This window comes from Pseudopodoces humilis, chromosome 28, assembly GCF_049639895.1.
Source record: "Pseudopodoces humilis isolate 2021_Gansu_Grassland_sample_001 chromosome 28, ASM4963989v1, whole genome shotgun sequence".
Classification (NCBI taxonomy): domain Eukaryota; kingdom Metazoa; phylum Chordata; class Aves; order Passeriformes; family Paridae; genus Pseudopodoces; species Pseudopodoces humilis.
The window spans coordinates 4,789,356-5,046,441 of record NC_142227.1 but is presented as its reverse complement, the minus strand read 5'-3'; the positions used below and the strand labels follow the sequence as shown (position 1 = coordinate 5,046,441).

The window sequence follows — 257,086 nt, the reverse complement described above, 5'->3', positions numbered from 1 at the left end:
GTGAGCTTGGTGGTGGTGTTGGGTAGATGGTTGGACTTAATGGTCTTAGGTGTCTTTTCCAGCCTCACCAGTTCTGTGATTCTTGGAGAAGATATGTAGGAAGTGGGGAGGGCCTCGGGCTGGTGACAATAACAAAAAAAAATTTTGATAATCAAAAGCAGAGCAGAGCTGCAATTGCAAGAATGGAGCAGGCTGGAACTCTTCCATCTGGAGAGATGATTTAAAGCAAATACTGGATCTGAAGCGGCACAAAGTCACTGAATAGGAACTGATTGTTTGCTGTCTCTTCCTGTACTCCACGAGCTTGGGTTACCAATGAGGCTGTGAGGAGATGGCTTCAACGCAGATGGAGGAGGCGAGGATCCTGGGAATAAGCACTGTATCCGTGGGATGCTGGAGGCTGTTGCACCTACAGAAAGTTAAACAAGAAAAATAAAGCAGGCTGAGCAAGTACTTCAGAGATGTTCTGAGCTTTACCAAAGGACAAATTATGACAGGCTTGGGTTATTCTTGGGAGCTGACAGTTGAAGCAGAGTGACTTGTGAGGGAGGATTCTGTGCTGCCTCCTTCCTCAGCATTTGCTAATAGGCACCATTTGAGACAGGATATCCTGCTGGACAGACCTGAATGTGTGTCTTGGTTTGAAAGACAGATGTCTGCCAAGGAAGACAGGAACCTCGCTTGAAATGGAAAATGTGACCCCCTTCTCTCCAAATTATTATAACTTTGAAATAATGATGTTTTCGGGCAAAGATATGGGAAAAGGAGCAACACTTTTTAAACAATATGTGTATGTGTATAACAAGGCAAACAGAACTTCAGACTGGGTCCCAGCCAGAACCACAGACCCGGTCCCAGCCAGAACCTCAGACCCGGTCCCAGCCAGAACCTCAGACCCGGTCCCGGCCAGAACCTCAGACCCGGTCCCGGCCAGAACCTCAGACCCGGTCCCGGCCAGAACCTCAGACCCGGTCCCAGCCAGAACCTCAGACCCGGTCCCGGCCAGAACCTCAGACCCGGTCCCAGCCAGAACCACAGACCCGGTCCCAGCCAGAACCTCAGACCCGGTCCCAGCCAGAACCACAGACCCGGTCCCGGCCAGAACCACAGACCCGGTCCCGGCCAGAACCACAGTCCCGGTCCCAGCCAGAACCTCAGACCCGGTCCCAGCCAGAACCTCAGACCCGGTCCCAGCCTTCTCGCGGCCACTTTCCCTGTTGGTGCAGTTCCGCTCACAGCCAGCAGGGGCGCTGTTGGCTCCCGGCCGGGCAGGGCAGGTGCGATGATTCCCCTGCGGCTGCAGGGGGCGCTGTGGCGCGAGCTCGGCCGCCTCTCCACACAGCAATGGCGGGTGTGAGGGAGAAGTGACTTCCTTTGCAAACCCTCAGCGGGGTCTCAGCAGCACTTGGGAAGCTGAATGGACTGCAGCAGGCTGGAACAGCAGAGGCAGGCACACCCAGAGGGGCAAACAAAGTGTAGCAAAACTCCAGAGCCATGCCAGGAGCTGTGGGGTATCCAGACAGGCGTGGGGTGTTGAGTCAAAGTGTAGCTGAAGGGCCCGAAGCAGTGTAAGAAAGCAGCCGGGCTGGGCAGAGGCAAGCAGGCTCCCACAAGCAGCCAGAGGAGCTCCTTCCTGAGGGCGAGGGGTTCAGGGTCCCCTTCCCAGTGAGGTCGGGTGTTGGAAAGGTCCCAGTTCAACAGCTGCTCTTGTGAGCAGAAACTCACCCACAGTAGGGAGAAAGCAGGAGACAACTCTGCGGTGGCAGTGAATTCTCCCCACAGCCACAGCCTGACAAGCTCACCCCTAGTCCTGAGAGCGAGCAAGGAGCTGAGCCCAGCTCTTCAGCCCCCACATCTTGCAGGGTCTCTGCCTTTCCAAAGAGAAAGCCCCTCAGCTAAGGGATGATAGCAAACTGCACCTGTCCCCATTCTCCTTCTCCCAGTACATCTTTTGTCTCTAAAGTATTGTCACTAACCATCAGGCAACAAATGAGAGAAAATTCCCTGAGTTAAAGAAAAATAAAAGGAAAAAACCTAACCTTCAACAGTGTGCTTATTGCCAGGTAGTACCTCTGTGACAGACTTCACACAGTCACTTTATCACCGTTGTATGATTTTCTCCTCTGTGTGGGCATTGCTGCAGTTTCCTGACTGTTACAGATACATATATTATTGGCTTTTTGCAAATACTGAAATGAATATTATATGTATAATGTTGGAAAACTTTTCTGTATTAATATAGTTTCTTTAATTTCTGTTATTGATAAAACTTAGAAATAATGGTGTTGTATATGTATATAATTTTTTTTTTAGGCTGTAGCAAGGTATTAAAATAAAGACTGCTTTTGTTCATATAACCCAGAGACTGAAAAGATAGTCAGAAACCCCCCTGCATTCTTAGATTATTTTATCCAGATGAAGACAGCAGTGACTGGAGCTCCAAGGGAGGAATTTATTGAACTTCTGTTATCAGGGAGTGTGAGACTCAACAGAGCCAAGATTGATCTGTTGGGGAGGGGGGGAGTTGAAGCTAAACAAAGGAACATCTAAAACTTAAGAGGAATGTTTGAATCATACATAAGCATTTATGAATATGCAAGAGATTTGCGTTTTTAAGGGACAATCCTTTGTTAGTAAGGTGTGCTCTTGGCTGAATGCTGAGGCACCTGGCTGTATTTGTTCATTTTGCTTTATTTCTGTCTCCTAATTGTCTTTGTATTAAATTTTTAAATTTTATATAAAAAAAATGTGAACCTCATTTTTCACACTGACTCCTGTGTTGTCACATGTAGGTAAAACCTTACAAAAAGAAAGGCCCTGTAAAATCATGGTTCAGACCTTGTTACTTTGGCTAAGTATAGCTAGCAGCTAGCCTTATAAGTTCCCATGCTAAAGTATCTTAAGAATGAAAAGTTCGTTAACATAAAAAACTGTTCTTAGAGAGAAAAACAAGTTTACCTGTAATAACAAGGGATCTGTTCCATGAGACTCAGTAGAAAAAGTATGTAAGCATTGTTAGAGAGAAAAGTTTTGATTGACACGTACACTCACGATTACGAACCAGTGAACTGAGTTCCTAACCAACTGGAATTAAACACGATGCCTTCTGATAACCCTAGAAATATAAGCTGTGTGCAATAAAGGTGGGGCGATGGTGGAAGAAGAAACAGGTGTCATTATCTGTGTCTACTACGACACTGTGTCATTGAGTCTTGATTCCCTCTGTAGGCAGTGGAATGCAGTGGAATGCAGTGGCCCCAGCGAGGTGTCTGTCAGGTGTCTGTGGCTCCCAGACCTCTGTGAACACACAGATGTTGTTGGTGACTGATGTTTTCAGGCTGGTGGCCAACAGACAGGGTGCCAGGGCTTTGCTTTGCCCTGGCACTGCAGCCTGTGTGAAGCTTCTGGCTCCATATCAGGTGTCAGGGTATCTGAGTCATAGAGCCACAGGATCTCCTGAGCTGGAAGGGACCAGCAAGGATCATTCCCACTCCTGGCCCTGCCCAGACCCCCCAACAAGCCCACCCTGAGCATCCCTGAGAGCGCTGTCCAAACGCTCCTGGAGCTCTGGCAGCCTTGGGGCCGGGCCCATTCCCTGGGGAGCCTGGGCAGTGCCAGCAGCCTCGGGGGGAAGAACCTTGCCCTGAGATCCATCCCAAGCCCTGGCACAGCTCCAGCCCTTCCTGGGCTCCTGTCCCTGTCCCAGAGCAGAGCTCAGCCCCTGCCCCTCCGCCTCCCCTCGGGAGGAGCTGCAGTCCCCGAGGAGCCTCCCCTCAGTCTCCTCTGCTCCAGCTGAACGAGCCAAGTGCCCTCAGCTGCTCCTCAGAGCCTTCCCCAGCTCCGTGTCCCTCCTCTGGACACTCTCCAACAGCTTTGGATCCTCCTGATCTTGTGGTGCCCCAAGTGCCCCCAGCACTGGAGGTGAGGCTGCCCCAGTGCAGAGCAGAGTGGGACAATCCCCACCCTTGACTGAAGTGACTAAAGGAGTTGGTGTGCATGGGATTGATCTCAGACCTCCATTTCTGAGGGATTTTCAAAAGCTGAGCATTTTTCAGTAATACAGTGGGTTTCAGTCCTTAATAAATATCTCTAGGCATTGCCAGAGTTAATGAGTGATAATGAGATAATGAATCATCTTTGACTCTCTAGTAAATGTCAGAAGAGCTTCTAGACTTCAGCACCTCACCTGCTTCCTTTAAATGGTGAGATTATGTATTTCTTTTTTGCCAGTGTTCCAGACCTCGTTATTTCTAGAGAATCAAAATTTAAAAATCATTCTTTTTTCCCCCTCATTACAAAATTACCTGTTTTGAATTGGTACCTGTCATGTTGGCAAGAACATTGAATTGTGTAAGTTTTAATGAGGTGGTATATCTTGTTTTTTAGAAGTTTGCAACATAATTTAATTTTGGGTTAACTCAAACTGGAAACTGTTTGGAAATGGAATGTATCTCTTATGGGAATGAATTAAAACTACCTTCTTGCTCTTAGTGATTCCTCCTGTTTCCCTTCTCCTCTGTAGTAAGCACAATTACCCTGTTCCTGTTCCTGCTCCCCACCCATTCCCTTCTAACACCACAAAGATGTCCTTAGGTACTTTTCTAGAAAGAATTATGCAATATTTGAGGCAGAATAAGAAATTGCATTTATTAATTGTCTGCTGTCTGCCATGTCAATCAAATAAAAACAGCTATTTTTTTACTACAGTTCTCTTAATTCCTCTTTTTTCTGTTTTTCTGTTGGAATTTTGTATACAGGATAATTAGTTATGAACAACAAACATCTGCGAGCAACTGTGAAGAGCAAGCAGAACCACTGCTGCTGGAATCCAGTGTCCATGGCTTCTGTATTCTATGTTTTATCTGAAAGTTTTTGTGGTACAGGTAGTTGGTTCTCAAATCAGACACTTCAAACAACTTCCTTCAGTTGCAAAGGGGATGAGCTTCCTGCCCAGAGGCTCTTTCTGGAGAAGCTTCTCTCTATATGAAGAGGAAAAAAAAATTATTCAGTGTGAAGTTGCAACCCTCTTACTCAAACATCTGCTTCTTGTCAGAAATTCAGTTCTCATAAATAGGCTGTGTTTAATCCATGTTCTGCAGAACATCTGCTGGACAGGACTTGGAGCAACCCGGTCTAGTGGAAGGTCACCCTGCCCTTCGGGAACTGGATGGACTTTAAGGTCCCTTGCAATCCAAATCATCCCATGATTCTGTGATTCTGTGATAATCATGTCTCCATCAGGATTTTTGAGTACCTTGAGTGCATAAGCAATATCTTTCCATATCTATTTGTTGAAAGAATATGATGAGATGAACTGTGAACTGAAAGTCTTCTTCATTAATTTCTTGAAATTATGCTAGAACAGGCGATATTCCTGTAGCCCTGAATTTAAGAAATTAAACTGTTACAGAATTAGCATTTCACCATTTTAAAGTGTGATGTATTTTATCTGACTTCATCACTGCTTTTGATGTGGGGCAAGCAGGGAGGGGAAGGTTTCAATAGGTACATTCTTTGAGGGGCTCTAAAAATACCTTCCTCAATGTGTATATATTGAAAAAACAGGAGATAGTGAGCAGTATATTTGTAACTAAAATTGCTGTATTTGTCCTGTTGAGGAAGCAAGAAGTGCTAAAAACTGGCTCACATTTCTCTTTTTCTCTGAGATTTATTTTTAGTAATGAGAAAAGCTTTCTTCTCCAGGTAAAATGAAAATATTTCTATGATAAGTGTAGTTTCGTGGAATGATCATGTGCTGTTTTAGAACCTACAGTTACACAGCTTTTCTTTTTTCACCTAAATTCTTATGATTTTTGTTAAATAACCTCCTTTTGTTTTAAGAAGCAATATATATTGATGTGCTAAACATCTCTTTCCTAACTTAATTTGTATGAAAGCATGGGAATACATATTCTGGGAAGCCTTCAGTCCAGCAGCTAGTTACTGATGTGTCCACTGATGCCTGGAACCAGGGCCAGCCTCGCCCTTGGAGGGGTGTGTGGAGCTCAGCCAACTGAGAGACAAAACTTGAGGGAGGATTTTCCCCTGACTCGTGTGACTGTCCTCATTTTCCACCTGAGTGACAGCGTGGTGGTTGTGGTGGGACAAAAGAGTTCTATTCCTCAAAGGGCTGTTTGCAAAGAGCTACAAAACCTCACAAGTGTTTAACCCAGGAGTTACTGCATCTAAAACTGCACATTTTTCAGAGAAAGTACATGATGTACCAGTAACTGCCTGGCCTCTTTGAACTTTGCTCTACCCTTGTAGTGCTCAGTCTGTCCCTTACTGAAAACTTAAATGATAAACAGGTTGGGGCAAAAGGGTCTTTAGTTCTTCATACTTGGTAAGGTCAGTGCATCCAAGCAAGTGCATGTGCCAACAATGTTGTCACCTGGATCTAAACCAGCTACCTCAGGTGTGCTCTGCAGGCAGCAAAGAGCTGATGACACAGGTACGTTTCGACATGGGGAATCACAGATTCCTGGGATATGCTGAGTGGGAAGGGACCCACTACGTCCATGCCACATGCAGGTCTTGCAGCCAAGACTGGTCTGGTTGTACAAGAAGCTTAAAATGAATGGGTTCTTTGTGAACTCTTGCAGTAGTGATGTCAGATGAAGTTTGAAAAATTCACAGAAAGTTCACAGCAACTTGACACCATAAGGACAGAGTGCAGAGCAATGGAGCCCTGTCCTGGGGCGACTTTGTGATGCTTGTATCTCCAGTCACCTTGTTTATCTTACATATTAAGTTCTGCACCATTAAAACTGGCTCTGAGAGTGAAGCGGGGGAAGAAGAAGACGCAGTTTGGGTTGATAAAGAGCCCTCACTCCCCCCCATCCTGCTCCTGGACTGTGGTGTCTGCAGCACAGACAGACAGCAGGATGGAGACCTCCTTTGCTGTTGCATTGCTGAGACAGAGAGTTCCCCGGACTGTTTTTTTTCCTTTTTCTTGTATCTGTTCAAAGCTACTCTGGGCTGAAAACCCAGACAAACCCCAGGAGCTCATGCCTGTAGCCCACCAGGGCCTGGGCCTCGGCACTTTCCAGAGCCAGAGGGACCGATAAGAACCTGAGTGAGCCAAGCTACACCTCATGAAAAGGACGTTTTCTGGATTTGCCATCTCATCGAACAGTGAGATGTTTTATTGTTTAATGTTATTCCATTTCTGTTAAATAAACAGGTTTTTCTACTTTTCTCCAAGGAAATATTTTTCCCAAACCAGTTGGGGGAGGGGCCTCTTGAATTTGCTTTCTGGAAGGACCCCATTCAGAGGTTTTTCTCCCTGATTTCCCCTAAACCAGGAAAAGCCCTCAGGAACAGAACACCAGAAATCCCTATTTTGTTGATAATTGTTCAAACAGATTCATGCAGAAACTGTAATTAAGTGTAAGGTTAAAGATTAACTTGGTGGTAGCTGATAGGATGAAAATACAGCCTGAAATTACCTTAGGTTATTATAATGATAAAAAACAGTCCCTCGGGGAATTTTTTCTGTATGAATAAAGGTGTAATGAGCTGGATTAAGGCATCAGATGCATTAGGACATTAAGAATTATGTGATGGAAGTGTGAGTGACCAATTGCCCATTTCAGTGTAATTTTTCTGTGTTACCTTTTTGTATATGAGGCTGTGCTTGTTTCCAGGTGTGCCAGAGTTGTGAGGGGCCTGGCACCTTGTTCTGCAGAATGCTGATAAAACCCAGAATCCTGACTCGGTGTGTGAGCTGGCTCTTGCACAGGAGGTCACAGAACCTTGCTTTAGGGACACCAGCAGTGTGAGGCAGTGAAGGAGAAACCCATCAAACTGCCCGTGCTTGTGAGCTTTTTATACATTGCAGGTTTGAATGTGACTCCAAAGGCTGTTCTTTTGTTTTTAATCTGAATGTTTAAGAAATTTTTCCATTTATATTCAGAGAACACAATGTTTAATAGAAAAACAGTACTTTCATTGAAAGGCAAATGAATATATTCCCCTGTCATACAAGGGGCATTTAGAATGACAAAAGTGCAACAAGAAAGGCCTCGTTCAGCAGGGCAGGAAGCCGAGGAAACAGCAGCCCTGCAGGATGCAAAGCACGTCAGTGTGGGCTCTGTGGTGGCTGCTCTGTGGCTCACAGGAGCAGGTGCCACACGTATCCAGGGAGCCTTGGGAGGTGGGACACATTTGTAGGGGTATGAACACCACAGAGCCTGTTTATGTTTTAGGAGGGTGTACATCAAGCAAAAGCTCTTTCAGAAACATTTCTGAAATAAAAACTGTGATATAAGAATATGCTTAAAGTCAGTTCACAGCAGTAAATGAGCTCTTGGGACAACCTGGCTTGAACTGTGTAGTTCAGCTTTGCCAAAAGTTCCCAGGTTAAAGTTGCCATCTATGTTATGAAGTCAAATCATTTCACAAAGATTTTCTGTCACATTTTTCTTGAAAGTTAGGCTGATGTTACAGTTAACAGGGAAATAAAGTTAGCACTTCAGAAATATCCAACAGCTTAAGTAGAGCACAATCAAACCTCAAGTGTTATTTCTTCAAATATTCCCAAAAATTATTTCACAATTGGTTTTGACTGTTCAAGTTGATGTCTCTAAAACCTTTTGCTCCAAGTGTTCGCTCATCTTTGGACACTGTACTTCATGTCTTCTCTGAGTTATGGCTTTGAAAGTGTCTGAGCACAAGAATTGTCAAATTTTTCATATGGCCTGGGAAGATCATGCACGTGATCACAGTGTGGTCATTCAGAGCTGCCTTTACTGGAGTCTTCCCCAATGTCTACTTCTATCCCAGAGTACTTACAGCAGGGAGCCAGGAGTTACTCCTCACTCTTAGAGAGGCTGTGACAGGTCTGTTTGTCTGTGGGACCAGCCGAGCACCTGAAGTTACTCAGCAGTTACTGTCCTTTGCTGAGGCTGGAAATGGGGCGTGAATAGAAGTTTAGCAGCAGCTAATCCTCAGAACTGCACAAAGAAGGGATGCTAAGGGTGGAGAAAGTGGTGTGAACTATAACCTATTCCAAAATATTCCACAGTATTGAAAGCATCTGATATGAAGCATCATGGAGACAATCATGTCCGCTTGTGATAAAAGGATTAAAATCTCTCTGGCCTAACTATGGCTTTGTAGTTGATATAACCATCATCAAAGAAATAATTACAATTAAATTTGTATTGGCAGCACACAAAGATTCTAGGAGAGTCTGGAGTTGCCTTTTATTTTGAAAGACTTCTTACCATTGGAAAAATTTAGAATCATGGAATGGTTTCGGTTGGAAGGGATCTTAAAGCTCATCTTGTTCCATACCCCTGGGCAGGGACACTCTCCACCATCCCAAGCTGCTCCAAGCCTCATCCAGCCTGGCCTTGGGCACTGCCAGGGATCCAGGGGCAGCCACAGCTGCTCTGGGCACCCTGTGCCAGGGCCTGCCCACCCTCCCAGCCAACAATTCCTGCCCAATATCCCATCCAGCCCTGCCCTCTGGCAGTGGGAGCCATTCCCTGTGTCCTGTCCCTCCAGGCCTTGTCCCCAGTCCCTCTCCAGCTCTCCTGGAGCCCCTTTAGGCCCTGCAAGGGGCTCTGAGCTCTCCCTGGAGCCTTCTCTTCTCCAGGTGAGCACCCCCAGCTCTCCCAGCCTGGCTCCAGAGCAGAGGGGCTCCAGCCCTTGGAGCAGCTCCGTGGCCTCCTCTGGACTGGCTCCAGCAGCTCCACGTCCTCCTGATGTTGTTCCCCAGGGCTGGGGCAGCTCTGCAGGTGGGGTCTCACCTGAGCACAGGGGCAGAGGGGCAGAATCCCCCCTCCCCTGCTGCCCACGCTGGGGGCTCAGCCCAGAACTGGGGCCGGTGCCTGTGGCCAGAGCAGGTTGAGTTTTTTGCCCAACAACAGCACTAAGTCCTCCCCAGGGCTGCTCCTGATCCATTCCCAGCCTGTCCTGGGTTTGTGCTTGGAATTGCCCTGACCTGGGTGCAGGAGTTGTGCTTGCTATGTGTGAACTTCAGGAGATTGGCATGGACCCACCTCTGCAGCCCACCTGTGCAGAGGTTCTAACTTTACCAGGTGTGCCTTTTGAGCATTACCTGTTGGACACTGGGGAGGCTGAGTGCCAGCCAGGTGCTCAAGCAGAAGCTTTTGCTTAACAAAGCAAAGCTTTTAGTGAAGACATTGCTTCAGTGTTGGGTTAAAGGTGCAAATGTCAGTAATAAATTCAACCCACCACTGCCAGCTGCTCTGATAATTGCTCTAAAGAGAAGGAATAGAACAAATCAGGGAAGATTTCATAGGAACAAACAGCTGGCAATGGTATGAAGGATTTTTAACTTAAATGCTATTAAGGATGTCTTCCTGAATAGCTAAGAATTGGGCTACTAAGCCAGTTTTCTTCATTCACAAACTGCTAAAAATAGAGGAAAGAAGTGGCAAACTTGTGAAAGAGAAGGTGACAAAACTGAAGCAGACTACAACTGCCTCTGAAAGTGTACCTGGAGGCCTGCTGGGTGTACATCCTGTTTGACAGGACTGAGTAGGAGAGGTTGACACTTTCCTTGCAAGACAAATTGCTGTATGAGGCTTTTGATTTCAGATATATTCATCATGATTTTTAACTTTTTTATAACATTATTTTTCAACAATGCTTGATGAGGCTGTTGAACTTATGCCATACTGGTTTATTTTGTGCATAATCACCTTATTCTGATTTTTCAAATATACATTTATGGGCTTTCATGTAGGGTTTTGTATTAGTCAGGCTTTTTTTTCTATATGCAAATACTGTTTTCAATGCTGGGACAGATGATGACACATTTAGATTATTTTGTGAATTCCTGAAAATGTTACTTTGCTTTTACTTATGAAATTATACGTTAAGATTGAAATATAAATTAAATCTTCTTTTCCAGTGAGATCAGATTTTGTTCTTCCCACTCTTACTATAAGCAGGGGCAGATCAAATGAAAAAAAAAAACAACAAAACCCACATGTAAGTATTATTTATGTTTGGAAAATGGCCATGATACCACAGGCAGGTGACTGACTGACACCAGGAAGGGGTGATAATCTTCAAGAGAACATAGCTGGGTGCACAATGGAATCAAAAAAAATCTGCTATAAGAAATTATTTGGTAAATGATTGCTACTTCCCATAAGCTTTAAAATTAAGACATTTCCATCGTGGTGACAAACCTTGTCAATGCATGTGAATGAATTGCACTCCAGTTAAATTTCTCTGTGGGGTTTACAATTGGTTCTTTCTAGAGCCTTTTGCAGATTCAATGGATGTTGCATTTTCTTCCTGTCTTGAATTGCGGTGTAAAGTGGCTGGGAGCTTTTAAAGTCACTGTTACTCAACAGGGTGACAACATTTTATTAAAGAATAAGTATGTACACCTTGAGAAAATACATCCTGGTGAGAAATTCCTGCTCTTACCGTCATGGTTAGTCATCCTGAAGGATGTTCTTTGTGTCTCAGATTGGAAATGGTGAAGGTTAAAATATCCAGCTTCACTGTAAGCTCTGAGTGCAGCTGCAATGGGTTTGTGTTTAGTATTCAGAGAGTAATGCCAGAATCCTATACCCAGATAAAAGATGTGACAGGAGGTGGTGAAAATACTTCTCCTCTAGCACACGGCCATCAAATTGCAGCAGGTGAGTGATGGGAAAATGCCAGTAAAGAACAGAAATATCCATTGAGACCCCTGAAGACTCGGTCTCAGTGACAGAGGTGATATATTCAGCTCCTGGTGTGCATTTGAGGTAGAATTTCTTGTATGATCACTGCAGTTAAGAAGATTACCAGGCAGCTGTTAAATCCTGTGTGCACTCAGTTATCTGAGATCATTAACATTTTTAAAAAGGAGCTCCAAAATCAGTTCTTCATCCTCCTGATGTTCATCCCAAGGAAACTCTGCCACCAAGGTCAGGTTGAAGAGTTGATCTGTTGAAGGTACATGCATTTTGGTGATAAAAGAGAAAATATAATTTCTTACTTGGCTATTTATGTAATCAGAATTCCCACAAAAGTGGATACATTCCTGGTAGTTTGATGATCTGTGACAAAGCAGTCTAGTAATTAATTTCCAAGTGCTGCAAACCCCAAGGCAGAGTCTCAAGAATGGGCAAATATTCAGAGAAGTAAGAAGGTTTGGTTAAAGGGAAAGCATATTTGCCTGGTTTTTTACTTCTAACATGTCACTTTAATCCTCTCCAGAGACAATGTCACTCTTTGAAAACAAGGATTTGAAAGAAGGATTCAGGGAGAGCTCAGAGCCCCTTGCAGGGCCTAAAGGGGCTCCAGGAGAGCTGGAGAGGGACTGGGGACAAGGCCTGGAGGGACAGGACACAGGGAATGGCTCCCACTGCCAGAGGGCAGGGCTGGATGGGATATTGGGAAGGAATTGTTGGCTGGGAGGGTGGGCAGGCCCTGGCACAGGGTGCCCAGAGCAGCTGTGGCTGCCCCTGGATCCCTGGCAGTGCCCAAGGCCAGGCTGGACGGGGCTTGGAGCAGCTTGGGACAGGGGAAGGTGTCCCTGCCCAGGGGTATGGAACAAGATGAGCTTTAAGATCCCTTCCAACCCCAACCATTCTGGGATTCTGTGATTCTATGGATTTTTCAGAACTGTATTTCCAGCCCCAGGCACTCCCACTTGGCTTCTACAAAGCTCATGTTGCTTTTCGGAACGCTCACAGTTGTTATTTATAGAAAAGCTTTTAAGGGAAGTCTCAGATGCTGTAACTGTGGGCTCATTCCAGAGAATCTAAAGCTCAGTTCATCAGCTTCTCACATTTTCTTCAGGTAACGCAAGATTTCAGAATTATTTGAATAGTTTTAAAACATGTTTTTAATTCTTTGCCTGCTGATGTTTGCTGTTAAAAACTTGACTGCAATATAATTATTTTTGTGATGGGTTTCCTTTCTCATCTCTTGCATTGGCAGATGAACCTGGACTGCAAGATCCCTGTTAGGAAGGTAAGTTTGATGCTTTAGAGACTTTAAGCTGCCAGGAACTCTTTACTGTAGAAGAAGAAATTCTTCCCTGTGAGGGTGGGCAGGCCCTGGCACAGGGTGTCCAGAGCAGCTGTGGCTGCCCCTGGATCCCTGAAAGTGTCCAAGGCCAGGTTGGAGGGGGCTTGGAGCAGTCTGGGAAGATGGAAGGTGTCCCTGCCCATGGCAGGAGTGGATTGGGATGGTCCCTCCCAACCCAAACCATTCTGGGATTCAGTGAAGCTGTAATGAAATGATGCACAGGTAGAGAAGTACAGTTAATACTTGTTTGCTGAATGTCCTTGACAGTAGGATACTGAAGATTCTCACTGCAATTAACACTTTTAAACGATGTAGAGATGTGGACTACATTTCATTTATTATTGTACTTCTATCATTAGTAACAACAGAAATGGTGTTGATGTTGCTCAGATTTAAGTGAAGGGATCCATCAAAGTGATAGGAGCATAGAACCATGAGTTGGAATGAACCCTCAGGGATCATCAGTGCAGCCCCTGGCCCTGCCCAGACCCCCCAACAAGCCCACCCTGAGCATCCCTGAGAGCGCTGTCCAAACGCTCCTGGAGCTCTGGCAGCCTTGGGGCCGGGCCCATTCCCTGGGGAGCCTGGGCAGTGCCAGCAGCCTCGGGGGGAAGAACCTTGCCCTGAGATCCATCCCAAGCCCTGGCATGAGGGTCCTGGTTAATTTAGTTCTCCACACTGACAGTGAGAGTTTGGGGTCTCCCACCAAATGAGTGTCCTACTGTCTATAAATGTCCTCAGTGTTTCTCTGTGCCATTGACTCCTCTGTCCCATTTTTTTTTGCTAATGTGGAAAACCACAGAATTTATTGTGGCACATAAAACTGCACAGTGACTCAAGCCCTCTCCCATCCTGTTTGCTCAGTTGTTCTTGGTTTGATACGCAGCAGAAAAGGTCATTTACATGTAATTACTTTTTTTTCATTAACAGTAGCAATTTTCTTTACTGTGAAATGAAAGCATTGACTTTCCTGATCAATACCAAATAAGCAAACATTAAAATCCTACAGTTAATCATGTTAAATATAATGAAAGGGAGCTCAGTTTGATATTAAATTATAATTGCAATAGCCAGTCTTGCCTGAAACCTCTGTGGCTCAGGGCAGAAGGTTGATGAAGAAGGCTTCAGCTTGGACACCAAAATCTTGGTTTCATATTTTCAAAGGCATTGGCTACTGTAGCATTAGGTGAGGTTTTTGCAATATCAGCTTAATTTCTGTGTATGCTGTAATGGTGGTGATGAACTTCTAAATAACTTAAAATTCCATTTTCCATAGTGTGTGGGAAGAACTGCAGATTTCTATGTATTTCCTCCTTATAGCTATCTTCATTTCAGTTGGGTTGTTACCATTTTATCTCCTTCTTCTCCTGGCATAGTTTAAAAATGATGGCTTTGAGGGGAAAAAACATAATCAGGGCACTTGAAATCTCAAAAGAATACTTTTGATGAACACAATAAAAAGAAGAGAGACAGGTGGAAGAGCAGAGGGTGAAGGAGGTGGAAAAAATTACAAACAAGAGATACTGCATAGTAATCATATTGCATGCATGAAATAATGCTCATATGATTGCAATTTTTGCCTGTAATAAGTGCTGGGTTTGTCTGATATCTTGCATTTTAAATAGTCCATTGCAGGGAGTTTTGCTGTCCTATAATTCTCCAAAACTGTACAACCCCTGATGGGACAGTGGAGCCAGTTGGGGGTCAGTCTCTTTCCCAGGTAACAAATGACAGGACGAGAGGAAAAAGCCTCAAATTGCAGCAGGGGGGGTCTGGGTTGGATATAGGGGAAAACTTCTTCATGGAAATGGTGGTCAGGCACTGGCACAAGCTGCCCAGGGCAATGGTGGAGTCACCATCCCTGGAAGTCTTCAAACAACATGTGAATGTGGCATCTGGGGACATGGATCAGTGGTGAACATGGAGGTGTTGCTGGGCTGATGGTTGGACTTGATCATCCTGGAGGTCTTTTCCCACCTTACTAATTCTGTGATTCTGTGATTCTGTAATTCCATAATCACTACAGAAATCGCACCGTTGTGTAAGAGTTGAGTTGCCTGTAGCAACAGTTCCTTTCCTTCTGTTATGTTTCCTTCCCTCCCACTCCTTGCTCTAGAAGAAACTCTTTCCACAGCAAAACATATAGCGAGATATATTAAAGAAAAAAAAAAGAAAAAAAGAAGATATAAATCCCACACACACTCTGGTATCATGTGTATCCTTTAAACATTTTATCACTTTAGATTTCTGCCCTCTAGCCTGAAGAGCCTGAAGCTGCCAGGTTTTCTTGTGTGGGTTTGGAGTTTTCCATCATCCTTTGGATGATCCTGGGATCCTGGGCTTCAGGGGCTGCTGTTTGGGAGCAGCAGTGTACAGTGTGGTACAGACATATGGAGACACTTCCTTCTCAGTGGTTTTGAGCAAAATTGACTGAGCTGTAACATGGCTTTGGTGCTGTCATGGTGGTACCTGGAAAAGGAGTGCAATGGAGAGAACCAGAGGTGGATGCTTTGGTTGATGTGATACCACCACAAGAGAATTGCCACAGGCTTCAGCTTCTCTTGTTGAAGACTGTTATGATGAAGGCTGTGTGTTAAAGGCTGGGAGAGCTGGGGGTGTTCAGCTTGGGGAAGGGAAGGTTCTGGTGAGAGCTCAGAGCCCCTTGCAGGGCCTAAAGGGGCTCCAGGAGAGCTGGAGAGGGACTGGGGACAAGGCCTGGAGGGACAGGACACAGGGAATGGCTCCCACTGCCAGAGGGCAGGGCTGGATGGGATATTGGGAAGGAATTGTTGGCTGGGAGGGTGGGCAGGCCCTGGCACAGGGTGCCCAGAGCAGCTGTGGCTGCCCCTGGATCCCTGGCAGTGCCCAAGGCCAGGCTGGACGGGGCTTGGAGCAGCCTGGGATGGTGGAAGGTGTCCCTGGCCATGGCAGGGATTTAGAAAGGGATGCTATTCAATGGCAACACCAACCATTCTGGCATTCAGTGAGTCTATGTTTCTGGGTGGACTTATAAATCTTTGCTATGATAAATCATGCTTTCACTCAGTGACGTTCCCTTTAAATGCTGGAAACTGGATGTCAAAGACATGTTTGCTCTTATGACTTATTGCCATTTTCTGGTTCCCTTTTTGAAGGTTTGAAATGCAGGGCAGACTCCTCAGGCTGGAAGGTACATTTCTGGTGAATCCAATGGTATTGTCCAAGGGAACTGAAAGGGGTTGAGTTGGCAAAAGAGAGCCTGTGGGTTTGGGATTGCTAATGCCCAGATCTTGCTGAGATGACAGGAGCTGGGTTTTTTGTACAAAATGTGTGCTGTTCCTGACAAATATTGTTGCCCATCTTTCCACCTCCAAACTCTGCTCCTTTGGATAACTTTGATTTTGCCAGGAATGGCACTGCTCAGTAATTTGCTCTGTAGGATGTTGAGCCTCACTCTCCCTCTCATCCAAATGCAGGATGCCAGGAGGAAGACTGGTGAGTAGACAAAGCCTCAGCCAGGAATGTGAGACACTTTCCCATACTAATGCCCATTTACACAGTAACTTTGGAGGGGATGCACAGTCCCAATGTTTTGGCTCTGTAGCTTTTGGAGGGACCCAGGCATGTGGGGTTCAGCAGTACCCACCGAGCCGGGCATTGTCTTTGTAGCACCAGAAGGGAGAAGGCAGTGTGAGGTCCTGTGTGTTAAAGGCTCAGGCTCTGGCTGGGTGGCATGTGCCAGGATATAAAGGGAACACCAGCTCAGGCAGAAGCACATGGCTGTGCAGGAGAACAGGGAAAGCCCATTTATTACATCTGGGGGAGTGGTTCCTTGTGTGTGACACCAAGTTCTTCAGCCATGGTCATGTCTGTAACAACAGCCGGATGTGGCAAAACCCAAAAGTACAAAACATTTCTGTTTGTCACAGGGAGCCTTGTGCAGACCCTGGAAGTGCAGCTCAGAGGTGTACAGATGAACTCGTTTTTATTCTCCAGCCTGAACAGACCAGGTTTCTAAGGATCCATCCCTACAAATACAGGGAATAATGCAAGGAGTGCTCCTGGGGAAACCCACCCCAAGAATCCTATGAACAGTCTGGCTTGAATGGCTTAGGGAAGTTGTTTGTGGATCAAAAGATATAACCAGCTAGTTAAACTTAGTTAAACTGAAAGTACCAGCTAGTTTAACTTAGTTTTTTTCTACACTGCCTTTGCCCTTAAATTGCCAATATTTTCTAAAGGCTTAAACATAATTTTATTTTTACTTTTTTTTAAAGTACACCCAAAAAGATCCCAAGACCCCTGAATGAAGTCTGGTGTTTGCCTACAACTGCATTTTCTTCTTTTTCACCATTTTGCTCAGAATATTGGAAATGCTGAACATTAGCGTCTGGTTTTCTGGCTGGGATGAACTGCAGAGGCAGTTATTCCCTCCCAACTCGTTGTGGATGCTGCAGGATACAGATAAGCTGCATCTCTTTAACAGTGGTACTCGTTTAAAGGTCTCTCTGCCTTTGCCTGTCCCAACCTGCAATGCCTCTGGATTGTCACCCCCAGAGGAACAGCAAAGAGTGGCCACGATCAACTTGCTCTGAGGCTCACAGAGTCGATGTTGAGACAAAATTATACTTGGGGATCTCTGGTCCCAGCTCTTCCTCTCCTGAGACTCAGCCTCCCCAGAGAACTGTTGCCACCACAGGCACCCATACCATTGTCACTGCTCTGGCCAGGCCAGCAGTGGTGACAGCAACTGTCCCTGTTTGCAGGGGGATACTGATTTCCCCACAGTGCCACAGGGGACAGAATCTGGTAAACTCCAGTTCCTTTCTATCAAGGGTTCATAACTGTGCCCTCAAAGGGCAGAAGTTGATCTAAGTGTTGTCAAATAATGAGTCATTTCTGATGGAGGTTTGAGGGCGCAGGCGGTGCCAGCACAGGGACCTCCCGGATGCTGCATCACAGCCTCACCAGCAGAGAAATCAGGAAATTGGGCCCTGCCTCTGTCTGGGAGCTACCCTTAAATGTAGTGCTTGGCTCTGTGTAAGAAGGAAAGAGACTCTCCAGGAGTTCAGGAATCCAAGTCCAGGCTCAGCTGTGAGCTTCCCCTGACATCGCTGCCCCTGGCTCCACATGGCCACCGCTGAGGTAAGAGCGAGGTCCAAGAGGCGCTGAGGGCAGATGAGGTGTCCTCCTGTCCACTCTGGCAGCAGGCAGGGATGGGTACAGTGCTGAGCATGGTGGGCAGTGGGGGGAATGCCCAGGTGTCACCTGTTTTCCAGCAGAGGAGCTGTATCTTCCCTTTGTCTGACTGACACCCAGTGCAGCTGTGTGTGCTCTGGAGGGGAGTGCACAACGTGTCGGCTCCATCTCATCCAGAGGTGCAGCCTCCACAGGCAGTGTCCCCTCCTGTCACAGTGCTGTCAGGTCTGGCACCTCTCAGCTGGGGTAACTCTGTGCACTGGGAATAAGCTTGAGCTCTCCAGTCCAGGGTTTTGACAGCTTTACCAACCCCCACTATGTTTCTGTTCTTCTCAGCCTCAGTGCAATTACCCAGGTTTACCGATTCATAAAAGTACAGAACAGCCCCAAAACAAAGAAGAGGGCAAATATCTTCTCTCAGGCTTTCTGCCTGCATACTCTGCTTGTGGGAACATTCATTCCAGTGATGGGAATTTCATGGATCAAACACCTCCAGGAACAAAGAGTTGCTTTAGGACAAGGCATGTGAGGGAGGTGATTCACTGCTGTCCCTGCTGGTGCCTGGGTGAGGCACTGGCTGGTGGCCAGGCTCTGCCAGTGGCATGTGGTGGTGTGTGTCCACCACCCCAAGCCCCAGGGCTAACTGGGCAGAGGAGAAGCTCTTCCCTTTGGTACTTGAATGGAGGATCTGTCCCTTCCCAGCACCAATTGCTGTCTGCACACGGGGGCAGAACTGACCAAACAGCTGCTGCTTTTCACCCAAAATTTCTGTCCTGGAGCAGCAGAAAACAAAGGACAGATGTCAGAGCTGCCATCAGCCCTCCTGGCTCAGCCAGCACATCCATCTTTGGATCAGGATGTACCACAGCAGGGGTGTGGAGCAGACCTTGTTCTGAAGCTCTGTGTTCATGGGGTCCTCACCATCCTGGAATTAATCTGAGCTGCACCCAATCACATCAGCCTTTGGCTGTGCCTGCTGGGGAACAGGCACAAGGTGACCTTTCCAGCCCCACCAAGACAATGTGTGCCATGAATGGGCTGCAAGGTGAGGGGATGGCAGTGCTAGCTAACAGTGGCTTCTGGTAGAGACAAAACTGCTGCCTTCTGATAATAACCTTGTAGCAGCTGCAATTGTCCCTGTTTTGTTGTTGTGAAGATGGGCTGGCATAACCAGATAAACCTTGGTTCCACACTGCCACAGAGATGAGTTTACCACCAGTGATGCAGAGTGGTGATTGTGACTCACCTTCCAAAGGAGCAAAGTCATCTCTGCTCCAAGGAGCTCATCCCACAGCATGGGATGGAAGGGGCTGCAGGACGGGGGGGGGGGGATTCTACCCCTCTGCTCTGATTAGACTCCAGCTGCAGAGCTGCCTCCAGCTCTGAGAACCCCAACATCAGGAGGACGTGGAGCTGCTGGAGCCAGTCCAGAGGAGGCCACAGAGCTGCTCCAAGGGCTGGAGCCCCTCTGCTCTGGAGCCAGGCTGGGAGAGCTGGGGGTGCTCACCTGGAGAAGAGAAGGCTCCAGGGAGAGCTCAGAGCCCCTTGCAGGGCCTAAAGGGGCTCCAGGAGAGCTGGAGAGGGACTGGGGACAAGGCCTGGAGGGACAGGACACAGGGAATGGCTCCCACTGCCAGAGGGCAGGCCTGGATGGGATATTGGGAAGGAATTGTTGGCTGGGAGGGTGGGCAGGCCCTGGCACAGGGTGCCCAGAGCAGCTGTGGCTGCCCCTGGATCCCTGGCAGTGCCCAAGGCCAGGCTGGACGGGGCTTGGAGCAGCCTGGGATGGTGGGGGGTGTCCCTGCCCATGGCATGGAGTTGAATGAGATGGGGTTTAAGATCCCTCCCAAACCATACCATTCCCTGATTCTATGATCCTCCTAAGGAGGTGACAGTGGAGATGAAGGACTCCAGTAGGAAAAGACCTGCAATTTTAAATTGCAAAGCTGTCATATGCATCCCAGCATGACCAGTTGGTGTCAAGGGCATCACAGGGACATTGCACAATCATCCCACAGCCAGTGCATGTGACAGTCCCACCTCAGCCCAGCCTTGCCTGTCTCTGTCCCTGCTGCTAGGCAGCCCCTGCATCAGCCCTTCTGCATCCCACATCAGCAGGGCCATGGTGACTAAGAGCTCCTGAAAGAGGAGGTGAAAAAGCAAGTTCCTCGTAAAACCACATTACTCCCACACAGCTGTGGTGCTGGACTCCTGCTGTGCCAGGAAAGCTGGTGGGAGCTGGGGCCGCTCTGATGGCAGAGGCAGAGAGCAGGAGTGCTGGGTCCTTCTCCCATCTATGTGTGGGACAGGAGTGTCCCCAGGACACAGCTGGCACTGGCAGAGTTCTCAGCCTTTTCCTCCATCCTGTGGTGTGAGGCTGTGTGAGGGACAGGAGCTGCACTGGCCAGGGGAGCCTGTGGGACAGCAGCGGTGGTCTGGGACAGCAGCTGTGACCTGGGCCAAGCCAGCTCAGCCCCGACCCTCCACAGTCCCTTTGGTTTCTTCTGCAGGTGGCAGCAGGAGAGGACAGGGAGTCCCTGATGCTCTGACGGTTGCCATGTCTGGGGTGAGCGGGGCTGCACAAGGACACCAGCAGTGCCAGCTGGGGGGACATATCCCCCCAGGACCAGAGTGGGCTGGAGGAGGGCTCATGCCCAGTGCCCCTGGTCCCCAGACAGGGCTTCAGATGGTCCTTGGGGCTGGCTCTGGTGCCTGTGGGAAGCAGAGGGGTCCAGCTCTCTGTCCCTACTGACGTTGCTTTCTCCTTGCAGAAGCACTGGCCCCCCGGGACGCAGTGTGTCACCAAGCATGACCACAGCAAGCCCAAGCCCCGGGAGCTGGCCTTCCGCAAGGGTGACATGGTCACCATCATTGAGGCTGTGGAGGTGAGACCTATGGGTGCTCAGGCACACGCTGTGCTGAGAGGGCATGGCCAGAATGGGACTCCAGTGCCATCAGCTCAGCTGCCAGAGCCAGTCCCTTCCTTCCCAGAGGGATCCCCCCTTCCTTCCCTTGCTCTGACACCCTCTTGTCCCCAGGGCAAAGGCTGGTACCGCGCCAGGCACAACGAGACGGGGCAGGAGGGGCTGCTGGCAGCCAGCGCACTGCGGGAGCGTGGGGCCATCCGCGCCGACCCCAAACTCAGCCTGATGCCGTGAGTACAGCTGGGGTGTCTGAGGGGACCCCAGGGGACTCAGCTGAGCCCCTGGGAGCTGCAACAGCAGATGAGCCCAGTGTATTCCCCCCATGCATGTTTTGGGTGGGCAGCTGGGGACAGAGCATCCTGTAGCCATGCCCTGGCGATGGAGGGATTTGCAGGGGCCAGTATCTGGCTTTAAGGACCCCTAGTTGTGCCCACCCAGCTTGGATGGACCCCATGGAGAGGGGTCTGTGTAGCTTTGGCAGGGGCTCTGCTTTCCCCATCTCACTGCTGCCCCTGTGGGAAGCCCACTGGCTCAGCCCCCTCTCCTCAGATGGTTCCATGGGAAGATCTCAGGGATGGAGGCAGTGCAGGAGTTGCAGCCCCCCGAGGATGGGCTGTTCCTGGTGCGTGAGTCTGTCCGGCACCCTGGTGATTACGTGCTGTGCGTGAGCTTTGGCAAGGAGGTGATCCACTACCGCGTGGTGCACGAGGAGAACACACTCAGCATCGACAGCCAGCAGTACTTCTCCAACCTCATTGACATGATTGAGGTGAGACCCCCTGGGCAGAGAGTCCCACCAGAGCCAGAGAAGGGCAAGGACCTCTTGAGCTCACACAGAGACAGGTCCTTGTCCTGTTCTGTGTGGTTTCCATTGGTTTTCATTACCTGGTATAATTCCCTATCCCCTTCAAAGGCTCGTGGTTCCCACTCAGTTTGGGGTACAATGGGCAGATCTGGGATATCCCAAGGATGTCTCTGCAAACCAGCTGTGCCAGCTGCAGTCCCAGTCCCTGGCCAAGGGCCACATTACCCCTACCCCTGCTTATTCAGTGCTTCACATAGCAGGATGACCCTGGTGGCCTCTGGACTTTGAGGCATTTTGCTGTGTCTCACTCCACCCAAAGGTCCCTCTCACCTGCTGACCCCACAAGGCTCCCAGGCTCCTGTGTGAGCTCTTGCTGCTCCAGTGAGTTTTTCCTAGTTGTCCATCCCTCACCCTGTCTGCTCTCCAGGGAGTTTCACTCTTGTGTTTTCCTTTTAGACACAACTTTTGGGTGGCTCCTTTCCCTTCTCAGCCGCCCCAGCCCCACTTTAAAACTCCAAAGGTTGTCCTGTCCCATCCTGTCCCATCCTGTCCCATCCTGTCTGGCTGTTTCTGCTCCCATCACCTCTGCAAACGGCCCTCAGCTGCTGCAGCAGAACCTGTGGTTCAACTGGTAGAATCCCATATTCCCCTGTGTCCATCGTGATGTTCCTCTGGTTGTGCCCAGAGGGGAACAAGGCTGACACATGGGTTGCCCTCTAGGGTGGCAACAGTGCGGTCTCATGGAGTATCCCAAAGTTGTTCCCTGGACTCACACCCTGAGCCTGAGGGTAAAAGCTGGCATCAGCTCCATCTGTTTATCCCTTGGCAGCATTACATGAAGGAGCAGGGAGCCATCTGCACCAAACTGGTGAAGCCCAAACCAAAATCTGGGATGAAGTCAGCTGAGGAGGAGTTGGCCAAAGGTAGGGCGTAGTGGGAGGGGGCTGGGTCTGCATTTTAGGGACAAGGCCCCACTGGTGGCCCCTGCTAACCTGCCCTTGTGCCCATGCCCAGCTGGCTGGTTGCTGAACCTGAAGCACCTCACACTTGGAGACCGCATTGGGCAAGGCGAGTTTGGAGGTAGGTGAGAGGATGGGGCTGGATGTTCCCCAGGTGCAGCTGATCCCCCTCACCATCTCATAGCATGGGGGGCTCAGCCTGACTCTCCCCTGCTCTTCCAGATGTCCTGCAGGGCGAGTACATGGGGCAGAGGGTGGCTGTGAAGAACATCAAGTGTGATGTGACTGCCCAGGCCTTCCTTGCTGAAACAGCTGCCATGACGTGAGTGCTTCATGGAGGTGTGGCCCAACCCTGCCTCGTGGCCCAGGACGAGCAGGCACCTCCTTGACTCGGATCCCCTCCATTCCAGGAAGGTCCGGCACAAAAACCTTGTGTGCTTACTGGGAGTGATCCTGCACAATGGCCTCTACATTGTCATGGAGTTCATGAGCAAGGTGAGAGCACCTGGCTGCTCCTCAGCCTGTGGGACACATCACCACTTAGATTGGGGACAATATCCCTGTCTAGGGGCTGAGTCATCACAGATGTCAGGCACTGCAGAACCTGCAGAAGACAAAGTCTCCTGGAAGCCTCATCCTGTTGGTCCTGACTCATTTTATCCTGTCAGGGCAACCTGGTGAACTTCCTGCGCACACGGGGCCGGGCGCTCGTCTCGACCCAGCAGCTCCTCTTGTTCGCCCTGTAAGTCCCTCTCTCTCCTTTGGGCTGGGATCCTGGGCTCTGCATCCCCCTGTGCGGCCCCAGGGCACCCACGGTGACACTGTCTCACTCACTTGTGGCAGGGATGTGGCTCAAGGCATGGACTACCTTGAGTCCAAGAAGTTGGTGCACCGGGACCTGGCTGCCCGCAACATCCTCATCTCCGAGGAGAACGTGGCCAAAGTGAGCGACTTCGGCTTGGCCCGGGTCAACCCCAAGGGTGCAGATGCCACATTGCTCCCTGTGAAGTGGACGGCACCAGAGGCCCTGAAACACAACGTGAGTGACAGTGAGAGAGAAGGGGCTGGCCTGAGGGTCCTTCCAAAGCATCTCACCCCCTTGGGTTGCCCCTCCTTTTTCCCTGCCCCATCCCTGCCCCACAGTGACCTCTGGTACAGTCAGCCCTGCATCTCCCAAAATTCTGTCTCTGTCCTGAGCAGGCACGCAATGGGAATTGGGGTAGGATGATGGGACTGGGGGGTGTTCACATCATGGGAGCTGGGGGGGGCAGGGGGCAGTTGATGTCCTCTGTCTTCCCCTCGGGAAGCAATGGGGTCCAACAGTGCAGCTCTCAGCTGGCGTCAGCCTCCCCGTCTCCTGCTGCCACAGAGATTCTCCTCCAAGTCGGATGTGTGGAGCTACGGGATCCTCCTGTGGGAAACCTTTTCCTTTGGACGGGCACCCTACCCCAAGCTGGTGAGCACTGTGCCAGGGAACACCACAGGTTACACCAGTTAAACCCCACTGGCACTGATGGGACAGGGACATCCCACTGCTCCCTGACCAGAGCAGGGAAGGGGGTTGCCAGCTGGCTTCTCCATCCTGGCAGGCCCTGAAGGAGGTGACAGAGCTGCTGGAGCAGGGGTACCGCATGGATCCTCCCGAGGGCTGCCCACCCACCGTCTATACCCTAATGAAGAGCTGCTGGGAGTTGGAGCCAGGCAAGCGCCCGTCCTTCAAGAAACTCACAGAGAAGCTGCAGAAGGAGCTGAAGCACCTGAGGGACATTTAACCCCCATCCTGTTACCAGGACCCAGGACCTGAAGCCCCAAGACCCTCTAGGGTTGGGAGTGGTAGGGCAGTTGGGGCCAGGAACAGAAAGAAAGGCTTGTGGTGCTGCTCTCTCCCTGTGGAGATGGGGCAGCAGCCTCCCTCCATCCCAGCATGGTCCTTCTACCCACCTCACAGCCCAGAGAATGTTTCCATGGGATTGATCTCCCCTGACCCACCAGAGTGGGGAGCCCAGACCCCAAGGGAGCCATGCCCACACCCCCTGTGCTCAGCCCCAGGAGCAGATGCTGCATGTGGGGTCCCTTCAAGCTGCAACTCCCCATGATGAGAGACAGGACTGGATATTTCCATCGGTGGAGGATGAGACCCCATCCTGACTCAGCGCTGCCCCAGCACCCAGCCCCACACAGGGATGCCAGCACAGCCAGCTAAACCCCATGGATTTGGACTTTTTGATTAAACCAAAGAAACTAGCTCAACAGCATCCTGAAGCCTCTGGGGTGAAATTAGGCCGATCTCTCACTTGGGGCCTGACAAAGCCCAGTGAAAGGCTTTGGGGGGACCAGGAGCTCGGAGCCCCCGTGCCATCCAGCGCCTTTCCCATCGGGGCTCTGTGCAGCAGGGGATTATGCTTTAATCAGAGGCTGTATGGGAATTGCTTTAGTATAGATTACAGGCACAGGGCACATCCCCAGCAGTGGGTAGCCCCCGGCCCTGCAGGCTCCCAAGCAATCTTGAGTCTTGGTGGACAAGGGATTAGCGGGGGCATGAGGCTGCTGCACGGGTGGGTGCGCACCCACCACTGCCTCATCTGCTGCCAGTCCTTTGGCCCTCGATTGTGTTTTCTTGGCTAATCCTCTTGTGTCTCCTCTGTGCTGACGTCCTGCACCACCAATCCCCCTGTAGTTCTGGGTGCCCACGGCATGGGGCTCTCCCCAGGGCTTGCCCTGGCCCCATGGGTGCTGCCCCAAGTTGGGACCCATGTAATGGGGGGTATTTCAGCCTGACCCAGTGTGTGCTGCAGTTCAATGGCTCCTTCCACCCCCCCCATCACTCTGATGTGGCAGCACCTGCTGTCCCCCCACATTGCCACTGTCCCCTGCAAGCACCCTTGGGTGCAGCAAAGGGAAGGTCTTTCCACCCTGGCTGTGGCTTCCCCTCCTAATGCCTTAATCCGCCCCTGATCCGCGGTGCCCCTGGGGCTGGTCCCACTGACCTTGCAGGCACTGGGACCTGGTGGGCACCCTGGGGCAAGATCTGTCGCCACCACCCACCCGCCATGGCCTCCTTCTTCACGGCTGCCCTGAAGAGCTTCCAGAGGGGGAAGGACGAGTCACCCAAGGGGGCCCCCAAGGATGACAAGGCAGCTGCACTGCCCAACGGTGTGGCTCGCGAGGAGTTTGAGGAGTACCAGCGGCAGCTGCTGGAGGAGAAGTAAGGCTTTGCTGGGGCTGGGCGGGTCACTAGGGTCCCCCAACACACCAGAATCAGGATCCCACCTGCTGTGGGCTTTCCCCAGGGTGGCACAGGACAGGGACAGGGAGGCAGCTGGGCCAAGAGACAGTGCACAGAAGGTGCTTCTCAGTGTGTCTTCCCCACTGCATGGGAGGTCCATGGAGGTGCTGGCACAGGGCTGTAACAGCAGCTTCGTGCACCACAGGTGACAAGGAAAACCCTCAGGTGTCAGAATCCCAGGATGGTTCCAGCCCAGCACCCTTGGAGCCAAGGCATGGGGGGTCAGCACAGGGTTGGATTAAGGTCCCACCTCCCCAAGACCAGGTGCTGTGGGAACCCAGTAGCTCAGCACCAGGGAGATGAGAGGCTGCAGGAGGAGCAAGTCCCTGCAATGGGCACCTTCATCAAGCACCTCTGAATCTGGCTGCTGAGCTGGGTGCACAGGATGTGGCTCCTGGTCCCACATCCTCACTTTAACCCTCTTGGGGATCTCAGACCTCCTCCCTACTGCCCTAGACCTGCTCTGCAGGAGGACCAGGGTGATACCAGGGTAGTCCTGGGGGACTCAGTGAGGTGGGGGTGATGGTGTGGCACCTACTGCAGGATCGAGCGGGATAAGGTGTTTGCACAGAGGAAGGCAGAACGGGCCACGGTGCGGATGCACCTGCGGGACAAGTACCACCTGGCCCAGGTAAGAACCAGCCTGTCTGCAGACCTCGGGGATTCCCCTTGACCCTACATTACCCAGAACAGTCCCAAGCCCATGGCTGCCGTGGTCCCCTGGATGGGAGGGATTCCTGAAGAGGGCAGCAGACGGCCACTGTCTCTGACTATCTGCTGCCCGCTGTTCGTCCAGCGTCCGAGTCTGGCACCGGACAGTCCTGGAATGCCCCCGTGTCCCCAGCACCCTAGGACTGGCTGTTCTCTGTCCCCCGTCCCCCAAGGTAGGCACCGTGTCTGTCCCCGCCCGACACCCTCTCCCACCCGCGTTTAGGACGAGCGGGACGACGCCCAGGTGCGCGTGGCCGGAGGTGCGGTGGAGCTGCCACAGGACCTGGCAGCCGTGGTGCACAGCGAGGAGGAGGAGGAGGAGGAGGATGGCAGCGCCGGGGCCTTTGCCTTCCTGGCGAAGCTGCGGGAGGTGGAGCTGCCGGCGCTGCGGGGGCGAGCGCTGGGCGGAGCGGAGCAGGTGAAGGAAAGGTGCGCCCTGATGTAGCTCCGTGCCCGCCCCGGGGGCACCGGCAGCTCCTGCCCCGGGAGCCACGGAGTGCAGAGGCTCTGGGTGTCTTTGCTTGGAGTGCGGGTCCCAATACACATATTAGGTGTGGATTTCTTCCCCAAAACCATTCCCATTAGCTTTCCCAGCGTGTGCAGCCGTTATGGTCAGGTCCCTCGGTGTGCTCCTGGTGTGAGCGCCCGTATGGGGCAGGTCCTTGACTGTTACTCCCCCTCACCAGCCCTGGCACCGGGTTCCATTCGGCTCAATAAATACAGCATTTGCCGGCACTATTCTGGTCGTCCCGCCGTATCCCGCACCCGTACAGTCCTGGTTGGTGAGGGGACACGGTGACTGGAGCCGGGCTGCCCCATGTTCCCTGACCTACCAACCAGCCCAGGATGCTTGGCCACTGGGTCCGTCCCCGCCTTCTGCAGCAGCCCCCACTGGGACCCAGTGATCACCCTGGCTGTCCCTCGGGGACAGCACCGGGAGAAGGTGTGGAGCATTTACTCCTGTGCTCAAGCATCCTCTGCCAGTGCGAGCAGCAGGGGCATCCCTCTGGCCAGGCCAGGGCGCCCGGCCGCCTCTTGCCCCGCCAGGGACTCTGTCCTGGGCGCTCCAGCAGCAGCGCTGGCTTAAATGCCGCCGCGCCGGAAGGCCGGGAGCTGCTGAGATCACTAATACCTGCCTATTTTAGCGAGGTCTAATCTTCCTGAGTCGCCTGTCCCCGAGGACTAAGCTCGCTGAACCCGTGTGAAATGTTCGGCCGGCGCTGGCCCCAGGGGCACCTCCCGCCGGAGCCGGAGCCGCCGGGAATCACTGTGTGATTTCATGCTGTGTGTGCATGAAAGGAAGGACGCGCTGAGCCGCCTCCGTCCTCCCCACGCCGCTGCCATCTGCTCCGGAAAGGCTTCGGGGACGGCTCTGCCGGGCTGCCCACGGCCCCGGCGGCCGGGCTGGGACGGGGCAGCCGGATCCAGGGGGCTGGGAGCTGTGTCACAGTGCTCAGCGCTGTCACCAGAGCCATCGCACTCAGCCGCCGCTGAGGAGCTGGAGCACACGGAGCAAGGAGGTTCCTGGATGCACGAGGTGCCCAATTTCCCCTGGAACACCTCTGGGTACCAGGTCCAGGGGCTGGTGGCTGCTGGAGCATCCCAGAGAGTGTGAGACAGGCTTGTCTGGGCCTGACATTGGGGAGCCTCCTGATGTTTGCTGGCCCCACTGTCTCTGCTGTCCTCATCATCCCTGATGTCTCTGTCTTTATTCCCAATCCCGTTCGCCAGCTTTTCTTCAGAACTGAGGAAATCTCCCTTCAGGCAGAAACCCCACCCGTGGGATGGAACCGTCTGTGCCACGCCAGTCCCTCGCCAGGTCCCTGACAAGGTGGTAGCAGCTGCGGCACCCAGAACAACGCTGATCCCACCCCACATCGCTGCTCTCCTCAGGGTTGGCTTCGCCACCAAGTGCCAGATGCTGGGATGGTGGCACTGAGGTTTGTCACCACTACCTCAGTCCTCCATCCCGGCTCCACATCAGGGCCCCATCCTGGCCTGATGGGCAGCCCTCTCCCAGTGTTCCCAGCATAGGGACTCCCAGCGCCAGCTGGGATTCGGGTCAGGACCCTCCACCAGGTCTCCTTGGCTAATCGTCCTGCCCCCCCGCCCTCCCCATGCTGCCACCTGCCTCCCGCTCAGCACCCTTTTGGGTCACCCCTGCTGCCTCCCCGCCTGCCCAAGGCCTCTTAATGAACTAAAAAAGTGATAAATCCCCGGCCGAGCTGGTCACGTGAGGCCGGTGGCCCCCGGCCGCCCCCCGGCCCGACCCCCGCCTCCGGCCCCACCGCCCCGGTAAGCTGACGCAGCGTCTCTAAGCGTTAGCAGCTTTGCGCGCTAATAGGATTAGGGAGGTTTAAAACTGTCATTTGAGTGAACTAAACCCCCTGATACTCTGCATTGCACCTTCTTAACCAATTTGCCTTCAATTAGGGTAATTGGGAAACTAGCAAAGAAGTATAGCATTAATATTTTAAAGTGATGAAGTGATTACGGGCCTTGGACAAGGAAGCAAATCAATTTGCTATCTGCTCCTAAAAGGCAATTATAATCATTTGGCAAATCAGCCTGCTGCCTCCCCCCGGGCGAGGCAACACCTTGCGGTGGCCGTGGGGCCGGCACGGCACACACAGCGCCGGGGCCGGGCAGCTGGGCAGTCCCCTGCCCCCAAACCCGGCACCCCGGGGACCTCCCTGCCCCCCCGGGCCGGTGGGGCACTCTGGGGGAGCATCAGTGAGGGGCACGCGGCTCCTGCACTCGTCACAGTGGCCAGCACGGGCATCCGGGCAAGTGGGGTCCAGTTTGCGCCCCAGGCCCCACACATCGCCCCTGCCCTGGGGATGTCCCTGGTACCTCCACAGGCAGCCCCTCCCTGCTCTCCCCTGCACTCTCTTGCAGCACTGCATGGCATGGGGGTGTCACCCCACCCCCAGGGGCCACATGGCCCACCTGTGTCATGCCATTCCTGGTGTGTGGTCTTGCCATCCTCAGGGCAGTGCCAGTGTGTCCCTGGGGTGGTGGCACACTGTCCCCAGGGCGGTGGTGTGCCATCCTCAAGACAACTTCACACTGTCCCCAAGGATGTGTGAGACAGGGCAGGTGAAGCCTCATAACCTGGGTAGTGACAACGGGATGGCCTTGGGGTCCACACCAGGGCACAGAGCGGGCTGTGGGGTCTCACCAACAGCAGCTCTTGTGCGGAGGGCACAGACCCTCTCAGGAGCCAGCAGCCATCTGGCACAGGGTGCTGGGGTCCAAAACCCCCACAGTGACATTTGCTATCCGAAAGGGGAAGCGTGGCAAGGAGGGGAAGGGAGTGGGAGGAAGCCTAGACAGGTCCGGGGGCGGCGGCGGTTACAGGTGGCAGGAAGATGGTTTTGGGAGAAAGTAAAAGTGAGCAAAGAAAGAAAAGGGCAAAATTCACTGCAGATGATGGGAGCTGTGGGCAGCTGTGGGCAAGCACATCCCCCAGCACAGCCCAGGAACCTCACCATGATGTTTCCATCATTCTTTGGGATCCAGGGGCAGCAGTGGGAGTGGGGAGAAGAATGATAGTCCTGCTCCTCAGCCTGGTTGCCTTTGTCCCACAGCCCCTCAGGCCAGGGCCCGTGGGCACTCCCCAGGGATTGTCCCCTTGGCTGGATCCCACAGCTGGTCCTCACAGAGTGTTCCCATGCCTGGCTCCAGTGTTCAGTCTCATGCCCATGATTCATCCCCACACCTGGTCCTGTGGGCACTGCCCCATGGCTGCTCCCCACACTTGGCCCTCCTGCCTGGTCCCTCTGCTCTGGTCCCCGTGAGTGTTCCCTGCCCAGTCTTCATACCAGGTTCCCAAGCCTGTTCAGGGGGGCTGGTCTCTGTGGCTGGTCCCTACACCTGGGCCCACAACCAGACCCCAGAGCAGATCCCCAGACCATGTCTGCACCCTGGGTCCTCACAGTGGGACCCCATGCCTAGTCCCCATCCCTGTCCCCACACCTGTCCCCATCTCTGCTTCCCACATGGGCAGGGCTCTGTAGGCAGCATCACTGGGAGCCACAGGGCCACCCACACTGTCACAGGGCCACCCCCAGACATGCCATCCCTATCCGGGGGGACAACACCCGTCACTGCAGCATCCCCATCCCACCGAGGCTTGGGGCATCTGCCCTGGACCCCATCCCTGGGGCAGAGCCTCTGCAGCCCAAGGAAATCCTGCCCCCTCCCCCTCCATCCTTTCTTCTCCGCTCCCCCTGTTTCTAATTCTTTCTCCTCGCCCGTAATGAGGGGATTACACGGCAAACTCCAGCAGGACGCCTTTGTGGGGAGACAATCCGAGTGGGGAAGGCAGTTCGGGGCTTTGTCCGCCCCTGCCCCCCCGGACCCGTGCTGGGGGGACATTTAGAGCAATTACTTGTCCAGAAAGTAACTGTCAATCATTCTTAAAGGGGAAGGCCTCCAATTAATAACCTCGTCTTAATCCTTTGGACTCATTTCCAATCTGCGGTGCCTTGGTGACATCTGCAACACTAAATAAAGATTCTCCCGAGCCTTAGCACGGCGGTTCTGTGACAAATAAGAAGACTAGAGGCAACTTTGGCTGCCAAAGCTGCGAGATTGGTGAGGTTGAGCCGCTTGTTTGGTTCCCGGGAGGGACCAGCAAAGTTAAATACTCCTGGAAAAGCCGAGTTGGGCCCAGCAGGTAACGCCGTTTTTTTCCAATTCGGGACAAAGCGCTGAGGGAAGATGCTGAGAAAGGGAGTGGGTGTCCCCAGGGTGTCCCCAGGGTGTCCTCAGGGTGTCCCCAGGGTGTGCCCAGGGTTGGTGTTGGGGACGGGGCTGGCACCATTCCCTGGGGACTCAGGAGCGGGTGTGGGCACCTGCCAGTTTCACTCGCCCCGAATCACACAGAGCCAGGGGCAGGAGTCACCCATGCTCCTACCACCTGTCCCAGGCGGCTTGAGCCCAGGGAGCAAAATTCTGGCACCCAGATGGGCTTCCAAAGGCAAAGAATGGGGTCCCAGTGGAAGCTGGGGCTGTCCCTGGACTGTCTCTTCCACATCCCCTGCTGCCAGAGGAGGCCTCTTGTCCTCACGGATGTTCTGATGTTTTGCAGTTCTCAGGAAGTAAGGTTTTTTACCCACTTTTACCAGGGCTCAATGTTGTTTCTGCTGCTTTATTGGGCATCTTTACCAGCAGCCATATCCTCCCCCCAGCTAGCAGCCCCCACAGGGAAACTGTGAGCTGGGGAATCGAGGAGATGGGGGTAAGAACTCTCCTGAGATATTGGATCCTTATGGTTCCCAGCACAGGTTTGCAGCTTAAAAACTTAAACCCAAAAAGTGCTGCTAGCATGACAGTGGCTGCAGGAAGATGTCCTTTGGGAGCCGGATTTTAGCAATGCCCCCACCCCGAGCTCAGTGTGGCCTGTTTCCAGGCAGGATTCCCAAAACACCGGTGGCAAAGGCTTGGGAGTCCTGAGGCCAGTCCCTGGAGGATGAGGAATATGGGATGTTTGGTTGGTGCTGATGTCCCCCCAGCCTGATCTGTAATGCTTCCCCACTTCCCCACTCAGGGACATCTTTGCCCCCCCAGCCAGGCCGAGGCAGATGGGGGTGGGGGTCCCACCCTTGTCCCCATCCCACAGGGTCTGGTGCTGCCGCCCTGCTGCTGGGTCACTGCTGCTCTGGGATTTTGCTGTTCTTGGCTCATCTGTGCTCCCAGGTTGGGGTTTGCTGCTCTCTGGAGAGTTTTTTCCTCATTTGCTTTCTGATGGGGTCAGAGGGTGAACCATGGGGCTCCATCTCTGCACCTTACCCCTGTCCCCCCACCATTGCCCCACTTCTTCTCCCGCTTGCCCCATCTTATCTCCAGCCCCTCCAGCCTCTCTCACTCCAATGCCCATCTCACCCATTCCTATTGCCCCAGCTCGTTCCAGCTCCCCCCCAGCTCTGGCTCCCCCCCATTGCTCTATGAGGTCATGGGACATGGTTGGGCAGGGCTGATGGGGGTCCTGATGGAGTGCTGGATCCCTTGGGGGCTCTGTACCCCAGGAGGTTGCTCTAGGCGCTCAGCCCCCCTCTCTCCTCTCCTTGCAGGTGCAGAGCTGCGCAAATGAGAAGCAGGTAAGTGAGATCAGGATGGCAGTGGGGGGCCCCATCCCCTCCCCATGTCCCCAACCCCAGAACACACTGTGATACTCACACAGTGACTACAGGACCCCTGCTCCCCTCAGCACCCCCCCTTCCCCGCTGCCTTGGGACACCCAACACCCCTGCCCTGACTTGTGGCTCCCCTGAGGCACCCTGAGACTGCTGGGCTGGACCCAGAGTCCCCAGGGCTACAGACACCCTGCGAGGAGCTGTGGGGCACCAGGGGAGGCTTGCAGCTCCCAAAGGGACACACACTGTGCTGCACTCTCTGCACACACAGCACTGCATGTGCACAGCTCCTCTGTGAGTACAGCACCCACTGGGTGTGCAACACACACTGCACATGCACACACTGCACACACACATTGCACACACATGCACAGCTGCACACGCTGCACATGCTGCACACAGCACACACTGCACATGCACAAACTGCACACGCTGCACACAGAGCCCCTGGGCATGCACTGATTGCAGTGGACACACCGCCCACACCACACACCCACAGCACATGCTCTAAGCACACCACAGCAGCACATGCTGGTCATGTTGGCTGCACAGCACACAGACACAGCACATGCTGAACAGGCACTGCACAATGCACTGGCCTTGCCAATGGCACTGCATGTGCTGCACCGCATGGTCTGTGCCACAGGCGCTGCACGTGCCTCTGCTGCATGTGCCATGTGCACGGCACACGCTGCACACGCACTGGGTGCCCACAGCTCCTGTGCTCACAGGCTGTGCGTGCCCCACACACACTGTGCTCCCTGCACACCCACAGAGCTGTGCACACACCCTGCATGAGCGCTGTGCACACACACTGAGCCCCCTGTGCAGCAGTGCAGACACTGCACAGCATGTGCTGCATGCATGGCACAGAGACACTGCACCCTAGCACTGCTCCCACCTGGCACAAACCACCCCGCACACCCCCATCCCCGCACCTACACATCCACACCGTGCACATGCTGCACGCCTTCCACTGCATGCTCAGCCCATTTCACGTTCTCCCCACACACCTGGGCCTTGCTGAGAGCATCCCTGAGCACCCCTAGGCCCCTGCCCACGTACAGGCACAGATGCAGCCACCACGGGCACACCGCACACACCCCCACAGCACACACGGGCACCCCCACACAGACACCGCTGTGTGCGCAGCCTGGGCAACACCCAACACCCACCCGCTGCCCTCTAGGACCCCCATTTACCCCCTCACGGCGTGAAGCCGCTCTCCTTTTCCCTCCCCACTCCCTCTGAGGCATTAGGTGAGTCGGGTCTGGGAAATGCAGTGCCTTCCCCTTGCCCCAGGATTACGGTTTTCTGCCCCATTTCCATGTCTGCTGACATCCTCACGGTGGAAAGAGACCCTTAATCCTCTGCAAATACTACAGGAAGATTTCAGATGCCGGATAAAAAGCTTAAAGATGAAACACTGTGAAGGTTGAAAATGCTTATAAGCATCACTAAAATGGTTATTAGCCAGGGGACAATGCTGGGTCACTCCTGTCAAGCATGGGGACTGATACTGGATCCTCCTGGGCCAGCCTTCACCATGGAAGAGACTGGACAAGAGGAGCTGGGGAGGAAGGAGGGGATTAACCCAGGCTTGGTCCCCTCCAAGCCAGGGCAGAGAGAGATCAGGTTGGCTCTCTGTGACGGCACCTTCATAAAATCTTCCATTTTAGAGGAAATCTGACTTTTAGCACATGCCTGGTGGCATCAGACAGCAGAGCCAAGTGCGAGGCATCCCTTGGATTCTGGATCAGTCCCCAGGACCGTGGATCAGCCCCCAGGACACCACAGCCCTGGGATCCTCTGCTGTGGCAGAGAGGATTATGCCTTTGCATAACCTGTTCTTAGTGCCACCCTATCTTCCCATCCCTCTGTTTACTTGTCCATCCATCACTGGACTGGGGACACATGCGGGGTCCAAAGCCCCCACACCCCTCCTAACTCTGCGGTGCCCCTGCAGGTGCCACCATGTTCCTGAATAAGTGCGAGGGGGACCTGGGAGAGTTGCGTAAGCCAGGGGACGGCGAGGGCACCCCACCGGCCACCACCGAGGAGGAGCAGCCCAAGAAGAAGCACCGGCGGAACCGCACCACCTTCACCACGTACCAGCTGCACGAGCTGGAGCGTGCCTTCGAGAAGTCCCACTACCCCGACGTGTACAGCCGCGAGGAGCTGGCCATGAAGGTCAACCTGCCGGAGGTCCGCGTGCAGGTAGGCAGGGCAGCATCCCAGCACCGTGGATCTGAATCTGAGCAGTATCAGAGGGACCCCTGGAGAGCTCTGCTCAGATCTCAGCTCTAGTGCCAATGCCTCCCTCGGTGCCTCAGTTTCCCCATTGCTTGAGATGGAGTTGGCATTTCTGCAGAGCCAGCAGCTCCTGACAAAGCCAGGGAAAGGGTTTAATGGCTGAGCCTTGTTCCTCCATGGGGTCCCAGTTTGACTCACAAGGTCCCAGTTGGGCCCGTAGGTCAGAGGCTCCACTAGGGCACAGAGATGGTTTTCAGAAATATTTCTGTCTTCTGGTGGTGGCTGCTCCCATCCCTCCTGCTGCTCACATGTGAAAGTGGCCAAAAAACCCACCTTGGCTGATTATGGCACCTTCCAGGTCTTTTGGACCTTCCAGGTCCAAGATCCTCATGGATTTGAGGTTTTTAAGCTTGTTGGAGCAGGACAAATTGGCGGGGCAGTGGGATTGGGGAAGTTTTGCTCCTTAGGCTGCAGGAAAAGGCTCATGGGGGGTCAGCAGAGCCTGGGAAGAGGCTGGGGTCCCACCAGTCTTCTCCCCACCATGCCTGGACTGATGGGATGAGATCAGGGAGGGAGAAAGGGTCAGGAAGCTGAAGTATCAAACCCACTGTGAACCAAAGAAGTAACCCCCAAACAAATTAAGTGAATTTCCAAGGCCTCAAGCCCCAGTCAAGACAGTGCAGCCTTTTTTGTGGGTGTCCAAACCATAAAGACACCTCTGAGCAACAACCAGTTTCATAGAATCACAGAATTGTTCAGGTTGGAAAAGCGCTCTGAGACCATAGAGTCCAACCGCTCCCTCAACACTGCCAAGGCCACCACCAATCCATGTCCTTAAGTGCCACATCCACACATCTTGTTAAGTCCCTCCAGGAATAAGGACTCAACCACTGCCCTAGGGAAGAAGTTTCCACTAATCTCCAGCCTAACCCTCCTCTGGCACAGCTTGAGGCTGCTTTCTTCTGTCCTGTCCCTTGCTCCCTGGGAGCAGAGCCTGACCCCTACCTGGCTCCACTGTCCTGTCAGGGAGTTGTCAGAAGTCAGGGAGTTGTAGAGAGTCAGAAGGTCCCCCCTAAGCCTCCTTTTTTCAGGCTGAGCTCCCCAGCTCCCTCACCTGCTCCTCATCCAACTTGTGTTCCAGCCCTTTCCCCAGCTCCATTCCCTTCTCTGGACATGCAGTTTGCACCAGTGCAGCCCAGTGCCCACCAACAGCCATGAGCAGTCCATGGAACCCTCCCCTTTCCCACCCAGCCATCCATCTTTCCTCCCCTTTGCCTCCTGCAGCAGACCCCTGTGCCCTGTGTTGCTCTGGGGACATGGGGACCAGCACTTTAATGAGCAGTTCCCACAGGGCCAGACATCACCACAGGATTTGGGTCGCTGGTCACTGTCGTTCCTGCTGGGTTTTGGCGCAAGTGTAGCTGTTTAACTTACAAAAGGAAGGTCAGATAACATTGTCCCATGGACTGCTGGGAGTCTGCAGGGCCAGGGTGCACACTCCCTTGGAGCAGAAGGGGCTGTGCGCATACACCTCTCACTTTCCACACCTTGAACATATCCTTGGTCTCTGGGACTTGTGGGAGAGAAGAGGTCTGGCAGAGGTGCTGGGATTGCTGGAGCCCTGCAGGACAGCCCTTGTGGGATGGGGTACCTCATATGGGACACCCCCACCTCGAGCACTCCCTGTGCGGCACCCCACATGGGTACTGCAGAATGGGGCACCCTGCATGGGAGGCACACTGCAAGGGTCCAGCTGGGCATAGTGAGCTCACCTTGGCTCTCACCTCACAGGTCTGGTTCCAGAACCGACGAGCCAAGTGGAGGAGGCAGGAGAAGATGGAGGCCAGTTCCATGAAGCTCCACGACACTCCTGTGCTCTCCTTCAACCGGCCCCCCATGACCCCCAACGTGGGGCCCATGAGCAACTCCCTCCCACTCGACCCATGGCTGACATCCCCCATCTCCAGCGCCACCACAGTCCACAGCATTCCCGGCTTCATGGGAGCCCCCCAGGCCCTGCAGCCCCCCTACGCTGGGCACTCCTTCCTCAACACCCCCCCACCGATGGCGCAGGGCATGCAGCCCATGGCCCCCGCGCCCTACCAGTGCGGCACCCCCTTTGTGGACAAGTACCCGCTGGAGGAGGTGGACCAGAGGAGCTCCAGCATCGCCTCGCTCCGCATGAAAGCCAAGGAGCACATTCAGACCATTGACAAGACCTGGCAGCCCATTTGATGAACACTCCCCTCTGAGCTCCCCAGCTGCCGCTCCCAGCCCTGGTGCTGGCTCGGCCCCACAGCGGGAGAGGGAGGACGGTGGGTGCTCAGCAGGACCAAAGCTGGCACCAGGCAGGGATGCTGGACTGTGTCTTCCCTACACTGACCCAGCACCAGTGGTGCTGGGGGAGCGAGTCAGGGTGCTGGCTGGACCCCACGGCTGGGGGAAAGCACTCCAGGAGAGCCCCTTTGCCTTTCTAAGGCACCAAGATCATCTGAGGACATGGCTGAGGCTCAGGTATCCCATTGTGCCACCAGACCACCCACCACACCCCAGCTGGACATCTCCTTTCTCCATACCCCCTCCCCTTTCCACTATTCTTTTTTGCTTTTTTTTTTTTTTTTAATGCTGCAGATTTAAACAAAACTGAACAGAGAGCTCTAGTTTTGTAGGGAGTACCTGGGGGGATGTTTTAGCTGTGTCGGGGCACGCTGCTGTGTCACGCCAGGAGATGTGCCGGCACCAAGAGCACGGGTGTATTGTGAGTAAAGAGATAAGCTGGACAGCTGCCGCATGCTGGAGTCGGGTGCTGCTGGGGCCTCAGTTATGCCGTGCCCTCCTTAGCACTGTGTGGTTGCCAAGCCTCTGCAGAAAGGAGCTTTCCTGGGGGCATGGGAGCACCCCTGTGCACCTTCCTGCCCTGCTCCCTTGGGATGCTGCATGCAGGTGTGGGCCAGGTCCAGGCACAGATGACCTGATGCAGCCCCAGCTGGGACTGGTTTGTGCTGCACCATGGCCTCAACAGCTTGTCACAAGCTTGGCTGTCCCTCGTGGGCTGTGCCCGCACTAACACTCCCAGAGGTGCCAATGGCAGAAGGGTGCCAGAACTATGCTGGTGGAAGGATGGGTAGCAGTGGGATCCCCGAGGCCCCTGGCCTGGGCTGGTGAGAGGAGGGGGGGCCGGCTGTGAGCCCTGGCGTCACAACAGGGCTGCTGGGGCACACCAACACTTGGCTTATCCCTTGCCATTGTTTCCTGCCAGGCGGGAGCTGGGTGGTAGTGACAAGGTGCTCAGGGGTCCCCAGAGTGGCTTTGCAGCTCTGGGGGACCCATCTGCTCACCCGCTGGAGCTCGGGGCACAGCCATGGCGAAAGTCAGAATGGCCCCAGGGCCTGGCTGAGTCCACAGTGCCTTTGAGGTGCTTAAGCACAGCTGGGATAGCAAGACGGGACTTATCCCTGGGTGAGTGCGTGCCCCGGGTCCCTGGGATGCCCTGAGGCGTCCTAGGTTCCAGGGGTGCCCCAGTTCCTGGAGAAACCAGACGAGGGACAACCCTCCCCCCACCAAAACGCTTCCCCAGAAAATCTTCCCACTTAGGACCTGACAACAGCCCCCAGCCCCATCCCCACCGTGTCCGCCGGGCCCAGACCCCGCTCGGAGCCCCCCCGCACCCGCCTGGGATCTCACCCCAATCCGACCCCCCCGGGCCGGACTCTGACGTCTCCAGAGCCCCGGGCTCGGCCGGGTCTGGCCGGGATGCCAGTGGGCCCGGCGAGGCACTGACCCCGGCGAGACCCTTCTCCTTGTGCCCCGTACCCCGGCTGCTGCTGCTCGTCTGTTTCGTTAGCGACAATTAAACCTTTAACAAGCCATTAAACGCATAATCGATGCTCCCCGGCTCCCCGGCCCAGCTAATGGGGTGAAGCGCCCCGGCCGAGGCGAGCTCCGGCCGGCAGATAATGAAGCAACGGCTGCGGAAGTAATGGGGTTTGATCCGGGGGACGGGACGCGCTCAATGGGGGCTGCGCTTTTCACATGACATAATTGCCGAGGCTGGCGCCAGCCCGGGGCACCCCTCGGCCTCCCGAGCGCCAACAAAGGCCGGCTGGTGCTGGGAGCGGCAGCGCCGCACCCCCGGCTCGTTTGATCGGAGCCTAATTGGGGCTCGGGTGCTCCCCCAGCCCGGCCCCGCAACCGCCGCCCGAGAGCGCCGAGGGGCCCCGCCGGGAGGATGCGGCTCCTTGGGGCTGCGGCTTGTGTGAATTACGGAAATGATGTTTTCCATGAGGTGGCACAGGGAATGTCAGGGTACCCTCACTTGGCACCCCCTTTCCCTCCCGTGGGTGCGCGTGCTGCGCTCCGCCTCCTGCAGGAACAGGCAAGATTTCTGACCCCAAAAATGCCATTTAAACGCAAGGAGGGCGCAGAAGCGCCGAGCTGCCTGGCCGGACCACTTTATTGGTGCTTTCCCCCGTGGATACCCGCTGGAGCCGGCCCCAGCATGTGGGGGTTTGTTTGGCAAAAATACAAGCAAAAAGGCTTTTTTTCCCCCCCTTAGATCCCAATCCTGTCTTGAAATCGCTCAGTGCCCAGATAGGGCCGGTTCCTGGACTTGTACTGTGAGGAGTGGGTGCTACTGATAGCGCTGTGAGCACCAGGGCATGCTCCCACCCCCTCGTGGCCGAACAGGAGCCCTCCCGCTCCCACCCCCTGTAATCTCCTCCCGCGGGATTTGCCCCCTAAGCTGCTTATTTCTCTCTATTTCTCCCAGGCCTGAACGAACCTAGACCTGCCCCGGCACGACACCTCGAGCCCGCTGAGCTGTGCTCTCTGGGCACTCTGCCCCTGGCGCTGCCTGGTGGTGGCTTGGCACGTGGGGCAGGAACTGCCCAGGGATGGGGGGTGGCACTGCCCAGGGATGGGGGGTGGCACTGCCCAGGGATGGGGGGTGGCACTGCCCAGGGATGGGGGACTGGCACTGCCCAGGGATGGGGGACTGGCACTGCCCAGGGATGGGGGACTGGCACTGCCCAGGGATGGGGGACTGGCACTGCCCAGGGATGGGGGACTGGCACTGCCCAGGGATGGGGGACTGGCACTGCCCAGGGATGGGGGCGGGGGAGCACTGCCATGCCAGGGACGTGTGGCTGGGGCCCACAGTCCCAGCTGTGCTGTGCTGTGAGACCTGCACCCCTTGGCACAGGCCAGGATGGAGCCCAGCCTCTGTGAGTGTCACCTTCGCCCCCTTCATCCCCTGGCCCCCAGCAGGATGACATGGCAGCAGGGGACTGTGGTGACAGAGAGGGGGGGCCCTCACTGTCCCTCTACGGGGTGTGGGAGCTGGGGCCCTCGGGGCTCAGGTTCTCCTCAGGGGTGTTTACCCACGAGCCCTCCACCACCCCCCAGCTCCCAGGGGGAGAGGAGAAAAGGGGACTGTGGGGTGGCGAGGGGGAGGCTGCCCACTGCAGGTTGAGCTTGGCGATGAGCGGCCGCCCCACGTTCACCTGCTGCCGCTCCTCCACAAAGTCGTCCATGCCCTGGTAGCGGTACTGCAGGCACACAGTGAAGGCCAGCTCCTGCTGCAGGGACACCAGCACCATGGGCTACTGTCCTGGCATGGCCACGGTCACACTGTGCCCCTGACACCAGCCCCTGCCCACAATGGCTCTTACCCGCAGCTTCTGCAAGCCACAAATCCGGCTATAGAGGCAGCAGGAGGGGCAGCCGAGGCTCCAGACGGGTGCCAGTGGGCTGCCCAATTCCTCTGGGCTCTCCTTGTTGGTGCACTTGAGGTCCACATCTAGCTCCTGCCATGAATGGCATCCACGTGAAAACCACCACAGCTTCCCCCCCGTTCCCCAGCATTGCCCTGAAGGGGGCTTTGGCAGCTGCTCCCACCTCGGGAATATCAGTGAGCCGAGCCTCACACTTGGTGATGTCTTTGGGGACCGCCACCACACGCGTGTAGATGATCATAATGTTGGAGAATTCGGCTGCGAAGGCCAGCTGGACGGTGACACCACAGTCAAAGCAGAGGTGCCGGCTCTCTGGAAGGACTGGGGAGGGGACAGGGAGCACAGGGTTGGGACCTGCAGGGCCTCAGGGCTGGAGCTGTACCCACAGGAGAGGTGGCCACTGGGTCACCCCAGAGCAGAGGTGGCAACATGGTGCTTCTGTCCCCAGGCTGTTGGCTCTGTACTGGCAGTTTCTCCTCCGGGTGGGAGGAACCCAGCAAATGTTCACAGCCTCTCCTCTGCTCCTGGGGCTGTACCCTCTCTAGATGCCAACTTGGGACAGGGTGGCCATGACTCACCATGAGCCTTGGCCCACTGCAGGTTCCTGGCAGAGGACTCATCCTGGCCCGGGGGGCAGATGGGGTCTGTCAGAGCCCGTCTCTCTGAGAGGTTGCTGCGAAGCTCCAGTGCCTGCCGTCCCCGTGTGATCTCCAGAGTGCCCATGTCTGCAGGGGAACAGGAGGTTGGCAGGGGCCACCAGGGAGGTCTTTATTCCCCACTACTCCTCACTCACCCTCAGCCACTTTGTCCAGCAGCACCGTGATCTTCTCATCCTCCAGCAGCCAGCGCTTGAGGAATGTGACAAAGATGCCGTTGGAGAACTCACCCTGGCTCAGCTCATAGGCTTCAGCATCCGCACACCTGAGGGGACGGAGCAGTGTTTGGATCTGGTACTCCCTGGGAACTGGCCCCCAACAGGGTGACAGCCCTAAGGAAGCCAGAGCTGGGTGCCCAGTGCTCTTCCTGTTCCCATGCTGGGGACAGGTGAAAGCATGGCTGGATCCTGGGCGCTTAAAGCATCAGCAGCCCCAACCCCTGTGCTCTGGAGGAATCTTGGAGCTTCATGCTAGCAGGTGTTGCCCAAAGCCAAACAGTACCATGGGCACCTCCCTGCCCAGTGAGGGACTGGGGGCTGCCGCTCACCCAACCCCTCCAGCATCAAGGGTGGAGGGATGCAGGTGATGGGGTTCAGAGCACTTGCCCCACCCTGAGCTAGGCAGGGATACTCAGCCCCACTGCCTGTGCCAGGGGATGGTGGGAGGGGACCCACGTGGCATAGCCAAAGACGATGTTGGCCGTGACCTCCAGCGCCCCAACCTGCGGGATGACATCATCATTGAGGTTCCTGCAAGAGAAGAGAAGCTGGACAGAGTGAGAACCTGTCCTCCCCCAAAACCCACCCCAAAGTGAAACACCAGACCTTGAGGGCTGTTCTGTGCCCCTCTGCCCACCCATTATGGTGTTTGCTAGCTCAGAGGCGCTTTGAAGTCTTGGGCATTTAGACAAAGACAATGGGTTTAGATGGGACTCTGAGGGTGCTCAGCTACCCTCCCCCAGGAGCCACCACCCACAGATCCCTGTGCTGGCTCTCCCTGAGAGGCAGATTGTCCCCAGGTGGGTGGCAGGGCTGGGTCACCTCTTGCGGCACATGTCAAGCAGGAAGATGTTGAGGCCGGTGCGGCGCTGCTGCATCTCCCGCAGTACCCGCTGCACACACAGGCAGTGCTCTGATGTGTAGGTGCTGGGCGCATCAATGGGCACCATGAAGCTGTTGCCAAAATTTTCATAGCCATGCCCAGCATAGTAGAGCAAACCTGCTGGGGGAACAGAGGGCAGATGATGTGGTGACATCCCCTGACCTGCCAGCACCTGCTTCTTGACTGGGTGCACCCCAAGACTCCACCAATATAAAACCATCCGGCTCCCCTTGGGCTGGAGCCACCCTGGTGGGTGTTCGCACCGTAGACCCCCTTGTCAAGGAGGAGGAGGAACTCATCGACAGCCATCTGCATCTCGGCCTTGCACAGGTCCAGCAGTGACACCACCTTGAAGTCGAGCTGGTGGAGGAGGGCACCGAGGGCATGAACATCCACGATGGGCGCCTGCAGCTGCTTGTGGTGCAGGTAGTGCATGTTGCCAATCAGCAGCGCCACTTTGTCCGTGGCTGCAAGGACGGGAGAGGGAGGTGTTGTTACAGAGTGGGACACACCTGTTCTCCATGTTGCCCACAGCCCACAGAGGTGACACTTATCTCTGGCCAACATCACTGTCCAAGGGTACCAAGGTACCCAGTGGCATCCCTGCCTCGCTGATCCCTGAACCCTCAGGTTATGGGTAAGGGTTAGGGTTGACTTGTGTTGAGGGTTAAGGTGCTGATCTGCTCTCCTAATTTGGGTTGGGGCTGGACTGCTGTTTCACTCTTCCAGTATGCTACACCCAAAGCATTCCTGGCCAAGTAAAGCCTTATGAGGTGACTGTGGTGACACTGGTTACAGTCAGAGCCCCCCAGGGCCACCAGCCCCTCCTGGACAGGCTCTTACCATACAGTTGTCCAGGGCTGCCATACTCTAGGGAGCCTGGGAAGAGAAAAATGCTGTGCCATGGTCCTCCAGAGCCACGGGAACACAGTGGACAGAGCAGCACAGACCTGCTCCCACCTACCTCCATCCCCCTCCTGCCAGGAGCCTCCAGAGGTGAAGAGCCGTGGGCCTGTGGCAGAGGGGATGTCAGGGACCCTATGGCATGGCATCACCTCCCAGCATGGGCTGCAGTGTCCCCAAAACTGTGGAGCAGCCATGAGGGCTTTACTGGGAACAGAGCAGGTGGGGGGTTATGGAGGTTTGTCTGGGGCCCTCACCAATCTCCACGTCCACCTCCTGGCTCCACACCTCGTGGAAGAGGTTGAACACACGGCAGGAGTAGCTGCCCCGCTCAGCTGTTGTCACCAGCTTCACCTGCCAGCAGGACAGAGCAGGAGGCTGGGGCAGTGTGCCAGACCATGCTGCACTATGCCACAGTGTGCCACGCTATGCTGTGCTGTGCCATGGAGAGGTTCCTCCGTACCTGGAGCTGGGGTGCCTGTGCCCCTTCCACGGGGCGCCGGTTCCTGAACCACTGGTACTGGGGTGGGGGGTTGCCAATGGCTCTGCACTCCAGTGCCAGCGTGTCCCCCTCGGCCAGGCGGCACGGCCGCGGCTGCCGCAGGATCTGCAGCCCTGCCGTGGTCAAGCAGTAGCCACTGCCTGGGGAAGGGACAGGGTGGCAAATTAGGCATCCAGGCATGGCAGAACTCTGCAGAACTGCTCCAGGCCCAGCTTCTTCACCCACAGGCCCTGGCACCCATGGATAACATGAGGCAGCAGGCATGAGGAGGACATAGGGCATGTGGCTCCTCTGTGGGCACCATCACCCCAGCAAGCCCAGAGACCTTCACAGCTGAGCCAGGGCATTACATGGCAAATGATACCAGTCAGGACCCATCCCTGTCCTGGTGGGGCGAGAGGTGGCCTGCAGAAGATGTCCCAAATAAACAAGTGGTGCCCCATAGCTCCCAGCCCAGGGACAGAGATCTCGAGACCCACCTGAGTTGGGGCTGCTGCTCTTCTCCACCTGGACATGAGCCCACCTGGAGAAGGTGAAGGTGGCCCCACAGTTCACCCGGCAGATGTACCACTCAGGCTGGCCCACTGGGATGGCTGTGTCAATCACCAGCTCTGGGGATGTGGCTCCAGGCACCTACAAGACAGGAGGAGGCCAAGGAGTAATCCTTGGCTCCCTCTCACCCATGCAGGTCCCTCACCATGGACAGGGTGCGGGGGCCCTGCTCAGTGTGGCACAGTGGGACCTCACCTCCTGCCTCCCACAGAACCACTGGTACACGAGCCCTGGCGGGCCAGTCGCGCAGCAGGTCAGGGACACCTGTGTCCCCTCTGCCACCACCTGCGACTCTGGCTGCACCGTGATGCGAATCACATCCTGTACTGCAGGAGAGGAGAGACCAGCTTGGGCTGGCCGAGTCCCCTGCCCCACACCACCCCATACCATCCTATCCTGCCCCATCCTCATCCACAACAGTCTCCTCTCCCAGCCCAACCCAACCTATCACATCCCACACCTCTGTCCTGTCCCAACCATCTCATCCTACCTTGTCCCATTGGCATATTCAGTGCTATCCCATCTGTGCATCTCATCTTGTTTCAGTCTTTCCCATCCCATTCTGCTCTATCTTCTCCTATCCCATCCTGTCCAAATCTGTCTTGTCCCACCCAATCAGACCACATCCCATCCTATCTCATCCTGTTGCCCACTCCATCCCACTCCACCCTGCCTGCCCAGGACCTCGCTACCAGAGCAAAACCCCCAGCAGCAATTGCTGTTACTCACCCCCACGCCCATGTCCTCTTGCTAAGCTCCTGCCCCCTGGTGTTCCCCTCCAGCCCCCCGGTTCCCACTGCCCATCCATACCGGCGGAGCTGAGGACTCGGCAGGCCTGTTCGTGCCCCATGCGCTCCAGGCAGCCCAGCAGGTACCTGAGGGTGCAGTCGCGCTCGGCCAGGAGCTGCAGCAGGCACTGTGTGGGGCTGCCGCGGGGCTCCAGCACCTTCAGCGAGCACATCTCCAGCTCCTCCGCGCTGCAAGCGTCCGCAGCCGTCAGAGCCACAGCCCTCCCTCCCTCCCTCCCTGAGTGCGGATGGGAGCCGTGCCAGGGGCCTCGGCAGTGCCCCAGCGCGGAACTGAGCCGTGCGCCCCTCGCTCAGCCCACGGCAGAGCCGCGCGTTTTGGAACCCGGTCGGGGACGGGCCCAGGCAAGGCTCCCCCAGCCCTACCTGCACTTGAAGCGTTTCTCGGCCCCGGCCAGCTCAGCCAGCTTGCGCCAGCCCCGGCCGGCGTTATCCAGTAGCTCACACAGCCGGGCCACCACTTCCTCAGCCAGCGAGCCGATGGGCATGCTCCAGTCCCCCATCCCTCCTGGGGGTGCCGAGGGGATGAGCTGTCAGTGGGTGAAAGGGTGACAGGAACCCCTGCCCCACCGGACCCCTCTGGGCACAGGGTGACTTAGAGGGGAGAACAATGAGATCCCTGGTGTCAGGCACTTCCTGGCAGGCGCCTGAGGAGGTGCTGGGACCTGGCTGGGCAGCACTGCTGGATCCGGCCACCGGCAGCCAGCCAGGAATGACACAGACTCCCACTCTGGGAACTGGGTGGCACGGGGGTCCCTGTTCACCCTCCCCGCCCCCCAGCCTTGGGCAGGGAGCCAGGGTACTTTAGCCCAGCCCCAAGAAAGGGACCTTCATGAAAGGGGGATCCACGGAACTAGGAGGGGATGGCCCTTGTCACCTTCCCTATCCTGTCAGGTGATACAGATAATGGGGCCCCAATACCCCTCCCTTTCTGGCAGAGGCCCCAGTGGGGCAGCAGCAGCCCCCATGCTGTCACCGGGCCTCTTCATGGTGGCTCAGCATAGGGTACACGGGGGTCTTGGGACTGGGACCCAGCTCAGCTTGCCCTGAATCCTGGGAAAGGTTTCAGTGTGACATGAACTACCTGGACAGGGGGAGCTCCCTCTTCCCCCCCTCAGGTCCCTTCCCAAGAATCCACCCCAAAAGGGCTCTTTTCTCCAGGACTGACCTGCCCAGAGCAGCTGGGTGATACTCACACAAGCAGGGGGCTCCAAGACAGAAGACAAGGACCCAGGTGCTCTGTCTTCTCACCTGCTGCTGGATTTGGGATCTGGACACGCTGGGGGTGGCGAGGAGAGGGTGACCTGCAGGCCCAGCAGGGAGGGGCGCTCACCACAGGGTATGGCCAAGCCACATCAGGTCCAAGGGTGTGCACTGAGCCCCACACAGAGGAAATGAGGGTTCAGCCCAAAATCTCCCCTAGGCCCCCGTGCTGCAGCACAGCACTTCTGCTTCTTTCCCTCTTCCTTCCTGTTGTGAAGCACGTGGGTGCAGAGCTGCCACCCCTCAACTCCCCCCGCCCACAGCCCCAGGGGAGCTGGGCACAGCCAGACCCGGCCCTGTCACAGGGGCCACCGCCAGGTCAGGCAGAGGCTCCCACTGTCCCTTCCTCACTGCAGGAACCCACAGGCACCTCTTTTCCTCAGAGCCCAACTTGAGCCCAGAAGGAGCTGCAAGACAGTGAGTCCAGGGTTGAGGTGAACTGAGGTGACAGAGGCACCTCTCAGCCAGGTGTGCCCAACACACAGGCAGAACTGAGGCCAGGGGATGCTTCTGGGATTCGCCAGGCTGAAGCTGCCCAAGGAGAAGCAGAGGTACGGCAGTGAGGCCCCCACTGCTGTGGGGAAGAACCTGCCTTTACCATCCAGCTCAGCCAAACCCTGGCATCCCAGCACCACTACTGCTGCTGGATGAAAGGAGAGCATGCTGTTGGGGTGGCACTGCAAAGGGCCACCATGAACCCTCCCTCACCTTGCCTGCTGCCCCACAGCACTGCCAAAGCCTGGCCCCCATCTCTCCAGCCTTGGAGAGCACAGGCTGCTCAGGCCCTGAGATCCACTGGCCAGGGACACCGTGACACGGGTGGGTCATTCCCCACCCCACATACCATGGAGCCCTCAGCTGAAGCCACTGTGGCACAGCCAGTGATGGGGCAGGGAGCAGGAGCCATGTGCAGTGTGGGCTCTCTCTACAACCCAAAACCCAAGCTTCTGTCTTAACAAACACGCTGAGACCTTGTGGCCTGTATTGCCTCAGCCCTTGGCATGGAGGGACCCTGCACCAAGCTTGAAAAGAGTCTGGGTTTGTCACAGCCTTTATAACAGATTTTATAACAGCCTCACCAGAGGTTTATTTCTTATTTACAGCAAGGAGAAGAGACCAAAAGCCAGGGCAGGTCCCAGTGTCACCTGTGCTGGCACATGGGGAAGCCCCAAGCTCAGCAGCACCTACAGCTTCTTGCCCTTCTTCAACTTGTTGCGCTGCCATGTGTTGTATTTCCGCAAGCGCCTCCAATACTCGAGCGAGTCAGGGTCCAACTCCTCCAGCTTCTTAGGGGGCCCAAGGTGGATCTTAAAGAGCCTGGGGGTGAATAGAGAGGATGTGAGGCTGCAGGAAGTAGGACAAAGGGACAAGCACAGGATAGAGCAATGGACATGAGTGACCAGAATATGGAGATCCCTCACCCTACGTCCACAGTGCACCCACTCCTCACCCTGGGGAGGGTGTCTGGGCTGCAGAGGGGCAGTTTGCCTCCTCACAGAACACTTCCCTGTTCCTCTTACGCAGCTCTGTGCCCCTGGGCTGGCACTTCTTTTGGGACACAGAGGAGAGTGGGGCAGCACGCACCAGTCGGGGTACTCAGAGTCGGGCTTCAGGGCCACCTCCGGACCCTCCTTGAAGTAGTTGACTCCCATGGCGTGGGTGGCGAGCAGGGTGGGGTCCGTGCACACCTCCGGCCCCTTCAACGCCTCCTTCGGCACACCCTTGCCTTTGGACTTGGCAGCTGTGAGGAGAAGGGCAGGGTGAGGGCAGAGGATGTGCCTGGGCACAAGGACGCAGACAGGGAAAGGGATGGGGAGGCAAAGGCATCGCGGGGAGGGAACAGGGGCCGGGCCGGGGCCAGGCGGGAGTGGGGGGAATGAGGAATGGAGCTGGGACGGCGGCACCACCGGGGAGGGCACGGGGCCGAGGCCGGGGACCGAGACACGGGGTGGGCAGGGCAGGGCCGGTACCAGGGGCAAGAAGCGTGGGACCGGGGCACGAAGGGACAGAGTGACACACGGGGAAACACAAGGGGCGGGGGCGGGGGCCGGGGCCGATGCCCGTGCGGACCTCACCGGGTTTCTTGGCGTAGCCCCGGGCCGGGACCTGGAGCACGGCTCCCGCGGCCCGCAGCAGCCCCCGGGCGGCCATGAGCGCGGGGCAGGGCGGGAGCGGGGCGGGGGCGCGGCCGCGCGTGCGCGGGGCGAACGGAAACGGCGGCGGGACCGGCCCGGCCGGAGGCGCGGATAGCGACCGAGTCCGCCCGGCCCGGGCCCCTCCCGGGCCCCAGGCGCCATGGAGAGCCGCACCACCATGGACTTCCAGGCGGCCGCGCTCCCCGACCCCGGTGGCGGCAGCGATGAGACCGCGGAGCCGCGGGCCACGGACACGGAGGACGGGCCGGATGCCCTTGGGCGCTGTGCAGGGGGCGGGCGGTCGGAGGAGCCCTCCCGTTCCGCCCCGCAACCCGGCAGCGGCCCCAGGCTGGAGGGGTCGGGACCCGCCGCAGCCCCGGAGCTCGCGGGAGGCGCGGGCGGACGGACCGAGCTGTGCCGGGGCTCGGGAAGAGCGATGGAAGCGGAGGCGGCGCCCGAGGTGCCGCAGGGCTCTGCCCGCTGGGAGCCCGGCGCCGGGAGCGCCCCTCGGGGCACGGGCCACCCCCGGACCCCCAGCAGCACCGACCCCGCGGGCATGGAGCTGGATGAGACCCCCGAGCCCCACGCCTGCCCGGGCAGCGCCGAATGGACCGAGGATGTGGAGGACGAACCCTCGGAGATCCAAGGGCTGCTGGCTCAGCTCGAGACCCTCGACCCCAACCTCCGCGACCGCTCCTCCGCCCCAGAGCAGGGCTCGCCGTCCTCCTCGGGCGCTGGTGCCCGGCGGGGCCGCGGGCAGTGCCCGGGCAAGTGCCGGCCGTGCCCGCTGCATGTGGCCACGGGTCGGGGCCTGGCGGTGCGTCCCTGCTGCCCCCAGCACTCTGCCTGCGACCGGCCCTGCCACGGGCTGCTCTTTGCCGAGGCTGACCGGGAGGACTTGCTGAGCCTCCTGGGCTATGAGGGGGGGTTACCTGAGGCTGGTGCCGAGACCTCCTTGGCCTGCTCCGATGTCCTGGCTGGGACCAACTTGAAGATGCTGCAGGCTCAGGAGGAGCCAGCCACTGTGGAGAAGCCTGAAGGGCTGGGGAGGCCAGAGAGCTTTGAGGGAAAACCTGGCAGTTGGTGTTATGGAGGGGGGCTTTGCGAGGACGATTCTGCCTGCGAGGGTCCTCGGGAAGGTTCCCCAGAGCCGGCATGGGCAGCTGTGCCTTCTGCTCTGACCCCTGGGACAGAGCAACCGCCTCAGGGCCCTGTAACTGTGAGTGCACTGTGCCTTGGGCTGCGATGGGGCAGCAGCAGCCAGGACATGCCCCTTGGCTCTGATCCCTCCTGGGGTCTGGGATGGGGGCAAAGGAGAACCAGGGATGACTTTCTTCAGGTCTTACAGGGCCTTGTGATACAAGATTGCCCAGACAAGACCCTCAGTACCAACTTCAGCCCTAAATGCATGCTTGGATGGCTGGCTGATTCATGTGTGCCCTGGTGCAGAGGCTGGTGGGTCCAAACAGCCCCTCTGTTCCTGGGATCCTGTGCCATCCTCCCATCCAGCCCCAGGACCCTGCACTAGCACCCTCACAGGCCTAAGATCCTGTTCCTCCATGTCCAGCCCTGGGACCCTGTGCCATTTCCCCCGTCCCCAGGGACATTCTGCCCTTGCTGTCCCACTGCTCCGGGGCCAGGCAGGCTGAATCCCTGAGGTACCAGCCACAGCCTCACTTGCTCTCTCATTGCTTTGCAGAACAGGGAATCCCCATCATCCTGCCCAGCCTTCAAAGAGGGTGAGTTGCTTCTGTGCTTGAGCAGCAAGAGCATCCAGGAGCCCTGACCCACTTGCTCTGACCCTGAACCCCCTGAACGGTGGTGGTATAGGGTCCCAGTCAGGGAGGGAACAGCCAGCTCTGCACCCACCCAGAATGGGTGCACCAAGCTCCACGTGGCTTGTTTGAGCCTTTGCTGGGGAAATGGAGGTGCATCAGAGATCAGGGAGGTGGTATACTTGGTGGAAAGGGAATACATGTGTTCCCAAGGGAAGGGAGAAGCAGCCCTTGTCCCCTGGTGATGCCAGGTGCTCATGTACCAACCACTGAGCTGCTTCATCATGTGTAGAAATGCAGCTAACAGACAGCAGGAGTTGGTACCCCCAGTTTCAGAGGTGGGGGAGCAGCCTCTGCTCAGTCCCTCCCAATGCCTCAGTTCCAGGCCCTTGTGACCCAGAGGACTTGCTGGATGGTGTGATTTTTGGGGCCAAGTACTTGGGCTCCACGCAGTTGGCCTCGGAGAGGAACCCCCCAACCAGCGTCCGCATGGTGCAGGCCCAGGAGGCGGTGGACAGGATCAAGGTGCAGGAAGGATGGGGGACATGGCTGCCCCAAGCCTTGCCCCCTGTGGGTATGAGGCAGCACTCAGGATCTGCCTGAGGGCACCTGGCTGTGGGGTTGGGTCCCAGCAGGGTCCTGTGACCTCTCCATCATTCTGCAGGCACCCGAGGGGGAGTCCCAGCCCATGACGGAGGTGGATCTGTTTGTTTCCACACAGAGGATCAAGGTGCTCACTGCTGACACTCAGGTGAGCAGGAGCATGAGCATGACTCTGTAGCTGCTTCAACATTGCTGTTTGGTCTCAGGATCTAAGCTTTGCTCCCACACCAGCAGGGTCTTGTCCATTGCCTATGGATGAGGACACGTGTCTGGGAGAGGACATGTCACTTCACAGCCATCCTATGTCTTGTCCTCACCTCTCTGTGTGGCAGCACAACACTTCCCATATGACCTGCACCCTTTGGAGCTGCTGGGATCCCAGACCGAGCTCTGGGGAACTCAGGCTTGGAATCTGGGGAGCTCTTTGCCTCAGGATTAGTTTCTGTGTTATAACAAGAGGGAAGAGCTGTCCTGTCCCCTGGCAGTACCCAGGGACATAAATGAGTCCTTGATGAAGGATCTGTTTGTACCTTTTGTCACAGACGTGGTTTCTGCCGAGCATGTTCTGGGCAGCTGCACCACATCCCTTCCTGCCTGCAGTGCCAGCAGGCTCATGGCTGCGCACGTGGTCTGACAGCCCTGAGGAGGCTGAACTCTCTGTCTGTGTTCCCTTTGCCAGGAGGCCATGATGGATCACTCCCTTCAGACCATCTCCTACATTGCTGACATCGGCTCCCTCGTGGTGCTCATGGCACGCCGGAAGCTGCCGCGGCGCTCGGAGGTGGCGGAGGAGAAGCGGCTCTACAAGATGATCTGCCACGTCTTCCACTCGGCTGATGTGAGGCAGCACACAGATCCCTGGGATGGGCAGGTGGCTCTGGGAACCTGAGTCCCATCCCACTGTAGTAACTGGGTATTCTGGGCTGGGGCTGCAGCAGAGACCCCTTCCTCCCCACAAGGGAGAGGGCAGGAGCCCAGCCTGAGCATCTCTGTGACACGCAGAGGCCCAGCAAGCAAAGTGGAAGGGAGGGTTGGCTCCATACAGGGGCCCATTCAGGCAGGGAAGGAGCCAGGACACCCTGGAGCTCCCAAGGATGGTTCCTGTGCTGGGCACTGCAGGGCACTGGTAGCTGTTGGCTCCAGCCTTGAGCCATAGGCAGGAACAGCCCCTGTCATTCCCCAGGCCCAGGTCATCGCCCGGGCCATTGGGCAGGCATTTGGTGTGGCCTACCAGCGCTTCCTGGAGGCCAACAGCATCGACCCGAGCGAGCTGAGCCCACGCCAGTACAGCCGTGCCTTGGAGGACCAGGAGCAGTACAACGCAGAGCTGACCCACTTCTCCCGGCAGGAGAACTGCAAGGATGTAAGAGCTGCTCTGTGGGGTGGGGCCAATGTGGGGAACCCACTGGCACCTCTGTGTCACCCACTCCATGGCTCCCTGTGCAGCTGAGGTGCTCCCTACAAAGCCAGACCACATCCCAGCTAGCTGTGAGCACAGCTGTGGGCTGGGACATGTGCTCCACGACTCTGGTGGAGGTAACGACCATAACCCAGCTGTTCTCCCCCCAGGTGTGCATTCAGAAGCAGAAGGGAGAGATCTTGGGTATTGCCATTGTGGAGTCAGGCTGGGGCTCCATCCTGCCCACCGTGGTCATCGCCAACCTGATGCACGGGGGCCCTGCGGAGCGGTCGGGCGAGCTGAGCATTGGGGACCGCCTCATGTCAGTCAACGGGACCAGCCTGGTGGGGCTGCCCCTGGGCACCTGCCAGAGCATCATCCGGGTGAGCCAGAGCAGGGTGAGCTCCCGCCTCACCCCAGGATGGAGACTGGCCTGAATGATTTGGGAGTGTCTGTGACACTGGGATTCCCTCGGGGTCCCCAGTTTTGGAGGCAGGTGTGCAGAGGTCATACGTGTCCTGCAGGCTGTGACAGTTCCTGCTCAGAGTGCTTGGAGGAAGGCAGGGACAAAACTGGGGACTGTACTTGCTGTGCCCTGCCTGAAAAGGAGGGTGGAGGAGGAGGCAGGCACCTGTCCTGAAGGGAACCTGTTGCATCATCTACTCAGTAGCATGGGAAGGAGCTGAAAGCAAGGACAGCATAGCCTCAGGGGAAGGGATGTCTTGGGCTGGGTTTGTAAGTTCTTGTCCGTGGATTTGTATTTGCAGTATCCCTTTTGTGCAGTTTCCCCACTGCAAACAGGTTGCTAATCCTCAGCCCTCACATGAGCAATGTGGCTGCATCACCCATCAACCAGTCTGAATAGCTCTCCAAAATCTGATCAAGTTCCATCCCACCTTCCAGGAACTGAAGCACCAGACCGAGGTGACACTGAACATTGTGCACTGTCCCCCTGTTACCACAGCTGTCATCCGACGCCCTGACTCCAAGTACCAGCTGGGCTTCTGTGTTGAGAACGGTGTGGTGAGTGCCCGTGGGATGGGAGCTGGGCTGGGGTCTACTTGAGGGACAGGCAGAGCTAGCTGTGTCCAGGTGCCAGCACCCAATTCCCACACTCCATGTGCCTGCCTAGGCCAAGGGGTCACAGGGCTCTGCTTTACTCAGCAAAAAGCTCCTCACAGCCTTTCTGCAGCATTGGTGGCTGTAGCCCTCTCTCTGGTACTCTGTAGCTGTTTGCTTTCAGGGTGGTGGCTTCTTTCTGGGCATGATCCTAGTGACAGTGCTTGCTGTCCTCTGTGCCTGAGCCACTCCCTGCCCTGGGTTCTCCTGTGGCTGTGTTGGGAATGCAGAGAGGGGCTTTCTTGGGCTCCGTGGGAGCCAAGGGAGTGGTTTCCATGGCCACCTTGCACACCAGCTGGTGCCCCCACCTAGGACTGGAGATGTGGGCCTCTCCTGATGCCCCAGGGAGAAGCTCAGTCTCTGCAGCCCAGGCCTGAGGGGAGCAGGAGGTTTCAGTGAATGAGGCAGCCACAGCCATGTCAGCTGGGGGACAAAATCCTGGTGGCTGCCCTGGCCCCAGCTCAGCACATCACTCTGGTGGCAGCAATGCACTGGGACATCCTTCCCCTCACTGTGCCCAGGGGCTGGAGGAGGGGTGTACCCCAGGCAAGAGCTCTGGCTGGGAGCCTACAGGGCCGTGAGGGTTCAGAGCAGTGGTGACACAGGGTTGGGCTGTGGGCACAGCCCTGCTCTCACAGCACTCCCCACTCCCAGATCTGCAGCCTGATGCGTGGGGGCATCGCGGAGCGGGGTGGCATCCGCGTGGGGCACCGCATCATTGAGATCAACGGGCAGAGCGTGGTGGCCATGTCGCACGAGAAGATCATCCAGATCCTCACCGAGGCGGTCAGTGAGGTGAGCTGGGCCCCCACAGAGTAGCTGGGCTCAGAGCTGTGCACCAGCACCCTCCAGCCTGGGCTGGGGTCTCTGATTTGCACCTCTCTGCCTAGGTACACATCAAGACCATGCCTGCCTCCACATACCGTCTGCTGACGGGGCAAGAGCAGCCCGTCTTCCTCTGAGCCACGATGCCTGGGGCAGGCAGGAGCAAACCCAGGGCTGCAGAGGGGCAGGACTGGCTCTGCCTTCTGCCCCAGCCCTGCATCAGAGCCCTCAGCAGGGTCTAAGTCTGCACCTCCTTTGTTTTTACTCAGGACACAGTGGGACAATACTCAGCCTGAGCAGCGTCAAGGCCTGTGGTGCCATGCTTTGGGCACCTCTATTCCTCCAGTCTCCTCTGCCCACCTCACAGTGCCTGCACAGTGCCTGTTCTGCTGATGCACAGGGTCCCTTGCCTTGGCATTGTGCTAGTGGGAGCAGAGGGGGCCCTATGTGAAAGTGCCTCCCAGCCCGTCCCTGACTGTTGTACTTTTACACTCACCAACGGTGCCTTTCCCGAGATGGGGATGGTGCACGCAGCTCAACTCCAGAGCTCAGCCAGTACAGCCCCAGAGCAGCACTGATCCTGCAAAACCATGTGTGGGTGCACACTGGCACCCCCGAGGGATACCCAGCAGCTCTCAGACTCAGCCTTAAGGGCAGAAGCACTCTTGGCACCTTGTCTTCTCCCGTGGCTTGGCCAGAGGCCTGTTGGGGTGCAAACTGTCCATTAGACACATTGCACCAAGCTGGGAACCTGCCTGAGCTTTTCCCTGGTGCTGCCTTGCATTGCTCTGCATGCACAGCCCAGCCCAGAGCCACAACCCTTTGAGCAGCAAAAGGGAAGAAATATGGCATTGCCCAGCCCCACATCCTGGGAGCTTGGGGCTGTGAGCCTTTTTGTGAGCAGCTCTCTGGGCTCCCAGAGCTGCAGCAGTGCTGACCTGGCTGTGCCTGTGTGCTTGGTTGCTCTAAAAATAAAAATTTTTGGAAATACAGGAAGCTGCATTTGAGGAGTGGCCAGGGAACTGCAGCAGTGGAGGCTCAGCTCTGGGGGGCATGTCCCAGGTCTGCAGTGGTGCCAGGCCCCAGTTCCCCCTGTGATGCCTCATTGTAGGCAGGGCCACCAGCCAGGGAAGTGTGTGGGTCCCAGCAAGGCCCTGTATTCTGCCATCCTGCACCCCCAGAAACAGCTCATCCTGATCCAAACATCCCTTTTATTCCAGTAGCAGTGTCTGTGGCCAAAAGGGAAAGGAGGCACATGGTAGTGCAGGCACTTGGTGATGTAGGGTATAGCTGGATTGGGCCCAGCCCAGCCTGGCCACAGGGGTACAACCTGAGCTGTTGTGCAGGGTCCAGAGGGACAGGCCAGCAGTGCCACTATACATCTGTGGCTGGGCCCCACTCGTAGCCTTCATCCTGGTCCGAGTCATCCCTGGCCCGTGTGAACCTCCTCCTCACTGCTTCATGCTCATATTCCCTGGGGGACAGAAGGGTGGTGATGGCTCTATGTGACAGGAACAGTGCCCTTCTGGGACTGTCCCCAGCCTTGGGTGGTTGCCATCCCCATCCCTGGGCAGGGTACCTGATGCTGTCATAGCGCCTGTCCTGCTGTGGCCGTTCAGGCACCTGGGGAAGAAGAGATGGGAGCGGTCAGGGGCAGGGCAGGGGCTGTGCCCCAGCCTGGGGCGTTTGCCCCTGGACACCCAGAGCAGGACATGGAGCCTGCAGCAGCCAGAGGTGACACCCTGCCTGTGCCAGGAGGATGGGAATTATACTCCAGAGCCAGGCACTATGCCGCCCTCTTCTGCCCCACTAGGCTCTTGTACCAGTCTGGGACAACACACCTGTTCATGCTGGCTGTGGCTTGGAGCCAGCTGTGTTGGCTTGGAGGAGTCCAGGCCATGGCTCGGGGCCAGCTGTGCTGGCTCAGAGGAACGGGCCAGCCCGGGCTGGTCATAGGCATCCTCTGCCTCGCCGTCAGTATAGGCGCCTGCCTCCCCGTCTGTGTCATCGTAGTCGCTGTTGGCGTGGCTGTCACATGTCAGGTAGCCTGAGGCCACTGTGCTTGGGGGGTTCAGCAGGTACAGACTGTCCTCAGGTGCTACATCTGCCTGAGGGGTGGGGATGACAGAGACATGAGACCCCAGCCATGGGGGACCATGTGCAGCCCCATCACCTGCCTGGTTGGAGCCCCAGGAGGCCAAGCCTTGCCACAGAGAGCCCATGCCCATACCTGCTCTGCTGTTGTCCAGACAGGCTGGCTTTGCTGTGTCCTTATGATGTCCTGGATCTGCTCGTACCAGGCATTGCCGCTGCCACTGAGGCTGATGGTGGCCGTGAAGAGGTGGCTGCAGTATTTCTTCATCTTGTTGGCCTGGGCATACAGGCGCCGGGAGCTCTTCCTGGAGTCAGGTGCCAGCCACTGCCGCATGGCTTTGATGCCCTGCCGGCTCTCAGGCTCACAGAACACCACCACTGGGTAGTACTGCACATAATTGAGGCGCTCCACAGCTGAGGGTGTGATGTCCAGCAAGGCGTGCTTGTTCTGGGGCAGGGCACAGCCATCAGCCCTGCTGGGAGCAGGGATAGGGACCATGGGCTTTCCACAGGCCCCAGCTGACTCCAAGGACACGGGAAAGGTCTCACCTTTTCTGCGATCTGCCGCACCGAATCCAGCTTGATGACCTTGGACGATGCCCCATCTCGGGGCACACTCGCTGCAGGACACAGAGATGGGGCATGAGAGGGGCTGCAGCTCCAACAGCCCCAGCCTGGGCATGGCCATGCCCGGCCCCAGGGCTGTGTCCCTCAGGGAGAGCAGGGGGGAGGGCGAATGAGCCCAGGAAAGTGTTGGGGTGTCATAGGGAGGGAGCCAAAGGTAAGGAACTCTCACAGGGTCTGGCTGCTGGATATCATTTTCTCCCCTGTGTCGGAGCACTTACGGGCAATTTCAAACAGCTCAGGCAGCTCCCTGCTCAGCTTCTGCACAGCAATGTCTGCGATGGGGCCCAGGATCACCACTGGCCGCTTGAAGCTGGCTGTGGGAGGACAGAGGTGTTCATGGTGACTGAGGGGCAAGGGAAGAGCTCCCAGCACCCAAGCACCCAGCCCTGCTCCTGATGGTGCCCACAGGCCTGCAACTTGCCCCGCTTCTCCCAGGAGAGGGGAGCCCATCAGCATCCACAGCAGGGCAGCCCCAGGACCAATGTCCCCAAGGTGGGTCAGGCTGTCCTGGTGCCCACCTTCCTTGAGGACCACCCTCTCATATGGTGGGTAGTGCCCCTGCTTTGTGAGGGCAGACAGGTCCTCCCGGCTCTTCCGCAGCATCTTCTTGGCTCCCCGCAAGCCCCGCAGCTTCCAAAACTCGGCCCTTGCCCCAGAGGCGTTGGCACCAGATGAGGCTTTCAGCACCGACTCCAGGCTGGCAATCTGCTCGGCCCTGGGAGAGGAGAGGGCTCAGGACCTGCAGCCTCTGGGTTTGAGGAGCAGGTCAGGAGAAGCTGGCACCCCTGCTCGGTGGCAGAGCCAGGTGAGGCTGTGGTAGACTTCTGTCTCTGGGACTTTGGAGAATTTGACTGTCAGTTGCCCCACCACTCTGAGAAGGGATTTTACCAGCTCACGCTTCCCACCACTGTCCCACAAGCCCTTGCCCTGCCTTTCACTGAGCCTACCATCCATCTCCCCAGCTCACTTGGGAGCCTTCTCTGGCTCTGCTTGTCTAGGGGCTGTTCCTGGCTCCATCCCTACCTGCTCCGGTTGGGGATGATGCCCTTTTCCTGCTCCTGCAGGTCCCTGCCGATGCGCACAGCCAGCCAGTTCCCCATCCTGCCCCGGTACATGGTGTCCAGCACATGGAACACATCCCCACGGACAAAGCTGAGCCCTGATGGCGTATCCTTCTCAAAGTCAAAGTGTGTCCGGATGTAGAACGAGTCACCCACGTTGGACAAGATCATCTTCCTGTAAACTGAAGCCCAGGGCAAGAGGGACCATCAGGGGAAGAGGTGGCTGAGGAAGAAGAGGCTGGAGAGATTTGGGAAGGCACTGGGCTGGCTGGGAGGCTCCATAGTAGCCCTTGCTGCTAAGGAGGGTACTGGGGATACCTTTTCCTCCCATGGTACTCTCAGGCATGCTGGGGACAATAGAATCTGACTGCCTAGCACATTGGCCCCTCCAGGTTGAGCAGTGGTGGCAGAAAGCCCCTGTGCTCCAGGAAGCCGAGGCACAAACAGGGCTGGGATGGTCTAGTCCCCTCCCATCCGCTCTCTGGAGGAGGAGGAGGGGGGAAGAAAGACCACCCTGCAGGGACAGGAAGGGCCGTGGCAAGTCCAGCAGGTGTGATGCTTGCCCAGGAGAGACAGAGGATGGAGAGGCACAAGCCCAGGATGAGCCTGGTTACCACTCACTGTCCTGCTTGCTCTGAGTCCACAGCGTGACCTCCTCGCCTGGGGGCAGGGCCATGAGATGTTCCACAGCTTCCTCACGGGTCACGTTGTGGAAACTCGTGTCATTCACCTGCCACAGAAAAGCACTTGGACATGGTCCTGCCAGCAGGACAGAAGGCATGGGCACCAGCAGGGGCCCTAGGAACAGCAGTGCCCAGGGCAGAGTGGGAGAGGGAATTGGTCCCTGTCACCTTGGAGGTGATACCCTGGGGAGATATTGGACCCAAAAGGGCTGGGGCCAGTCCAGGTGCAGCAGCATATGGAGCATTTTCAGCTTCAGGTACCTGCAGGATCTGGTCACCTTCCCGAACACCCTGGCTGTCAGCTAGGCTTCCCTCCTGCACGCTCGACACAAAGATGCCCACATCGTTCCCACCTGTCAGCCGCAGCCCCACACTCTTGGCCTTCACAAACCGCACGATCCTGAAGTTGGTGCTGTACCTGCCACAGGGAAGTACAGTCAGCCCAGTGGTGCTGGGACACACATGCAAGGACAGGACAGGGAGGTGCTGACCCTATCACACAGCAGCTCCTCATGTCCCCCAGAGATATGCCCCTGCCTCATGCAGACATACCCATCCTTGTGGGCAGCTTGGGCAGTGGGGCTGTGGCCATCCCACTCCACAGCTTCCAGAAGGTCTGCAGGAAGAAGAGCTGGTTTAGGAGCAGTAGTGGCTGTGCCAAGGCACAGGGAGCCCTGGCATGGCTCTGCTAAGGCTTTGAGCAGTGGAGATGCGCTGGAGAGCCTGGAGCCCCTTCAGTGGCCAGTCCACTCACCTGGGCTCTGAGCATCAGCTACAGTCACCTCAGCCACAGGCTCCCTGTTCGATCGTCTCCTCTCCCTGGAACAAGGTCAAACAGGATTTAGGCAGGACACACGGGCAGTGGAGACAGCAGAGCAAGCTGGGAATGGCCAGCTCTGGGGATATCGGCTTAGGAATGGAGAACCAGCATTTCCAGACAGGTGAAGAACACAACAGGATCTGCCAGGGGACAGAGGGGCTCATGGGGACAGTGTGGGCCTTACGATGAATTTGTCCTGGCAGCAGCTGGAGGTCGTGGGGAGACCAATGGAGATGGCGGGTTGGACAGCTCAGAGTCGATGTCTGAGATATCTGCAGCCACAGAAGGGGAGATGCATCAGTGGCCATGCAGCCCCTGTGCTGTGTATCTGACCCTGGCCCTGCCACCAGGTCTCCTCACCATCCATCTGGGAGCTGTCGCTCTGGCTGTCAACATCAGGGATGCTGACCAGGAACTGCCGGTGGTCACGGAGGATGAGCAGTGTCAGGATTCCCTCAGTTTGCTCAATGAGCTGCTGGGTTTCAGCCAAGGACATGTCCTGGCTGGCTACCCCATTGATCTGGAGGGACAGAGTAGGAGGCCTTAGGGCACTTGCTCCTAAGAAAAACACCTCCAGGAAGTGGGAAGGGATGCTCTGCCTGCCATCTTCCTGGTCCCTTCCCAGCCCCTCCAGCCCAGCCCCAGCTCCTGCAGCTTCACCTATTCTGTGTCCCTGTTCCTGGCTGCTTCCCAGTATGACCTCATTCTGTTAGCATGGTTCGTTAACACCCACTTCCACCTTCCTGGGGCTCTGCCAGGAGGCAGGATTGCACAGACCCCTCAGACACCTGAAGCTGTTTCCTTTTGCCCTGGGCCCAGCACTGTCCTTCCATGCCCTGGCCTGGTGCAGAGAGTCAGGCCCCAAGCTGGCCCTGGGGCTGGGATGTCCCTGAGTAGTAGCTGCTTTTCCCAACAGATCGTGGGATGTAATCCCTTCTGTTTACCTCAGAGTCATTTTGGCACCAGTTCCCAGCAGCCATGGGTCTGCCTGGATCAGGTGTGCTAACAAAGGGTCTCCCATCTGACAAACATATGTGTCTGGTGGGGACACAGACAGAGTGAGGCACCACACATCGTGGGGACAGTGGGGTGGACATGACCCCACTGTGCCAGCAGGACATGCCACGAGTAGGGAGCTGGGCCCTGAGAGCCCCTTCAGGGTCCCTGGAACAGCCAGGGGGGCTGGGGCAGAGAGTGGGCACAGACAGAACTGCCTCCAGCATGGCCATGGCTGGGCCCTGCAGTGACACCAACCAGGGACGAGCCCTCCAAAGAGGGGCAGATGAGACCCCCAGTGCCCCCTGCACCCTGGGGCCCCCATACCTTCAGGATGAGGTCTCCCTCCTGCAAGGAGTTGCCCTTGGCGGCCAGTCCGCTCTCCACTATGTGCTTGATGAAGAGCTGACTCCCCAGCTTCAGGCCATACTCTGCACCAGAGAGAGCCATGATGGTAGCAGAGTCAGGCAGCAGAGCAAGACCCCCTCAAGGTTCCTCCTCGTCACAATCCCCACAAGCCCCAGCTCCACTTGGGGTACTGGCAAGCCCCAAAGCTGAGCTCTGTAGCCCCCAGCTGAGGGCAGGAGGTTTAGTGCAACCAGCATGGCATGCACTGTCCCCTTGCTGCAGCCAGGCCCTGGCACCCACCCAACTATTGTCACCTCCCTGGGGGAAAGCATGGCTAAAAATCAGGCAACAAGACCCAGGGACAGCAGGAGCAGTAGGACCTCACCCTCATTCTGCTTCTGCTTCACCAGGACTGACGTGATGGGCTTCATTGGCACATCCTGGCATGGCAGGCGCTTGAAGCCTGACACCAGGGCCAGCCCGTTGGTGTCCCCATCCTGACCAAAGGCATTGGCAGAACAATGTCGGCTGTGGCCTCTCCGATCTGAGCTACCCTGCATCCAGTGGCTGCTGTCCTGGCTTCGCCTCTGTCTCCGTGACCTGTGGTGGTGACCAGAGCTCCTCTCGCTGGATGAGTCCCCATCATAGCCCTGGCTTTGATCCAGGTCATCCCGGGAGCGGTGCAGCCTGTAGTTGTCATCTGAGTCATAGTGCCGGGCCACAGCAGGAGACCCAGGGCTGCTCTTGCTCACAGGGAGGTGAATCTTCTTTGCTCTTTTCAGCGTCTGCAGGTGCAAAGTGTGCAGGAGAGGATGATAGGTACAGCTGTCTCTGCCAGATGTCCCTGCAGCAATTCCCAAGCCCCAAACCCTGGGCATGTGTGGACAGGGGATCTGGGATGGGAACAGGCACAGTGTAAGCATGACACCAGTCCCATACCACCACAGAGCACACTCACAATGTTGGCAATCTTGCCACAGGTTTTAAGTGTCTGGATGGCGACAGAGGATGGGACATTCTCCATGGAAAGGCCATTCACCATCACGATCTGATCCTTCCTCCTGAGAGGGAAAATGCAGCTGTGACTCTATTGCAGGCACAGCTCCCAGTCCAGGGAGCTGGTGGGGTGGTGAGTGTACCCCAAGGGATCCCATTCCAGCCAGACAGGGCAAGAGTGGTGCTGGCCCTGTCCCAGCAGGAGCGATTCTCCATCCTTCTCACCCTTGCTGGCAGTGAGCACCCACTATGGCCCCATGTCCCCATGCACTCACTGAAGCTGACCCATTGCCGGTCCCCCAGACACCACATCTGAAACAAACACCGCTGTGTCCCCGGTTATCCTGTTGGGACGGTCACGGCCTCCGGAGACAGCAAATCCAAAACCCTGGTGAGGGTCCTAGTGGGTGTGGGCAGAATGGAGGTCAAACAGAGTTGGCCCCATAGACGCTGTCCCCTACCACGGTGGGTTCACCCCAGGTGACACTCACCTTGCTCAGCGTCACTGTGTGCTGCTCCCAGATCACCATCTCCTCCATGGTGGGTACCCACCAGCACAAGCTAGGGAGAGTGATGGTGGCAGCCGGACAGCCAGGGGGCTCTGACCGGCTCCGGCTCCTCTTTGCAGCTGCTGGCCCCTTCCTCAATCCAACATCAGGCTGCAACAAAGAGCAGCAGCAAAACTGAGCCATAAGCACCAGGGACTGTGAGGCTGCACAGGACAGAGCCCCATGGTGCCAGGACACCAGGAATGGCAGCTATGTCACACCCCAGCTAACCCTGCAGGGCTCCAAACCCAGAGCTGCTTCTGTGCACCATGAAATCACCCCCTGGGGGTCCATCTCCATCCCCTCAGACATGTGTTCATAGAAGGGGAGGGCAAGGACAGGACTCATCTCCATGGCTGGGACCCACTGTCCATGCCATCCTCATGGTCTGCTCTGTCCTCCTGGAGCTGGCAGGCCTGGGGGTGCTGCTTTGGATGGTGTTTCAGTGCCTGTTCACCCACTCTGGCCTCCAGCAGCTCTGCCAGCTGGTTTGGTAGCACCACTGCCCCAGTTTCACCATTTGGTTTCCCTGGGTTTTCCCTAAATCCAACGTTTTTCACCATTTAAGGCTGATAGCCTGACTGACAGAATAATGTCCCTTTGAGGATGAAACTCTTGAGATGGGCCCAGGGATCTCCACCGGCTCCTGGCTCCCTGGAGGAAATATCAGCATGAACCCAGAGAGACGTGTTCCCCATGATGGTAGGAGACAGCAGGACCAGAGCCTCCCACCAGTTCCCATGGGGTGGGACACGGACAGGTCACTTCAATCAGGGCTCACAGAATCACAGAATCATTAAGGCAGGAAGAGATTATCAAATCCAACTGTCACTCCAACACCACCATAATCACCCCTAAACCATGTCCTCAAGTGCCACATCCAGATGCCTCTTGAATGCTTCAAGAGATGATACCTCCAGCACCTCCTTGGGCAACTTATTCCATTGCCTGATCACTCTTTCAGTGAAAAAACTTATCTAGTATCTAATCTGAACCTCTGTTGGTGCAATTTGAGGCCAGTTTCCTCTGGTCCAGACACTTGGCAGAAGAGGCTGATCCCCACCTCACTACAATCTCCTTTTGGGAGCTGTAGAGAGCAGTGAGGTCCCCTGAACACTCTTCTGCAAACTGAACATCCCCAGTTCCCATGGCACCACACAGCTGTGGTGTCCAAGGGCTCTGGAGTGGCTGTGCCAGGGCTGTGCTCATTTCTAAAAGTCCCCAACGCAGCTCAGCAACCCTCAAGCCCAGCCAGGGATTTCCACATTGGTGTCACAGGGAGCTCAAAACCTCCACAAGCCCTTTGGGAATTGGCCATGGGGTAGTTTTGGTGGGACACAGAGACATCTCATGGGCAATGCTGGGGTGATGCCACATCAGGGATCTGGCAGTGGGCAGCCAGCCCTGGGCAAGTGAAGCGGCTCAGCCCCAGCACAAGGACATCCCACAGGCAGCCCCAGCTGGAGCTGTGATGAGGCATCTGGCTGAGCCCCCAAAATGAGATCAGCCTGAGTCCCTGACACAAGACCCACTGTAGCCCTGGGGAGGGTCGAGGGAGGCCTGGGGTAATCATTCACCCGACGGGCAGGTTGCAGCCATGGGTGTGGAGGGCAGAGTTCCCTCTGCGTCACCAGCTGCCGAAACCAGCCCAAGTGCCTCCCTGCCACCCAGGGACACGTGGGACCAGGGGGTAGCTGGGGCTGGGCAGGACCCCAGTGTGGCAGCACCCACTGTCCTGGCACTGGGAAAGCTGATAATAAACAGGAACTCCCAGTGTTGTATTGGGGTGGTTTCAGCTGTGTCACCAGTGTTGTTTGTGCTCTCTAGAGACCAGCAGGTCATATGGTGTGAGCTATAGGTCCAAAAGACAGCAACCTGGAGCAGCCAGATCATCCCCCCCTCTAGGGTGGTGGCATCTGCTGTGCCAGAGCCATCCCTGATACCACCCAATACAGCCTCTCACTGTCCCCAGCTGGTTCCCACTACTGTCCCACCATCGCAGTGCCACAGACTTGCATTCCACTGCTGCCCATTGCTCTCCTCAGGCAGTGGCTGGGGCAGCATGTGGATGGCAGCAGCTCCAGTGCCACCAAGCCCTGTCCCCAGTCTCCCCCCAAGAGCTGGCGGAGGGCCTGCACCAGCCAAAGGCCAAGGCTGGCAGCAGGAAGAGCCGGCTCAGCCGGTTTGCGACAGAAACCAGCCTGCACCTGGAACGGCCCCGCAGGGAGAGGCAGTATCTGGGCAGAGCTGACCATGGCCCAGCCCGACACATGCAGCACCGGGCACCAGCAGCACTGGAAGCACCACACCGCCCCACGCTGCCCCACACATGTACCGTGGCAGCTTCTCCCAGGGGTTTTGACGCCAAACAAAGCCAAGCTGTGTCGGGGCAGCTCACCCCACTGCCAGGTCCCCAGTTCGGGGCTGTGCCTGGCCCCGGGTGACGCCACCAACAATGCCCATCATGGGGACAGTAACGAGTCAGGGGATCATTTATTTGGAAAGTGACACACAGTGTCCACCTCTGCCGTGCACACAGACAACCCCACCACCCATAATGTTTCCCAATCCCCCCTCCCCTGATAGGGGTCCTCATCCTGAGAACCTCAAAGCCCTCCTGTGATCAGCGAGGTCCCTGCTGTCAGCCAGTGCTGCAAAACCACTCGTCCCTTCTCTGGTCCTGGCCATGCAGCACGGAGGTCCCGGATCCCTCCAGAGCCTGCTCTATCCCAACCCCACACAAAGAGCAATCCCGACCCCCTGCTCTGGAGAAAGCTCTCTGGAAAGGCTGCTCCGGACCGAGTGTAAATGAGCAGCAGAGAGGCACGTCCTCCAGCCCTGGGGCGTGGAGCTCTGATCCTCCGAGGTATCTCCCTGCTACGGGGGCGAGCTCCAGGAGGGTCACTAGAGGAGCCACCCAGAGAGGGACAAAGCACGGCCGGTTCCCCAGGTGAAAAGCACGGCTGAGAGCCAGAAAGAACGGCCGACAGATCCCGGGGGACAGAATTAGGCACTCACCGAGCCTGGGATCCGACCAGGAAGGAGCTGAGCTCCCGGGCTGGTGGCAGTGGTGTCACTCCAGGGTGCCTTGCGTAACCCTTTGTGGCCCAGACTCTGCCTACAGCGGGGAAAGAGCAGGAAGGGTGTCCCGTGGCAGCTTCCCGGGTACAGCAGGTCTCCCGGAGAGCCGTCCCTGGTGTTCCCCACCGTGATGGTGGCTCAGCCACCTGCACTTATCGTCCTCCCAGCGCTGCATCGGTACAGGCTCTCAGGATGCTGGTGGTGGCGGTGGCTGCGGAAAGGGGTTCCCCCGCCCCCAATCCTTGCCCTGTCCAGGGAAGCGGTGGAACTCTGCCCCCGACTCCCAAACCCTCTCAGCGTTACCCATTGTCCCAAGAGGGGACAGACACAGGAGTCAGCCTAGGGATGGATCACTGTCCTGGGAGGCGTGGGGGAAGCTGGTGATGGCTTGCTGCCCCGTCTCCTCCTCTTCCCTTGCTCCTGTCCGCACCTGAGGACCAGACCCCCGTCATCCCTCGTCCCACGGGGCCGCTTTCTGGCTGCGACAGCGATCAGGTCCACGCCGCGGCTCTCCTCCCGCCGAGGCCGGTACCGCTCCCAGCCCAGCGCCGAGGCGGCGTGGGGAGACCAGTTTCTGCGGAAGCCCCCGGCCCGCAGCCGCCACCCCGGAGCCGGGGCCATGCCGCCGCCTGCCCCTCCGCTCGCTCCTCGGCACCGGCTGCACCCGGCCGAGCCCCGCGGGGAGCCTGGAGCCGCTCCCGCCGCTCCCCAGGACCAGCCGCAGTCGGGAGCCCCTCCGGCGGGGGCCGGCGCCGCCAAGCAGTCTCATTAGTGCCGGTGGCTCCAGCGCTGCCACCCAGCCGCGGCTACCCATCAGGGACACGCGTGGCCCCGGGGCTCCGAGAACCGGCGGGGCCGGCCCGAGCTGACCCGCGCCCCGGGGCTGACCCGGGCCAGACGGCGCCACTAGATGGTGCCGCGGGGCCGGTAGGAGCTGAGCTCCGTCCCGGGCTGGGAACGGGCGGCGCTGAACGGTGCCGGGGCCGTGCAGGGAGGAGGGAGCGTGTCCGGGTCCCTGTGCACGCCAGGCCCGGTCCAGCCCGGCGGACTGTGAGACTACCGGGAGCTCTCGGAGACGGGGGTGTGGGGAGGGCGGGTAGGCGGCGCCCGGCACCGGGAAGGCTCCTGGAAGGCCCCGGTCCAGCAGGGACAGCGCGGTGGGAACCGAGCCGCGACAGGACGGCGCGCATGGGCTCAGCCGTGCAGGGCCGGCCACGCCCCCGCCCTGCCCCCGCCCCGCCCCCGCCCCTCCGCCTGAACCACGCCCCCTCTGTCATGGGCACCCACAGGCCGCGCCCCCGCTGCCATGGCGAACGGCAGACTCCCCACCCCCGGGAGCCCCGCCTCCACTGCCATAGCAACTGGCAGGAAGGCCCCGCCCCCAACAGAGCCCCGCCCCGGTGCCATGGTGACCACAGGCCCCGCGCCCCTCCCTGTGGTGTTTCCCCCTCCGCCGAAGGTATCGCCCCCGCCGCACCGTGAGGGAGCGGCGGGAGTTGCTGCGGCCTTCCTTATCCGTCCCCCGCTTCGAATCCCACAGCCCCCGCGATCGCGACAGCCCTCCGCGGTATCGCAATTAACTCCAGCGGAAAAGCCCCGCTGTACTTCCGGCACTGTTCGGGGCGTGTCTGGCCGCGGCGCCACCCGCGTTCTATGGTCCGCGGCGCTCCCAGGGTCCCCCGCGCCGCGGCCGGTACGCGGGAGGAGCGCGGCGGCGGGCGCTGGCCTGTCCGGGGCCTGTCTTGCCCCGGGGCGGCGCCTGCCCGCGGCCGCCATGGAGCTGGAGGTGCCTGAGGAGGCGGAGGGTTCGGCCGCGGCGGGTGCCGGTGCCATCACTCCGGAGGCCGGCGTAGGGGGACCGGACGCGTCAGGAGGTAACGTGCCGCGAGCACCGGGGGCCGCCCCTGGCTGTCCCCCACCCGGCCGAACCCCGGCGTGTCCCCGTGTCCCGCCGGCTCGCATTGGTTCAGCCCAGCCGTAACCCCGGCAGGGCCCCCCCACGGGGTGCTCGGAGTGGTTTGGTCCAGCCTCCCCCGTTCCCGGAGTGCGCCCCCCCCAGCCGCCGCGTGGTCCCGTCCAACTGCTGCTTCCTTTCCCCCATTCTCCCCCGGACCCGGGATGGTTCCGCCCCCAGCGCGGGACTCCCGGGACACCGGGGGACACCGGGATGGGGCTCCCCCGTCTCTCCCTTCGGGCATCTCGGAGCTCCGAGGGGAGCGGCGATGCCCGGACCACCGTGCGGGGCACAGGCCGCCCACCTCCAGCGCTATTCCCAGGCCCCGAACCGGCCTCGGCTGGGCCTGGAAGGCCGTGGCGGGGCCGTCCTGTCCCGTCCCCTCTCGGGGGTCGCTCCCACAGGGGTGGAGGGGTTGCTCGAGGGGCCGGGCAGACCCTGGCAGTGGGGGCGGGGGGCTTTGCCGGCGGCAGGGGTCTCTCCCGCGGAGGGGGCCCGTTTGTCAGGGCCCCGAGCGAGCCCGAGCCCGGCATTGGCATTAGCAGAAGGTTTGGGGTTTCTGAGTGGCAGGATGGAGTCATGGGGCTGTACCTGTGCACCTGCCCCCGCCTCCGCTGCTGCCTAATTGTTTCTAGTTCATTAACAGCCTCAGGATTGTTGGCTGAGCCGTGCCCGTGATGCTCAGCCCCTCTGCTGCCGGGCTGACACATTGTTCCGCAGGCCCGACGCGGAGCTCCGGGCACCTGCTGGAGTCCGGGGTGCTCAGAGGGTTTGGCTGTGTGATGCCAGCGATCTCCGTGTCGTCACGCCTTTAAATGAGCATCATTAGACCTTCTGAAAACCAGCTAATTACAGTAGAAGCCGAGCTCGTTTCGCTGATGTCATTTGTCGCGCCGGGGGTGTGGGTGTAGTGTGTAACTTTGGGTAAGGTGCCGAGGTTTAGGCTGAGGGAAGCTGTCCCCAGACGTCCTGCTGCAGTTCCTCGGTGCTGCAAAGAAATGCAGGGGGTGGCAGCCTGCAGCCTGCCTTCCCAAGGCCACGCACACCCTTGGACCTCTTTTTGGGAATGTTTTCCCAGCACGGGCAGGGGTGGCAGGTGATGCCGATGGAGTGAGAGGGAACCTCTTGCTGATCAGTCACAGAACAGTTTGGTTTTGAAGGGACCATAAGGCCCATCTTGTTCCACCCTCCTGCCATGGGGAGGGACACCAATGAACAATGAACAATTAAAATATAGTTTGTCCTTCAGATTTCTCTGTTACATACCTGTTTGTTGGGGAGGATAGAGGGTTGTTGCTCACGACTAGTCAAAGTGTCTATGGAGACTGTTGCTCAGGAAGGGTTTAAGCAGGGACAGTGTATTTTTTTTCTTCTGTGAACACGTAAATCTGAGTTTATGAACCTGTAGGCTATCTACCTTACGCTGATAGTAAAAAAGATGAAACAGAGCCAGTAATCTCACTGATGCTTTGATTTCTCAAGTCAAGTTGCTTACTCCTCACTTGGGTAGTGTCCAGATTGTGTCACTCGGCCTCAGCTGCACTTGTAGCTGGAGCTCCTGGTGGGCTGGGGGCAACATGCACAACAGCAAATGAGTTTTTGCTGGAGAAGAGCAAAGCCTGGGGGATGGAGGTGGCCTTTGGTGGGCTGTAGGAAGTCATGGCTGCACACACACAGGGTAGGCTGTGGTGCAGGTCTGGGGTTGTCTCTGCTGTATGGTCTGAACTGGGTGACAAATCCCCATAATGGTGCCTTTGCTGCTGTGTGGAGGTGTTGAAGTGCCCATCACCCACCTACATGGGCGCTTCACACTGCTCCCCTTGTGCTCACTGCTCTGCATGTGCTGTTGATGAAGGATCAGCAGTGTGGCTGAAACCTGCTGCCTGGCTCCTGGCTGGAGAGGAGGCATCTGGGTGCTGTACTCTACCTGAACAACATGACAGGGTTAATCCAGACTGTGGCTCAGGCCAGCAAAGACCTTCCCCAAGCCCTCAGTAATTATAGAAAAATTACCAGTTATCAGAATTAGTCTGATTCAGAAGTAAAACTGCATGGAGAAGGGCTGGAAGTTTGGGAGGCCTTGGCAGTAAGTTGACTTAAGGTACTGAGTGTTCTGAAGGGAAATCTCATGCTTTGAGGGAGAAAACCTCACTTATTGGCAGCAGCAGGGCTCATTTATGAACACACAGGCCAAATTCATCCCTTCCTGAGACCTTGGCTTCGAAGTTTTAAAAAATTTTGTGACCAGCTTGTTGAAAGGGAGTTTCAAAATCTAATGGGTGCAGATGCTTGCTGTGCCCTCTCCCTGAATCTGTACCCTCATGCTCTGGGGAGGGACTGCAGGGAGTGTAAGGGGCTGCTCCAAGGTTCTGGTGAGCTGTGGGCAGGAGCCAGAGGTGTTGTGGGGAGGTACGGTGCTGTGGGGTGACAGGTGAGTACCAGGCTTGTTTAGGCTGGGGTGCCATGATCCCAGGGGTGCTTGGGTAAGCAAGTGGTGCATCACCATTCCTCTAGCCAGGTGCAGTCTGGAGACACAGGGCCTGGAAACCTTTTTGTCAAGGGTGGTTGAGTTATGGGAGAGCTTTTACTGCAAAGGAACTGGCACTGTCCAAGTGTTGGACAGCAGAACTGGCCTCCACCATCTCCTTTCTAAAGTGAGAATTCTCAGTCTAATGGGGAAGTAGAGTTGACATTAGATTTATTTCTGTTGGTCAGGTCTCCCGTTACTCCTGTTGGAGTCTGCCCATCACTTACGGTCCAGAGCTGGAGCAGAAGCCTCCATTGTGTTCTTCAAGGTTGGATTCTAATGCTTAAGGGAGCTGAAATGATTTTATGAAAGGATTTATACTCATATTGGACAGCTGTCCTGCTGTATCTCTAGCTGAAAGAGCAAAATGAAGATCCTGGCCTCAGCCAGGTGTTTTGTGTGGTGGTGGCACCTGTGTGGCTGTCTCCAAAAAGCACTGGGAGAGCATTGATTGCGACAGCCCAGAAACAGTACTGCATGCAGCTCTTACCTCTTAGCAGTGATAACTTTGAAGTGACTTTTGAAGGGTTGCTGAAGCAATTTTTTCAGTGAGCAGATTAGAGATAAGAGAAGAATTCCACCCTGTGGGGCATAAGCAGTTCAATTCATACCAACTCGATGGAGAGGGGAAATTGAAGAGAGCTTATCAGCTTGAGGGAAAATCAAATGTAAACATCATCCCCAGCATGATTATGGTTCACAGCTTAGTTGGATGTCACATGCCTCTGTGGCGTGAAATGGTGCTGGCGAGGATGATTACAGAGGGAGTCAGCCAGGCAGGAGCAGGCAGAAAAACACCCCGCGCCTTGAACTCTTAAAGACCCTGCAGTTACTTCACAGTCAATAAGTCACAGCTCAGCTGCAGGGACGGAGGAAGGCAATGAAAATAGAATTCAGGCTGCTCTGGCAAATTAATTGTTCTTTAAGGTATGAATCGGCTGGAAGCGTGCAGGGAAGCTGGTGTGATGGAGCCTGGGAGCTGGGAACGGCAGTGTGTACAGCAAGGAGGTGTGGGCACTACCCAAAGGATGCTGAGCTCTCTGTATCAGTGTCGGGGCAGGCTGGAGAATGAGTCCCCAAGAACATACAGGGCAAGGAATGATTAGTCTCATTTTCATTAGCCAGCATTTGGCGTTGACCAATATATAACAGCCCATTCCACCACTGCTGGGGCCAAGGCTGGCAGAGCTGCCACTGCCTCATCCCACTTGGGAGGCACATGGGCCTCTCTGGAAGAGCTCCTCAGGGAATGACCCGAGTGGATTCAGTATGAACAGTGTATAATTTGGGAACTATTACTGAAGTGATTCACTGACGTGACCATTATGGGCTCTTGCCAGATGCATAATCTTAATAAATATGGTTTTCCCATATAAGGTGGTTGTAGCCTGAAAAGCAGCTGCAGGAATTCCAGCGTTCTCTTCCTTCATGGACACATCTTTTGGTTAGCTCCAGTTGACTCCAGAAATACTCCTGCCTTGGCTGTGTGATACCCTGACAAGGACTTGAGAGCTCTTCTCATCACTTGCTGCTTCAGCTTTGTCAGTGTTTGATTATTCCCATCCATCCTTTTGGGCTGCCACATGTATTCGCATGTACTGTAATTAATCTCTAGAGGCCTGGCAGGTTCCTCACTCCTGACATGAATGTGGTACCATGTGCTTGCTGGGACCTGCTGGTAGGAGATCTATTCATCTGTGCATGTGGGACCTGCAGGTGTTCTGTGGGGGTCATTAACTTGTGACTCAAAAAGCAGAAATCACTACACCTTTTGCACTGCACTGGGGAATGTCAGAAGCAGAGTGCGAGGGGGAAATATTTGCTAATCTCAGTGCAAAGAGGGTTGACTTTGTTTAGGTAGAAGTGAATGCTCAATGCTCCCATCCACAGCATGGGGAGGGAGCTGCTGGCCATGTTGCTAGCAGGAGATGCTCCCTCTGCTATCTTGGCTGCAGGAAAGTGGGAGCCAAAGCAGGTCCTGCCATCCCAGATGGTCTGATCCCATGGGTGCACTCATAGATCTCCCCTGCGTCCCAGGGAAGACAGTGGGGGCAGCAGGTATTGGAGCAGGCTGCCAGTTTTGGGACACACTCTGGTTTAACACAGAGGCCTTGGTACCTCCTTTTCTCCAAGATGCTTATGTTGGGAGAGAAGTGACTCAGAATGTTTGAATCATAGAATGAAGGAATGGTTTGGGTGGGAAGGGACCATCTCATTTCAACCCCTTGCTATGGACCTTACCATACGTACTAGACCAGAGTGCTCCAAATCCCGTCCAGACTGGCCTTGAAACTCATAAACAGCTGCAGAACAGCAGGTGCCAAGGTGGGCACCTTTCTTTACCCATTAAGTCTTTCCAAGTCTCTAACCAAGATCTCTGATAGTCCCCTTTGATTTGTTTAATAACCCAGTGACAGTGTTGCTGTCCTTCACCCATCTCCCAGGCCTACAAGCTGGGTCACCTCATGAATGTGCCCAACAGCATAATTTTTAGTGAGATCAGACTGATTGTCAGATCATGTCTGTGGGACTAGGCAGAAGCATTGTGCAGGTGCAAAGCCCTAGTTGGTGTGGATTCCCTGTAAGTTCTTACTGATAGACACATTTCTGTGGTATATCACCATTTCTAAATCTGTGGTGAGTGCAGGAACTCAAAGGAGAAAAGTACCGTTGTGTTCTGTAAGTCTTTGGCAAAGCAGAATTCCTGGCCAAGCATGGTTTGGATGTTTGCTGCTGGCTGAGGTTGCCTGTGTAGATACTTGTGTTTCCCTCTAATGCTGGGATGAGGACACACACCAGGCTGAGCCCCTGCTGCCAGCTCTTCTGCCACGGGAATGCACTCACAGACAGGAAAAGACATGACCACAGCAGAGAGGGAAATCAAGGCACTGCAAAAAGCCAAAGACTGTTCAATGCTGAAATGAAACAAAAGCATTAGGAAGAGGGTCATGTAAAAAGCCAAACTTGTGGCCTGTGTGAAGTGGGCTTGGTCTTGATTTCCATCAGCACAAACCTCATCAGAGCCCAGCATTGCTTACGTGCCTGGCTGGAGAACACGTGCTAAAGGGAAAGAAGCTGCTGCCTTTCCCAAGCTTTCCACCTCCTCTGCAGAGAACTCCCAGACTGAGTCTGTGGACAGGAGCCTGGCTTCTCCAAGAGCCCTGCATGAGCCAGTGATCATATGGTGATGTTGGAGCTTTTCCTTCTTAGGTAGGGTCTTTGAAATACTCAGTTCCTAAGCAGCCTGGCACTTGTTTGTTTGACTTTTTGGCGATGTCAATAGCTAGATTAATCTCTAGCTTTCTGGAAAGCATTTTTTGTAATTAAAAAGCTAAAAGTCATTAGAGGAGCTTTTCTGTTACTGTCTCCTCACCCACATATTTAGCAGAAAATGCTGTCAACCCCTAATTAAGTGTCATTGTCTTCCATGGTGTGTTCTTGTGGCTTCCCCAGCTTACATGTGGGTTTTGGCACTGGCTTGTGGTGAATTACCAGGCTGAGTCAGAGGACATACTGTGGTGGGGAGGAAATCTGAAGCTGTCAATGTGCTGGGTTGTGCCAGTGTTCCCAGCTCTGCCCATGCCAGTGGTCACCACTTACCATGACATGTTTTTTATCTCACAGCTCTGGGGAGAGTCTGCTTCTCTTCCAGCTTTCTTTGAAAGCTTCAAGCTTTCAGCTACAGCAAACCTACTGCTCGTTCCTAATTCTGTTGAAAAAACCACAAATGTGTACCACTAGGGAGTTAGTGTGTGATGTGAAAGATTCTCTTAAATATTTACTCTTAACACAGAAGTAGACTGGAATAATCCACATGTGCTGAAGAGCTGTGTTCCTTTATAGAATGGAGCTGGCATGTTCTTTACAGTTGCACCTCTGGCAGATGCCTGGGAGAAGTGCTGTTCATCTGGATAACTGCTCAACTTTGGATCTGGAGTTGCAGGAAACAAACTTTGCTGTGTCCAACCACTGTCTGAGTGGTTTGCATTCAGTGTGAGGAATGTAAATGCTTTGCAGATTCATTGATGGGGCCCAGTGCTCATTTCCTTTATAATCAGCAGAATCTTCGTGTTCTCTTTGCAGAAATAGCTACTAGAGAGGGTGGGGAAGACTTCCTGGGAGAAAAGAGAAGTTGTAAGCCAGCTGTTTGCCTTCATCACTGACGACCTGCCTGTTGCTTGAGGAGTGTTTGAAAGGCAAGGGCCCACATTCCAGGAGCGCAACTGTAGCTGCTCCTGTTGCCCAAGTCACTCCTTGATCCAGGAAAGGGAACCAGGTCATGGCCCAGGGTTTGTCACAAGACCAGTCTGGGCAGATCCACATCCATGACTGAAAGGGCCTGGAGATTAGCTGAGCATGGGAACAGCACAGGCAGCAGCTCCTGTCTTTGTTCTGAGTGAAACAGCTCAGTCTCCTGAACTGGGAGGAATTAATGGATTACAAGATGAGGGCAGCTTGCCTTGTTTGTGGTCATTAAAACAGCAGCACTGCTGGGACGGTGCCACTGGCGCCGTGGCTGGTGGGGAGCTCAGTCAGACTGGTCAGACTCCACAGAGCTCAAACACTGCTTTTTGCTTTACTGCATAATGTTCTACCTCTCCCAGCCATGCAGGGGGAATGAGGTTTGGTTCAGCTTCTGCCGTGTGCTCTGGCTGCCACTGTTAAAGCTTTCCTGCTTCTGCTCTCCTGTGGGAGCTCTTGCATGGGTCTTGGTGGCTCCTGCAAAATGAGTTTTTGTGCTCTGAGGGCCTGTTTAGGCACAGCAGCTGTTAACTCTTCACTTAAACTCAGTAATGCTTTTTCAGACAAAGCTCTGTCAAACTGCTGACTCTTTACATTCAAGTTGTCTGTGTTCCTGTACCATGGCAGACACCTCCTAATTTATTTTCCAGAAGATCTGGTAGCGCTTTGACCTCAGCCATCTCCTGGAGGAAATGCAGCTCACCTGAGGAAGGGGGTGCTGGGCTGGGAGCCAGTCAGGTCTCTACTCCTTCACTGAATTTAGTAAATCAGAGTAATTCCCCAGTTGTTTCATGGGTTGTTTTTTTTTTCCGTAGGAGAAGAGTTCTGCTGCTTTTGGGGCCAGGGACCTAAGTTCAGTCATTTAGCAGGGCTGATGTTGGAAGCCTCTCCTTAGTGTGACCTGAACTTTGGGCACATCAGGATGCTGCCATTCAAAATGTGTGTCTTGGATGTGTCAGACTGTGATGGTGACCATGTTGTGCTTCTGCAAGAGTAGAATTAGTTGAGATTGTTTTGCCTGCTCAATTGCTGCCTAACGAGATGTTGTTTAAATTGGTAGTTAGACTTTTATTTCCCTTGGAGTTTGCTGTTCTCAGTTGCTGCTTTATATTCTGTCTCCCCAAGTAAGTGAAGGTCCAGATTTCTAGTGGCTGAGCCAAGCACTGAGACCGGTGAAGCAACCTGATGGAGTTGAGGACTGACACAGAAACATCTGTCATCTCCATTGAAAGCACTGTTTGCAAAGTCAGTTTCTTGGGAGTTCAAGCTTGATGCCCAAACTTGCTTTCTGCTTCCCTGGCTAAGGTTGGGTTCACCCCACCTGCACATCCCACCTAGGTAGAGGGGTCTTGCCAACCCTATATGGGACAGGAAGGCCAGGGAGGAATGAGGTAGGTAAAATAAAAGCAATTCTCCTGTATATTTAAAGCAGGAGTAATGTAGGTCACCTTAATCTGCTCTCCCTCCTCCCTTTCCTGTGGAATGGGAGAACATCCTGGCCATGTGTGCTGCAGGGTGATGATGATGAGGGACCACCTTTGTCTTGCTGCTGTTGACCTGTGGAGCATCCTGTGACCTTGGGAGGCTTCTCTACCTGTTTATTACCTACCAAAAAAATCAAATATAGCTCTCCAGCAGTATGGTGGAACAGTCTTGTTTCTGTGCATGAGATCACTTCAAGGTGATTTAATTCAATTATTTAAGTTATTATTAAATTATTTTTAGGGTGGAATTCCTGATTTGTGGATGGAACTGCGATTCCATTTTAAGGGCAAGTTAACAGCATCCTCCTGAGCTCTAGGAATTTTACAGCTGGTTTTTCTCCAGCTATAGTTGGGCAGCAGTACAGTCACAGCACTGCTTCAGATACTGTTTAGTCCTGTCAGCCCTCCAGTGATGGGGTTGGCTCAGAACAGCTGTGTATGGATTTTTATCTCATTCAGGGTTGCCTGAGCTCAGGTAATTGAGGCCACTTGGCACCAGTTTGAGCAACTTGGGTGGGGGCAGTTTGGGTTGGTGTGTTGTTACAACTTACAAAGGGTTCAGAGCACTTGAGTATTTTTATGTAAGTGGCAAATTTGGAGAGGTTTTGTGAAGTCCTTTCAAAGCTCAAGACTTACCTCCTAAGTCCTGTGAGGCTCCCAGCAGACCACAGTGCCAGAAACCATAGTGTCCTAGAATCTCCTGGGTTGGAAGGGACCCACAAGGATCATTGAGTCCAGCTCGTGGCCCTGCACAGAAAGAACCCCAAGAATCTCACCAAGTGTCTGGGTGCATTGTCGAAACACTTGTGAACTCTGGCAGAGTTCAGGTGACCTCAGCCACCACCAACAGTGATGTATCCTGCTTTGTCAACACAGTTGATAAAATCGTGGGAGTCACAACAGCTGAGATGGGACACGGCTGGTTTCTGCCCTTGCAGCCTGCTCTGTTTTGTTACTACTTTGTCTGCGGTGGATCCCACAGAGGGGACAGTCCAGCTTAAGTCATTTGTCACCTCTGGTGTCTGTTGATTTTACTTGAGGTCCTGAAGAACTGAAGGATTTAAGAAAAACCTTCAGGCTTGGCATAAGGCCTAGACACACATGTGTGCATTGTACAAAGCAAAGTGAAGCTGGAGCCTGCCGTGGCCACTGGTTGGGTGTTTCTGTAGGATGTGCAGCTCTTTTCCCAGTGCAGGGCTGCGAACTGGAGTTCACCCTGGCTTTGTAACACGGATGGCATTTACCACGTGGGTTAATAGGGGGAGAGGGAAGAGTCCTCTGCAAGGCAAAAGTGATGGACTTTAACTGCTCTAAAAAATCAGGGAAGATCTGCCTGTCTTTGGGTTACCTTGTCATGTTTGGCACATTCTGTGACCTGGGCACAAGGAAATATTGCCAAAGCCTCTGCTTTGAGCAGGATGCAGCAGCTGGAGACAAAGATGTTTGCAGTAGTTTTTCTTTCTGTAGTTTCTCTGCGCATCTGATGGACCAGATTTTGCAGAATTTTCAGTATAAAATTGTCCATTATAGCATTTTTCAAAGGGAGGGAGCTGGCTAAAATCCTCCTCTGGCTAAGTGCTCCTTCCCTGAATGTGCTAATGGCACTTCAGCAGTCACAGTCACTCCACTTGGATGCTGATGTGGAACTTGGGTGTCTCTCTGCGTTCTTGATTCCATAGTTTCTGTCAGTGTAGCTGGCTCTGCATCCCTGTGCCAGGATGGAGGGGTGGTGTGCTCAGTCCCACATGCAGCCGAGAGGGCAGATGTAATACCTGAAAGCATTTGTCTTCTCTTTAAATGTCACTTTTAACTGGGTGTCATCTGCAAAATGACAGTTTTCCTCCTCTCTCTATGTGTTGGGTGCCGCTCTCTCCATCTGGCTGGCTGTGTGTTGACGGGGGCAGTGTACAAAATGCAGAGCATTTGCTGGCAGAAATGCAAACTGTAGAGATGTAAAATAGTCCCTGACTTCAAAGCTGGAATAGAGACAGCAGAAAATGAAGCTGAAGCCCTCAAAGCTGTGCTTGTCATTGTTAATGACATGCTCAGTTACAGACACTTGCTGAGGTGGAATTCAGAAATAAGGCCTTGGGTTTCACTCTTGCCTAACAGGTGGGCATTATTTGGGGGTTTAAATAGCACATGTTATGGAATGGTTTTTGGGGTTGGTAAGGAGTGTTTGTTCAGTGATAAGAGCTGAAATCTGGAAGGTTAACAGTTGCCTTTGCTTAATGTAATATTTTTCCCCCTGTGATTCTGACTTACATTACAAGACAATGAAGTTTTTCAGGAGGTGGATACTGTGTTGCATTTTGTAGCTTTTCATAGATTCCTGGAATATCCTGAGCTGGAAGGGACCCACAAGAATCCCAAGTCCAACCCCTGGCCCTGCCCAGACCCCCCAACAAGCCCACCCTGAGCATCCCTGAGAGCGCTGTCCAAACGCTCCTGGAGCTCTGGCAGCCTTGGGGCCGGGCCCATTCCCTGGGGAGCCTGGGCAGTGCCAGCAGCCTCGGGGGGAAGAACCTTGCCCTGAGATCCATCCCAAGCCCTGGCACAGCTCCAGCCCTTCCTGGGCTCCTGTCCCTGTCCCAGAGCAGAGCTCAGCCCCTGCCCCTCCGCCTCCCCTCGGGAGGAGCTGCAGCCCCCGAGGAGCCTCCCCTCAGTCTCCTCTGCTCCAGCTGAACGAGCCAAGTGCCCTCAGCTGCTCCTCAGAGCCTTCCCCAGCTCCGTGTCCCTCCTCTGGACACTCTCCAACAGCTTTGGATCCTCCTGATCTTGTGGTGCCCAAACTGCCTCCAAAACACAAGGTGAGGCTGCAGCCTTGTACTGATTGATATGCATATGGATTTTTTTATTTCCAAGATACTTCTTCTCAACCCAGCATCTCTTCAGGCTTAAATTAATTTTGATGGTAGAGAACTGCTGACAGTCTTTCTCCTCTGTAGTCTTAGAGGGTTGGATGTTTGTTTTCATTTCAGTAGTGGGCAGGAGTCACTGGTGGATTAACTATCTGGGACACTCTTGAGCAAGTGGCTTCTGGACTGATAATGCCAGAAAATGCTTATTTAAAAAATTAGAAACACGGCAATTTGGGAGGAACTTGGTTTAATGTGTGCAGGCCCTGGTTTTGTATGGATGGGATGGCAATGAGCAGGCTTCCACAGAGGATGAGATTTAAGGTTTATAACAATCTCAGATACTGTGGCTCTCTGAACTCCCAGGTTTTAAAACAGAAAGATTGGATTTATTTTTAATCTTTTCTAAGCTGAAAACTGGGAGTGCAAGGAGGCTGGAAGTGCTCAGCATGAAGAGCAAACTGCGACCTAGAGAAACAAGGTGGGTTTTTACAGCAGCTGAAGAAAGGAAATTTAAATGCAAGTTTTTCTGCAAAGTAGGGTAAAAACTTAATCTGTAAGGGTGAGGTGGGGTGAAAAATTACTTGATTCAAAACCTGTGGGAGGAAGGGATGTGTCTGAATGGCAGCTGCTCATCTAAAGGAAAAAGGAATGTGTTGCAGGCAGAAGTAGCAAGTGCTGCCTGGTACTTCATGTTTTCTATTAGAGCTCCTGTTTTTGATTTGACAAGAAAACAATCTCCAAACCTCCTTTGCCTTATGACTCGCCTTCAAGTGTTGGCAAAACTATTGCACCCATTTTGGTGAAGAGGAAGCCAAGAAGCCCATCCAAAACTGCAGAGCTTGGTCAGGCCCATCCTTAAAAGGTGCTGCAGTCCCTGCAGGATGGTTCTGCTTCATCACACCTGCCTTCTCCTCTTCCCACAGACAGCCTTCAGCTCTTGCCTGCTCTGAGCCTTCCAACTGCCCTTCTGCTGCACTTTGTGGAAAAACTCCCCTGCTCAAACCTGCTTGCTTTCCTTGGTGTGGCTGGGGAGCCCCCTGCTTGTTGAGGACAGAGCTGTAGGCTGAAGCCATCTGGTTTGAAAGGAGGCTACTGGATTGGGAGCCAGGAAATGTAGACCTTAACCCATGAGGCTGTCCATGTCAGACTGTGGTATCCTTTATTCCCCACTGAGAATTGTTGTGTAAGTGTTGGCCAGCATCACCACACACTTCTGTCTCTTCCTGCCTCCCTGCAACCACCACCACAGACCAGAAAGCTGGTGGTTGGGAGGAGAAGCCTGAGGACACAGCTGGGTTGTCCTCCTGGAGATGCTTTTCTGAGGGAATATTTGATGTCAGTGTGCCTGGCTGTGGCTTCTGTTTCTCTCCAAACAGAGGAGCAGATTGTGCTGTTCCTCCTCTCTTTTGCAGGTCAGTGGTAGTGTGTGTGTTTGGCTGATCCAAACGTATAGTGTACTGGTTCAGGGGAATGAATTCACTTCTTGTTTTATTGAAGTCTTAGCAAACAGTGTTAAAGAACTCATCAGGTTCTTCTGTGTAGTTCAGAAATGCTAAAGTGAAGTTCACTCCATACTGCTGGCTTGAGTTGTGTGGCCAGCAGGACCAGAGCAGTGACTGTCCCCCTGTGCTGGGCACTGCTGAGGCCTCACCGCGAATCCTGGGGTTGGTTTTGGGCCCCTCACAAGAAAGACATTGAGGGACTGGAGCGTGTCCAGAGAAGGGAACAGAGCTGGGAAAGGGACTGGAGCACCAGAAGCAACTGGGGGTGCTGGAGGCACTCAGCCTGGAGAAAAGGAGGCTCAGGGGGCCCTTCTGGCTCTGCACAAGTCCCTGGCAGGAGGGGATGGCAGGGGGGGTTGGGCTCTGCTCCCAGGGAACAGGGACAGGAGGAGAGGAACTGGCCTCAAGGTGGCCTGTGGGAGGTTCAGGTTGGACACTGGGAAAATTTCCTCACTGAAATAGTGGTCAGGCCTTGAAACAGGCTACCCAGGATAGTGGTGGTGATGATATCCCTGGAAGTGTTCAATAAACAAGTAGAAATTGCACTTTGCTGTATGGTTTACTGGGCATGATGAGCTTCAGTCAGACAGATGCTGAGTAAAACTCTGAGAAGGACACAAGTTGTTCATAGTTCAGGGCTCTGTTTGAGAACCTCAGAGACCAGAAGTTGTTCCCAGTTGAATCTGGAGCTTACAAAGTGATTTCAGTGCACATTTATGAGCCATGTAGGCAGCCAGCCTGGGCTTTTCCTGAGGTGGTCACTTGTGTTTAGAGCCCCAATATTCTTAACTGTAGTTCTCTCTGTTTAAAGCATGCCTTTCCTCCACACCCTCACTGGAGAAGAGCTGCTCTGAAGCTCACAGCCCAAGTTCTGGAGGCTCTGGAAAGCCGTGAAAAGAGCTGACCCAGATGGCTGGGGTTCAACTCCAAGGTAACTTGTTGTCTTTCACCTATTAAGAGTCTTCTATCAGACACATCCTAGAAACCACAACATCACTTCAGAGAGGCCTTGACCACTCCTCTGTCCTGTGCAAGTGCAGGAGTACCAAGGGTGAGGCACATCTTGTGCCCTGTGCAAGCTCAGCCCTAACTGGTGCTGCTCCCAGAGGGGTTTGTGGCTGCACTGGGTACAAGTGTGTACTCGGCCTCGGGGAAAACAGTGCCAGCAATCTGCAGGGTCCTCAGCACCTGGGGATCTGCAGGAGTTTAGAAGAACAAGCTCAGCAACAGCCTCAGTTCTGCCTGAGCAGCACCTTGGGAACCTGAGTGCTCTTTTGGATTTTGCTCTTTCTTCTACTGCATCTTTGTTTGGGCACATACCTGTGCAGAGTGTGGAGACCTGGTTCCCAAATGAGTAAATAAATGGGCATTGCTGCACTTGGTTAAATAGAAGTAATAAATTCCTGGCTCAGCCCCATAAGTGCAAGTCCTCTAAGCCAGGCTGCAGAAGCTGCTTTTCTGGCTTAGCCTTGAGGAGACTGCAGGTCTGTGCCAGAACCAGCCTGTCCTTCAGCTCGTGGCTGCCTGCACTGTAGGAGGCTGTCCCTGATCGCTGGTGTAATGCAACTGAGGTGTCCCTGTAGCCCAGCATGGGCAGCAGGTTATCTCTTCATGCCCTCTTTGGGTGTCTCACCTGCTTGAATTTCCTAGTAAGAGCTCTAGAAGTATTTTTTGAAATGTTTTTTAGGTACCTTCTTTTCAGCTGCTAGCTGAGTCACTAGCTGCCATGCTACAGCCAGGATCCCAGGAAGAGGAGAGACTTCTTGCTGAAACTTTGAGTTACCATTTTTGGCAGCACACTCCATCTTTGAAACTTGTCCTGCTGTGGCATGTTTTCTTCCATCTGTTCAGGTGCCTTTCCGAGAGCAGAGCAGGAGGACCCGACCAAAACACTTGAGTCACAGAGAGCAGAAGGCCTTAGCTAGGCCAGTGAGAAAAGAGCATGGTAATGAGCAATAAATTTATTCTTAACCTCCGATTTCCCACACCTTGTGTCAGTAGCTTTTGCCCTGGAGATCATTCCTGAGTATGACAGCACAGGGGCCTGTTTGTCCAGAGCTGCTGCAGCTCTGGGGGATGTTTGCTCACAGAGCCCCATTTGGGGCAAAGACTAGAGGCTCAGGACCCCTCCTGGGTACAAGCCCCCTCAGCCTGGGGAAGAGAGGAGATGTGGACATGTCCAGGGAAGGGATGGATCATGGAATCACAGAATAGTTTGGGTTGGAAGGGACCTTAATGCTCATCTTGTTCCACTGCCTTCCATGGGCAGGGACACCTTCCACTAGATCAGGTTGCTCCAAGCCCCATCCAGTCTGAGCTTGAACACTGCCAGGGCTGGGACAGCCACAGCTCCTGTGGACAACCTGTGCCAGGGCCTCACCACCCTCACAATCAAGAATTTAGTCCCAGTATCCCATCTAACCCTGCCTTCTGGCAGTGGGAAGCCATTCCCCTTTATCCTGTCCTTCTAAGCCTTTGTCCAAAGTTTCTCTCTGGCTCTCTTGGAGCCCTTTTAGGCACTGGATGGGGCTCTGAGGTCTCTCTGGAGCCCAGGTGAACAGCATTTGGCTTCTGAGCAGAGGGCCTCTGTGGCCTCCTCTGAACTTGCTCCAGTAGCTCCATATCCTGTTGATGTTGGACCCCAGACCTGGAGGCAGCTCTGCAGGTGGAATCTCACCTGAGTGGGGTGGAGGGGCAGAATCCCTTTCCTCAACATACTGGTCACAATTCTTTTGATGCAGCCCAGGATCCATCTGGATCTACCTGGAGGAAAGAATTTGCAGTAGCTGGGATGGACTAAGCAGAGTCTGCTTCTGAAGAGCTGGCCAGTAGTCACTTGGTTGTTCTGTGGGGTCTGGATGGGTGGTGCAGGAGAGGCACAGGCAGCAAGGGTGGTGAGGTACTGCCAGGGAGGCACAGGACATGCTGATGGGAAGCAGTAGGGTTGGAAGAGTAAGTTTTGATTGAGGCCAAGAAACCAGCTCAGATGAGCCGTTTCTGCATCATGGAGAGCTTGGGTTTCTCCTTTTTAGTAAATCATAGAATCATGGAACCATTGAGGCTGGAAAAGACCTGCAAGATTGTCAAGTGAAACCTTTGGTTTCTCTAACAAGGATGTGTCACAGCTCTGCTTTTCTGAGCATGTTTTCTTAACTGTATTTTCATTGGGACCTGGTCAGCTTGAAAACCATGTCTGAGTTGTGCAGAGGATGTGCTCTTTGAGGTCTGCATCACACTCTATCAAACTCGCACTCTAAAAACTGGAAATGCAACCTAATGCTTTTGCCTGGACATCTGTTTTTGAGACAGGTAGGAGTTAGAGATTCCTGCCTCTTTTCCCATCCAGGCCTTATCCTCAGTGTTGGGGTGCAGAGCTCTATATTGCAGTGTTGTCAGCAGCACCTGTGGCAACCTGGAAGTGTTTGGTGAAGGAGTTTGTTGGCTGCTCCCATCAGGCTGGGTACAAGGACTTTATCTCCAGTGACATGTGTTGTACGTAACCTTGTTCTGAAATCCCCTTTCAAGTCTGCGGTGCTTGAGCACCCTCAGAAAATCTCTGTCAGGTGACATTAGCCAGAGTGGAATTAAATCTTACAGGATTTAGCCAAGTAGCTTTTGCTACAGAGTAAATCAGGAAATGCCCCACTAGGTAAAAATCCAGGTGCATCTTTGGGATGTCTTGTGAAGGGTGGCCCACAGACAGAACAGCTGTTTTCCCTTTGGAGACTGCTGTTGGTTGTGATGCTGGGATCCCAGGTGTTCAAAGCATTGCTGACTGTGGTGACATCTCTATGGCCTGGTCTTGTGATAGGTGGTTATTGGGAAACTTAAAGTAGTTTTCCTTACCTTCTTTGGCTGTAGTAACTGGACTTCCACATGTTTTTGAGAATGTCAGAAGATGGTGGATATCTTTTGTGGGTTGCATTCTTGTATTCTCAGACTAAATTAGAATAGTTCCTGCTGGTGAATGAGCGAGGGGGCCAGTCTCTTGTTTGAGGAAAACACTTTTGAATAGTGGAAGTTACTAATTATCTGGCCGATCCTTCCTGGAGGGAGACAGGGCTGAGGAATAAAGTCAGGGGAATAGTTTGTCACCATCTCTGCAGTCTGCATCCAACCCTCTTGGTATCTGCTGTGCTGCTGCTCCTGCAAGCAGCTGGAATGATTCCTTTGCATTGCCAGTGCTCCCCCTCAGGACAGGCTGAGATCCTTTGCAGGATACCCAGAGAAGGAATATTGGAAAGGGAGCCAAGCTGATGTGTAAAGGCATCCTCCTGCTGTAGTTAAAGGGGGCTTGTCCTCTCAATAACAATAGCCTGTGCTATTTATCAGCAGAAGAAATTTTGGGATTGATCACAGTGAATATAGCCTTTTTCCAGCTAGCAGTCCCCTCTCCTTTGCTTGGCACCTGCCTTGCAGGTATCGTCACAGAGCCAGTGAGTTCCAAAAGGAGCTTGGCTGGTGAAGAGGCTCCAGCAGCACTAATCCCTACCTGGCTGGGAGGTGCTATGGGCTGACTCTAAGCCCCAAGCAGCCAAAGCCCTCAGCTGTGCCACAGTGGAAATCCTGGGTATCTGGGGCAGAACAACTGTTCTGCCTGTGGCAGGCAGGGTGTAACCTCAGATTAGTCAGGTCAAACTTCTCCCTCTTTATTAGTGGCGCTGGGAGAACAGCATATTGGAGGATGGAGGTGAGCCTCCTTCCCTGCACATAGGTAGGACATGTTAAAGGTCCTGGATCCTACTTCTCAGCAGGAGTCTGCAAGCAGGGGGATGGGGATTCTTGGAAAATAAACAAGGAAAGTTAATTCCTTCATTGTCTTGTGCTTCTCTGACCTGGGTTTGAGAAGTGGCTCTTGAGGACCTTGTGGCAGCTGGAAACTCCATCTTGAACACACAGAATAGAGTTCCAGGGGCTGGGTGGGGTCATGTGCTACATCCAAGTCCTCAGTGGTTTTGCAACACAACTAGAAGGGCAGCAGGAGATTCTGTGTCCTCTTGCTGCCAAACCCCAGCTCTGGGCAGGCAGGAGGTGCTTGAGTGAGCAGAGTTGGTGGGTTGGAACCTGCTAGTAGGGGATTTGAAGCTTATCCTACCCTTGAACAAAAGTAAGGGTAGCTGAATGTTGCTCTCTCTTCTGGATGATTGTGAGGAATGTGGCTTCAGAGTCCTTCACCCTTTTATGGTCCTGCTCTAAATTGGCATTGTGGTTTTAGTTTGGCACCTCTGTGCCTGAGTGTCCTCACAGGCACAGAACTGGCTCAGTCCTGCAGAGGTGACATCTCCTGCTCCATGTTTGCTGTCTCTAATCCTGGTCGAGCTTTGTTGGGAGTGCTGGTAGGCAGATTGGACTTGCAGGCTGTAATAAACACAGAAGCCAGAAACTGGGAAGAGGCCGGGGTTTCCAGCAGCACTGCTGGGTGCCTGACCTTGGGAGCCTCCTCTCGCCTTCCTGCCCCCACTGCCCGCGAAGGACATGCTGGGGAGCATGTGTTCTTCCACTCCACAATCCCCCTGTGAGCAGCATGTGGAAGGGAGCAGGAACACGGTGTTCAGATAAGGCTGCACCTTTCCCATGGAGCAGATGTTTGCCTGAACATCCCACTGGATTGCATAATTACTGAGCCAAGTGGCTGCAGCCTGTTCTGCTGCTGGGTGGCAGCTATTGTGCGCTGCTTTTGATGAGATTTTTGTTCTGCTTTTTGTCACTATGTCACACGCTTTGGGCTCAGCACTCCAAAATTCTCCTTTTTCTACATGCAGCTGATCCAAAACAAGAAAACAAATCAGTTCTTTTTGAATTTCATTTCCCTGATCTTGTCCTGTTCGTTCCTCACTGTAATTGGGCTTTGGCGCTGTAAGTGCTTTTCTGGGGAGTTGTTAAGGAAATGTTCCAGCGTGATGTCCTGGCTCAGCTCCCCGAGGAGAGCTGCACCCGGGATGCTGCACCCCGGATGTGGTGGCACCTGCAGTTGACAATGAGGAAGGGATGTGTTAACTCCCTGTTTGCATCTTCAGCTTCTGCCCTGCCTCTTGAGCTGGGATAAACGGATTTATTTTTGAGGCAGAAAGAGTTTCTGCATAAACCCAAAAATAAACCAGGCTGGTAGATGCCTTTACTGCAGAACATCCTTCTGTGGCTGGGCTGTAAAATACAGGTCCAGTGCTGATCCCTGGGAGCTAGCAGGGGAGCAGCTTCTGGAGTTTGGAGGTCAGAAAACTGAGGGGGTGGCTGGGACAGGACTGGGGCTCCCTGTGCCTGTCTGTCTCCACTTAATGGAAGAGCATGTCCATGCCCAGGGTGGAAAGGAGGGGTCAGCTGTGTCACTGCTCTCAGCAGGTACCGCAGCAGTGCCCTGAGGCCCAGCCTGTACATTAAGCTGCTTCCCTTCGTTTGTACAAGCCATTTATTTGTACAAGCCTTGCTGTTCCCATCCCCAGTATTTCTGCTGAGAAAAACAAAACAAAGGCCATGGGAAGCGTGCAGTACACGAGCTGGGCCAGCAGATCCTGTGTGCAAATGTCATTTTATGTGAAGTGATTCCTGTGTGCTTCAAACAAGGCACGGAGCCCATGTGGGTGACGAGAAGGAGCAGAGGACAGGGAGGAGTTCAGGGTGGCTGAGGTGGGGTTAAATGGGATTATTTATATCTGGCTGCTCCTGGTGGCCCAGTTTGGACACTGCCTGGTGCTGCCAGCATTTCTACTGCACATAGCTGCTGGACTTCGGTTGCTGGCTAAAGTGTCCTGAGGAATGTTGAGCTACCTGTGCTGCAGATGCATCAGGGACAGGTCTCTCCTCTCCTCTCCCTATATGCTTGCCCATAGGGATGGAGACAGCCTTGCCTGAGCACTGGGATGAATAATGAGGTGAACAAGGCAGTAGAGAGGGTCAGCTGGGTTTGACCAGCATCAGTTTTGTATGGATGATCCCAAAAGTCAGGCAGGCAGTGCTCCAGGGAAAAATAGATATATTTAGGTGGTAAAGCTTTGTGTAGGTTCTACATAACAAGCAGAATTTATCTCAGATTGCTTTATTTCTGTATTATTTCTCCAAGCTCTCGGATGGCAGGAACAGTGATCCGTGCCCAGGGTGCAGAACAGCTACAGCTCTTTCTGCCAAGTGATGCTACAGTTAAGGGGGAAAAAACCCAAAATTTTAATTTAATTTTTTGCCTTATTTGATGAGTCTCATCTGAATTAAATTATGTTGAATTATGGGAAGAAAATATGTTTAACAATCAGAAGTAGGTGCCTGAGAAGAGCAGGTTGTACTCAGCTACCTTCTCTGGGGGATGGCTAATCCCTGAAGTGTCACCTCCCATCCCAGGACTGCCCTGTGCTGCTGCTCCATGTGCTGGGAGCTGGAGCCACAGGTGTGGAGTGTGAGAAGAAATTCAGGGAATTCAGAAATTCCTTTTGCCTGTGCCTTGAGACACAGCCTGATGCTTTTGCTGGCTCCTTGGGAAGCTCAGCTGGCTGCCGTGCTGGCTCAAGGGCTGCTTCCAAGCTCAGGAGTGTTTTCTGGCTTACAAGAGAGCTGGAGAGGGACTTCGGACAAGGGCCTAGAGGGACAGAAAAAGGGGAATGCCCTGTCAGAGGGCAGGGTTAGATGGCATATTGCAAAGAAGTTCTTCCCTGTGGGGGTACTGAGGCCCTGTGCCCAGAGCAGCTGGAAGTGTCCAGGGAGGGGGCTCAGAGCACCCTGGTCTAGTGGAAGGTATCCACCCTCCATGGCAGGGGGTGGAATGAGATGAGGGCTCTTCCAACCCCAACCATTCCAAGATTTGCTGGATTGCATTCCTCCACTCCCCCATAATTTTAATTTGTTTTAACCAGGATTCCCTTACAGGCAGTAACAGCTTTTGGTGGATGTGTCCTGGTAATAGTCTCCACATCCCCTTATTGTCCAAATGGGCTGCTCAGGTGTACCTTGTTCTCAGTGAAGAGAGTGAAAAATGAGATAGACACACTCCTTTGGGGTGTGTGTTACTTGTCAGCATTTCATAGAATCCTGGAATGGTTTGGGTTGAAAGGGACCTTAAAGCTTGTCCAGTTCCATCCCCCTGCCATGGGCAGGGACACCTTCCACTAGACCAGGCTGAGTGTGAGTGGCAAACTGCAGGTCTCTGGTGTGCTGGATTTCTGGGGGAGTCATGCTGCTGCAGCCTCCAGCCAAGGAGCTTACATGGCATTTATATTTTTCACGTATTTTTAGTTCTAGTCACATTGTATACCCTTATAAACCCTTAAATAAAGTGAAGCTTTTAATAAAGGTGCAGCAGCAGCAGTTCTGATCAGAGAAAGGAGTCCACTGATTATTCAGATTTGTTTTGACTTCTCTAGGGCATCATAAAGCATCAAATGCTTATAATTTATTAATATATGTCTGAGTGTATAGACCTGTGTTATAAAGAAAGCTTCATTATTAGATCATGTGGGCACTGCCCAGGCTCCCCAGGGAATGGGCCTGGCCCCAAGGCTGCCAGAGCTCCAGGAGCGTTTGGACAGCGCTCTCAGGGATGCTCAGGGTGGGCTTGTTGGGGGGTCTGGGCAGGGCAGGGGGCTGCACTGATCCTTGTAGGTGCCTTCCTAATCAGGATATTCTAAGATTCTGTGATCTTAAATTAAGCTTCTGCTGGATTTTTGTAAACATTTTAAGAAATTCCTTTCTGGTGGACAGAAGCCTCTAATGCCTGTTTTGACGATGAAGGGTTTTGGCAAGTCAGCCTGCCTCAGCTGGTTTGGAGGGAGTGGAAGGGACACCTTCCACTAGACCAGGTTGCTCCAAGCTTCATCCAGCCTGGCCTGGAACACTTCCAGGGATGGGACAGTTTCTCTGGGCAACCTGTGCCAGGGCCTCACCACCCTTACCTTGTGGGGGTTTTGCTCCTCTGGCTGGTAGAGCTGAAACTTGAGCCCTTTCCTGTGCAGAGGTTTTCCAGGAGGAAATTCCTGCCTGTCCTGCAGGGCATCAGCTTAGTGGTGATGGCCAATGTGACTGTAAGTATGGGAAAAACACAAGTCTGAGATGAGAATTGCTGAATGAAACACAACTGAAATTTATTTCAGAGGCTCCATAGAAGCGTAAGCATTGGGACAGGGTCACTCAAAGCCATGCACAGATGAGAATAGAACTGAAGGCAGCAGGTCAAGCATGCATGAAGTGCCTGGCAGAGCCCAGGCACAGACTGGAGGCAGGGCAGAAATTTGGGGTTTCATCTCAGGGTTTCCCCTCCAGAGCCACTCACCACATTTCTGAGCACATAAGCCACACCAAATAGGATAAGAGTAATTTCAATTGTTTTTTAAGTGTCAAAACTTCCCGCAGCAGTGCTCCCACTCCCGCAAACCCCAGCAGTGCCTTGTGGCTCAATAACCCATGGAGCTGGAGTTAAATCAGATTTTGCCAGACCATCTGTCAGCTTGTTTAAGCCGAGCATAGCCGTGTGCCATGCACAGAGGAACCAGTGGAAGATTTTTATGTTTTCTGACTAGACAAGTTGATTTTATAAAGCTGATTACTTTTTATTAGTGGTAGGGGCAGAGGGAAGTTTTGCTGCGGTTGCTCTTGCCCACATCATACATCATTTCTCCCAGAGATGTGTGGTTCCTTGCCTCAGATACGTTTCCTTTTTGCAGACAGTTGGTGTTGATTCCACATTTGGTACGTGTACAGCAGCAGACACTTAAAAGCTGGGAATGAAAGTGGCTCGTGGTAATTATCACAAAATTAAAGATAATCTCCTGCTCTGGAATTGTGACAAAGTGCAGAAACGAGATTAGTGCAGCAGGAGAGCAGTGGCAAGCATGCAGGGAAAGCACATTCCCCTGGCCCAGGGCTCTCAGCTGCGCTGTGTTCCCAGCAGTTTCAAGTGCTCAGTGTGGAGCAGCATCAGCTCCTTTGGATTCTCCCGTGGTCTGAAAGTGCTGCTTCAGCTCGTGCCCTGGAAGTTCATTAGCCAAATGCTCACTCAGAGCCATATTTCCTGCTGTCTGGCCCATTGCAGGGTCTTTTGTTCAATGATCACAAAATTTTGTTGGCTGAGGCCAAAAAACTTACTTTTCAGCACAATTTGAGCTCACAGTGGTCCTCAGCCATGTGCTACAGTCTGAGAGCTGGAGGAGTGACAGGGTTCATGCCACTCATGGTGTGTGTCACCTGCCCATGTCAGTGACACCCCCTCACCTGAGGGGCCCTGGCCTGAGGGTGTGACAGAGGGGAGCTGCTCTGCATCCCTTGGCTTCCCACTCTGCTCACGTCCCTCTGCCTGTTTGCAGTGGGATGATGTGACACAGGGAGTGGCATTTCAGTGACTGTTACTGAGGCAGGAGTTGGGCACTCTTTTTAAAAGAGAATAACAAGAAGTGACTCTTCCTGTGCTGCCCTGGCTCTGCCCTGCAGGCCAGGCTGTAGGCCATGGGGTGCTCTGCAGACAGCTCCAAATGCCACCTGACAAGACCTGTTTCACACAAGGGACTGCCCACTTTGTGGAGATCAGGATGGTGAGACACCTGCAGCACTTCCAAGCCAGAGCAGCTTCATTTCCCTTGTGATCAACAAAGGTTTTTTTGGGGTTTTTTGTGGGTTTTTTTGTTTGGTTTGTTGTTTATTTGCTTTCCAGAGTCTGAAATATTTTCTGAAATGTGAGTCACACGCTTCCCTGGTTTTGTCATCCCATTATCATGGAATCTTGGAATGTTTTGGGTTGGAAGGGACCTTAAAGTTCATCTTGTTCCACCCCCTGCCATGGCAGGGACACCTTCCACCACACCAGGTTGCTCCAAGCCCTGTCCAGCCTGGCCTTGGACACATCCAGGGATCCAGGGGCAGCCACAGCTGCTCTGGGAAACCTGTGCCAGGGCCTCACCATCCTCACAGGGGAAAATTTCTTTGCAATATCCCATCTAACCCTGCCCTTTGGCAGAAAGCCATTCTCCCTTGTTCTGTCCCTCCAGGCCCTTGTCCAAAGTCCCTTTCCAGCTCTTTTGGAGCCCCTTCAGATACTGAAGCCCAGGTTCTTGCTCAGGCTCCTTCTGAAACAAGCCCTGGAGCAGTATCCCTGCTTCTCTTTGAGGGGGTGAATGGGTACCATGGGTAAACCATCTGGGTAAACCATCCAAGTTCATCCTTCGCCAAATGGGGGAGATGCTGAAGCAGCAGAAGTTGGGTTACATGCTCTGTGGCTTTTCCTGCTCTCCAGCCAGGAGGGACAGAGGACATCTGCCCCCCTCAGAGAAGACCACCCCCTAATTTGAGTGTAGGTGAACTCAAAACTGCACTCAATTGCCTCTTGCAAAATTGAGCCCTTTCTGAAGGATTATGGGTTGATAAGGATCTGTTCCCATAGGAATGCTGTAGGACAGGAGCAGGGAGTGGCAGACTCATAGCTGGAAGTAAAGCCTGAAACGTGTCCCTTGAGTTTGTGTTCTGTGCAGGAGACTCCCCCATGAGAACTGGCCTGTGCACAGAGGTGCTGAGGGGCTGCTGGGGTGGTGCTGGGGGCTCCTCTTCAGCAGCTCTTGATCCTTCATGGTAGCTCTTGGGAGCCAGCTGGGCTGCATTTCATGGTCCTATGTTCCACACAGGAGCCCGTGCTCCCTGCTGTCTGAAATTAAGGAGCTTCTTGCAAACTTAGGCTCAGAAAAACAAACTCAGGGTAGGAAGTGGGAGGTGGCCTCATGTCACAGGGTTTGGGCCTGTCTTTCCAGCTCTGATTATATCCCTAAAAGCTTGAGGCAAAACCCTGATTTCCACTGTTGGCTGTAATGGAGCAGCAGTGGCTTCTCCTGAGGCAGCAATAAAGATAAATGATGCATTCATTTGTGTGATATATTTGGACATAGGATTCTATAAATATATTCAATTATTGATATAGTTTGTCAAGTGCCTTCTGAGTGGCTGGAAAACAGCTTCAGGAGTGTCTCTCTGGGCTTCTGTGTGGAGCCAGCTCTTTAGCATGGTGTGGACCCATCTGTGCCATAAAGAGGCAGCAGAGATTTGCAAGACCTCTCTGCTGAAGCCTCTAGGAAACACTGTTGCTGGGAAAAAATGTGCATTTTTGTGCTTCTAAATATGAAATTGTTCAGGTGACTCCTGTACCATTAGATTCCTGCACTAGTGAAGCTGAAAACCAAATAAAATCAGCTGGTCTAAAGGCTGGCTGCTTTAAAAGACAAAGCACTGAGCTGTTTTCTCGGAGTTCTGGTGGTTGGGTTGGGGGTTTTTTATTTGATGTCCCTACTTTTCCTGATGCTCTTCCCTTTTTTTCTGCAGGTCTGGGCCCAAAGAAGACGGCTGTCACTGAGGTGAGATGTGTAAAGCTTGGTTTGACAATCCTGTGTTGAGAAATGAGAACAGAGACCTAAGAAACTCTTCTGCCTGCCTTTTCTGAGTAAAACTGCATTTCAGAATACTTATAAGTTTACTACAAAATCAATATCTGTTATTTGGGAGAAATAAAATTAGTGGCAGGTCTCTAGGTCCCTTCACTGGCATCACCAAAGCCACAGCAGGGATGTGGAGGGACTGTGTCCATCATGTGGCCAGTTTTGGCTGTGTGATCCATGATGCCTCTACATTGGTGACTGAGGGCACCTCTTCCACACCAGCACCTGGAGGTGGTAACTGGAGAATGCATGTATTGGGCACTTACCCACTGGTGGGAGTGAGTCAGGGAGGCTGTGATTTGTGAAGCCCTAAAACAGGGGAACATCTCCAGGGACTCATCTTCTCTTGTAGATATTCCAGGTCACAGGTTCTGAGTCACTGTTACTTTCTGGAGCAAAACTCTTCACAGTTGGCAGCAGGGAATCTAGCAGGAGGTTCTGTGCCTGAAAGCTGTTCCCTGAAACCCACACTCATGATTTAGGGCATCATGTTCAAATGATTTTTGTTTGATCCAATTTTTTACATCCCCCTTTCCATTCTTCACCTGGGATGATGAGCATTTGTATACATGAACAACAAAATATTTCCATAAAATTGCCTGGAACGTGACACTTGATTATTTTGAACCGGAATATGCATAGTGAGAAGCTCAGCTTCTGTGGAAGTTGATTGCATTGTTCAGTGCACAAATAGGTCCACTTTTTCTTGCCCTGGAAACAGCCACAGGCAGAGCAGGAGACTGGAAGAGACTTTTGTCACTGTAGTTCCTATGATGGCAGTCCCTTCCCCCTGCCTGTGTCTGCTCATCGTGAGCCACTGGCAGGGCAGGACAGCACAGCTTGGGCTTGCATGGAGTAAGATCCGACAGGTTGGTAGAAGGAGAGGCTGAGCTGTGCTGCTGCTCACAGGTGCTGGAGGAGTGCTCAGAAGCAAGGCTGGCCCTGCTAATAAAGTAGGGTAGGAAATGGGATTTTTGAAGGAGAACTCAGACTGACCTTTAGTATGAGAAGTATGAGCAGATGGATCAGAAATAACTGCGAGCTCTTGATCAAAAGCTAAAGTACAAAGAACCTTAGTCTGAGCAAAATTACCCATTGTCTGCTGTAGCCATTGTTTCAGAGCTGGGTCTCTGCAGCACTCAAGAGGGACAGTGATAGAACAGTGTCACTTGGGAAGTGACCTTGGATTTCTCTGCATACTGCTCAAAGGAGCATCCAAAGCGGTTCTGCAGTGTAGCAAACCCTGAAATGATGCTGATCTCTCACCAGCATTCCTAACTGTCTGGTGGGCTCTAGGATCTGTGGGCATCAGCTGGCAGAGAGCTTGGGTGTGGATGTAGTGTTGACTCCTGGTGGAGTAGAGAGTCCCTAGGGCTGCAAAAAGAGCTGCAGGGAACTTCTTAACACCTGGTTACACCAGGCTGTTAAATGAGCAGCCATAACCTGCTGCCTCCTGGGCTGGCAAAGAAAGGCCTAGGTAGACTCAGAGGTAGGAGAGGGGAAGGGGACAGGAGCAGGTTGGTTGTCACCCTGAAGTGCTGGTAGTCTGTAGCATTTCTGTAAACTTCAGAACTTGTGGAAGAGACATTCCTGTGGCTCACCCTGTGTGGGCTCAGCCTTGGAATTGTAAACAGATCTTGCTTAAATGGATTATCTCAGTGTGAGTGGGGCTGGGTTATCAGCTGGTTCTGATCTCTCCACCAAAACCCGAGGTGTCAGTGTGACACCTGAGGGCGTGGGATTTTAAGAATAAATCTCTGTGGCTGTTTGATTTAATACATAACTGTTTTAAATCAATGGGAAATCACAGTCAAGCACCAGGGGAATCTTGGCAGCTGGATCTTTCCCAAGCTCGGCATCTTTGCTGAGGGCTCTGCCAGCAAGCAGTGGGGGTGTCAGGTGGAGTGTTGCTATTCTAACTCATCTTGAGGGGTGGAAGTATAATTGAAAGAGCTTCAGTTTCACCTGTTGGCACTCTGCAGGGTTTTCTCCAGCAGTATCATGATGCCTGTGTGCAGTACAGTGTGGGAATGTGGCTGTGCTGCTCTGTATGTGCTTGGTGGCAGCTCAGCCTGTGCCCTGACTTATGCTCTCCTTGCAGGGCCCATCACTGCCAGGACAGCCAGGCCAAGGAAAGAAGATTGGCCATCGAAGCGTGGATGCTTCTGGGGAAACCACCTACAAAAAGGTTTGGGTTTGGCGAGTGGGGGTTGGCACTCAAGTGTAGGTCACAAGCTGAGAGAAGTTATGGCTCAATACTTATTAATCTGGTTGAGATTTTTATGCAGCACTCTTGAACAGCACAATCCTGCAAATAGCAAATCTGAACCCCTAATTCATCTCTTCAGCAGCTGGGTAAATTTGGTTAGCAGTGTGTGGTGCCCAGACACTGCTAACCAAATCACAGACATGACTGCGTTGTAATGCAGGGGATGTTACTGTGATTATCTGCTGTGAAGTGCTCACTGACTGCTCTTTTCCTTTTGCCAGACCACCTCATCTACTCTGAAGGGGGCCATCCAGCTGGGGATTGGATATACTGTGGGCAATCTGAGCTCCAAGCCAGAGAGAGATGTCCTGATGCAGGACTTCTATGTGGTGGAGAGCATTTTTTTCCCAAGGTAAAGAAAGGGAAAAGAATGAATGCATGAATTATTTCTTTCCTTTTCCCCTCACTGATTTTTCAAGAGAGTTTCCATCTGTCTTTAGATCAGAGTTGCATGCTCTGAATGTTTTAAATCTGCTCCGTGATACACAAACAGAACAGTGGGAAGTGTTGCAATCTGCAGTGCACTGGCCTGCAGGGAAGCACAGTACAAGATGCAGTACTGTGCGCTTCCGTTTGTTACCCTTCCTACGTGCTTGTCTTTCTAGCTGTCCATCTAGAATTTCTGCCACAAAATCATACTATGTTTTAGATGGAAGAAACTCCTTCTGGGAGCTCTCTAACTGTGAATAAACAAAGCTCATAGAAGTTATGTTCTCTGTGTAAATATATTCTGCGTGGCAAGTGGTTGTTCTTTTAATCTCTGGAAATAGATTTTCGCAGATAGTTTGAAACCTGTTTTCCTACCACAGAGGAAAGGTGGTGGTTGTTGTTACAAAGATGTCTTTTTGCAAGGCTCAGTGCATCTGAAATACACAGTAGCTTTGGTGTGACTATCCATGTCTGGTGAATGGTAACAGGCCCTGCCCATGTGTGTGTTCTGTGCAGCGAAGGCAGTAACCTCACCCCGGCTCACCACTACGCCGACTTCAGGTTCAAGACCTATGCCCCAGTGGCTTTCCGGTACTTCCGAGAGCTCTTTGGGATTCGTCCAGATGATTATTTGGTATGGATATATTTTTAGATTTCTTTGTCTTTTCCTCCTTTATTTACCTTTACCATGAGGGTGATGAGACCCTGGCACAGGTTGCCCAGAGAAGCTGTGGCTGCCCCATCCCTGGGAGTGTTCCAGGACAGGTTGGATGGGGCTTGGGGCAACCTGGTATAGTGGAAGGTGTATCTGCCCATGGCAGGGGGTGGAATGAGTTGGGCTTTAAGGTCCCTTCCATCCCAAAACATTCCGTGATTCCAAGTCTGAGTTTGCTGAATGGCAGCTGCCAGCGTGTACTGGAGGAAGGCCATGACCTGCACACAGTGTGAGCTGTGTAAGCCCTGCAATGGGCTTCCCTCTCTGGTCTTTGTGGTAACAATAACTTACTGTGTTTACAAGCCAAAGGAGTTGTGTTCTGCTGGGTGCGACCCTGTAATGTCCCCTGCGGCTCTAAGGACAAAGATGGGAATTTTTTCTTGTGTACTCATTGGAGAGCTATGTGAGTGTAGTTATTTTAATCATCTTAAAAGGACAGAATAAACCACAACTTGTTCTTGTGTTTCAAAAGCTTCTCAGAGCTGGAAAGGCTGGTTTTCAAATACCTTGGAGTACAAGCTGTTGGGGCTTTGAATGCACTGTGGTTGAATTTGGGCCCTTGCCTTTATGTAACGTCCTGTTCTGTGTGAACTGGGGAAGGAAACGCATCCACAAATGCACACCCTCCCCTTTTGGAACAGCCCTTTTTGTGTGATTTCACCTGTAGATGGGGGTGATCACAGCTGAACACCTGCCAGTGAAACAAACCTGTGCCAGTGCCTGGTGGAAGGGTAACAGTGATCCCCTCCTGTGCCAGCCAAGTGCTGCCAAATGGATGGGTGTTAAGAACTGAGGACAGGCAAGGAGCTTACCTCAGTTGCAAAGGTCATGGCTCTGATTTGTTGTTTCTGGTTCTCCTGATTGTCTCTTGCCTGCCACAGCAACAAATGCATTTAATTATGCATGAGATTATTAACTTGATCAAGTCTGAGATTGTTAATCTGTGCAGAGCTGAAAGCAGTTTTCCTTACATAATTATGGGCATTTAATCTATTGTTCTGGTCACCTCTTCTCCTTATCTCACTTCTCACTGGGCAGTTCTGTGATCCTGCCCTGAACCCACCTGACCCCTGCAGTATCTGGGTGAGCGCTGAGCTAAAAAGTGCATCTGCCTGCTTTGCTCTCTCTTTTTTTTTTCATCTGCTGCTGGGCAAGTCCTTATTTGAGAACCTGCTGTTTGCATCCTGATAACCAGACGTGCCCTCCCAGTTCAGGTCCCAATACAGAGCTCTTTGCTGTGCTTGAGCAGGGCTCATCCCTTTTGATTGCACACCTGGGATAAGACTTGTCACACGTTTTCAGCAGGATTGATGGAGTGAGGTGTGGCTATAAAAATACAGCCAGGTTGGATGGAGCTTGGAGCAGCCTAGTCTGATGGAAAGTGTCCCTGCTCATGTATGGAATGAGATGATCTTTAAGGTCATTTCCAGCCCAAACCATTCTGGGAGTCTGTGGATCAGACACTGGCTTTTGCAGGGGAGCACAAGGCCAGGGGAGTCTGCTGAGAACAGCCAGTGCATTGTGTTCCCTCCAGCACAGTGATATGTGTGGTTCCCTGAGCAGACTGTGGTGTTTCCTGAAATCCTCAGTGTCCATCAGCGTGTGCTGGGCTGTGCTCAAAGAGCCTGAATGTGATACGTGCTTGCAGGCACAATGAGAACAGATAAGATGTCATTATGAAGGCTGGATATTCCTGAAAGCAGATGATTAATGGGATACTGAGCAGTTGGGATGCTCTGAACTGTAATCTTAGTCTCTAATTATAAATTGTCCATCAGTTTGGCTGCTCAGACCTAACCTATAATGAAAATAGTTGTCACTTGAGCTTTGCTACTCTTTAATCTCCCAGGGAGACAACATGATTGGGAAGGTCCTTGAAGGCATAGAACTCAAATCTGCAATAAACAGGGGATAAAACATCACCTTCTTCTCTTTTTCTTGCCAGTATTCATTATGTAACGAGCCTCTGATCGAGCTGTCCAACCCCGGGGCCAGCGGCTCCCTCTTCTATGTCACCAGCGACGATGAGTTCATCATAAAAACTGTGATGCACAAGGAAGCTGAATTCCTGCAGAAGCTCCTTCCTGGATACTACATGGTGAGTATCATTCAGGACCTTGAACCCAGCTCAGCTTTGTTGTGGCAGCTTTTTTGTCATGGCAGAGCATCTCACAGGGCATGTCCTCCACCTGGGTGTGTTGTGGCCTGCCCCCATGCCAAGGACAGTGTTAACAGCATGTCTTGAAGCCAGTCCCAGAAGCACAAATCACTGATTATTTGCAAACTCTGTGGGTAAAAATGAGGCAGATAATTGTGCCGTAGTTTGGAGGCATGTTCTAGCCTAGAGTGGCTTCCCAGGTGTGTGTTTCTGAGTGTTCTTTCCCCAGAACCAGTTAATTTCTCTTCGTTTGGCAGCATGCATCTGCCCCAGCCTGCATTTGGGGATGGCTGCTGATTGCAGCCATCACAGAATAGTAAAACTCTTAAGGTTGGAAAAGACCACCAAGACAACCAAGATCATCAGGTCCAGCCTTCAGCTCAGCACCATGATGGTCACCACTAAAACTTGTCCTCAAGTGCCACAGCCACACATTATTTGAATGCTTCCAAGAATGGCGACTCCACTACTGTCCTAGACAGCTTGTTTTAATCCTTTACAACCTTTTCCATGAAGAAATTTCCCCTAATATCCAACCTAAACCTCCCCTGGCACAACTTGAGGCTATTTCCTTCCATTCTGTCCTTTGTTCCTTGAGAACAGAGCCTGACACCCACCTGGCTGCACCCTCCTGTCAGGGACTTGAGGAGAGCAAAAGGTCCCCCTGAGCTTCCTTTTCTCCAGGCAGTAATGCAACCACTGTGGTTTTTTGGGGAAAGCACTGCTGTCCCTGAATCTCTGCCATTCCTGCTGTTTGACTGTAATTCTGAGGATTGTTCTAACTCCCATCTCTGCAATTCCAGGCTGGAATCTCCCATGGTACCAGCCAGTTTTGCATATCATTCTGGCAGTGCAGGATATTGAGACCCCGAGACTTGCATTGGGTCAAGTAAATCAGAATTTTTGGTGTAAAAACCAGGAGCTGGTCTCCCTGCACAGCTGTGCTGGAGGCTCCAGCTTTATGGATGAGGAATCTTGACATTCAAGATTCATTACAACAACCAGGGATTTGTTTGTTGTGAAGATGCCAAGAAGAAGGTGATGAGAAGCAATGCTGCTGCCCCATCTGTGTGCCTTGTGCAGTGGGTTTATGTGATCTTACAGTGGTTCTGTGAAAATCCTTTCCTCACTCAGTATTTACTGGGGAAAATTTACCCAAGAGAGGCAGATTATGGGACGTCTGTGTGTTAGTGGCAGGCAGGCCAGAAAGAAATTCTGGTGGGAGGCCCTGGCACAGGCTGCTCAGAGCAGCTGTGGCTGCCTCTGGACCCCTATGAGTGTTCCAGGACAGGTTGGATGGGGCTTGGAGCACCCTGAGATAATGGAAGGTGTCCCAGCCAATGGCAGAGGGTGAAACCAAATGGTCTTTACAGTCCCTTCCAACCTAAACCATCCTGAGATTCTGTGAGTCACTTGCTTTTGCAGGTGACACTCGCATTCCTGGACAGGATGAATTTTCTTGGAAAACTGCCTGTTGCCTAATGTGTGTAGTAAATCAGGTGTGGGGTTTTGTGGGGGAATGGAGTTGCATTGTTAATCCTGCCACCATCAGTCAGTGAATTAAACTGAACTTACCTGTGTGATGCAGAGTTCTGAGCGACCTGTTGCAGCTTTCCACTGTCTCTGAGTTCTGTGGTGCTACCCCTGATCTCCCTGCTGCTCCTGGGAAACCACCCATATCAAAAGAGTCAGGGAAAGGAAGCAGGGTGGTTTCATCCTGAGTTACTTTAAAACTGTTTCCATTTACTTGGCTTTATTACTTTTGGCACTCTCCAAGAGGGCTCACTGCTGTGCTCAGGTGGGTGAGTTGAAGGGAATGAAATTTTAATACAGTCACGTTTCTTCTGTCTGTCAGAACATGTCAGCTCTGTCCTTCCTGCCACAGCATGCAGAGAAGTTCTGTTTCCTTCCCAAATGTGCCCAAAGCTGAACAAGCAAATCCTGCCTGTCATGTCATTCCTAATTATTCTGCTGCCTAAAGAAAGGAGATGACAGCAGAACAGGATATCCGTGCTCTCTGGTTGACTGCTTTAAAAAGCAACTCTGCAACAGGAGGAGAACATTTATGTTGTTTTGTTTAAAAAATAACCCTGTCCCTTGGTTTATTCTGGGCTGGAGAATGGCTCTTGATTCTGACAAGAATCAAGAAGAGATAAAGAGAGCTGTTATTTTTAAGCTTGAAGTTCCCTTTTATTGTGTTTATTTCTCTCCCAGTTTGGTTTCCTTTTTTTAGCTGCTGTACTTGAGAAAAACAGGGGATTTCCGGACTTGGTTATTTGCCCAGAGAGTGCTGAACATCTCAGTCCCTGTATTTTCAGGTCCTAAAGCCACTGAAATGCAGGACTTTGTCGAATGTGTACACTGAACTCCTGTTAAGTTCAGAAAACCTCTCAGCAAAGAATCTCTAGTCCAACTGTTGACATGCTTTGTGGTGAACACAGCAGGAATTTTCTGCTCAAATAACCTTTCTCCGTGCTTTTTTCCCACCCTTGCTACAGAATCTGAACCAGAACCCCCGGACACTGCTGCCCAAGTTTTATGGACTGTACTGTGTGCAGTCTGGGGGCAAAAACATCCGCGTGGTCGTGATGAACAACATCCTGCCTCGAGTGGTGAAAATGCACCTGAAATTCGATCTCAAAGGTTCAACCTACAAACGCCGGGCATCCAAGAAGGAGAAAGAAAAGTCCAGCCCTACGTACAAGGATCTGGACTTCATCCAAGACATGCCCGAGGGCCTGATGTTGGATGCAGACACCTTCAGTGCTTTGGTGAAGACATTGCAGCGAGACTGTCTGGTAAGGAGGGGGCAGCTCAGGGACAGAGTAAGGAACTTCTGTGGCTCTCAAGCATGAGGAAGAGCAATTCCCAATTGAGAACCTTGCTAATCTGCTGACCCCAGAGTAGAATCAATCCTTTCTCCTGCCCTTTTCCCTGAAAGCCAAGCAGTAGAGTTGGATCTCCTGGCAGCCTCTGAGGACTGAGGCTGTTCTCCTTTGCCTGGTGCACCACACTTAGGCTCCACTTGCAGCTGCTCTGCCAGAGCATTTTCCCAATCACTGTGCAGCAGATACAAGGGTGTTGTTTGCAAGCCTTCAGGCCTTTGGTGTGATTGTGGGATGGCGAAACTCTGTGCAGTCAAGCCCAGAGCTGATTGTTGGTTCAGAAACATTCAGGCCCTGTCGAAGGATTTGTTAGTGGGGATGTGGATGGGATGCTTTGCTTTGATTGCTTTGATTCCATGCTTCAGGGTCTGTATTTCTGCTGCTGGCTTGATATTTTGTCTTTGTTCTTGAATTTGATACTAACCTGTAGGTATTGGAAAGTTTTAAAATCATGGACTACAGCCTCCTGCTTGGGGTTCATAACATAGACCAGCACGAGCGGGAGCAGCTGTCGGAGGGAGCCCACAGCACGTCGGATGAGAAGCGTCCTGTGGGGCAGAAGGCCCTGTACTCCACAGCCATGGAGTCCATCCAAGGAGGGGCTGCCCGGGGGGAGTCCATAGACACAGACGACACGTAGGTGAAATCTGGGCTCGCTCGTGCTGCTGGGACGGACAGAGGTGGAGGCTGGAGTGGGAAATCTGTACTGAGGCCCTCAGGAACTGTTCAAGGGAGCAGCTCTCCTGGGATTTTGACAGTGCTGCCATTGTGGGGGGAAAGGGGGAAGCCAGGGTAGGAAGGAAATAGTTCTGTAAGGCTATGGCCTCACAGCAGTCTCTCTTCTTAGGCCAGGCTGTAGGTTGTTAGCTTGTGTAACAAGCCTTGAAACATCCACCCATGCCCTGGGGAGGAGACACTAGCTCGGTTCTAGCTTAGCACCCAAATACTGGAGCAGAAGTAGGGATCAGCTCAGTAGGAGCTTGCAGTTCTCCATCACTCCCACCTTTGGAATCCCTGGCAGTTCCCTGAAGCCATTCCAGTGCAATTAGCAGATAGCAGTGTAGCCAAGTGCTGGTGTCACTGTTGGAGCTGGAGGCTGGGGGTTGCCCCAAGCTTGTGCTGTGCTTGATCTGTGGTTCCGCCTGGATCCCTGGCTCTTGGGCCAAGGAATGGTGTAGTTTGCTGCTGTCTGAAACCAGCTGCTGTGGGTTTGATTGAGGGTTAATCCTTAGAGCTGAGATAATACCATGGTGTTTCCAGTCCTTCAGGCAGCATCAACAATTGCAGTGGCTGTCTAAAGGAGTGTCTGGTACTCCTGTGCTTTGGTTGTTTGCTGGTGCTGATGGCTGCTGCACTTTTGGCAGGATGGCATCTGTGTGGACAGGACTGGAAATACCCTTGTCCTTAAGGGTTTACTGCCCTAGTGGCAGACATCTCTCGCTGACCCAAATAAATAATCTGATCCCCAGAATAAAGTAGGCAGGAAAAAACTCCATGGTGCTTTCTGGCCCAGGCAGAGCTGTGCCATACGACACATTCTGTCATGTGTCTGTCATGACAGTGGTGTTTGGCCATGCGGGCGGTGACCCTGGGACACCTGGGGTCAGGCCAGGTCAGTCGGTGACTCCCATGGTTGTGCACAAAGTGACCACACCGGTTTTAACGTGTCTGACACCACACTAAAGCCCCTTAGCACAGCTGCTGTTGCCCTTCCCCATAACTTGGGTGTCACGAGTGCTCTGGCTGAGGCTGCACGTGCTGAAGTTCTGCTTTACCTGCAGGATGGGGGGGATCCCAGCAGTGAATGGCAAAGGAGAGCGTCTCCTGCTGCACGTAGGAATCATAGATATCCTGCAGTCATACAGGTAGGTAACCTGGCAGTGTGTCTTTTCTGGCTAATAACCTCTTTTAGTACCAAATGAAGGCAGGGGGATGTCCTCTCCTTGAGACTGTGGGGATGAGTACATGCCCCAAGCTGGCCATGGGCTTCCATCATGTCCTTAGAACAGCTGGGGACACACAGCCTTTTGTCCAGGATGATGAGCTGCTCATAAAGAAGTAGTTTCCCACCTCAGTGTGGGAAGCATATCTCCAGTGATGGAAGGTGCACCTTTTCTAGCCCAGCTCCTCCTTCCCTGTGGTGTTCCCAGGCACTCCTGACCCAGCTGGGGAGATGCTGGAGAAAGCTCAGTTGTGGTGACATTGACAGCTCAGGGACCTCCTCCATAGGATATAAAAGGGGGCTTGGTACAGAGTGCATGCCTGTATCTGGATCTTTATTTTTCTCTCCACTTCTCCTTGGAATTAGGTTCATCAAGAAATTAGAACACACCTGGAAGGCCCTTGTCCATGATGGGGTAAGTGCCTGTGCAGAGGCAGGAGTTGTCCAAGTCTTGCAGGTGGCTATTTATAGAGCCTGACCTGGCACAGCTGCAGCTGATGAAAGGAGCAGTTCTTGCCTCTCATTCCTGCACAGCAGGGTGGTGCCACTTATTCCCAGCCAGGTTTCCTTGCTCAATCCAGCTCCTCACATGTTGAGCTCTTGTGCTCACAGCTTTCCTCCCGTGTTCCTGTCTGTCCCTCTCCTCCTCCCATGACACCAGAAGCACACACTGGGTGTGTGTGTTCCTGGGCTGTCAGGAGCCCTGTGCTGTTCTCTTTGGTGACTGGCTGTTTTCACTTCAGCAAGCTCTCTGCCAGAAAATCCCTTTCCATGTTTCCCTGCTGGCTTCATTCCTGCAGCATCCAGGTGGGTGTTTCTGGAAGAGCAACCTTGGCTGTGGGAACCGTTTTTCAACCTTGCATTTCCTGGCTTCCCTTAATGTGGCAAAGGAAATGTGGAGATTCCAAGTCATGGGAGCACAGTCAAACATCAGAAGCAGAAAGAGCTTCAGTTTTACTATTCTAAACAAAAATATTTGAAATGTATCGAGACCCTTGGCTAAACTTGGGTGTCTGCGTGACATGCAAAGGTATCCAGGTGTGCTTAGAAATGCAGCCAGCAAAGCCAGAAGAAATTTCATTTATGCAATCAGGCCAGTGTTTAAAAAAAATCCAGGAAGTCTACAAAGGAATAAAGTCACCAAAATCCATTATAAAATCACAGCAAGAATATAATCAAATGCAATCAGAGGCAATGCTTCAGGGTTATTTATAGCATTAATTAGTGTTTCAGTTAAGCCTTTCCATTTTAAGGCTCTGTCAGTGCTAAATGTTGGAATAAAAAAGACTGTGTTGGTTGTTAGGGAAATTCTGCCTTGAGGGATCATTTTAAAATTAAACAGTTGCTTCTTGCTGTTGTAGGACACGGTGTCAGTACACAGACCCAGCTTTTATGCAGAGAGATTCTTCAAATTCATGACCAACACAGTATTTCGAAAGAATTCCTGTAAGTACCAAGTGCAGGGGCTGATGTGCTGTGAGCCTTTACCTTGGCCTTGCTGCTGCAGCCCTCACAAGGAGTCTGAGCTGGAACCTGAGCAGAGCTTTCCACTGTGGTACAGCTGAGAGAGCTGGGGGTGTTCAGCCTTCTCTCAGGAGACTTTAGAGCCACTCTCAGTGCTTAAAGGGGGCTTAGAAAAAGGAGGGGAAGGACTTTTTATGCCGGCAGATAGTGACAGGCATGGGGCAATGTTTTTGAGCTGCCAGGGTTAAATTAGAAGTTAGGAAATCAGAGGGTGGTGAGGCCCTGGCACAGGGTGCCCAGAGCAGCTGTGGCTGCCCCTGGATCTCTGGAAGTGTCCAAGGCCAGGCTGGACAGGGCTTGCAGCAACCTGCTCTAGTGCCCATGTCCCTGTCCATGGAGGGGGTGGAATGAGATGGGTTTTTAAGGTCCCTTCCAACCCAAAATATGCCATGATACAGAGCAAAACTAAGAATTGCAGAGCCCTCACATTGTCACAGCTTGCCTTGGTCTGCTCAGACTCACACCCAGTCCCTGCACCTGATCTGGGTTCAGTCCAGGAGGGATGTATGTGAGGGCAGAGCCTCTCCTTGTGAAGAGAAAAATTCCTTTGGTGTGACAGTAGCTGGTGGTGGTACTTTGACTGTCTCTCTCCCTCCCCCAGCTCTGAAGTCGTCCCCCTCAAAGAAAGGGCGTAGTGCCTTGCTGGCCGTGAAGACAGCAGGTCCCACCGCGGCGTTCTCAGCCAGCCAGCTGGCCTCTGAGAAGGATGACACCCAGTACGACCTGCGGGCAGCCAGGAGTTACCCCACGCTTGACGATGAAGGTGACAGCCCCGCTCTGGGTGTTGGCTCTGTGGTTACCCTCTCTTTCCTAGCAGTTCCTTAGGATCCTCCCTTGTTCTCATCAAGTTCCCCACTGTGCACCGACTGCAGATCTTTCCTCATGGATAGCTCTTCATTGCATGTCTTGCTGTGCTTTGCAGGTGCTAAACCTAACCAGGACAGGGAAGAAGGTAAGAGTACATTGTTTTGTTGCAGCACCAGCAGGCACTTGATGCTACACCTCTGCATCAAAGGAGACCAAATCCCTTCTTTGCAGCACTGTGGGGTTCTGCACTAAAAATGGTCGCCTGCATCACTGCTGCAAGACAGCTGCTGCCAAGGGGCACCATAAATCATAGCCCAAAAGCCAACAAAAAGTTGCATTTTCTACTGTTTAAAAAATATGGGGGGGGGGGGGTGTGACTGGGAACTGCAGCACTCCAATGACACTGTTTGGGCAGTTATAACAGGCAGGATCTTGCCATTGGAAAACAGAGGAATGGGCTGCTTCTGTGCTGCCTTTCCTTCACTTCTATCTGGCTACATCTATCTGACAAGGTCCTCCAGTGTATGGGTGTTGGATTGCTCCCTGTGCAAAACACTGGACACTCAGTTCATGTCTTAATTCACTTGGATATTTATCCCTGGTGATCCAAGCCTTTAATCCAGCTTTGGTCACCATGAGAAGTCTTCATTGGCATTCTATTCCCTGCCTGTTGTGGTGGAAGTGGTGCTGACTGGCTCTCTCCAGAGGACACCTTGGGAGAGGCTGTCATGTTCATGGACTCAGCTAAACTTCCTGCCTGTCTGTGGTTTGAGTGCCCAGTCCCAGTGCAGGCGTGCAGGTTCACAGTGGAACAACCTCACAAGGGGCTGGTGTAGTCAGTGTTGGTGTTTGACTGAATCATATCTTCTTCCTGCCTCTCCCCTGCCCTGCTCTGGGCCAGCAGGCAGGCCAGACCTACTCCCTTGCACTCCTCCTTCCTTTGAAGAAGCTACCACAGCCTCCATAGCCACGACACTATCGTCAACATCTCTCTCTGTTCCTGAGCGATCCCCCTCGGAGACCTCTGAGCAGCCCAGGTACAGGTGAGGACACTTCCCCTGCTCCCACTGGTGTCGAGTGGCTGCCATTCCTCTCTGTGCTGCAGATCCCAGCAGGCTGCCCTGCACACTGGAATGCTGATGACCAATTTTAATTAAATCTCTCCTGGGAGCAAGCAGACACAGCTTTGAAGGGATTAATTATTGCTGGCAGAAGTGTCAGCTGTTAAGTAGAACATCTTCCTCATGGGATGTAGAGGTAGATTTGGGGACAGTGGAGGATTTCTGGCTTAAATTGCTCCTCCAAACTCTTGTATTTTCTTTCTGCAGGAGGCGTACACACTCCTCAGGGCAGGATGGCAGGTGAGAAATGTGTCTCCTATTTTCTTGTCTCATCTTCTCTCTGCTGGACAGAGACCTCATGTTTATCCCTGTGCAAAGGTCTCTTAGAGGGTTAAGTGGGAATTTCAGCAGCTCCAGGATTTTGGCATAGATGCTGAGCTGCTTCTGCAATCAGACAATCCCCATTTCTTACACAGAATTTTCTTTGCAAAGCAGATCTCCTAGTGCTTTGAAAATACTACAGTTATTTGATAGGAAAGGGGACAACAGTGTTGTCCAAATTTACCCACCCACCCAGCACCAGAGTCAAGGAACATCATTTAAGTCCCTTTAAGCGAGTAAGTGAGCCCTGACAGGAGGAACATTCCTCCTCTGACCATCTGCTTGTGGCCTGGGCAAAGTGAAAGGGCTTTGACTTTGTTAGGCCCTAAGCACCCTCAGTCCCCACAGAAGTAGTTTCCAGTGTTTTCAGAAATCTGTGAGTCCTCTTCCCTCCTGTGGTGTCTCAGAGCCAAGGGCAAGGAAGGACAGAAATGCTGTGTTGCAGAGGGGTGTCTGATTTTAGAGGCTCATATCATGAAATTATTGTGCATTATTGTGGAAATATTTTGCACCAGTAAAAATTACTCCATTGCCCCTGTCAGCAGGATCTGCACAAGGAGCCAGCAGATGCTGCTGGTTCTGCCCTCACTTTCCAGGACATTGTGTAGGTGTAGTAGGCTTTGAAATTACATCAGAGACTCAATCCTGGGATGTGCCATAGGCAGAGGAGCCTGACATGCTGATGTCCTCTCTCCCTGCAGTCAGTGTTTGGTGCTTGGGAGGAAAGGTCTTTGGAAGATGAGAGTTTTCCCCATGTTACAGGCATCTGCTGTTGTTCCAAGCTTTGAGTGATTTGCTGACATGCACTGTGAAAAAATCCCTTTCTGTGATAATTCCTAATGAAAATACCTCTGTATGCTGCATGTTGCTGAATCCTGGTAAATTCCTGTCCCTGGAGGGCAGGGACCTGCTCACTGTGTGAAGTGTCAGGGACTTGTGAAGCACCTCATATCCTGCAGAATCCAGTGTTAGAAATTGCTGAAAATTGGAGAGTTAAACCCAGGCCCCAGTGGTGGGGCCTGCGTGGCAAACACAGTGACTTCATCCAAAATAGTTCAGACTCAATGATACCTCATGGAGGGAGGGAGCTGCTGTAGTATGTAACTGCTCATCCAGAAATAGGTTAGGTGAATCATTGACCTGGGAGCATTCAGGGAGCTCAGTGGCTTGGTCAGAGTAGATCTGTCTGTCATAGATTTGCCAGAGCTACATTGACCATCTGCAGCTATGGCCACCTTTGCTGTTTTCTGCCTAATTTGTCCCTTTCTAGTACCAGTGCCTCCATGTGCCCTACACATGGGAGAGTAGGGACCTGTGCACTTATGGAACTCTCTGGTGAAAACCAGTGCAGGCACAAATTTATTAAAGTAAGAATTTACATTCCTGAGCTTAGATGGAAAAATCCTTACCCAATTTACTCAAGAATGTGTCATCCTTACCCAATTTACTCAAGAATGTGTCACACCTCTGGTTATTCTGGTCTGCTGGGGAATTCACTCCAGGTTTATGAGGTCCAGCCCTGTGAGGAAGAGTGTAGTGAGTTCCTTGCGTGGAGCTGGACAGAAATGCTTCCCACTGGCCCCAGCTCTGGTCAGAGCCAGCCTGGAGCAGGGCAGTGCTGTCAGTGAACCCAGAGCTCAGCCCTTCTCTGACAACTGCCCCTCAGTTTAGCAGGCTCCTGCTCCTCCTTCCCATAGGGACAGTGGAGCCAGCCCTGCTGGCACAAGTAATTACTTTAATAGTATGAGGTATTAAAATGAAGATTGTCAGAAACAGTTTCAGAGTGCGCAGATAAATCTAATCTCAACCCTGGAGCAGCTTTGGTGTGGTGGGAGTCTTGAAAGAGGCTCTGGCCTGGTGCCAGGCTAACTCTGGACACAAGTTTTCCCTAGAGGTCAGTTCTCTTTGCTCCAATGCTCCATCTGACACTGCCCATCTTTCCTGCAGCACTAGCTGTTTAACTCCTTTGCTCTTGTCCTCTTTTCCCACCTTGTTATTCCTGAGTGCTGCAATCTTCCAGGACTGACTCTTTTTCCTGGGAGGTTTGGTTATCGAAACCCTCGGTCCTGGGAGGTCTGAGTGCTCCCTTTGAGCTGAAATCAGCCACTAAGTCTGTGCTGGGAGCGCAGTGCCACAGTAGCAGCAGCAGCTGTGTGCTGGGGCAGAGCTGCACAAGAGGCGTGGCTGGCTCAGAACCGATTCAGGCTGACGTAAAATTGAGGGCTATGCATAACTCATGCCCAGCTGAGTCTTTGGGCCTGTCTTTTTGGTTTCCAGGTCACACGAGGAGGTGCGGGTCGAGGAGGAGGTTCAGCAAATCAGCGTCGAGCTGGAGCCCAAGTGTGACGTTGAGATTGTAGCTCCTGAAGAAGTCAAAGAGTGAGTGTTTTAGAGTGTTGAGCAGAGCCTACACAGTGGGTTTTGAGCTGTGGCTACTTGTGCTGGAGGCTTTTCTGGGCTCCAGCTTTGGTGGAGTCATGGGTGTTCGGTGAGGCTGAGCACAGTTCTGACCTGACCTGCCCTGACGTGACCTTTCAGGATGTGACAGCATAGCATCTTCCGCTCCTCTGTAATAAATCAGTTTTGCTTGCTCCTGTCCTAACTGCAATGACTGGACTGTCAATTTCTTTCCCCTCTGCAGAGAGGCAGCTTCTTCAGCCTGTGCCATTGTCACATCCACAGCCACTGTAGAGGTGGAGACGGCCAGCCAGGCCTCGGAACCAGCCAGCCAGGCCTCAGATGAAGACGACGTGCCAGTCACAGACATATACTTTGTAAGAGACCTTCTCCACCTGACCCTTGGGGTGTGATGGGAAGGGTTGGACAAGGCTGTCAGTATCTGTTCCAGGCAGTTGGGTGCAGGGCAATGGCTGCCCTGCAGCATCTTGATGTGGAGCACCTTGATACCTTGGTGCTGGGTGGGTTTTTTAATGCAGGGAGCTGGATTAAACTTGGAGAACCCAAAACAGCATCTAGTGGGGCTCACACAGATGGCACTCCTGCTGTGGATGTAGCTGTTGCTATACTGCTCTACTTTCAAGCACAAGTGCTTATCTAGGCCAGCACATTTGTTCCTGGAACAAGCCAAAGTGATGTGGGTACAACAGAGAGGTTCTTCCTTCCTCAGCCAGAGATCTTGGCTGCTTTCCTGACATAAACATGGCCTAGACCCAAAGGGAGGTGATTACAGAGGGTGACCTTGGGCTCTGGTGAACTCCGACTTTTCCTTTCCCTGCAGGCTGCATTAGGTGATGCAGTGGGAGTCTAGTGCTGAGCCAGGGAGTAAGTTGGTTGTTGGCAGCAGAGTGCCGTGGAGCCTGGCGCTGGTCCTCACTCAGCTCCCACAATGGCTGAGCAACTTCTGCAGACCAGAGAAGAGGTTTTTTAGCAACACGTACCTGTCCCATGGATTCCCAGAGCAGAGCTGAGTGCCTGTCCCATGAGAGCTGAACTCTCTCTCGTGCCTGAGCACTGGAACCCTCATTAAAAGAGGTGCCCGGCTCCTCCCTGCTCCGACTTGTTGCTGTTGGTTCTGTGGTGCTGGAGATGACCTAAGCCCATGCAATGGGCTCCTTCAGGCTAAACTAAAATGCAGCATTGGCCTTTCCCTGGGCTCTTGTGACTCTGCTGCAGAGCTGCTCACTCATTGCCTAGTCACTCTGAGGCTCGTGGGAGCTGTGGAAGGAATCAGCCCTGTTTTACAGCTTGTTTGGGGTTGGACGCATGCTGTTCAAAATGCAAACAGCTCCTCTAACACTGCTGCCCCCTCCTTGCCTGTGGATGGCAGTTGTGTGCAGGCAGATCCTGCCTGCTCCCCTGGCAAGTGTCTTCTAGCAAGGGTCAGCTGTTCTTCCTCCCTGTCCCTGGGCATATGGACTCCCCCCCGCTTGAGGGGCACCTCTATCCAAGAGGAAATTCTGCAGTGTGTTCACAGAGTGTGACTGACTGCTCATCAGCATTTCATACTTCATCTGAGTCTGAGTTTTGCATTAAATGTGTGTCGTGTGCTGTGGAGTGTTTGTCACTGCTGGGATGAAGGGAAAAGCTGATTTGAGTTCCCATGGGTCCTTGGAAAACCACTTGAGCTGGAGCTCAGGTGAGGTTGCACACCTGTGCTTAAGTAGCACCGCAGCTGCTCCTGCAGGAGTGCTTAGGGGCAGTGGTGGGTGAAGGGATGGTGTGTGCAGAGGAGGATTTGGCCAGTCCCAGGGGACTGTGATCTGACCACTGGAAGTCTGCTCCGGGAGAGCACTTCATTCTCCTATTCATCCCCAGGAAATAAAAGTACAGAGTGTGGCAGGGCATGGGCGCCGCTCTTCCTTGCACGGCTTTCCCACCTGCTCACCCGTTCAGGCCTGGAGTTGCCCAACCCCTTGTTTTTTGCTTTCTCTTTCATCCTCTCTTTCACGTCATCCTTTTTTTCCTCTGTTTCCTTTCTCACCTCACTTGTCCTGGGGCCACCCAGTTCACAGATGGGAGGTACTGGATTTACTCTCCCCGCCAGCGCAGACTCCGAACTACCTCGCATTCCTCTGGGATTGTAAGTGACCATGCCAGCACAGCATATAGGGGAGCAGAGCTGCAGCTTTGAAACACTGGGGCCAGCACCTCATTTCTCTCAACAGCTGGGGCTCTGCATTGAGTGGGCATTAGGAACCAGCCCAGCAGAAATAGGGGAAGCATATTGAAATGACACCAGTGGATCTCCTTGTAGGATCAGAGAGAATCATGAGCTCTGTCCTGCTTTTATGCAGACTGGTGACAGCTCCTACCCTGGAATGGGCCATAGTGTCACCCAGCCTTTGGGAAAAGTGACAGCAGCGAGGCCCTCGCACAGGTTACCCAGAGAACCTGTGCTTGCCCTCTCCCTGGAAATGTCTACGGTCAGACTGGATGGGCTTGAAGCAACCTGGGATAGTGGAAGGTGTCCCTGTCCATGGCAAGGGGGGATAGTGAGTGATCTTCCAACCCAAACTGCTCAGTGATTCTAAGTACCAGATCTGGCCAGAGAGGCACTAGCCTCTATAGGTGATGTCAGACTCAGCAACTTCAGCCCAGGGAGAGGGTTTTAAAGAGACCATTAAGATGTTCTGAAGCTTCTAAAACTCCAGTTTAGCCTGTTGCCCCAGGCAAACAGAGCTGTTTTGGCTTGTGGGGAGCAGCTCAAAAACCAAGTGAGGCAGGAGCTGGTGCTGAGTTAGGGCTGGTTAGAGCTCTCCAGCCCTTCTCAGCATCACCAGTGTGCTCCCTCCTCACTGAAGGTGTTCTGTGAGCAGGGAGGACTTTCCTTTCCAAAAGATGCAGGGAAGCATTTGAGCTTTTAGGGGCTGAATCTAGAGCTGAGATTGTTCTAGGTTTAGCATTTATCTTCTCAGGCTTTGGGAAGCCAGGGGGTGGTGGCAGTGCTGCCAGAGCCTCGCTGGTGAAGTTTGGTGCTCCCATTTGGGTTACAGGCAGGATGCATGGGGAAGCAGGGTCAGGAATGTGCCCCTGGCCATGGCTGATGGCATGAGGAAGGTGCTGCACTTCCGTGAGCAAACAGGCAACTCCTCCTGCCCCTCAGCTGGGTTTGGCTCTTTGGCACTAGGAGGGGTAATGGCAAGCACTGGATGCTCCTTTATATCCTGCAGCTCCCTGCATGCATCCAGGCTCCTAAAAGGCTCTGAAAGAGACTAGCCAGAGCATGGGGTTCAGTCAGGATGGATGAACCATCATGGATGAAAAAGAGGAGGTGGAACAAGCTTGATGTGGTGGGGAGCTTTCCTGTACCTCTGACAGAGCCCTGTGAGAAGCTCCAGACAGGGGTTTCTCAACCTTCCTTCCTCCTAATAGTCTTTACTAAAGGAGCTGTAGTTACTGGAGGGTTCAGCATGTGGAGCCCAGTGCTTCAAAGCCTCTCTGACTTCTTGTAGTTCATTGTACATTGTAGACTGTCACACTCAGTTCCTGGGCTGGGAACACTTCAGGCTTCTTCCAGGCACCCAGTTCTGCTTCTCTTTCTTTGCAAATGCTAGGCTGGGTCAAAGTGGGGACTCTGTGGGAGCTCCCCTGGAGACAAATGTAAATGGGCCCCCCTGGGAACCCTGGAAGCAGAGACCAGCCCTTGAATCTGTGCTGTGTCAGCAGCAGAGTGTGTCTTCTCACACCAATACCCAGTGCTGTGATAACTGTCCTTCAAGGCATACCTCCTTCCCCTCATTCTTTCCAGGGTCTGGTTGTGTTTTGCCTCCTGTGATGTACTTGTTCCCATCACCCCACTGTCCCCAGGATCTCAGCAATAACTGTTTCCTTTCTGTGGTCACCATCCACCATGGTCTCACCTCAACTCCGCTGCCTTCTGCAGAGGAGGAAGGCACAGCAAACAAATCCAGTTTCCCTGTAAAAGCCTGGACACCACTTTGTAGCATGCACAGGGCTCTGGAAATGGGAGGGTGACAGCTGGTAGCAGGTAGCAGGAGCTGTTACTGCTCTTAGGTAAGTCACTTCCCAAATCTCTCGATTTCTTTGGAGCCGGGTGATGCCATGGCAGGGAGCTGAGGTTCCCCTGGCATCTCAAAAGCTCTAAAACTCTGTCCCTACAAGAGGAGAGGTTGTGCCACCCCCACTGCAGCTGGCACAGGTGCCATGTCCCAGTTGGCAGGAAGCAGGTATGTGTTGAGGATGAGGAGGGCTTCTCTACTGAGAGCTGGCTCTGGGCTCAGTCCTCTCCCTCCGGGTGGACAGCTGTTCTTACTGTATTGTTTCCTACTCTTTTTATTTTCTCCTTTTATTTTTTCCTCTTCTCTCCTTTGCTCCCTGCTCTGCTGCTGCTCTCCCTGCATTCTCCTTGCCGTCTCTGGCCACTCTGGCAGCCGACAGACGAGAGGAGTTGGGTTTACTCCCCGCTCCACTATAGCGCTCAGCTCCACTCTGTCTCCGATGAGGAGAGCGATACAGTAAGTGTCCAACAGCCATGTGCTGGGTGCCCGGTGGGTCGAGTCAGCAGAGTCTGTGCTCCCTCTGCAAAGTCAGCTTGGCCTCTGGCAGTGTGGGGCTCCTGCATGGCTGCAGCAGAGCCCAGCTGCCTCTCAGGTCAGCTCTGTGCTGGCAGAGCCCCGGCCTGCTCAGCAAGGACTCTGGCTTATTCCTGGTTGTTTGGTGCAGGGAAAGCTTTGCAGAGCTCAGGTTTTCCAGACGTTGCCAATTCTGGAGGATGTAGAACAGCCTCTCTGGTTGTGCTGGGAAGTTGGTGGGACGCAGACCTGATTGATGTGGGCACTGGTGCTCAAGGGTTGATCCTCTTTCCCCTCATAACCAGAAAGACATTGAGGGGCTGGAGCATGTCCAGAGAAGGGAGTGGAGCTGGGGAAGAGGCTGGAGCACAAGTGTGATGAGGAGAAGCTGGGGGGGGGGACTCAGCCTGGAGAAAAGGAGGCTCAGGGAAGATCTTGCTCACCACAACTCCCTGACAGGAGGATGCAGCCAGGTAGTGGTCAGGTTCTGCTCCCAAGGAACAAGGGACAAGAGGAAACAGCCTCGAGCTGTGCTAGGGGAGGTTTAGGTTGGATATTTGGTAATGTTTCTTGACTGAAAGGGCTTTGTGTTGGTATTGTATCAGGTATTGGAACAGGCTGCCCAGGGCATTGGTGACATCACAGTCCATGGAAGTGTTCAAATGATGTGTGGCTGTGGCACCTGGGGACATGGGTTAGTGGTGAGCATGGTGGTGGTACTGGGCTGATGGCTGATATGGGTATTGGAGGTCTTTCCCCACCATAACAATTCCATGATTCTGTGACTCTCTTCTCTCTGCCTCTTGCAGTAATCTCTATGCAGACACAGAAGTCCCAGAGAGCAGCGATTCCCTCTGCAGGTCGATGTGTTCCCTTTTCGTTGATGCAGCCATTCCAGTGGGATGGGGAAGAGCTTGCTGACACCAGTATTGCTGCACTGCAGGATCCTGGGTACTGCGTTTCAGAATGGAGCAAAACTATAACCATGTATTTCTACTTACCCCAGATGTGGGCAGCAAAGAAACCACCCACTCACCCGCAGCTCCCAGCAGAGAATTCCAGCTGGGTGTAGAGAATCCTGGGTAGTAACACAGTGTTTTCCAGACATGCACTACCGTAGCTACCTATCCATGTGTGATACTGTGAACCTTTTTAATTTTTTAATCATGTATTTATTTCTTTTATCTTTGCACAGAGACAGCACAAATGTGCTTTTTTAAATATTTAGTTTACTGCACTTTTTTTTCTTTTTTCCTTTTTTTTTTTCTTTTTTTTTTTTTTTTTGTCATATATTTGTGCATCAAAGAGGAGCATGAGACTTCACTGAAGAATGGGTAGGAACACATTGCTGGGGAGGGCAGAGAGGGGAGTGGCTTCATGTGAGGCAGCAGTGTGGTCTGACCAGCTGAGGGAGTCAGGAGGTTTAAGGCTGTCCAGACTCTGCCACGGTTTTTCCAAGTGGCCCAAGGCGAGTCACTAACCACTCTGTGCCTCAGTTTCCCCCATGCTAATGGGTGCACAGTACCTGCTTCTGTTACAGCACTTAAACCCTGGGATGAAAGGTGCTATGAAAATGAAATGTATTAAAGGCCATGGAATAGAATTGCTCCCATGTTACCATAGTTCAAAGTAGCCATGCCAATTCACTTGGATCCAAACTCTCTAGTGACTTCTCCTGTCTGTAACACTGTGCGGGGCAGCACACAGTTCCTGGTGACAGTGACGTGGATTCCTCAGCTCTCCCTGAAGTCAGGATGGGTTGCACCTTCACCTTGTGCTGCACTGCTGCACCACTTCTCCCTCTGTGCTTGGAGTCCACACTTCATCCAACCGGCCGCCGCCTGCTCCAGACCAGTGGGAACTGGGCACCTCCAAAGCCTGGCCATGTTGGAGGGCGAGTTCCCCACTCTGCCCAGCCCACGTGGGGCTTGTTCAGACCCTGCATCCTCCTGGAGCCGCTCAGCCCTTCATGTGCTCATGGCTGTACCCTGGGGTCACGGACGCTGGGTTCACACTGTCCCCTCTGCCCCTCAGGGCAGGCAGGGAGACAAGGGTACATCCACACACTGGAGGCAGGAATGGGAGCCTGGCTCCACCGCAGAATTGTGCCAGCACTGCTGTGCTCATGGACTCTTGGACAGAAAGCTGGGTGACTGGGGTGTTGCCTGGGGTCACATCTGCTGGTGGAAATCCCTGCTGCGGGTGTCTTAGAGGGTTTGCTTTGCAAGAGCTGTGAGCTATAGGTGAGAGAATTTGATGTCACGGGGTAGTGTTCAGGTTCATCCATCAGCAGTATACGTATCATAGCATAGTCTGGAATCCAGCAATCCCATCCTCATCTCCCAGAGAGAAAACAGGAAATCCTTTAGAACAGAGGGAGACAGGTCTTATTCATGTGCTTTATGAACCTCACTTGAGAAAGAGGGTTGAAATCTCTATTTCCTTTACAATCTTCACTGTCCTTGGGATTCCATGTAGAGCGATGAGGAAGCGGGACCCTGCTCTCAGACCTCAGTCCCCACAATCTGTCTTCACAGCAGCACTCAGGAGCAGTTATGTTGGGTCCCAGAAGGTAGCGGGGCTGATGGGAAGCTCTTCCTTCTGTACTGTACTGAACTTAGTGAGAATCTTCAGGAATTGATGGTTTTTTCTTGCCCAGAATACAGGACCTGGACTTCCCTTCCCTGCCTGTAGATGCAGAAGGCTGTGAGTTTTGCTTCTTGGGAGCACGGTCTGAGGATTGTGCAAGTTGCTGCTGTTCATGTATCTGTGTATTTACCAAATAGTCTATCAAAAGTCTCTCAAAAAACTTTACCCTGTTGCTGCTTGGCAGCTTGTTTTCCCAGCTGCAGCTCCTGCCCCATCCCACCTTCATGTGCCACCCGGGGGGCTCTGCAGGCTGGGGGGGCTCAGGGGTTCGTGAAGGGGAATGGGAACCGTGCAATACCTACAGCCTCATCTGCCTTTGGGTTCAAGGCAAGTGGCTTCAAAAAGCTAAAATTCAGCCTCTTTTTCCTCCAGCAGTGTGTGTGGAACAGCCAGAGGGAGCCACATCCCTACTGCGGTTGCTGCTGTTGGGTGCTGTGCTGGAGGAGGGGGCTCCAGGGGGGAACTGGGGTGGGCTTGAGCTGTTCTGACCCAGGCCCCTGCCCTGGGACCACCTCAGTCAAGGGCTGGAGGGTTTGGCCTCATCAGGACTTTCCAGCCGCCTGAAGTCAAGCATCTTTTTTGAGATGGTTTAAGCATCATTGATGGAGATTTAATTCCTTCCCCTCGTTTCTAGGGGGTCTCTAAAGCTGCTTGGCCTCTGTACCCAGAGCGTCCCAGAGAATGAGCTTTGTGAGCTGGAGCTGTGCTTGGGTCCTGAGAGAGGGGAGTGAACCCTGAGCTCCTGCAGCACATTCATTCAAAGAACTGTCTTCCCCTTTTGAGATGATCCTTGTGCAGTTCTGTAATGCTGGACAGGGTGGCATGGCCCTGTAAGAGGACAAGCAAAGGCTTAGAACAGCTCTGTCAAGGGGACAAGGAGGAACCTTCCTGTAGGCAGATGCTGATCTGAAATAGTAACTGCCCCTGTTCAGGCTGGCACAGTCCCTGCCATGTCACCTCCTGTCCCAGCAGTTCAGTGCTGGGGAACTGTTTGGCCTCCGATTCCCACAGAGGCTGAAAGGACCTTGGCTTTTAGCACTCATTCTTGACCCCCTCTGCACACTGCTGCAGGGGAGCAGCAGAAGCTCTGGAGTATGTCACAGGCACTGCCAGTGCTGCTTGGGCAGGAACAGCACTTGACCATGGGAAGAGTGTCCTTGGTCTGAGTGTTCCTTCAGCTGCTCTTCAGCTCATTCTGGACTTGAGTTGCTGTTCTCTGCTGGGCTCTCTTGAGTGACCCAGCAGGTGCTGTCCAGGCAATCCATCATTAAAGAAGGCACCACAAGTCTTGTACTCTGAGGACAGCCCCTTCCCATATAGGGAGCACTGCTGTCCTTCATCCCCCATTGTCCCAGCTGTGATCTCAGACTCTTTGGGACATGCCCTGACCATTGCCTGGTGCTGGGGCTGCAGGTAAACTCTCCCTGCTAGGTAAGGGGCTGGCAGGAGAAAATGGTCATCTCTGTCCCTGTCTGAGTTTGCAGTCAGGCTTCTCTAAAGGCTCTAGGGCAAACCCAGGAGCTCATAGAGAGATCCTCAACACGCGCAGAGGGAATGCAGCTTTGGGTTGCCACTGCCTGTCCGGCCACATGTGCTGGAATTGCACTTTGGGGAGTTTTTTAGTGAAGCCAGAGCACTCTTAGGTCTTGGTCCAAGGCACACAGAGGCGTTTGCAGGGCTCCATCACCCCCCGCATTCCCCTTCTCATTTCCAGCCACTGCTCCAGCGCTTCCCGAATGCACAAGGAGAAAGCCAGGGCTGAGGCGTCTTGGGTCATGTCTGAGGGGTTTTTTCTGTCCATGTCTGTCCTGGTGGCTGTCCCTGTCCCCACGCGTGTCCCGGTGGATGTCCCCGTGGATGTCGCTGTTCCCATACATGTCCGTGTCCGCGCTGCGCGTGAACCGTGTGCCGAATGTACGGCGGAGGGGGAGCGGGCGCTGCGGCCGGACGGGGAGGCCGATGCTGGGGTGTTACCCCGTCTCTGTTCCGGGGACTCGAAGCGTGAGCGCTTTTCGTTTTCTTTCTCGGTTGTTCTGAGGGTTTTTCCCCTCCTTCTCCGGGGAGCCCCTTTTCCAGAGATCTGTACCCCGCTCTGATAAAGCGTTCTGCAGTCTGTGCTGTGCTCTCCAGGGTGTCCGCCTCCTCTGTGGGCGCCGCGGGCGCGGATCGGGACTGGCGGGAGGGGCCGCGCTCCGCCCCCACACGGGGCTGCCCCGCCCCCACACGGGGCTGCCCCGCCCCCACACGGGGCTGCCCCGCCCCCACACGGGGCTGCCCCGCCCCCACACGGGGCTGCCCCGCCCCCACACGGGGCTGCCCCCCCCCCACACGGGGCTGCCCCGCCCCCACACGGGGCTGCCCCGCCCCCACACGGGGCCGCCCCGCCCCCACAGGGGGCCGCCCCCCCCCCCCAGGGGCCCCCCCCGCCCCCACACGGGGCTGCCCCGCCCCCACACGGGGCTGCCCCGCCCCCACACGGGCCTGCCCCGCCCCCACACGGGGCTGCCCCGTCCCCCCACAGGGGTGGCCCGCCCCCACCCGGGGCTGCCCCGCCGCCCGCCTGTCTGCGCTGGGGCGGGGCGGGCGCAGGCGGACGGCGGGGCAGCCTGGTGCGCGGGGCCGCGGCGAGGCCCGGGGGCGGACCCGCCGCTGCTCATGGGTTCCGGGTCGCGCAGCCCGGCCCGGGGCGGCCGCTCGGAGCGGGAAAGGAACCGGGACCGGGAAAAAGAAAGGGATCGGGATCGGGGACGCTCGCGGTCCGGGAGCCGCGGGCGGCGGCACCGCAGCCGGAGCAAGAGCCGGAGTCGGGGCCGACGCCGGGAGCCGAGCTCGGGGTGAGTGGGCGCCTGGGCCGGAGCGGCCGCGCGGTGTCTGTGGGGGAGCGGGCCCGGGAGAGCGGAGCTGCTGTGCCTGGGCCCACGCGGCCCGAACCGCTGTCCCCACCGCGGGGCCGGCGGGGGACGGGAGGGAGTGCAGGTCCCGCCGGCGTCGGGTAGGGCCGAGGACTGGAGGCGGGCGGGCGGTCTCAAGGCAAACACCGGCCTGGGGTGATCAGGGGTGGGGGGTGCAGGTACCCCTCGCTGTCTCGGCGCTGCCGGTAGCGCCGGTGCTGGACCGGCCTCACCTGCGGCGGAAAGACGCTCCGTGCCCGGCACGGCCGTAGTCGTCTCCCGCTGAAGCCCGGCTGTGCCCCCCCCCAGCTCGGACTTCGGCGATGAGAGACAGAAATGGAAAAAGAAGAAAAGGAGCAGCAGCCGGGACCGGCACCATAAGGACCGGAGGAAACAGCGCTCACGGTCCCGGGGCCGCTCCTCCGACTCCAGCCCGGAGCGCGGGCGGGACAGGGCAGCGCGGAGCCGGGAGCGGCGCCGCAGGAGGGATGGATCCAAGTCCTCCGTGTCTTCTGTCAGCTCCCCCTCCCCGCCACGGCCCCGGGGCCGGGAGGAGCCGGGGCAGCAGCTGAGCCTGCAGGAGCGGCTGAGGCTGAGGGAGGAGAAGAAGAAACAGGCGGCTCTGCTAAAGGCCCTGGAGACACCCGAGGAGAAGCGAGCACGGAGGTTGGCCAAGAAGGAGGCCAAGGAGAGAAAGAAGCGGGAAAAGATGGGCTGGGGTGAGGAGTATATGGGTTACACCAACACTGACAATCCCTTCGGGGACAACAATCTGCTGGGCACATTCATCTGGAGCAAGGTGAGCTCTGCACTGTCCCTGCAGCCAAAGGGAACAGGCAGGGGGAGTCAGTGGCATCTGTGCCTGAGATGGGGTCTGTATCCAGGGCAGTGAGATAAGATTGAGGGCAGGAGCTGCTGGGAGAGCACCAGCTGACTGCTGGGCAGCATTTACTGGGTCAGGGACATGGAGATGGTAAAGGGAGTGCAGCATTTCTGCTACAGTAGTGACAGAGAACTGGAAGCATTCAGGGTTAGAGAGAAGAGAAGACTCTCTGGAGAAGAGGAGGCTCTGGGGAGACCTTAGAGCTCCTTCCAGTGGCTAAAAAGGCTTCAGGAGAGCTGGAGAGGAAATGGACAAGGACCTGGAGGGGCAAGACAAGCGGAATGGCTCCCACTGCCAGAGGGCAGGGTTAGATGAGATATTGGAAAGGAATTGTTGGCTGTGAGGGAGGGGAGGCCCTGGCAAAGGGTGCCCAGAGCAGCTGTGGCTGCCCCTGGATCCCTGGAAGTGTCCAAGGCCAAGTTGGGTGGGGCTTGGAGCACCCTGGTCTAGTAGAAGGTGTCCCTGGCCATGGCAGGAAGTAGAACAACATGATCTTTAAGGTCAGGTACTGTTGTTATAACAGATATTCCATGATACTGCTGTGCTGACACCTCACCAGGCCAAATGGGCTATGTGGGCTGGGCCTGGGTTTGCTGAGAGGCTTCAGGAGCAGTGTTTGAGTGATTTAGGGACCTTCAACAGCATCAGACCTTACTGGAGCAGCAGAAATGGGTGAATGGAATAGCATTTGCTGGCCAGTGAGGGGCTGTACAGGTCCTTGGGTTCCACAGCTTCCCTTGGCTATTCTGTTAAAGGCACTGGAAAAGAAAGGGATCAGCCATCTGGACGAGAAGGATCTGAAGGAGAGGAACAAGCGAATCCAGGAGGACAATCGCCTGGAGCTGCAGAAGGTGGGCTTAGATATACTTTCCATGTCACTGTCTGACAGAGAGCCCTGTTTACAGCCTGGTTCTCTCCATCTCTCCCTGGGAAGTCCCCATTTTCTTCTCTGGGGTCTGTCCAGTCTGTAGGATTGTGGGGGTTATAGAACCCTTGTTTCTGCTATTCCAGGATGAGAAACCTCTTCCCTTGGGGTTGAGCCCAAGGAGCTCAGTAGGTGCTGAGGAGGACAATGCCAGGTCACTACACTGAGGCACTCGGTTGTGCCTGTGTCCCTTGTCTCCCATAGGGCTGGCAGTGAGCCCAAGCAACCTGGCCCTGCTGTCTCCCCACTCTCCGGGAGCTTGGGCTGATGGCAGGAGCCAAGACAACTCAGGAACAGGTCATGTTATGGTTGTGTCCTCAAGCAGGTGTCTGGTGTCCGCACATTGGCCTCACAGCTCTTTCACTCCGGGCAGGTGAAGCAGCTGCGTCTGGAGCGGGAACGGGAAAAAGCCATGCGGGAGCAGGAGCTGGAGATGCTGCAGCGGGAGAAAGAGGCAGAGCACTTCAAAACCTGGGAGGAGCAGGAGGACAACTTTCACTTGCAACAGGCCAAGCTGCGGTAGGTGTGCACCTGCTCAGAGCTGGGCCTGGCAGGGAGCAGAGGATGGCACTGCTCAGTGTCCCCCACTGTTCCTCTGTTCCTCTCACTTCACCAGGTCTAAGATCCGGATTCGGGATGGGAGGGCGAAACCCATTGATCTTCTGGCCAAGTACATCAGCGCAGAGGATGATGACCTGGCCGTGGAGATGCATGAGCCCTACACCTTCCTAAATGGCTTGACTGTCTCTGACATGGAGGACCTGGTGGAGGACATCCAGGTGCTTGCTCTACTGGCCCTCTGCCTGGGTTCAGGGCTTCTCTATCAGCTCTGCTTTCCTGCCCATGGTGTGGAGCAGGTGCCTGATGTGTCTCCTGCCTGCAGGTATACATGGAACTGGAGCAAGGGAAGAACGTGGACTTCTGGAGGGACATGACCATCATCACGGAGGATGAGATAGCCAAGCTTCGCAAGCTGGAGGCTTCTGGGAAAGGAGGACCAGGTGAGCAGGAGAACAGAGCCTGGTGTGGGTGTCAGGGATTGTGAATAGTGGGTCATGGAAGACACAGGTTCTGCCATGTGTGCTCGGGCTCAGAGGGGCTGTCTTGGAACTGCTGGATGGAGGCTGTGGCTGTGGCAGCTGTCCCCAGCTGGGGTCTGGCCTCCTGCTGTCAGCAGAACTGGGATGAGTGCAGCTGAGTGCCTGAAGACTGACCAGCTGCCCTCACCTGTCCAGGGGAGCGTCGGGATGGTGTCAACGCCTCAGTCAGCTCAGATGTGCAGTCTGTGTTCAAGGGGAAGACATACAACCAGCTGCAAGCTCTGTACCAGGGTATTGAGAGCAAGATCCGGGCAGGAGGGCCCAACCTGGACATCGGGTACTGGGAGAGTCTTCTGCAGCAGCTGAAGGCTTACATGGCTCGGGCCAGGTGAGACCAGAGAGTGGGGTAGTGCAGACCTGCCATGGGCAGAGCTGGGGAGGCATAAACCCAGTTGATGGAGGGAATGGGGGAGGATGTTCTGCATTCTCTGAGATGGCTGATTTACAAGAGGGGAGCAGAGCAGGACACCTAGTCCCTTCTGCAGTGGTGATGTTTAGTGAGGTCTCCAAGAGGGAACTGAACTGGGGCTTATTTAGCCCAAAGCCACCCAAGTCCAGCAGGTTTCTGCTCATGGAGGTGGGTGTCACAGCTTTGGGCAGTGGGAGTGAGGTGGATGTGCTGGGTGGGACCCAACGGCTCCTCTCCTCTCAGGTTGCGGGAGCGGCACCAGGATGTGCTGCGTCAGAAGCTGTACAAGCTGAAGCAGGAGCAGGGTGTGGAGAGTGAACCACTCTTCCCCATCATCAAGCAGGAGCCAGCTTCCCCCAGTGACAGGTGAGCAAACACCCAGGCCTGTCCCTGGGCACAAAGACAGTCTTGTGCTCTCACCCTTCCTGAGGCAGAGCTCAGGTGAGCAGCGAACAAGAGTACCATCTCCATCCCAGTCCTCTCTTCTCCCTTCCATGCAGGCTGGATCCCGAGGAGAGCCTTGAGGCACAGCCAGGGCCATCCTCAGAGACAGAGGCAGAGCAGGATGCGGAGGCCAAGGGAGATGCAGAGGGGGAGGCTGTGCTGATGGAGGAGGATCTGATCCAGCAGAGCCTGGATGACTATGACGCGGGCAGGTACAGCCCCCGGCTGTTGGGCCCCAATGAGTTGCCCTTTGATGCCCACGTTCTGGAGGCCGAGGAGGACACACACCGGCTGCTGCTCCTGCGCCAGCAGCTCCAGGTGACAGGTGAGCCCCGGGCAGGCCCTGTGCCCACCAGCTTTGCAGCCTGCCCGGCCTGGAGGGTGTGCAGTGGTTCAGGATGCAGGGCTGGAGGAAGACACTGCCCTCAGAAAAGGGCAAGAGCTGGATCTGGGGCAGGCACCCGGAGCTGACCTGAGCGGTGCCCCTAGAGCAAAGGGCACTGTGGTCTGGGCAGGAGCAGGTAGAAGATCATGCTCAGGCTGATGGTGTGCCCTGGGGGACCTGCCTCAGTACCACCAAGGTGTTTGGCTGCAGACAGGCAGGAGGGGTGTTTTGGTTGAGTCTTCTAGCACAACTCGGTCCAGTGCCACTCAGAGCCAGCGGGGCAGCCTGTGCATTCCCATGTCCAGTTCTGCATCACAGCAGGTCCTTCTCTCTGCGTGCCTTGGAGCAGTGTTGCATGGCCCAGGCCTGGCTGGCACTGCAGAACCTGATGTCACCTCTCCTCCCCTATAGGTGATGCTTCCGAGAGCACCGATGACATCTTCTTCCGTAAGGCCAAGGAGGGCATGGGCGCGGACGAGGCGCAGTTCAGCGTGGAGATGCCGCTCACAGGCAAGGCCTATCTGTGGGCTGACAAGTACCGGCCACGCAAGCCCCGCTTCTTCAACCGTGTGCACACAGGCTTTGAGTGGAACAAGTACAACCAGACCCACTATGACTTTGACAACCCCCCACCCAAGATCGTGCAGGGCTATAAGTTCAACATCTTCTACCCCGATCTCATTGACAAGCGCTCGACGCCCGAGTACTTCCTGGAAGCCTGCCAGGACAACAAGGACTTCGCCATCCTGCGCTTCCATGCCGGGCCACCCTATGAGGACATCGCCTTCAAGATCGTCAACAGGGAGTGGGAGTATTCCCACCGGCATGGCTTCCGCTGCCAGTTTGCCAATGGCATCTTCCAGCTCTGGTTCCACTTCAAGCGTTACCGTTACCGCCGGTGAGGGGCTGCTCAGCGCCTTCAGACCCCGTCAGGGGTGGGCAGGGGTCTCATCCCACCGCACAGACACTGTTCCATGGATGTCCCCAAGGCCTGGCCCAGCACTGGGCGTGTTCCTGAGGCTTTTCTCTGTCCTTGCATTTATCATGAAGGACCCTGAGACTTTGGTATGAATAAAAAAGGGTTGTTTTAGCCATGAGATCCTGGGCATGGTCACCCCCACTGCTCCTGTGTGACATCACCAGCCAGTTCCACACTGGGAACTCTCCTGGGGACTGGATAATGCTTGGGCTGGGGTGTCCTCACCCCTGTGTCTCTAGGGTCTGTTAGCCCATCCCCACAGCATCAGCCCCTGTGCTCCTTGCCCCACTCCAGCCCCCTCCCAATCCCAGCACCTCCCCTTACCAGTGCCAGACCAGTCCAGCTGCTGCTCCCCAGCTGGAGTCACAGGGCCCTTGACTTCACCAGCCCAGCACTGCCTTGTGTCCTGCTTCATAAAGGGGCCCTTCACCCTCTCCCGGGCCTCATTCCTGGCATGTCCTCCCCTGGGATCTGGCCTCCCCAGCCTGGGAGCACCGCCACATCTCTCAGTCCTGGCTGTGGCATGGGAGGCTTTAGCGCTGCCAGGCGCCTGCTCTGGTGGAGCAGAGGAGAGAAATGCTGGTTGGGATATTTCCTTACAGGGGAAAATCCGGATTCCAGAGCCTGCAGTCCCTCCCACACCATGCCTGTGAGGCTCTCCCTGCCCTGGGCAAAAAACAGCTGCACTCCCCAGTATCCCGTTGAGCTGGGGGTTCCTGAGGGCCTCTAGTGATGTTCAGAGAGGTTTTTGGGCACCCTAGGTGTACTTCAGGGTTGAGCTGAGACTCACTGGTGTGTTGGTCCCATGAGATAATGACCATGGGCACAGCCACACTCCTCTGGGCTCACCCAATGTGGCTCTATCTCCACAAGCCCCCAACCCCTGAGGTATGCTGCTCAGGCAGGCAGGATGGGGTGCTGGTGAGTAGTGCCCAGGGGTGCAGGAAATCTTTGCCCTGGCTTCACTGTGAGGCCCTTTCCTACCTGCATCTACCCTCTCCACAGTACAGGTCCATGGTGCACCCTAACCCTCTCCCCAGTACAGGTCCATGGTGCAGGGACTTACAGGGGTGCCCAGGTCCCCCAGCACTAGGGTAGAGCCAGCCCTGCTGTGCTGGGGCCTCCAAGGCCTTGGGGGCTGCCTGATGGCTGAGGGAAGTTGCCTCATCCTGCTGCTGGCTCTGCTGGCAGGGCACAGCCCCAGAGCCATCATGGGAGCTGGTGCTCAGGAGGCTCCCATGCCTGCCCTGGCCACCCACACTTGGGCTTGGCCTGCCTGCAGATGGGGGTGGGGGACCCCAAGTGCTTTGGTCCTGCACATGGGTACCCCCTCCCCATCCTGCCAGACATCCCCAGGGCCAGCAGCTGCACCGGACATATTCCCTGGCCTCTCCTTCCTGTGAGTTATTTCCAGCTGCTGCCTGTGCAGGGGGGGCTTTGGGGCTCAGCGCAGGAAGTGAGTGAAGGCCTGGCCAGGGAGGAGGAAATGGGAAAAAAACCCAAACCCCAAAGCTGGTGTTTGGTGGCCACCCTGCTCAGCTGCCAGGCAGAGCTTCCCTCCCCATAACCCATCCCTTTCCTTCCTGGGCATACACAGATGTGGGGGAATTCCCCCCAAAACGTCCCACTGTATCTCTAGCCGGAACAGGGTCCATATCCTCTTCCAAGCACTGCGTTTCCCTGCACGTCTGACTCCAGGCCCTGGATGGGGTCACTGAACAGGCACAGGAGCCTGAGCCCCGAGAGCTGCTGCAGCCTCTGGGTATGTGCCAGGGCCAGATCAGGGACCGGATCCGTCTGAAGCCCCTAACACCTTTACCCTGACCTGGCTGCTCTCACTGCCCCTAACCCACATGTCCCCTACGTTTTGGGGGAAGCTGCAGGTGTAGCCCTGAGCTGTGCAGGGGGAAACGACTGTTTAATACCCGGGCGGGGCAGTCGGTGGAGCTGGCCCGTGTCCCATCATCCGTGAGCGCAGCTGCTCCCGAACACACCCGGCCCCACCCGGGACAGCAGCGGCTGCCGAGCCCCGCGCGTTTCGCTGGCGGTGGGGCCACTCGTGCTCCCCGCACACAGAGCCAGCCGCAATCCACTTCTGCGGGCTGGCCCTGCCTTCCGCCCGGGCTTTCTCTGAGACAATCTTTGCTCCAAGCCAAGGGATAGCGGGATGATGGGCTTTGCAGCCCCCTCACTGCCTAGCAGCCAGTGCCAGGAAAACATGCCTGGCCATCAAGCTGAGCGCCGAGCCGCTGTACCCCTTGCCTTGACGGGATGTCCCCGCGTCCCCCGTGGGCTCAGGTGCTCCCAGCTCTTCGGAGCTGAGGAAGACGCCGCGGCCAGAGCCGAGCTCTGCCCTCCTCGGCGGAGCACGAGGAGCAGCAACGGAGGCTGTCGCGTCCTGAGACCGTGGGAGGGAACAGTGCCTGGGGACGTGCCACCCCAGCTGATCTCGAGTTTGGACAGCGCAGCGACATCCTTAGCTGGGAGCTGTCGGGCCGGGAAAACCCCCGGGAGCGAATCCCTCACCAGGGCAGGGACGGCCGGGGACCCCGGCCCTCGGCCACACCAGCGCCCGGAGCCGCAGCTTCCTCTCCCTTCTCGGGTCCCGGGGTCGCTGTGGGGGTCGGCGGGGACGCCCCCTCTGTTGGACCCCACCGCGGTGCGGGTCCCGCTGGAGGGGCGGCACGGCCGGACCCCCTGCCTCAAGCGCCCGGGCAGGGACTCACTGGAGTAAACAAGTGAGTAACGGGGCGGGAACCCAGCCCCGACACGGACCCAGCCGCGGGTGTCTCCGCCGGGAAGGCTTTGGGCGCCGGCACCGCGGGGGCTAGACCGCAGAGACCCTGCCGGCTCCCCGGGGCGGTTCCCGGGCCAGGGGCGATGGGGCCGGGGGGCGACCCCCGCCTGGAGGCCCGTCCCGTGCAGGGAGGGAGCGGAGAGGGACGGGGCCGGGTCTGGGGGGCGTAGCGAGCCCGGCGCTTCCCCCGCCCCGCCGTGGAGCTGAGCCGAGCCGGGCTGAGCCGAGCCGGGCTGAGCCGAGCCGGGCTGAGCCGAGCCGGGCTGAGCCGAGCCGGGGAGGGTCCCGCCGGCAGCGAGGTAGGGCTCGGGTTTGCGCGGGGAGGAGGGCGCTGGAGGGGGCGAGAGATACAGGGCCAAGAGGGGTGTGAAGGACAAAGAGCCCAGAAGACTGGGATGGACGGACAGAGAATGGGATGGGCGGGCAGACCGTAGGGTTGAGACGAACGGAGAGGCTGTGCGGGGCTCTTGGGTGCGGCGGTCGGGGCTCCAGGGGCTCGCAAGGCTCTCGGGCGTTCGCGGCCGGCTCGGCCGCCGGGTTCGCATCGCACACAACCCCGAGGACTGAATGCGTTTCGGGGGAGGGGGAGCGGAGACCACATAGTGGGGGACGGACACATGGTGTCCCCGCTTCCCCCATCGTCTCTCTGTCCCTGGGACCGAGGGTCCGCGACGGGCAGATCTTCGACTTTCGGGGCTCCCCCGCCGGGATGGTTCCACCCTGCCCGCCGCCGCCCGCCCCCATGTGCCGCTGGTTCCTCTGGGAAGAGCCGGAGAAGGACCGGGAAAGGCTCAGGAAAGGGCCGGGAAAGGAAGGGTCTATTTCGGGCTGTCGAAGTGGGCGGCCCAGCAGCCTTGAAGCCCTCGAGGTGCCGCGATGCTGCGGGCGGGGGCAGCCGCGGGGGGGGCGGGCCCGGTGCCCCAGGGCTGCCCAGCCCCAGCTTCTCACTCCAGGGCATCCGGGTTGATCCTCCAGCCACTGCCTGCCCAGCTCCTGGGTCCTGGAGTTTGGAATGGGGATGGTGCCAGTTGTTTCCCAGTCAGCGAGGTTGGGAACCTCTGCCCTGGGCCACCACAAGGATAAGCGAGGACAGTTACCATGCCTGGCAGGAGCCATCCTGTGTGTCACTGCTTCCCAGGAATGTCCTCTGTCCTGAGTGTCCTAGAGATGTCCCTACTGTAGGCCAGGCCAACTTCTTCAGGAGCAGGTCCTTGTGATGGTTGTGGGCCCAGGGAGGAACACTCATGCCAAGTCCTCATCCCCATGGCCTTTCCTGTCTCAGAGGATGACCTCGACTTGATTTGATACCCCAGAGCCCCAGCCTAGAGGGAGGTGGCAGCAGGACCACATCCATCCCCAACAGGTGACACAGTGTCTCTGAGACCACCTGCACCAGAGGCATCAGGCTGTGGAGACAGAAGGGATCATGCAGAGAAAGTCATTGTCCTGGAGAGGTCCAGCAAGCAGAGACTGGCCACAGAAGGGAGAAATGCAAATGCCCTGCAGCATCTTCTGCATGGCTGCCCCGTGGCTAAGCATCGCATCCAATGGCAGACCCCAGGCCGAGGGTACACCTGGGGGGTTTGGGAGTCCCTTTGCAGGTATGTGGTGCCTCTCCCCTTCCAACCCCCACCTCGGCCTGATCTTGCAAGCCCTGTCCAGGCCCCATGCCCAATCCTGCCTGGGGAAGTCTGGGGAAACAACAAGCTGGGGCAGAAGCTGATAAGGAGCAGCCTCCCACACTCCCCATCTGCCTTTCCCTCACTCCCCTCGGATGTGGCCAGGGCAGGAAGCAGTGCCCAGCAGAGGTAGGGCAGCCTTGGTGCATCTGCAGCAGGACCCGAACCTGCCAGAAGCCCCATTAGTGCCTGCATCAACCCCCCACACCCCACTACCAGTGCCTCACAGCCTCCAGCAGAACATTTCAGAGCTACCTCCTCTCCTTTAGGATTTTACCCCAGCACCCCTTGCCAAACCCTTGCTCCCATGGCATGTCCATTTTGCTGGATCCAGAACCCCAAACCCGAGCACAGGGGGCCAGTGGGGACAGTCCCTGGGCTCAGAATTTCTCTTCTGCAGGACCCTCTGTCCCCACATGCATCCTCCTGCAGAGGCTGGCCACGATGGGGGGGAAATGGCAAGTGGGGACCCTCCGCCCCCACATGAACCTCTTCCTAGAGGAACCCACTGGTGTGTTCTGGCACAGCGGGGGTTCCCTTTCTCTCCTGTGGCTGCAAAGTGGCCCCTTGTAAATATTTGATTCCCTCTAAGTGCTGTGCCCAGCTGAGGCAGTTCTGCACAGGGGGATCCCAGCTGCTCAGCCCCTGAGCCAAACTCAGAGCCCTCCAAGCCCCTGGGGTCCCTGTCTAAGCTGCAGTGGGCAGTGGATGAGGGTCCAGGTTGTGGTTGTGTCAGGGCAGGAGGTGAAGGGAGGGCAGGGAGGGGATGTAGGTAATGGTGAAATTTGGAGCTTCTGGGGTTGCTGCCTCCTTGTCTGGCCAAGGTACCACTGCAGGGAGGACCCCCCCTCCACTGGACACTGTAGGGAGGGGTCATGCCCTGCCACAGTGAGCCAGGGAGCATCCTGAGGCTGTGAATACCCAGGTAATAGGTACAGCAGGGCAGCATCACCCCATGGGCTCTTGAGCCCCAGTGAGCAGAGGGAGCACCCTGGGACAAGGGGAACATGTCTGGGGACAGCACCCTGACAGTGTGGGCAGGTGCATGGCAAGGGACAGCTGGAGTGGGACTGGCGCACCAGGTACTTTGTGTGGTATCACTGTGCTGCAGGGGTGACTTTGTCACCTCTCAGAGGATGTGGGAAAGGCTGGTGACTCCTCAGGGTCTTAGAACATCATGCTGAGGCCTCACCACATGTCTGCAGGGCCGACGCCTCTGGGGCTGATGTAGTCCCTCAGGGACCAGTGAGAACAAACAGCAGCAAGTTTTCACTCTTGGCTCATGGAAAAAGCCAGGCCCACCCTCACAGTGATTCACCACCATGCTCTGCCAGCCCCCCACACAAGGACAGATGGGGATGAGCCACCACCACCACCACCACCACCACCATCCCTGGCCCTGCTCCCCTGGGCTGCAGGTCCTGTGACAGGGCACGGGCAGGGCGCTGCTGCACTGGGTAGGTGCTGGCACCCTCACCCCGTGTGTCGCCGGGATGAGGCCCAAGAGGATGTTGCAATGCCTGGCCCCATCCCAGCCTGGCCAGGCTGTGGGATCAGTGCATGCCTCGGGTGTGTGCAGCAGCTCGCAGCCCTGTGGCCTCCCTTGCACCAGGGGTCAGAGAGGGGTTGGTGCTGAGGGGTGTCTGGGTGAGGGACACAGCATGGGGACCCAGAGCCAGGCCATTGATGGGTTGGCAGTGATCAGAGTTGGTGTGAGGTTTAACTTGGGGACAGAAGACAGGTGGCAGTGCCACCCTGTACAGTGGAGGGACCCCACAGTGGGGGCTTTGCAGGGGTGGCAGGTTGGGGTAAGGCATTCCACTACTACTAGGCATTCTACTGGGGCCACTGGGCTGAGGACCATGTCAGCTAGGAGGGTGAGCTGGGGCAAGTGAGGTGGCAGGAACATTCACAGCCTGGAGAAATGGGTCCCAGGAGGAGAGGAGGGGTCTGGTCTCTGCCAGGGTCTGTGTCCCCAGGTTGTCCAGTCCCCACTGTTGCCATGTCTCTGTCCTGGCCCACATCATCCCATTTGCAGCCTAGACTAACTTGCAATGGAGGGCCACGTAGGAGCCTTGTGGGTCCCTTCCAATTCAGGATATCCCATGATTCTATGATTTCCAGATGCTTCCCTGCCCAAGCAAGGCAGAGTGGCACTGACCAGGCTGTCCACAGCCATCCCTGTCGCAGCCACTGTCCTGATGACAAACCCACAGCTCCCACTGTGAGGGGTGCCGGGAGGGCAGAGCAGGTCTGTCACCCACACTGGCTGTGGTTTGGCAGTGGTGCCGGGGTTGCAGCAGAGTTTCAAACCTGGGGTACCTCAAACGTGGGGTACCTCATGTTTCCCCAGAACACTGGAGGAATGGAGCATCTTCACAATGGGCCAGGGGTTTACGCTCAGGGATAGGTAGAGCGTCAGGATCATGCCCTGGTGCAGCCACTCCGCCTGCATCCTTCAGAGTGTGATGGCCCAGGCATCTCTGGCTGTGTCTCCCTGGGGCAGGAGGGAGCCAGGCTGTCAATGCTGTTTTTCCCAGCACTCTCTGCAGGGATTCAGCCTCATGGCTGCAGCCCCACATGGCTCATGGCTGGGGATGGTTAATGCCAGCAGCTGCGGGGCTGCAGGCCTTGGCACCCACTGCAGCTGTGCCTGGGGCCAGCATGAGCCAGGTCCTGCCCTGGTGCCCCCCTCCATGGGCTGGGGTTCCACCATGGTGTCCCTCTCCACAGCCCCTGGAGGACTCTGTATCTGCAGGTTCAGGATGGATGATGGGTGGGCTTGGCAATGGAGAACAGCCTTAAATTCCCTCTGTTCCTCCTGCAGGGCAAGGCAGGACTGCTGCTGGCAGCGGCAGGGGACTCCAGCCATGGAGCAGAGCCAGGAGGGTGCCTGAAGCTGCTGGAAGGAGCAGGAGGGAGTGCAGGACATGGAGCCCCCGAACAGCAGCATGGCCGGGCAGGCAGACTCATGTTTTGGGGTTTTCAATGCCAGTGATGGCCGTGCCAGTGCACAGAACAGCATCGCCTCACCCTGGTTCTCCACGGCCTTCGGCCTCATCGGCCTCTGTTCCAACCTCTTTGCCCTCTGTGTCCTGGTCAGCTCTTCCCGCAAGCTCTCCAGCCAGGCCCGCTCCTCCTTCCTCATCTTCCTCTGTGGGCTGGTGGTCACAGACTTCATGGGGCTGCTGGTGACGGCCTCGGTCATCATCCCCTACCACTTCACCAAGTTCTCCTGGGCTGAGGTGGACCCTGGCTGCCACCTCTGCAACTTCCTTGGATTCTCCATGGTCTTCTTTGGGCAGTGTCCGCTGCTGCTGGGGGCCACCATGGCTGGGGAGAGGTTCTTGGGCATCAACCGCCCCTTCTCCCGCTCCACCAGCCTCTCCAAGCGCCGTGCTTGGGCCATTGTGGGGCTGGTGTGGGGCTTCTCCTGCTTGCTGGGACTGCTGCCGGTGTTTGGGCTGGGGCGGTACACGCTGCAGTTCCCTGGCTCCTGGTGCTTCCTCACCCTCTTGCCTGACACAGGCGATGTTGTCTTCTGCCTGCTCTTTGCACTGCTGGGCATCCTCTCCGTGCTGCTCTCCTTCATCCTCAACACCGTCAGTGTGGTCACGCTCTGCCGCGTCTACCACGACCGCGAGTCAGTGAAGCGGCGCCGTGACAGTGAGGTGGAGATGATGGTGCAGCTCGTGGGCATCATGATTATCGCCACCATCTGCTGGATGCCTCTCCTGGTGAGGCCCCTGTCCTGGTGTGCCCCATCACCACCCCTCCAGGTCCCTCCTGGGCCTTCATGTCCCCCCATTCCTCCTTGTGGGGGTCTCCATGTAACCTGTTCCTCCTTGTGGGGCCTCAGTCTTGGTGTGTTCCCCCCAGGTCCCTCCATGTGCCTCCTGGGGCTTAGTGTCCCACATCCTTGACAGCAAGGTCCCAGCTTTCACTGTGTCCCTTCCATGTCCCTATTAGTGAGGTCCCAGGTCTGGGGGTGTCCCCTTGATAAGACCTTCCCTGCCAGTATCCCCCTGTCACATCTCTAGGCCCTGAGCTGGCCCCTGGTGACAGGCAGAGCAGGTGCTTCCCAGTGCCCCAAACTAGGCCAGGACTCCTCCAAGAGGCTCAGTGCCTCGATCTTCATCACTCCTGGAGCAGCTCATGGATCCTCCACTGACACTTTGCCTCCTTCTGCCCCCAGATCTTCATTGTCCAGATGGTCCTGCAGCACCTGCCTGGCCAGGCACAGGTACTGCCCACGGACACACAGGAGATGCTGCTGATCTACGTCCGCATGGTCACCTGGAACCAGATCCTGGACCCCTGGGTCTACATCCTGTTCCGCCGGGCTGTGCTGCAGCGCGTGTATCCCCGGCTGCACCCCCGGCCCTCCATCGTGTCCCTCACCCCCTCCCTGCCCCGCAAACTCACCGCTGGCTCTGTCCTGCAGTAGCAGCCCTGGGGATGGGCACTGGGCAGGGGGACACGGCCATCCCCCCATCCCACCCCTGCAGTGGATCCTCATCACCTGCATCCAGGGGCCTCCCCCTCCTCAAGCCTGATATCCAAGGGGCTGTCAGGGGGCACAGGGCTGCTTCCCCCTCCCCGTCCCCAATAAAACACAGCTCGTGCAGCTCTTGGTGCCCACTGGGAGTGACCACCTCGAGGGGGGCCCAGGGAGGGTACCTGGGGGGAACTCACCCTGCTGACAATCAGAGCAACAGCCCTTCTCCTTCAGTCTCTCCTTTAATGAGCCACAGCCACTGTCCACCACATTAGTGGGGGTGTGCAAGGGGGATCCTCAGGAAGGTGCTTGGGTTGGGTGCCTTCTGCCCCCCAACCCAAGGGACAGATCTAGGTGCTGCTCAGGAGGGTGTGGGGGGCAGGATGGGAACCCCCACCAGCACCTCAGCCCCATATGGGGTGGGGATGAGGTGGGGACATGGGGAGGGGACAAAAGCGAGGGGCAACACCTGGCCCCCAGCTACTCCTTATTCCCCTTAGCGTGGCAGACGGCTGCCCACACCTCGGCCACAAACTCCTGGGGGAAGGCAAACTCTCCCAACACCGAGTCCAGCCCTTGGGCAAGCTGGGCTACGCTGGGGCTGCCCTTGGCCGCCTCCACCATCGTCGAGGCTGTTAGGAGAAGAGGGAGATCAGGGCCAGTGTGAGGGGCTGGGACAGGAGCAGGGGAAGAGGCGGGGGCTGGGTCGGGAGGAGCTGCATCAGAGCAGGGGCTGGGGAAGGGGCAGGGTTGGGGTAGGGGTGAGGGTGAGGACAGGGGCAGGTCAGGGGTAGGGGCAGCTCCGGGTCAGGGTCTAGGCTCCCTCCTCACCCAGCTCGCTGTCGCGGATGCCCATGTAACTCTCCAGCAGATCGTCCACTCGCCGGGCAGCTTCTTCCTCGGAGGGGCTGGGCTGGGGGCGAGGGGCAGGGGGGGTGAGTGCCGGGCAGCACAGGGGGCACCCAGGGGCACAGGGATGCTTATCCCCACCCTGGCAAAGTGTGAGCAGCCACAGGCTCGGGGTGGGGAGCTCGGGGTGGGCATTACCTCCTCTTCCAGCACGGCCGGGCCCTGAGTCCGCAGCCGCAGCGTTTCCTTCCCGCTGGCCACTACTCTGCCTTCGCCTGGGGATTTTCCTGTCCGTGTCCGCTGCCCGATCATGTCTGTGCCCAGGTTGGGGGATGAGGGCACAGGCAGGACCTGGCACCCCCAGCCCCTCGCTGCTCACTGTCCGGCCATCCCCCACCCGCCCAGGGGCACCGCAGGGTGAGCCGTGTATGGGATGGGGGGGCTGTGTCAGGAGCATCCGGGGGTGCCGGGTGGGGATGCTCGTGGTTATGGGGTGCTCACGGATGCTCGAGACAATGCACACAGAGCAAGGGGGTAAGGGGGTGCCCCAGGGCTGTGGGGTACACACACACACATAGTGGGGGTGCAGAGGGGTAAACACATGGGGCAGAACCCTGGGAGGCACTTGGTCACTGGGGCGGGGGTGGGGCTGCAGGGCCACAGGGGGCTGGGGATGATCCCAGGGTCCCCAGGGCGAGAGCAGGGGGACCTTCCCAACTCACCGAAGGCCTTTTTGGGCTGGACCAGGCGCAGGGTGAAGGGCTGAGCCCGCGGCAGCTCCCGCAGCATCCGGGCCACCTCGTAGTGCCGGCAGCCCACGATGGTGTGGTCGTTGATGGCCTCGATGCTGTCCCCCACACACACTGTCTGCAGCCGGTTGATGATGCTCCCCTCCTTGATCCTCTGGGGACCAGGTGGGACAGGCACACAGTGATGGCACAATGGGACAGTCAGACACAGCCCCCATCTCGACCCACACACAACCACGTCAGGGGTCCCATGCCCTTTGGTAGCCAGGTCAGGCAGGGAAGCTCTCCCAAACCTCCCCATGGCAGGGAAGACCCCCAGGGCCAGGGTGGACCCAGGGAAGGGCTGAAGTGGGGAGTCAGGGAGGAGCCTGGTCCCAGGGAGGGGATGCACAGGGGATGTCACCTGCAGGGCCACAGTCCCCAGGGCTGTGCCAGCCCCAGCACGGTCCTGGGGGTTCACCTTGATGAAGGCGTAGCCGGCCCCGTTGTCTGTGATGGTGAGGCCAAGCGCGTCCTCTGTCTTGGTCACCTCCACCTCCTTGGTCTCGCCCCGGACGTGGGCAAAGATGAAATCCTCCAGGCCAATCTGTCCCCCCAGCAGCTTCTGCATGTCCACTTTGTGCGTGTTGAGCGTGCAGAAGAGGATCTGCCCCGAGGAACCCCGTCAGCAGGGACTGGGGATGCTCCAGTAGGGCAAGACGTGTCAGAGGAGCCACGGCCAGTTCAGGGGGATTCGGTCAGGTCTGGGCACTGCTAGAACAGAGGGGCCCAGGGACCCCCAGCCTGCCTGGGGACCCTGCAATGCCCCATCCCTGTGCACCTTCCCACAGCTCCAGGCAGCTGGAATCAGCCAGGGAACTGGAAGCCACGGCTCCCTACCACATACTGGGGCGGGGGGGGGGGGGGGAGGAAACTGAGGCACAGAGTCCCTAAGCCCTCCCCAGAGGAGCCAATGCAACCCTGAGCCCATAACACTCTTCCAGAAAATTTTGGGGACTACATTTGCAAGCATCTGGGAACCTGTGGGAGTACAGACCACAGACAGTGCCACAGGGTGGGTGTCCCTGCCTGGGGCACAAAGACCCCTCCCCAGGCCACAGCCCCTCACCTCGGTGGGCGAAATGTCGAAGACCTCGGCGATTTTGGCGTAGAGCTCCTTGACGTTGGTGAAGCCCTCGATGCGCCCCGTGGGGCTGCCGTGGGCCAGCTGCGTGTGGAACACCAGCCTGGGGCGGCTGCGGGGAGCCCGGGGAGCTGCGGGGCCGGGCGGCTCGGGGGTCCCCGGCTCCTGCCCCACACCGTTCTCCATGGGGCCGCCCTCGGGGGGCCGCTGGCCGTGCCTGCCCGCCCGCTGCATCCCTGCGGCGCTGCTGAATTATGGATGGGGCTGGTTCCCCGCCGGCCGTAAGGTGATCCCCCCGCCCGGGAACCTGAGCCGGTGGCGCAGGTCACCCGCGAGGATCGGGTGAGCTCTGCCACGTAGGAAGAGCCCCGGCCAGGCTGGAGGTGGGAGAGCAGCCGGCCCAGAGCCAGCACCTCACATCCTCCCCAGCTGGGGATGCAGTGATGGGCTCAGGGTTGCCACCCATGGATCCACCCCAGCAACCCCAGGATCAGCTCCAGAGCTCCTGCTGAGCCCAAACACACAGGGACCAGAGTGGTTTTCTCCAACATTTATTTGCTCCCATCTCCATCCCCAGCCCAGGGGCACCAGGAGATGGCAAATGGCAGATGCACAGCGCAGGCCTGGCAAGCGAGGGAGGGGTGGGAACACCCCGGTCCCCATCAGACCCAGGGCCAGGGCCAGGCCCATGTAGTGCTAAGTAAGAAAATAAGACACTCTCTAATTACACAGTCTGAGATTAATGACAGGCAGGCCCAGGGACACCAGCCCCAACCCCGGCTGCCAGCACAGTGGTCCCACAAGAGTAAGGGGGCTCAGGCAAAAGGGGGCAGGAGGCAAAAGCCAGTGCAGCACACCCAGGATCCCTGCAAGCAGGAAGGGGTCGGTCACAGCTCCACTGCTACAGAGGTCCCCACCCCAGGACAAGGTGGGTCCCAGCTCCCTTCTTCCAGGGGTCCCCACCATGGGAAGAGGCCAGTCCCAGTTCTCCTGTGCTCCCTGCTCCAGGAGGGGGTCAGTTCCAGCTCCCCTCTGGCCTGAAGAGTTTTATTGCTTTCAGAAGCTCGCTGCCTGGTCCCAGAGATGAAGGGGAAGGAGGGGAGCCAAGCACAGTGACAGGGGTAGGGGCTGAAGGCACCCATTAAATAAAAGCTGAGGCAGGCAGCGGGAAGGATTTGCCCTCAAGGCCTTGCTGGGACGGGACCAAGGGGCTCCTAAACTGGCCAGGGGACAGGAGGCAGCACCAGGACCAAGGGGGTCCCAGTCACCCCTCAGTGTCCCCCATCCCCACAGCCCCGGTTCACCCTAAAGGGGTGTGTTCACTCCAGGCCTAAACCCACCAGTGCTGCCCCAGTCAGGCTTCAGGCAGCCCCTGGCTGGCAAGGCAGGGCTGGGGGGCCCAGGGGAGAGTCGGGGGTGCTCACACCAATGTTGACCCTCTCCCAGTGCTGTCCCAGCTGGGCTCTCAGCCTGGTCACTGCTTGTCCCCCGAAGCTCAAGGTCCCTGGGGCTGGTGCAGTCGTGGGTTGGGCGGTCCAGGCTGGGGGGTCCCAGCTGCAGGAAGGTGCGAGGGGCAGGGGGAGCAGCCAGACCCCCTGCAGAGACTGTCCCTTGAGTGAGCTCCAAGGGACAGGCCCAGGGTCCAGCCAGGCCTGGGGTCTGGAAGGACTGGTCCTCTCACAAATGTTCACTGAGGAGGGAGAAAAGCACAGCTGAGTCGCAGAATCCCACAACAGTTTGGATTGGAAGTGGTCCTAAAGTTCATCCAGCTCCTCCCTCTGCCATGGGGAGGGACACCTTCCACTATCCCAGGCTGCTCCAAGCTCTGTTCAGCCTGGCCTTGGACACTGCCAGGGATCCAGGGGCAGCCACAGCTGCTCTGGGCACCCTGTGCCAGGGCCTGCCCACCCTCCCAGCCAACAATTCCTTCCCAATATCCCATCCAGGCCTGCCCTCTGGCAGTGGGAGCCATTCCCTGTGTCCTGTCCCTCCAGGCCTTGTCCCCAGTCCCTCTCCAGCTCTCCTGGAGCCCCTTTAGGCCCTGCAAGGGGCTCTGAGCTCTCCCTGGAGCCTTCTCTTCTCCAGGTGAGCACCCCCAGCTCTCCCAGCCTGGCTCCAGAGCAGAGGGGCTCCAGCCCTTGGAGCAGCTCTGTGGCCTCCTCTGGACTGGCTCCAGCATCTTTGTCCATCCATCTTTGGACATGGGGACACCTCCTGAATTCAGGAACTGGGCTTCCCTCTCCCACAGCTCCCTGGAGCAGCTGGATGCCCATCTCCATCCACACCTTCCCTGCTCAGCTCCCATCACCACCAGCTCAAGCTCAACCCTGCAGCCCCATGTGGACACCTGTGCCACAGCCCCAGCCCTGCACTCACCTGGCAATCCGGGACAGGATCTCCTTGACACGCAGCACCAGGGGCTCATGCTGCAGGGGGTTGCTCTCGATGGCACTGTGCAGTTTGGCCATGTAGAAGTCCAGGGTGCTCAGCGTGGGGGTCTCCCCAGTGCCTGTGAGGTGACAGCTCAGTGAGCGGGGCCAGCAGGTCCCCACCCAACCCTGTTCATGAGGTGGGAACTGCAGAAGGGACCCCAGCACCAGATGCCGCCTCCTGCAGTGGCACAAGTCTAGGAACACATGGATTTGGGCCAATCTGGGGTGCAGCTGTGAGTGTGGCTGCAGAGGAGGGATGCCAGCCTGCCTTGTCTCAGGACAGGGAAGCCAGCTGGCTGTCACATCTCTGGGCTCCCTGGAAAGCTCCTCAAGTGCAGCAGGATCCCACCCCAGCAGCAGATGAGCACCTACCACCACCCCACTGTCCCACAGTGCTACCTGCATTGGCTGGGGGGACCCCTCAGCGCCCCTCTGCCCAAGCAGGAGTCCCAGAAGCTGGAGGACCCCATGGCTACCCCCAACTCACCGGGGATGGGGAGGGAGGCAAAGCTGGCAGTGAGGGCCTGCCGCACAGACTGGAGCTGCTGCTGCAGGGCCAGGGTCTGCCGCTCCTCCTGCGCCAGCTCCTGCTCCAGCTTCTCCTTGGCGCAGTTCATGCTCTCCGTGTGCTTCTGCAGGATGGCATTCTGCTCCTCAAACTCCGTGTTCATCTTGCGCAGGCGCCGCAGCTCGGCCTCCCGGGCTGCCGGGACAGCATCGTGTCCGCAGGGACAGACCCTGCCCCCCTCATTCCAAACCCAAATCCTGCCCCACACACGGCTCTTCCAAGCAGCTCTGTATCACCAACATCCAGGTTCCAGCCAGCACCTGGTCCCTCCATACGGGCACCAAGGACCCTCCACAGCCCTCCTACCCTTGTTTTGGTCCAAGAACTCCTCGGTGAAGATGGGCACATCAAAGGTAGAGAAAGTGTCGCTGCACTCGCCAGCCTGAGGGACAAGAGGGAGGGGTTGGGCAGGGCTGAGCCCACCAAGAGGGGACCCCAACACCGTGGCTGATGAGGGTACTGGGACAGGGTGAGGGCTGGCCCTGCCTGGCAAGTGGGGAGGGAGGATGGCTATGCTCTGCCTCCCAACCCTCCAGGAACCTGGGACTCACAGTCCCAGAATTCCCTCTGCCCATCCACATCTACAGCCAGCCCAGCAGTGCAACGTGCCTCAGTTTCCCCACACACAGGCAGACCTGATAGGGCCTTACCTTGTGCGGGTGTCCGTTGAGTAGGGTGTTCACAGTCACCGTGCCCATGTCCTCTGCAGCAGAAGAAGGAGGTCACCCCAGGGGCCAGACTCATGTTCCCAGAAGGCTCTGGCATCACCTGGCTGGATCCTGGCAGCCATTGCTCCCACAACCCACCTTTTTTGATCTTTTTCTCCTGGATCTTCTCCGTGCACATTTTGTAGGCCTCTGACTGCTGATATTCCCGCAGCTCCTTCATGTACTGCTGCTTCTCCCGCTCAGCCTCATCCAGGTACCGCTGTGGCACAGAGGTACCTCAGCCTGCCCAACCCAGGCTCCCAGGAGCTGCTGACCCCTCCCTGCCCAGCTCCCACTCCCCAGCAGTGGGGACAGCAAGCTCAGGGGTTTGAGAAGCAGGCTCTGGAGCTGTCCAGCCTGGGGGGGGTCTGCCCTGGGGGCTAGTACCTGCTTCTCTGAGAGCTGCAGTTTGCTCCACTCTGCTCCCAACATCTTTGTGATCTCTGGGAAGGGCAGGTCAGGATGCTGCGTGCGGATCTGCTCGCGCCGCTCATTCAGGAAGCGCACGTAGCCCGTCACAGGGGCTTTGGGGCCGTTGGGAAGGATCTTCTTCCTCTTCTTGCCCTTGGGCCAGCCCCTCTTCTTCACCGGCTGGCACCCATGGGGAAAAGACAGCCCATCAGGGATCAGAGCCATCACATCACGGGACACGGGAACAGCCCCCAGGCCCACCTGGGCCACACAGTCCTCAAGGAAAAGTCTGAGCCCTTCCTTGGCCCATGGCCACAGCCACACATGGGCTGGTGCAGGGCAAGCAGAGGGACAGGGACAGCCCCAGGCCAGGCACCTTGGGCCCCACTCTTGGGGATCGTGTGAGAAGGGACACAGGCTCTGGGACTCACCTCCTCCTCCGGCTTCTCCCCGCCCACCCGCGCTGACTCTCCCTTCTCCTGTTTGATGGCCACCAGGAAGTTTCCATGCTGAGCCTTGCCCGTGGTATGTCTGCAGCCAGAGAGCACCATCAGAGAGGGCTGGGACACATGGGGGCCAACAGTGACACATCCCCCAGCAGTATGACCTCACACTCACCAGATTCCCCAAATCCCCTTACTCAAACAGACCCAAATGTGGCACTGGCCACGGAGCCCTTGCTCCCAAGAGGGGAGGCTACATCAGAGTGATGGCACTGAAGCAGAGTCCAGCTTAGCAGGGCAGTCCTGCACACTAAAGCTGCCCTGAGGTCTGGTGGCAGCCCTGGGACTCATCAGAGACATTTGGATGGGGATCAGCTCTTGGGATCAGGTAACATTGACAGTCACATCCCTGCCTGTCACCTTGGGACACACCTTGGTGGGGAGTCCCAAGGGACTCTGCAAGGGAGGAGGAGCCACAGGGGTTTGGATCCTGGTGCCAGGGACACCACCTGGAAGCATCACCCACACCCAAGGAACCTGGAGGCAGAGGGTGAGGGCAGGGCTCCAGCCACAACCATCCCAGCAGGTTTGTGCTGTCTGTGACACCTCCCTGACACCTCAAGCGGCTGCACCGTGGGGCTCAGCCCCACTCCCAGGTCACTGCCATGGCTTTATGGATCAGCAGCTGCTTCAGGCAGAGCCTTCCTGCCCCACTGAGCACCCGCAAGTCCCACACTGGGTGAGCAGAGCTTCCATGTCCCACCACAGCATCACCCTGGGGCTCCCCAAGCCCCCCTGGCACCTCCTCCAGTTTGCTCCATCCCTGTCCCATTCACACCCCTGGGTCCTCAAGGCAACTCCTGCTCTGCTGGAAATGTCCTCACTACGTCAGGGAAACCACAAAGGGCTCCTGAGTATCACCAAATGATGCTCACTTGGGTTCCAACCAGATCTCCAGACCTGGGAACCAGCCCAGGGCCAAACACAAGCCCTGGCACAGACATGTGCCAAAAGCCACAGTGATCTCAACCTGCTCAGGATGCACCTCAATTTTCCTTGTGTTTGCCACATCATGTACCTGGAGCAAACCCCAATCCCTGCAGAGACCCCAAGCTATTGCTATCCATTTACCCCATACAAGCCATCCTTGTAGTTAATTTAGGAGGCCCCTTCCCTGAGCCCACAGCACAGAGCTGCCACTGCACTGGCCCTTGCAGACGAAGTGGGACAAGTCCCTCCACCAGGATCAGAGGCCAACCAGAGCCCTACACCCCCACACTCAAAAAAAAAACCTGACAGGAGGGTGTGAGACCACATCTTCTCTCAGCTCCTGGGGGAAAAGAACCCTCTGAGGCTGTGCAGGGTCATGGCCAGCCTTTTGCTTTATCAGCTCCAAGAGCAATGTTCCCAGTGATGTCCACATCATCATCCTGTTCACCAGAAACACATCAACACCCTCCAGCACAAGACGGATCACCCTCCCCCCACGTGATCCAGATTCCTTGAATGCCTAAGGATGTTTTAAAAAGTAAAGTTATCTCAGGCAAAATTCCGCCTCAGCCAGTTCACTCTGGCATCCACCTCCCTCCACCTCTGAGGCGCTTCCCCATCCACTAGCCCCCACGCCAGGACAGCCAAGGCCAACTCAGGACAGCACAAATCTTATGGGAATTCAGACCTTGCTGGTTCTGATCTCCCAAGAAGCTTAGACTCACAGAATCCTGAAATAGCCAGAGCTGGAAGGGACCCTCAGGGATCATTGAGTCCAGCCCCTGGCCCTGCCCAGACCCCCCAACAAGCCCACCCTGAGCATCCCTGAGAGCGCTGTCCAAACGCTCCTGGAGCTCTGGCAGCCTTGGGGCCGGGCCCATTCCCTGGGGAGCCTGGGCAGTGCCAGCAGCCTCAGGGGGAAGAACCTTGCCCTGAGATCCATCCCAAGCCCTGGCACAGCTCCAGCCCTTCCTGGGCTCCTGTCCCTGTCCCAGAGCAGAGCTCAGCCCCTGCCCCTCCGCCTCCCCTCGGGAGGAGCTGCAGCCCCCGAGGAGCCTCCCCTCAGTCTCCTCTGCTCCAGCTGAACGAGCCAAGTGCCCTCAGCTGCTCCTCAGAGCCTTCCCCAGCTCCGTGTCCCTCCTCTGGACACTCTCCAACAGCTTTGGATCCTCCTGATCTTGTGGTGCCCCAAGTGCCCCCAGCACTGGAGGTGAGGCTGCCCCAGTGCAGAGCAGAGTGGGACAATCCCTTCCCAGCACACACAGACCACTCCCAAGGCATAGAAAGGGGGTGAGTTTCTGCCACTTTTTCACCAGGGGCACTGACACAGAACAGGGCAGCTGGAGGACGCTGTGGCAGGTGGTGGCACTTACAGCAGGGCGGCAGGCGGCTGCTTGGTGCTGTGGGCCATGGGCGGGGGTCTCGGTCAGCACCCTGCGGACAGAGCACAGCTGGCACTGCCATCGGGCCGGTGGTGCCCACCGGGGTCCCCCTGCCGGAACCCCCCTCGGAGGTCTCCCTCTCGTGGGGAAATCACAGGACCCCTCCCCGAACGGCATCTTCTCCCCAACCGGCCCCTTACTGGCCCCTCCACGTCCCCCAGCTCCCAGGAACCCGGAACAAGCTCCCGCCCGCTCCCATTGATCCTCCCCATCCCTGGGGGAGCCATCGCAGCCCCCACGGGCTTATCCCCCTTGCCCCCCTCCCACCCGCCATCCCCAGAGTCCCCGAGCCCTCCTCTGCAGAAACCTCCCTCCACCAAGACCCATCGCAGCCCCAACAGGTTCGTCCCCACAACGCTCCGCGCCCCCTCACCGGCCCTCCCCGTCTCGCCCTCCCTCCTGAGGAGCCCCAATGGGCTCGCCCTCATAATCCGCCCTCTACCCGCGATTTCCCGGTCCCCCCCAGGAGCCCCGACAGGAACGCCCCGCCCCACAGGATCCCGCCATAGGATCCCCCCCCAGGATCCCCCCATAGGATCCCGCCATAGGATCCCCCCCCAGGATCCCCCCCTACATCATCCCCCCCCCCCCCCCCCACAGGATCCCCCCCCACAGGATTCCCCGTCCGGACCCGCCGCCGCCGCAGCTCACCTGACCACGCCCCTCTATTATTATGCAAACGAGCCTCCCGCCGCACGGCCCCGATTGGCCGCTCAGGGCCGACTCGTTGAGCGCAGTCACACGCGGATTGGCTGGATCTGATGACGTCAGATGGAAGCGGCGGAAAGGGGGGCGCGGCTGGTAGACGCGGCACGCGCGCGCGGCTAGCGGCTCGACCAATCGGCAGCCAGCGTGGGAACGAGGAATTGTGGACAGGGCAGAGCCTTAAAGGGGCAACGACAAAGAGTTGGGACGCATGTGCAGTGACCCGCTGTGGTCAGCGCCTTAAAGGGGCAACGTCATGGCGGCGCCCCTCTGCCGCCGCCCCATTCCGGTGACTCCCGTCTTCCCATCGCTCCCAGTAACCTCAGTGCCCACTTCAGGGCTGATTCACTGATTCTGCTACCCTCCCCCACCGCTCCCAGCAGCCCCAGTAGCCACCCAGCAGGAGGTACCCATGACACCAGGATTTTTCCCACAGTCCCAGTGACTCCAGTACTCCCCCAACACTGCTTCCTGTCACCCCAGTACAGCCCATACTGGTCCCAGTGACTCCATTAAATACACAAGGGGAAATCACCCACGACCTCCAGTCTGCTCCCAGTGTCTCCAGTATTGACAGCTGGAGATCTGCACGATGCCTGTAGTCACCACAGTGCCAGTGACCCTAGTACTCCTCTCTAGAGGGTCTCAGTGCCCCCAGTACTGTTCATACTGGTCCCAGTCACACCAGTACCTACTCAAAAGGAGCTCCCAGTTGCCCAGGTAAGCCCACACTACTGCCAGTGACACCAGTATTCACCCAAGAGGTGTCCCACAACTCCAGTAGCCACCCTAGAGTCCCAGTGAGCCCAGTACTCCCCCCACACTGTCCCCAGACACCAAATACATCATTACCCAGGAGATGCCAGTCACCCCAATACTCCCACAAGACTCCTACTAACCCCAGTGCCCATTCAAGCAGGGGGTCCCCATGACATCTGTAGTCATTCCAGTGTCCCAGTGACTCTCATCCGACTGGTTCCAGTGCCTACAACCCCTGTACCCTCACTCCTGTAGTCTGCCACTCCCCACTTGTTGCATACTGAGATATTGGGGTGACTGGGAGCAGTGTGATGGTGTACTGGCATCACTGGAACTCGAGCAACTGTGGGCATCATGGAGACCCCTGGCTTGAATACCGGGGTTACTGGGAGCAGTGAGTGTCACTGGAATTCTGGGGTGCCTACTGGCAGCATGGGGACCGTCCCCTTGCTAGGGTGGGTACTGAGGTCACTGGGACCAGTGTGGGGGTACTAGAGTGACTGGGACATTCCCTTGTGTAGGTAATGGGACTGTTACAGGCAGCACTGGTGTGACTGGGAGCAGTGTGAGGGTAATACTGGTGCAACTGGGAGCACTGTAGGGACATTACTGATGTGACTGGGAGCAGTGTCGGAGTACTGGTGTGACTGGGAGCAGTACAGGGCCACTGCTGGTGTGTCTGGGAGCAGGGTGGGGTCAGCAGTGGAATCCCTGCGATCGGTGTAACTGGGCGCTCGCCCGCTCCCACCTCCCCCCTGCCCGGGTCACCGCCCGCTCTCCCCGCGGCGGCCCCGGGGGATGCGGGGGATCGCCGGTCCCGGGCGGTCCCTCCCTGTCCCTGTCACTCCTCCCTCCTCCCTCCCCGTCCCCTCCCATTCCCTGCCGGTCGCTCCCGCCGAGCCCGTCCAGCCGCTGTCCCCGCGGGCTGTGGCCGGGCCATGGCGGAGCCTCCGCAGTCCCCGGCGGCCCCGGCGCTGCCGCTGCGGGCGCGGCTCAGCTTCGCGTGCGGGCACTTCCTGAACGACGCGTGCTCGGCGCTGTGGTTCACCTACCTGCTGCCCTTCCTGCACGCCGTGCTGGGCTACGGGCACGGCGCGGCCGGCGGGCTGCTCCTGGCCGGGCAGGCGGCCGACGGGCTCTGCACGCCCCTGCTCGGCTTCGAGGCCGACCGGGCCCACGGCTGCGGCCGCTGCGGGCGCAGGAAGGGCTGGCACCTGGCCGGTGGGTGCGGGGGAGCGGAGGGAGCGGGGACACCCGCATGGGGGTACGGGGGACAGGGAGCTCGGACAGAGGGATCTGGGTGGAGAGGGCTGACCCCGGCAGAGCCTTTCTGGGGTGCCCGGAGTGGAGAGCGGTGACCCTGGGAGGCCTTGCTGAGGTGCTTTGGGTGGGAGACACCCGGGGGAGCCTTTCTGAGATGCTCCATGGGAAGAGGGATGGCCCCAGGGGAGCCTTTCTGGGGTGTCCTGAGTGGGCATCATCTGAGGGGGAAACTTTGCTGGAGTACTCTAAGTAGAGAAGGATGACCCCGGCGGAGCTTTTCCGTGTGTCTGTGTTGGGGAACAACCATCAGAACCTTTCCGGGATGCTCTAAGTGAACAGGTATGGTCCGGGGGGAGACTTTCCGGGCTGTCTGTGAGGAGACATCCAGAGCCTTTCTAGGGTGCTCTAAATGGAGAGGCATGGTCCCAGGGAACCCTACTGTGTTGTTCTGTGTTGAAAGACATGTGGGGGAAACTTTTTGGGTTGCCTGGAAGGGGGTGGCCCAAGGGTACCTATCCAAGGTGTCTTGGGTGAAAATGGGTGGCCCCAGGGTAGCCTTTCTGCAGTGGCCTGGATGGAGATGAATAGCTATGGGGAGCCTTTCTGGGGTGTCATGGGTGGGACACGCTGCTGGGGTGCCAAAGATAAGAGAGGGGTAACCCCAAGGGACTTCGGTTAGGGGAGGAGAGGAGAGGGGAGGAGTAGGGCTGTGAGGGCTGTGGGGTGCTCTGAGTGGAGAGGATGGCTCTAGGGGGGCCTTTCTGGGGTGCCCTGAGGGAGTGGACTGAGGGTGACGTGTGAATGTGAGTGACCCTGGAGGAGCTTTTCTGGGATGACAGGGGTGGCAGACACCCTTCTGGGGTGCCCAGAAGGGAGAAAGGTGGCCCCAAGGAGCTTTTCTGAGATGTCCTGAGTGGGGGCTAGCCGGGGGAACCTTTCTGGCATGCCCTAAGAAGAAAGGGATGACCCTGGGTGAACCTTTCTAGGATGACTAGGGTTGGGACAGTGGGGGATGCTGGGTGGAGGGAGTTGGCCCCAAGCAGCTCTGCTGGCGGGGCATGGATGGGGGACACTCTGCTGGGGGGCCCTTTGTGGACATGGGTGGCCTTGGAGGAGCCTCTCTGGGAATCCTGGTACAGGATCGGCCCCAGGGTACCTTTCTGGGGTGCCCTGGAAGAGGGGCAACAAGACCAAGGGTGCCTTTCTGGGTTGGAGGATCAGCCTTGGGGATTCCCTGGAGTGGGGAGGAAGCAGGGTGCCTTGTAGCATGGAGGTCTCCCTGAAAATGTGGGAGCCTTTCTGGGGAGGGGGACCATTATGTGGCAGTGAGGTGGGGACAGGGTACCCCCAGCTGGAGAGGAGCAGCCCCAGGGCTGAGTGGAATTGAGTGCCCTGGAGTGGAAGGGAGCAGCTCCTCCATGGAAGGGGATGCTGCCCTGGGGGCTTTTGGGGTGCTCTGTGGAGGGTGAAGGGGCTCTCGTTTGTTGGCAGTGCCCTGGGTGACAGGAGATGGGTCTGGGGTGCCTTGTGAGGAGGGGATAGTCTGTGAGATGCCTTTCTAGCATCTTCTGTGGCAGCGAGGTGGGGACAGAGCTGCTCCATGTGTAGAGGATGGCAGGATGCTGAGTCTGGATGGGGAAGGGGCACCATCCCACCCCAGGGGGCTCCCTGCTGTCCCTCGGGCTTTGTGTGTGTGGCTGGGGTTAGGGTTAGGGTTAGGGTTAGAGCCTCATACTCAAACCTTGGAGCTGCAGCAAAACCAAGGCCAGCCGTAAAAGCGGGGCTTTCCCAAAAGCCCAGGTGCTTCCTGAGCAGCTCTTGGTGTCCCCAGGGGGGAAGCCTATGGCATGGGCCTTTGGCTGTGCTGGGGCTGTGCATCCCAGGGGCCAGCAGTGAGGTACAGCACATGAATTATTGACAGGTTTGTCTTGCATTGTGCCCTGGGTCAAAAAATGCAGCAGAGTGCAGGGATTGGTGGGGACCCATCTATTGAGGTCCCTCTCTGAGGGGACAGTGTGGCATAGAGAGGGGTCCTTGGTCTTTCTGTGAGGGGACAGTGTGATGTGGAGAGCAGTGTGGTAGGAGAGGAGTCCTTGGTCCCTCTCTGAAGGGACAGCATGGTCTGAAGAGGCATCCTTGGTGCTGTGACTGGTGCAGGAGCCTGCACATCTTGCTTAGCTGGCACTGGGGACGGGGCAGTTGGTGGAAGAAATGGCCCCTGATAACAACCCTCGGTAACAACCGGGCACTGCCTCACTCAGAGCAGATCTGTGTGGAGGGAGGACGGTTGCAGTGTGGGTCCTCTTATCTTGATCCCAAATTTATCTCGACCAACTGCTTCTTGCAACCCAACGGCAGCTGATAAGACGTCTAACCTTGTGGAGCTCGGCTTGGTGAGTCGGGGAGAGTGCTGAAGGGCACCAGTGTCACCCCTGACCCAGTGTCAGCTGCATCGGTGACCTAGATTTAGAGAAGCGGCCGGAGCTGTTTCCTCCCCCTGCTCCAGCTGAGTGCTGCCCCCTGAGTGTAGAAGGGAAGTCCTAACTCAGGCCTTGCATGGGGGCTGCAGGGTGCAGGGAGCAGAGCTCAGGGCAGGCTGGGACAGGGATGCAGGCTGTTTTCCAGGCTGGAGCGTGGGTTATTCCCAAGGCAGGGGCTTTCCCAGCGCCCATCTTGGCTGACCACAGAGTGACCGGTGATGGTGGCAAACCCACCGGAGCTGGCTGTGCCGGGGCCACTCGGCTTCCTCAATCACACTGCAGCGAGGGGTGTTGTGTGGGAGCGGGGTGTCTCCTCCCGTGGCAAACCCGTGCTCACATCAGAGGAAACTGAAACCGCAGCCTCGGGGCGGGGGAGACACCACGAGTTGCTATCAGTGGCATCTTCCCACCGCGGCCGCGGTCCCAGTTCTTCCCACAGGCAGTTCTGATGTCCCTGCCTGCTAGCCAGCTCTTTTCTGGGGTCCAGCTTCCTGATGCAGTGGGGAGGAAGGTTAAATGTCTCTTTGATGCCTGTCTCAGCCTCTTTGGCAGTGCTGTCCCAAAGTCCCTGCCCCACGTGTCTCTGCCGAGCAGCCTGACATTTTCGTGCTCCTGGCCAGCAGGGCCAGAGATGAGAAGCTGGGCCTTTGCCTGCCCAGGGTGGGCAGAATGGTCTTGGAGGGGCTCCCATGGCCCCACTTGGGAGAGCAGGGGGCCCCCAGGACCTCTCTGACTTAGTGCAGCCACTCCTGGGCACTTGGGGTAGTCAGTGGGGTGACCCTGGTGGTAGACACTGCCTGTCCCAGGGGGACACAAGGAGGAGGTGACACTCCTGTGGTTATGCTGGTGGCGATGGCTCATGGGTGGGCACAGGAGCAGCCCTGGAGGCTGCAGCAGCCAGGTCCCCACAGCTCCTGCCCTAGTGTTCCCCTGGGAACCCTCAGCCTTCACAGGGTTGCAGAGCCTGACCCTGTGGGGCCCTGGGACCCTCACCTCTCATCTGGTCCCAGTTAAAACCCAGGGAACAGAGAGACTCTAGGCTGGTTTGAGCCTTTGTGGACCTTCCCGTGCCTGTGGTTTGGGGCACAGGCACCACATGCTTGAGTCCCCTGTCCTTCAGAGGACCACCTTGAGCACCAAAACCAACTGTGAGCCAGTGTGGGGACCCAGCACCCTTTGATGGGATGGGTGGGGCTGGGCTGGACTTGTCACTGCTGCCTTTGGCTTTGCTCTGGCCTGCATGGCTGTGCTCTGTGGGAGCAAGGAGGAGAAGGAATTCCCCTTCATGGGTGGGAGGAGGAGGAATCACTCATGAGGAGAGGTTCTTGCAAAGTGAAGAGGGTACCTTGGGGATCTGGCAAAGCAGGTTCCCCTCAGCTGTAGGAACAGCTCTTCATCAGCACGCAGTGAAGCTGGGGACATGTAGGACAGTACAGGGGGACATGGGGGACTGGGCAACAGACTCTGTGTCGGGGCCTGGGGGTCTGTGGAGCCGCTTGGCAGAGAGACTCTGTAACTTTGGGAAAGGGGAGGGAGGGGCCAGGCTGGCCTGTGCCCCACGCAGGGTCCCTACACGCAGCGTCCCCAAGCTTTGTCCCTGTGCTGTCCTGCCACAGCAGAGGGAGGAGCCTGGCTCTGGTGTTCCTGACTCAGCGGGGCCTTCCCAGAGCCCCCCATGGCTCTGTGTCACCCTGTCATGCTGTGGGTGATGTCTGTGAGTGTGGCAGAAGCATGGCTCTCTCTGCCAGCCCCACTCTGCCAGCCTCATGGGAAAGGGGAGATGGAAACAGATGGGGTGACAGTGCCTGTGGGACAGCCAGAGCCCTCCCTAGGGGTGCTGTATCACCACAGGCAGGCAGCAGGGAGGGGTTATCTGACTGGTTGTCTGCACCTGGGGACAGTAAGAACCTCTTGGTGTTGGTGGGTGTGACATTGAGGGTCTGTCATGATGTCTTGAGGGGACAGAACAGTGCCAGTGCTGTGCTGGGAAAGGACCTTGACTGGGGGGTGTTTGTGCTGGGTACCAGAGGGAAGGACATTCCCTGTGCAGGATGGGCTGAGGGAGTCTGGAGCTCCACGTGTCTCATCTGGTTGGGGAAGGGGCCCACCTCCCTCCCCAGTTCTGGGGTAGAACCTGTGTCAGAGAGGGCTGTCTGTGTCACATTGGAGTCCCAGCCAGGTGTGCAGCCTCTCACTGCTCCACTCTCTCCCCAGGCACCACCTGTGTCCTTGTGTCCTTTCCCTTTGTCTTCAGCCCCTGCCTGGCCTGCAGGGAGAGCACTCCACAGTGGGCAGCCTTCATCTACTACCTCCCCTTCATCGTCATCTTCCAGTTTGGCTGGGCAGCCACGCAGGTGTCCCACCTGGCCCTCATCCCCGAGCTGGTGAGCAGTGACCATGGGAAGGTGGAGCTCACGGCTTTCAGGTGAGCACAGCCACACCTGGGGTCCCCTGGGGCTCGGGGAGCTGCCCTGCCCATGCTGGGTCCCATCACTGTGTGACAGGAGGCCCCTGGGTGCTGTGGCACACCAGAGACCTCGGCATGGCAGCACAGGGACTGGGCCATGTGGGTGTCCTGTGGGATGTGCCAAAGGTTGGTGCTGGTCCTGGGTTGGTGACTCAAAGCCTTTGCTGCCAGGAGGGAATGTCTTGATGCCAGGGATGTCAGTGACATCCCACACCCCGTGGGACACTTCCTGAGCTGGAGACACCTCTGCTTTGGGAATTGATGGTGGCATTTAGGGGACGGGCTGTTCCTCCCAGATGCCCTCAAGGAGAGCTGGACACAGCTCTGAGGAGTGCTGTGGAGGTGAGATGTCTCCAGGGCCAGGTGGGCAGTGCACTCGACTCATCTCTGTCAGGATTGGGATGTGGGATGGGATATTTATCCTATGGAGCAGGGTGAACAAGGAGGATGTGGGGTAACCGTGGGTCCAAGTGGTCCCACTCTGGGGACACTGGGTCAGACAGTTCATGGCATCCTTGAAGCAGAGGTGAGCTGTGCCTGGAGGGGGAGCCAACTGACCTGTAGGAATCGTGGTTTCTTCTCAGTCATGCCCAGAGGCTTGGGCTGGGCACACTGGGAGTTGCAGCAGTAAGGCTGCTTGGCCAGATGCCTTGTGCCCTCAGAGGTGTTGCCTCAGCCATGACATGGGGTGCAGAAGCTGTAGCACATCTGGCTTGGGGGGCAGCCGTGGGCAGAGGTGTCCTGTTGTTCTGTCCCCATGCTTGTCCCTCTGCATCGCCCCAAGGTTTCTTTCCGCTCAGGTATGCCTTCACCGTCATGGCCAACATCACTGTGTACGGCCTGACCTGGCTCCTGCTGAACTTCCAGACGGACAAGCCCGACCACATGGAGCACCTGGGCCCACAGGACATCCCTGTGTTTCGGGTGAGTGGCAAGGCACAGTCCCTGGGGTTCCCTCTTCCCATGACTCAACTGGGGAGGTGCTGGAGGGGAGTCAGAAGGCAATGCCCTAAAACCTCACCAACTGGGTAAGAGCCACACGGAGCCCTCCCTGGGGTTTGGGCACCCCTCCTTACCCTCCAGACTAGTGGGGGGTGATGGTGGGCTGCCCCACTGCTGTGCTCACACCCACTACCTCACCAGAACTTGGCCCTCATCGTGGTGGGGCTCGGGGCCGTGTTCTCCCTTATCTTCCACCTGGGCACCAAGGAGAAGCCGTACCCACCAGGGGTGCTGCCCGAGCCAGAGGAGAGCACCCTGCTGCTGCACAAGGAGCCCTCGGGCCCCCCGCGCCCACTGCTGCACTGGAAGGACTGGCTGCTGGAGCCCTCCTTCTACCAGGTACAGCTGGGCAGGACTCCCTTGGCCTGGGCTGCTGCCCTGCCTGGGCACCCTGGGTGTCCTGCAGCCATGGGACCTGTCCAGGTGCGGGTGGGGATGGAGAGAGGGGCTGTTCTGGGTACCCATCCACCACCTCAGAGGGATCACGCCCTTCCCGCTAGGCACCTGTGCCCTGATAGCTGGGCAGAGAAGGTCCTTCCCACAGGCTGAGCACTGATGCCCTGGCTGTATCCCCTCCCAGGTTGCAGTGCTCTACATGGCCACCCGCCTCATCGTCAACCTGTCCCAGACCTACATCGCCATGTACCTGACCAACTCACTGCTGCTCTCCAAGGTGGGCACAGGGCAGATCCAGGGGCACATGAGAAGGTGTCCTGATGTGGTCTGGGGCTCATTTCCTCCCTGTCCTTGTCACTTGCAGAAGTACATTGCCACCATTCCCCTAGTGATGTATGTCAGCGGGTTCCTCTCCTCATTCCTCATGAAGCCTGTGAACAAATGGATTGGTCGGAACGTAAGTCCAGGGTGCTGGAGAGGTTGGAGTTTGACCCCAGGAGAGGCCCAGGGGCCAAATCCTGGCTGTGAGAAAAGTTCCTGGCACACCTGAGCTGGAGAGCCGGGACCCCTTATGGTTCCTCTGCCAGCAACCACCCACTGCAGCATGGGTCCTGCTGGGACTGGGAGTGGTGGACAGGGATGGGGATCTGGGTCCTACTAGGTCTGGGGATGGTGGGCAGGGATGGAGGCAGGAGCCTGTCTTGTACATCCCTGGGGCTGGGGAAGGCAATGCTGGCCTAGAGTTACCATGTCCCATGCAGGCCTGACTGGGCTGTAGAGCCCTGTGGTGCCCATCGGGGCAGAGGAGGGGTCTGGCTACACTTGCCTGAGTGGGCATACGGTCTGCAATGCCAGCAGCAGGAACCTGCCCCTGTGTGCTGTTGGGTGCCAGTGGAGTGTCCCCTAACCTCACAGACACGCTCTCCCAACTGCCCAGGGCACAACCCTTGGGCTGCAGAACAGCCTTGAGTACAGCAAGGACCTACTTTTGGAGTCTCCTTGTTTAAATACAGCTGGGACAGAGCCAGGGCTGTCCCTCATGGGTCCTGGGCAATGCTGGCCCCATGCCCTCCCTGCTTGCTCCTCCCTCCCCATGAGTGCCAGCTGATGTCTGAACTCCCCCTTCTCCCTCTGCCCATCCCCATCACAGCTGACTTACTTTGTGGGCATCCTGGTGGTCCTGGCCTTTGCCTCATGGGTGACCCTGGCCAGGCCGATAGGAGATGAGATCTACGTGCTGGCAGTGCTGCTCGGGGCCGGCTCGGCCACCATCCTGGTCACCTCCCTGTCTATGACTGCAGATCTCATCGGCACTAACACGGTATGGCCGCTGCTCCTGGTGGGATGGAATGGGGGGTCACAGCAGGCACAGAACCTGTAGTCTGGGGTGGGCACTGGTTAGGATTAGGGGATGAAGATGCTGGGGAGGGAGCTCTGCTGGGCAGCCCCTGTGTGCTGTGCCCTGTGAGTGCTGTGCCCCATGCTCTGCTGCTCTGCTGCAGTGAGGGCTCTCATGAGAGGACATGAGAGGACACACAGGGCTGTGTGGCCCAGCATAGCCCAGCATGGTTCCCTCTCCTCCCTCAGCACAGCAGCGCATTTGTCTACGGTGCCATGAGCTTCACGGACAAGATGGCCAATGGCCTGGCTGTGATGGTGATCCAGAACCTGCACCCCTGCCCGTAAGTGTCGCTGCAAACCTGGGACCTCTATTGCTTGGGGGCCACGAGGAAATATTCCAGGGTTGGAGCAAGAGTCATGGGAGGGAAGCAGCTCAGATTTATAGAATCCCAGAATGGTTTGAATGGGAAGGGACCTTAAAGCTCATCTCCTTCCACTCCATGCCATGGGCAGGGACACTTTCCACTACACCAGGTTGCTCCAAGCCTTGTCCAGCCTGGACTGAAAGACTTCGAGGGATGGGGCAGCCACAGCTACTCTGGGAACCCTGTGCCAGGGCCTCACCACCCTCACACGGAAGAATTCCTTCCCAATATCTCATCTAACCCTGTCCTCTGGCAGTGGGAAGTCATTCCCCCTTGTCCTGTCCCTCCAGGCCCTTGTCCAAAGTCTCTTTCTAGCTCTCCTGGAGCCTCTTGAGGCCCTGGAAGGGGCTGTAAGGTCTCCCTGGAGCCTGTTCTTGTCTGGCTCTGATTTGTCTTAAACCTCTCTTCACCTTCTCTCCTGGCCTTGGACAAGGGCCCAAGCCCTGGGGATATCCTTGCCCTGGGCCTTTCCCTCGCATCCCAGTGGGAATCAGTCCTGACTCTGATGTGGGGACATGGGACAACTGCCCATAGCCTGGGACTCCGGTCCCGGCCTCCAACCACTTCCCTGCCTGTCCTCACAGGACTGAGCTGTGCTGCCCTGCCTGTGTCGACTTCTACCGCTGGGTGATGGTGCTGGTCACTGGCGGCATCGCCATTGCTGCTGTCACCGTGCTGTGCTGCATCATGGTGTGGCCCATCCGGATCCGCTACCGTGAGTGGGGCTGAGGGCTTGGGGGCAGCCCAGTGTGGAGCTGGGTACAGGTCAGTGCCAGCCCGGGCTAAAGCTGCAGTGTCTTTGCAGATGGCCCCAGTGCAGCAGCAGTGGGAGCCCTTTCATCACTGGGATGGCTGTGGCTACATTTGCAGGGGAACCGTCATGGTAGGGCACGGGGCAGGGCCATTGTCCCGCTCCCGCTGCTTCCCCCAGAGAGGGGCTGTGTCTGCTTGCTGTGCCCTTCTGGGGGGCAACAGCCCCCTGGCCTGGTCTCGGCCACACTGGCACTGGGGCTTCAGGGGGTGTCAGGGGCAGCTCCATGTGCTGGCAGCAAACGTGGGGGATGGTGGGGTGACCTTTGTCAGCCTGAGGAGACAACACCCCTGCTCAGTGCCTTTTCTGCTTCCCTGGGTGCCAGTGCTTGCTGTGGGGTGGGGGAACAGGACAGACCCCTCATGTTGCTTGAGGCCCTGTTGCATCAGGCCCCTGGTACTAGCAGAAGAGTCCAGGAGGGCCAGGCCAGCACATGTGGGTCACCCCACACTGCCATCTCTCCTGACCTGTCCCTTCCTCCTCTTCCTCCAGGTGCTGTCAGCCTGCAGGGGCTGAGCTGTGCTAGGACCCCTGAAAGTGGCACTGGGAGCGCTGAGGGAGAGAGCCAGAGCAGCGCCATCAACTGAGCGGGCCTGTGTCCCTGGCCACCATGTCCTCAGGGCTGTGTCCCTGGCCACCATGTCCTCAGGGCTGTGTCCTCAGCCACTGTGTCCTTGGCCACTACGGTGCCACACTCTGAGTCTGGAGGGTCCCCTGCACTGGGGGCCACTGGGCTCTGGGGAGGGGGGTGACCCCCACCCTGTCTCCTTGCACTGGACTCATATTCCCACTAACTTGTATTCCCATGAACCCTGGACTCATGTTCCCATCCTGGACTCTCGTGTCCCAGACCCCACCGGGCCGATGAAGGCTGTCTTTGGTGCAGTGTCACCGGTGCAGGGTCACCTGTCACCTCTCACCTGCACAATGAACATTGCCAGGCCGGGGCAGCCCTAGAAGATGATGGGGCACCCGGCCCGAGGTTTTAATCTGCTTTTGTAAGGTCAATACGTACAAAGGGCACTTTATAAAGGAGGAGAAAAAGGAGAGGAAAAAAGCCAGCCGCAGCGCTGATGGCCCTGCGATGGGGGTGGGCTCGGCACGGCGGTGTGGGGTCTCTCGGAGAGGGGAGTCCTGAGGGCCGGGGGCGGGAACAGCCGCCCTCAGCGGCCGCACACGAAATGGGGGAGCTGGAGACACGTGATTGGTCCGTGCGCGGAGCCCCGCCCCCGGGACCGGACAGCCAATGGGAGCGCGCCTTGCGTGCGGGGGGCGGGGACAGAGTGTGACTGTGACAGTGTGACCCTGTGTGATTGTGTGAGCCTGTGTGTGATTGTGAGTGTGAGCCTGTGTGTGTGTGATTGTGACAGTGTGACCCTGTGTGATTGTGTGAGCCTGTGTGTGATTGTGAGTGTGAGCCTGTGTGTGTGTGATTGTGACAGTGTGACCCTGTGTGATTGTGTGAGCCTGTGTGTGTGATTGTGAGTGTGAGCCTGTGTGTGTGATTGTGACAGTGTGACTCTGTGTGAGTGTGTGTGTGTGACTGTGAGTGACCCTGTGTGTGTGTGTGATTGTGAGTGTGAGCCTGTGTGTGTGTGATTGTGAGAGTGTGAGCCTGTGCGTGTGTGTGAGTGTGATTGTGAGTGAGCCTCTGTGTGTGTGTGTGTGTGTGTGTCTGTGACTGTGACAGTGTGACCCTGTGTGTGTGTGTGTCTGTGATTGTGAGTGTGAGCCTGTGCGTGTGAGAGTGTGATTGTGAGTGAGCCTGTGTGTGTGTGCATGACCCTGTGTGTGTGTGTGTGATTGTGAGTGTGTGTGTGTGTGATGGTGAGTGTGTGACCTGTGTGTTTGTGTGTGTGTGTGTGTGACTGTGTGTGACCTGTGTGTGTGAGATTGTGAGTGTGAGCCTATGTGTGTCTGTGATTGAGTGTGACCCTGTGTGTGTGTGTGTGACTGTGTGTGACTGTGACAGTGTGACCCTGTGTGTGTGTGTGACTGTGAGAGTGTGATTGAGAGTGTGACCCTATGTGTGTGTGTGTGTGAGTGTAACCCTGTGAGAGCGTGTGTGACCCTGTGAAAGTGTGACCTGTGTGTGTGTGAGTGTAACCCTGAGTGTGTGTGACTATGAGAGTGTGTGACTGTGTGACCCTATGTGTGTGTGTGTGTGTGTACATGTGTATGATGCCTTTGTGTGGGAACGTGTGTGTGTTTGATGTCTGTGGTGTGTGAGAACTTGTGTGTGTGCTCTGTGTGTGTCCATGTGTGTGTGAACACGTATGTGTCCATAGATCACACGTACGTGATCATGTTTGTGTGTCCATACCTGTGTGTGCCCAGCCGTGCGTGCAGGGATGCGCTGTGTGCACACAAGGTGCACGCGGGAGGGGCTGGGGGGTGTGTGCATAACCCATGGAGTGGTTTGGGTTGGGAGGGACCTCAAAGCTCATCCAGTGCCACCCCTGCCATGGGCAGGGACACCTTCCACTGTCCCAGGCTGCTCCAAGCCCTGTCCAGCCTGGCCTTGGGCATTTCCAGGGATCCAGGGAGAACCACAGCTGCTCTGGGCACCCTGTGCCAGGGCCTGCCCACCCTCCCAGCCAACAATTCCTTCCCAATATCCCATCCAGCCCTGCCCTCTGGCAGTGGGAGCCATTCCCTGTGTCCTGTCCCTCCAGGCCTTGTCCCCAGTCCCTCTCCAGCTCTCCTGGAGCCCCTTTAGGCCCTGCAAGGGGCTCTGAGCTCTCCCTGGAGCCTTCTCTTCTCCAGGTGAGCACCCCCAGCCCTCCCAGCCTGGATCCATGGCAGAGGTTCTCCATGACCCCCCCTGTCCATGCCCTGTGCCTGCTCACAGGTCCGTGTGTGCAGCCTGGATGGGCTGGCATGGAGCCCCTGCCATGAGAGCTGTGGGGTCGTGTGTGCACAGCAGGACACGAGTGTGGGGTGAGGGGGTTGGGGGGGCTGGGGGTGTGACAGGGTGTGGCCAAGGGCAGGGAGTGACGCCCCGAGTGTGCTTGGTGTGGGGGAATGGAACGGGATCCAGGCAGATGGACTGGGAGCCTGAGTGGGTGGGTGTGTAGGGTGCAGCCCCCTCAGGTCGCGCCGTGTCCCACCTCGGGCCGGCCCGGGTTTATGGCCGTTCCCCGCTGCGGGAGGGGCATTATCAGCCCCGGTCCAGAGAGCAGGGGCTGAACCGGGCTGGGTCCGTGGCCTTCGAACCTGCCCCAGAGGCCGTGGGGGGGCGCGGTCTCGGCTCTGCCCAGTGCCCCCGGCCCGGCCGCGCCCCCTCCCCGCTTCCTCCTGAGGTTCCCTGTCCCACGACAGAAACCCCCGGGACGAGGGGCGGACGTGCCCCCAGCCCTGGACGGACGCGCCTGGCGCTGGGAGCCAGCGCAGAAGGCAGGGGAGCGGGCACCGGGCAGACGATGCCGTGCGGTGTCCCGGGTTGCGGAGTGCCCATGGACTGCGGCGTGCCCGTAGAACTGCAAAATGCCACAGGATCGCAGAGTTCCGCGGGACTGTGGCTGTACCGCTCTGGTTCTCAGCGCTGCTGGGACTGGAGCGCACTGGCAGCTGCTTGGTCCCGCATTCCCCGGGGGCCGGGCTGGGGCTCACCCCGCGCAGCCTCGGGGTGTCCCGGGATGGGGCTGCCCCGGCCGCTCCCTGCGAACCTGCCGCGGCCGCCCGGCTCCGCCCGCTGCCCTTCCTCGGGAGGAGGAGGAGGAGGGAGGCGGAGATAGCAGCGGAGCAGGAACGGCGCTGGAAGGAGTGGGAGCGGGACAGGTCCGACGGGACGGGGGGACCCCGGCTGTGCCCCCCAGCAGGTACCGCGCGGGGCCTGCCCGGGACGGGGTTCTGGGGCCGCGCGTGGGTTCGGGACCGCAGCCGCCTTCCCGTCCCCTCTGGAGCCAGACCGGCCACGCACTCCCGCACCCAGCGCCGGCACCCCCGACCCAGGGATAACTTTCCCCGTCACCCGCCTGTACAGGGGTCACTACTTCCCCCGTCACCCCAGGCCCCGCTGCCCAGGGGTTCGCAGCCAGCACGATACCATGGGACAGGCAAAGGGGTCATGCGACCGGGTGAGCTCTGCTATCCCGGTCCCGGCGTGGCCTGAGCCCCGTCCCCCGTGTCCGCCCCGGTGGAGGGACAGGTTGGTGACACTGGGATCTGCTGTGCTGCAGGAATAGACCATCCGCACAACCTGCCTCCTCTCCCCGAGCTCTCGGACTTATCCCTCATGCCGGGGAAACTGAGACGCAGCAGGCGGGAGGTGCTGGGGAAGAAGCAGTGGCAGAGCCTGGAGGAGAGGGGAAGTGCCCATCTGGGGCAGCCCAAGCTCACCAGGTGGGTGCTGCACCTCACGGTGACGCATCCCGCACCCCAGCCCCACATCGCACCTGTGCCCCTCGAGTCACGCCCTCCGATGCCTCCTTCCAGATCCAGGACCTATGAGTCCTCTTGCAAGGAGACAGAGCAGGCAGCCACGGGCACGCAGGGACCCCCATCCCCCTCGGTGAGTCTTGGGGTCTGCGGAGGAGCAGAACCCCAACGCCAGTCCCAGCCCCAGGGTCTCGGCTGGGTGCTCTCTTGGGGCGGGGGCCGAGGGAGGGCTCCGTCCCGGTCCCGTGGCAGACGCGATAATGGAACAAGGGGCTGCAGGATGCCCGCGGTGCCAGGGCTAGCCCAGAGCATCAGCCCCCCGACCTCCCGCAGCTGAGCAAGCAGGACAGCAGCTACCGCCGAGCCTTCGGGGAGCTCGCCGAGCAGGACGTGCTGCTGGGCTGCTTCTCGTGTGCCTGGCAGAGAGAGGTGCCCTACCACGGTCGCCTCTACGTGTCCTCCCGCCACATCTGCTTCCACTCCAATCTCCTGCTCAAGGACATCAAGGTGGGCTGGAGTGGGCGTGGGGCCAGCAGAACAGGCACAGGTGGCAGCCGGGAACACGGTGACACAGCCTGTTCCCCCTGGCACAGGCCATCGTCCCTGTTGACTCCGTCTCAGCCATCAAAAAGACCAACACGGCGTTGCTGGTGCCTAACGCAGTCAGCATCCGCACGGCAAAGGGGGAGAAGGTGAGAGCAGGGACAGTGCTGGCGGGCAGCCTCACCTGGAGTGTCATTTAGAGTGTCCTGGTCCCTGTGGGCTCTGGGCTGCCACTGAGGGGGTAGGTCTGGCACAAATCCCCTTCTCACTCCCCCGCAGTTCCTCTTTGTGTCGCTGCGCCAGCGAGAGGCCACGTACCAGCTCCTGAGGTCAGTCTGCAAACACCTGCAGGTACGCGGGGCCTGGATGGGGAGGGGGGGCTCCATCCATCAATTGCAGGGCACCTCCCTTCATCTCTCCTTGTCCAGGACAGCGGCCAGAGCCCTCGAAACTCAGTGAACAATGAGGAAACTCTTAGGAAGTCTCAAGTAAGGCCAGGGAAGGGAGGGCAGGAGTGAACAGCAGGAGGAGGGGCAGTCCCAGCCTCCTGGATGAGGTGGGCTGGCTGTAATGGCTCCTGGGAAGACGTGGTGGGGAAATGAAAAGCCCCAGCCCCAGGACCCTCTGTTCCTGTGGGTGACACAAGTCCCATCAGGTCCTGCCCATGTCTGCATGGCAGTGGGGCAGGTAGGTGCCTTTGGAGACACACATCATGACTGGGGCTTGTCCTCTTCCAGATCTCGAGCTTTTCAGACCTGGAGCAGAGCACCCCGGAGCCAAACAGCCTCCACGAATCCCTGGGTGAGCGGCCAGCCTGGTGCACCCCATGCATGCTCACAGCCCTGCTCTGGCAGCTCTGGGCTCTGCTCCTCCTCCCCAGACACACAGGGCCTGGGAGTGACCTCGCTGCCCTCACCCTCCCCGTCCCCGAGCAGCATCTCCCACAGCTCCAGGGAGTGCAGGATCAGCTCTTTGTGGCCCCGTGTGCCCCTGGGACACCTAGACCTCTCCCTAAGGCATTCATCGATTGTCTCCTGGTCACCTGCAGATGAGCCAAACCCAAGATCAAGGCAAGCAGAGGACGAGGATGATGGGGTGGCCCTACTAGTTCCCAGCAGCAGCGAATGGGTGCCCTCAGCAGAGTCCTGTGGCCTCTGGGGTGCGTCAGGGGGCTTGGGATGGGGGGATTTTTTACACCCTGGCAGAGCTGAGCACGGACTCTTATGCCAGTGTCACTGCCTGTCCTGGCAGGGGGACCTTACACCGTGCTCCAGGCCTGGGCTACTGCACTTTGGTCCCGGATAAACCCCCAGTGGAGCCCTCTCAACATCATCATCATCATCTACCTGCTGCTGTGAGTCTCCAGGACCTGCTCACACTCCCACTCCCCATCCCTACTGAGCCCCAGCAGCCTCTCCAGGGTGGCACTGGCAGGCCGGGGTTCCCGCATTTCCCCTTGGACACCCATCCCCAGGGCGAGCACATGGAGCCTGGCCGTGGCACTGCTCCTGCCCCACATCACCACCCTGTGCCCCCTGGCTGACACTGGCCTGTTCTCAGCATGGTGGCCTTGCTGCTGTCCTCGGGGTACATCGGTCTGCGCATTGCGGAGCTGGAGCAGCAGCTGGCGTTCGTGGGGGCTTGGCCACATCTCAACCTGTCACAGCAGTGAGTGGAGGGGCATGGGGTGGCCTCTGTCCCCATCAGAGACTCCTCCTCACCCTGCCTGCCCTCAGGTACAAGACAAACGTGAGGCCACCAAGGACCATCACCAGAGCTCCAGTTGGGGGGTCAGGGCCTCTCTGAGCCCTTCCTTGGCCTCTCAGGGGTGGCTCTGTCACCAAGTGCCTTGCAGCCCCCCACAATGCCTGAGAAGCCCAAATGGGCTGTGAGGCTCCATCTCTCTCCCCACTGTCTGCCCACCCTGAGCAGCAGCAGAAGAGACCCAGGGAGCTCCCTGTGGGACACAGAGCAGGGAAGGGGGGCTGGAGTCAGCACCAACCCCCACCCAGCCCTGAGGCAGGGCAGGCAGAGGGGGCCAAGCCCCAGGCAAGGCAGGGGCACAAAGAACAGATTCTATTAGTAAAGATTAATAAAATCTGTATTATATTAATACTTATTATTTGCTGGGCCAGATGCCACAGGACGAACATAAACCAGTCCCCCATCACACACCCCCTACTCTCCAGAACAGACCAGGACACAGCAGGATCAGGGGCTTTGACTGCTGTGGGTAGGCAGCTCCAGGTGCTGATGTCCCAGGGGTCCAGGGAGCAGCAGAAGACCCTGAGAGGTCCCCTGGAGCGCTGGCTGCTGGTGACAATGGGAGACAGGGGAAGGGGGTGGTGAGGGCGCATCAGGGAGCCCCAGGGCCCTGCAGCTGGCCAGGCCCTGGCTCTTACCCTGCTCCTTCCCTAGGATGGGGCTCACCTGCCAGAGGAAGGGGTTCCAGCAGGTGCAGGGTCACAGGTACATGGTGGGGATAATGGGTTCCCACAGGTTCTGAGCATAAGCTGGGGGTGGGAGCAGAGCTGGGGGCACAGCAGAACCTGCACCCCAGAGAAGGATCCACCCAGCCCAAAGCCCTGGAGCTTAATCCCACTCTGGACCAGTTAAGGGGCCCTGGGACTTCTCCCAAGCTCCAAGGTGGGGAAACTCAGGCACTGACAGCTCCTTTCTCTTTGCCATTTCCTGGCCATTCCTTCCCCAAACCCACAGCTCAGCTCTGTGTCTGGGCAGCAGCAGTGGGTGATGCCAAGGTCAGGATCCTCCCCCTTCTCATCCTGCTGCTCAGCCCCATGGATCAGCTCTGCCCCACACCACCCAGCCCAGGGGGTCTTCTAGCAGCAGGCCTGGTCCGCACAGCATAAGACACCAGTCACTGGGGGGAGGGAGCTGCCAGGGTTTCATGTCTCTCCTGAAGGCTGGAAAAATGCACAGGTGTGGGGGCCCAGGGTTGTACCCCACTGGAGAGGTGTCCCCTGTCCACAGGGCTACAATGCCAGGGAGGAGATGCCGCCCCATGTGAGGGTCCCACCTGCATTGGGACAGCAGGACTCCTGACTCGAGGGCCTGCAGGACAGAGGGGTCCCACAGCAGCCATTCCCTGCCCAAGGAGGGGCTGTGCCAGGCCAGAGGCCCCTTTTCCTCCTTCCTGCCATGCTGAGGGGTACAGGGCAGGGAAGGGGCGGGGCTGTGCCCTTTGCCAGCAGCAGGAAAGCAAACAGGGAGCAATAAACCTCAGGTGAGAGCTGTGCCAAGAAAGTTGGTACCTGCAGAGGTGGGGTGGGGACCCTGGGGCCTTGCTGCACCCTTCACTGTGGAGAATCAAAGCGGAGCCATGGAGACCAATCCAAATAAATTCACAACCTGTTTAATGCCAGTTCAATTGCTTTACATGAAAAAGTTACAGCGTGCTCCATCTTTGTTTTCAATCACATGACACCTGGGATACAACGATGCCACAGACTCTGTCAGCCAGCTCTGGGAGAACCCTGTGCCTGAGCCAGTGCCCACAGGTCACACACACTGACACATCACCTCAGACCTGCCCTTTTCCCTCTTGAGCAGCCAGTGACAGTATCACCCTGAGACACTTGCACACACCCACCTCCACACAGATACAACTGGGAGCTCCTGCCTGGCAGCTGGGAGTGGGGCTGTAGTGGGCTTTGACAGCCAGATCAGGGTGAGCAGCCTGTTCTTGCCATGCTCTGTCACCTACATGTGTGGGCACAGAACAGTCCTGGCCTGGGAATCACCAGCCTCCCTGCCAAGTGCAATAAGAGAAGCCAACCTGCTCCCAAAGCAGACAGAAAAGTGAGATGTAGACACAAAATGTAGTTTGGAAAAGTCCTTAGCAAGAGGGGACAATGGTGGGGACAGAGCAATGAGGAGCTATCCCTACTCTGCAGCTGGGAGAACTGGGTAGTGGCTGCAGTGCCCACCTGGCACTGCCACTCCCCCCAGCAGCTTCTGAGACTCCTTGAGGAAGTTCCCCCATCACAGGGTGAGAGGCAAATCCACTCCTCTGGAGCCCCAGGGCACTGGGGAGCCACGGCATCACTGCACTCCAGCTGGGTGCCTGGTTCCCTCCAGCTCCAGAATGGGCTGAGACCTCCTGTGTGCCCCCAGTCCAAGCACTTACACCTTCAGAAGAGAAACTAGTGTGTCCTGGGGGTCTGCACAGTGCTATTTAGTGGGAGGCAATCCACAACAGGAAAATCTACAGCACAGCCGCCAGCCTCTCCCCAGCCCCCCTAAACAGCTCTTCCCCCAGGTGATGACACCCACAACAGACCACCTCTTGCTTCAGGTGACCCTTTGCCTCAAACCCATTCCCCAAGTTAATGATGCAAGTCAATTTAACACCTCCTTGGTGCTTTGGGGTGCTCCCAACCCATGGTGATGTGGAACAGTGCCCACAAGTGGGTAGCTGAGCTCAAACAGTGTTTCAGAAACTCCATGGAAATTCCATTTTGGTGGCAAGTGAGACTGTGAGATGACAAAGTGGCCTGTGGGCCTGGGAGACTGCCAGGGGACTCCCAGCACACCAGCTCCTCACCAGTGACTCCCAGTAAGTGCAACACAGGCACAGCACCACCAGCCTGATCCAGGCACTGGTGTGATGGCACGTATGGTCAAGGCTGTATTGGCCTTCCCGCACCTTGGCTCATGCTAAGGATACTGGGGGTACTGGGGAGGACAGACAATCATATTCCTACCCCCTGGTTTTAGGGAAAGAAGGGAGAGAAGACAAAACAACAGATTAAAAAAAGAAAGAGAAAGCATCACCTATGCAATCTACAGAGAGAGGACAAGTCTATATATACAGCCAGGGAATTCCACATGGGAACAGGAAGCAACGCTGGGAGAGGGCAGGGTAGGCACAGGCATGGGTCAGATGGAACAGGCAGCACAGCCTCACAGCTTCTCTTAAATTAAAAGCAACAAACACATACAGAGCATTTGTGTTACGTTCCATGGGCTCCAACTCTCAGCCAAAACTCTTGTCCCACACAATCTAAAAATCCCAAACCTCACACCAAGACTCAACAGCAGGTCCCTGTCTGGGACTTGGAGATAATAAAAAAGCAACACTGCAGCCCTGTTTCAGAAGAACCCCTCTTCCAGCCAGAAGAGGCCCTGCTCACCCCAAAAATCAGAACTTCAGGATTTGCTTCTGTTCTCAAACACTTCCCAACTGCTTTTGGCCTCAGGGAGACTCCAGAGCAAAGGCACCCCACCTGGTGGCAGCAAAAGAAGCTCCACATGCACAGGTGGTTGGGTGGGTTTCTTTTTTTATAAAGTCCTTATTTCTCCTCTCTGGTAACTCCCACGATCAGCCCAGAATATGAAACAGCCAACTACAGAACTTCCCAATCCTGCTCCCTTAGAGGTGAAGCTTTTTCAAGTCTCCTCCAAAGTCTAGAGCCCCAAATGTATTTGTTCAGAGGCAGCTGTCAAGCATGCCAAAAAAAATCAAGCTGTCTTATGGAATGATCATGTCAAGTACTACAGTACCTGTCTGGGGGGAAAAAATAAAGAAAAAAAAAAGGAAAATAGGCAGTTCTCCAGTTTCTTCCTGGAATGGGGATGCCAGGCTATGAACAAAGCCCTTAGATGCCCAGCCTGGAGCTGTGCCCCTTGCACCAGCTGTACCGGACCAGTCTGGCTGGCTCCTGCCCCTAGAGATGTCACTCTAGGACACAGCAGCATGTCAAACCCCTTCCCACAGCAGCAAGAATATGCTCCTCTCTCGCAGGAGGCACACCATGGCAGTGGGGATGGCCTCAGTCCAGTCTCAATGGTCCATGTCACACGAGTCCTCCCCCGTACCATCCCAACGGCTGGACGATGCTGGGTTAACATTTCTTTTACCCGTTTCCCTTTATGAAGGATGAATCCAATAACCTTTGGCAGTTCCCTCCCCTCCCCACCCCATCCCAAATACTGCCCAGCCCTGTGGTTCACAAGCACATATTTAATGAGCTGGGTCCTCCTCCAGTCCCACAGCTCTCCCTCCCCTTGGCTGGGCTCCGAGGGTCCATGCACACCAAGGGAGTGGTCTGATCCTGGAATGTCAGGCTGTAGGTTCCTGGGGCACAGGGAGGGGGTTTATCGTATCCTGGTGAAGAGGTTGAGCACAGATACAGACTCCTGACAAGGGAAGACAAAGCAGGGGGTAAATAGCTGTTACTCTACATGCTTCTGGGTTGGTTTGTTTTTAATCTGGTATCTCTAGCTCAGGGCATGATCCCAGCTCACAAATCAAAGTCCAACACCATAAATATTCCCACGGGTTTCCTCCAAATGGTAACAAGTGTGCAGCTGGCCAGAGTGCCATTCCCAGAGCTCTGTAGGCAGCTGTACCTCAGAGTTGGCAAGAACTGGGGGACCCCCAGGAGCAATGCCAGCTTGCCCCAGTCCCCTCCTCCAAATCCCTCTGCCAGGCACCCAAGAAAGCTCTCAGAGCACCAAAAGCACAATCTGCTTTTGGTGATGACGAGTTGTCACTGGTAGAATCCATGATCCCATTTTCATCCAAACCCAAATTTTAAGCAGTTTAATAAAGAGGAGGGAATAATCATGGAATCACAGAATGGCTTGGGCTTCAAGGGACCTTGAAGTTCATCACCTTCCACCCCCCAACCATGGGTTGCTCCAAGCTCTGTCCAGCCTGGCCTTGGACACTTCTAGGGATCCAGGGGCAGCCACAGCTGCTCTGAGCAACCTGTGCTGGGGCCTGCCCACCCTCACAGGGAACAATTCCTCTCCAGTATCCCATTTAGGCCTGTCCTCTGGCAGTGGGAAGCCATTCCCTGTGTCTTATCCCTCCATACCCTGGTCCAAAGTCCTTCTCCAGTTCTCTTGGAATCCCATTAGGCACTATAAAGGGCTGTAAGGTCTCCCTGGGGCTTTGTCCTCTCCAGCTGGACAACCCCAGCTCTCCCAGCCTGCTGGGCTCAGCTTGGTGAGGTCCCCGAAATGCTGCTCTCCTCAGCAGCCCTGGACCAGCCTGGAGAGGGATATTGTGTCACACCTGCCTTGGGCACACAGGGTGACCTTTTACTTAAATTTCAGCCAAGTTGAATCCTTCACTGTCCCAGCCCTTGATCTGCAGGAAGGGATCAGAGAGGAGGCAGCAGAGCAGAGCCAACGTGGCCTGAGTTCCCCCAGGCAGCTGCCCCCATGCCTGGCCTTACCTTTGTTGAGCGAGTTTTACTGAAGACATTCCAGAAGCGCAAGGTTTCGTCTCCAGCTCCTGTGACAATAGCCTCCCCATCAGGGGACATTGCCTAAGGACAAGACAACAACCTTTAGCACCTGTCACATTTTTGAGGCTGAAAATAAGTCTCTGTTGGAATGCAGGAGAGATTTAACTCTCCTTTCTACTTGGCAGTAAGAAGCCAGCTACCTCTACTTCCAGGTGCTCCATGCAGCCTCAGGTGCATTTGGGCACTTGCACCTTATGGTGCAGCTATGGAACACATGGGGTGAGTGGTGTGGAAAGAATACTTGTGTTAAGAAATCCAAGCCATGTGAAACTGAGGATGTTCCTCCCAGGATTATCAACATGCCTGAAGGCAGGAAGATAGTATGACTGGATTTTCTTGTTGCATTGGTTGCTTACATTGGGATTTACCTCCCAAAACATTATCAGCATTTCTCATCTCTGTTGTGAACTGCTGACACCCCCATGTAACAGTAACAGCAGATATGAGATGGATCAGGATTACCCACAACAAATGCTTAATTCCCTGGGCAGCAGTCATCATTGAAGAGGAGTGAAAGTCCTCTTGGAAAAAGGAGAGAAGCTTGTGTTTCCTAAAATCACAGTATCCCAGAATATTTTGGGTTGGAAAGGACCTTAAAGCTCATCTCATTCCACTCCCTTCCACTATCCCAGGTTGCCCCAAGGCCCATCTAACCTCGCCTTGGACACTTCCAGGGATCCAGGGGCAGCCACGGCTGCTCTGGACAGCTGCTGCCAGGGCTTCGCTACCCTTACAGAATTTCTTCCCAATATCCCATCTAACCTTGCCTGTGGGAGTTTGAAGCCATTCCCTGTGTTCTGCGATTCCAGATCTTTTTCCAATGTCCCTCCACAGCTCTCCTTGAGCCTCTTTAGGCACTGGAAGGTCTCCCTGGAACCTTCTCTTCTCCAGGCTCAGGGGAGTTTTCTTAGAAGAAAACTCATGTTTCCTCAGGAGAGTTCCTATCATTAACAAAGCCTCACACTTCCACAGCAGCAAATCAAAGTACCCCTTGCAGGCACAGAAATGCAACAGTTTTCCACTGCTCATTGGGAGTGTTCCCATTCCTGTCCAGGCAGCTTATGGTGCCACTGGCACTGCTGCTTTGGGTCCCATCTGAGCACACCTACAGCCAGGTGAACAGCTACAGAACCGTGGCCATCACTCACCAGATACAGGACTCGATAAGAGTGCCCTGTGAGCTTTGCTACTTGAGTTAACGAGGGGTATTTCCAGACGAGGATCTGGTTCTGGGAGTATCCATGGGTGCTCACCTGAAAGGGGAGAGGGGAACATGCATCACAGATTCATGGAATTGTTAAGGCTGGAAAAGACTGCCAAGATCACCAAGTCCAACAGTCTACAGACTACACCAGTGCCCTGGGCAGCTCATTCCAGCGCCTGATCACCATGAAGAAATTCTCCCAATATCCAATCTGAACTTCACCTGGTGCAACTTGAGGCCATTTCTTCTTGTGCTGTCACTTGTTACCTGGAAGAAGAGCCTAAATTTCACCTGGCTCCACCCTCCTGTCAGAAGGAGAGAAGGTCCCTCCTGAGCCTCCTTCTTTCCAGGCTAGAGTCCCTCAGCTCCCTCAGCTGCCCCTCAACAGACTTGTGCTCCAGCCTCATCCCCAGCTCTGTTCCATTCTCCAGACAGTCTCCAGCCTCTCACTGTCTTTCTTGTTGTGAGGGGCCCAAAACTGACCCCAGCACCGGAGGTGTCTCAGCAGTGCCCAGAAAAGAAGGGCAGTCACTGCCCTGGTCCTGCTGGGAACACCCTTGCTGGTACAAGCCAGGTGCCATTTGCCTCCTTGCCCACCAGGGCACACCTGGCTCATGCTCAGCCATGCTTCCCAACACAGGGCAGCTTGGCAGCAGCTGCACAGGGAAGGACTCACCAGCTCATTGGCGTGTTTGGACCAGGCCAGGTTGCACACCTGGGACCCAGTGTCGATGCACTGCAGGGGCTGCCCCGTGAGTGTGTTCCAGAAGCGGATGCAGCGGTCAGCTGTGCCCCCACCCGAGGCCAGGAGCCCGTGCTGGTGTGGGGACCAGGCAATGGCTTTGACTGCTGCCAGGTGCTCTGTGTATTGCTGGACAGGACTCAGGCTGGAGTGATTCCAGACAAGGAGCTGGCAGAGAGAAGAGACATGATCAAAATTGTGCCTCAGTCATGTGTCCACTACACCCACAATCCACAATGGGACTGATGAGCGCAGATGGGGAACAAGCTGATTTCCCACAGCTCTGCCTAGACATGCACAACTCCACTCTGCTCATCACAGAATCATGCAATGGTCTGGGTTGGTTAAAGCTCATTCAGTTCAAATCCCTGCCACAGGTTGCTCTTAGCCCCATTCAACCTGGCCTTGAACACTTCCAGGGATGGGACAGCCACAACCACCCTAGCACTACACTCAGCTGACGAGCTGTCCTACCCCCAGGCCACATGGCAGGAACAGGCCCTAAGGTAAGGGAATAAATCTAAAGAAACGGCATCACTGAAGGGGGCCTCAGACCTTTCTGTTGCCTTTCTGGCTGTATCATTCTAGAACACATCTAGAAATCTGCTCAGTTCATTAGGAGTTATTCTGAGCAGGAGAAACTCGGTCCAACCATGCTGTCACACAGGCACTGGGCACATTCCCTACCTAGCAACCCACTCCAAAGGGCTTGGAACACTGCTTTTTTGTGACAGATGCCTCTCCCATATGGTGCTCAGTAAGCTATAAGCCTGTGTTACAGGTATGAGAACTCACAGAGCTCTACCTCAGGTTCCTGCTGCACACAAACATTACTGCAACAAACGTGACCATACACTACCCAAACAAAGCCAGGAAGGGCAGCTTAGCAGTGACTTTGTTGAATGCAACCCCCTGAGCCAAGCCAGATATTTAATTAGCCAAATAGAGAAGTAAAATTAAATTTGCCTTTTTCATTTTATTAGGAAGAGAAGACTGAGTAGAAGATTAGCATAATTTATGTTTGGTCATAGTCCAACAACCAAAACAAAAGTCCTTTTCAGAAAGGAAAAACATCCTTAAAGAATCACTGAACCATAAAGGTTGTAAAACACCTTTAATATCAAGTCCAACCTTTGATCTAAGCCCATCATGCTTAGTAAATCATACTGCAAAGTGCCTCATCCACTTGCTTTTTGAACACTTCCAGGAATAGCAACTCCCCCACTGCCCTGGGCATCCTGTTCCAATGCTTAACCACTCTTTCAGCAAAGAAATTTTTCCCTAATCATAGAATCATACAATGGTTTGAGTTGGAGGGGACCTAAAAGCCCATCTAGTTCCATCCCCTGCAGTGGGAAGGGACACCTTCCACTAGACCATGTTGCTGCACATCCTGTCCAGCCTGGCCTTGACTACTTCCAGCAATATAATACCATCCAACCTGAACCGCCCCCAGTGCAACTTGACAACATTTCCCCTCACCGTAGAAAGAAAGGGGGTCTGACATTTCCCGTGACCCCTTGGGAGAAATGTACCTTATTATCATTCCCTCCAGAGGCCAGGAGCTGGTGGTCTGTGGACCATTTGAGCCCACAGACCTCCTGCCTGTGTCCCTGGAGCCGCCGCTCGGACTGCAGGGGTGGGGTGCGGATGTCCCGCTGCAGGATCATCCTGTCCCGGCTCCCGGACGAGAGCTGGTCCGCATTCCACGCCAAGGCACCTGCAACAGGGGCAGAGCTTCAGAGAGTGCTGTAGGAGTCATGCAATCACAGAATCACTGAGGCTGCAAAAGACTTTCAAGGTCACCCAGTCCAACCGTCAACTCAGCACCACCACCACATTCACCACCAAACCATGTCCTCAAGTGCCACATCCACAAGTCGTCTAAACACTTTTCAGGCATGGTGACTCCACCATTGCCCTAGGCAGCCTGTTTCAATGATTTATAACCCTTTCTGTGAAGAAATTTTCCCAATATCCAATCTAAACCTCCTCTAGCACAGCTTGAAGGCATATCCTTTCATCCTGTCCCTTGCTCCCTGGGAGCACAGCCTGACCCCCACCTGGCTCCACCCTCCTGTCAGGGAGCTGTGCAGAGCCAGAAGGTCTCCCTTGAGCTTTTCTCCAGGCTCAGTCCCCACAGCTCCCTCAGCTGCTCCTGGTGCTCCAGTCCCTTCCCTAGCTCTGTTCCTTTCTCTGGACACACTCCAGCTGCTCAATGTCTTTCTTGTTGTGAGAGATCTGAAACTGTCTCCAGGATCTGAGGCGAAACCTCAGTAGTGCCCAGCACAGAGGGATGGTCACTGCTCTGGTCCTGCTGGCCACATTAGCAAACCCAACCCTTCCAGTCCTGCAGCAGTTGGTCAGCAAAATGCAGCCATCACAGCTGCCAGGGTTTAAAACAAAAAGCCCCTAACAAACCTCAAACTACTCCTTACAGACCCCCCTTACATCCACTCTCTGGAGTCCCAGATCAGGTTGCATAAAAATAGATGTTCCCCTAAACAGACTGGCTGCAGGTATTACCTATCCCACTTCACAGTGCAGTAAAACACAAGAATATATCTCGGAAGGCACATGGATCTCCTAAATCTCACTCCAGAGTTTAGATTTGCAACATCTCTGAGCAGAAGAAAACAGCCCCCCAAAAAAGGGAACTGGAAATCTCAGTGTGAAGCTGCCAGCAGGGATGAAATCGGAAGCCAGCAGCAATGAAGAGATGTTGTAATCAAACCCAAAAAGCCTCAAGCAAGAAGGAAACACCTACTGCAACACCCAACCACCATCACACCCAGATCAGAACACCAGAGTTATGAGATGATAATATTTTGAACCTGCTCAAGACACAGCAGGGGATGAATATCAATCCTGATACTCTCGAGTTCTCCATTTCCAGCAGATCCCTGGCTAACAAAGTTCAATCAGGAAGGAGAGAACCCTGAGAACCCTCTGCTTCCCCGCTCCTTACCGACTCTGGCTGTGTGACCCTCCAGCATGGAGAGCTTCTTTCCTGCAGCTGCATCCCAGATCTGTACAAAGCCCTTGTGAGTACCAACAGCCACCAAGTTTCCCTGGACAAAGAGAGCCAGGATCAGTACAGCCACAAAACTGATAGTTGAGGAAAAGACTTGACATAAATCCCATGACATGAAAAGCATCCAGAGTTCTTCCATCTTACATTTTTTCCCTACTGAGAGGCCCAAGCAGCCTGCCTGGAATATATTTGTTGTAACGTTTTATTGTCAAGGGCTGAAGAAGAAAACTGGCTCCTTCTCCCTCCCACTCCTATTAGCAATGCCTCGAGAACCTCAAGATACAAGAGGCTGCTCTCTATCCCCTCTTTTTTAGCAGAGAACAGCCAGCTCAGGGAGTTAACTAATAGCTATGATGACAGTGAGTAAGTGAGCCATGTCTCAGCTGTCCTTGCCGACAGTGTCATACTGACCCGCTCTGACCAGCCCACGGATGTCACAGAATCGCCTTCCACAGAGAGGTCACACAGCCGGGTTACCTTCAGAGAGAAGGATGGGGTAAGAAACATATTTTTTGTCACACAGCACTACTGGCTGTCTCACAAACCAGTGCTGTGTTTGGGATAAGTGTGTGACAAGTGCTGAAGCCCTCACACAGCACATTCCATAGCTCTGGAAGGCTGGAAAACTCTACATCAATGGGCAATTAAATCTTCAGAAACTCATGACCAATTTACCTGACTTGTACAAGCACTCCACAGGTAAACACAAGTCCCAAGGCCAACACTGAGGACATTAAGAGAGGACCAGTCCACCAGGTTCAGGTAGAAGTCGTCCTGCAGCTCTGGGGCATCCAGCACTTTGAAAGGAATCTTGGAGATTTTCCGAGTTGGTTTTCGAGGTGATCTTAGCAGCTTCTGACTGTTTACAAAAACACATAAAAAAACAACTACAGGAATCTGCACATCACAGCAGATGGGAGGCACAGGTGTAGCCACTCTTTCCAGAGCACTCTGAAGTTTCTATAGAAATTCAGAGACAAAAAGGCTGCACGACTTTTTTTCAGGAGAAAGACTGGAAGGAATTCGGTTCTGCTTCTACAAAGGAGAAAGCAGAAAGGTAAATTGATTATTACTGAGAGTTGACCAAGACATCTCAAGCACATAAGCAGGTTGGGAACCTGAAGAAATTTTCGGAACTTGACTGTTTTATTTATTAACTCTCCAGATTTCCAAACCCAATTCAAATCACAATTTTAGAGTTTTAGACAGAAGTCATAGAGAACCTCACCAAAGCCTCTGTCCCAGCCCTTCCCTTCTTTTAGTTTGCAGAGAATCAGTGTTACCTTTTGTTGCTGACAGGAGACAGGGAATACGGTGAGACCTCATTGCCATCATCTGGGCTGGAGCGTTTTGTGCTGAGCGAGTACTACATAAAGAAACATACCCCATGAGGACCCCAACATGCCTGAGGCCTGGGGCATCACTCCCAACGTGCACTGGTGCCAAGCTAATTCCAACACCTAGTTTTTCCTTTCCCGGGTTCTCCAAAATCATACAAAATCCCTCAGCAACACTCAGGTCCAAAAGCCTGACTTGGCCACCACACTGTCTGAAAAGCCTGGCTCCACCCAGCACAAACACAGGAAGCACACTGCTTGCTGCACACTCAGATTCCCTTTGCAGGCCACCACACTTGTTATCAATAGCTTATCTCAGCCAAGCCTCAACACCAACTCACTGCACAAGCAGCCTGGCAGAGCCCTATGCTCTGTTCCTCTGACACACATGCAACCTCCACTGGTGTTAATGCAAGTACCCAACTTACAGTGAAGAGAGATTTCTTCTCAGGGGTGGATGGCTGTAGCCTCCTGTCCTCTGTCTGGGGGTCCTGCACCTTCTCAATCCCTGCCCCCAAGAGTTCGTTCTTCAACAAGGCAGAATAGGCAAGGCCATCTGTAAACCCAAACAGGCACTGGGCAGAGAGCTCAGAGCAGCAACAGCAGGGAGTGTCAGGATCATGTGTGCCTGACCTGGAGAAGAGAAGGCTCCAGGGAGAGCTCAGAGCCCCTTGCAGGGCCTAAAGGGGCTCCAGGAGAGCTGGAGAGGGATTTGGGACAAAGGATGGAGGGACAGGACAAGGGGGATGGTTTCCCACTGCCAGAGGGCAGGGCTGGATGGGATATTGGGAAGGAATTGTTCCCTGTCAGGATGGTGAGGCCCTGGCACAGGGTGCCCAGAGCAGCTGTGGCTGCCCCTGGATCCCTGGGAGTGTCCAAGGCCAGGCTGGACAGGACTTGGAGCTACCTGGGGTAGTGGAAGGGGTCCCTGCCCATAGCAGGGGTTGGGAATAAGCTTTAAGGTCCCTTCCAACCCAAACCAGTCTAGGATTCTACAACTTGTACTCTCACAGAGTCTCTTAATAAGCCTGGAGCCCCCATTTTGAATCAAGATTAGCAGCAAGTTTACACTCCTTCCACTCTATCAGGAAAGCTTCCATGACACAGTAAATCAAGGGATAGAGACAGCCTCTTGCATCCAGACACTCATCAAAAGCAGTGACCTGGTACTCATGATGTGAGCATTTCCCAAAACACCAGCAGCCTGAGTTTTGGCATAAGCATGAAAGTGCCATGGCCTTAACTTCCCTAGCAGTTCGCAGTAAGAGCTCTGGGCACTGCCAAGCAGTAAAAGGGTGGTCTCACCTTTGCCAGTGTCTGATGTAGCATCCTTTGCTTTTCTGTTTTGGCTTGGTGATTTTTCATTTTCCTGAAATGGAGAAACATGCCATCACCATACAGAAACCTCAGGGTATATGATGTAATAGCAAATGCAGGAAGAATAGGGTTTGAGGACACACGCTCAATGGAACTCTTCTGGGGCAGCAGAAGCACACGGTGCAGAAGATAAACAGAGCAATTATGCCAGCCAAAACAAGTTCCAAGTTCCTCAGTTCCAAGGCCGAGCTGTAGGAGCAGGGAGCAAAACTTACATTTATTCTGTGGAAGTTGATGCTCCAGTTGGCCCCAGCTCTTGAGGGAATGAATCTGTCACCATGCTTACTAGGAGAAGACATTGGAGAATTGGAAGGTGTCAAGGTTCTTCGCATCTCTGCTACCTGAATTAAAGAATAAAAGATACTGAACTTACTCTTGTCAAGCCCTAGTGTTGGTTGTCGCTGGTTTTTATGTTACATGTGTAGTTGCTGAGATCATGTACTAAAAAGCTATTACTGAACTCCACAAAAATATCTTCACCCCTTTTTGCAACCAGAACTTAGGTTATATATTCAAAAGCTCTCTTAAAGTCAAGCTATTTGGGTATTCATAGAACAGCTGAGGAGCTCACACCTGCTCCCAACCCAACAAAATACTGTGGTTTGCTTTGAGGAGGTCCCAGGTCTTCCAAAAGCTCAAGGAAAACAGTCAAAAGTGAGACAGAAAACAACATAACAGTGAGCCTGAGCCCATCTGTACTCACACAAGGCATTGTGTTCTCATTCTGTATGTTGATTTGGCGTAGGAGACGTCTCTCGTAGTCCTGATCCATGGTGGGAAGCTGGCTGGAGAGATCAGCAGGCTCAGGAATTTATGTTTGCGAAGTCCAAGCAGTAACTAGTGTGCTGTAACAGGAGGAGAATAACAAAATGTTACACTCCTCCATGCTGAAACAGCCTCTTCAAAGTCTCCTGAGACTGTTCTTTGCACTTTTCCTATCCAGAGCATTGGTACCAAACTTGTGTGACGCTGAAGAACACAGGCAGCTGGTATTCTGTGTCTGACAGGACTTCAGCTGGTCCCCACCACACCTGGAGCAGGAACTGCCCCCAGGCCCTGCAGCAGCAAAGTTTGGCAATCCTTCAGGACACAGGCATGAAAAATCCAGATACCTGCAGCCTGTCCTGTCCAGGCACTGGCACCAGTAGCACAGAGAAGTTTGGCTGCCCCATTCATGAAAGTGTACATGGCCAGGTTGGTCCAGGCTTGGAGCAACCTGGTGTACTAAAGGTGTCCCTGCCCATGGCAGGGTGTGGAATGAGGTGGGCTTTAAGGTCATTTCCAACCCAAACCAATGTGGGGTTCTGTGATCCCACTACAGCCTGTCCCACTGCTCAGGTCAGGGGCACAGGAGCAGTGCTGAAAGTGGGATGCTTTTAGCCATGTCAAAAGTACTGCAGAATTTAACACCACCAACTGGAGGAATACACTAGGGATCTAGTAGTCCCAGTGAACATTCCATATCTGATGTCTGCACTATCCCAAGTACTCCTGGCTGGCACAAAGCTTGCTCACTCATATAGAAATAAAGTCTGTAAGCAACATGAACATCATTTAAGCACATATTTTAAGCAAATATTTTAGGACAGAGCTGCTTCATAGCTGAGATTTGCCTGGCAAATTACCATGTGCATCAATAAAAAATAAATGAGCTGACACTCGTGTGAGAATACACAGTCACAGCCCTTGCCAAGCCCCAAGGGCAGAGAGCAGCACCCCCGGGGTCCAGGGTCCAACCTTCCCCATCACACACCTTGTGCTTTGTCCACAGCTGACATGGGCACAAAAACACCAGCTTGAAGAAACATCAAGTTGGTCTTTCAACCCAAGATAAACATGTCCAAAGGCAAAGGTGTAATTAACACATAAGCAAATCTCCACAGCACACAGGCATCTGGAGGCTGTGCAGAACAGAAAGGGATCTTCATTCCTGTTATTGCATAAACATTTATGGCACCTGGCCAGAGTCCCAGCTGCACAAATGGAGCCGCCTTGAGATACAAACTTGTGGTAGAACCTGGAGGCAACTGCACATAAAGGCTGCGCTGGGAGGAGGCTGCCCAAGGAGCAGCTGCACAGTGCCACACTCAGGGACAGCCCTGCACTGCCTCCCACTCCCGCCTGGGAAGAGGCTGACACCAGGAACAACAGACCTAGCCAGGCTTTTACAGTTAAAAACTGGGGGCAAGTTACCAAGCTACAAGGGGCCAGCAGTACAGACTCCAATTCAGTAAGATGTGATGAAGTTTTACAATATTCTGTGAAATAAACTTGAAAACAAGGCAAAGCACACAGACTCTAGAGTGCAAAGCTGATGGCCTTGCACCTCAGAAAGTTACAGAAGACAGGGTGACATCAAGGTAGTGACCACTGGGGTCCCACAGGGCTCCATCTCAGTGCCAGTTCTCTCAAATGTCATAAGTGACTCGGGGGCAGGTTTGGAAAGTCGTGAGTTTGCTGAGAACACTCGCTTCGGAGGAACTGCTGACATTCTCAAGGACAGAGAGGGCCCACAGACAGACCCTGACAAATGCGAGGAGAGCAGCGCCCTGGCAAGGGACCTGGGGGTCCTGGTTGGTGGCAAGTTGGATCTGAGTCACCAGTGAGTCCTGGCAGCCCAAAGGGCCACCAGGCCCAGGGAGAGATTGTCCCGCTCTGCTCTGCACTGGGACAGCCTCACCTCCAGTGCTGGGGGCACTTGGGGCACCACAAGATCAGGAGGATCCAAAGCTGTTGGAGAGTGTCCAGAGGAGGGACACGGAGCTGGGGAAGGCTCTGAGGAGCAGCTGAGGGCACTTGGCTCGTTCAGCTGGAGCAGAGGAGACTGAGGGGAGGCTCCTCGGGGGCTGCAGCTCCTCCCGAGGGGAGGCGGAGGGGCAGGGGCTGAGCTCTGCTCTGGGACAGGGACAGGAGCCCAGGAAGGGCTGGAGCTGTGCCAGGGCTTGGGATGGATCTCAGGGCAAGGTTCTTCCCCCCGAGGCTGCTGGCACTGCCCAGGCTCCCCAGGGAATGGGCCCGGCCCCAAGGCTGCCAGAGCTCCAGGAGCGTTTGGACAGCGCTCTCAGGGATGCTCAGGGTGGGCTTGTTGGGGGGTCTGGGCAGGGCCAGGGGCTGGACTCAATGATCCCTGAGGGTCCCCTCCAGCTCAGGAGATCCTGTAGTTCTTTGAGCTACACCATTTTTTAGTACCAAAACTTGGGACTTCTTACATATGCTGAAATGCTTTTCTTCCTTAACATTAACATGCCAACACTTTTACAGGATCATTCCTAAAATAGATAGTGCCAAGCTGGTTCTGATCACACCTGCTTACCTCTACCACCTCCTCCTCCAAGCTTTTCTCTTTTTTAATTTAACACATTACTCCCATATGTTCTTTCAGTGGCAAAACTGGAGAAAGCTCCCAAATTTAACAGAGATCAGCTTCCACCAAATGAAGCAAACAGTCAGAGACAACATAATTGCAGTGAAAAGTTAGAAAAGTCTGTGATGCTATTAATAAAGGAGATTCAAAAAATAAAGATTAGTGCATGCCATATCAAGCACTCTCCCCTGTTTTGAAGTTTACTTACCACCACCCTTACCGACCCACAAGCTACCAAATGTGTGTCTCAAACTAAACAGTTTGACAAAATGCCCCTTCCCTCTTTTCTTTTTTTGGGTTGTTGTTGTTTTAACACCATGAGTAAGAGAGCTAAGCCTGCAGAACCCACACAAGGAGCGTGATCAGTCAGGGAGCACCACAAATTTGAAGCAACTTCCCAAAATGGTTCAGCACAGTATTCGTGAGAGATCCAGATCCAGTTACACAGCAAAGAGACATTTTAAATTCTGCATCTGAAACACATTTGACTATCAAGCTTTTCAGTTCCCATCTGCCCAAATTTCACCTACAACTTTCACTCAGAAGCACAGCACAGATGGTTCAACAGAGAGACTGCAGAGGCAGAACACAGCAGTGAATGCTCAGCACCTGAATAGTGACATGCTTTTACCCTAAAACCTGTGCCACTAATGCAGACCCAAGGGAGCAAGCAGCACCTCTGGTTTGTAGTATGCTTTTGCCGTCTCTAAATTTGTTCATGGGAAGTGAGTCCATTTCCCCCAAAGCAAGTAAAAAAGGCTTTGCCAGAAGGACTAGGAGGTGCTGGTGCAGCGGCTAAATATGAACTGGTGTGTGCCCAGGTGGGCAAGAAGGCCAATGGTACGTGGCTTGTATCAGCCAGTGTGGCCAGCAGGACCAGAGCAGTGACCATCCCTGTGTGCTGGGCACTGCTGAGGCCCCACCTTGAATCCTGGTGACAGTTCTGAGCCTCTCGCAAGAGGGCTGGAGCATGGCTGGAGAGGAGAATGGAGCTGGGGAAGGGGCTGGAGCACCAGGAGCAGCTGAGGGGAAGCTCAGCTGGAGAAAAGAGGTTCAGGAGAGACATTCTCGATCTCTACAGCTCCCAGACAGGAGAGTGCAGCTGGGTGGGGTTTGGGCTCTGCTCCCAGGGAACAAGGGACAGGACAAGAGGAAATAGTCTCAAGCTGTGCTAGGAGAGGTTTAGGTAGGACATCAGGAGGAGTTTCTTCCTGGAAAGCACGATCCAACACTGGCACAGGCTGCCCAGGATAGTGGTGGAATCCCTATCACTGCAGTGTGTATGTGGCACTTGGGAACATGGTTTAGGCACTGCTGAGGGAATGGTTTGACTTGATGTTAGAAGGCTTTTCCAGATTGAATGATTCTGTGATTCTATGATATTTAAGTTTGAAGAAATAAAAGATCTTGAGGACCTACAAGTGTTCAATATTCTTCAGACAGTATTTTGTCACTAATTATGCAGTTTATCCTTAGAGAAGAAAGGTGGGATTCAGTGGAAGGGTTTGGATTCCTTGAGAAGAATTTGTATTCTGACTTTATGTTCTTCATGCACCTTCTGTCCTGTCTCTGAATTGGCTGGATTCTCTCACAGCTCATTACCTCCAGAACAATACTTAAGGCAGAGTTATGGTGCTGAACAAGTGCCTTTTGTTCTTTTTATTGACCCAACCTTCATGTATTCAAACACAGAAGTGTTTTTTCTTGGTATGGATATGTTTTTAATAAGCCAGTATGCAGAATGCCAGGCCTGGCAGGGAAATGAGAGCAGCAATTTTGAAAAGTCATTTCTGTGGTTTGAGGCAGGTTGGACCTGTTTGGATTCCCCAGCACACACTGAAGGAGGGGTAGGAGATTACAGGTTGGTTCTGTCAATTCAGACATGCTCTGCTCAAGCAGTTCAAGAGCTGGATGATTCTTGACCCTTTTTTATTCCAGAAATTATTATTGTACCTTCTCTTCTGGAAGTTATTTGGGGGGGTAAGTGTTTAACAGGAGAGGTGCTGATGAAAGTAAGACTTGGAATACCAAAGACAGGACGTAAATGTAAAGCTGAATATATTTCCTAATTTACACAGGCCACAGAGTGGTAAAGGATGCCTTAGTAACTAAAATACCATTAATGTTATGTTGATGCTTTATTTTGAAGCATCTCAATTCTGAAAAAGGTTGCCTGGAGCTTTTCTTACTAGTAAGTCATAAACAGACTCCAAATTTATTGTCAGCAAGAGCCTACCCACACCCAGAGATGCCACCTGCTCTTTGGGCTTGTATTAAATGGCACAGACTTTAAGGTAAAAACATGTCACTACTCAGGTGTTGAATTTCCAAGCCCTCTGGAATAGCCCCATCACTTGCTAAGGGGAAAAGTACACAAGTACTCAGTCCTCCAAGTCCTGACAGGAAGGGTTTGAAATCAAACCCAGATGTCCTGCTTCCCCAAATCCAAAGTTTTCATTTCTTTTGATTTGACTAAACCCGGTCACAACACTTGCAAATCAGTAAGACAAAGCCCTCAGCTGGCAGCAGAAGTGGCAGCTCCTCTATCTCTGGCAGCTGCAGTGTCCTCATGCCAGCTCCAGGTACTGACCACGTCACACAAAAACCTAACTCAGCCCCAAAGGGCTGATGTTTTTGGCTGGTTTAGTAAGCATCACCTCCTCCTCAACTTGGAGTACTGCATGAGTATTACCACTTATAGATCCTTTTACTGGCTCTTGAACAAGCTGTAATGGAAAAGAAGGAAAAAAAAACCACCAACAGAAAAAGCTATGCCATAGCTTTTAGTTGTGTAATAGCAGAGACTATTAGGAATGCATTCCGAATGCCAAGGCTTCACAGAGCAGCCATTGGGAACAAGCAAGATACGCTGTTCTTGGCCAAGCTTAAGCAGAACTTGTCCACACTTAACCCACAGGAACATTACACCAACCAAGCAAACCTTTTCAGGAACTGGCCTCCTTTCAAACCAGCAATAGCACAAAAAGTTAAGAGTTGTGTCTTTTGCCAATATTTACCTTTTTAAAACTACAAGGATATAATTTGTTACCCAGTAATTTAGTAGGGTATAGTGCAAGAAGCATTTATAAAATCAGCCACTTACCCCTATGCAATGGGAGCAGTTAAAGCTTTATTTCAAAACAAACTACAACCTTTGCTGCCTTGCCCTCATCAGAGAAGCATATTCACAGCTTTGTAAGACAGAGATCACACTAATGACAAGAAAAAAAAAATATTCCAGTGTTACGGTGTCAGATGGATCTTAACACTCACACTCCTGAAGATTCAATATTCCACCAAAATCCAAGATTCTGGACTATGCAAAGAGCCATTACAACACAGCAGTGTACTTCAGAGCATAAGATGTAGGCAACTGCTCTGCACTGAAGGTCCTGCAAAATTCCGTGGTTCTCTGCCTTTCCAAAGCATCTTGCTGAGCACCTCCTGCCGGGGGCACTCAGAAACACCTTTATGCACTCACTGCCATCAGCTTTACAATGCCCCTGTTCTAAAAGTGCCAACTTTTAGAGACCGGCAATACACACAATCTGAACTCCAGCTTCATCTGAAGGCAGAGTGGTTCACAGGCAGAGCCAAAACACTGACTGAATCTCCAGCCTGCACTCAGCCACCCAGTCTGGAACAGGAGTACAGAAGCCGGAGATGTAAGTGAAACGGACAGTGATCCATGCCTCCCCTCACTTTCCATGGCAGAAAACATCCCCCTTTCCTCACAGGCATAAAATATCCCCCTTTCCTCACAGGCATGGGCCCAACTTGCAATTAGAGGTGACAAACATTTGACCTTCTGTACCTCCACCTGCACTCACAGACAAGCTTCAAAACTTCCTATGACAGCTTCAGAAGCTGAGGTAAAGCTACAGATCCACCATCCCAAAGTGATGCACAATCCTACCACAATGACAGAGAAACTCTGACCAGCAAACCACAAAAATTTAGGGCACTCTGATGACTGAGGTTGCAGGAAGCCTGTGAGAGGCAAGGACGTAACGCTCCTGACATGGAGCTCTGTTTGTGGCCTGGACTACCATGAGTCAGCAGAAACTCAGGGTTGTAAGACCATCAGGAAACAGCAAAATCTCTGTCTTTGGAAGGGCCTTTACTGAAGATAAACACTGCCACCACTAATCAAAGAATCCCACAATGATTTGGGCTTGAAGGCACCTTAAAGCTCATCTTGTTTCACCCCTGCCATGGCCAGGGACACCTTCCACCATCCCAGGCTGCTCCAAGCCCTGACCAACCTGACCTTGGACACTTCCAGGGATCCAGGGGCAGCCACAGCTGCTCTGGGAACCCTGTGCCAGGGCCTCACCACCCTCACAGGGAAGAATTTCTTCCGAATGTCTAATAAATCTTCTCAGGACACCACTACAAGCCCAAAAGGTTTTCACCAAGATTTTTGCATACACAACAGTTGCTCTTAAGTGCAAATGCTCCTCAAAGATGACACTCAGGAAAGCTCACCAGGAACATCTCTTGCTGCCTCTCACACAGATGATGCTCAGGTATCACCATTGCTTTCAGCATAGATGTTTTTACTAAATCCCTTTTTTCTCCACAACTAAAGGAAAAAAGGGGAAGATGACAGTCAAGCCTGTACTCCAAAGACCAGGCTATTTTCAACTGTTCAACTGAAACTGAAATACAAGTGATGGGCAATTACAGAGATCAGAATCAGCAGCCAACCCCACCAATGCAGCCACACAGCAGCCAGGCCCTTTGTTGAGGGGGTTCCAAATTTGCCTCAGCTGGTTTTTATTAAGTCAGGAGAATTGTAGGGTTGTTATTTTACCTTCACAAATGATGTTTTCATTCAATACACATCCCACTGCAGCATATCTGTCTCTTGGCAGTGCAAAGCTTATCCAAGCAGACATGACAACCACGCACTCAGCAGGGGATTTCTTCGAAAATCACCACAATGAAACCCCTTTTTTATTGCTTGCAGGTGGTCATTATTTCACCTTTTCACCATGATGCTCCATAAATAAGAGGGACATACTTGCTCCCAGGGAATACAAAATACATCATGAAGTCCTCAGCAGCGCAGGAAGCCTAGGACTGGGAAACAAAGCACAACACATGGGGTCACTTTGATGGTACCTCTTGCCTGTGGTCCAAAAGGCCCCTAATTAACAGGAAGTCTCCTTAAAGAGGTTTATCTGTTACAAAAGCAACCCAAACAAGGCAGCAGCAGGAACACTCCAGTTTCAGAGATGCAGTAATTGGCCAAGGCACCTGGTGAAGCAGCACCTGCACCACTGGGCTGTGATGGCTGTCACCTGGCTCAGGGATGCTCCAAGGGCTGGGGTGAAGAGCAGGTTCAGCTCCAGCAGGTATTGCCTGAGAAACACTGAGTGCTGAGCAAGTTCTGCTGCTCTCATCTGCCAGTGGAAGAGGTTCCTGCTGGTCCCTGTGTGCTCAGGCAGAATGACACAGAACCCCATCCCTTCTCCAGGTACTAGAGGCTAATTCCTGCTTTGGGGAAGGGGCTGGATATGATTTCTCCAAGGTACTTCTTGGCAAGGAGGGGACATGCACAAACCTTACAATGTTCTGCTTTGAGATTTCATCTCAGTTCAGGATATAACCAATGCCAAACACTTGTGCATCTCACAAGGCAGGGCCCAGTCAAACACCACAGTTCTTTCCACACCACCTGGACCGTGGTACTCCCCTTGGATACAGGAGCTGAGCTCTGGGTAGTCACTGGCCTCCACAGAGGGCCGGTTACAGCCACAGCACTTATGTTTCCGCCATCACCTGGTGGCAGTTTTCCCCACACTAACACATTTTGTACAAGTCACTGGACAGACAGGAGAAACAAAGGTTCTGCTTTCAACCAGCATATGACGGCACCTATTTTGGTAATCACCTAGAAAATAATTACTTGTTTAATTATTCTGTGTAGAATCAAAGAATCATTTAGGTTGGAAAATCCCTGTAAGATCAGAGTCCAACTGTTCCCCCAGCACTATCAAGGCCACCACTAACCATACCCAAGGTACCAGATCCACATGTCTGTTAAATCCCTGCAGGGTGTGGACTCCACCACTGCCCTGCATATCCCAGTGTTACACAGAATCACAGAGTGGGTCAGGTTGGAAGAACCACAGTGGTCATCTGGTCCCACCTCCCTACTTAAGCAGGGTCATCCCAGAACATACGGCACAGGATTGTGTCCAGACACTTCTGGAATACCTCCAGTGAGGGAGACTGCACACCTTCCCTGGGCAGCCTGTTCCAATGCTCAGTCACTGCACAGGGAAGTTCTTCCTCATGTTCAGAAGAAACTTCCTGGGTATCAGCTCCTGCTCCTTCCTCTTATCCCATTGCTGGTCCCCATGGAGCAGAGCCTGGTCTCTGCTCCAAGCCCTCCCTGCAGACACAGAGAGAGGATGAGGGCTGAGGTCCCCTCTCAGCTGTGTCTCCTCTCAAGGCTGAACAGCCACAGCTTGCTGAGCCTTTCCTGAAGAGAGAGATGGTCCAGTCCCTTCAGCATCTCTGCAGCATCCACTGGACCCACTCCAGGAGCTCCATGTCCCTCCTGTCCAGAACTGGACACAGCACTCCAGATTTGCCTCACCAGGGCCAAGCAGAGGGGCAGGATCACCTCCTTCAACCTGCTGGCAATGCTCTTCCTAATGCACACCAGGATCTTACTGGCCCCTTGGCCTCCAGGACACACAGCTGGTCAGGAACAGTCTGTTGTTCACCAAGACACCCAGGGCCCTCTGCAGCTGCTCTCCAGCAGGTCAGCTCCCAGCCTGGACTGGGGTTATCCCTCCGCAGGTGGAAGATCCTATACAACTCTATACAGCTCCTTGTTGAAGTTCCGACAGTTCTTTCCTGCCCAACTCTCCAGCCTGCTGAGGCCCCTCTGCAGGGCTGCACAGCCCTGGGTGGGGACTGGCCACTGGTCCTGCTCTGTGTCAGAGCTGAGGAGGCACCAACCCCTTACGGATTAGTTAAACAACTCTGGGCACAGGATTGAACCTGTGGGGGGCTAATAAAAAGGAAGTGGGGATGGACAGAGTAAAGTATGTGGATCTTAGGGACACAGGGTCCTTAGAAGTTTTTTTGTAAGTTTTTACATGTAGGTCACTCCAGACTCAAAGAGGACTGACTTAGGAGCAGAAAAAAGGACAAGAAAAGGCTATAGTCTGCATTTTATAACAACTTATAGAACCTGCAGGGCTCTTTGTTTCTGTTTAGTAGATTCTATTCTGTGAGCACATTTTTCATAGGGCTACTGACTTTAATAACATTCAGTTTCCCTTCAAAAAATCCACAGAAGACGGTTATCCAATTACCTTGTACTTCCAAGTGGGTAAAGACAGCTAAAAGCACCAGCTTTATAGATACACACTCTGGTAAGGCTTCCAGAAAAGAAGTCAAAGATTAAAAATTCACCAGCAGCCCCATCCTCAGAGCTTTACTGAAAGGTCAGGCATCCAAAACTCTGCTTCATCATAATACTTAAGGTACTGAAGATGCAACGGTGCCCCTGGACAAACTACAAAAGTAAACCATAGAATTTATGAAACATGACAGCCTCAGTCAATAGCCCCAGAAAAACTCTGCTTCTATATTAATTATAATAATAAAAAAAAACAAAGTCAGACTAATACAAGATCATAGAATCCCACAATGGTTTGGGCTTGAAGGCACCTTAAATCTCATCTCCTTCCACCCCCTGCCATAGGCAGGGACACCTTCCACTACCCCAGGCTGCTCCAAGCCCCATCCAACCCAGCCTTGGACACTTCCAGGGATCCAGGGGCCTCCCCACCCTCACAGGGAACAATTCCTTCCCAATATCCCATCTAACTCTGCCTTCTGGTGGGAAGTCATTCCCTCTTCTCCTATCCCTCCAGGCTCTTGTACGTAGCCTCTCCGTCTTTTCTGTTGGCTCGTTCAGATTCTAGAAGGCAGCAACGAGGTTTTATTGCTCACAGCAGAACTGCTCTCTGAAGAGCCTTCAGCACATAATACTGGGGTGTTATCATTAAATACACACAGGAATAATCAGCACCTCACAAGAAAATGGGCACAAAGCCTTCAAGAGAGCTACAAGTCAAGAGAAAACAATCCTCCATGCCACAAATCCAGCACCTTCCCGAGGTGACTCCAGTGTGACCTGACAAACCTCCCTGCCCCAGCAGAACCTTCTAACGACCTGGAGGACCTTCAGCTCAGGCTGATCCTGTGTACAAATACCACATGCAAAATGTCAACAACAGGTTAAAATAAACAACAGACTGCTGGCCAAAATTTCTGCTGCTTGGCAGATCCCTTTAGGAATAAGATCCACACCACTAAAATCTCGGCTACCGTCTGTGTTATCAACTTGATCAAGAACCAAGAGCTGACCCAGGCTCCGGCTCTTTGCATCTTTCCCCAGCGGGTCAGGGCACACGGACCGAGCGAAGGGGTTACACCGCGAGCTTCCAGATGCTTTGCACAGCCCCGGCCCCGGGTGCAGGTGCAGGATGCCCGTTACCAAACACACCAGAGCGTTGGGGCTCACCGGCCCCGCCGTGACAGGGCACAGCCCGCCTGGGCCCGCAGGAACCGGCACAGACCGGGCCCATCCTGCCAGGGCTGACAAGGCACCGCAACGGGCGGGGAAAGAGAGGCGGGTCTGCCGAGGGAGAGAGGGAGGGAGAAAGGGACTAAAGAAGGCAAGGCACCTCCAGCCCCGCCCGGCCCGGCCCAACCCAACCCAGCCCGGCCCCTCCGCAACAGTCCGGCCCGGCCCACAGGCCCGTGCCTCTGGGGGAAGTGCGGGGCCAAAACCTGCCGTAGGCCCCCCGCCTTGCCTTGCCTTGCCTTGCCTCGCCTCGCCAGGCCGTGCCGTGCCGTGCCGTGCCCCGGGCGCTACCCCAGCCGTACCTGCTCCGGCGCCGGTGCCACCAGCCGGCCCGGCCCAGCTCCGCCTCCTCCGTCAGCACCCGTCGGCCCCGCCGCTCCACAACATGGCGGCCGCCCTCGCGCGGGGCAGGACGGGAGCGCGCCCCGCCCGCCGCTTCGAACACACACAGGAAGCGGCGGCGCGCGGCGCCATAGCAACGGCCCGCTGACGTCACAGCCGGGAGATGACGTCATGGCGGGGGCTCCGGCGTCTGTGTCTGTCTGTCCCGGGAGGGCACCGGGCCGGGGACTGCTGGGTCTCTGAGGGTCCCCTCTTGGGTCCTTAAGGAGGTCCTTGGGTCCTCAAGAGGGTTTTTTTGGTCGCTGGGGGGCGAGGGGGGGCGTGTTCTTGCGTCCTTAAGGGAGTTATCTTTATCCTTGAGGGGTTCTTAGGAGGGCGTCTTGATCCCTGGAAGGGACTCCTCATGCCCCTGAGGGGTTCCCTGAGTCCTTAAGGAGGTCCTTGGGTCTTTGTGGGGCTCTTTAGTGAGAGTTTCTTGGTCCCTGAAGGGGTTCTTGGGTCTCTGGGGAAGGTTCTTGGGTCCTTAAGGGGGCTTCTCAGGTCCTTGGGGTTAGGGTTGGTCCTGCCCCTCCAGGAGGGTGTGGGATTCCTGTGCCCCTCCCAGAGATTGTCTGTGACTCAGTGTAGGACGCCCCACAATCCTGCAGAGTGTCTGTGTCTCCCCCATTCCTGGTTTCTGATCCCCATTACTCTTCAGTTGTAGGGTGGGTAGAGGGAAGGCAGTCGTGTGTCCACACCCCTCTTGGGAGGGCACTGGGCCAGAGGCCAAGAGCTCAGCCCCACATGGCCTGCGAGGAGCCAGGGGCAGGTGCTGCAGGAGGACTCGTGGTCCCGTGCCCTTCTCGGCGCTGGTGTGTGCAGGAAGCCCCCCCATTTTCTGCCCACAGAGGGGCTGGTTCCAAAGGCCCAGGGTGCTCGTTGGGGGGCAGAGGGGTGCCTGTCTGCAGACTGTCCATCTGCGATGCTCTGGTGACCCCAGACGGCCATCTCACAACCTGGCACAAACATGCATTCTGGTCCTACTGCAGCAATGCAGCAAGCTGCATGCAATTCCCTGATAATAATCTTGGACTCCCTGGTTATCAATCATGCAGCTCAGCCCCACATAATAATCCTAGGCCCCTTGTATGTTATTTTCAACAAGAAACAGCTGATAACTGCAGTCCTGAGAAGGAACAGAATAATTCATAGACTCCTGGAGTATCCTGAGCTGGAGGGGACCCTCAGGGATCATTGATCCAGCCCCTGGCCCTGCCCAGACCCCCCAACAAGCCCACCCTGAGCATCCCTGAGAGCGCTGTCCAAACGCTCCTGGAGCTCTGGCAGCCTTGGGGCCGGGCCCATTCCCTGGGGAGCCTGGGCAGTGCCAGCACCCTCGGGGGGAAGAACCTTGCCCTGAGATCCATCCCCAAGCCCTGGCACAGCTCCAGCCCTTCCTGGGCTCCTGTCCCTGTCCCAGAGCAGAGCTCAGCCCCTGCCCCTCCGCCTCCCCTCGGGAGGAGCTGCAGCCCCCGAGGAGCCTCCCCTCAGTCTCCTCTGCTCCAGCTGAACGAGCCAAGTGCCCTCAGCTGCTCCTCAGAGCCTTCCCCAGCTCCGTGTCCCTCCTCTGGACACTCTCCAACAGCTTTGGATCCTCCTGATCTTGTAGTACCCAAACTGCCTCCATAACTCAAGATGATTCCTTCCAACAGATCCTGGGCTCAGGATCCCTGAGGAACTCAGCAACTTCTCTGCAGGCATCCCCACATTCTCCATTGTCTCAGGAGACCTGTGAGATCTGCCCTGCCACAGCACATCCAGAAACCAAACAGGCTTTGGGATAGTGGGCACCACTTTTGGGGTACCATCCAGGCCCTGGCATTACTCCCAGGTGTGTGGAAAAATTCATGATCCCAGAGGTTTATGTCTTAAAAGGAGACAGAGGAGTCCTGTAACTTTATTCATGAACAAAGGGAGAGTCCATGGGGCATTTCCCATGGGGTATCAAATTGTTGGAGGATGGAGCCTCCTTTTTATCTTAATTTTCCTGGCCGCATCACCTGTAAAGAGTAAAATGCAACCCCCTGATCATTATACAAAGATGTTAACCCAGTTGAATGTTGTCACTGCAAGGTGCCTTCTTTGTTAAATACCTCGAGCCCGATGTTGTTGTGACAGCCTTTTTTGTTAAATGCCACCTTGCCTTGTACCCGTGCCCTTACCCTCTCCCTTTCTCCACTGGCTGAGGTACTTGGAAGGTACAAACTCCCTGAATTGCTTACTGTATGTCCCCCTCTAATATGCACCCCCCCCCCCCCCGTTTTTAACATATGATAATCATAGTTCTATTGTTTTTGTTCTCCAAGCTCAGGAAGATAGCAGGACCCTGGCTGAGCAGCAATCTATGTTAATTAGTAACACTTTCTGAAACTGATGGTTTCTCCTCTTACTTTCTTATCTACAAGTCCCTGTCCCTATCTACAAGCAGATTCACAGTCTGTCTGTAAAAGACACATTCATCTTATTCCTTTCACCGGGCACCATCAGGGCACTGGCACTGCCTCTCTGTGCTGGGGCCTTTTGTCACTTTGGTGCCGCTCCTTGCCGTAGCTGAACCTGGTGAGCGTTGTCTAGTCTTTTCCAGCATTTTCAAGCCTTCCTTCAAGTCCAAGGCAGATTTTGGATCTTGTTGTGGTTTTCCTTGTTGCTGTAGTGCCAGTCCTTGCCGCAGCTGAGCTCAGTGACCCTTTTCCAGCCCAGCCTGGAGGCAGGAGAGGAGAGGGTTGGGATGGGGATGGTGGTGAGGATGGGGATGATGGGACGGTGTGGTTTGGTGAGAGTTGGTGATGGTGGTGAGAGTGAAGGTGGCAGAGCTGTGCAGAACGGTGCGGAGAGGCGGGGATGGGGATGGGGAGGACGGTGCGGTGTGGATGGGGATGTCTGTACGGTGAGCTGCAGGCAGGGATGGGGATATCTGTACGGTGAGCTGCAGGCAGGGATGGGGATATCTGTACGGTGAGCTGCAGGCAGGGGTGGGGATATCGGTACGGTGAGCTGCAGGAAGGGATGGGGATATCTGTACGGTGAGCTGCAGGCAGGGATGGGGATATCGGTACGGTGAGCTGCAGGCAGGGATGGGGATATCGGTACGGTGAGCTGCAGGCAGGGATGGGGATATCAGAGCCTGGCGCAGAGAGGAGCGGCGCCGCCCCGTCCCGCCCCCGGTGCCACCGTGACCCCACCGCCGATCACTTCCAGGGCGGCCCCGGCTCCCGATTTGAAAATGCGGGAGCGGCTGCTGGTGCTCCTGTGCGCGCTGGCGCGGCGGCGGCGGCTGCGCGCCGGGGCCATGGCCGGGAACGGCCCCGGGAGCGGGAGCGGCGCTGGCAGCGGGAGCAGCGCCGGCGCCGGGGGCTGGGACGGGCCGCAGCGGCGCGCCTGGCTCCGGCACTACTACAGCCAGCGGCAGAAGCGGCTCATGACGGTGACCGGGGCGGGGCCGCCGTGGGTGGGGGGAGTGGACGGGACGTGGGGACAACGGCACGCGGGGACGGGGTCACGGAGGGTGCGGGGATGCGGGAGACACGTGGAGATCGCGGGGACACAAAGGATGGGGGGGTCACGGGGGATGCACTGATGTCACGGGGACACGAAGAGTGGGGGATACGGGAGACGCGCGGAGGTCACGGCGACATGGAGGATGGGGGATGCGGGGACAGATCACGGGGACACAGGATGGGGGATGTGAGACGCGCAATACATGGACATGGGAGGTTTGGGGCGCGGGGCACACAGCATAGGAACAGAAAAAATGGACAGTGGAGGGGGTTGCAGGATGCAAAGGACAATGGTGGGAAGGATGGGGAGCACGGGGAAGTCACAAGTGGGATATAAAGGGTGGGGGACATGTGAGACCCAAAACATGGGAGGTGGGATTGGAAGGACAAATGGACACATAGATCACAAAGGATGGGGAACATGTGGGTTCTCTGGGATACAAAGACACAGACACAAAGATGGGACTTGAAAGACACATGATGTGATCCTGGACACAAAAGATGATGGATGCAGAGGACATGGGGACGTGAAGGAGGGGGTGACATCAAAGGTGGGGGATGCAATGGGGGATACAAGGGATCCCTGACAGCAAAGACAGGTTGGGGAAGGAACACGAGGAACCTGCTGGCCTGGGCAGTGGCTGAAGAAGGTGACTAAAGCCTCTTTTTAGTTTAAAGTGGCTTTGTAGATTTTGATAACAGAAAAACGATTCTTGTGGAGACGCCAGGAGCTTCCCTTTCCAAGTTATGATTTCCACCTTTGAAGGGTGGTGTCTCCCCCTTCCAAATCAGGACTTAGCCCACAGTTTCCTCGGCAGCTGGAAATCCAGTAATGCTCATTAAAAGGAGCTTTTCTAGAAAACTCCGTCTGCAACACCTGGTTATCTTGTCTGGAGTCACACCTACTGCCTGGTGGGTTTGCAGTGAGGTTTCCCAGGAACAGGAAGATTTGACCAGTGTTAGACCAGTTGGGACCACTGGCCATCTTCCTGCCTTGAGCAAGTCTCTTGAGCTGGGTAGTCTCTTCAGAAGGGGGTTCCAGTGAAGAGGAGGGAAGCACTGTCTCACACTGCTGTTGTCCCCCCCCCTGCACTGCAGCTCCTCATCGCTCACCGGAGGAGAACCGGTTGCTGCTTCTACCCCCGTGCCTGGCCCAGCCTCAGAAGCACAGACTGGTGGGAGCGGGTGGTCCTAAAGGAGTTTGGGCCCCAGGACTGGTTGGAGAAGTTTCGGATGTCCAAGGAGACTTTCTTCTACATCTGCAACCAGCTGCGGCCTGGGCTGGCTCCACACAGTGCCCACTTCCACCCCACCCTGCCCCTGGAGAAGAGGGTGGCTGTGGCCCTGTGGCACTTGGCCACCAATGTGGAGTACCAGACTCTGAGCCCGCTCTTTGGTGTGGGGCCCTCCACAGTGCAGAGCTGTGTCCGGGAGGTGAGCTACGCTGTTGTCTTGCTGCTGAAGCCGCTTTACCTCCGACTGCCTGACGAGAAGGAGCTGGAGAACATGGTGCGCATCTTCTGCACACGCTGGGGCTTCCCACACTGCATTGGGGCACTGGACAGTCTGCACATCCCCATTCACCCACCCCTGCGCCTCACCGCCGACTACTGCAACGGCCAGGGCTGGCACTCCATCCTCACGCAGGCCACTGTGGATGGGCTGGGGCAGTTCTGGGACGTCTCCACTGCCTTTCCAGGCAGCATGGAGAACAGCGCAGTCCTGGAGAGCTCCAGCTTGTGGGTGCTGGCCAAGGAAGGCCGGCTGTGCCCCAATCCTCCCAAGCATTTCATGGGGAAGGCACAGAAGTATGTGCTGCTGGGCGATGCCACATACCCCCTGCAAGACTGGATCCTCAAGCCCTACCAGGAGGATGAGAACCTCACCCAGCGCCAGCTGCAGTTCAACTACCGCCTGAAGCGGGCCCACAGCGTGATAGAGAATGCCTTCCTGCGCCTCAAGGCACGCTGGCAGATCCTCCTCAAGTGTGACGACTGCAGCCTGGAGCTGTTGCCCACCCTCGTCCTTGCCTGCTGCATCCTGCACAACGTTTGTGAGGCCCACGACAACCCCTTCAACGAGGAGTGGCTGGAGGGCACCGAGCCCACCGAGCTGCCCAAGCCCTGCCAGCCTGCTCCAGCTGCCATGGAGGACAACCGGGCTGAGCAAGTGCGTGAGCTGATGTGCCAGTACTTCGAGAGCTGTGGGGAGGGCTGATGGGCCTGGGGAGCAGCTGCCCTGCACATCCCTGCTTGCAGACTCACCATGGACTCTGGCAAATTGGCCCAGTGCTACCAGCTGTATGAGATGGGGAGGGGCGGCCGTGTCACTCATCCTGGGTTTGCTGTAGAGGTTTCAGGCAGTGGAATGTATTTTGTGCCCATTCTCTCTCCCAGGATCTAAACTGTTTGGTGGTGTGTTGTGTGCTGCGGGAGTACAGTGGGGATTAGGGCTGGGAGGGGGAGGCTGCTGGGATCTCCCTCTCTGTCTCAAGGCCTCTCCATTAGGGCAAAAGTAGCAGAAGCCTTGAAATAAGACAAAACTCCTTTGAAGGTTGAAACTTGCTGTGTAAACACACATGAGAAGGAGAGGGAAGGAAGAGGCGGAGCAGTGACTTGCAAGGGAGGGCTGACACCAGCTTGGAATTAAACTGCATCCACAAACTCAGGGATGTGCTGCCCTGAGGGTTTGTCCCATCTGGCACCCCCTAGGCCCTCTCCAGGGGTGTTTTGCTCAGCCTGGCATGCCTGGCTGCTCTCCAGAAAGGTTTGCCCAGCCTGGAACACCCTCAACCACTCTCTGGAGAGGTTTGTGCAACCTGGCACCCCTGGCTCTTCTCCAGTGTGATTTTGCCCAGCCTGGCACCCCTGCCTCCTCTCCTGAAGGACTTTGTCCAGTCTTGCACCCCAGGTCCCTCTCAGGTTGGGGGTTTTCCTAGCCTGGCACTGCCCAAACCCTCTCCGATGGGATTTTGCCCAGCCTGGAACACCCCCAGGCCCCTCTCAGGGTGGGCCTTGCCCAGCCTGATATCCCCGGCCGCTCTCCAGAGGGGTTTGCCCAGCCTGACACTGCCTGGCCCTTCCAGGGTGGAGTTTGTCCTGCCTGGCACCCCCTGCTGCTCTCCAGAGGAATTTTGCCCTCCTCGGCAAAACCTCTCTGGAGGGGTTTTCCCAGCCTGGCACCCCTGGCCCCTCTCTGGAGGGGTCTGTGGCTCAGTTCCTGGCTCCCTGGGCCCCTGCCCGGCTCTTCGATCCCTGACCGGGCCCGGCTGGAGCCGAACCTGCCCCAGCCATGGTGGGCAGCGGCCCGTGCCCCTCCCCCAGCGCCCCCTGGCGGGCGGGAACAGCAGCGCCCTCAGTGGGGGGAGGCAGCGCCCGTGCGTATTGCGCAGGCGCCGCCGCGCGGTCACGTGGCGGAGCAGCAAGATGGCGGCGCGCGGTGAGTGCAGCGCCGGCAGCGCCGGGCCCTCCCCGAACCCCCCTGGTATCTCCCGGCCCGGGCAGCTCCTCTCGGGGCCTGGTTCCGCTGGCCCGGCGGCTCCGTCTGGCGCGGTCGTGGTAGGGAATTTGTGTCCGTCTCGGGTCTCCGGTGAAACCGAGTACGGACACGGGCTGTGGGTCCTGGCCCCGGGGTCCGGTTCTCCGGCACAGCCCGGGCCGCGGCCCTTCCCTTCCGCCCTGCCCCCGGCCACGGGACTCGCTGGCGGTTGAGGGCGCACCTTGACTCCCTTCCCCGGACGCAGGAGTATGATCGAGGAGCCCCCCAGAGCCCCCAGTGTGCCCGGACCCGCCCGCGCCATGGTGACGGAGCAGGAGGTGGAGGCCATCGGCCGCACGCTGGTGGACGCGGCGCAGCCCCTGCCCGCCCGGTTCCGGGCCCTCTTCACCCTGCGGAACTTGGGCGGCCGCGCGGCCGTGGAGTGGATCAGCCGCGCCTTTGGAGACGGCTCGGCGCTACTGAAGCACGAGCTGGCCTTTTGCCTCGGCCAGATGCAGGACGAGGCGGCCATCCCGGTGCTCATCCGCGTGCTGGAGGACACGGCCCAGGAGCCCATGGTCAGGCACGAAGCAGGTACGGTAGCAGCTCCTGAGGCTCTGGGGGCAGGGGAAGGAGCTGGGCTGAGAAGTGGGGCTTGGGGGTGTTTTCCCCATGGTACAGAGCAGCTCCTGGGGGCCTGATCCAGCTTGGGTGTCAAACCTTGAGTCACACAGCATCTCACCACCTCCCTTGGCCAGACCTGGCAGGACAGGTTGGCCAGGCCCTGCTGTTCCTGCAGGCCGGGCTTCTCCTGTTGTGTTTGTCCTGTTTGTAATCGGTGAGTCTGGCCTGTGTCTACATTTGCCCCATTTGGGATTGTTCAGTTAGGCCTGTGTCTGTGCTTTAGAGCAAGGCGTTCCAGAGGACACAGCAGGGTTCTTCTCATATAGACACCCTCATAACATCATGCTACATGCTTCAGGTGAAGCCCTGGGTGCTATCGGGAACCCTGACGTGCTGGATATCCTGAAACGCTATTCCCAGGATCCTGTGGTCGAGGTGAGGTTCCTGAGAGGTCATTTCCTCTGGGATGCAGCACTGCTGGTCTCGGAGGGCAAGGCAGGTCCTGCCTGGGCAGGTGGGTGGGGACATCACAGTGACAACACAGCAGCATGCTGGGGTTCTCCTGGTGCTGTCCAGTGCTGTTCTGCAGCCAGGGCAATGTCCCTGTCCCCACAGGTGGCAGAGACGTGTCAGCTGGCTGTGAGGAGGCTGGAGTGGCTGCAGAACAACAAGGAGAAGCCAGGCACCAGCCCGTACCTCTCTGTAGATCCTGCTCCCCCCGCTGAGGAGACGGATGTTGCCAAGCTCCGGGAGATCCTCCTGGATGAGTCCCAGGAACTCTTTGATCGTTACCGGGCCATGTTTGCCTTGCGGAACATTGGGGGCCAGGCTGCTGTGCTGGCACTGGCAGAAGGTGAGGGCCTGTCCTTGCTGTGGGTCTGTCCATGCTAATCTGGGATGAGCCCTTCCCAAATCCAGGACTGCCAGAACTGTTCTTGTGTGTTTGTGTCTAGGGCTGCTGTTCCCTGCTACATTACAGAGTGCTGGGTGGCCTCTGGTGTTCCAGAGCCCCCTTGCCACCCTCCAGACACCCTTCTCTGAGGGAGGGAAGGCACTGGCTGTGATGGTAGTCTGGGACCTGGTGGTCTGACCCATTGTCAGACCCAGCCTGTGGTTTTTGGGGTCCTACTCATGGGCTTCTGGTGTTTGGGAATAGTTCTGGAGAGGGGTATGTTCCCTGAGTGGGAAGGGGGCAGACCACAGCCCAGGAACTGTGTGGACCCACCCCCAGCCCAAGGGAAGTGGATCAGGCACTCCAGCCATCTGGGACTGTTGAGGTCCATAAGATGGGAGCTGTGAGCTTCTGCTGCATGGTCCCAGAGGGCTGGAGACCAAGCCTCTGGTCCTGGCCATGATGACATCCCCTGTGGGGAACATTGTGTGGTGGGGCAGAACTTGAGCAGGTGGGGTCAGCAGCTCTTCTGGGGGTTGGGTGCTGCCATCAGAGGAGGCACTGGGACAGGGCTGGGATCAGGGATCGGGGTGGGATCATAGAGCAGGGGGCTTCCCCCTTCCTGTACATGGGGCTGGGGGAGTAGCCTTTGGCATCCCCAGCTTTCACGTGGGTCCTCCCTCCAAGTGTCCTGCTGTGTTCTGGGGCATCCTGGTGTATTTTGGGGCATCCCAGCTCACTGTTCCCCCTCCCACAGGGCTGCATTGCGGCAGCGCGCTGTTCCGCCATGAGATCGGGTACGTGCTGGGGCAGCTGCAGGACGAGGCGTGTGTCCCTCAGCTGACGGCCGCGCTGCACAGCCGCACCGAGAGCCCCATGGTGCGGCACGAGTGCGCTGAGGCGCTGGGCTCCATCGCCCGGCCCTCCTGCCTGCGGGCCCTGCGCGCCTTCGCCAGCGACGAGGAGCGCGTGGTGCGCGAGAGCTGCCAGGTGGCCCTGGACATGTACGAGTATGAAAACGGCACCCAGTTCCAGTACGCCGATGGGCTCTGCAAGCTGCAGGCCTCCTCCTGAGCCTGGACTGGGGGCACTGAGGTGGGTGTCCTGCCTCCCAGCCCCTCCTGCTGCCAACGGTGCTTTCACGGCCACCTCTGTCAGCACGGATCTGTGCCTTGCCACGCAGAGCTGGAGGAGGGACTGGGTTTGCTCTCTGGCACAATTACAACCACCTTTTGCCTCCAAATCCAGGCTGAGCTGCTACTTGCCTCCCCATCGCTCCTTGCCAGCCACTGTTTCCGGGATCTGCCCCTTTTCCCTGCCAGGATCAGCACTGCCTGCCTGCAGCATGGCTTGGGGCTTGGACCAGGTGGGCTCTGCTTGGCACGTCAGAGCCTGCTCCAGCTCTGCAGGGCTTGGGCCTGCCCTGGGTTGGTGCTGCTAAGTCTGCAGCTCCGATCTCCCCAGCTGAGTTTTGCTGGGAGCTAGGATGGGCTTTGGGCACCCGCTCTTGTGGGCCATGGTATTAGGATGCTTCAAAATTGCTCTCAGTGCTGGCGCTGAGCCAGGGCTCTCCTCACCCCCACAGTGGGTTTGGTTTCTCCTGTTGGGACAAGCTGGAGCTGAGCCTGTGGTAGCCTCTGCCCGAGGATGGGGTTTGTTTCATGACAAAGTTGGGAAAATGGCTGGGTTTTTCCTGCAGGGAAGAAAAAAAGGTTTTTTTCTGCTGCCATGAGGGTGGGCAGGGTGAGACAGAGCTTGCCTGGGCCTTCCCCCATGTTTAACCAGGGCCAGGAGGGCTGAGGCTGCTGCTGGCACCCAAATCCCTCAGCCAGCCCAGCCTGGGCACTGGGGTTTCGGGTTTGGCAGGGAATAAAGCACTGGCACAGGAAGCTGGAGTGAGTTGAGCTGTGATTTACCTGTGCCCAGGTGTGGAGTACACCCAGTGTCATGGGGTCAAGCCTTGGGCGGGAGCCTGGGGGCTGCCAAAATGAAATCATTGAGGTTGGAAAGGACGTTTAAAATCGAGTCCAGGCACGTTGGGAGGAGGAGGGAGTTGGGTCCCTGATGGCATGAGGTAAAACCCCCCCAGCCCTGGGGAGGAGGATGAACTGTCTGAGGTGCCCTGGTAGGTCCCACTGCCCTGCAAAGCCTGGCATCCTGCTGGGCACACCTTTTCCCCTTGTCCAAGGGCTCCCTGTGAGTCACTCCCAGGCTCAATCCTCTTAGTCCCTGAAGCCAGCTCAGCATCCCCAGGGCTCTGATGCTCAGACAGCCAAGGGCCAGCCTTGGCCATGGCCCAGTCTGACCCAGTTCAGGACCCCATGGAAAGGGCTCTTAGTCAAGATGAGATCAGTTTTGGTCACCTGTACACACTGAGAGTCAGTGACGTGTGCCTGAGTGCTGTGGGTAGGGTCACCTGTGTATGATGTGGAGGGTGACGGGCTCCAGACTGCAGTTCGCCAGTGCTAGGGAGAAACATCTGATGTTGTTTGGAGTCAGCAGGTGTTACAGGTTGCTTGCCGCTCTTCCCTCACAATCCGTAGCCCCTGGGTGATGGGCAGGACGCAGATGGCACTGGTGTGTCCATGTCCATATCCATCCCCAGGACACTGAGATGGGTGATTTCCCCCAGGCCATGTTATCATGTCTGCTGTTCCCTTCTTGGCACATGGGCTCCAGCACTCTGGAGTTTGCCAGGCTGTCCCCACTTATCACCTTGGCTGCCCCTACCTTTGTTCTCCAGTTTTTCCACTGGAGAACTTACTCACTTGCAGGGTTGTTTCCCAATCATTCTGTGCCAACATTTGTCTCTGCTCTCCCAAACACCTTTTAAGATAAAATTGAAACAAAATGCATATCTGATGCTGGGATATGAGCAGGGGTGACCTGGTGCAGCAGAACTGGGAGGTGCTGGAGTGGAGCAGGGCTGAGCCTTGTTACTGAACCCCACCAGCACCTTTACCCCTCCCAGTCTAGCCTGTGCTGGGAAGGGTTTGGGCTTTCTCCAAAACTGCTGCTGGTCTGGGCTAAACCCTACACCCTCTCGGTGTGGAGAGAATTGCTTTTGGAGGGAGTATGGACTCTGCACCCCTCTGTAGGCTGCTCTGCACCGGGGAGGTGATACTGGCTGCTGGGGTGACACGTGGCAGCCATCTGGGAAGGTGACAGCCTCTTGCCATGGGCTGCTTCACTGTGCAGCAGAGGGGACCCCGTGGGAGCCCCTGTGGCAGAGGCTGCAACCCCATCCCTTCTGCCCATCGTGTCCTGCTCCGAGGGTGCTGTGTCCTCTGGGATCTCAACCCATCTGCTCCAGGGATCCAGAGCCTGCTGAGCAATTTAACCCAGCCCAGGGGATGGAGGAAAGACCTTGGGCATCCCTCCCCATCCTTGTCTTTGGGGGTTCTCCAGCTGCAGGTGACTCCCCACTCCCTGGGGGGCAGGGGTAGCAGTGGTGCTCCCATAGGGGCAGGATTTGGGGACCCTAACCCACATTGGAGCCTACTGGTCACCCCCCATGCTGAGGCAGCTGGGCTGTGCCTGGATTAGCAGGTGCTAAGCTCCTCAGCAACACAGCTCTGTTGCCGGGTTAGTGGCACTGCCACCAGCCATGGGGACACCACTGTCCCTGTGAGCTGCCAGCACTGAGGAGCTTTGTGGCCCCTGATGCCACTTCCCTTAAGTCCCCTGTGTGGCAGAGGCTTTGGTGGCTTGGGCTGGGGGTGCAGGGATAGCTTGCCATGGCCCTGGCAGGGGGTATCCCTGGCACCAGGGGGGCATGGGGGCCACGGCACTTGCTGCAGGCCCCCCCCGAGGAGGACGGGGTGTTGTTCGTGGACTACAAGCCCCCCGCCCTGGACAGCATCCGCCTGCCCCGCTATGTCCTGTACCTGATGATGGCGGCAACACTGGTGCTGGTGGTGGCATATGCCATCGTGGGGCACCTCATCAAGGACCTGGTGCACGACTTTGCTGGTGAGTGCTACCTACCCACAGCAGGGTTGGGCTTTGGGGTGGGCAGGGGGCTGGGGGTATCCCCCCCACATAAGACTGTGTTGTGGCAGGGCTGGTGCTGCTGACAGCTCCATCTCTGTCTCTGCAGACTGGGCGTTTGGGCCCAAGCCAGAGGAGAAGGAGGGGATGGCTGAGGGCACTGTGCTGGAGGCAGAGTGGCTGGAGAAGGACAAGGTGCTGGTGGAGCAGAAGGCAGAGGATGAAGGCAGCGACATCCTGCCCGGCACAGACATCCCGCTGGGGTTGCTCATTCCACGCAGCTCCATCTCCTTTGCCGACTCCCCCAAGAAGAGGTTCTTCTAGGGCCAGAGGACACCCCTGCCCCCAGTAGGACCCTGTAGCCCTGCCTGACCATTAGGTCGCAGCATGGTTCTGGCCATAGGCCAGCACTGGCACACAGCCTCCCCCTCCCTGCCCAGCCCAAACGCTGCTCTCGGGGCTCCTCTTGGACTGTCATGCCAATAAAGCCACCTGCCCCAGCCCTGCTTACCCCTTGGCCCAGCATGGGGGGTAGCAGGGCTGGGACATCCCAACCTTTTCCTGGAGCAGCAGCACCCCTTGGCACAGCCATGCCACCCCTGGCACATGGGTGTATAAAAGCTTGGGGGTTCAAACCCATGGTGTGGTGGCACAGCCCATGGTGGCAGGGGGCATGGACACAGGTGCACACATGCACATGGAAATATGGATACACCCCTGGATGGGCCAGTGCAGCATGGGCACATAGGTAGGGACAGACAGATTGACAGCTGGATGCTGAGGCTGGCTGTGCCCCCACCACCCCCTCAGTCCCCTGGCACTGCCAGACCATGCTCAGTGGCCCCCACAGGTGGCCCCAAACCAGTCTTGGGAGACAAAGCACCCTGAAGCCTCGCTTGGGTTCTGGGTGGGGGCACTGAGGATGGGGGCTATTGTATGGACATGCACCCCTGTCTTAAACCCAATCTGAAGATGGATCCTTGCGCCTCCAGTCTCATTTGCCCCTTGAGAAATTGCCACAGGCAGGATGGTCCTGCTAAAGTTTGCAGTCCTCCCCTGGGGTGCTGCTGGCCACCCTCTGCCTCAATTTTCCTTGTGCCCTGGTGGGTGGACACCCTGCCATGGTCTCCCTGAGCTAACCCAGTATTTCACTCTTGACAGTATGCAGTTGGGGAGAGAGTTGACTCTCTCCCTGAGGATATGATGGGGTCCCACCTGGGATTATCTGGGGCCAGCTGGCTCATGCCCAGGCTGGTGGCAGCCTGGCATTATCCATCCCTCCGTGCTGCCCCATCCCCATGGGATCTGCCCCAGCCCTGACAGCAGGGATAGGGGGAACCAGGCAGGGTGAGCACTTCTCCACCACATCACCCATCTGTTCTTCCACCTGTGCACCCACCCACCTGTCTGTCCCTCCCTCCATCCAGCCACCTACCCTGGGAGTGGTCCCCGGTCATGGGCACAGGGACGGCTGTCCTTCGTCACTGTGGTCTCGGAGGTGGTGACCACTGGGTACTGTGGGGTGCCGGTGCCTGAGCCAGGGGAGTGGCACCACCTCCCAGGGGTGACAGGAGCAATGTTGCCATGGTGCTTGGTGCCATTTTATCTTGGGGCCAATAAAGGCGCCCATTGCCCTGGGTGCAGAGTGCAGGGACAATAGCAGCATGGGACAGAAGCTCAGCTTCAGAAGCAGGATCCAGACGCACCCCAGCCTTCCACCCAAAAATGCCAAAGCCCTTGCAGCCCCTCTCGCTCCTGGTCCTGCTCATCCTCGCTGCCACTGCCCAGGGACAGGCTGGTAGGTGCCCCCGTGACCCTCTATACCACTGTGCCCTCGGGTGCCTGGGGATGTGGCCAGGGCCTCCCCAGGTATAAGATCAGCTCCTGGGAAACCTTTCCAGTGGGACCAGTCTGTCCCAATGCTCCAACAGTAATTTTTGGGGGCAGAGCAGAAAGATGTGGAGATAGCCACCTGCTGCCCCAGTGCTCCCCACTGTGCTGGGGACAGGTGAGCTGTGTCGGGGGTGGCTTCCTTGGTACCCAAGGGAGAGTGGGAAGGGGGAATAGTGAGCATCTGCCAATGTCCCATCCCATGGGGGGTCCCATCTCATGGGGGGAGTCCATTCCCTGAACCCTTGAAGCTGTTCCCACGCCCATCTTTCCCCTTCCCTGTCCCCTGGCCATGCAGACACGGGCCCCAAGGTGCTGCAGCCATGGCTCCTGGGCCTCACTGCCGTCGTCGTCTTCCTCTTCATCGTCTTCGTGGTGCTGCTCGTTAACCGGCTCTGGAATCTCAGGAGGCACAGGTTGGATTGGTGCAGGGGCCGGGGGGTGCTGGCCAGGGGAAAAGTGCGTGGAAGGTTGCCATGGGCTGGGGGCAGGGTTGTCTCCGGGCACCGTTCAGCCTCTCTCCCCTCACAGGAAGGAGAACGACTACCCGGAGACCCTGGCGACTGACAGGTACCACAACAGCCTGGCTGCCCCGCGGGGCGGCACCGGGACCCGCTCCCACAGCAGGGCTTAGATTCCCTCGAGGGCAGCCACCTTCCGGCTGTGCCGTGGTGCCTGTGTGCCCTCGGCATAGCCGGATGCGCCCGTGCCGTAGTGCCCTTCGTGTCCTTGGCACGGCCGCGGTGCCGGGCACCGACGTTCCCTCCCTCCCGCAGGCTGGAGCGCTCCGGCCACGTCAACCCGGCGGCCGAGGACTGCGATGAGCTGAACGACAAGCAGCAGAGCAAGGCCACGTCCCTCTGAGTTCTCCCCGCCCCCCTCTGCCCGCTCCGGAGCACCTCCGACAGGCGCCTCACCCTCACCCCGTCCGTGGATCCACGCCGGGTTTCGGCGACAGCCGTGGCCACCGTGGCACCTCCCGCCCCGCGGCCGCTCCGGCGGTGACCAAGACCCGGCGTGGATCAGCCGCTCGCCGGAGCGGAGCGGGAAGGGCGGCGGCCGGGGAAGGCAGCGGGGGCTCCCCGTGTTCCCCAGCCCTGGGCCGGCGGGGGATCCCAGCCCGGGGGGATGAGGACAGCCCCCTCCCCAGATGTGCTCAGTGAAGCTTTCCTCAGCCTACCCCGGCGTCAAGCGTCTTGTGTCACCGTGCTGGGGAGGAGTCTGTCCGGCACCCCCGGGTGCCACTAGGGCAGGGGACAATGGCAAGTTCCAAGCCGCCAGACCTCAGCGACCTCGGCAGGGCGAGAGCCGGTGTCCAGCCGCTGCCCGAGCAGCCCGGAGCGAGGGGTGGGCACCGAGGGGACACGGGGGGCTGGGGACCACCGAGGGGGGTGGGAGCCTCGCCTCCATGGCTGTCCGGAGCAGTGCTGGGGCACGGGGACCGTGGGGACCGCGGACGTGAAGCGCAGCTTCGGCCAACGCTGACCTACGGGTGAGGACCATGACGTCACACCGCCAGCCGATGACGTCATATGCACGAGGCGGTGACGTCCCGTGGCCAAGGCCTGGAAGCAGAAGAAGGGACAGCAGCCCACACGTAAACCTCGGCTGTCCCCACCCATGGCCTGTCCCCACACTCCTCTCCCTGCCGCTCCTGGGGCTGTGTCACCCTCCTCATCCGTGCCAAGAGCCGCCACGGCTGAGGGTCCCTCGGGGGGGATGGGTGCCCCCTGACTGGCAGGACTCTGCTCTCCCCAGTGCCCCCCAGTGCCCTCCTCCTCCCCTGGGACACCCGAGTTCTCCCCGTTTGGGCGCCGTGCATCAGGTTCCCCCGGGGCAGCGAAGGAAGGGCGGAGGCGAGCTGGAGTTGAAGCATAGCTTGTTTAATTTTTATACATTTTTTTTTTTTGTCTTTTTTTTTTCCTTTTCATTTTTAAATTTTTTTGTGTGTGTCAGTTTTTTCTTTTTTGTTTTTTTCTTCTTTTTTGTCTCTTTTTTCTCTTTTTTGCATAGGGGAGGGGGGGAAACAACAACAACAACAAAAAACCAATGGGGAAAAAAAAAAAACAAAAACAACCAAAACCAAAGAAACAAAACAAAAAAGAAAACCAAAAAAAAAACCCCAAAAATTCGTATCAGGGTCAGTAAGTGTATGTAGGCAGGAGCGGCGCTATGGGTAATGGCTGCGTACAATGGTATAATCAAATATCGTGAAGCACCAGGGAGGCGAGCGGGGGCTCGGGGGGGTCATGCGGGGCCGGGGGGCACAGCGGGGGCACAGCGGGGGGACCCGGCCCCGGCTTGCGGCCCTGGTGCGCTCGCGGTGTGTATCGGCTGCGCAAAGCGAAAGCGAGAATCCGGCGAACGAGTAAAATATAACTGCGGGGAGGGGGCACCCCCGGCCTCCTGGGGGAGCCGAGAGCCCCCGAAAAGGCGGGCGGGGCAGCCGGCGGCGCGGAGGCACTGCGGCGGCATTTTTGGTTTGGGTAAGAGGCGCGGTCCGGCCGGCTGCAGCCTCGGCGCCTTTTTGGGGCGGTTTCTCTCCTTTTGCCGCTCTTTGCCCAGGGGTGGGATTTCCCCCCACCCCGGCTCCACCTCCCGCCTGCCCCCAGGCATGGCACGGGGGATACCCAGAGCGGCACCCATGAACCGGGGCACCCGTGGGTATCGCCTGGGGCACCCAGAGGGGCTCCCGTGGGCATCACCTGGAGCATCCAAAGGAGCACCCGTGGACATCGCCTGAGGCGCCCAACGGACACCCAGAGCTACCCACAGGGGCACCTGTGGCACTCACAGTGACACCCACGGGCACCGCACAGGGGACCCGGAGGGGCACCCATCACCGGGGGCACCCATCCCAGCCGGTGGCAGGATCCCCGGGGGGGGCAGAAAGCAGCAAATTCTAAACTCCGAGTACAAAAACAAAACAAAACAAACAAAAAAATTAAAAACAACAAAAAAAACCCAAAAAAAAACAACCAAAAAAAAACCCCAAAAACCCAAACCCTACCAAACAAGACACACACACACACACACACACATATATATATATAAATATATATATAGATGTATGTATGTGTGTGTGTATATATATATATATATATATATATGAGATTTTATATATATATATTCCTTTGCGATTTAAAGTACCTTAACTGTGTGGGGCCCTGCACCCCCCACCCGGCCCTGCAGCCCCATATATATATATCTATATATATATCTATATATATCTATACCTATATATATATATGGAGATATATATATATATTGATATATAGATAGATATATTTGTACAGGTTATTTGTTTTATTTATAGGTCACAAAGACTATTTTTAATTAATTTTTTTAAGCCGACGAGCCGGACTAAAAACCCTCTAGGAGAGACTGTAGTGCATGAAACCCCCGCGGTGATTGTCGAGCGGAGCGCCCTCGTATCCCCATCCTGCGGGGGACCCCCCGGAGCTTCCCCAGGGATGGGGTGTCCTTCACCCCGGCTTTGCGCTCACCCCGACCGTGGCCGTCGAGGCCGCCAGAAGATTAAAAAAAAAAAAAAAAAGGGAGAATGATTTAAAAAATAGAAATAATAAAAGTGAGTGGTGCCCCCACCCCCCCCCCCGGGAGGGACCGGGGGGTGTTGCATATTCCCTTTGGGCAGAGCCGGGGGTGCGGCCCTGGGGGGTGTCGGGGGAGCAGTGCAAAGACCCCGAGGGCTCGGGGGGCTCCCCGGCCCCGCAAGGGGAAGCCCCCGGCACGGCCCCCCAGTGCCGCCCTGTGGGCTGGGGGACGTCGTGTTGATTCTTTTTTGCCTTTTGAAATTTGGTTTAAGGTGCTTTTCTTGCCGAGGGCGGGTTTTGGGGGCTGCGGCCGCAGCCCGGCCGGACTTGCTGCCGGCCCGGGGGGTGGGGAGGCAGCAAAGAGGGGGAAGGGGAGGGCCCCGGTGGTGTCCCCGCGGGGAGAGGGGGCTCCGAGGCTTCCTCGGGGCGGGGGGACCCAGGCCCGAGGGGCGCCAGCGCCCCTCGCCCCCCCGGAGCTGGCCGGAGGGGCTGGCCCGGTGCCCCCCCGCTCCCTCCCTCGGCTGTCACTGTCACCGTTTAAAAACTTTTTTTTTTTTTTAATATTTTTTGCTTTGAGCTGAGCCTTTTCCAACCTACCCCCTCCTTTTTTTTTGTTTTTCTATTTAAAGAAAAATGTCTCTTTTTAAAAAATTTTGTCTTCTTTTTCCCCCCTCTTTTTTTTAAATTCTGTTTTTCATTCCACCCCCCCAGCTGGACATCGCCCCCACTCCCTCCTTGCATTGTCTTTGCAGAAATCAATACTGCACCTTGCATAAAGAAGCGTCTCCCAAGGCTCCTCCCAAGGGTCTGGGACCCTCAAACCAGCCTCAACTGTGGGTGAAACCCGGCGGGATGCCACCATCTCGTCACCCCCCACTAATACTTTTTGACACCGAAAGAAAAAAAAAAAAACAACAAACCAAACAACAAACAAACAAAAATTAAAAACTGTTGACGACGACGTTTCTTCATGCCCGAGCAGCAGCGATGCAGGTGCCACCCGCCCACTGGTGTCACAACCCGCGGCACAACTCAGCCCCAGGGAGGTTGGGGGGGGGTCTCTCCAGCCGGCGGAACTCTGGGCTTTTAAGGCAAATTCTGGGTTTTTAGGGGGTGTCGGGCCCCTGCTCGGCAGCGGGCACAGCAGGGAGGGGCGGCAAGAAGGCACCTCCTGCCATTCCCTGCTGTGCCAGCCGGACCCCCGGGGATGAAGCCGATGGGGTGGAGGTTGGGGAGAGGCTGTGACCCCCCCTGACACCAGCCCGGAGGGGGCACAGCTACATTCACACGGTTCCATTCCTGTCACGAGAACAGCTGGGCTCAGCCCTCCTGGCCCTGCGCCCCATTGAAAACCAATTGAAAAGTGGGGGTCCCTAAGGGGGAGGGCTGGGACTCTGTGGCCCCCCGTAAGGATCAGCCCTGCGGGTCTCCATCCCTGCTCCTCCCTGCACGGAGCCCACCACACCCCGCTCAGTCTTGCCGCGTCCCCCCCGAGCGTTCTGCGGGGTCTCTGGCCCGGGGGTCCCTGCCGCCTCCTGCCTCGCTGCCTTTAGTTGCTGGAAGCAGAAAAAAAAAAACATAAACCCCCCAAAAGGGAAGGAAAACAAAGAAAAGAGAAGCAAAGCAAAGGGATGGCCGCCCCCCCGGCAGGCCCCCTCCATAGCTATTGCATATTCCGGTGTGTTGGCGCAGAGGATGCATCGGTATTACCAACTGGAAGACGTTTCTGAGGGGGAAAATCGGTTAAAAAAGAAGAATAGAGAGAAAAAGGGACTTTTCCGGCCGAGAAGAAGCCATGCAGGAGGCGATGGGGGGGCAGTGGCCCCCGGCCCCCCAGGGCCCCCGGGAGCCCCAGGCATGCAGCGACTCCCTCGCACTGATATCGGGTCCAGTAATACTTAGGCTTCGAAGGCAAGGCACATCATGTGGTATAAAATTTCGTGCAAATTAGGAAAACATGGATTTTTTTTCTTGTGTGTGTTTTTTTTACGGCTTTTTTTTTTTCTTTTATACAGATGATTTTTTTTTTTTCCTCTTTTCTCTTTTGCTGAAGGGGAAGGTAGAGCCGGTTAATAAGAGTCTGCCATGCACAGCATCAGCCAGCCGCGGCTGGGTTGAGCCAGGTCACCAGATCCTGTTAAAGCACCATGCAGTTTATTTGTCTTTTTTTTTTTTTTTTTGTCTTTTTTTCTTTTTTTCATGTGTTTCTTTTCTCAGATCTTTTTAAAAAAACAGGTTTCCCTCTCCGCCAAGCGCTTTTTTTGTGGTTGTTCTTTTTTTTTTTTTCCTTTTTTTTTTTCTTTTTTTGTGTTTTTTTCTCATTTTCTTGTCCTTTTTGATTATTTTTCTGTCTCCCGGGATTTCCTGCGTCAGCCCTTTCCCCGGTGCCTCGTTGTGCCGTCCGGGGGGGGTGGGAAGCGGAGGGAAGCGGGGGGAAGCGGGGGCCACTGGGATGGGGGATGCGATGCCGGTGGTCCTCGGGGCGGCGCTGGGTGCCCGGGGAGGGGGCCAGGCGGGTAGCGACGGTGGCCTCGGTGGCTCCCGGCTCCTGGACATCCCACGGTGGCTTCTCTCCATCACCACCCTTCGGGTGTCCCCTGGGCCGGCCATCCTTTGGGGACCAGTCTCCTCGTCTCGCTGGGGACAACAGGCACCTTCGTCCTCTTCCTCCTCCTCGCCTCGGCCGTCGCGGGGGTCCCTCTGCTCTAAGGCACTGCCACGTCCCTGCGTCCCCTTCCCGGCCACGCTGTCACCGCACGGGACGGGGACGGCCGAGCGCTTCCTCCCGTGCTGCCCCCGGCCGGGGGCTCCTCGGGAGGGCCGGGACCCCTCCCCGCCGCAGTTCAGGCACTTGACGCGGGGCCGGGGACTCCGGGGGACTTCGAGGGGCTCCGGGGGGCTGGCTATGCCCTCGCCGTCGCTCAGGCTTCTTTGCTCCATCCTTTTGTATCCAAAACAAAACAAAACAAACAAAAAAACAAAAACAAAAAAACCCAAAAAAACCCAAAACCCAAAAAACCAAAACCACCAAACCCAAAAACCCCAAACCAGTCGTCCCGGCAAGCCAGTGCCGAGGACTCCACCTCCTCCTCCTCCTCTTCCTCTTCTTTTCGTGATTCTGTTTTCTTTTCTTCTTTTTTTTTTTTCTTTTTTCTTTTTTTTTTTTTTTTTGACGATTCCCTCTTAAAAGTGCATTTCCTACAAAATGTGCAACACGAGCGCACCCTCTCCTGCCTCCCACCTGGTACCTGTCCACAGGAATGCATAGCTCAAACGCACGGACGCCCGTCCCTCCCCCCCAGCCCCACGGCGCGAGGACACGCCGGGGGACACCGGGACACGCGTGGGGACACACGGGGCCCGGCCCGCTGCAGCTCTGGGGGAGGAAGGCGACCAGAGAGATGGTGACCGGAGCTCCGGTGGCCTCCCGGGAACCGTGAAGGCCGGGCTGCGACAGTCCCCGTGCCGCGTTCCCGAGGGAATCGGGGCGCCACCGCCGCTGTGACGTTTGGGGCCGTGCCGGGAGAATCCCGACACCGTGTCCGCACGGGAACCGAGGCGCCACCGTCGCCGCGACCATCTCTGGCCGTGCCCGTGGACCCTCTGTGGTCACAAGCCCCCTCCTCCTGTGCCACCCGCTCGATCCACCGTGTCACCACGTCTCCGTGCCACCGCATAACCGCCACCGTGTCACCGCAGCGCGATGTCACCGTCCCCGAGGCGCTCGCTCAGCACGGAGCATCACCCGCCCCGAGCGCGACCCGCTCCGCGGGGCTGCGGCAGCAGGAGAGGTTCCCCGATGCGCCCCACCCCAGCCCCGGGGCCCCCCGACAGTCTGGGGCCGGGGGGGTCGGCGGGGGAAGTTTTGATCTTTTTTACTCACATAGAGGCAAGAACGAGAGAGTCAAAGCCGTTTGCATATTCGGCGAGCGGCCGGCGGGGCTCGGCGCCGCGACCCTGCAGCCGCTCCGGGAGGCATTGCTGGCACGACTTGTGTCAGGTCTCAGCGCGGCGCCGGCCGACGGGGTAAATAATAGTGTTTTTTTCTTTCTTTCTTTTTTTTTTTTTTTTTTCCTGTTTCTTTGTTTTCTGGCGCATCGCCGGGGTGGGGGGAAAGGTCCTCCTGGGATGGGTTGTTGGTTTGTTTGTTTTTTCTTTTCCATTTTAAAACAGTTTGACCCTTTTTCTTCTTCCTTTCCTTCGCTCTTTCCTTCGGGTGTGGGTTTTGCTTGTCGTCGTCGTCGTCGTCGTGGTGAGGCCGCGCTCTCCGTCGTCACCGCAAGGCTGGGCCTGGTGCTCGGGGACGGGGATGTTCCTCTGGGGGTGCCTAAAGCAGAGGAGAAGGGAGGCGAAGGGGCGGCACGGCGGTGGTTATCCCAGGTACCAGGACTGCCGGGAGAGAGGAGAGAGGCCGGCGTTAGTGCTGTGTCCCGCGGAGCTGCCCCGTGCCCCGGCCGGTGCCCAGACCCCCGACAGCTGTCCCCGCGTGTCCCCTGCTCGGGGCCGAGGCTGCGGCCCCACTCCTGCACTGAGTTTGTCCGTCCTCCGCACCGCGGCCACCCGCGTTCCCCTGGGGCCGCTCCCTCTGCACCTTCACAGCAAAGGCGGCTCTCCCCAAGGAATGGTGCCGCCTGGGGACAGGTAGGGGGGTGGCACGGCTGGGGACCCTGCGAGGTGGCCCATTGTTCCCCCCCCCCCCAGCCCCAAGTTCAAGTTCATTCCCGATTACCTCATGTCTGGTTTCCGTTGGAAACGAGACAGCTCGGGGCCGCTGCTTCCCTTAACCCTTCCAGGCCCCACCACACATGACCAGAGCACGGCAGGTCTCAGCTGCCCCTCCCGGGACATTGCCTCCTTCTCCTGTGCCTCAGTTTCCCCAGGCAGAGTGTCCTCGAGCCCTGGGGAGCCTCCCCGAGCATGACTGGGGACACCCATATGCAGGACCCTGGGGGTCCTGGGACTGTGAGTGGCTGTGACCCCTGTCTCTGGACAGAGACTCTGGCCCCCTGCTCCTCCAAGGTTCTCCTCATCCTGCCCGTGGTCTCCTCTTTAGGGACCCAAGGCCCTCGGGGTGTCCACCCCATATGCAGGACTGGGGAAACTGAGGCAGAGTGGGAGATGTCATCAGAGCCAGTTCCCCCGTGTTTTCCTCTGCAATGGCACAGCACCCTCAGGTGTCTGAGCTCATGGTTCCCAAATGTCACAGCCTGGCACAGCACAGCACCCCCAGCTACCCTGTGTCACCGCTCACAGCCCCCAGGTGCCCACACCCTAGCACAGCACCCTGAGTTCTCCCCTCGGCAAGGGCAGCACCCCAGGGTGCCCCACCACAGCACTGTCCACACCTCCATCCCTCTGTCCTGTCACCCATGTCATCTGCCAGGCAGCACTGCAGCCACTGCAGCTGCCCCTGCAGAGAATGCTGAGGCCAGACCACTCATGTCACAAGTGAGGCCAGGAGCTGCCACCCCCGTCCTGGCACCATGGCACTGCCTGCAGCACCAGTGCCAGCTCCAGAACCCAGGACTAATGGAAAGCCCCTGGAAAGGCACACACAACCTCCCGCTGCAGCTGGAGTGGCCACGGGTACAGCCGAGCGAGAGCAGGTGCCTGTGCCCACACAGAGAGCGACCCACGGCCCTGGTGCTCCTCCTTTGGGGATGTTGTGGGCACCCAGGCAGGGTGGTGCCAGGTGGTGCCAGGCAGGGCACAGCCAGAGCACACAGTGACCTCCCTCTATGATGGAGGACTGATGGTGGCCCTGAGCCACCAGCAGTGTCTAAAGCCCTGGCACCGGGTGCCTGTAGTGAGGATGTCATGGCAGCAATGCCCGTGGGCCACAGCGGTGATGCCAAGGCAGTGATGCCCACAGCAGCAAAGCCAGCAGTGGCAGTGCCAGAGCTGCAGTGTCATGGTGGTGATGCCCGTGGTGGCATTGCACATAGAAATAACCCCACAATGGTGATGTACACAGCGGTGGTGCCCAAAGTGGCGTTGCCCACAGTAGCAACACCCATGGCAGTGATGCCAGGTGGGGACATCCACAACAGCAATGTCTGCAGTGGCCATGCCAGTGGTGGCAATGCCCACAGCAGTGATGTCACTGCTGTGGTGGCACTCCTAGTGGCATCAGACATGGTGGCAAGGCCACAGCGGCGATGGCCATGGAGGCTACATCCACAGCAACAGTGTCCCACGGCAGTGATGCCCACGGTAGTGCCCACAGCAGCAATGTCCACAGGAACAATAAACACGGCAGCAATGCCATGGCAGTGATGCCATGGTGGCAAGGCCCACGGCAGTGATGCCATGGTGGCAATGCCCTCAGCAGTGATGCCACGGCAGGGGTGCCATGGCAGGGATGCCCACATCAGCACTGTCACGTCAGCGACGACCACGACGGTGATGCCAGCACTGGCCATGCCCACAGCGATGCCCACGGTGATGCTGTGCCAAGGGTGTCCGGGGCGAGGGCAGGAGGGTCCCCCCAGCAGCATCCCCGCTCTCACCTGTGCCTGATAGATACTCCCAGGATCCCTTGGTCCTAATCCCACGAAGGAACGGTTCGCAGGGGGCGTGCCTGGTGCAGAGTAGGCTGGGGAACAAATGAGAGCTCATTAACGGGGCTGTGGGTGGCACTGCCACTGTCCCCCCCCGGGCCAGGCCCGGCCCTCTCCCTGGCACTGCTGGGACGGAGCTCCCTGGCACCCGGCGCTGGTGACCGAGTGACGTTCCTGGCTGTGACCTGATGGCAGGCGAATGGAGCCCAGGGGTGCTGCACCCAGGGGTGCTGTGCTTGGACAGTACCACCCGTGGTTTCAGGGTGATGACCGAGGCTGAGGGGGCCAAGTGCCCCGGGGTGCAGGCGCAGATGGTGCTCTCGGCTGTGCCCGCGCTGCGGCTTCTGGAGCTGAGTTGCCACGGGGAGAACAATGGCAGCCACCAGTTCCACTTGGCCATGTCACCCTGCTGCCACCTCCATCCCTCAGCTGGGGATCCAGCAGTGGGGACCTCCAGCCCTGCTGAGCTTCTGCATTCAGCCCTGCTGGAAGCAGAACGCTGCCAAGGGGAATGGGGGATTTGGAACCAGCTGCACCCCTTGAGGACAGCCAACGTCCTCCTAACGCATCCTGAGCCTGCAGGAACTTGCACTCCTCTGTCCCTCCTCAAGGCTGTGACCCCATTATCAGCCAGGCCACCCCATGCCATCCCATGCTGTCCCCTCCAGATTGTCCAGGCTTTGGCTTCCTCATGCCGTGGGATGGCTGCTCCTGCTGACCAGCTTCTGGCAATCAGCCATGGCCCATTACCCAGGGACAGGGTAACAGCTCAATCAGGCAGGGCTTGACTGTGTGGGGACACGGAAGCCACTTGGGGAACCATGTCCCATGGGTACAGCAGGATGGGAACAGGAACAACCCCCTGGCAGAGTGTGGCGACAGCACAGTGTCCCTCCACTGCAGCACACACCCCCAATGCCAGTCTGGGGTGACACCAGCTCCCCTCTGGCTGTTTGGCCCAGCACCCAAAACCCTCCTGGCCGAGGCACTTATGGCCCCTGAGGTAGAGCAAAGGGCAAAGAGTTTGTCAGCCACCGTGCTAACAAAGATCTCAGGTGCCACCTGCCAAGGGCTCTGGGGGACCAGCACACAGTCCCTGCACTGGTGTCACTCCACATACCCGACAAGACCAGAATTCCCGGCGCCAAGGACCCCATGCAGCAGAAGTACGACAGCCCACACAAGCACCAGGCACACTGCCCCTAGTCCCAGTGCCACCCGCGTGCCAGCTGCTCCCCGTTCCCGGCAGCACAGCCACCGCCATGGTGGGATAAACAGACACGGAGAAGCCACAGCTTCCCCCGCAGCACAGCTCACACTGAGGATCTGGGCAAGACACTGGTTTGGGAAGCTCTGCTGTGGCTCCACTCATGCTCAGAGGAACAAGGGGCTCGAGCTGGTCCCTGGGACCAGCACGTCACCCCCTGGCTCAGCGGCCACAGCAGCCACCTGCCCAAACCCTGTCCGCTGCGACCTGCCTGAGACCCAGCAAACTCATGGCGTGCCAGCTGCCGCCCTCTCCCCGGCTGCGGGGAGGCCACCTCCGCCAACATCCCCCCAGCACCGGGACAGGGGGACACCCTGGGGGGCTGCGAGAGGAGGGGGCCAGCCGGGCCGGGGAGCAGGGTGGGCGCCGCGGGTGCTTACTGGGTGATGTCGGCGAGGTCGTCCCTCCCTCGGAAGTTGTCGTGGTGGATTTGGTGTCAGGAGAGACGGCCAAGCGGGGCATGCCGGGGGGAGGTGGCGGCGCCAGCATCTGCGTGGGCAGGTAGTGGCTGGGCACTTTCACTTGACCACTTCCATTTAACTGGGGACAACACAGACAAAAAACAAACAGCACAAGCCATTAGGACGCATGCGGACACCAGCACGGCCGGGGAGCCCCGGGGACACCCCCGGCACAGGCACGGCGTGTCCCTCACTGCAGACATGAGTTTGTTGGGTCTCAGAGCGGCCCTGAACGGTCGGCGTTGGCAGCAGGCACGAAATGACGGCGGGACAGGAGGGATCTGGGGGGGTTGTGGAGGACATGCCCCATGGGGGTCATGACCCACAGTGGCGCACGCTGGAGCCAGGGTGCTGGGACCCCTCTCTACAGTGACAGGGTGGTCTCTGAAGCACTCCCTGGAGGGGTAGGGGCACCCAGAGCCTCCAAAGGCTCCTGCACCAGTGCTCTGTGCCCAACCCCGCTGTGATTGCTCCTGATCCGGTGGCCATCAGCCCAGCACTGAGCCACTGCATAGGAGCCACTGCCACAGCAGCCATGTCCCTCACCCTGGCATCAGGCCCTTCTGGTGAGGGGAAACGGGCAAGTGGTGGGCAGAGGTCAGAGGGGCTCCCCTAGAACCTCCACATCTGGGAGGACTGAGGGAGGCACAGGACAGTATGGAAGCAGGAACACCCCCAGGCTCTGGCTTTGGGTAAGAAGGCTGCCATTCAAGAGGTGCATGGAGTGCTGGTGGGTGTGCTGTGTGTTGGGGATGCTGGGTGTATGGGGTGATGGTTTGGGTGCTGCATGCACTGGGTGCTGGGTGTGCACAGTGCTGGTACAAAGTGTTTGGTGATGGGGGCGTGGGGTGTGGGGTGCTGGGTGTGTGGGGTATGTGGGGGCCCGTGTCTGTGGGGTGCACTGGGTGCATGGGGATGCAGGGTGCTGTGGCAAGGGAAGGCCCACAGCAGCATGGTGTGGCTCTGCCACCCTCATGGGGACACTGGGGGCACGGGTACGGTGAGGAGCCGATGGGTCACCCCTGGGCTCTGCAGGTGGATGGGGCACACCAAGCCCATCACTCTCCTGGACACGCTGGTGGATGGTGACTCCAGGAGATGGTCACACACCCCAGGCAGACACCTCGCTCCCCCCAACACCCCAACTCCAGCTGACGGCTCAACACCAGCACCCCAACACCCGCGGTGCCCCGTTCTGAGCTGGGGCACGGCACCTCATCACTGCAGACACGAGGTGCCAACATGGAGCGGGCGCAGCAGCGCTCCCAAACCAACGCACGGCACGGCCGGAGCTCAGCCCCAGAGAACGTCCCAGCGGTGCCACCATACGACCCCGACCCCCCCATGCGGCGGCAGAGGTGACGGCGGCGGTGCCGGTCCAGGGGACTCTCCTCGGGCAGCAGCGGCCCCCGGTGCCCACGGCAAGGCGAGCGATGGGTGCGGGGACAGGGCTGCGTCCTTACCGGTCCGGGCTGCTGGTTGGACGGGTCGCAGGCCAGCGAGACGAGATCTTTGAGCGGGTCCTGCGGGTTGAGATGAGGCGGGTACCGGATGGCCGTGTGCGGGAAGTACGTGGAGGCCGTCTGGGGAAGGATGGAGGTGGTGGGGAAATGCAGCGCAGATGATGGGTGCGGGCTTCGGGCGATACCTGCGGGAGACAGCAAAAGGGGGGACACACCTGTGTCATTAGCCAGTGGTTGCTCCAGCACCCCGATCGCTCAGCCCTCACTCCGTGCCTCAGTTTCCCTGGCAGGACACTCACCACTGTGCACAGCGATGACGGGACGGTGGTGCTGCGTGAAGCTGCTCAGCCGGGGCGAGGAGTCCTGGGGCGATGGGCTGTTGAAGGGGGACTTGTCCATCTCTGTCTTCTTCACGGTGGGGGAGATGCCTGGGGAAAGTGGGGTGCAACATCAGGACCTGCCACGGGACCCCGAATCCCGTGGCTGCTGCCATCTCAGTGCAGTGTTAGGGGAGCTCATTCTGGGGACAGGGTGCACCCCGGGGTCAGGGTGGGCGTGGGGAGGGTGCGATGTGAGCGTGTGTGTGCCGGCAGGAGGGTGGGCACCTATGTGCATGAATGTGAGTGCATGTGTTGTACCAGTACAGCTGTGTGTACCTGCGTGTGTGTTCCTGCAGGTGTGTGCATGCACGTGCACACAGCTCTGTGCGTGTGTGTCCCATCCTGCTGGTAGAAGTGCGTGCCCTCATGGGTGCCACTGTGACCCTGCAGCCCCCACCTCCCCTGGCACATGGGGCTGGGGCTACAGGAGCTCCTGGGGGGGCAGAGAGGTGCCAGTATGGGGGTGACCTCCGCAGAGACCCCTGGAAGCAGCAGCTGCCCAGGTCCCCGAGGCCACCCCAGGGCATGGGGCTGAATGGGGGGGTTGGTAGGCACATTAATCCCCTGCTGCTGTGGCTTTAGCTCTGGGCCTGGTAATGGTTTTAGCCCTTTCTCAGCCGGGCGTTAGGAGGATTTCCCAGAACATCCCGTACAGGATTGCCAAGCCCCCCTGCTGCCAAGGCTGAGCCCCCCGCCAGCCGCCCTCACCCCTGCCCGGGTCAGGCCACTGGCAGGGGACACATGCCCTGGCACAGCTCCCTCCTGCCACCATGCACCATTTTGGGGAGGGGGCTGCACCTTCCCCAGGATCCCCCGTGCACCAGCCCCGTGGGGCAGGATGAGGCACAGTCCCTGCATACACGGGACACAATCTGGGGGCTGGACCTGCATCCCCCAAACTTCCTTCCAACAGGATCGATGCCTCCAGCTGGGCACCCCCAGGCTCTGGCAGGGCCAGAGGGCTGGCGTGGAGCCCACCCCACTGCTGGGGGAGGCAGGAGAAGAGCCAAGGGAGGAGGAAGAGGAGCAGCTTCTTCGCCTGCACCTCAGGGTGTGGGAGCTGCTGTGCCAGCCCTGCAGCATCACTTTAATTAGCCCAGCCCCCCCTTTCTTAATGAACAGCTAATTGGGGCTTGTCTAGACAGGAAAGGGGAAAAAAACACTAAGCCAGAAAGCTGTCCACAGTGATGTGGGGCTGGGGGAGCTGACTTGGGGCCTGGGGAGGCTGGTGTGGGGCTGCAGGATCAGGAGTGGGGCTGGAGGCTGGATTGGCCCTACAGACAGAACCCATGTTGAAACAGGGCTCCCTGTAGCAACACTGCAGCCCCCACAGAGCCCTGTCCAAAATGGGGGGCCATTTGGGCACCTATGGAGAGCCTCTGCCTAAATCATGGAGGTTTGACAGCAGCCCCACAGACCCCATGGAAAAGCAGCAGGGATGTTCTGGGGGACTTGAGGATGGCATAGCAGCCCCCACATCCAGTGTGTCCTGTGACCTGAAGGTCCACAGGGATACCATGGCACAGATGGTGCACAGATGGTCACAGGGGGTTCTGGCAGTGGTTTGTGGAATGCTGGGAGCAGGGTGGGGGCCCCAGGGCACTGGAAGGGTACTGGTAAAGAGGTGACACCTACCCCCTTCCATGTCTTCTGTCCAGTTGCGGCTGCTGCTGGTGGGGGAGTTGGAGGAGGTGTAGTACTCGCCCCCAGGGCTGGTGTCGATGTCATCCTCCATGGACCCCGACTTGTGCCGTTTGCTCCTGGGGACAGGGAAGGGTCACAGAATCATGGAATGGTTTGGGTTGGAAAGGACTTTAAGCTCATTTCCTTCCATCCCCTGCCATGGTGGGGCACCTTCCACTACCCCAGATCATTCCAAGCCCAGTCCAACCTGGCCTTGGACATTTCCAGGGATCCAGGGGCAGCCACAGCTGCTCTGGGCACCCTGTGCCAGGGCCTGCCCACCCTCACAGGGAAGGGAACCCATCTAACCCTGCCCTCTGGCAGTGGGAAGTCATTCCCTTGTCCTGGGACACCATTCCTTGTCCAAACTTCCTCTTCAGCTCTCTTGGAGCCCCTTTAAGCACTGGAAGGGGCTCTGAGGTCTTCCTGGAGCCTTCTCTTCTTCAGGGTGAACACCCCCAGTTCTCCCAGCTTGCCATAGGTCAGTGCCAGCCCGTGGCAGGATCTGGCTGCCCCTCACCTTCCCCATGGCCGTGCTCGGGCTGGCCCCGGCACCGCCCTGGCACAGCCCTGGTGGCACCTACCCACTGGAGGAGGTGCTGGGCAGTGTCCTCCTCATGCCGGTGCTGGAGGGGTTCAGGTCATAGGCCAGGTGGCCCTGCAGCTCCCCCAGGGAGAAGTTTGGCCCTGTGCCCGTCACCACCGGCGCTGTGGGAAGAGAGTGGGGTCAGGGGGGACCGGTGGGGAGGGGGGCCCCCAGCCCACTGTGGGGTGTGGGGGCTGTAGGGACGCTGCTGTGCCCAGGCAGGCGAGGGTTGGGCTGTGGCATCACAGTCAAACTCACTTCGGGACACTTGGATGAGCTCGGTGACACTGAACACTCCCGAGGTGACGAAGCTTTCCTGGAAGTCTGTAGAATCTGTGCGGGAGAGAGGAGGGCGCGCTGAGGGGGCAACAGGACCATCTCTCCCATCCTGCATTGCCTTGTGACAATGCTTGAGGGCACCTCAAATCCCCATCTGTCCCCCTCCTCAGTCTCCACTCCCTGCTCCAGCAAGAGACCATCCCAACTGGTCCCCTCTGCTGAAGATGCCCCAGACCTGCTCAATGCCTCAGTTTCCCTGTGGCTGAGAGTGCTTGCAGGGCTTGGGGCTGCACCCCCACCATGGGACCCCCATGGCAGCTGCCGTGCCCAAGGGCTGTGGCCTCAGTGGGACTGTGCTGGGTGTAGGACAAGGCTAAGGCTATGCCCAGCTCATTGCAGGGGCCAGGCAGGGGCTGGGGGACACAAGTGCACAGGCAGCTTGATTATGTGTCATGGGTCCCCTCCCCCACCATGGCAGGGACCCTGGGGACAGGCTGGGGTGTCCCTCGTCCTCTTGCCCAAGCCCTGCCTGCTGCGCTCACCCAGCGTGATGGGTTTGCTGTCCTCCTGGTCCGAGCCAATGCCTGTCCGGGGGCTGCTGCTCTGCTCTGCATCTGCAAAAGGCAAAGCCACCAGGGTGAGCCCCCCCTGCCAGCGTTAGCCTCCACGCCAGTGTGAGCCAGCGCTGCCCAGCAGCTGACTGCCCCCTCATTGCCCTGCTGGGGGAAACTGAGGCATAGGCTGCCCAGCAGCTCTCACAACACAGTGGGGCCACCACCAAGCTGGCGTGTCCCCAGCCACTGAGGAACACTCACCAACCAGCCCCCATTGCCCTCCCTGCCAGCGACAGGAGCAGGGACAGCCCCACATGGAGGATCTGGGCACTGTTCCTTGCAGGAAGGGAATCCCCAGTTCTGGGCCAGGTGATGGTCACCTGGCCCTGCTCCTGCCTCACCTCCTCTCCCTCTCCTCTATCTCTGACCCAGTGCCACCCCACCAGGCAGTGTCACTGGAGCATGGCATAACCTGTGGCACCTTGTCCTGCCTCTGCCCAGCTCCTGAAGGGCAGCAGGGCTTGGGGCAGCACCTGCTCTGACCCCTGGAGCCCTGTCTGGCCCTGCTCCCTCTTGGCTAAAAATATCCCGGCTCAGCAGCTCTGTCGCGGCCTGGCACAACCCAGACACTGCAGTCAGGCGCATCCTTCCTCACCTGGCTGCTCCCAAAGCCCTTCCATAACTTTTGCCAAGTATTTCTCCCCCATACTCCTTCTTTCCCCTGCTTCTCCATCCTCCTCTTCCTCCCACACCTTGGCCTTCGGCATTTCTCTCTGGCAGCGTTGGCAGATGCCAGGAAATGGCTGAGACAATCCAAAAACACCATCAAAATCATGCAGCTGCCACTGCCAGCCCTTGTGCCCGCCTTGGGATTTTTCCCTTTCTCCCTGTTTTTTCCTCCTTTTTCTCAAGTCCCTTGCACTCACATGTGGCTCCCAGACTGGTTATCCTTGGCTGGGCAAGTTATCCACGTGGGCCTCATGCCACCCCTCAGCCTGACACCCCTGTGTGCCCCCAGCCCCTGGGACTGCTCAACCCTGCTGCTGAATCAGCCATTTTGTCTCCCTGCCCAGCTGTCGCCGTCCCCTCCGCCCAGCCCGTGCCAGCCTGGCACCTCGCTGGCCGCCCCATGGCATCCTGCCTTGATGCTGCTCACCACCAGCAGCCTCCTTGTGCCCGCACCCCTGGCTCCTTCCAGGCAGCCATTTTAGGGAGCAGAAACTCCCCCTGGAGACTGGCGCAGGGTTTTTTCCTTCCCTTCTCTCCATTTCTCTTTTTCTAACTGCATTCCCCCATTTTGAAGTGGCTGTGTGCCCATGTATTGGGGTGTGGGTGATGGGAGTGAGAGGGGCACAACCCAGCTGGGACGGGGGGAGTGGCAGTGGGGACCCCCCGCGCATCCACGGGCACCGCGTGGCCGGACACGGCCCCTCCTCGCCTCTAAAAACAACAAATCCGGCGGCAGCTCTGGAAGTGGTTAGTGGTGGAGCCCAGCCAAGGTGCAGGACGGAGGCTGGTGGTCACAGAGTGAGGCCAGCCCGGATCCCCACAGCCCCTCTCCATGGCCTCAGGGCTCCCTGGGACCTCACTTGTCTCCTAGATGGCACCCACTTGCCCAGTCCTGAGGTGCTTGGTCTCTGGGTAGCCCCCCAGGCCATGCCCTCGCCTGGTACCGCAGAGGTGCTCACTCAGCCCTTGGTTCAGCCCAGGGACCCCCACTCATCCCGAGGTGCGCCGCGTGGACTTTTGCCCATACCAAACCACTCCAGCCCGGTCTCTGCTCCCCCAGGGCCATCACTAACCCCGGGTGCCCACCGGGTGGGCCCCATGTCCCTGTACCCCCCACACCATCCCACAGCACCACCTGACCCAGCACGGCCAATGCCACCTCACCGAGCCCTGCTCCTAAGGGACTCTTTGGGGACCTGCCCCCAAAGCGAGCTCTCCTCTCCCACCCACAGCAGCCCAAGGAGCACCGGGGCCTTTGCCGAGCTCGGAGGTTTGGCAGCAGCCGCTCTCAGCACCCTCGTGTCGGGGCTGATGGAGGCGGTGGGTGCGAGCTTGGGGCTCTGTACCCGGGTGCTCCTCGTGGCTGGGCGGCTGAGCTTGCCAGCAGATTTCTGGCTGCCTCCTCGGCGCAGAGCGGCCGGGCCAAGCGCTGCTCTCACCGCCATGTGACGGCCGCCTGCGCCGGCTGGCGCGCTAAAATGGCGAAGGGAGCCCTGGGCTCACGGGCCTCGCTCCCCTCAAGGGGTGTTTTGAGGAGACTCTAGATCCAGGACCCAACAAGTGGCTCGACTGCACCAGAGAGGAGAAAGAAGCCTGTAAAGCTCCCCCACGCCCCCGCTGCTTCGTTGATCCTGCACCCTCCACATCCCCTCGGAGGGCCGGGATGGGGGATGGAGGTGGGGGTGGTCCTGTTAACACATTATGGAGAGCTCGGGGGGGGGGGTGAGGGGGCCAGTGCCAGGGTCGTCTCCGGCGAGGCGGGGGAGAGTGCTCAGTGCCCAAACAGGTCGATCCAATCTCTTTTAAAAATAGCCAAGTGTGTGCCCGGGGGGGCCGCGGGCTGCCTGGGCTCTGGGCCGCGCTGGCAGCCTGGCCCCGCGCCACCCATTGAATTATGGATCCCGCACCCCGGCCCCGCTGCTTGGCACGGTGCCCCCGGGCCCCACGGCGACACCCGCCCGCGGTCTCAACGCGTGGGAACGACCCCCGGGCAGCAGGGCCGGCCCGGGGGGGTGCCGCGGCAGGCCGGGTACCCCCCGGGGCCGGCGCAGCTGCGGGAGAGCCCTGGCTCGGTGCCCGGGCGCTGACGGTAACAGGGCACGGTGTTACCGGCAAAGCGCGGGCGCAGGCGCAGAGGCCGGAGGATGCCGGGGGCTGGGGGAGCTGCTGGCGCCGGTGTGAGCAGTCCCAGCCCCCCATCGAGGGCAGCAGCCTTCCTCCTTCTCCCCCGGCTCTGCCAGCCGAGAGCAGGGGATGGGCGAGGGTTCAGCAGTGCTGCCTGCAGGCGTCTGCCCCGTGCCTCAGTTTCCCTTGGGGGCTGGCTCGGAGGGGGGGGGGGGGAACTGCCCCCCCAGCCTCACGTTCCGTGGCCACGCAGCCCCAGCACCTCCTCAGATGTCACTGCACTCCTCCGGATCAGCGTGGCCACAGCGTGGACCAGCAGGCCCCAGAGTGAACAGCCCGGTCAGGATGGAAGACCCCTGGAGACCGGAGGGAGCCAATGTGCCGTGGGGCAAATCCCATTGCAAGGGCTGGGGCAAGCGAGGCTGTGGGAGGGTGTGATTTGGGGTCCTGTCGGACCCCCAGAACTCCTCATCCCTGTCCCACAGTGACGCCCAGGTCCGAGCGGCCCTGCCCGCCCGCTGCCCGTCCCACTGTCCATCCCTCTGCCGCCAGGCTGGGGTGGCCCTTACATAAACCCGGAACCGTCCTGCTTGTGTAACCTCCTTTATATAACACCCTGAACCGCCGCGTGTGCCTGGTAAATCCTGGCTGAGCCGGGCCGGCCGGGCTGCGGGACCCCCTCCCCCCTCCACGCTCTTTATAACGCCCGGCGCCCCCCGCCATGCCCGGAGCGCTGCGGGGCCGCCGGGGTGAGGCGGCTTTGCTGGGCCTCAGCCACGAACGCTGCGGGGGCGGCAGCTTCTCCTCCCCCTGCCGAGCGAAGCCCCGGGGAGGTCCTGGCCGGAGGCATCCCCCGAGGTGCGGGGGGGACGGACGCGCCCCGCTGCCACGTACGCCGGCCGCGGCCAGCTGGCCCGGGCTGGAGCCTGCGAGGCTCGAGCACGTTGGCCGGCGGCTGCGAGCGAGCGGCGCTGGGAGCGAGCGGGTTTGTCCTCGGCCGACCCCGGCCGGCACGGGGAGATGGCAGCGGCCGGGGGGAACCCCCCCAGGCGGGCGGCGCGGCCGCCCCCTCGCTCAGCCCTGCCAGGCCTGGGCTCCATCCAGGGCTGCCGGCGCCCGCGGAGGCGAGCGGGGACAGATGGCAGCGGGGAAAGGGATGGGGAGAGTGGGACAGACAAAGAGAAGGCTGAGCCCCCCCCTTCCCTGGGACTCTCCCCTGCGGGGTGCTGGCATCCAGTCCCTGCTCCCTGGGCTGGGGGCATCTGGGGGTGCAGCTGCAGGGAGGGGGTGGGAGAGAGGAGAGACGTTTGGGAGAGGGAAGAGAGGGAAAGGAGAGAAAGGCAGGCAGGCAAGGCAGGAAGGCAGGCAGGCAGGAAGGAAAGGAAGGAAAGGAAGGAAGGAAAGGAAGGAAGGAAAGGAAGGAAGGAAAGGAAGGAAAGGAAAGGAAGGAAAGGAAGGAAAGGAAGGAAGGAAGGAATTAAAGTATTAAAGTGAAGAGAAAGGGAAAGGAAAAGGGACACGGAAAGGGAAATATGTTGCCGCTATCTTGCTGCCCCACCAATCCCAGCCCTGTGGCAGAGCCCCACAGCACAGTCAGCCTCCCCCCCAAGTCCGATGGGCCCCCACCATGGCTCCTCCGATTCTCCCCCAAAACAAGCCCCAGTATCGCCACCATGAAGGGCTGAGGCGGCAGGTTCAAGCCCTTCTCAGGCCTGGCCAAGGCCCCAGTGCAGGGGCCAGTGTGAGAGGGGACTATCTCCATACCCCAACTGGCAATGCCAACCCTGATCGGGGGTGTAGGGGCACACCGGGGGCTTGCCGGCGTCTGTTCCCCTCCCCTCCCGCGGCCATGGGCAGGAGGGAGCACCGTGGGCATCTGCCGCCCCAGCTGTCCCTTGCCAGCGCAGCACGAAGCCGGGAACCCGGCCAGGATGGCAACTGCGGCCCCGGGGAGGGCACGGGGCTTGCCAGCGCGGGGGGACGGCGGGTGGCGAGGGCGGGGGACGGCAGGTGCTCGTGAGAGGAGCTCGCTCATCTTTTATTCATCGGGTGCCTAACGGTGCGCGGAACCGCTCTGGCCCCTTGTCCCCTCCGGCGGCACAGGAGCCTGTGCCAGGTCCCCGGCAGGCACCGCTCACGCTGCCGGGGCCGCCGGGCTGAGCACGGCTCAAGTCGCTCCAGCGGTGACGCGAGGCCAGGGCTGGCAGCGGGCACTGCGGGGAAGCCGTCCGGCTCCAGCACGCCGCCGGCTCGGCGCACTGCGGGAGAGCCGGGGAAGCCCTGACCTCCCCAAGGTCGCCGGCACATCGATCCGGAGACTCGAGCGCATGGAAACCGCCCCGGCCGTGCCAGCGCCAGGCTCGCAGCGGGGCCGGGCTCAGGAACGGCGGGAGCCCGGGCAGTGACGCTGCAGGAGACAGGGGTGGCGAGGGGGTGGCACCCTGGGGAGCCCCCTCCCATCCCGCTTCTGCAGCGCGCAGCCCTGAGGGCAGGAACCCAGCCCTTGAGGATTCTCTGCTGTCTCGTACCCTTGTGCCGTTTCCCGGGGTGGGGTGTGGGGGGGTCATCTCGTCCTGGGCTTGCTGGGCTCTGCCTACCTCGTTCCCCTCAAGCCCGGCCTCTCTGGCTGCTTGGGAGTAGAGATACCAGAAACAGGGGGAAGGTTTGCCCGTGTTCATCTGTGTGCTGGGGGGGCTCTCCAGCCTGCCTGCCCGCCGGTGCCCAGCTCTGCGAATGACAGATCCCAAATATTGTTAACGCCATCAATCTTCTCACGACCCTGGCGATAAATATTTGCGCGGGGGCTGGCGGAGCGGCGGTGCCCGGGGAAACGCCTGCCCCTCCATCTGGAGGGGCTGAGCAGACGCTTGGCACGGCCGGCCTGGCACGGCCGCAGCGCGCCTGGGACGAGAGCCCTGGCACGGGCTCCCCGGCAGATTGGTGCCATCTGCCTCACGCCGCACCCAGCGGCGAGGCTGGTGGGGGGAGATAAAGGGCTGCCAGGCGGTGGGAGACGCAGATGCTGCCACAGCACGGGGGTCCCTGCCTCCCCCCAGGTGCTGTCCGCTGGCGGCGGCACGACACGGCTCGATGCCACCCTGGGGCCCATTGCCTGCTTGCCCTGGGCACCCATCTGCTCCCACCCCACTCGGTCTGGGGCCTCAGCCAAGGGGCAGTGCTGGGAAAAGCTCACTGCAGGGCAGAGCCTCGACCCCCTGCCCCGCTGAGCAGAGAACCTTAGAGGGTGTGAGGGGCCAGCACTGCCCCTGTTGTGCCTCTCCCCGGCTCTGGGAGCCTGGGTGGGCTGGGGGGGTCCAAGGACGGGAGCTACTAGCATGGGGATACAAGGACGGTTGAATGCATAGATGGGGATGCAGGGACTGAGGCATAGGTGAGGGCGCAGGAAGGGAGCCCATGGAGGTAGCGAGCACTAGCGGGAGGGTGCAGGGAGGGGGGCACTGTCCCTCCCCACCCCAGACTGGCTGCTGCCGACGGGAGCTGCTGGGAGGAATCTCTCCGTAATGCTCCGAAGGTCCTGGCACCATCGGCTGGGGAGATTGATTACCATTTTACTGCAATGCTTTTGACTTTCACCAGCGACCTCCGAGCTCCCCCCAGCCCCCCCGCCCCCCCCCGCCGCACACCCAGCTCTGGGCTGCAGCGCCGTCCCCTCCCCCACTGCGGTGTGCACAGCCCAGCCCTTACCCAGCCCCGCACCCATCCCGCACCCATCCTGCATCCAGCCCCGCTCCCACCCTGCATCCAGCCCTGCTCCCATCCTGCATCCAGCCCTGCTCCCATCCTGCATCCAGCCCCGCTCCCACCCTGCATCCAGCCCCGCTCCCACCCTGCATCCAGCCCTGCTTCCTGCATCAAACCCTGCTCACATCACGGGTGCCCTTCCCGCACCCATCCCAATCCCATCCTGCCCCAAAGGTGCCGGGGGTGGCGGTCACAGGGCTGGGTGCAGGATGAGAGCAGGGCTGGTGCAGGCCTGGGGAGGACTCAGGCGCCCGGCACTCCCTGAACCCCAGGGCCACCCCCGGGGCTAGCAGGGCTGGGACGGGACCTCCCCCCAGCCCGGCGTCAGTTCGCCCACCCGGGGGCACGGAAAGCCGACGATGGGGGAAGAGCCGAGAGTCAGAGCTCGCCTTTGGCGTGGGCCTGGGGGGCCGTCAGGGCGCTCAGCCCCTGCCGAGGCTGCCCCAGACCGCGGCTGGGGAGCGCAGGGCCGGGGGCTCCTCCATCCCCCGCCTCCCCGGCGTTGCCAGAGCAGCGGCTGCGAAATTGTGCTGACACCGGCAAAAGCGGGCGGCGGGGGCGGGGGAGCGCGGGCGCACGTGCTCGGGCTGATAACGGGGGGCTGCGGGGAGCCCGGACTGCCCGGCCGGGGGGCCCTGCGTGGGAGAGACCCTCCCAGCCCCCTGTCTTTGTCTGGGGATGCTGCGGGAGGCTCGAGCGAGCGGGCAGGCAGGTGAGAGGAGGCAGGAGAGGGCAGGAGCGGGCAGGCAGGAGGGAGGAGGCAGAATCAGGCAGGAGGAGGCAGGTAAGAAGGGGCAGTGTGCCGGGCAGGAGCAGCTAGGAGGGAGCAGGAGGGCAGCATGTCGGGCAGGGAGAAGCTCACTGAACCCACTGTGGTACAGTGATCCCCAGCACCCCTCGAGTGCTATCACCAGCCTGGCCATGCCGTGCAGGGTCCCATCGATGTGGTGGCTTCTTTCCTGCCTCAGTTTCCCCACCAAGATGGGAGGCTGGAGGCCACCCCCCATCAGCTACAGCCTGACGGAATGTGCCCACTGTGGGCTGGGACTGGGCCATGCCAAGCACCCACCAGCCTGCAGCACCCCAGGGGTCCCACACTATTGCTCCTGGCCCATCCTGGTCCCCCTTAACCAGGGCCAGAGCGACCTTAACAGTGAAAGTGAGAGGCTGCCAGGCCTTATCAGAGAGTATTTACAGCCTCTGTGTTCCCAATTAGACAGTCAGGTGACTGCGACTGCTGGGGACCCAGACACTGGGGTCAAGGTCGCCGGTGGAGGGGCGGGGGGTGGTAGGGGGGCAGCTGGCACCTCCCAGGGACAGCAGCTGGACACAGCATGGCCAGGGAACCTGCCAGCACAGCACCTCAGTGAGGCACACCAGGTTGCACATGAGGACCCCATCCCTTGGGGTCCTGGTCCCTGCCTTCAGCTTGGCCACTGCAAGACTCCCAGTCCAGCATCCAGGGGCTCCCAGTTCAGCCCAGTCCAGGGTACTCCAGCCCAGAATAACACCGCACCTCCAGCTGAGCCAGCACAGGGCGCTCCCAGTCCAGCCCAGCATGCAGCAACTTCATCTTAGTACAGGGTGCCCCAGCACAGCATGCAGCACCCCAGTTCAGCACAGCCATATCTCAGCCCAGTACATGACACCCCATTCCCTGCCCAGGTGCACAGGGCACCCACAGCCCCCAGCCTGCACCCTGGGCCCCCCATTCCCAGCAGAGCACCCACCCTTCCCCGTGCCCTGCTGGGAATCGGTGGTGCCAGGCCCCGTTGGGTCCCTGCTGCCCTGGAGTCACGTGCAGGGGCACGGGTGTGTGGTGCTGGCAGCACGTGTGCTCACACCCCACGAGACACGGCTGGGCAGGCAGCTCCTGCTGCACGCTCAACCACAAACGTGCCCCACACCAGCCCAGGGTCCCACATGGGCCCTGGGGCAGGGTCTGGCCCTGGCTATTCCCTGCTGGAGGCAGTGCCCTGCTTTTCCCCAAATCCACGAGAGCCTGGTAATCCTGCCAAACCCCTCCCCTGAGTAGTGGGGGAGGTCACATGCCTGCCCTGCCTCAGTTTCCCCAGTGACACCCAGCATATCCCACGGATGGCTGGGCAGAGCGTGTGCCCACACTGATTCACAACACTGGCACCTGATTTGCTGGCAATGCCAGCACCATGGTGGCCTCTGTGGTGTCACTGTCTGTCTCTGGGCTCTGGCCAGTACCAGGAAAAGAGCCACCAGTCCCATGTTCCCTCTGCTGTGGTGTTGATAAGGGTGGGCTCATGGGGCCAGGGAACATCACCCACATGTGTGGCATGGGCAGGAGGTGCTGCCAGTAGGGGACCAATATGCTGCTACCCCCGCACACCTGGGTAGCCTGGCCTGGCCAGAGGTGGCCATGAACCCCTTGATCACACCATGGGCTGCATGTCACAGACCCTCCTGTCTGAGCCCTGTGCAACAACCCAGCCGTCACCCAGGATCACACAGCATCTCCCCTGGCTCCTCACACACCTGGGGGTGCTGGCAGGGTCTGTGGGGGACCCCAGCTGCTGGCAGGGTGTCTGTGCCAGCATGTCACCAGCCAGAGACAACAAACCTGCCCAGGTAAAATACCTACTTAGGAGCTTCCCCTTCCCAACATGCGAGGAGATGACATGAGCCGGTGGTGAGGACAAAGGCTCAGGGACCCAAACTGAGACCTGCTGCCTGCACTGCACATCATGACTCAGTTTCCCCCTTTTGACTGACATCTTTGAGAGCAGGTTTGACCTTCCCTGCTGCAATGAAAGCAGCCAGTTCTCCCAGCAAGTTCATGGGACCCCCAGGCAGGTGAAGGGCTGGAACCAGCATGGGTGGGAGCTGCCCCGACCCATGTTACTGCTGTGCCCTGACTTCACTGCCCCTGTCCCTGCTCTGCCATTGAGGGGTTGGCACCGTAGTCCATGGCAAATGGGCACTGCTGGACCTCTCCCAGCTCCAGCCCTTGGGGATGCATTAGGAACAGATTGCCCCTTCCTTGCCCAGGCTGCCTACCCACTCCTCTCAGCTAGATGCAGGATGTGGGGTTAGCTCTGGGTTTAACCCCAAAACTCCATGCTGGGAATGCCCAGAGACAGGAGCATGCTCAGGGACCTCTGCATCCTCCTGCTCTTGGGCACCTGGGATCTGTCATGGCTGGGGAACAGGGGCCAGGGTTGGGGGCACCCACCCGAGAAGCAGTTTGGAGAGAGGAAAGCACTGCAAGGTCTGTAATGGGAAAGGTGTTCAGGAGCAGTGTCCCCAGCTAGAGATGGGGATGGGAAAACTAAAACAAATCCCCCCGGAGCTGGCTGTGGCAGGGCACAGCCAGGCTCTGCCCTGCATGCAGACAAGCACCCACCTCTCTCACGGACGAAATACGCCAGGTACAGGTCGAGCTCCTTGACAGAGACGCTGATGTGGTGGGGCTGGACGCAGAGGATGGGGTTGGTGCACTGGCCTGACTTGACCAGGCGCTCGCCGTCGGTGCTCTCCAGCGGGATCCCTTTGAAGAGGATGACCATGACCAGGTCCAGCCGCCACACCTTGTCCGCCTGCCGCAGGCAGTCAATGCGGCGCATCTTGCCTTTCTGGTCGGGGTTGGAGAGGACGCAGCACGAGGGCTTCTTGCCCGTGATGGAGAGCACGAAGTCCTCGCGGCACTCGGGCCGGATGTCCTTGCGCAGCTTGGCCAGGAGGCGCGAGGCCCATTTCTGCTTCACCTCCGGCTTCTCACTCAGCAGCTCATCCTTCACCGCCCTCTCCTCATCCTTCGTCATCCTCTTCTCGTGCTTTTTGAAGTACTTGCGCTTGCGGGCCTGCAGGTTGAACCAGGTGTAGGCAAAGGCCCTGACGTGGGGGAGCAGCGCCTCGATGAAGGGGTGGAACTCATCCTGTGGAGCAGAGGGACAGGGGGTCACTCCTGGCCAAGTCCCTCCAAGAGGAGGCTTGGGGGGCTGCCAGGCTCATTCTCACTGGGCTGTGTCCCAGTGTAACCAGAAGAAAAAACTGGCAGAGGCACATACCCACCAGGGATGTGGATCCTCTCACCACACAGAGAGGTTATCCCAATCGAGCAGACCTCCATAAATCCCACTGCCTGCCATTTTACCGGGCCAACAACCTGCGGGAAGTGGCTGGGCAATATTGGAGCCAGTGCTGCAGGGGGACAGGCACCTGCACAAGGTTGGCCACTTCAGCAGCACCTGGACCCTCTCCCCTTTGCAGGATCTGCATGCCAGGATCTGTCCCACCAGGTGCAGAAATCCCACCTGAAATCCCAGCTGACACTGTGCCCACCAGAGCCGCTGTGCCGGCGTCAGGCGCTGCCAGGCCACAACGCCCCAGTGTCGGGTCCCCCATGCCTGCAGCATGCTGGGTGCTGCTGCTCGAGCTGTAGGTGCCTTGGATCTCTCCACTCCCTCTGGACCAGTGGGAAACTCCCCCAGTTTGCCCCAGTTGCAGCCAGCCCGGCGGCTGGCGCCTGGCCCGGCACACAAGGCGTGCTCTGACTGCCTTTTTCCATTTGGTGAGAGCTGCTGGATGAGTCCGGCCCCAAAAAGAAAACAAGGAAAATGCATCCCCCTCCCTGGCCCCTCCTTCTCGCATCCCATTTTTTTTTCCAATTTGGAAAATCAGTGCTTCCTGGCTGGGGGGCCCACAACCCCACCATGGGATGGAAAAGTGTTGGGAGCCTTCCTGGTGAGGAGCAGCACAGCTTGGAAAGCAGCAGGCAGAGGGTTGAGCATCCCCGTGTGTAGCCAGGGCAGCACCAAATTGGTCCTCAAGGGCAGGATTTGGCTCTTGGGGTCCCTCATGTCTGTGGGGAGGACAAAGAGGAGGAAGAGAAGGAGGAAGGAGCTCAGTTGGGTTCCTGCTACAGGGTGTCAGGGCTGAGAGGGGGGTGGCTGGTGACAACTGTCACTGCCATGCCACAGAGTCAAGCCTGCGGAGGGTGCCAAGGGCAAGTGCTGCTCTGAGGTGAGGAGGTGGCCATGGGCAGGAGCTGGGAAAGGACAGAGCTGTGGCTGTGGGATGGGGTGAGTGCTCAGATCTGGCCCCACTCATCCCAGAGCAGTGATGCCATTCCCTGGCTGAAGCAGCTGTGTCCCAGAGTGACCCTGCCTGGAGGGAACAATGTCCCCTGAAACAGGCTCCCAGCAAGGACCAGCCCCATACAGACCCTGCTAACTCCCACTTGTTCCCAAGTCCAGGACATGTCCCATTAACCCTAAATCTGCTCCCCCAGCACAAAACCTGACAACAGCCAGCATGGGTCCCATGGCACAGCCATGGGTGTCCCCTGAACCAGTGACCCCTACACAGACTGCTGTGACCTGGCACAGATGTCTCAGTACAGACCTCATTGTCTCTGAACCCAGCACCAGCAACTGCCAGCCCCAGCCCCTGGAACAGCCCCACTAACCCCACAAAAGTCACTGCAAGCACAGATCCTTCCTCATGGGACAGACCCTGCCGTCTTTGGGGGCCACCAGCCCCTCTCTGGACCCAGAGCTGTGGCCCCGCAGGTGTCCCTCCCGTGCCCAACAAGGGACAGGGGACTGCCCCCTTATTGGGTAGCCCATTGTACCCATAGCGACCCAAATCTGGCAGGCAAACCCATCGTAACCTTGGGGCCCCGTCCCTGGCCAGGGGATTCATCCTGCCAGAGGAACCCCTCCTTGCCTGGAGGGGCCGTCTCTGCCTGGGGAGCCTGGCCCTGCCGGCTGCTCCCGGGGCGGCCACAGGGTCTGGTTCCCGCTTCCCTCCCCAGCAGCAGCCGCTAATTCAGTGCAGCTGGGCAAGGGCTGGGCATGTGTCTTAAATCAGAGAAGAAGGTCAAAGAAAAGTAAGACAGGAGCCGAAAAAAGCAGCAGTGAGTTCCAAAAACAATACTTGGCCAGGGCGGTGGGCGGCTGATCTTCCTTGGTGGCCGGTTATTCAGACGAGCCCGACAAATTGCTGCCATCCCCTGGCCCCGCCACCCTCCCCAGGCTGCCGGCGGCAGGGCTGGCCGCAGGGCCGGGGGGACACCATTGTCCCTATCCCTGCTCTCCCGCTTGGGAAGTGCCACCCCAGGCACCACTGCAGGGAAGCGTGGCAGGAACCAGGTTATCCGGGTTGGGTGAGGCAGCACCCTTGGATGCTGCTTGTGCTCACTGTGGGGTCAGGGGGTGCTCGGTGCTCTGCCTCGGCACGGCAGCAGCGAACCCCAGTTTCTGTGCCCTGCCCCACCACGGTGCCGAGAATTTGCAGTTCTCACTTGGACCCACAACTGAGACTCTCCAAAAACCCGCTGCGTGCAGAAGCCCCTGCGGCCCTCGGTGTCCCCGAAGCCATCGCAGCCCCCCCCACACTTCCCCGGGATTACGGCGGGCCGGGAGCTGCACCCAAAGCCAATGAGCCCCCGGCCAACTTTCCCTCCCGCCCGGCTTAACCCGCGCCGCGATGCCGCGGTTAAGCCGCTTTAGCAGGGCAGGCGAGGGCGGCTGGGGGGCAGCAGGACAAGCACACGGGAGCGGCTGCTGTTGGGGGCTGAGGGGACACGCTAAAGGACGCGGGGACCGTCCCCAACCGTGGAGCCTATGAGCCCCTCGGCCGGGCACATCATCCCGGCTGGCACCAGCCGGCTTCACACCGGATCCGCTTGGGAAGGCAAAGGCAGGGATGCACCGTCTGTCTGTCCGTCCCGGGCCCAGATTCCCACCGGGTTCCCCTTATCCAGCAGCCCGAGTGCCGGCAAAGGACTGGTTAATTGTTTCTCCTGCTGTTTTTCCTTTGCGGGGCTGGGAAGCAGAGACGTGCTGCAATACCCCAGACGAGGCTGCTCCCGGGGCATTTCCGGATGGGAATCTGGCAGCAGAGCCTGCGCTTGGGCCTCATCCAACCCAGGCTTGTAAAGCCCTGCAACCCAGGCAGGAGCACGCCTGCGTCGGGTGCTGCCGGCCCCGCTCCGGGCCCCCCTGCACCCCCTTTCCAGGGGCTGCTGGAGCACTAGCTTTCCATGCCAGGTGCTGTGAGGGGAAACTGAGGCACGGGTCAGGCCCGGCTCTGTCTTGCGGTGGCTGGTGAGAGGAGGGAGGGATACTCTGTGTGGAGCTGGGCATGCCATGGAGGATTAACTCCTCCGCAGCCCAGGGTTTGGCAGCGCCAGGGATTAGGAAGGGGCACAGCGGAGGCGCTGCCTCTTCCCGTGCTTCTGCCACCGGCTCGGCAGCGCTGGGGCTCCGCACTCCTGGAGCCTCCCGCCCTGGGGACAGGGGATGCTCCGTGCCACGCAGGGACACAGCACCTGGCACAGGCACCGCGGCATGAGCTGGCCACCCTCCGAGCATCCTCCGCTCCAGCGCCTTGCCCAAACAGGTCGGGCTCAGTGAAACAGCCTGAATTTTCCAATGAGAAAAAAAACCACGTTTCCTCAGGAAATTCCCGAGCAGTTTTCACGGGGGAGGCGCTGGGGTGAGGGGCGGAGGAGGAGGAGCGGGACGGGAGGGGTCAGACACCTCGGCAGTTGATTTTGCTCCCCACCAGCACAGCCTCGGTTGTGGGGAGGAGCGGGATGCCATCCCCGACGCGGGACAACCTCGCTGCACCGCAGCCCTGCAGAGACCACAGAGGGTTCACTCTACGAAAGGATGCTCAGCCGCCCCTCCAGCAGCCGCACACCTCCGAACTGCTGCCGGCTCCCACGGCCGCCGCTCCTGCCAGGTCCCGCGGCCCTGCGAGCCCGGGCAGGGGCTGGCAAGTCGGACGGCGGGCTCCGTGCCCCACGGGAAGCCGTGGCGGGGTAGGGGGAAGGATGCGACTACAGGGGTTGCGGTAATCCTGAAAATCCCGGTACCTTAAAAGGGTACAGAGGGGATTTGCTTTCCCTCGCCAAAGCCCGCGGATGCCCTGAGCCTCTGGTAGCCGCTTATAACTGTTCGCCGAAGCGGCTCTGGGTAATGAGTTAACCTGGTAATGAGACCTGTTGCCGAGACAGATGCAAATGATTGGGAAGTGCTCATTAGAGGGGATGGAAGGAGGCACTTAGGCCCTGAAAGGCACCCAGCCCTTCCCGGGGCCGCCCTGCACCCTATTAGAGCCCATTTTACAATAATTGCTCCAGAGGAGGAAATCTATTTGGATTCATCATAAAGTATTTATTAACAAGAGCTTATTCATAATTTTTGCTGCTCGCCGGTGTGGCGCGGCCGGGCGTCCTGGCCTGCTCCACATCGGAACGCGGTTCCTCCTGCCCGGGAGAGCGGCAGCGCTGCGCTGGGGCGGGGGCAGCGAGGGGGCAGCGAGGGGGCAGCGAGGGGGCAGCGAGGGGGCACGGGGGCAGCTGAGGCTCCCAGGGCAGGTACGAGCTGTGCAGCCCTTGCCTGTGCACACCCGGCCCCACGACATAGCTGCCTGTGGGGCAGAACACTCTGTCACAGCCACGTTCCCCCCCCGCCCCCAGCTCCTGGCTGATCCAGCCTCTCACTTGCAAAACCCCTTCTGCAGCCCACGCCGCGGCACAGAGCCTCGTGGTGCCCAGGGCATCTGGCTGGAACCACTGGCACAGGTGGAGGTGAAGGCAGGACACGGTGCAGCCTCCTCACGGCTTTTCTCTTCCAGAGCCTGTGGCTTCTTTTTTCACCCCAGAGCCAAGAGCATCCCCCGGCCAACATCCACACGTGGCTGGGGCTGTGGGTGAGCTGTTCCCACTACACGTTCTGGTGGAAGGGGGAGCAGAGATGGGGCAGACAGGGGCTCCCACCCCTCATTTGCTGTCGCGATGTTCAGCCCCGCTCAGGCCCAGCCCAGGAGGGGATGGGTGGGCGAGTACAGCCCCTGGTGCTCACCACGCACCCGGGATCACAGTGACCACCCACCCCTCACTGAGCCGCCCTGGAGTCCCCACACCTGGTGCTGCCCAAAACCACCCGCCTGGTCCTCTGAGCATCCCCGGGGCAGACAGGTCCCCACGGCCCTCGAGGGCCGGGCCGGTGCCCACCTGCCCGTGCCTACGTGCCAGGGCAGGAGCGGTGCCCGTGCTCGCCCTCGCAGGTGCTGCGGCTGCGAGCGGGGGCGCGGGGAGCGCGCCGAGGCCGCGGGTCACAGGAGGCCGCGGCGGCAGAGAACCTGCCAGTTGCTTTGGAAAACAGCAGGAAGAAAAGCAGCTCTCTTGGCAGCCCCGGGCTCCGGTGCCAGCGCTGCCTGGGCCCCCGCCAGCCAGCACAGCCCGCTCTGCAGACGGCAGCTGGGGGTGGCCCAGGTGGGATGGAGCCGGAGGGGGCTTCTCCGGCGGCACGGTACGTGCCCCGACATCGTGCCCAGCACCGCCTCTGGTCTGCCTGCGTACACCCCCACCCCGGCAACAACTGGCATTGCCGGTCCCCGGCTTTCCTAAATGCACTCCAAACTATGGAGCAGCATGCCCAGCATGCAGGGAGGGGTACGGATACCCCAGGGATGTATCCAGTAGCAACATGGCTAGCACTGGCTGGTGAAGGAGCCAAGAGGGTTTTGCGGAGGGAGGCTTGACGGTGTGAGAGCCCAAAGGCACTCGCTGCCTCCCTGGAGACTCACTTGGACTTCCCAGGTTCCTCAGTTTCCCCGTGCGCCATCTCTGCACTTCCCCTTTGGAGTTTGGGAGCCGACGGCTCAGCCGCTTTCCCAGGGTGGCCCCACCTGCCCCCAGAGTGAGGCGCTGCCTTTCCAAAAATAAGGAAACTGAGGCATGTCACCTGCTAGGCCAGCCCACAGAAGAGGCAGGATGCGATGGTGACTGCTGAGGTCTGGGACAGGTCTGGAAGCTGCACAGGAGATGTCCCCTCGTCCTGGGAAGCATCCCATGGCCAGCGGCACCAGAGCCACGTGGCTTCCCAGCTGAAACCCCCCCGGGGCTCCAAGGAAGGGAAATGTTTTATGGAACTGGGAAAAAAAAAACTTTGCCAACGGGTCCTGGCACTGCTAGCTCCTCCGCCCTGCCCTGCGTCAGTGTGGGGCCCTGGGGGTGGCCTGTCCCCCCCATCCCTGCTCCTGGCACATGGCGGGGGCTAACACTGCCCAAATCCCAGGGTCTCAGCCTGGGAGCTGCCCGGATGTGACCCAGGGATGGAGTTTGCCTCCAGGAGCACAGAGGGAAACTGAGGCAGGAGATGCCTTGGGGCTGGTAGCACCGTATTTGCTCTGGGCAGGGAGCACCACCAGAAAGGGTCTCTCCAGGCCCCCGGGCCAGGCCCAGGGCTCTGAGCCCGGCTTTAGCCCCTGACGCAGGAGGTTTTATTTCCCTCCCAACTTATTTTTAGCTCTGCCTGCTTTGTCCTGACCCTTTTGAGGGGGGTTAATTCCCCCCGATTGTGCACCATTAAAGGTGTAGGGGTGCAGAGAGGTTTCCCCAGATCCCTCCTGGGGGTGCCTGCTCGGCAGGATTGGTGCTTGGGGGTATCTCTGCACCCCTTGACGGGCAGTGCCGTGATGAGTTTGCAGGGCTCACTCCGCTGCAAATCCAATCCCTGGAGCAAGTCAGTGGTTAAAAATAGCCCCGGCCTTTTGCCGCAGAATCGGCGACCTTGCAGGAGGATCGGCCACCCCAGGGCCCTGGAGGTGAAGAGTTCATACGCCCCCCCACAGCCTCGGCGCCTCTGCTGTGCCAAGGATGTGCCAAGGGCTCAGCTCCTCCTCCAGCACCTCATCGGTTCCCTGGGTGTTTGGGACAACCTGCCAGGACCCTCCACAGAGAGACGGAGAAACTGAGGCATGGGGTGGTGCCTGGAGATCAAAGGGGCTGGGCGTGTCCCCAAAGGGTCAGCTCTGAGCCTGGCCAGGCCCTGCACGCTGAGCACTGAAGTATGGGACTGGTTCAACAGGGTGGAAGGGGGATGTTCATCTGCTTTCGGCAGCTCAGCAGAGCCTTCCTGGGGAGATTCAAAGGCTGAGCCCGGCTGGGTCCTATTTCAGGAGGGTTTTGGATGCCTCCCAAGCGACAGAAGTGGGTGGGGGCTGACCTGCACAAAGGGACTCTGTTCGGGACGCTGGGCTCCGCTGGTGCCCGGTGCAGAGGCTGCTGGCTGTGGCCCGTCCCCTTGTGCCCCCATGTGATGGGTCAGCAGCCTGGGCTGGGCAGGGGGCTACTGCCCTCCCCCCGTGCTGGCTGCTGTTCCCCACCTGGATATAAACTGAGGCCCAGGGCAGGACTGCCCTTGCCTCCCTGGTGCCGCCGTAACCGCTAAGTGACACTGCCGTACCGCGGAGACGGCCGTGCCAACCTGCCTCGTGACGTGGGCTCCAACAGCCACCCGCCCTGGGCTACTTGCCCAGGCTGGACCTGAGCCATCCTCTAGGGGAGTCCAAGGTCCCTCAGTGGGGTCGGGCGCTTTGGGAGCCAATACCTCTGTCACAACTCCACGACGGAACAGGAAAAACCCCTCAACAGGCCGGATCCCACCAGCTCGATGCCACCACAGGGCACACTGGGGTACCAGCGTACCAACACCACTGGCCCTGGCACTGGGAGTCCTCCTGCATCACCTCACCCTCTGCCCCTGGCCATCTCAGGGCCTGGGGGGGCTCCACAAAGCTCACAGAACCATGGTGCCATGAGCAACCCGTACACATCGCACGCTGCCTGTCACACACAGAGCTGTGAGTGCCCACGGGCGCTGGTAACAGAGACCCTGGCATTGGGTCTGAGGTCCTCACCAAGGTGACACTGGGCAAACTCCTGTCCCCACACGGGACACAGCAGACACAGCTCGGCCCCGGCTGCTGCCGGTGACTCCTCTCTCCAACCAATTCCCCACCACAAGGCAAGGAAACTGGTGAGCGCATCCCGGTTCCCTCCGGCGGTACCTCAGGATGCGATGCAGTCATCGTTAATGCATCTGGACTCATTTATGGGGATGAGAAAATGTTTCCAGGTTTCCCACAAAGTCCCATTAAGATCCCAGTCCCACTCTATTTTTAGTGCCCTCATCAACAACGCCTTTCCCAGCCACCCCGGCGCTCCAGAGCCCCATGGGGCTGGTGGGGGCACCCTGGGCACACGCCTGCCTGGCTTTATGGGGAGCTGAGCTGCACCCACACTGGGTGGCTGGAGGGGGCAAAGCCTGGACCTGCATTCCCCGACCCAGCAGCCTTGCAGCCATGGGTGCACCCTGGGGGTGAGGGTGCCCCAGCCTGGCATTTGCTTGGGAGCAGGGGAAGAAAGAAACATGGTGGGAAGCAGCAGAAAAGGCCACCCCAGGTCAATGGAGGCTGTAGGACCCCACTCACCACTCATGGAGGGTGGACAGCAGCTGGGTCTGAGCATCCCTGCAGGTGCAGGGTCACACCCTGCAGCACCAGATTGTCACTTGGCGATGACCAGTGGCTGACCCAGCCAACCCGTCCATCAGCAACCCCCAGTGCCCTGGCAGCGTCTCCTCCCAGGCAGCGGGTGCCCACAGGGCTCTCGGTGCAGCTGGCAAGGGCACGAGGATCCTGCCCTCGGCACTGCGCCCTCCCGGGCTATCTATAGCCATGACCTCAGCGAGAGCCGGGGCAGGACCCGGCCGCACATCGTCCCTTCTTGGCAGGGCCACCGCCTCAGCCCCCACCCGGCACAGAACTGCCGCCAAGCCGAGGCTTTATCCCGTACGTTCGCTAATCCGACGGGATTCGATGTCAGGGGCTGCCCACGAGAGGCTCACAAAGGCCGTTTCCAGGGGTGCTCAGCCAAGCGATGGAGAACGCCAGCCGGGAAGGGCAGACGGCGGTGCTGGGTGTCACCGCCTTAGGTGACAGGGTCTGACCCCGGGGGCTGGACGGGAGGGAATGTGTGTGACCCGGCTGAGAAGAGGTCGAGCAGGGGACGTCCTTGCGTAGGCAGGGGTGACATGAGGACACCCCGCAGCTGCTCCCCGCAGGCGTCGGGGTCACAGCCTCCCGCAGAGCCGGGGGTCGTGGGGAGGACCTGCTCGATCTGCACCCGCTGCCCCGGGGAAAGCAGGGAAGGGGTGGCCCAGAGGAGGGGAATTTCCCCGGCTTTTTTCTCCAACAAGCTCCTTGGCTTGTGCAATTAGAGAAATTTGTTTAACAAACTCCCGGGGGAGCGGAGCGGGAAGGTGGGGTGGCGCTCGGCCAGGGCGCTGCTCACACAGGCCCGCTCCCTCCCCGCCTGCGCCTTTGATCAGCAGCGCCCTGCGCCGGGACGGGAGCCGTTCCCTGTGGCCACCAAGTGCCACCAAGTGCGCCGGACCCCACGGACACGCTGCCCCTGGCAACCCCTTAGCACGTGTCCCCTCAACTGCTGCTCCGCAGCCCCCTCTGCTCATCACCCCCATTCCCATCTCCCTCGTGCTCGCCGGGGTGGCACGACCCTGGCACCCTGGCACGCTCAGCTCCAACCTCGCGGGCCACAGGTGCGCACACGTGTGTGCCCCACTGGCACAGCACAGGCTCCGGGCGCGCACTCGCCCGCTCGCTCCCGCTCTCTTTCTCATGCGATGCCATTTCCATCAAAAACTCTTTACTCGGCACTTTTCCCCTCATTGGTATTCACGCCGCGCTCTCGCTGCCCTGGCGCACAGGTTACTAAAGGAGATTTTGCGGCGCAGCGTGGCGGGGGTCACATTTCAGCCTGCCCCGTCTCGCTTTCCCAAATCGCTGGGCAGCAGCCAGGGACGGCGGGAGGGGGTGCAGGATCCGGCACATCACAGCTCCCGCCAGGCGACCGTGGGACCGAGCGGCCTCGCCGCCTGTGGCAGCGGGGCGAGGCGGGCTGGCGGCTCTGCAGCACACAGTGATGGGTGGCTCCCTGGGGACAGCCGCCAGGTCACCGGCTCTCGCTGTCCTCCCGGCAGCCCCACGTGCCTGTGCGATGTGGGAGCACCTGGAAAAGGGGGTCTGAGCAGAGCGGGGGGCACACGCTTGGCGTTGCCACCACCCATCAGCACCCAGATAAACCCTGGGTTACATCCACCGTGCCCCTGGTGGGACCGTACCCCCAGGATAGCATCCTGGGGCGGGGAGGGAGCAGCGGTGCCTCTCTTTTTCGGGATGGTTTGGGGAAAGGGGAAAAGTCTGGGTGGAAAATCAACATTTCTCTCTCACGGGCTTCTTTTTTTTTTTTTTTTTCCTTTGAAAGCAAAAATATTTCTTGGTTTTTCATGATCAGAAACATGTTGGGGGGTTTTTTGGACAACAGCCGGTCGGTCAAATACCATTTCCCCGTGAAGGGAATGCAGGGGCCCTTTGCAAGGAGAGTGAAAGCCGTCCTAAAAAACAAAATAAACCTCCCAGTTACAAAAAAAAAAAATCCACTTGGTTATGGTAAATAAACTCCCAGGGAAGAGGGGTCAGCAGGAGGGTCCAATCCCAGTATTCCCATGCCAGGCAATGCTGCTGGAGTGGTGGCGGTGATGGGGAGGGCAGCGTCCACGGCAGGCAGTCTGAAGCCCAGACCTGGGGATTTTGCCCAAAATGCTGCTCAGTGCTGGCTGCTGGCCGGGGAAGGAGGATTAATGCGCTTTTAGAGCAGTGGTGAGTTAACCGAGAAATCAATCCTTGGCAGTGGCTGGCCCCAGGTCCCCCAGCGCGTGAGCGCTGCCGCACCTGAGCCACGGGATCCTTTCCCAGCTCCTCTCCAGGACTTGGGAAGCTCCGGGTCTTGGCGGCTGGCGCAGGGCGTTGGGTCCTGGCCAAGCTGGCACAGAGCGCCCGGCCGCGGGGGATGCCTGCCCAGGGCCGACGTGACGGATGGTGAACTCAGCCGCCTGCCCGGGTGTGAGCCAGGCCCCGGGATGCCCGGGGGTACCCTGTGCATCCCCTCCCTGCAGCTGGCACGTCCCAGGGGTCTGTGTACCCCTCTGGAGGGTGGGATCTCAGGGTGTCTGGCTACCACGGCAGGGAGGGAGGCTAAGCTCAGGCTTTTGCCTGCACCAATTTGGTGGATCCAAAAGCATCTTGGTGCCGAAAATCCATGAGGATTTGGCACTGGGCACTCCTGGCCCACCATGAAAGGATGCCCCACTCAGACTCAGCCCCACCAGCCATGCCGTATGGACGTCACTAGTGGTGCCACATGATTCTGGCAGGGCTCGGCACCCACTGATGCCCTGGCTGCTCCCATCGCCTTTGCCACTCTGCCTCAACCTGCCCGGCACACCCCAGGTTCTGTGGGAGAAATCCTCTCCCCATGGGTCCCTAAAGAGCACATCCCTGCCACCCCAGGGCCCTGCCTGCACTTCCCAACTTGGGTGCAAGGACTGATGGGGACAGCAGTCCCCCCAGCCCCCTCCCACGGGCAGCCAGCCCCCTCGGAGATGCTTTGTGCCGGCATGGCCATTCCTGCACAGAGGAGCCACAGCTCGGACGGGGGTGGCAGGCAGCATGCCAGCTTCTCAGGGAGGGGATTTTATCTCCCCGACAACTCTCCTGCTTCCCCTTCAATGAGGGACTCTGGGGATGCTCCCTATCACCATCACCATCCCCATCCTGCCACCAAGGGCTTGGCGTGTGGCTAGAACAGGTGCAGGCACAATGGGAGTGATGGGGAGAAATGGGCACCCCTTGGGCTGCAGAGATGTGTCCAGGGATGGTTGGCACAGGCACCATCGGGCAAGGAAGGAGGGTGAGCAGACAAGCAGTCCTTGTCCCTGAGGCCATTCCCAGAGAGCCCTGCCTGGCAGGGGCCTGCCTCCACCACCTCCAAAGGCGGGAGACACTGACCCTCGCTTTCCCTGTGAGTCCCAAATCCCTATTCAGGCCCTTCTTGCCGTGCACAGCCCTGGGTCAGGATGGATCCTTCGGTGCCACCGTGGCAGTTCTCCCCTGGGTCCTTGAGCTCCCCATTCCAGGGCTGCCCAGGGCTCCTCGGGAGCCGCCTTTCTCGCTCTTTGCTATGCCTTGATAAGGGCTGGCTGGGCCAGCCCTTGCCATGGTTCCTCTGCCCAACGAACCCTGCCACGCCAGTACTGCCCTGGCCACACCGTCCATGCTACAGCCACCCCTGCAAGGGGGGAAAACCGCCGGGTCAAAACAGAATCAGGCTACAGCTCCCAGCATCCATCCCCAGCCCCACCACGCTCAGGGGAATAGAAAAGCACCAAAGGGAGCTGTTCCCAATTGCTCCAAGAGCTCCGGGCAGTGCTCTGGGCTCTGACAGCTGGGCTTTGTTCAGCAGTCTGCAAAGGCGTGCGCACACCCGCACCGCTGGGCACACGGTGGGATCGCTCCCTGCCCCGCTACGGAAGGAACTGAGGGACCTGAACCACAGTCAGGGAGGGAACCGTGGGCAGGGTAAAGCTGCCCAGGGAGGGGAGAAATCGACAGGTAGCTCGAAAAAGGGCGGCTGCACCAGGCCCCAGACAAGTTCAAGGTGATGAGGGGGAGAGCGGCACAGCGTGAGCGCCGGCCAGAAGCCCCTCATGCTGCTGGCTTGATCCTGTCCGCCTCCCTGCATGCCCACTCCGGCCCTCCGATCCAGCATCAGAAACCTCAGTGAAAACAGGATCTGTTTTTCCCGGGTGAGGATTTAAGATGGGATCAGGCAGGAGCAGCGGGCGTGAGCAGCGGGGCAGGGCTCGCCAGGGCAGGCGGGCACGGCGCGGCGGGCGCCGCAGGGAAAGCGAGGATCTCCCGAAGGTTGCATTTAAAGAACAGCCTCATTGTTTTTCCCAAACAATACTCAGCAGATGGGAGAATTGAAAGTGTGTTGCAACCTTCCCTCTCTTCCCCCGCCATGCCCGGCTTGCTGCTCCCATCCTTTGGCAGCCGATCTGAGCTCCCGGCTGGAAACCAGTTCTCCGGAGCTACTGGTGTAGGGGTGCTGAGCAGCCCCGGCGCTTTTGGGAAGGGGGCTTGCCAAAGGATGCCCCATGAGATGAGCCCAGCAGGCAGCTCCCTGCTCCAGCCACGTGCCTGCAGCAGCGGCGGCAGCTGAGTGATGTGCGGAGCCCGGCCGTGGCCGGGGAGAGGTGGGATCCCCTCGGATGCCTGGAGATGTGGCTGTGACCGTGCCACGTGGCCACAATGCTTCTGGCAGCCCAACTCCACCCCCCAGGCCCCGAACCGTGCCCGTTCGCTGATACTGAGGTTTGTGCCAGGCCAGCTTAGCCAGGCGTTCCCCAGCGCCCCTCGGATCCTGAGCCACTGACTGTGGCACACACGGAGGTCCGTGCCTGGCCACTGGCCCTCAGTCGGGCAGTGCCGGTGCATCGCTTCTGCCATCTCAAAATCAGCTCTGCACCCCTAGCATGGAGCCTGGGAGAGGGAAGAGGGTCCCTGACCAGACCCTGGTGGGATGCCTGGCTTCCAACACTGCAGCTGCCTTGGAGGATGGCACCCATTTCACTTCATTCCCATCCTCCAGGTACCAGGGTGGGGGGCTGGGGGTGTGCTGGGGGCACTGCCGGGTACCAGGCACGAGCCAGAGGTGTAGGAGCATCACCAGTCATAAAATTTGCAATATCCCCCCCACCAGAGGTATCCCAAATCTCCTCCCAGTACGGATCCAGGAGACAGGGATAACCGGCTTTGGAAATCCCTTCGGCTTCTCGGCAGCAGCTCCCAAGGGGACACACGTGCAGGTCCCTGGCAGGTGCTCAGCTCCAGGGTTATTTTGGAGCCTGGGCAGCCGGACAACCCCCACCTCCCGCCCCGCTTCCCCGTGGGCAGGGTGAGGCCTCGTGCGTGGCGGCGGTTCCGGTGCTGCTTCCCTGCTAATCCAGGCAGCTCCCTCTTGACTTCCCGGCCTGTCCCCGAGGGGGGACAGAGGTGAGCTGCGGAAGCGGGAGGAAGTCCCCGGGCACGGACACAGAGCTGGGGAGGGCACAAAGCCACCCTCTCGCCTTGACGGGAGACACGGCCGAGGCCGTGGCCAGGAGCGGTTGACGGGCGATGCCTTTGCCAGGGCTATTTTGGTGCCGCTGGGCTCTCCAGCTCGGGCCTGTTCCGGCGGGGAAGGGCGGCTGCCGGAGGGGTCCCCGGTCGCAGCGGCCGTGCCGGGCTGCTGGGGCTGCCAGCGCTGCTGGTGGGAGATGCGCAAAGGCCAAGGCAGGGCGGCTCCCGCGCACGTTCCAATGTATCCACATCACCATCCGCAGCTCCCGAGCCCGGGAGAGCCTGACCGCCGAGCGGGTGGGATGGGAACGGCAACGGGAATGGCAACGCGAATGGCTGGGAACGGCAACGGCAAGGGCTGGGCTGGCGGTGGGGGCCGATGGCTGGTCCCATCCGAGCCGGGCAGGATCGGAGCTGAGGCTGTGTCAGGGTAAGGGGGAGGACACCAGAGCCTTCCCCGTGCCCAGGCAGTGGGGCAGAGGATCCGCGGGGTAAAAACCAGCTCCCCTCCGTGGGCCAGGAGTGCTGGGAACAGCCCGGGTTTGTGAGAAGAGCTCCTGCCAGCCCCGGCCCGGCCAGCGACCGCACGGCTTCCCACATCACACCAGCACTGTGAGCTGGCAACAACAGGCGCTGCCAACCCAGCACCAGCTGGAGACTGGGAGGGTCGGGAAGTGGCGGGACCCCTGGGAGGGATGGAGTCAGGGATGGCAAGGAAAGAGAAAAAAAGAAAGAAAAAAAGGGGGGAAAAAAAGAAAAAAGAGAAAAATGCGAGAAAGCAAGCAAGCAAGAAAAAAAAAGCAAGGGAAAAATTAAAAAGAAAAATAAGAAGGGGGAAAAAAGTACAAATAAAAATGGAAAAAGAAAAAAAATAGTTAAGAAAAAAAAAAGAAAAGAAAAGAAAATGAAAGAAAGAGAAGTAAATAAGCCAGATTGAGGCGTGACCCTTGCCAAGTCAACCACACGACAGGGAGCACCACCTCAGGGTCATGAGCAGTCCTGGTGCTGCCCACCCTGCCCGTGTCCTCAGCAGCTTCACGCTGCGGCTGGGGAGAGCCGGCCCCGGCCCCCGCCCAGCGCCACGAGGGGATCCCCGGACCCCCACGGGCAGCGAACCCCGAGGCAGAGGCAGAGGCAGCCCGGAGCTGCGACCCGAGGGAGGGGGTCTGGCAGGAGGGAGCCTGGCACGGGCAGGGGGGTCCTGCAGCAGCACCCCCGCCCCACAGCAGAGCCCCCGTGGGGTGCAGCACGAGGCCGGGCCCGGAGCGGGCAGCGGCTGCCAGCAGGGAACAGGTTCCGAGGCGGGGAAAGCTGCCTGCTCAATAATTAAATAAATATCAGCGATCAATAAGCACTATGCAAAGGCAGAGCCGCAGTGGTCGTGCTGTGGGCAAGGGGGGGTTCCTGAATCTCCCCCCTGTGGCCGTAGCGGCTGCCGGGGGTGGATTTCGGGGACGCCCCGCTTTGGGCCCAGGCACAGCCACCCTGCCGCGTGCCAGCGGCGTGGCCTGGGGTGACACCGGTGTCCCCACGCACGGCTCGGGGCTGCCCCTCGTCACCCCGACAGGGACTGGCGTCGCCCCTGGTCTCGGATACTGAGGGTGGCCCCCACATCCTGCCGTGCACGACCCCCCCTTTCCCTCTCAGCCGCCAGCGCAGCGTGGCACGGCCGGGTGCACATTGTCCCAAAGTTGGAGGATTTAGAACAAAATGCCCGTGCCCCCCCCGGCCCTTGCAGCCCACCATGTGCAGCTCGGCTGGGAGGGGGGAAAGGGAAAAGTTTCACGCGACGCAAGAGGCAGAACGGCCGAGCCCGAGCCTGCAACGCCGAGCCCCCCCCAGGCTCCCCGAACCCACCGAGGACCCCCTGCACCCCCCGGTGTCCCCCTTCACCCCCAAAGCCGGCGGCTTCCCTGCACCACCCACCTCTGGGCGCAGCAAACAAAAAATAAAACCCAAACCACAACGCAGTCTTCCAACCCCCCCACGCCCCAAGTGAAAGTGAAGGCTGAAAAAACCCAAAAAGCACCAGAAACACCAGAAAAAAACCCTGCAAAAGGCGAGGGAGGGGGACAAGCAGGGAAAGCGGCTCCTCTGAGCAGCCCTGCACGGCCTCAACCCGCCTTTCTCTGCTATGATTATTTTTAGGGAGGGGGTGTTGCATTTTCTTGGGTTTTCTTTCTTTTTTTTTCTTTTTTCTTTTCTTTTTTCCTTTTTTTTTTTTTTTTTTTTTGTATTGCAACTGTTCCAGACTGTTGCGGCGAAAGGAGCAAATTGGGGTGGGGGAGACGCGGGGGGGTCCCGGTTACCTGGGTCAGGCAGAGAGGAGACGAATACATCCCGAGCCGTGCTGGGAAAGTGCCTAATTGCAGGGCTGAGACTCGAGGCGTAAAAGTTACTGAGTCATTTCGGAGGCTGGAGCAGTCCGGGCGTTTTTTCTCTCTCTCTCCTCCGGAGCGGCTCTGCGGGGCCCCGGGGGTGGGAGCCGTGCACGGGGGGGCGGCCCCGCGGGAGGGGGGGCCGAGGAGGAAATAAAAAGATTCCAACTTCCACCCCCCCGCCAAAAAAAAAAAACTACAAAAAAACCAAAAAAACAAAAAAAAAAAAAAAAAAACCCAAAAAAACCCAAACCAAAACAAACCCTTAAAAAAAAATTAAAAATAAAAGGCAAAATTACCCCCCCTTGGAAAATAAAGCGCTGTTTTTTTGGTTGTTGTTGTTTGTTTGGGGCTGCTGGGGGGGAGGTTTAAAGAGGCAGAAGGGTCATCCTCGCCCCGGGGTGGGGGTCGGGGGTCCGCACCCAGCCTGCAGGCACGGGCGGCGGGGAAGTTAGAAGGGAAGCGGCTCCATCCGAGACCCGGGCAGCGGAGAGAGAGAGAGGAAAGAAAGAATGAGAAAATGAAAAAAAAAAAAAAAAAAAAAAAAAAAGAAAAAAAAAAAAGAGCGAGGAATGAAGTGACGTTATGAAAAAAGCCCATCCCAAAATATTACATCCCATTTAAAGATGTAGGAACCCCCTTTGGCTCGCAGGGCCGAGGTGCTGCGGGGCAGGGGGGGTTGGGGGAGGGACGGGGCCCCCTCGGGACGGCGAATTCCCCCCTCGCCCTGGCGCAGCCACACCGAGCGCGCCCGGCTTTGGGTGTTTTTGGGGTTTGATTTTTGATTTTTTTTTTTTTTTTAAATTAAACGGACCCAATCCAGAGATGGGAGAGAAAAAACCCTGCAGATTCATGTGCAACTTCTGGGCAGCGGCCCCGGCGCGGGGGGGGTGGTAGCGGTGTTACTGCCCGCACCCAGCCCCGCCGGCCCCGCGCTGCCCCCGCCGCATTCCGCTCATCCCGCGGACACGCTTCATTCCCCCCCCGCGTTATTGAGGTACCGGCAGCAGCACGGTGCCGCGGGGGGAGAGAGCGCCACGGGCAGCCCTGCACCCCCTCCTCATCCCGGGGAGCCCCGCAACCCCCCCCGCACAAAGAGAGCGGGAGATGAAAAAAGCGGAGCCTGCACCCGGCAAACTCCAAACCGCAAGTTCTCACTCCGCAACCCCCCGGCCCTGGCGGATCGCGGGCGCTAATGACGCTAATTAGAGAGCGCGCGGGGAGCGCCACGGCGGAGCACAAAGGGGATCCCCGGGCACCTCCCGGCCCGGGGGGGCCGCTCCCCTCCCGCACCGGGGATCGCCGCTCCCTTCAGGGACCTGACCCGCAGCGCGGCCGCTCCCGGCGCGGGGCCGCGGCTCCAGCGCTACCTCTCTCCCCCCCAAAAATAAGAAAACCGCTTTTTTTTGGTTTTTTTTTGTTGTTGTTGGTTTTTTTTGGGGTTTTTTTCTTTCTTTCCTCTGCGGGGACGAGCCCCCGCAGCGCCTCTCCCGCACAACTGATTTTCACTCTCAACTTCTGCCGGCCCCCGCGGCCCATCCCCGCCCGGGGCTGGGGTTCATCCCGCACTCTCCTCCCGCAGGGACAATCCCGTCCCCCCGGGATGCGGCGGCTCCGCACAAACTTGGCCGGGCGGGCCCCGCTTCCCGCATCCTCCCGGGGCGGCTCGGGCCGCGCCGCCGCGCTCCCGCCGTGGCCTGGCGGGAGGAGAAGCGGACGAAGTCCCGCACAGCGGGCCCGGGGGAAATGCTTTTATTCTCGCATCGAGGAAGGTAATTCCTCTCTCCCGCACCGGTACGGGCAGGACGACGCCGCGCAGCGCGGACTTGAGCGCGACCCTCCCGGGCGTCACTTCCAAGTTCAAGTCGGTGCGGCTGGCGGCCTCTCCGCCCCTTTTTTAGCGGCCATTTTCAGCTCCATCCAGCCCTCCGCTGGCTGCGGAGCCCCCCCCCGCGCCGCGCCGCGCCCCCCCCGCCGGGCGGCTCCCGCCGCCGCCTCCGCCCCCCGGTACCGCGGGGCGGGTGGGCAGGGGGAGGAGAGACGGCGGCAGCTTCCCCCTGCCCGCCCCCGCCGCCCCGCGCCCCCCCGCCCCGACACCGTATTAAACTCGCCCCGCCGCCCCCTCCCCGGCAGCAACTTTTGCTCGTGGGGGCACCCGCAAACACGCGCACACGGGGGGGTGAAGGGGAGAGGGGGAAGTAGAAGAGAAAACGAAAGTGTCATGGGACCTACCATCGCCAAGTGCAATTAACGGGCTCCAAGTTGCTGCGAAGCGCAAAGCAAAGAGGATGGATGGGCTGGTTTGGGATTTTGGTCTAAAACGTGTGTTTTCCACCGCGCCGAAGGAGGAGGAAAAAACCGCTGCCCCGCGAAAGAATTAAAAAATTAAAAACCCAATAATAATAATAATAATAACAATGATGATAATTATAGTAAAAGTCCTCCGAGGCCAGCGGCACAGCACAGTGTCCCCCGCGGGCGGTCACCCTCGCTCCGGTTCCGTGGCCATGCTCCGGGCGGGGGCCGGGCTGCGGGGCGGGGGGCGCGGGGCGGCGGTGACGGGAGCGCGGAGCCCGCGCCCGGCCCGGCCTTGTGCGCTGCGGGGGTGGCGGGGCTGGGGGATGGCGAGGAGGGGTGCGATAGGTATTTTTGGAAGGCAAGCGGGGAAAAAAAAAAAAAAGAAATCTAAAAATTAAAAAAATATAAATTTAAAAAAAATTAAAATAAAGCCCGGGAGCGGGGCGGGCGGGCGGCGCCTACGGCAGAGAAGCACGGGCATCCCCCCCGCGCCCCCCCGGCGCAGCCCCACTCCGGCCGGGCACGGCTCCTCCTCGCAGCCCGCAGCGCCCCGGCCCCATCGCCGCCGCCCCCGCCTCCTCCTCCTCCTCTGCCTCCTCCCCTCGCCCGGGGCACCGGCGGCGTTGCGGCGGGGACGCTCCCGGTGCGGGGGCGGGGAGGGAGGAGGAGGAGGAGGAGGGAGAGAAGGAGGTGGAGGAGGAGGAGGAAGGCTCCGGCCCCGCTCGCCCGGCAGCGCGACGGCGGCCCCCGGATGGTGCGGGTAGGTGGCGGGGGGTGCGGGGCGGGCCCCCCCGGCCCGGCTGCCTGCGGGGCCGCCCCTCCGGCCCTGCCCGGCGCGGGTGGGGGCGGGGGGGGGGGCGCGGCCCCGGTGCGGAGCTACCGCAGCGCGGGGAGGAGCCGCGGGCAGCGCCGGGCCCTCCGCCCGCCCCCGGCCCGGGCATCCCTCGGGCACCTCCGGCCCCGCTCAGCCCTGGCTGCCAGCCCCCGGCCCGGGCATCCCCCGCCCCGCGGAGACTGAACCTCACCCCCATCCCCGGCACACGGACACCCCCGCGCCCCACGGACACACCTCACCACCCCCGCTGCGGACGCCCCCCTGGTCACCCCAGTCCCCCCGGTGCGGACACCCCGGTGGTCACCCCCTGCCACCTCTGTTCCCGGAGGCAGAAGCCTCCCCGTGTCGCCCCCCCGCCACCCCCACCCCGGTGCAGACACCTGCCCTGGTCACCCTCCCTGCCGCCCCCCTGTCCCTGGGGGCAGACCCCCCCCCGGCTCCAGCCCTCTCGAGCATCCTCCATCCCTGCCCCTTCATCCTCTCCAGGGTTCCCCACCCACCCATCCCTGTCCCCCCCCTGCTCTCGTGTTCTCCCCAGCCTTCCCTTTGCCCCTTCCCCAGGAGCACCCCCGGATTCCTCCCCCATCCCTTAAAGCCACGAGCTGCTTTGCCCCCTCCCCAGTCCCACTCAAAAGTTGGCAGCGACCCGGGCACTGGCTTTGGTCTGGGAGTGGTGAAAGGCTCGTGGGGGGGGGAGAGCGATTCCTTCATTTCTATCGACCCCTTTTGTGTCTGGCCCTGGATTTTTAACCCTTGTTATTGAGTAATCCTTTAATCTCTTAATCCTTTCAAATAACCATATTTTTCTATAGGAAGGCAACAAAAATTAGATATTTTTTCAGTTTGCTGAGGGCCGAAGTGTGCATCGTGTGCCTGGATTTTTCGGCACGCTCCGTAGTCCTGAACAAACAGGAACATAATCTCTGTCTGCCTTGAGCTCAAATGGTTTCAGTGTGATAAATAATATGCTAAATAATTTATTATCTATTTTAAAAATAAAATTAAAGCAAACTACTCAGTCATTTCACTAGTTTTTATTCCATAATTTTCTCCCTCTTTTTTATATATATACGTGTTTTTTTTTTTTAGGGGGGTGCTCTGAGCCTGATTGTTTTTACAAGGGCTCAGCTCAAATTTAGCAGGGATTTTGGATACAGGGGAGGTTTATTTTATCCATCCCCCATATCTCCTCTGCCTGTTAAACCCACCACATGCATACCAAGATACTGGACATTAATTTGTACATTCACAGGGTATTGTATTTTATATATTTTATATATATTTATATATAAAATATATTCATACATTTACTGAGTTATGTCAGACACAAGTACAGCCATTGGCCTTATGGAAATCAGATGTAATTTTATTCCAGCTGTCTATAAAATAAACGAAAAATTCTTTAAATTTAAAACCTCTAGAACTTTTTCATGTTATTTTTTTTTTTTTAATCACCATCTGCTCCCCCCCAAAAAAGCCACTTCCCTGTTTTAAAGCTGAAAAAAAAAGAGGCTGAAATGAGCAGTTCCCTCGCCTCGTCCCAGCTCCAGAAGCCTCGAGGAATGTAAACTCGGCGGTAACTCCGCTCGCAGAGCACAGTTTGCATTTTCTGCCCAGCTCTGAGCGCGATACGGCGCAAAAATAAACCCTGGGAAGAATTTGCCAATTTTTAACCGCTTCCAAGGCCGCCGTGGTGCCCGCTGGCAGCTCCCTCTCTCCTGCCAGGGTTTTATTTTTCTCCAGTGATTCCTCGTCTCCCCTGGCCTGGCTGTTTTGCGATTTTGGATATTTGGGTTCAGGCTGTGAGATTGCCAGGCCGTGCCAGGCTGGCAGTGCCAGGGTGGGCGAAGAGGGAAAATGGGAGAGAAAGAGCAGGGCTGGGATTTTATTTTCCCTTCTGTGACAGGGAAGGGGTACAGGATGATAGGGAAGGGGTTATTTATTTCTTAATTATAAAGAAGTTATTTATTATTTATTATAAATAATTGTTTCTATTTATTTATAATAAATAAACAACTGTCGTGGTTATTTATTTTTGTAGTGCTGTTAAAAATATTTCCTTTCAAAGCTGTGGCTGAAAGGCCACTGGCCTTGGTTTTGAGACATCCCCGTGGGTGCTCAGTGGCTCAGAGTCACACCTTGTGTCCCCCCAAATTCATCCTGCAGTCTGTCCCCACAAAATGATCCCGTTTCTCCTCTGTCAGTGGGGATTCATCCTGCAGGAATCATCCTGGCCGAGGCTGGAAATAATTTCAATGCAGTGAGTGGCACCTGTCCCCTGGCACTGGCGGGGCCAGAGGCAGAGCAAAGGGCACCCCAAATCCTGACCCTGATCCGGGGGTCCCTCGGCTCTGGGGGTGCTGCGGGATTTGGGGTGAGCTGTGCTGCCCATGGAGCTGGAGACCAGACCCTGCAGCAACCATCCCCACTCCCACCTGCTCACTGCAGCCCCCTCAGCCTGGACCCCAATTCCTACTGTAACCCCGAGGCAGAAAAACACTAAAAATAAAAAAACCCTAATTTTTTTTTGTGTTTCCAGGCTGCCTGTAAATGGCATTTTGAGGATGGAGGTGGAATCCAAACCAAATTTAATTTTTCTGTGCAGGCCATCCCTGTTGCCTCAAATAAAACAAAAAGTGTGGGGTGGATTTGGGGGGCAGTTCTGTTTCTCCAAGTGGTTTTTTGTAAAGATTAAAGCCCAGAGGTGGAAGCTGAGTTACCCTGATTTCAGGGAGTGGCTGGATCAGGCCCTTTGTTTATTCCTTGGGTTTTTATCCCAGCCTGTTCAGGAGCTGACGACCCCTGGTCTATAAAACCAGTGCTTAGAACAAGTGGAAATTTGTGGGGCCCCCCCTCAAAGCTGGATTTTATTTCTAAAGGGCATTTCATGGCTGATTTGTGCTGCTAAGACACCTCGATGTCAACTTTTGGGCTCAGTCAAGGGGGTGCAGATACTCATGGAGCAGCATAGGGCTGGATGCCTCCCCCATTGGCACGGGAAAACATCCCCCAGCCTCATTAACCCTTTTTCAGGGCTCATTTTTAGCATTTTTGCAGGGCTTTTTTCCAAGGTCCCATTCTACTGTGTGCAACAGCACAGCCGAGCCACGTCCCTCTCTGGAAAGAGGGAGAGAAAGGGAAATAATCCATGTTGGGATAGTTTTGTTGCTGCCTTTCTTTGCTTTTAAAATAACTTTTAAGGAGAATATTCTGGTTTTGACCAGAATTTATTTACTTTATTCCTGCATATGGCTCTTGGCCTGGGTCCCAAACAGGCAGAGGTCTGGCCTGGCTCGATTCAAAGCCAAAATGTGCAATGAAAAGAGATTTTTTTTTCCCCCTTTTCTCTTTCTTTCTAAAGCAGGTTTTTAACTAGTGAAATTGTTGCTGACGAGGGGGGGATTGCAGTTTAAAAATTGCTAGCAGATTTCAGGGAATTATTCTGCAGGAATTTCAAGGGGTTTTAGGATTTTTCCTGTGGCTTTTTATTGTTTTTTTGGCTGCAAGTTAGATGTAAAAAAAAATAATATGAATCCCAAATTTTCCCCCCCACTTTGTATTTTTTCCATTGGCTTAACATCACCTTTTCCCCCACGGATTTGTTGGAAGCCAGCCCTCAAAGAGCTCGTGTAGGCCTTTCCCTGCTCTCACACAGCGTGGCACAGGGAACCGTGACCTCACCGGAGCAAATCTCCCTGAAAATGACCCTAAAACTTGGTTTTACATTGAAAAGGAGCTTTGGGGGTGTTGCCAAACAGCTTCAAACAGCAGTACAGGCCCACGGTGCTGCTGCCATCCCTGTGCTGGGGGTTTGGGCCAGGACTTTTGCAGCCACGTGGATGGAGGCACCAGGAATTTTTGTAAACCCCAAAATTTCATAAATTAAAAAAAAAAACCCCTCCCAACAGTAACCAAACCCCGAATGCAACCAGGAAACATTTCCTCATTCGTTTGGTTTTTTTTGTTTTTTTGTCCACAAAAAGACATAAATCAAATCTGGCCACTCTCCCAGGGTTGGTTTGTCGTGTTGGTGCTGGGGAATTTGGGGAAATTTCTGGAGTGGGAGGAATGGGGAGGAATATGGCCCTGACTCTTTGTCTGGAGTGAGTGAATCCCAGTTTGGTTTTTGTCTCCTCCCTGCAGACACAGCTGGCAGAGGGGGGGTCCTGCCATTGTCCCCATGTCACGGCAGAGCCTCAGCCCCTGCAGTTCAGTTTTGGGAGCAGGAGCACCTCAGAGCCGTGACCCTGGTGACATCCTCAGCACAGGGATGTGGCTCTGCACCACCACACCGAGCCCAGCAGCGCCCCAGTGCCAGGGAGGGCCCCAAAATGTTTGTGTGCCAAGGGGAGCAACACCCAGGGCTGAGGGGAGGACAAAAATCCCCCCAAATCCGGCTCTGCTGGAGGGGAGGGCGGAGGAGCAGGGAAGCTTTGGGGAGATGAAAGTGAAAGTGGCGGGCAGTGGGTGCGGCGAGCACCGCCAGTGTTTTGGGGACCCAGCTGGCACCCTGTCCCCTGGGGGATTCAGTCCCCAGCAGCTGGGCCTGGGGAGGGCAAAAGCAGCTGCTGGTGGTGTTTTGGAGCCCAAACAAAAGTGGGAAGGAATCCTGGGGGAATTTTAATCAGTTGCCAAAGCAAACAGAAGCGCGGGGAGGTAACGAGGTACCTGCTCCCGCCGCCAGATCCAACACCTCCGGCTCGGCCCCTGCCCAGCCCCCTTCCCACGGTGTGTGCTGGGCCCAGCGCTCCAGGGCGATGCCAGGGCAAACACCCCGGCAGCAGCGATGGAAAACCACCATTGCCCAGTTCCACCAGTTCATCACTGGGGCCGGGTGTGGGCTACACACTCCCAGAACAGCCCTGGAGTCCGGCGCTGGCCTCAGACCCTCCAGCAGCCCTTAGATGAGGCCTTTGCTGTGGTAGGAAATGGTTTCTCTGAGGATTTTGTTTGCCAGAGGAGAAAACTGGGCTGGAATTTGCAAGAAGAAAGTTTGAGGGGAATGGCAAAGAATTGCTATATTAGTTTTCCAGAAGGAGCTTCCAGTTGTGCCGGCACACAGCGACGTGTCCTGGAGCGACACAAACGGGGGGAATACCCAAAAGTGATATTAGGTGAAGGGTCCCTTTCCCAGGAAAAGTTTGGCAACCCACAGATTCCGTTGCCAGCCTCTGTCTGCAGCTAAACCAATTACTGCAGACAAATTGGCATGGACGTTCGCCTCACTGAGCTCTCAGCTGCACAAAGGGCTCGCTTTCCCTCCTTGCCTTCCCTCTTTGCTTTCCCTCCTCGCTTTCCCTCCTTGCCGTCCCTCCTTGCTTTCCCTCATTTTCCCTTCCTTTCCCCCTTCCCTGACACGATTTTACGAGAGAGGAAAATTACTCGGATGCTGAGCGTACTGTAAGTAATAAGGGCTTTGAAAATATAGGCTCCTAATTAAAAATGATACCACTTCTCATTTGTTTTTAAGCACATATTAAAGTTTTTTTTTCCCTTTCCTGCTGCATTCAAATGTTGGGGTTGCTGGCTTGGGTCTTTTTATGTGAAAACTGGCTTTCCGTGCCGTGATTCTGGTTTTATTTGATTCCCCCCTTCTGCCCCCCCCCCCCCCCACCCCCGGGGTCTGCTTCAAATTAACGAAAGCCAAATCCAAGAAGCTGGAAAGGGATATTATAGAATTTTCCATGTCCTTATTATTTTTTTTATTAGCAGGACCAGGCAGCTCGGCAGAGCAGGGAGGGAAAATGGGGTTTGTGATTGGGGGGCTGCGTGAGGCACTGGAGGGGGGCAGCAGCCCCCACCTGCAGCTCAGGGACCTCAGGTTCGGGGGGCACGTGGCCCCAGTGTTTGGCACAGGGCACTGAGCTGCAGCAGGAGATGGGAAGTTCTGTCTGCACGTGAGGTTTGCAGGGTCACTCCCTCTGCAGCACCCCAGGGTGGTGGCAGGGGACCCCCAGAGCTGGCGTGGCACCCTCACTGTGGTGTGGTGTCAGGGACCAGGCTGGGCACACGGAGCAGGCACCGAGGGGTGCTGAACGCTGCCGAGGGGGCTGTGCTGGCACTCGGGGCGTGGGTGCTGCTGGCTGTGACAGTGCCCCAAGGCCAGGCATCGTCCCGGGGCAGGTGCCCAGCGGGCAGTGGGTGCTGTGAGACCCTCTGGGGTCAATGCACCCTCTGCAGGGTGGGGGGCCTTGGATAGCCCTGGAAAGGGGGTACAGGGGCTGTTTCACGGTCCTCGTCCAGCCTTGGCTCACAAACCCCAAATTACGGCAGGGCCAGGGGCTGGGGGCATTATGGAGCTGCGTGGGGACAAACAGCTCCGTTTCCCCGGCCCATGCCAGGGCGAGGGTATTCGGTAGGTTTGGATTTATTCCCTGCCTGTTTCTCACTCAGGGCACTCGGAGCAGGGCCTGGAGAGTTAACACCAGCAGGCTTGGCTGCTGGCACATGCTCTGCCCGGCCCTGAACCGCCGCCAGCTCCCGCTCCGGCAACAACAGCCCCCATTGTGTGCCAGGCGCCCTGCGCCAGCACCCAGCTGCCGCCCGGGCCGAGGGTGCAGCGCAGGGCCACAAGTGGACTTTGTATCCCTGCTTTGGGCTGCTGGGTGGTGCTTTTTTGCCTTTTTTTTTTTTTTTTTATAGGAAGCAAGGAAAACAGGGCGTTCGGCTCCCGGCGTTTCGCCCAGCCGTTCTGCAGCGAGCCAGGAGGAAAATATTTTTTTAAAGACAATTGCTTGGCTCTTTTTGCCTTTTATTTTGCCTTTTTTTTTTTTTTTTTCTCCTTTATTTTCCCTTTTTTTGGCCTTTCATTTTGCTTTTCTGCCTTTCATTTTCCTTTTCTCACCTTCAGTTTTCTTTTTTTTAACTTTTCCTCTTTTTTTTTTCACCTTTCCCCTGTTTTATTCCCCCCAGCTTTTTGCCTTTTTCTTTTTTCTTTTTTTTTTTTTTTCTTTTATTTACTGTTTTTTTCTGGTTTCTTGGGTCTCTCCCTACGCTGGCCCCGGGTGCATCACCTTCGAGGGGCTGTGTTTACCCAAGTGGCACCATGTTTGTCACCAGGGCTGGCTTGCTCCGGTGTCTAAATATGTGGTGGAGGCACGTGACAGTGGGAGCAAACATCCTCCGCTGGCTGCCAGCGTCAGGGCTGCTCCTTCTCCCGTAGGATTGGGGCCGAAGCCTCCCAGCTGCTGCACCCAAACGCTGCCCTGGGGCTCAGCCCAACCCTTCAGCTGTTTTGGGGTGAAGAAGAGGATCTGTGCTCCCCACCCCAGTTTGCCTCTCGAGCCCAAGGCGGGATCTCTCCCTGCTGTCCCATTCCCATGGAGCTGCAGGAGAAGCACCACGTCTGTGTTCCAAGTGGGGAAACCGAGGCACAGCTCCTTACTTGCAGGGGCAAATCAGACCCATGGGGGATGATTTTAATATTTTAAAATCTGAATCTTTTAAAATCAACATTTTGGGGTCTTTGGGGGTGAAGGCTGTTGCCGTGGCAGATAGGGGGTCTTGCACGCCTCTCCTGGCTCCCGTGGACACTTTGGACATGGGTGAGCTCTGTGCAAGGAGCATTCCTGGCTGAGCAGGGGGAGGTGGGGAAGGTGCCCAGCCCAGGTGTGCAGGAGGGCCCTTGGGCAGCACGGAGCCAGCAGGACCCACAGGCTCTCACCGAAATGCCCGCGCTGGCACTCCCCACCTGCCCGGCCACCCTGGCTGTGCTCCCAGAGCGGGGAGGAGGGGAAAGGCAGTGTCACGGGCCAGGAAGCCGAGCCAAATCTCAGCCCAGTGATAATGTTGAACACTGATTTCTATATTCCCCTTCCTCCGGCCTGGCAGGACTGTGGGGTGTGTGGAGCCAACAGCTCCTGCAGCCGGAGCCTCCATCGTGGGGCATCCTGAATCCGTGTGTGCCCTGCATCCCAGCCAGCTCTGAGGCCCAGACCTGCCAGGGGGAACTGCAAGGCAGAAGGAGACTCCAAATAAAGGGTGTTTTGGAAGAATGGAGGCACCGTTTCTGAATCCAGGGGGTTTTTGAATCTAGGGCCCTTCTGGGTGCTCTGCTGTGTCCAGCATGTGCCAAACTGACTCCTGAATCCCAGCCCTGCCCTGGGCTCTTGATACCCCTGATACCCTCAACACCTCCTGGACACCCCCACGCTGCACCTGTGTCTGACACTGAGATGAGAGCAGGGCTGTGGGGAGTGCAGAGCAATCCCTGGTCTCCAAGGTGTCTCAGAAATGTGGGTTTCAGGTCACATTCCCAAATCCCCGGGAACGACCCTGCAGCCCCAGGCTCCTGTATAGAGAGCATGGGTCCCTCCAGCCTGGTGCATCCCAGACCTGCCAAGGTGCTGGTGGAGGTGTCACCCTGCTCCTGCTCCATCTTTCCACCAGCCATGGAGGGGCCACTGCAGCACTGGCACCCCACAGCACCATAAACCCAGCTCCAGCCTTGGAACTGGGAAGGCTGTCTTGAAACCAGTCCGACTAGAATAACTGGGAAGGCAACTGTGGTTTCTTTTCAGGAAAAAAGAGATCTCGAAAAAGAACTGAAACTGTTTTCATTTGGACAAAAATATTCCTAGACATTTTTCCACATTTTGCCAGAAAGAAAGAGCATTTGCTTTTCATTTTTCAATGGAAACCCAGAGAAATGTAATTGAAAATGATGTTTTCCCTGAGAAAGAAGAAAAAGGCAATTACGGTTAAAAATCCATTTTGGAAAAAAACAA

The 257,086-nt window shown here is 56.8% G+C and overlaps 20 protein-coding genes across 50 annotated transcripts; 13 read left to right on the top strand and 7 right to left on the bottom strand.

The window, feature by feature from the left end:
• The first annotated feature begins 17,986 nt into the window (after positions 1-17,986).
• Positions 17,987-25,124, top strand: MATK (megakaryocyte-associated tyrosine kinase). Of its 3 annotated transcripts, XM_005531394.3 has the most exons (13): positions 17,991-18,132; positions 20,697-20,752; positions 20,958-21,071; positions 21,225-21,340; positions 21,660-21,879; positions 22,745-22,838; positions 22,930-22,995; positions 23,097-23,196; positions 23,285-23,369; positions 23,543-23,616; positions 23,718-23,913; positions 24,244-24,330; positions 24,464-25,124. In XM_005531394.3, exons 2-13 carry the CDS (start codon positions 20,744-20,746, stop codon positions 24,644-24,646), a joined length of 1,344 nt encoding a protein of 447 aa, XP_005531451.1. In that variant the 5' UTR covers positions 17,991-18,132; positions 20,697-20,743; the 3' UTR covers positions 24,647-25,124. The 3 variants fall into 3 exon arrangements, with proteins under 3 accessions (XP_014115537.1, XP_014115538.1, XP_005531451.1); XM_014260062.2 differs by lacking the exon at positions 20,697-20,752 and having other exon boundaries at positions 17,987-18,132; XM_014260063.2 differs by lacking the exon at positions 20,697-20,752 and having other exon boundaries at positions 17,987-18,132; positions 24,182-24,330; positions 24,464-24,599.
• A 114-nt stretch (positions 25,125-25,238) lies between these two features.
• LOC102103939 (complexin-3-like) lies at positions 25,239-27,940 on the top strand. 2 transcript variants are annotated; one of them, XM_014260072.2, is made up of 3 exons: positions 25,239-26,079; positions 26,704-26,791; positions 27,095-27,940. In XM_014260072.2, the coding sequence occupies exons 1-3, from the start codon at positions 25,925-25,927 to the stop codon at positions 27,314-27,316; spliced, it is 465 nt and encodes a 154-aa protein (XP_014115547.1). In that variant the 5' UTR covers positions 25,239-25,924; the 3' UTR covers positions 27,317-27,940. The 2 variants fall into 2 exon arrangements, with proteins under 2 accessions (XP_014115547.1, XP_014115549.1); XM_014260074.2 differs by having other exon boundaries at positions 26,957-27,182.
• A 105-nt stretch (positions 27,941-28,045) lies between these two features.
• On the top strand, positions 28,046-38,675 carry RAX2 (retina and anterior neural fold homeobox 2). Its single transcript, XM_005531356.3, has 7 exons — positions 28,046-28,408; positions 28,603-28,811; positions 31,299-31,552; positions 32,426-32,574; positions 32,949-32,975; positions 34,978-35,228; positions 37,056-38,675. Exons 6-7 carry the CDS (start codon positions 34,986-34,988, stop codon positions 37,497-37,499), a joined length of 687 nt encoding a protein of 228 aa, XP_005531413.1. The 5' UTR covers positions 28,046-28,408; positions 28,603-28,811; positions 31,299-31,552; positions 32,426-32,574; positions 32,949-32,975; positions 34,978-34,985; the 3' UTR covers positions 37,500-38,675.
• An 863-nt stretch (positions 38,676-39,538) lies between these two features.
• Positions 39,539-46,969, bottom strand: MALT1 (MALT1 paracaspase). 5 transcript variants are annotated; one of them, XM_088067815.1, is made up of 17 exons: positions 46,685-46,969; positions 45,883-46,024; positions 45,521-45,687; positions 44,906-45,036; positions 44,638-44,791; positions 44,120-44,298; positions 43,914-44,010; positions 43,718-43,765; positions 43,597-43,632; positions 43,017-43,220; positions 42,693-42,873; positions 42,327-42,401; positions 41,790-41,917; positions 41,575-41,721; positions 41,160-41,317; positions 40,934-41,068; positions 39,539-40,840 (listed from the first exon to the last, which is right to left on the bottom strand). In XM_088067815.1, exons 2-17 carry the CDS (start codon positions 46,017-46,019, stop codon positions 40,586-40,588), a joined length of 2,232 nt encoding a protein of 743 aa, XP_087923941.1. In that variant the 5' UTR covers positions 46,020-46,024; positions 46,685-46,969; the 3' UTR covers positions 39,539-40,585. The 5 variants fall into 5 exon arrangements, with proteins under 5 accessions (XP_087923941.1, XP_087923940.1, XP_087923944.1 ...); XM_088067814.1 differs by having other exon boundaries at positions 46,713-46,969; XM_088067818.1 differs by having other exon boundaries at positions 42,693-42,870; positions 46,713-46,969.
• An 858-nt stretch (positions 46,970-47,827) lies between these two features.
• On the bottom strand, positions 47,828-48,983 carry MRPL54 (mitochondrial ribosomal protein L54). The gene is made up of 3 exons (XM_005531355.3): positions 48,855-48,983; positions 48,364-48,520; positions 47,828-48,096 (listed from the first exon to the last, which is right to left on the bottom strand). Exons 1-3 carry the CDS (start codon positions 48,928-48,930, stop codon positions 47,964-47,966), a joined length of 366 nt encoding a protein of 121 aa, XP_005531412.1. The 5' UTR covers positions 48,931-48,983; the 3' UTR covers positions 47,828-47,963.
• A 3-nt stretch (positions 48,984-48,986) lies between these two features.
• Positions 48,987-55,627, top strand: APBA3 (amyloid beta precursor protein binding family A member 3). 2 transcript variants are annotated; one of them, XM_014260117.2, is made up of 10 exons: positions 48,987-49,731; positions 50,614-50,653; positions 51,069-51,214; positions 51,354-51,440; positions 51,972-52,130; positions 52,476-52,655; positions 52,862-53,074; positions 53,595-53,714; positions 54,465-54,605; positions 54,701-55,627. In XM_014260117.2, exons 1-10 carry the CDS (start codon positions 49,075-49,077, stop codon positions 54,770-54,772), a joined length of 1,815 nt encoding a protein of 604 aa, XP_014115592.2. In that variant the 5' UTR covers positions 48,987-49,074; the 3' UTR covers positions 54,773-55,627. The 2 variants fall into 2 exon arrangements, with proteins under 2 accessions (XP_014115592.2, XP_005531449.3); XM_005531392.3 differs by having other exon boundaries at positions 48,987-50,133.
• Positions 55,628-55,755: 128 nt separating this feature from the next.
• Positions 55,756-66,510, bottom strand: TJP3 (tight junction protein 3). The gene is made up of 21 exons (XM_014260064.2): positions 66,320-66,510; positions 65,827-65,926; positions 62,752-62,919; positions 62,536-62,660; positions 62,223-62,325; positions 61,650-62,049; positions 61,244-61,347; positions 60,281-60,440; positions 60,105-60,192; positions 59,855-59,919; positions 59,653-59,716; positions 59,362-59,518; positions 59,039-59,147; positions 58,380-58,599; positions 57,875-58,071; positions 57,575-57,670; positions 57,279-57,349; positions 56,866-57,177; positions 56,477-56,743; positions 56,215-56,258; positions 55,756-56,109 (listed from the first exon to the last, which is right to left on the bottom strand). Exons 1-21 carry the CDS (start codon positions 66,508-66,510, stop codon positions 56,010-56,012), a joined length of 3,141 nt encoding a protein of 1,046 aa, XP_014115539.2. The 3' UTR covers positions 55,756-56,009.
• Positions 66,511-67,513: 1,003 nt separating this feature from the next.
• PIP5K1C (phosphatidylinositol-4-phosphate 5-kinase type 1 gamma) lies at positions 67,514-118,785 on the top strand. Of its 6 annotated transcripts, XM_088067625.1 has the most exons (20): positions 67,514-67,763; positions 92,736-92,767; positions 94,950-95,036; positions 95,339-95,469; positions 96,063-96,180; positions 98,207-98,359; positions 100,918-101,217; positions 101,735-101,940; positions 103,086-103,169; positions 103,613-103,661; positions 104,608-104,692; positions 105,372-105,533; positions 105,693-105,722; positions 106,479-106,620; positions 106,906-106,938; positions 109,297-109,398; positions 109,661-109,793; positions 111,485-111,559; positions 113,871-113,954; positions 114,821-118,785. In XM_088067625.1, exons 1-20 carry the CDS (start codon positions 67,664-67,666, stop codon positions 114,821-114,823), a joined length of 2,109 nt encoding a protein of 702 aa, XP_087923751.1. In that variant the 5' UTR covers positions 67,514-67,663; the 3' UTR covers positions 114,824-118,785. The 6 variants fall into 6 exon arrangements, with proteins under 6 accessions (XP_087923751.1, XP_087923753.1, XP_087923752.1 ...); XM_088067627.1 differs by lacking the exon at positions 111,485-111,559 and having other exon boundaries at positions 67,516-67,763; XM_088067626.1 differs by lacking the exon at positions 105,693-105,722 and having other exon boundaries at positions 67,517-67,763; positions 106,482-106,620.
• A 518-nt stretch (positions 118,786-119,303) lies between these two features.
• CACTIN (cactin, spliceosome C complex subunit) lies at positions 119,304-124,794 on the top strand. Its single transcript, XM_005531353.3, has 10 exons — positions 119,304-119,494; positions 119,861-120,350; positions 121,190-121,285; positions 121,733-121,878; positions 121,976-122,138; positions 122,243-122,360; positions 122,595-122,787; positions 123,112-123,234; positions 123,369-123,637; positions 124,109-124,794. The coding sequence occupies exons 1-10, from the start codon at positions 119,316-119,318 to the stop codon at positions 124,597-124,599; spliced, it is 2,268 nt and encodes a 755-aa protein (XP_005531410.3). The 5' UTR covers positions 119,304-119,315; the 3' UTR covers positions 124,600-124,794.
• Positions 124,795-127,047: 2,253 nt separating this feature from the next.
• On the top strand, positions 127,048-133,761 carry TBXA2R (thromboxane A2 receptor). Of its 3 annotated transcripts, none has more exons than XM_005531390.3 (3): positions 127,048-127,414; positions 131,980-132,889; positions 133,348-133,761. In XM_005531390.3, exons 2-3 carry the CDS (start codon positions 132,083-132,085, stop codon positions 133,597-133,599), a joined length of 1,059 nt encoding a protein of 352 aa, XP_005531447.1. In that variant the 5' UTR covers positions 127,048-127,414; positions 131,980-132,082; the 3' UTR covers positions 133,600-133,761. The 3 variants fall into 3 exon arrangements, with proteins under 3 accessions (XP_005531447.1, XP_014115546.1, XP_087923861.1); XM_014260071.2 differs by lacking the exon at positions 127,048-127,414 and adding an exon at positions 127,486-127,772; XM_088067735.1 differs by lacking the exon at positions 127,048-127,414 and adding an exon at positions 128,519-129,074.
• Positions 133,762-134,130: 369 nt separating this feature from the next.
• GIPC3 (GIPC PDZ domain containing family member 3) lies at positions 134,131-136,605 on the bottom strand. Its single transcript, XM_088067702.1, has 6 exons — positions 136,357-136,605; positions 135,709-135,894; positions 135,222-135,402; positions 134,698-134,813; positions 134,482-134,563; positions 134,131-134,282 (listed from the first exon to the last, which is right to left on the bottom strand). The coding sequence occupies exons 1-6, from the start codon at positions 136,603-136,605 to the stop codon at positions 134,131-134,133; spliced, it is 966 nt and encodes a 321-aa protein (XP_087923828.1).
• Positions 136,606-136,906: 301 nt separating this feature from the next.
• HMG20B (high mobility group 20B) lies at positions 136,907-144,220 on the bottom strand. Of its 3 annotated transcripts, XM_088067700.1 has the most exons (10): positions 144,016-144,220; positions 143,296-143,356; positions 140,921-141,020; positions 140,466-140,669; positions 140,178-140,298; positions 140,022-140,074; positions 139,678-139,753; positions 139,291-139,506; positions 138,748-138,880; positions 136,907-138,061 (listed from the first exon to the last, which is right to left on the bottom strand). In XM_088067700.1, the coding sequence occupies exons 2-10, from the start codon at positions 143,331-143,333 to the stop codon at positions 138,049-138,051; spliced, it is 954 nt and encodes a 317-aa protein (XP_087923826.1). In that variant the 5' UTR covers positions 143,334-143,356; positions 144,016-144,220; the 3' UTR covers positions 136,907-138,048. The 3 variants fall into 3 exon arrangements, with proteins under 3 accessions (XP_087923826.1, XP_005531409.2, XP_087923827.1); XM_005531352.3 differs by lacking the exon at positions 144,016-144,220 and having other exon boundaries at positions 143,296-143,521; XM_088067701.1 differs by lacking the exons at positions 136,907-138,061; positions 144,016-144,220 and having other exon boundaries at positions 138,744-138,880; positions 143,296-143,522.
• Positions 144,221-145,725: 1,505 nt separating this feature from the next.
• On the top strand, positions 145,726-155,830 carry MFSD12 (major facilitator superfamily domain containing 12). The gene is made up of 10 exons (XM_014260049.2): positions 145,726-146,049; positions 150,786-150,996; positions 151,839-151,962; positions 152,182-152,379; positions 152,621-152,713; positions 152,801-152,893; positions 153,587-153,757; positions 154,024-154,118; positions 154,787-154,917; positions 155,506-155,830. The coding sequence occupies exons 1-10, from the start codon at positions 145,767-145,769 to the stop codon at positions 155,598-155,600; spliced, it is 1,494 nt and encodes a 497-aa protein (XP_014115524.1). The 5' UTR covers positions 145,726-145,766; the 3' UTR covers positions 155,601-155,830.
• A 2,905-nt stretch (positions 155,831-158,735) lies between these two features.
• LOC106628618 (GRAM domain-containing protein 2B-like) lies at positions 158,736-161,932 on the top strand. 7 transcript variants are annotated; one of them, XM_088067741.1, is made up of 12 exons: positions 158,736-158,834; positions 158,999-159,092; positions 159,195-159,357; positions 159,451-159,526; positions 159,727-159,900; positions 159,987-160,085; positions 160,216-160,287; positions 160,365-160,424; positions 160,674-160,737; positions 160,985-161,095; positions 161,188-161,290; positions 161,411-161,932. In XM_088067741.1, exons 2-12 carry the CDS (start codon positions 159,083-159,085, stop codon positions 161,826-161,828), a joined length of 1,350 nt encoding a protein of 449 aa, XP_087923867.1. In that variant the 5' UTR covers positions 158,736-158,834; positions 158,999-159,082; the 3' UTR covers positions 161,829-161,932. The 7 variants fall into 7 exon arrangements, with proteins under 7 accessions (XP_087923867.1, XP_087923871.1, XP_087923873.1 ...); XM_088067745.1 differs by having other exon boundaries at positions 161,497-161,748; XM_088067747.1 differs by having other exon boundaries at positions 160,985-161,006; positions 161,411-161,582.
• Positions 161,933-163,293: 1,361 nt separating this feature from the next.
• On the bottom strand, positions 163,294-187,317 carry FZR1 (fizzy and cell division cycle 20 related 1). 4 transcript variants are annotated; one of them, XM_014260103.2, is made up of 15 exons: positions 187,191-187,278; positions 183,260-183,356; positions 175,611-175,752; positions 175,123-175,248; positions 174,836-174,899; positions 173,959-174,086; positions 173,477-173,559; positions 172,869-173,052; positions 172,605-172,670; positions 172,128-172,230; positions 170,695-170,879; positions 169,094-169,327; positions 168,362-168,466; positions 167,142-167,234; positions 163,294-166,095 (listed from the first exon to the last, which is right to left on the bottom strand). In XM_014260103.2, the coding sequence occupies exons 3-15, from the start codon at positions 175,677-175,679 to the stop codon at positions 166,054-166,056; spliced, it is 1,482 nt and encodes a 493-aa protein (XP_014115578.1). In that variant the 5' UTR covers positions 175,680-175,752; positions 183,260-183,356; positions 187,191-187,278; the 3' UTR covers positions 163,294-166,053. The 4 variants fall into 4 exon arrangements, with proteins under 4 accessions (XP_014115578.1, XP_005531404.1, XP_014115577.1 ...); XM_005531347.3 differs by lacking the exon at positions 183,260-183,356 and having other exon boundaries at positions 187,191-187,317; XM_014260102.2 differs by lacking the exons at positions 183,260-183,356; positions 187,191-187,278 and adding an exon at positions 183,088-183,242.
• Positions 187,318-190,492: 3,175 nt separating this feature from the next.
• On the top strand, positions 190,493-193,663 carry LOC102102841 (uncharacterized). Its single transcript, XM_005531388.3, has 2 exons — positions 190,493-190,693; positions 191,865-193,663. The coding sequence occupies exons 1-2, from the start codon at positions 190,493-190,495 to the stop codon at positions 192,981-192,983; spliced, it is 1,320 nt and encodes a 439-aa protein (XP_005531445.2). The 3' UTR covers positions 192,984-193,663.
• Positions 193,664-194,126: 463 nt separating this feature from the next.
• Positions 194,127-197,648, top strand: DOHH (deoxyhypusine hydroxylase). Of its 2 annotated transcripts, XM_088067664.1 has the most exons (6): positions 194,127-194,204; positions 194,509-194,837; positions 195,226-195,302; positions 195,483-195,720; positions 196,517-196,854; positions 197,008-197,648. In XM_088067664.1, the coding sequence occupies exons 2-5, from the start codon at positions 194,513-194,515 to the stop codon at positions 196,831-196,833; spliced, it is 957 nt and encodes a 318-aa protein (XP_087923790.1). In that variant the 5' UTR covers positions 194,127-194,204; positions 194,509-194,512; the 3' UTR covers positions 196,834-196,854; positions 197,008-197,648. The 2 variants fall into 2 exon arrangements, with proteins under 2 accessions (XP_087923790.1, XP_005531444.2); XM_005531387.3 differs by having other exon boundaries at positions 196,517-197,648.
• A 141-nt stretch (positions 197,649-197,789) lies between these two features.
• SMIM44 (small integral membrane protein 44) lies at positions 197,790-200,075 on the top strand. The gene is made up of 2 exons (XM_088067665.1): positions 197,790-199,731; positions 199,859-200,075. Exons 1-2 carry the CDS (start codon positions 199,497-199,499, stop codon positions 200,071-200,073), a joined length of 450 nt encoding a protein of 149 aa, XP_087923791.1. The 5' UTR covers positions 197,790-199,496; the 3' UTR covers positions 200,074-200,075.
• Positions 200,076-200,095: 20 nt separating this feature from the next.
• Positions 200,096-202,818, top strand: SMIM24 (small integral membrane protein 24). Its single transcript, XM_005531346.3, has 4 exons — positions 200,096-201,547; positions 201,938-202,055; positions 202,171-202,209; positions 202,416-202,818. Exons 1-4 carry the CDS (start codon positions 201,475-201,477, stop codon positions 202,501-202,503), a joined length of 318 nt encoding a protein of 105 aa, XP_005531403.1. The 5' UTR covers positions 200,096-201,474; the 3' UTR covers positions 202,504-202,818.
• A 683-nt stretch (positions 202,819-203,501) lies between these two features.
• Positions 203,502-247,761, bottom strand: NFIC (nuclear factor I C). Of its 4 annotated transcripts, none has more exons than XM_014260054.2 (11): positions 247,460-247,761; positions 228,418-228,949; positions 218,415-218,486; positions 217,852-217,926; positions 217,592-217,715; positions 216,960-217,084; positions 215,244-215,372; positions 214,945-215,129; positions 213,401-213,560; positions 211,703-211,788; positions 203,502-209,582 (listed from the first exon to the last, which is right to left on the bottom strand). In XM_014260054.2, exons 1-11 carry the CDS (start codon positions 247,460-247,462, stop codon positions 209,565-209,567), a joined length of 1,509 nt encoding a protein of 502 aa, XP_014115529.1. In that variant the 5' UTR covers positions 247,463-247,761; the 3' UTR covers positions 203,502-209,564. The 4 variants fall into 4 exon arrangements, with proteins under 4 accessions (XP_014115529.1, XP_005531401.1, XP_014115531.1 ...); XM_005531344.3 differs by lacking the exon at positions 247,460-247,761 and adding an exon at positions 245,159-245,332; XM_014260056.2 differs by lacking the exons at positions 213,401-213,560; positions 247,460-247,761 and adding an exon at positions 245,159-245,330.
• Between the last annotated feature and the right edge of the window lie 9,325 nt (positions 247,762-257,086).

Coding starts and splice junctions, on each gene's coding strand:
- MRPL54 (XM_005531355.3), bottom strand. CDS start 48,930: ATGGCCGCCCGGGGGCTGCTGCGGGCCGCGGGAGCCGTGCTCCAGGTC. Junction 48,521..48,854: donor GGGCTACGCCAAGAAACCCG/GTGAGGTCCGCA, acceptor TTCTCCTCACAG/CTGCCAAGTCCAAAGGCAAG. Junction 48,097..48,363: donor GACTCTGAGTACCCCGACTG/GTGCGTGCTGCC, acceptor ATTCACCCCCAG/GCTCTTTAAGATCCACCTTG.
- LOC106628618 (XM_088067741.1), top strand. Junction 159,358..159,450: donor GGGCAGCCCAAGCTCACCAG/GTGGGTGCTGCA, acceptor GCCTCCTTCCAG/ATCCAGGACCTATGAGTCCT. Junction 161,096..161,187: donor AGAGTCCTGTGGCCTCTGGG/GTGCGTCAGGGG, acceptor CTGTCCTGGCAG/GGGGACCTTACACCGTGCTC.
- NFIC (XM_005531344.3), bottom strand. CDS start 245,188: ATGTATTCGTCTCCTCTCTGCCTGACCCAG. Junction 218,487..228,417: donor GTATTTCGTCCGTGAGAGAG/GTGGGTGCTTGT, acceptor TGCCTTTTGCAG/ATGCAGAGCAGAGCAGCAGC. Junction 213,561..214,944: donor CCAACCAGCAGCCCGGACCG/GTAAGGACGCAG, acceptor TGTTGTCCCCAG/TTAAATGGAAGTGGTCAAGT.
- PIP5K1C (XM_088067625.1), top strand. CDS start 67,664: ATGGAGCTGGAGGTGCCTGAGGAGGCGGAGGGTTCGGCCGCGGCGGGT. Junction 96,181..98,206: donor TTCGTCCAGATGATTATTTG/GTATGGATATAT, acceptor TTTTCTTGCCAG/TATTCATTATGTAACGAGCC. Junction 111,560..113,870: donor CCTCGCATTCCTCTGGGATT/GTAAGTGACCAT, acceptor CCACTCTGGCAG/CCGACAGACGAGAGGAGTTG.
- LOC102102841 (XM_005531388.3), top strand. CDS start 190,493: ATGCGGGAGCGGCTGCTGGTGCTCCTGTGCGCGCTGGCGCGGCGGCGG. Junction 190,694..191,864: donor GGCAGAAGCGGCTCATGACG/GTGACCGGGGCG, acceptor CCTGCACTGCAG/CTCCTCATCGCTCACCGGAG.
- MFSD12 (XM_014260049.2), top strand. CDS start 145,767: ATGGCGGAGCCTCCGCAGTCCCCGGCGGCCCCGGCGCTGCCGCTGCGG. Junction 151,963..152,181: donor AGGACATCCCTGTGTTTCGG/GTGAGTGGCAAG, acceptor CTACCTCACCAG/AACTTGGCCCTCATCGTGGT. Junction 153,758..154,023: donor ATCTCATCGGCACTAACACG/GTATGGCCGCTG, acceptor CTCCTCCCTCAG/CACAGCAGCGCATTTGTCTA.
- SMIM24 (XM_005531346.3), top strand. CDS start 201,475: ATGCCAAAGCCCTTGCAGCCCCTCTCGCTCCTGGTCCTGCTCATCCTC. Junction 202,056..202,170: donor TGGAATCTCAGGAGGCACAG/GTTGGATTGGTG, acceptor CTCCCCTCACAG/GAAGGAGAACGACTACCCGG. Junction 202,210..202,415: donor GAGACCCTGGCGACTGACAG/GTACCACAACAG, acceptor TCCCTCCCGCAG/GCTGGAGCGCTCCGGCCACG.
- GIPC3 (XM_088067702.1), bottom strand. CDS start 136,605: ATGCAGCGGGCGGGCAGGCACGGCCAGCGGCCCCCCGAGGGCGGCCCC. Junction 135,895..136,356: donor TCGACATTTCGCCCACCGAG/GTGAGGGGCTGT, acceptor TCCTCGGGGCAG/ATCCTCTTCTGCACGCTCAA. Junction 135,403..135,708: donor CCGGCTACGCCTTCATCAAG/GTGAACCCCCAG, acceptor CCTGGTCCCCAG/AGGATCAAGGAGGGGAGCAT.
- CACTIN (XM_005531353.3), top strand. CDS start 119,316: ATGGGTTCCGGGTCGCGCAGCCCGGCCCGGGGCGGCCGCTCGGAGCGG. Junction 121,879..121,975: donor TTGCAACAGGCCAAGCTGCG/GTAGGTGTGCAC, acceptor TCACTTCACCAG/GTCTAAGATCCGGATTCGGG. Junction 123,638..124,108: donor CCAGCAGCTCCAGGTGACAG/GTGAGCCCCGGG, acceptor CCTCCCCTATAG/GTGATGCTTCCGAGAGCACC.
- MALT1 (XM_088067815.1), bottom strand. CDS start 46,019: ATGGGGGACTGGAGCATGCCCATCGGCTCGCTGGCTGAGGAAGTGGTG. Junction 45,037..45,520: donor CCGAGTCCTCAGCTCCGCCG/GTATGGATGGGC, acceptor CCTCTCCTGCAG/TACAGGATGTGATTCGCATC. Junction 44,011..44,119: donor CACAGGCACCCCAGCTCCAG/GTACGGAGGAAC, acceptor TCCTGCTGGCAG/GTGAAGCTGGTGACAACAGC.
- TBXA2R (XM_005531390.3), top strand. CDS start 132,083: ATGGAGCCCCCGAACAGCAGCATGGCCGGGCAGGCAGACTCATGTTTT. Junction 132,890..133,347: donor TCTGCTGGATGCCTCTCCTG/GTGAGGCCCCTG, acceptor TTCTGCCCCCAG/ATCTTCATTGTCCAGATGGT.
- FZR1 (XM_005531347.3), bottom strand. CDS start 175,679: ATGGATCAGGACTACGAGAGACGTCTCCTACGCCAAATCAACATACAG. Junction 172,671..172,868: donor GGAGTGCTTGTACAAGTCAG/GTAAATTGGTCA, acceptor TTCTCTCTGAAG/GTAACCCGGCTGTGTGACCT. Junction 169,328..170,694: donor CTGGAGGGAATGATAATAAG/GTACATTTCTCC, acceptor TCTCTCTGCCAG/CTCCTTGTCTGGAATCACTC.
- LOC102103939 (XM_014260072.2), top strand. CDS start 25,925: ATGGCCTCCTTCTTCACGGCTGCCCTGAAGAGCTTCCAGAGGGGGAAG. Junction 26,080..26,703: donor CGGCAGCTGCTGGAGGAGAA/GTAAGGCTTTGC, acceptor CACCTACTGCAG/GATCGAGCGGGATAAGGTGT. Junction 26,792..27,094: donor ACAAGTACCACCTGGCCCAG/GTAAGAACCAGC, acceptor ACCCGCGTTTAG/GACGAGCGGGACGACGCCCA.
- DOHH (XM_088067664.1), top strand. CDS start 194,513: ATGATCGAGGAGCCCCCCAGAGCCCCCAGTGTGCCCGGACCCGCCCGC. Junction 194,838..195,225: donor CATGGTCAGGCACGAAGCAG/GTACGGTAGCAG, acceptor TACATGCTTCAG/GTGAAGCCCTGGGTGCTATC. Junction 195,721..196,516: donor TGTGCTGGCACTGGCAGAAG/GTGAGGGCCTGT, acceptor CCCCTCCCACAG/GGCTGCATTGCGGCAGCGCG.
- TJP3 (XM_014260064.2), bottom strand. CDS start 66,510: ATGGCCCCGGCTCCGGGGTGGCGGCTGCGGGCCGGGGGCTTCCGCAGA. Junction 59,519..59,652: donor CAAGCTGCCCACAAGGATGG/GTATGTCTGCAT, acceptor TCCCTGTGGCAG/GTACAGCACCAACTTCAGGA. Junction 56,259..56,476: donor GCCACAGCCAGCATGAACAG/GTGTGTTGTCCC, acceptor CTTCTTCCCCAG/GTGCCTGAACGGCCACAGCA.
- APBA3 (XM_005531392.3), top strand. CDS start 49,075: ATGGAGAGCCGCACCACCATGGACTTCCAGGCGGCCGCGCTCCCCGAC. Junction 51,441..51,971: donor TGCTCACTGCTGACACTCAG/GTGAGCAGGAGC, acceptor TCCCTTTGCCAG/GAGGCCATGATGGATCACTC. Junction 53,075..53,594: donor CCTGCCAGAGCATCATCCGG/GTGAGCCAGAGC, acceptor CCCACCTTCCAG/GAACTGAAGCACCAGACCGA.
- HMG20B (XM_088067700.1), bottom strand. CDS start 143,333: ATGGCCCACAGCACCAAGCAGCCGCCTGCCGCCCTGCT. Junction 141,021..143,295: donor CAGCCGCCTGCCGCCCTGCT/GTAAGTGCCACC, acceptor CTCTGGCTGCAG/ACATACCACGGGCAAGGCTC. Junction 140,299..140,465: donor TGCAGCTCTCAGAGAAGCAG/GTACTAGCCCCC, acceptor TCTGTGCCACAG/CGGTACCTGGATGAGGCTGA.
- MATK (XM_014260062.2), top strand. Junction 21,341..21,659: donor CCCAAACTCAGCCTGATGCC/GTGAGTACAGCT, acceptor CCCTCTCCTCAG/ATGGTTCCATGGGAAGATCT. Junction 22,996..23,096: donor TGGGCAAGGCGAGTTTGGAG/GTAGGTGAGAGG, acceptor CTGCTCTTCCAG/ATGTCCTGCAGGGCGAGTAC.
- SMIM44 (XM_088067665.1), top strand. CDS start 199,497: ATGGCCCTGGCAGGGGGTATCCCTGGCACCAGGGGGGCATGGGGGCCA. Junction 199,732..199,858: donor CCTGGTGCACGACTTTGCTG/GTGAGTGCTACC, acceptor CTGTCTCTGCAG/ACTGGGCGTTTGGGCCCAAG.
- RAX2 (XM_005531356.3), top strand. CDS start 34,986: ATGTTCCTGAATAAGTGCGAGGGGGACCTGGGAGAGTTGCGTAAGCCA. Junction 35,229..37,055: donor TGCCGGAGGTCCGCGTGCAG/GTAGGCAGGGCA, acceptor CTCACCTCACAG/GTCTGGTTCCAGAACCGACG.